Source organism: Ochlerotatus camptorhynchus, unplaced genomic scaffold (genome assembly GCF_037179485.1).
Source record: "Ochlerotatus camptorhynchus isolate MF236.1 unplaced genomic scaffold, CSIRO-AGI_Acam_v1.1 ptg000343l, whole genome shotgun sequence".
In the NCBI taxonomy this organism is placed as follows: Eukaryota; Metazoa; Arthropoda; class Insecta; order Diptera; family Culicidae; genus Ochlerotatus; species Ochlerotatus camptorhynchus.
Genome location: NW_027040831.1, coordinates 570,496 through 829,477, shown reverse-complemented (window position 1 = coordinate 829,477; position 258,982 = coordinate 570,496). Strand labels below are relative to the sequence as shown.

The window sequence follows — 258,982 nt, the reverse complement described above, 5'->3', positions numbered from 1 at the left end:
TCAAACCCATCATATACCATTCGACTCAGCTCGACGAGATCGGAACATGTGTGTGTGTGTGTGTGTGTGTGTGTGTGTGTGTGTGTGCGTGCGTGCGTGCGTGTGTGTGTGTGTGTGTGTGTGTGTGTGTGTGTGTGTGTGTGTGTGTGTGTGTGTGTGTGTGTGTGTGTGTGTGTGTGTGTGTGTGTGTGTGTGTGTGTGTGTGTGTGTGTGTGTGTGTGTGTGTGTGTGTGTGTGTGTGTGTGTGTGTGTGTGTGTGTGTGTGTGTACGTGTGTATGTGCATATGTGTGTATGTGTGTGTGTATGTAACGAAATGAATGCGCTCACGTTTCTCAGCAATCGCTCAACCGATTTGGACAAACTCGGCGCCAAATGATAGGTCTTGGGGTCCCATTGAACGGTTTTGGAATCGGTGGACCGGTTCCGGAGATATGGCCGGAATAAGATCCGGTGAATATGGGCCTTCACGCTGGATTTAACGGAAAACGTATTAAAACCATCATGCGACACATCAAATTACTACAGAATTCAAAAATAAGATCAATGCAAGTCGTGTTAAGTGTTCCAGACCACATTGGACACACTTGGACATGTTCCGGGTACCCCGGGGAAGTTGCTTGAATATGAATTGATAAGGTGATTGGTAGCCTCACCAAATAGACTACACCCGGATATATTCCGGGTACCCCCAGGCAGTGGCGTAGCGTCACTGGATGACACGGGGGTGGGGGGCTTGGTCACTGATAATGACAATAAAATAAATAAACTTGAATAAGTAAGAAGGGTCTGCTCACACCATAGGTGGATAAATTCGGGTTTTTTTTCCTTTGGTTTGTTTTTTCCTTCGATCTTGTTTTCCGTGCTGAGCACCAATGCTACCGACGTGCCAGGAAGGCAGCTCCCACACCTGGACCCTACACCTATCGACCCATCAACTCATGAACCGGGGACCAACGGCTTTACTTCCCATCCGAAGGAAGGCGTGATCAGAGATGTTATGCCTCAGAACATCCCGGCGGCGCCGACTGGGATTGAACCCAGGCCTGCTGGGGTGAGAGGTAATTACGCTTACCACTACACCACCGGCGCCGTTATTTGCAAACTTAGCAGTGTGGTTTTTAATAAGAAACTGGTTGAAATTGGAAAGAAAATCGCAGGCAAGAGGAAGTTTCGTGATTTGGCGAAGGATTTCGTTGTGCAAAATTACGTGGGTGTGTGGTGTAGGTTGAGTGGTGATGAAAGTTGTAAATATTTCCAGAAGAATTTTGATGCGGGAAATTTTGTGCGTAATTTTCGCAGTACACATTTCGCGTAGGCCAAGGAAAGAGTTTTTTTTAAGGAGGGTGAGGAAGTGGAAGCAAAATCGAAGAAAATGAAAAAAAAAACGTCCGTGGCTATTAATGAACAAATCATTGTCGATTCGTGCGTGAAGCTTGTGGCTGTGAGGAATATGCCTTTGTCTTCGATTGACTGGCCCAAAATGCGTGCGATTCTTGACGCGCTAGCTAGTGCGTTAGGTACCAGTTTTTCATCGGGGAAAACCAAGAAATACATTAACATCGATGCTGATAGAATTCAGAGATGAGAGGAAAGTTAATTTCACTGAAGATCGACTCTGCATCGCGACATGCTCGTCATATTTTGGAGATTAACGTGCAATTTGAGAATGAAGACCAAATCGTCATAAGAACCCTTGGTAAGAAATACGTGCAATTTGAGAATGAAGACCAAATCGTCATAAGAACCCTTGGTAAGAAATATATTTTTGTTCAACCGTAGTCCCTCAACAAATTGGATGGTGTTGTGCTAGTGGTCACCACTATTTCATCGCTGTTTTTCCTGTCTCCGCTGTTTTCCAATTGATTGAAGGAAAGCGCAGAAAAAGCGGTGAGCAGATAGTATCACTCTTAATTATAAATATAAGGTGCGGTTCCATTGCAGCATACCTCACTTCAGCTTTTTTAATTAAACTTGTGATGCGTATAACAGAAATTTTTCCAATATTCCGAAGTAGTGCTTCACCCTACAACCTTGTTTCTAAGATCATTCGTTCTCAAGCTATGTACTCTTATAGCATGTGATGTTCTGAAAACCTCGAAAAGTTGAACTGAAATTCGCTGAGATAAACTCTATTTTTTCCTTCCATCTAATATAAACTCTACCCAAGGGCAACATTTTATTAAATTTTGATACTCTGATACCCTTTAGCCCACTCGCAAAGGAAATAAACGTAACATTTCACTAACCACCCTTTATTAGCACAAACCTGTAAGATAATAAAGAAATTACCCCAGTTCGAATTCTTTACCGTTTTTTCCCTCAAATTCGATACATTTTTTACGCTAGAGATTGCTGGTTTGCCTAAACAACAGACAGAAAATGTTCATAAATTATATTTAGTAAATCCACGACTAACCATACAAGGGTGTTTAAAAATATAGATTTTGCTCTACCCTGCTCAATTGATTACAATTTTTGAGTATTCTCCAGAAATTTGAACCCATTTGGTTGCGATCTCATACTGCTCTTTAATTTTTATAAGGAAATTATTACGAGAAAATTTGAGAAAGTTCTATCAAAAAGTAGTCTCCAAATTTTACATAAGAAAAGATAGTAGGCATACCCGTACATCATTTTGGAAAAAGGCTAAAACGAAGAAAATAAATCAAAATCTTTTTTTTTCCTTGTAATTGCCATATAAACCTCGAAGAGCTATTGTAGTATGAAATTACAAACCAGTCAGGTCAAACTCAAACGCAAAAGAATAATCTGGACGGACCTGCTTTGGTGGAGGTGGAGCAAAATCTGCAAAATCATTGCAGGGGTTTCTTTCCAAACACTTCTATGGCCACTAGAGGCCCTACGGGCACCAACTCCGGGACAATCCATCGGATGATCACAAAATTATGATAAACAGTCTCCTGCTGTAAATTCATGAATTTTGATACCCATATTGTAGCGGTTTCTTCCCAAACACTTCTATGGCCACTAGAGGCCCTACGGGAACCTGCGCCGGAATGGCCGTTCCGGGGAGAAACCTTAAACTGGTCCTCAAGTAAGCTGAAATTGTTTCTTGAAGGAGATTCTACTTTGATATCGATTCCTTCAAAATTCTAGCAAAAGGCAAGAAAATGCTTAGTTCTGAAACAATCCGGATTTCTTAGAACCAGACTATTCCAAATGGACATTGTTGGCAATGTCCAGAAAGAACACAAATTTCTGAATCCTATGGTGCCAAAAGATTCAAAATCGGTCAAATTTGGCCGTAATAGCAACCAGAGACTTTAAATATTAAAAATTAGATCGATTTGTTTGAAAACAGCCGAGTTATAGCGGTGAATATAAAATATTTCCTACCGCGTCTATCGAGAGACTCGTACAGCATAGCTCACCATTGGAAAAGAGAAATGAAAACAAAATACGCAGCATACTCCCGGTCATTCTGCAGCTTCAACTTTCAACATGCACGATAAGCGGGAGAATGAATGAATTGAAAAATCGGCTTCCACCGAGCTGCTGCAGCAAACAGCACACAAGCAATCGACAAAAGGCAGAACGACTGCGCCATTTTGCCAGTCAAACCAACGTGCTTGCTTTGCACATTGAATGCAGAAAACGTACGCGATCACGCAGTCACAGTCGATATGCGATCCCCTTTCAAGCCCTGCTTTTGACCTCCTTCAGCTTCACATCTGTCAATTGTGCCCAACGTGCTTCCCATAGCTGACGAAAGACTTGGTTCATGTTCTTGATGGAATCAATTCTTGGTACGGCAACGTTGATTGGTGGACTGTTTCGTGCTTCACTGGCTAGACGGTCTGCTTCTTCGTTACCGCGAATTCCGGCATGACCAGGGATCCAACAAAGGTGGATCGGCCGTCCACGTAGTAAGCGCTCGATTTCCTGGATCCACGGATGCTGCGATCTATCACTCTCTATGGCCGAAAGACAGCTGGCCGAATCAGACAGAATTATAACACATTCGGTTGATGCTCTTGCAGCGATGACGGCCGACTTGATTGCAAAGGCCTCCGCCGAAAAAACGCTACATTGTGACGGAAGACCTATTGCTCGCTGAATGCTGCTACTAAATACACCAGCTCCAACCATGTTCTCGCATTTAGAACCATCCGTATAAATAGAAAAAGCACGGCTAAACCGGTAGGCCATCAACTCCTGCACGATGGGACGCACTGTATTCGGGGGTTCCCCAGCTTTCACCTTCCGTTTCACATCCCAAACAATATGCGGCTTGGACATCCCAAACAATATGCGGCTTGGGTTCATACCACTCTCGGTTGGCTAGACGTGTTCGTACAGCGATGTTTGGAAGCTCTACATCAATCGTCGCCAGGCGATCGGACGCTCGTTCCACAACTGGAAGATCGATATTCCTGGAATCCTTCTCCATCAAACGAATTGCAGCACGAATTATGGCTTGCGTAATCATTAAATCGAATGGCAAAGTGCCTGCTTCAGCCATAATCGCTGGAATCGGACTGGTGACGTACGCCCCTGAGGCGAACCGGACCATCCGGTTGTAGATGGGTGCAAGAGTCTGCACCACCGAATCCTTCGCTCTACTGACGAGCCCGATACCGTAGATAAGTCGCGACGTGACGATTGCTGATCCGATACCCAACAGAGAATCGCGTTGCCCTCGCGGAAGTTTAGATCATCTTCAAGATCCGCAGTCTAGAGTCGCACGTGTTTTTGACTACCTTGCAATGGTGTTTGAAGGACAGCGACCGGTCAAGGTTGACGCCAACAACTTTCAGTTGATTCGTCCTCGGTACAGCTGTACGGTCGATGAATATATCGTTGCTGGGTTCTCGACGGGCGTTGGGGCTGCCGTAGAAATTTTTTGATTTTGTCACGGAAATTGTTAAGCCGACGCTTTTCGCCCATTTGTCGACAGCTTTCACTGCAGCCTGTAGATCTCTATACAGAGGACGTTCCTTACTCCTCCGTACCACTAGCAAAATATCGTCCGCATAGAGAAGCACGGCAACAGTATGCGGCACCACTCTGAAAATCGGCTGCATCGCTATAAGGAATAACGTGACAGACAACACTGATCCTTGGGGGACTCCGTTCTCCAATGGCATTTCACCCGATAAATGTTCTTCCACGTTCACCCGGAAAGATCTGTCGGTGAGGAAACTGTTCAGTACGTTGAACATGCGCCCACCCATCTGCCACTTACGCAGAGTACGCAAGATACCGTACCGCCAAGTGGTGTCGTACGCTTTCGACAAATCAAGCGATGCAATCAAGCAGTGTTCGTCCCGATTTGGCAATGACCTATTAAACTCCGCCAAGTATGTGTCGACGCCTCTTCCAGCTCTAAAGGCGTGCTGCCTCTTATCCAGTCGTCCATTCGACTCCAACTCAGTCGTCAATCTGCGGTTCACGATACGTTCGAACACCTTTGCGATGCAGTTGGTCAAAGTGATAGGTCGGAAAGCAGCAGGTCCAGATTCAGAACAGTTTGGCTTCGGAATCGGCACTATTATTCCGGTTCGCCAGCTGATAGGTTTTTCAAGTGATATGTATACCCTTCTTTGTAAGAAGGGTAAAAAGGCATTATGACAACACCATATGAAAAAACCTAGTAGATCTTTATTAGAAGACGATATTTTATTTTATGTTTGATTTTTTTCATTAATGAAGAAATAAGTCGAGCATGTCCCGGAAAAATGGATTATGTTATAACAACTAATGAAAGAGGTAAAGAAAGGTAATTCCCATGTAAACATCAAAGGGCCAGTTCAGTGCCAGATCGCAACCAAATCAGCTTAAATTTTGGATGAATGATCAGAACTTGATTTAGAATTGATTGAGCTGCGTAGAGCAAAATCGATATTTTGAACCAGCCGTATGCATATGGGTGCGTGTTCGTTACTCACTCACTTTTTTCGGCGATGGCTGAACCGAGTTGCGTGCAACAAGTTTCAGCTTGTATGTTTCTAGCACCAGCAGAACTTCATACAAAAAGCATATTTTTAACGCATTTAAAATATAGCATTTCTTATTATAAACCTCCGTTAACGTTCTGGGATTGTTATTTAGTCAAACGAGACGATACTCTATGAAATTAAAGACAGTATTCATTCATACAACGTGTTCCAGAAAAAAAGTTGAATAAATTTATTCCTTAAGCTTGATGCATTCTTTTAGCTAATATTAATTGTGCAGTAAAACATCTCGATGTTAACCAGGTAATGTCCACATTCCTTCCTGGTGTTATTACTTTGCTTGATTGAATGATCGTTTGCGAGATTCGAAAATTCATTTATTTAACGTTCTATAATTCTTTTGATTTTATCTTGATTCTGTTAATTCTCACTTACTCGATCTCTCCTCAACTAGATGTCTTCCCTAATACGAGAGTTGTCTGAAATTCGAAAATTAAAATTTAAAAATTGCATCTTATTAATTTACGAATGCCGTTTGATAGGTATAACTAGTCAAAAACAAATGACTATGTTTTATGAGAATAATGCATCACATCAACGACCCCTGAGGCTGTCCTAGATCTTAAAAAATAAACCATATACAGCCAAAAGAAATCAGACATATTTAAAAGAAATCAGACATATTTATGGAGAAATCGTCCAATATCACACGCCAGAAATTTCTCCATTTTTCTACACCCATCCCTCGCATGGTTGGGTGACATTTCCCGCAAAACGACAATCCCATTACGACCAAAGCTACAGTAGTAGGAACCGAGTAGGCGTGGGATCGTCATTCTCACACACTGCGGCTGCAACCAACACGATCCGATTTTACCAGACCGGAAACAATGGATTCGCACTCACAGCTCGTGTGCACATATAAACATCGTTTGCCAGGTGCGAAAAATTAACAATAGCAAACGCGTGGAAAACGTGCCTATTTCCGCCGACGTCGTCGTCGTCGGGTCGGGGTTGATCAATGGTAACTTGGATCGGCTGAGTCTCTCCGGAGCTTTTATGAGAAGGGGGTATGTTTCATTCATCTTTTTCACGGCTATTGGCCTGCTTGTCGTTCACTTCCCTCTCCCCGTCGTGCTTCCATGTACCAGAGGTCTATTAAGGTGCCAAAGACAATCGAAATTAATTACCTTTCTAATGGGTCTCGGGGTTTTTTTTTCTGTCGATCTTCTCGCTTTTGTTTTTTCCTGCGTGGCTGCTATCTGCTACTGTTGTTGTTTCTGCTGCTGCAGATGCAATGCGTCTTCGTCGCCGCCGTCGTCTTTGGGTGATGATTTTTATTGTTTTCAGGGTAACAATTCTCTCGCGTCGAGATTTCACTTGCGCTTTTCTTTGGTATAAAGCAAAGAAATTACTCCGCAGTGCTGCACCTGTTGTGGTACGTCGGCAGAGAGAAGAAAAAAAAGGGGCGAACACACTTTGGCCAGATGGATAATTCGGTAATAATAGTAAACGAACGAAGACGTGATTGGGTGACGAAATTTTCCCTCAAAAGCAGAGGTATTTTTTTTGCAGAATTGATACTTTTTTCGAGGTTTTGATTGATCAATAACTTCGATGGCCAAGGAGCTCAGTAGGAAGGTGGCTAGTAGGGCGCCTGTGTAACCAATTAGTTGCCAATGGCGATGGATGTTGATTGTTTGTTGTGGAAATTCGGGTGAGTAAGAAGGTTGATGCGGTTTGCCAATTGAATTCGATGCTTAGCATGTGGCAATGGATAGTTTTGGGACATTTAATTTTTAGATGCACGGACAGATTCAATGGCAGGATTGAATTGGTCGAGCGTTCTTAAATCATAGGCACTTGCACTGCCACATAGAGTTTTCTAGGGAATTAACCTCGGCCACTATTCCGATTTCAGGCATTACATTTTCTGCACCATACTTGCTGCGTCACAGAACCATAGAACCATAGTTTTGGAATAAGACATTTTGTTCCGGAGATATGGCCGGAACAACTTTCAATGTATAGGAGTTTTTGGAAATAAGTCGTGTTTTTTGACAATCACTGAACCGACAAATGAAAAATATAATGGTCCTATGAGAAAGTACTTAGAGGTAAGCACATATCATCGGTAAAAGACGTGTGTGACAATTCCCCTTCAGTACACGGGTGCATTGCCAATTATACAACTGTGGATCTATTGTCTACGGATGTATTTGGATAATGACATTAGAGTTACGAATCCGTTTCCCTTCCTAGTCTCGAAACTCAACATCTGGTCACATCCAGCCATGTTCCGGTACTCTCAAGTAAGTGACCAGTTTCTGACTAGGGTCTTAATCCATTATTCGATACCCCCAAATCTCATGAGAATTCAAGAACCAGTTCAATTGGTAGTCAGTTTTCTGGCCACATCTGGACATGTGCCAGGTACCCTCGTGGAAGCGGCCAGTTTCTGACTAGGGTAAAAATCCATCATGCGATACCTCAAATCACATGATAATTCATCTATCCTGTCACATCATATGAGCACTATTGTCGGAATTTATTTTAGTAAGAAGGGTGGTGGATTAATTCAAGGTTTTTTTCATCAATTTGCGACTGAGAAAAATTATCAATATGAGGGAGTTGGAAAAAATGCAAGATGCTATATTTGAACAAAACGGCGCCGGTGGTGTAGTGGTAAGCGTGATTACCTCTCACCCCAGCAGGTCTGGGTTCAATCCCAGTGGGCGCCGCCGGGATGTTCTGAGGCATAACATCTCTGATCACGCCTTGGTCCCCGGTTCATGAGTTGATGGGTCGATAGGTAGGGTCCAGGTGTGGGAGCTGTCTTCCTGGCACGTCGGTAGCATTGGTGCTAGCACGGAAAACAAGATCGACGGAAAAAACAAAACCAAAGGATATTTGAACAAACAAAATAATCATTAACCAATTAACCTGGAATGTTTTCAAGGTTCTGGAGCGTGAAAGAATTTTCAGGTTTTAAATGTTTTTTAGAACACGGCCGTTGAATCTGACTCATATTTGAGAATCGTTTACTGAAATTCGCAAAAACGTAGACTAAGTAAAATTTTACTTAAATATGAGTAAATGTCAATCACACTTGAGTGACATTTTTCATAGAGTGACATTTACTCATATTTGAATAAACATTTATTCAATTTATGAGTGACCTACGTTTTTGTGAATTTGAAGTGTTGCATTTGGAAGTTGAGTGTATATACAATGGTTGCTATGATGAGTTTTCACCGTTTGCTCTCCAGTTTTCAAAATGACGTCCAAGCAAGAGGAGCAGCGTGTCCAAATTTTGTTCGCGCAGCAGGAGAATCTGACGTTCTCACACGCCAAGTTGGTAAAATTGCTGGATGTGGCCAAATCGACCGTGACAAAAGTTTTAAAAGTATTCGGGGAGCGTCTGTCGACCGCCAGGAAGCCTGGAAGCGGTGGCAATCGTAATCCGGACGTGGCAGCGACGAAGAAGAAGGTGAAATATAAGCGGAATCCTAACCTCTCCACCCGGGACTTCGCTGGAAAGCTCAATGTCTTCCATACTACTTTGCAGCGGGCAAAGAAACGAGCCGGGTTGTCGACGTTTAAGAAGGTGAAGGTGACGAACCGAGATTACAAACAAAACACGTCTGCAAAGCAGCGGTCCCGAAAGCTGTATACGAATCTTCTCACAAAGTTCGACTGTGTCGTCATGGACTACGAAACTTATGTGAAGACGGATTTCAAGCAGCTTCCGGGACAGGAGTTTTATACCGCATCCCGAAAAAAAAATAACTCCTCTGGCAGGCTATATGCACGTGTGGTTTAAAAAGCGCCATTTTCATTAGTACGGGAACCATCAATCTACGTCCAGGAGTGCCTGGAAAAGCGGCTGCTACCATTTCATTCCACAACCCTCCCAACAGCCCAGAACTCCGCCCTATCGAACGGTATTGAGCCTTGGTCAAACGGAATCTCAAAAAACTAACGAATCCATGGAAAACGAGCAGCAGTTTAAATCTAACTGGCGTTCGGCGGCGAATAAGGTCGATGAGACCACTGTGCAAAAATTAATGGAAGGGGTTAAGCGGGAGGCACGGCAGTTCGGATTTAACAAACCAAAAGAATAAACGAACATTTTATCCTTTAAATATATGAATTGAACTACCAAAAGAAAAATAAGAAGATTTTTGCGATATGAGTTTTGACTGAAAGGAACGATTTTTTTGTCGACCAATTTTTGCGCGTTCCAGTCTTTAGAATTCTGACACTTATGATATTTTGAGGAAACAGAATTTACGTGTGAATTCCAATGAAATACTGAAATGATTCATGAAATTTTTTTGGAATAATTCTGAGGAGTTCTTCCTAGAATTCCAACATAATTCTGAGATGCATTCCGAAAGAAGTTGAGCCGTTCCACGACAAATGACGATTCAGGAAAACTCGAAATTCTCCGATTTGCATGAAACTTTGCCTAATTGTTTGTTATGGGCAATGATTTACATTTCTGCTAAATTTCGGCCAACAAAATTGTACCTTCAACATTTTTTAAACATTGCAGCAGTTCCAAGCCAAATAGGATAAAACATACAAATGTAAGACTCGACCTTCTCCAATTCAATCTACCAGAAGAATTAAAAAAGAAAGAACACGAAATAGGAAATGGCTCTAATGTTGGTCTATGGATCTAAGACTGGGCTCATCGCTAAAAATCTGCTATTTATCAATTTTATCTAGATGAACGCGTCATTGGGACGGTACTAATGGATATTTTTGGTCTCTATTGAAAATTTAGTCGATTGCTGAATTTATGCATGGGCCCAAATTAGGGGCATTTAGGCCAACATTACATCCATTTCCCCTACCTGAAAGAATTTAATTTTCGGTCATCTGGAGATCTTTTGAATAATCCCTGATCTACTTGAAGGCATCATATTCGAGAGTCGTCTCTTGCACTTTCAATCAGTTGGAGATCTTCAAACTAGATAATCGTCATGAAGTCATACGGTTATTTGAATAATCTCTGATTCAGCTGACATAGAGATGAAATATGTGAGGGATTATCTGATTCAATAGTTGATCAGTAGAAGGTCTTCTGAATAATTGATCAATCTGAATCCTTGTAAACATACCCCAGGGGCTTGGAAATTCTCCAAAGTGCAGTGATCGTCTCTGAATTTGCAATAACTTCAAAAAATTTCGGAGTACTTTGAAGAAGTACCATGAACCGTGAGGAAATATCGAGAGCTTCGGGGGAAGAGTTATGAATATCTGGAAAACTGCGGGAGCTTAAGGAAAGTTCCGTTCAAAGAACTTTCTGGGAGTAAAGATATCTTAAGGAAAGTCCCGACTATCGGGAAAGTTTATAGATATTCAAGAGAATATTCAGACAACTTCGCACATTTCAGGAAAACGTTGAAAAATTCATCGAAGAACTAGAGTAGTTTTTTGAAGATCTTCAGATTAGTTCTGACGAGAACTTAGTTCTGAGGAGAACTTCAGAGTAGTTCTGAGGAGAATTTCAAAGTAGTTCTGAGGAGAACTTAAAAGTAGTTCTGAGGAGAACTTCAGAGCAATTCTGAGGAGAATTTCAGAGTAGTTTTGAGGAGAACTTCAGAGTATTTCTGTGTAGAGTTTCAGAGTAAGTCTGATGAAAACTTCAGAGTAGTTCTGAGGAGAACTTCAGAGTAGTTTTGAGGAGAATTTCAGAGTAGTTCTGAGGAGAAGTTCCGAGTAGTTCTAAGGAGAAGTTCAAAGTATTTCTGATGAGAACTTAAAAGTAGTTCTGAGGAGAACTTCTGAGTAATTCTGAGGAGAATTTCAGATTAGTTTTGAGAAGAACTTCTGAGTAATTCTGAGGAAAATTTCAGATTAGTTTTGAAGAGAACTTCAGTTGAGAGTTTCAGAGTAGGTCTGATGAGAACTTCAGAGTAGTTCTGAGGAGAATTTTCGAGTAGTTATGAGGAGGACTTAATAGTAGTTCTGAGTAGAACTTCTGAGTAATTGTGAGGAGAATTTCAGATTAGTTCTGAGGAAAACTTCAGTGGAGAGTTTTAGAGTAAGTCTGATGAGAACTTCACAGTAGTTCTGAGGAGAACTTCAGAGTAGTTCTGAGGAGAACTTAATAGAAGTTCTGAGGAGAACTTTAGAGTAATTCTGAGGAGAATTTCAGAGTAATTCTGAGGAGAACTTCAAAGTAATTCTGTGGAGAGTTTCAGAGTAAGTCTGATGAAAACTTCAGAGTACTTCTGAGGAGAAGTTCAGAGTAGTTCTGAGGAAAATTCAGAGTAGTTCTGAGGAGAATTTCCGAGTAGTTATGAGGAGGACTTAATAGTAGTTCTGAGTAGAACTTCTGAGTAATTGTGAGGAGAATTTCAGATTAGTTCTGAGGAAAACTACAGTGGAGAGTTTCAGAGTAAGTCTGATGAGAACTTCACAGTAGTTCTGAGGAGAACTTCAGAGTAGTTCTGTGGAGAGTTTCAGAGTAAGTCTGATGAAAACTTCAGAGTACTTCTGAGGAGAAGTTCAGAGTAGTTCTGAGGATAAATTCAAAGTATTTCTGTGGAGAGTTTCAGAGTAAGTCTGATGAAAACTTCAGAGTACTTCTGAGGAGAAGTTCAGGGTAGTTCTGAGGATAAATTCAGAGTAGTTCTGAAAAGAAGTTCAGAGTAGTTCTGAGGAGAATTTCAGAGTAGTTCTAAGGAGAAGTTCCGAATAGTTATGAGGAGAATTTCAGAGTAGTTCTAATGAGAAGTTCCGAGTAGTTCTAAGGAGAAGTTCAAAGTAGTTCTGAGGAGAACTTAAAAGTAGTTCTGAGGAGAACTTCTGAGTAATTCTGAGGAGAATTTCAGAGTAGTTCTGAGGAGAACTTCAGAGTAGTTCTGAGGAGAACTTAATAGTAGTTCTGAGGAGAACTTTAGAGTTATTCTGAGGAGAATTTCAGAGTAGTTCTGAGGAGAACTTCAGAGTATTTCTGTGGAGAGTTTCAGAGTAAGTCTGATGAAAACTTCAGATTACTTCTGACGAGAAGTTCAGAGTAGTTATGAGGATAAATTCAGAGTAGTTCTGAGGAGAAGTTCAGAGTAGTTCTGAGTAGAATTTCACATTAGTTCTAAGGAGAAGTTCCGAGTAGTTATGAGGAGAATTTCAGAGTAGTTCTAATGAGAAGTTCCGAGTAGTTCTAAGGAGAAGTTCAAAGTAGTTCTGAGGAGAACTTAAAAGTAGTTCTGAGGAGAACTTCTGAGTAATTCTGAGGAGAATTTCAGATTAGTTTTGAGGAGAACTTCAGTTGAGAGTTTCAGAGTAAGTCTGATGATAAATAATTTCACAGTAGTTCTGAGGAGAACTTCAGAGTAGTTCTGAGGAGAACTTAATAGTAGTTCTGAGGAGAACTTTAGAGTAATTCTGAGGAGAATTTCAGAGTAGTTCTGAGGAGAACTTCAGAGTATTTCTGTGGAGAGTTTCAGAGTTAATCTGATGAAAACTTCAAAGTACTTCTGACGAGAAGTTCAGAGTAGTTATGAGGATAACTTCAGAATAGTTCTGAGGAGAACTTCTGAGTAATTCTAAGGAGAATTTCAGATTAGTTCTGAGGAGAACTTCAGAGTAGGTCTGAGGAGAACATCAGAGTAGTTCTGAGGAGAATTTCAGATTAGTTTGGAGGAGAACTTCTGAGTAATTCTGAGGAAAATTTCAGATTAGTTTTGAAGAGAACTTCAGTTGAGAGTTTCAGAGTAGGTCTGATGAGAACTTCAGAGTAGTTCTGAGGATAACTTCAGAGTAGTTCTGAGTACAACTTCAGAGCAGTTCTGAGGAGAATTTCAGAGTAGTTCTGAGGAGAATTTTCGAGTAGTTATGAGGAGAACTTAATAGTAGTTCTGAGGAGAACTTTAGAGTAATTCTGAGGAGAATTTCAGAGTAGTTCTGAGGAGAACTTCAGAGTATTTCTGTGGAGAGTTTCAGAGTTAATCTGATGAAAACTTCAAAGTAATTCTGACGAGAAGTTCAGAGTAGTTATGAGGATAACTTCAGAGTAGTTCTGAGGAGAACTTCTGAGTAATTCTAAGGAGAATTTCAGATTAGTTCTGAGGAGAACATCAGAGTAGTTCTGATGAGAACTTCAGAGTAGTTCCGAACAGAATTTCAGGGAAGTTCCGAGAACTCCAGAGAAGTTCCATTGGGATCAAGAAAATTTCGGGAAATTTATGAAAACTCCTCGGGAGCACCCATGACATGTCTGGCCAGCGTGGTCTTGAGTAATTAATATGGCCACCAATGTTCTTATTTTTGAATTCTCATGTAGGCTGAGCGAACGAACAGCTATACTGATGGTGGATGCTAAACCAGTGGTGGGTGTCGATATCCACTGAACCTGGACGGAGCGAGAGCGGAAGTATGAGAAAAGAGAGGAGTGATCGAGACAACGAAGAGAGAGTAGCGTGACGATGACGAAGGGGTGAGAGTCCTGATGTAGGCTCCGAAGAAGAGAGTCGATCGTTTGTGCGTGTAGCGATCTCGTGTGTGCCGTTCAACACTACTGGCCACCATCACGATCGCTGGGCTTCAAGAGATTCTACTTCGCCGCTGCGATTCAGCCGCCGCCTTCTCGATCGTTGGTACGTGCCACGATCCCGCGTGTGCCGTCGCAACATTGGTCTCCACGAAGATCGTGAGGCCTCTAGCTATTCTTAGTTCGCCATCCGACCAGCCACCATCGGTGTTTGTACATGCCGCGATCCCGCCGGCGCTGTTAGCAACACCGGCCATCATCATGATCACTGAACCTCCAATGATTCAACCCGGGCCACTGCCATCCGGCCACTGCCATCCGGCCACTGCCATCCGGCCACTGCCATCCGGCCACTGCCATCCGGCCACTGCCATCCGGCCACTGCCATCCGGCCACTGCCATTCGGCCACTGCCATCCAGCCACTGCCATCCAGCCACTGCCATCCGGCCACTGCCATCCGGCCACTGCCATCCGGCCACTGCCATCCGGCTACTGCCATCCGGCCACTGTCATCCGGCCACTGCCATACGGTCACTGCCATACGGTCACTGCCATACGGTCACTGCCATACGGCCACTGCCATACGGTCACTGCCATACGACCACTCCGGCTGTGGATGACCATTTCAAACGGAATAAGCTGTCGAAATTCGCTTCGAAGTACCAGATTTGGCAGGCCATATGCACAACAAGCAATACGAAACTAACGATTTTAAATTGGTTCACTAGTTGAATAGCCTATTGGTCCCAAGCAAATCGATTAAAGTACCCCATTTTAGTCAAAATTCTAGTACTACACAATGTTTGTTTTGATTCGCTATGAAATTTTGACAGATAAAATGAGGGGTTATTGGATTTTCCTATGTTTCGAGGGGTGAATCGATTAGCTTGGGACCGAAGATAGTACCAGAGCTGAGTCAAAAAGTTGAGCGCGTTTTTTCCGGACCTACTAGTCTTAGAGTTACCTCTATGATATGCACTTGTGGCAAACGGAGCGAACCATTCGTGGTCAAAGGCACCATAAACGATGAGATTTACAAAACTGAGTGCCTCCAAAAACGGCTTTTGCTGTTTTCGGGACAGCACGATCAAAAACCGTTTTTTTTTCCTTTGGTTTGTTTTTTCCGTCGATCTTGTTTTCCGTGCTGAGCACCAATGCTATCGACGTGTCAGGAAGGCAGCTCCCACACCTGGACCCTACCTATCGACCCATCAACTCATGAACCGGGGACCAACGGCTTTACTTCCCATCCGAAGGAAGGCGTGATCAGAGATGTTATGCCTCAGAACATCCCGGCGGCGCCGACTGGGATTGAACCCAGGCCTACTGGGGTGAGAGGTCCCAACAAACATTGTATGTTTAATAATAGCTTATTCAGGCATAAATAAGCTTCTTCAGCTAAAAAATGGCTTATTCAGCTGTTAATCAACTCAAATTGTTTGTCGGGGTGATCAAAAACCGTTGTTTTGGCCCGATTTGGCTTCATACCACAACTACAAATAGGTGCAGGAGTGGTATGTGACTAATTCTGCACTGAACTCCGTCCGATCGAAACCTATTGGGCCATGATGAAGCGTGAACTTCAGAAGACCACACGGGAGGCAAAGGACGAAAAACGTACCGGAAACGACTGTACAGGAGGGCGTCAATCGCATTTTACTCAAACTCATCCCTAAAATTTAACCGACGTACTACTGAACTACTGTAACAATTTGGTTTCAGATAACTATAGCCGATTTACCAATCAATCTAAAGTGTTGCAATAATTATCGACTCACCCTTTAAGTTCAAGTTTCACTTCACCGAGGGTATCCGGAACATGTCCGGATCTGGCTAACGTGGTCTTCAGTACTTAATTTGACCACCAATGATCATATTTTTGATTTCTCATGTAATTTGATGTGACCAGCTCTCCGGGGAAATGTGAAACATGCCCGAATCTGGCCAACGTGGTCCTGAGTACTTACTACGGCTTTGAATGATTATTTGGTTCACGTCTTGAAGGTTTTGGCTAATTCAAAATTACAAAAAATTCAACTGACAAAATTGAGCACTTCTCAGGTTGCCGCTCAACCGCACCGCGTTTTTCAGAAATGTTGAAAAAATCGCGTTTTAGTACAATTACGCTTATACCGCAACGCGCTCATTGTGGGTTGAAAACTAAAGGGCCACCCACAATAGTCCGTCACCGTCAGCGTCAACTGACAGCTTGGTTTGAGCCAACGCTATTCAGTTTAGCAAGCCACAAAGATGCGTTGCGCTCACTGCGTGCCAGTACTAAAACGCTGACGCTGTGCTAAATTTTGAAAATTTTCAAAATTGACGCAGCGTCATGTTGCTGTTTTGCGTAATCAAAAGCGTATGTTGTGCCGTGCTGCTTTGAACACATCATGGAAAACATTGTTAGTAGGAATTTGCATTTGTAAGAAGGGCCAACCCCAATTCCCAAACAAATTTCAGTGATTTTTTTCAATAAAATACAACTAGTGAAATAGCTTTGTATACAATTTAAACTATTGCAATGTTTTATATATATCCTTAAACAATATTGTGTGAATACATGTTTGGCCAACACATTTCGGTTAACGTATGCAGATCGTGTCGCATTGTTGTCTCTCTGAAGGGCCTCAGAGTTAATACATCTCAGAGGAACAACTAATGTACGCCATTCGCCAGGTTCACTGACGTTCCCATCACCATCCCTCCTGGCTCTGGACAGCCGTTGATTGAAGTTGTCTTGAATTGGAGGTAGGTCAACACCTGGATATGGCCGGAGCAAGTTATTCTTAAGAGGAAATGCAGCACCCCCAACAATGAAATACGGCATCACTTCATTTGAGCCTGGTAACTTGGCCGGTGCTGACAAATCCAACTCGCCATTCACCAATCGCCTCCCAAATTCAGAATGTTCGGACTTTTTTTTAGATACATACTAAATCTTCTACCAAAACAAATGATCAAAACGAGATTATGCTACTGTCAAAACGTAACGCGTGACGCATGATTGTGCGCAAGCACTGCGTCAATGCGTCCGTCAGCATTTTTAGTACATGATGGATGCGTTGACGCTGGCCCTTAAGACAGCTACAATGTTGACGTCTTCGTAAGAGTTTCATATTTTTGACTAATAAACAATTTTGTCCAAGACACCAAATCTCCAGAATGAATATTTAAAAAGATCCATTTTGAGTAGCAGTTTAGTACAAGTTTAGTACAATTATTTTTTGATCACAAGATAGCACTTTTATAAATAAATACTGCCCAAAACACGTCAATCTATCCAGCGGGACAAACTTAACGAATTTCAAAGTTGATACGTGTTTTGGAATGTACCAATAGCGTACCACAGCGTACCTTCAAGGATTTTGAATGAATCTCAAAGCTTCCCCGAAAACCAGTGTCCCGTTGGATAGACATACGATTTCGGCAATGACCGCGTGGATCGACCAGATTTCTATGGAAATGTGATGTACTAAATGAGTACTTTTCGAATCTGTAACTAATTTTTAACGTACCTCTCATTTTCACTTAAATGCTTATACTAAACTTTTTAAACCGGTTTATATATACATTCTGACTACGGAATTGGATGCCTTGGAAAATTTTAGCCCGACTTCATATAAAAAACATTATACTTAAGTGCATTCTAGCCAATTTGAAGACCAAAAACAGTTTTTTTTTAAGTTTGCATCCCTTAAAAAAATACTAATTGCGAACAAAATCGTTAAAAATCTTAAATAGCTATGGAGACGCGTGGTGCTGTTTGGAAAACGACATAATAAGATATCCCTTGAACACTTTCTGATCGGTCATGACCAACGTACCTTACTGAAATTCACTTTCTGATAGAACTTAGCAGTGATTTAAATAAAAATTTATATAATTTTCAAAAGTTCAGGTACATTAAGGAAAACTTGATCAACTAACTGATTTATTTCAGTTAGGTACGTTGGTCATGACCGATCAGGGATATTTAGGAATATTTGTTGAATGATGATCATTTGATCAAAGGATTTTTTGAAAAAGTGTCTACCTTTTTGCGACGAGTCAAACAAGAGCTTTGAGTGTGTTGGTTTATTTCCCTTTGATTCTGTTAAAATCTTTTGACAGATACGCGTATTTCGTCTACTACTTGCAGACTTCATCAGTGCCAATTACTCAACACCACTTGGCACTGATGAAGTCTGCAAGTAGTAGACGAAATACGGGTATCTGTCAAAAGATAAGCAATTATAACGGAATTAAAAGGGAATAAACCAAAACACTCAAAGCTCTTCATAAAGGGATTCGGTTAAGAGGTTCGTCAAATTTAAAAGATTGATAAGTCGATGTATAACAAGTTATTGTAGAAAACCCGATTTTCGAGGGGCCACCCTCAGTTACTCATTAAGAATCAGTTCAAATAGTGGATCAACAGGGATCAAAAATTACTTCCTTGTGAAAAGTTGTTTGCCGGTCTATCTCGAATAACTAAAATGTTTATATATAGAACTCATAAACCGTCACCATTCCTGTATTCAAACTCCGTTTATGTGTGGGCACATGACGATTTAGCGCATTTTCGCATAGACCTTGTCCAATAAAAATGTTTGGATTTTATCGAGTGCAGTTCTGCAATTGATAATATTTGATCCGCTTCGATTCGAGGTCAAATTTGTTAAAAATCACCTCATCTAGTTACCCACAGCTTCATAATTGCAAAAAGCACTAGGTTATTAAATTGCATCTTCTTTCCACACATCAACAGTGCGTTTTTTTTGCGTGATGATGTGATGACCCGTGTGTCTGAAAGGCAAAGTTTCCCCGGTTTGTTAATTTTTTTTTCACGCACCTAATTTTATATGTTTTTTCGACGATGATATGATGCAACCTGCCATGTGCGCACAGAGCAGTAATTAGAAACATTTTCGTACCTGCAAGCGAGCAGGCCACCACACCGGTCGCATTGGAAAATTAAGATAAGTGATATCGAATCAGAGCTGTAATAGTGCCATTGACTCCTTGTCTTTGAAATGCGAACTAGGACATAACGTTCGTGTAAATGTGAAATCGGCTTGTTATGTTGTTATTAAAACCCACAAATCAGATGATTACGGCATTGGAAGCGTCATGTTTTACGTTGCTAGGTAACCTTTGTTGTTTGTTTTCCGTACAGCTGTAGAATGCACCCAAAGCCTACTTCGATGCTATAAAGTTTCAAGTGCTTATTGGTAACATGAGAAAATTTGTTTCAGTTCACGCCGTTCGCGGGGAAACTTCCATTATTACTTGGGTATGATACTCATTAAACTTCCTGTTACACTCGTCTGTCACCTTAATTTCTCTTTCCACAAAGGTCTCGAATGTTAGTTCGCTCAACCAGAGGGAAACCTATTTAAATCCAGCACCGTTAAAGTACCGTAAAGACTAGATGAGGTGCTCTCTTGGTTGTCATTACGCGCATATACCGTTTCATGCCCGGCGGTTTCAAACCTCATGTCGCTATATGTAATGACACACTGCCATCATGCCGTGAGCATTCTGGGTCTCCGTAAGGTGACACACTACTGGCGCAGAAAGCTCATCAAATTAGTGCTAACGCATTTCGGCACTCACGGCACCGTGACTTTGCGACATTTTGACGCCGTGTGTGCCTACCACCCAAAAAAAAAATGAAAACACGAAAAATATCATTTTTGGAACACACGTCGTAAAACAATACCGAAAGCACGGGTGTGACGTCAGTTGCGTAACAGTCTACTATGTGTTTATTTTAGTAATTTTTTTTTTCATTTGCTGCAAACCGTTTGTGATTGAGTATTGTTTTATGTTTTGCTAAGCACGCCATGGTAAACGCAAACAAAACTTGAATTTGATTTTTGCAAAACGGCTGAAGTGACCTTAGGCTCTTGACCAGACAAATCAATCTCGGTAAATTTCGGTGGTAATGTGGCGTTAGTCACGCGTCGGATGATGTTTGTTTTGATGCACGAATCGATTGATCGCATGGTATAGCTCTCTTCTCTCGTGATGGAGTGAAGGTTAATTCACATTTTCAAATTGGTGGTCCTAGGTAGGTAAATAGTCGTCGGTTACAAGACCGTTGCACAGTAACTGCCCGTGTGGCATGCGAGCTTCAAACAGTAGTAGCCAAAATGATGCCACACGACATTAATGAGTTTGAAATTGACGGATCGTTGTCATCATGAACAATTGAGGTAACCCTAATTGCTGTTTTCTGGTTTAAGAGGCACTTGATTGCAGAATTGATTGACAAAAAATTGAGAAATTTTAACATTGAGTCAGAATATTCCAGAGTGTCGCATTTGGTCGGTCATGATTTGTAACACAGTCCATTATCCCTTACTTGGTATTTTCGACTTTGCATTCATAAGGGCCAATGCCGCAAACGTTAACAATGACTTCATCCGCGAATTTATCGAGAACGGAAACTCACCTAAGTAAACCACCATGATGATTGTGGGGTGGGAGAGTTCTCCTAAGCGATATAATTGGTGGCTTATATGGATAGACTTTGAATTACGAGAAATTTACGGAAGAAACCATTGTTTTCGTTTGTGACAATGGTCATCATCATGTGTATCACACTTAATTTTGCACTTATTGTGAAACACATCGATTTCAAGTGTGAATCTTATAGTACGTTCAGACTACAGAGTTATAACATGTTATAGCGCTAGCTTGATGGTGGTTCTGTGTTGCAATTATTTGACAACCGTTGTAACATGTTATGACTATGTAGTCTGAACGTACTATTATGCTATGATCTATGTCTGAATATTATTTATTCGAATTGTGACGCATTTGGATTCTATGTGCCTCACGTGGTAATATTAATAGCTTTGCACATCATAGTTCAATGTTCTACAATATTCAACTTTATCGACTTCTAATTAATCAACTCTAAAAATGAATCAGAAAATATATAAACAATGCTGCCAGAAGGCACAGCTTGCACTAGAGTCTGTGTCACGTCAAGAGAAAAACAGTGGAACTCGCATCACGGTTTTCGAAAGATTCCCCTCCCTTTCATTTAGCAACAGAGTAATTCTGCATTAACTTCAAGTGACTTCTAGCGAAAAAGCAAATTACCGGCTGTTGTAAATGATTATATCAGCGATTTTGTCGAATTATCTTAACAACAACTTTTATAAATTTGCATTATAGATCATTACCAAACCTATCCCATGACAATTTTAAAGCTCACAGCGAGTTTATGATCATTTAATCGATTATATTTTATATTTTATTGCTATACCTTTCGTGGAGCTTTCATAGCATCGTAATGTTTGTTTACTTTGCACGATAGGTAGCTGGTTTCATAGTTCAAAAGGTAGACTTGGCTTCACTCTTGGCGTGACTCATTATACACCGACACCACCGACAAACCGACATGACACTTAATTCTGATTTATGCCCGGAAATCGTGATAATCTCTGACGTTTGTGAAATGCACAAGTATTAGTGCAGAACTTTGGGTAAATTATAAGTATTAGTGCAAGAAAACCTTTAAATTTACCCAAATTTCAGCACTCATACTTGTGCAATTCAAAAACGTCAGAGAAGTCTATGTGCAGTGATCCGAACTGTCAAAACCATAGGATTTTTTTATCTAAATAAAAATAATTTCTCCAGAATAAATCAGACACGAACCAATTCATAACTTTTGCTTGCGGGTTCATGGCTTAGCTAAATATTTCCCACACGCTATTTCAAAACTACCCAAATTTGGGTAGAATGCACCCAGATCTGTCAAAACTGAACCTACCCAAAAATGGGTAAACTATGTTGGGAGTGACAAGTTGACAAATTAACAACGTCGATCGGATTCATGTCGATGTTGTTCATTTGTCAACTTGTAACTGCCAACACAGTTTACCCATTTTTGGGTAGGTTTAGTTTTAACAGATCTGGGTGGATTCTATCCAAATTTGGGTAGTTTTGAAATAGCGTGCACGAATACGTAACGTCCTACAGTAAAAGTATGGACGTCTGTCAAAAGTTGTTCCAATCGAACCGTAAAAATGCACCGCTATGCTCGATTGGAATAGCCTTTATCAGTTTTGTGGTGACAGTCATCCATACTTTTACTTGAGGGCTTTACAAACACGGAGCCAGATGTCCTTAGTGTGCTTTGGTCAGAAATTTTTGCTATGGTCATTCATGTTGGTTGTCAGTGCTTACACATGCTTTTTTTTAATGGGTTTGATTTGGGATTCGATCCTGTACTGTTAAGGTGTGCTGCTGCCGTTGTCTTCGTTCGATTTTCAATAAAAAAAGATAGGTTTTTGGAAGCAGAAATTACGGTTACTAAATATGTTGTAGCGGTAACACGAAAACCAGTTAAGCTTCGTTTAGATTATCTGATTTGTTGGTCGTATTCGAGTGGATGGCTCGATAATTTTGTCGGATGCAATGTTCGAATGCGTTCACACTATTATCATGCATAATTATGTACTTTACAGCGTGTTCGTAGTATCATGCAAAATATATGTAGAATATGGTAAATGTCTATTGAGGAAAAGGGAGCTCAACTCACCCCGTATGCTAATTAATCATTTTGTCAAGCTTCTGCATTCATGTTCCATCAGATGTCCCTGCTGTTGTTTACGGTGACATCTATCGGAAACTACATAGCAGTTCTAACAAAACCACAGAATACTGAGATCAGTTTTCTTGAATCAACCACTTCAACGGATGTTCCGGATATTCCGGAGGATCATCCAATGACCCCGGGGTCCATTTTTACAGTCACAACTCCGAGTTCATTCTGATGAGAGGTCTATGATCTTCCAGAGGAGCATTCCAACTCCGAATTCATATTTATAAGAAGTCTATGAAAGTTTTCGAAAAAAAACAGAGATCTAGGATCAGTTTCATGAATTGACCACTTTTACGGATGTTTCCGATCTTTCGGAGAACCATCCACTGCTCCCCATTGTCTATTGTCCACTTGTCTATTGTCCACTCCAAATTCATTCTGATAAGACGCCAATGACTGGTAGTGAAAAAATGGACCTCAGTTTCAAGAACTGAACACTTTTATGGATGTTCCGGATCTTCCTGGTGAACCATCTCGTGGTCCTCAGGGTCAATTTTCCGGTCACAACTCCCATTTTATTCTGATTAGACATCTATGATTGATTTCGAAAAATCAGAAGAGCTCTAGGATCAGTTTAAGGAATTTACCATTTTAACAGTTGTTCCGGATTTTCCGGTGAACCATTCCGTGGTCCCCAAGGTTAATATTCCGGCCACAACTCTGAATTCATTCTGGTAAGACATCTTTAAGAGGTTTCGAAAAAAACCGCAGAGATTGAGGATCATTTTCATGAATCGACCCCTTTTACGGATGTTCCGGATCTTCCGGTGGACCATCCCGCGGTCACCAGGGTCTATAATCTGTAACCCTCGTCTAGGGTGACAATTAACAACCCACCCTTTTAACGTATTTGCCATGAGCGTGTGCTTTGTCTGTTATGATTTGTTTTTGTTTTGGTCACACGCTCGGCAACATACTCACCACTGCTTTGTTTGTAAATATTTTAATTTGTTGTTTTCTTAGTAGATTTTATTCGCGTAGGCATGTTTTTAGGATTTGAATGTAGTGTAAAAATTATCGATTTAAATTGTCTCGCGTTTAGTATAAAATTAGGTCCCGTTTCTCCTCCCGCTGCAATAGAAGGCGAAAAACATAAGCAGCATGATATTCGAGCGCGGTTGCAGGAGAACGATGGCGGTTGTTGTATTGTCGGTGATTGTCAGCTAATACGGAAAGAGGAGAAAGCTACGAGCCACGGTTGGAAGTCGACGCGTTTTTTTGCCCGGTCCGTTTAAGTAAAAACGAGAGTTCGAGTGCTGTTTTTGTGGCGTGTGTCCACTGGAGGGATAATTCCCAGCATAGTGACGTCGTTTTCCCGAAAAGTACCGTGGTTCGTGAGCAGAAGCGAAGGGTGTCGGATCGCCGCCAAGGGAAGCTGAATTTCAAGGATTTTTTCGCTTCCCGACTAAACCCCAAGGATCCCCGAACACCCACCGTCCTCACTGCGGAGGCTCAGCCAGTCTCGCCACCGCAGTTAAGAGCCAAGGAGGGACGAAGCAGGCCGAACCGAAGGAGCGTTCGCCTGGGTAGTGCACTGCGGTGACTACCGGTACCATCTACGGCGAATAGTTGGTCCGGTGATTCGTCACCATCGTCGCCGGGGGGGGGGGGAGGGGGGGGGGGTTCCGATTAAGGAGCCTTGCTCATCCCCCCCGCTAAACGCCAAGGACCGCTGCTACGCAGCTAAAGTGAAGTAGGAGACGCTCGGCACAGACCGTGTCTGGAGCCGACGTGAACAAACAGCAACCGCCGCCGCTATCGCCGAAGGGCCCCACCGAGTTTAACCGAGAATCAGCGAGGAGAAAGGGAAGGTCAGATTAGTTAATAGACGTCTTAAATTTCATATTTCTTTCTCTTTTTCTATCGTTAACGCCCAAAATCCGAACGTCTTTGGGGGAAGTACTCTGTTCGTAGCCGCCCCACCGGGGTTAATTGGGCCAGCTATGGGCTGGCAAGTAAGCCGCAACTTATGAATCTGGTCACTACTGTGAATTAATTCTGATAAGACGTCTATGAGTGGTTTTGAAAAAAAAAACCATAGAATTCTAGGATCAGTTTCATGAATTGACCACTTTTAAAGATCTTCCGGATCAACCGGTGAACCATCCTGTGGTGCCCAGGGTTCATATTCCGGTCACAACTATGAATTAATTCTAACAACACGTCTATGATTGGTTTCTAAAAATTCATGGAGCTATATAATCAGCTTATTTAATTTGCCACATTTACAGATGTTTCGGATCTACTGGTGAAGTGAACCAGTAGTCACAAATCCGAATTCATTCAAATAAGACGTCTATGAACGGTTTAAAAAAAAACACGGAGCTCTAGAATCTGTTTCATGAATTGACCACTTTTACGGGTGTTCCGGGTCTTCCGGAGGACCAGACTTCTGACTTTCAGGAGGCAAAATTTTTGCAAAAAGATATCATCCTTGTTAATAACTTTTCAGAAGACACCAAGAAGTTATCTCTTCAAATTACTATACAATATGTGTTTATCCCGAATTAACTCTAATCCCATATGCTACGTGTATTCGTTAATGCCGGTTCCTATTGTGCAGTCCCTGTTAACCGTATTATGGGTATAGATAGTATACTATATACTATATAGAAATTATGTATGCAAAAAACAGTTCGTTGTAGATGTGAGTCTCCTTCCACCGCTGGTTGTAAAGGTTATGTCACTCATTACGCCGTCCGCTGCGAGGAAATTTTTCTGCACAACGGCAGAGAGCGAAGAGAGGTAAAAATTCCACGTCGTCCTGCTGGCAATGATGTTGCTATTGCTTCCCTAATAAAAAAAATAATTGAACTATTCCACAAATGGTTTGGATTCTACCCGGAACACGTCGTTAAGCAAAATAACCATAAAAAAATTACTTGGGTTGCTGCTGGTACCTTGAGCGGTCCCCTCACCACGCCGTCCGAAGCGAAAATGAGCGGAGGCGCAACAGCAGGTTCAAGCATAGTGTTAATGTTATTGCTCGCCTAATCTGTTAAGTGTATCTGATAGCATATTTTCTCAGCTTTGGCAGATGCTGATATAATCAAAATCGGTGGTTGCGAACATAGTGAAAAATAGGTTTTATCATTCCGAATGAAAGCCCTATCCTTACTCCTCATAATAACGTGTTGTTTGCAGGAGAGTTCCGTATGAAATTCCAAAGATTTAACATGACAAATATGTCAAGAATTGCTATAAATTCGACTTTTTTGAAAACTGCAAGGCCCCTTGGCGAGCGAGGGGTTCACAAGGGGTAGTCACTCTACACAAGCCTTTTGCACCAATTTTCTTCTCATTGTGCCTCAACTGTGCCAACAGTGCCATGACATCGTGATGACTTTTCTTGTTTGTGAAAAATTGCATGTTTGGCAACCCGGTTGACAGCTTGATTGTTTTCATTTGTTACAAATCAAATTCCTGACCAGAACCGAAAATGGTTTTCAAGTATTTCCCCTTAAATTGCAGCAAATTGTAGCGCGAAGCGCGCAATGCGTTCAATTTCAACGGTTCCCCATCCTCACGCTGTTTCCGTTCTGGCGTCAACTGTGAGGGGCTGCTCACTAAACGACGTTTGAGTCGTTTTCCTTCCTTCAGTCGGGTTAGTTCCACCAAAGCGGAAAGTAAGAATAACCGTTCGATAGCTCTGCTAGGAATGTGACGCGTGACTACCGAACGCAGACTGGTGGTCTTCGCTTGCTTGATTACTGGAAGTTCTCAACAGTGGCGGTGTCTCCAGCGACAAAAATGCTTTCCCTGATTTGTCGGTCAGTTTGGAGTTTTCATCCTGGTAGCGAAGCTGTGCGACGGCATATCATAGATAGTAGGAACCGAACATGAAAGCCGCAGCTATGGTGAACGAATAATCCAACGGAAGCGAACTTCTGTCATCCAAAAACGGCAACAGCGCTAAGTACTCAGTAGCAGTGCACTCCTCTATAAGTTAAGAATCATATAAGATCGAGCTCTAATCGTTCTCTTTAATAAAAGATAATCCCAAACCAAGACAGCCTCAAAACACGAGTTATGCGATCCAATTATCTCGAAACATTTCAATCTAAATACCCTGATAGTCTGGTAGTACCTATATCTCAAATTCACAGTCAATATATCCAACACTTACTGAAACCCATTTTGTGTATTTTTGTTTTCATCAAATACCCTCCAAACTGCGACATTTCCCCCTGCATCCGCAAACCCTCCTTCTGATGATTCAAGATGCTGCTTCCAGATGCTCGCTTATCTCCTGGACCGTACGCTCAGCCTGTCAATGGTCTAATCTGCTTGCACCTGAAACCGTTGGTTCCTAAAAAAATGTACTTATTTTGTTTGTGCGTGAAATTTTCCGTGTACACTGCGAAGGTCTGGAATCACTTCCCACTGACCTTTGATATGGTCTTACTAATAACTGAACGGACATCTTAAACGCTGTACAGACTGGAGAGTTATAACATGTTATAACGGTTGTCAAATAATTGCAACACAGAAACCACCATCAAGATAGCGCTATAACATGTTATAACCATAGAGGTAACTCTAAGACTAGAAGGTCCCGAAATAACGTGCTCAACTTTTTGGCTCAGCTCTGGTACTCTCTTCGGTCCCAAGCTAATCGATTCACCCCTCGAAACATAGGAAAAACCAATAACCCCTCATTTTATCTGTCAAACTTTCATAGCGAATCAAAACAAACATTGCGTAGTACTAGAATTTCGACTAGAATAGGGTACGTTAATCGTTTGCTTGGGACCAATAGGCTACTAAAGTGGTGAGCCAATTTAAAATCGTTAGTTTCGTATTGATTGTTGTTATAACTCTGTAGTCTGAACGTACTATTAATGAAGAAATAGTTGATGAAGTGCAACGAAAAATCCACCTATATATTGTATCCTTTAGCTTTCGGTACCTGTCCTGCATGTTATCCAACGAATGAAGTATCGTGCGGTATTGTGGTAGTTGTCTTTTTTGACGTAAGACTACGTCTGTGATTTCTATATGGGGGTACACTTTGTGAAAACCGAAAATGGAACATGTAACAAAACAATGAAAGATTTTGAAAGTTAATGACTCAGCTGCCCCTGAACCAATTTCAATAATTTTATCACCAATCGATCAGATATATTTCAACGCATCTGTTAAATTTAAGAATTTATCATTTTTTAAATTTCACTATTGAAATTAGGAAATGTTGCTTTGATAATTAAAATTATCACCGATTGCCTGCGAAAAGCGACTTCCCTAACACAGATTTCAAAGTTGAATTCCATCCGGTCTCACCAAACGGTGTTTATTTAATCACTGCGTGGTGAAGGGTGATGTTCTCCAGTACACAACGAAAGGCTGCCTGCAAGCAGCGAGCTGCAGTGCACATGAGCATCCATAGAAGGAGGAAGAAGCCGCATTGATCGGAATCAGTAGCTCTTTGTGAGTTGCTGTGGTCCATCTATGTCAAGCGCGTCATACTAAAGAGTATAAACAGAGAGAACACCGCTCAAATTCCTATTCCTACACAAAACAAGCTCCTGCTGCAATTAACAAATAAGATTTATTATATAAGACCACGTAGTCCTACGTCACCATTACGTACAACCAATAATCAATACGGAACTAACGATTTTAAATTGGCTCACTACTTGACTAGCCTATTGGTCCCAAGCAAACGATTAACGTATCCCATTCTAGTCAAAATTCTAGTACTACGCAATGTTTGTTTTGATTCGCTATGAAAGTTTGACAGATGAATTGAGGGGTTATTGGTTTTTCCTATGTTTCGAGAGGTGAATCGATTAGCTTGGGACCGAACAGAGTACCAGAGCTGAGCCAAAAAGTTGAACACGTTATTTTGGGACCTTCTAGTCTTAGAGTTACCTCTATGGTACAACCCCATAGGGCTGTTATTTGTAGTTTTTTTTTCCTATGGCTGCTTCTTACTCTTCTGCACAATGATAATCCTCGATGAACATTCCAAAAGGTCCTATCTGCTTTCATCGATTCTCTTCATCGACTTTGAAATGTTTATCCAGAATGAAAATCACATCATCGAATAGTTGAACAGCTTCAGCATTTTCTCGAAGCAGCAAGCAGAAATAATAAGCAAAGTACCCAAGGCAAATCAGCCGATGGCTGTAAGCCTTGTATTAAAAAAAATAATAAAAAAAATAGATAACTAAAGTTTTTAGATCTTTTACATTCTGAGCTTCTGACTTTCAAGAAAATTGATGATGCGAGAGATATAACTTGAGGCTTGACTGACACTTATACACAGAGACAGTGCAGTGTTGCCAGGAACTTTAAATATCATGAACAATTATAACCATGGGTGCCAAACAGTACCAATGAGTGTGCCCAAGTGTGCCCAACTCTGTGTTTGGCACACTGTGCAGAGTGGCCTTCCCCTTGGGGGTTCATTAATTTAAGCTAAGGAAAGAAGCCACCCTAGTAACACCATAGAGGTAACTCTAAGACCAGAAGGTCCCGAAGAAACGTGCTCAACTTTTTGGCTCAGCTCTGGTACTTTCTTCGGTCCTAAGCTAATCGATGCACCCCTCGAAATAAAAGAAAATCCACGAACCCCTCATTTTATCTGTCAAACTTTCATAGCGAATCAAAACAAACAAAGCGTAGTACTAGAATTTTGACTAGAATAGGATACGTTAATCGTTTGCTTAGGATCGATAGGCTAGTCAAGTAGTGAGCCAATTTAAAATCGTTAGTTTCGTATTGATTGTTGGTAACACGCTTGTCACAACTCAATTATAGAAACCTATATACGACTTATTTCAGCCATATACAAGTTGCTGTAACTTATTGTGATGAAAGTGTGCTACTCGGGCATCTCATTTTTTCATAATTATTGGTTGAAAAATAAAGTTGGTTGGTTTCAATGATAGTTATTACTCAGTACAGGCATAGAGGCAACTCTAAAACCAGAAAGTCCCGAAGAAACGAGCTCAACTATTTGGCTCAGCTCTGATACTATCTTTGGTCCCAAGCTAATCGATGCACCCCTCGAAACATAGGAAAATCCACGAACCCCTCATTTTATCTGTCAAAATTGCATAGCGAATCAAAAACAAACATTATTATTATTATTATTATTATTATTATAGTCACTTTAACGCTCTTGGGTTATTCGTGACTTAAAAAAAAAAACAAACATAGTGTAGTACTAGAGTTTCGACTAGAATGGGGTACATTAATCGATTTGCTTGGGACCAATAGGCTAGTCAAGTAGTGAGCCAATTTAAAATCGTTAGTTTCGAATTGATTGTTGGTACAGGTCGGACTAGATTATAGACAACTCGATTTTGTATGTGTAATTTTAGACTAGATTATCGGAAATCTTTTATTTCAATAAATTTATCAGAGTTGGTTCGAAATGCTTTCTAATATATTAAGCCTGTAATGATATTTTAAGTTAAGCCAATGATCTATGAATTGGCTTTAAAACAGTTTGGAAACCTTAATGTAGTTTTAAATTTTTAATTTTTTAATTTTTCTTCAAATTCACGGTTGTTCTTTCGACAAAAAAAAAATCAAATTATTAAATATAATTTTATGATCAACCGATGAAAACATATGCAATATTGACAATAACATAGAATGCAAGTAGATTCGGCTATGGAGAATCAACATATTTTAATTACCGATGATCTAATCTGACCTGTATATCAGAAATAATTAAAAACTGGAAACCAAAAAATCAGAAAATTGGAAATCATGAAAATCACAATTCAAAAATCAATAAAATCAGAAAATCATAAAACCACAGAAAATCCAAAATTTAAGAAATAGTACCAAATGATAAATTGACAGAAAACTACGCAATATTTTATAAAATCTGAAAACCAGACAAGAACTGGAAATAAGAAAATCACAGACAACTATATAGTCAGAAAAATAGAACAACAACAATTCCAAACAATGGATGTTTAGTAAATCCGAAAGCAAGTAAATCATTATATATGAATGTCAGAAAACACGAATATCTGAAAATACAAATAAACACAAAAATTCTTAAAATTAGAAAAAAAAGAAAGTTTAAAAATCTGAATATTGGAATATCGAATAATCAAAACATCACGGAAAATCACAGAATCCCGAGAAATCCATTAAAAAATCACAGAAAATCAAAAAATCTCAGAAATTCAGAAAACCGCCGATTTTTTTCAAAATCTCAGATAATTTCTAAAAATTATAAATAATCAGATAATCACAGAAAATTATAGAGATAATCAGAAGTAAAACAGAAACTCAGAAAATCTGTAAATTCAAAAATAAGAAATTTAGAAAATTAGAAAATTTTAAAAAGTGAGCTAAATTTGATAATAAGAAAATCAGAAAATCAGTCGATGTGATTATCAGAAAATTCAAGGTAATCAGAAAATCACAGAAAATTACTAAACCTCAGTACAGGTTGGACTCTTTTTTTGGTTATCTTTTATGTATTACAATTAATTGATGTAAATCCAATGATCGATGAATTGACTTTAAATTAGTGTGGAAACTATAGAGGGTCTAGTATAAGAGAGGAGCAGACTGGTCTATTTTGAGCCAAACGAACTATCAAAGCCAGAGCCAATCGAGCAGCGCCTATCTTGATTGCATTGGCAGCGTTGCTAGAAATCGCATTGGTTAGTTAGTTAGTTTAAATGATCTTTATTTTAGTTTAACTTGGACGATTACCATATAAATTTTTACTAATTTTTACATCTTTAGGTATGGGCAAAATTTAAAATTTGTTTTACAGGATTAGTCCTAGACTTAGTACACGGTCGACCACCTTGGTGGGATTGGTTTGTTTTGTTTTTAGAATTTGAAGAGAAACTACTTAATACTACTATTGACAGCTTAAAACTAACCTACTCTACTATATACACTTAACCTACTATGTACAAATTGCTTATTAAAGCATGTTCAGAAAGATTGCATTTTTGAATAAATTTGGTTGTCATATCATCAATTTTGGAATCTACTTTGGGAATTTCTGCCTCTTGATGGAGGTCTGCTATTCTTGTGTCGAATGGACGATCTAGGATCATCCTCAACACTCTATTCTGTGCAACCTGGATTTTGTTCCTGTGGGTCTGAGCGCACGATTCCCACACCGGGGCGGCATAGAAGATCGCGGGGGCTATGATCTGTTTGTAAACAGCCAGTTTGTTTTGCCTTGAGAGGCGGGATCTGCGGCAAATGAGCGGATACAAACACCTAACCAAGGCGGAGCACTTAACTAGGGTTTTCTCTATGTGCGAGCGGAACAGGAGCTTCTCATCGAACAACATCCCGAGATAAGTAACATCAGTGAACCACTCGACCCTTGTACCATCCATTATTACGGTACAGGAGGGAGACGGTTTAAGTTTTGGTGATTGTCATCGCATTGGCCAAGGTAGTTTGTTTTTAATCCGCTCCTCTCTTATACTACACGCTTAGAAATAACTAATTTTACACGTGACGGAATCCATCTTTGACATAAAGGATCAGACGTACACAAATAATTCATGTAAAATTAAGTACTCCGAGACTGAAAAGTTCGTTACTCGACGAAAAGTACGTTTGATTGAGTTGAACTTCGCCTCTGTTATGAGTTATTTAGTGGAAACCATATTATAATTATTAATTTTTAATCCTGATGAATGTGGGCGTCTTAGTGGAATACCTGTATAATGAGAGAGAGAAGGATTAGTATTTTCCATTTAATTCCACTACTTTATTTGCTTATCCTTGACAGATACGCGTATTTCGTCTACAATGTGTCGAGTATTAGTACAAGACACTGAAGAAGTCTGCACATTGTAGACGAAATACGCGTATCTGTCAAGGATAAGCAAATAAAGTAGTGGAATTAAATGGAAAATACTAATCCTTCTCTCTCTCATTATTAATTTTTAGTTTTTTTTTTATTTATTTTTCTTAAAACTTACGTTTGTTCTTTTGGCTTCAAAATTCATGCATAGTATTTGAGCTCGCAATGTTTTCATGATTCAATTTTTTTCCCATTAGTATTTCAAATTGAGAGTCTAAATTTACAACTGTGAAACTGAGCAAAAGAACACCAAATTGTGGGTAGATTAAAAGATCCATTTGGCACGTGTTAGCCATGAAAAAGAAAAAATAAATGTGGTACAACAAAAGCAGGGCTGAACATGCGTCACGAAAGATGTTTAAATGCTTATGAGTCTTCGGAAGAACCTCGTCTTCAATGCATTAACCGCCATGCATTAACATTAGCAACATTTTGCTCAATTTAACCTTAAAACAAAACCTAAGACAACTAATCCGCCGCTCGGAAGGCCTTTGCACTGCCATAATGTACTTCATTTACAGTAACAACACCGCACACTGCCGCGATTGAAACTAACAATTAACCTTTACGAATGCAGCTCGCAAAAAGTGCATTATTCTCATGATGGCGCGTGCATGGTTGCATGCTGCAGCAATAGCAGCCAGTTAGCAGCATTTACCAATAACGCCATTTTACTATGTATGCAACGGTCGTGCTTACATTATATATACATATAAATGCAGAAGGCCGGGCGCCTGCTCGCACGATCCGTCGTGGAAGCAAATGAGTGCGTTTCGATTGTGTGTACAATAGATTTTTTCAACCACTCGTCCGATCGTTCAATTTTCAATTGTGGGTAAGGTTATGTTTGCAATTGTTTCGATTTTTTCTTTCTTCTGTGATGGATGATATCGAAGCCCCCTCATCGGACCAGACACCGCCGATTGTCGCCGCCACTGGCTAATTATCAAAATTTTCACGATCTTTCTTCTGATGTGGAGCTGGATTGCTGCGATTTATTTCGTTCGTTCGCGCAGACGCCAATGACGTTGGAGTTTATTTACTTTTCGCCTCAGCTTCTAGTTGTTTGTGAGTATGTACTTACATATGTCCATGTGAAAATTACCTATTGACTGTGGGTTGGCAATTTTCTGAGCTGCAGTTCGAGCTCATTTCAGAAAATTTGGCATTTTGCAAGCTCTGGTAAGTATGGAGGAGCATGTAGCCACTAATTGGCAGCTAATGGGTATTTTGTTCGGCTGTCCGTTCTTGTAGTTTCAGGTTGCAACTAACATGAATTGCAGCACAGTGTACCGAGGATGCGTGGAATGGTTGTCGATTATAATATTTATGGTTACTCGCTTAGCTGTCGGTCATATAGGCTGCTTGTTGCATTTTGATGAAAGTGTTTATTATTTATATATGCGTTAGCAAGAGCGGTTAATTTGTTTAAAGGAGTGACTTTGTTTTGTAATAGCTGCAAACTTCACGATGGTTTGGTTAGATTGAATTTAATTGGTTGAAAGTGAGTTGCTTAAAAATCGCTCGATGATCATTATCATAAAGCAATCTTTTTTTTAGCAAAAGGACTAAGAAATTCTTGAATGAAAAAATCAACACCGTCTTCAACCAGAGGTTGCACAAACTGAATACATTACATTTACATGAGCCAATAGAGTAGACTTCTCTGAATGGTTTGAAAATTCCTTCAAGGTGAGGTTAGGGATGAGATGTTTTTAAATGCTTGTACTGTCGAGAATCGCAATCAGTCCCATATGGAAATAGTAGGCATTTAGAAAATGGCAGTCGAAGTTACGAAGTGAAATTTCAATGCAAATATTTGAAAAATCGTAGCAAATTAATTGACAATTTTTTAGATTTATAATCAGTTGCAATAAAGTGTGCATGTTTTGTTATATCAGCGAAAAATATGGCATTTAAAAAAAATTTAATTGTTACTTGACTCCTGAACGATGGAATTTCAGAATGGAACTGATATGCAATTACTTTGCTTGATGGGACAAACTGAGTTGATATTGTTGTCACATGTTTCACGATCAAAGTCTGAAGTTTTATCACATAATATGAAAGTAGATGCTAATTGATAGTGGATCGCGATTTTATCTAAAAAATGACGGTATTCCTGGGACTGCGATTCTAGACAGTGTAATACATTATTTAGGAATTTTTATTAAATTAGGTTTGCAGATCGGGGATAAAAACGTTAACATCTATAAATCCCTACGATAATTGAGAACACAAAAAAGAATAGTTTTATCAATCTATCGAGTAGCCCTTGAAGATTTAAACCCTGTAGTGAAAACCAAATTGAATTAAAATTTGTAAACAATTTAATACATGCATTTAAAAAAATACTTTCCTATACCTCACCGTGAAGGAATTTTGAAACCTTAATCACGTCAAAAGTTCTCTCTTTCTCTACTAGCACAAACTTTTAATCGACTATGGGCCATGGGACATTTATGGGTATAACGGCATTATGGATATGAGTCAGGCAACACAACAGGATTCAACCTGTTGCTAGAAAAAAGCTAGTCCTGTGATTTCTATATGGGGGTACACTTTGTGAAAACCGTAAATGGAACATGTAACGAAATTATGAAAGATTTTGAACATTAATAACTCAGCTGTCCCTGGACCAATTTCAATAATGTTATTACCAATCGATCAGAAATATTTCTACGCACCAATAGCAATGCTTCCGACTGATGATTTTCAACAAGAAACTATTGAAAAAGTGGTAATGTCAAGTGGTTCAATGTACAAATAAAAAGTGATAACTTTATCACTTCTTCTTCTTCTTCGCATTTCAAGCTTATTGCATATCGCTTATTAGCTTATTGCGTGCTCTCAACTTAGTGTTCTAGATGCACTTCCACAGTTATTAATTGAGAGCTTTCGATGCCTGTACCATTTTTACATTGGTATAATTATGTGGCAAGTCCAATCATACTTCTATGCCCAGGGAAGTCGAGAAATTTTCCAACCCGAAAAATTCCTAGACCGGACCGGGAATCGAACCCAGCCACCTCCAACATGGTCTTGCTTTGTAGCTGCGCCTTTACCGACTGAGCTAAGGGAGGCCCCTAACTTTATCACTGTTTCCATGAAATAAACGTTCTTCTCAAACCCAGTCGTCAGAATCGAGTACCACTTGGTTGCACATCATTGTGCTTTAACCTGAAAAGATATAAAAGAACGCTGATGTCAAGCCTCAACTCTAGGATTAGGCGATCTTCAAAGAAAGATCGATCTTGACGGATCGATCCTATATGTGGCTCTAGAATCGATCCACTGATTAAATCGGTACCAAAGAATCGATCCTTGGTAGATCGATCTTTTGATTCTTATTTTAATACTCTTGTTTACGTTGGTACTATAGGAAATTCTTTCCTTTATAATATTCGATTAAATGTTGTCGTAGCGGTAAGGAGCAATGAGCACAGGCGGGAGGGGGTGAGAGTAAATTCTTTTACAAATCCTACTCAACTCATTTTCGCTTCGGACGGCGTGGTGAGCAGGCAGCAGAAGCAGCAGTAGGAAGGTGGTGGCAGGTTAGGTTGTCCACTCTTCTACCCAACAAGCAACAATGACTGGTCGTGGCAAAGGAGGAAAAGATCTTGGCAAAGGAGGCGCCAAGCGTTATCACAAGGTTCTTCGTGATAACCGCCATCCGTCGTTTGGCTCCCGGTGGTGGTGTCAAACGTATCTCCGGTCTTATCTACGAGAAAACACGAGGTATGCTGAAGCTGTTCCTGGAAAATATGATCCGTGATGCCGTCACCTACTCTGAACACGCCAAGCGTAAGCGGCCATGGATGTCGTCTACGCCTTGAAGCGACAGGTGCACTCTGTACGGTTTCGGAGGTTAAATCATCACCAACTTTGGCACAGAACGGAACTTTTCAGGGCCACCAAGCTTATTGTAGGAAAAATTAGGACTAGAATTTATCTGACTGTTTGTCCATATTCAGAACCACACGTTTCCAACGACCATACAAAATGCTCTCCAGAGTTGTAATCTTGTAATCAAACTTGGAAGCGGGGGTGCAATTGATCTTGATCGATTCTCTGCATCTTTCGTTAATAACTCGTTAATTGCCCTTTGCTTTCAAGGTATTGACATTGGCAAACTACGCATAAGGAGAGTGTCGCTTCTTGATAGCAAACTACTCATGGTGGGAGGAGTCTGTGTAGCTTACCGGCGTGTGCAAAAAGAAAGGCAATCAAAATTTAATTTTGTGATTGTTTCCCAAACACAGACATCATATTGAAACACCATCGTGACTATGCAATCGTCCGAATTTGGGACAATTGCCTGAATTCGAAGCAATGACTGTATTGAGCAACAAGCTATTCAGCAATTTACATAAATTTGAGGCAATGCCTAAAATGAACAAAATTCTTGAATTCAGAAATGTACAGGAATTTGGGACAATTGAAGTCAGCAATCAAAGACAATTACCCGAATTAATCAAACTTGAATTCAGCAATTTACATGAATTTGGATCAATTTCCTGAATTCAGAATATTTCTCGAATTAGGAACAATGCCCGAATTGAGAAACAAGTTTAAATTGAGCAATTTATACGAATTAGAGACAATTTCCAGAATTGAACAGTTTTGATTTCAGAAATTTTTACGAATTCTGGACAATTTACCGAATTTAGAACAATTGACTACATTCGGAACAACATCCGTATTGAACAATAAGCTTTTCAGCAATTCGCACAAATTCAGGACAATGCCCTAATTTGAAACAATGCCCGAATTGAACAACAAGGATGAATTCAGAAATTTTCACGAATTTGGGACAATTGCTGGAATTTAACAAGCTTGAATTCAGAAAAGCAATTTACATCATTTTGGGACAATTGCTAGAATTCGGGACTATTTCCGAATTGAACAACAAGCTTGTATTCAGCAATTAACGTGAAATTATGACATTTTCACGAATTCAGGACAATTGTCTGAATTCAGGACTTTTTCCCAAATTTGTGACAATATCCGAATTGAACAACAAGCTTGATTTCAGTAATTTACACCAATTTAAGACAATGCCCGAATTGAAAAACTAACTTGAATTCAGCATTTTACATGAATTTGGAACAATTTCCAGAATTGAACATGCAATTTACATGATTTCTGGACAATTGCCTTAACTTGGGTCACTTGCCTCAGAAATTTTAGCGGAATTCGGGTCAATTACTCTAACTGATTAAGCTCAAATTCAGCAATTTCCACGCATTTGAGATAATTGTATTGAAAAATATACACAAATTTTAGTATATTGACCGAATTTGTGACAATGTCCCTGAAATTAATTGAAAAAACAAACATTAATCCAGAATTGTGCAGGAATTTCGGCCAATTGTTCAAATTGAACAAACTTGAATTCAGCAACTAACAAAAATTTTGGACGATTGATTGCCTGAATTAATCTTAGGATGAGTTCAACAATTTTCACGTATTTAAGACAACTTCCTGGATTCTGGACAGTGCCGGAATCCAGAACAATACCCGAAGTGAACAACAAGCTTGAATTAAACAAGCTGGAATTCAGCGATTTTTACGAATGCGGGTGAATTCGACAGTGAGCATAAGGGCGAAAACGCGATGATCGATTCTCTTCGTCGATTTTCTCTTTTGTTAATAACTCGCTAGATTTAACGTTTCTCTGTGCGTTTGATGTTGCTTTTGATAGCCAATACAACCTGTTACAACTCTGCATTGAACAAATTCTAGCAAATTGTTTCACTTAGCTGTAGCAATACAAAGAGAAAATCGATGAAGAGAATCGATCATCGCGTATACGCCCTTATGCATTCTCACTGTCGAATTTTCAAAATTTGGAACAATTGCCTGAATTCGGGGCAATGCCAGTATTGAAAAACAAGCTATTCAGCAGTTTACATGAATTCGGGACAATGTCCAAATTCGGCACAATGCCCAAATTCGGAACAATGCCCGAATTAAACAACAAGCTTGAATTTAGCAATTTAAGATGCTTTAATTCAGCAATTTACTCAAATTCGAGACAATTGTCTGAATTCAGGACAATTGTCTGAATTGAACAACAAGCTTGAATTCAATAGTTTAAAAGAATTCTAGGCAGTGCCCGAAATAAACGACAAGCTTGAATTCAGCAATTAACACGAATTTTGGACAATTCCCGAATCGTAAAGCTGGAATTCAGCAAGCTATATGAATTTAGGACCATTTTTCGTACTCTGGAAAATTCCTGATATGAACAACAAGCTTGAAATCAGCAATTAACATGAATTTGGGACAATGTCCGAATTGAACAAGCTTGAATTCCCATTTTCACGGATTCGCGACAACTGGCCGATTTCGGGACAACGGCCCGAATTCGGTATCATACCTTTTTAAAGCATGAAGTCAGCAATTGATACGGAATCTGGACAAAGACAATACCCAAAATGAACAACAAGCTTGAATTCAGTAATTTACATGAATTTGGGACAATGTCTGAATTGAACTAGCATGTGTTCAGCAATTTATTGATTATCTGAATTTAGGACATTTTCCCACATTGGACAACAAGATTTAATTTAGAATTTTAAACAAATTCTATACATCAACCTAATTGCATAAAAAGCTTGAATTCTGCAATTTACACGAATCTGGGACAATTCATAGAATTTAACAAGTTTGAATTCAGCAATATACATAAGTTCTGGATAATTGTCTGAATTCGGGACCATTGCACAAATTTGGAACAATGTCTGAATTGAACAACAGGCGTGAATTCAGCAAGCTACATTAATTCAGGACAATTGCTCAAATGGGATAAACTGTAATTCAACAATTTACATGAATTTGGATTTGAATTCAGCAATTTATTCAAATTGGAGACGATTGCCCGAATTCTGCAAAATTTCCAAAAGTTGTGGCAATGTCCTTTTCAAGCATGAATTCAGCAATTCACAAGAACTCTGGACAAAGCAAATGCCCAAAATGAACAACAAGCATGAATTCAGCAATTTATAGGAATTCGGGATAATTGACCAAATAGAAAAAGCTTGAATTCAGCAATTTCCAAGAATTTGGAACGATTGTCCGAATTAATCAAGGATGAATTCAGCAATATACACGACTTTACGACAATTTTTATAAATTCAGGACAATGATCAAATTCTGAACAATGCCTGAATTGAGCAACAAGCTTGAATTGAGCAAGTTTTACGAATTCGGGTTAATTGTCCGAATTCGGGACAATTTCCTGACTTTGAGGCAATGCCAGTATTGAACAACAAGCTATTTTACAATGTACGCAATTTCGGATCATTGCCCGAAATAAACAGCATGCTTGAATTCAGCAGTTTAAACGAATTCGAGACAATGTCCGCGTTGCAGGACAAGCTTGAGTTCAGTAAATTTACACAAATTCGAGACAATTTCCTGAATTTATCAAGCTTGAATTCAGCAATTAACTCAATTTCTAGACAACTGTCTGAATAGCATTAATTCAGCAAATATATCGAATTTGGGATACTTCCCGAATTGAACAAGATTGAATTCAGCCATTTTCACGGATTCGGGACAATTGTCTGAATCCGGGAAAATTTCCCGAATTCTGCATAATGCCCTTATAGCAATTTAAACGAATGCCAGACAACTCCAGAAATGAACAACAGCTTTAATTCTGAAATTTACACGATTTCGAGACAATGGCCAGAATTTAACAAGCTTGAATTCAACAATTTAAACGATTTCGAGACAATTGTCTGAATTCGGAACAATTGCCCGATTTCTGGACACTTTCTGAATTGAACAACAAGCTTTATTTATTTTTTTCCTTGATTGCTTTTCCATTGATCTTGTTTTCCGTACTGAGTAAAATTGCTACCGATGCCAGGAAAGCAGCCCAATACCTGGACCCATCAAGTCTTAGACCGGGGATCAACGGCTGTACTTCGCTTCCAAGCGAAGACGTGATCAGAGATTTTATGCCTCAGAAAATCTCAACGGTGCCGACTGGGATTGAACTCAGACCCTTTGGAGTGAGAGGCAATGATACTTACTACTACACCACCGGCACCGCTGAACAACAAGCTAGAATTCAGCAATTAAAGTGAATTCTATACAGTACCTGCATTGCATGACATGCTTGAATTCTGCAATTTACAAGCATTCGAGACAATTTCCTGAATTCAACAAGCTTGAATTCAGCAAATTTCTCGATTTTCAGATGATTTAACGTGTTCGAGACAATGTCCGAATTAAACAATTAGCATGAATTCAGTAAATGACATACATTTGAGACAATGTCCGAATTTAATAAGCTTGTCTGAACTCGGGACAATTGCCCAAATTCTGGACAATTTCTGAATTAAACAACAAGCTTGAATTCGGCAATTTAAACAAATTCGTGACAATTTCCGACATGAACGACAAGCTTGAATTTAGACATTTTCACGATTTCAGGACAATTCCCAAAATTTAACAATTTCTAGACAATTTTCGAATTCGGAACAATGTCCGACTTTAAAACTAGCTTGAATTTAGCAAATAACATGAATTTGTGACAATTCCTGAACTTAACAAGCTTGAATTCATCTATTTTCACGAATTCGGGACAATTGTCTGAATTCGGGACAATTTCACAAATTCTGGACAATGCCCTCATTGAACAGTATGGTTGAAATCAGCAATTTAAACGAATTCGAGACAATTACCTAAATGAACGACAAGCTTGAATTCAGAAATTCACACGAATTTGGGACAATTCCCGAAGTAAACAAGCTTGAACTTATTTACACGGTTTTCTGACAGTTGTCTGAATTTTGGACAATCTCCCAATTTGTGGACTATTTCTGAATTTACCAACAAGCTTGAATTCAGCCATTTCAACGAATTCGTGAAGATTCCAGAAATGAACGACATGCTTGAATTAAGAAATTTACACGATTTCAGGACAATTGCCAAAATTTAACAAACTTGAATTCAGCAATTTTATTCGATTTCTAGACAATTTCCCGAATTTGGAACAATGTCCGTCTTGAACAATTAGCATGAATTCACGAAATAACATGAATTCGGGACAGTTCCCGAATTTAACAAGCTTAAATTCAGCCATTTTCACGAATTCGGGACGATTGCCCGAATTCTGAAAAATGCCCTAATTGAACAGCAAGCTTGCATTCAGCAATTTAAACGAATTCAAGACAATTCCCGAAATAAACGACGGGCTTGAATTCAGCAATTTACTCGATTTTGGGACAATTGCCAGAATTTAACAAGCTTGAATTCACCAATTTACACGTTACCACTTAGCAAGTCGACGAAGAAAATCGATCTATTGAAAAGTAACGCGAGTAATGTTTCCGCAGTTTACTTAAATGTCTACACTTTCCTCATTTGTTTCCACACTTCTTCGATTTCCAAACTTGTTGCTTTCATTAGCGAACAATGTAAACATTTCATCTGGGCAGCTGGTAAACTCAGTTTAGATCTAAAAAAACTACAAAGGACAGTCCTATGGGGTTGTACGCAATGGTGACGTAGGACTACGTGGTCTTATATAATAAATCTTATTTGTTAATTGCAGAAGGAGCTTGTGTAGGAATAGGAATTTGAGCGGTGTTCTCTCTGTTTATACTCTTTAGTATGACGCGCTTGACATAGATGGCCCACAGCAACTCACGAAGAGCCACAGATTCCGATCAATAGCGGTGCGGCTTCTTTCTCCTTCTATGGATGCTCATGTGGGCTGCCTTTCGTTGTGTACCGGAGAACACCACCTCTCACCGGATGGAATTCAACTTTGAAATCTGTGTTAGGGAAGTCGCTTTTCACAGGCAATCGGTGATAATTTTAATTATCAAAGCAACAGTTGCACATTCGTGCAATTTTCAAAAGTGACATTTGGAAAAATGAAAAATTCTTCAATTTAACAGATACGTCTGATATCTGATCGATTGGTGATAAAATTATTGAAATTGGTTCAGGGGCAGCTGAGTTATCAACGTTCAAAATCTTTCATAATTTTGTTACATGTTCCATTTACGGTTTTCACAAAGTGTACCCCCATATAGAAATCACAGACGTCAAAAATCGGCAGAGTGAATATCCTTTGGTTTGTTTTTTTTTTCCATCGATCTTGTTTTCCGTGCTGAGCACCAATGTTACCGACGTGCCAGGAAGGCAGCTCCCACACCTGGACCCTACCTATCGACCCATCAACTCATGAACCGGGGACCAACGGCTTTACTTCCCATCCGAAGGAAGGCGTGATCAGAGATGTTATGCCTCAGAACATCCCGGCGGCGCCGACTGGGATTGAACCCAGGCCTGCTGGGGTGAGAGGTAATCACGCTTACCACTACACCACCGGCGCCGTTTGAGAGAGTGAATATCGTCGAGTTTGAGTCGGACTCAGGGCGGATCTAGATCCTACCCTATCGAATAAAAAACGTTTTGACAGCTCTTAAGGCGGATCCAGTGCGTAACTAGGTCCGCACTAGGAATAAACGAAAACGGCATAAGCATAGAAACCTAGAAGAAGAAGACATTGCCCGAGTTGATAAACAAGCTTGATTTCAGAAATTTACACGAATTCGGGAAAATACCATGATTGAACAACAAGTTTGAATTCAGCAATTAACACGAATTCGGGACAATCCCCGAATTGAATAACAAGCTTTAATTCAGCAATTTGCACCTATTGGACATTTGAACATCAACGTTCAAGAGCTAATTTTTATCATTATCAAAATGTGAATGTTTCTGTTTTAAAACCTGATTCAAAAACAGCATGGTTGTCCCAGTACACCAGAAATTTATCGCTTACAGGAATCCCTCGAACCAATTCATCCGACTTTTCGTTTGTGATTAGTGTCAATCAAAAACTAGTCGCTTACAAAAAATAAGCTCAATCGGTTGGACGACAGCCGAGAAATAGCGAGGGGTGTATCGGTGGTTTCCGGTACTTAGATCTTCCTGAATTCCGATTTGGTATTTACAAACCGTCAGCAATTCCAAATACCTTCAACTTTTATTGCACTACTCATAAATTCCCTTCACCACCAATTATAACCACAAACAAACATTCCCACCCTTTGCCTAAATCAGTCGGTTTCGGTTGAAAACAATAGCGGAAGTGCCACTCTCTTCATCATCTTCTTTCGCTTATTTGTCGGCCGGTGCCCAAAAGGAAGTGCCCAGTCGGAGAAAGACGGCTAGCCATTGGTGCGCCCAGTTTAATAAGAACCTACCTTTGCGCCACTATCGCCATCTATCATGTTGCATTTCATTAGCCCATCAAGCAGGCGTGTAACCATTAAGCTATTATTATCGCAACGCTTGCTTCGATAACAGAACAATGTGGTGAAAATAGTCTTTCAAAAAAGCCGCCACAGGCGTGGAAATTTTTCCCACCGGCGCACGCTTGGAGCCGCTCGTTGAGCACGAGTCTCTGACATGACAGTATGACACAGTAGGCGATCTAGACAGAATTTGTCCATTCCCATCGCACTTTCTATAGGCTGTGGTGTTTGTTTATGCGAAACCTATTGTTTTTGCCACCCTTTCTCATCGCAAATACGAGACGCCACGGAATGATGTGATAATTGCAAAATAATTACCAACAATCGGCTGATATCTACGTCAACGAATGATTGTTTTCCCCAACGCATGTCACAAGAGCTGCTGTGAAAGTGTGACCCGCAAATGGAAAAACCTCTCATTTGATTTTCCTTCCGCCAACGGGCAAATAGCTGAGATAGAGAGGGGTCTCAAGCATCTGTGATTGATCCAACGACTCCCGGAGGAAATGAGGGGAAAAGAAAGAGAAATCAACCTCCAAGCTCCATTCACTAATCGACGTGCACGCAAACGTCATTCCCTTGACTTTTTGACCCGATGTTGGTAGTAGGCCTTAATAAAAGACGATGTTTGCGTGAATCACCGCACCACCCGCAGCCGGAAAGGAAAGTGCGCGCGCCTACTTTGCAGTCCTGGGGGCGTGGGAGATCAAAAGTTCAACACACGGTTTGTTTGATTCGGTTCAAGTTCAGATCACTTCCGAAAATAACAAAAAATCAGAACTACTGCTGCCGATGATGATGTTGTTGGTGGTGAAGATGACGGTGACTCATCGCCTTGGTTACCGCACCACCGACCGTCGTCTTCGTCGTTGTCGTTGTCGTCGGACAATAAAGGCGAACGCATATTGTTTCCCTGTCGAAGAGGCATCGTCAGCCACACCACCATTGGAAGTGGCTTGCAGAAGAGAGTTGAATCAGCCGACGACGACGAACCCCCCAGTAAAGGCTAGTAAAATAAGTCGAAAGAGGAAAAAGAAACATTTCACGGTCAGTGGTTTTGAAAGGTTTTCGGCTGCTCGTGCTCGCATGGTGGTGGTTGTTGCAGAAGCTTTGGAGTTTTCTTTTGGATCAAGTGGTACGGGAAAGAAAAAGCACTGAGCAGTTGAGCAGTATAGAATTGTAGGGAGGTTTAAATGCAGGTGAATTATGATAAATAGAAGCTGTAATATATGTTAAATTAGGGTGAATCAGTGCGTGATGCATGGATGCTTTCTTGGTGGGAAATGAAAGTGTTTCAGCTTGTATCAGGTAGTTGAGTGGGCAAACATGGTTAAATTAGGAAAATTTATTTGCTTTCTTGTTTAAATAGATGGTGAGCTGAGCAACTTAGTAATACTTTTGGAACGTTTGTTAACTTGATGTTCTAATTACATTTGAATTGCTAAAGGATTGCCTATGCGAACATGGTTTAACTGGTTCAATCGAGTTTGCGAAAATACATATATCACACAGTTTTACAATGCAGATCATGGACAGTTAGAAAACATGTAATGAATCATATAATTTATTTAATGAGTGTTTAATTTACTAGAGTTAGATATTTCTTTACTTCTCGAGATAGTAAAATTTTCTAGATTAAATGTTTGTAATTTGCTTTAATATTTACATTGCAAGTAGTTATCTTGAGGGGCTAAGACAGGTAAGATGGTTGTAAGATGACCTGGAGCTTTTAGTTTAAATTTTATATCAAGATTTTGGTTAAAAACATTAAAAGTGACACCTCAGAGTATATCGATCATTAAATCCCTGGTTAATCCACCTAACAGTGACAAGTGCCTTTCTCGTATAATATTAATCGGAGGGGAACCGGGACTTACCTGAATGTTAGACACTAAATAATGGTTTCGCAGGGTCACTCCGCACAGTGTGCCGAATACAGATTTGCATTACTGTTTCTGAGTTGTCAGAAAATACACTATAGTAATTTTTCGATCACACCTTTTTAGAATATGTTATTTATCAACAGTCAAACTTGATACCAACTTTGTGAATGTCGAACTGGCCGTAGTGAAGATAAGTTGATTGTATGTGCTAAACACCTTTCACTTGTCGGTGATATCTTGGTAGAATGCTTTTAAATAGGGCGTTCGCTGTCTGTGTAATGGTTTTAACGAAACAGCAGATCCGTCCCTTTGAAAAAGTAATATAAATAACTATCTAACTAATTAATACAAACAGAAACACGTTGCGTATCTGAGTCAGAGGTGCCAACAAAGAATAAATTTTCTTCGTTGTATCATCGGCACTTCGTGGGGAGCCCATCCGGAGGATCTGATAAGACTTCACAAAACCACCATTCTTTCGGTTTTGGAGTATGGTAGCTTTTGCTTCTAATCGGCAGTGAACACGCATATATTGACGCTGCAACGGATTCAATATCGTTGTATTCGAATTGCAATCGACGCATACAATGAGTCTGGAAGTAATTGCGGTCGTACTTTATTTTGACCATATCGGTTCGCGGAATTGTCGTTTCGGTTCCTTATCCGCTGTGAAGACATGCACCCGTTGGTGATCGAGAATTTTGAGAAGCTCACTCTTATTCAGCGCTCAATGTTTGTCGGGCTGCTTTAGCGAAATCCGCAAACACGATTCATGAGCTTGTACTACGAGTACATGGCTCTGGAAATTAGCCCTTCCTCGTTCAATATCAATGAAGTATCCCATGATTTCAGTTGTTCTTCCGTAAGATTCGATCTCACAATGAGGGAGGAAATTCAAGGAATACCATCCATCTTCGCGAACAAATACCGCCACGTCAATGTTGAGAAGAGATTTTTCACTGATGGGTCCACAATAAATGCGTTAACTGGTTTTGGTGTATTCAATGATCTTCATAGCGCCTCATATCAGCTTCAAAAACCATGTTCAGTATACGTTGTGGAACTAGCAGCTATATTGTATGCGTTAGAGCAGATCTCCTCACGTCCTCTGATCACTATTTATTTTTTCGGATAGTTGAAGTTCTCTGGAGGCTATGCGTTCAATGAGGCCGATGAAGCACTCGACGTATTTCCTGAATTAAATACGATCGTCACTGAGTGCTTTATCAAACAGCTCACATATCATCACCTTAGCATGGGTCCCTTCTCATTGCTCTTACTCCCGGGCAATGAGAAATCGGACTCACTGGGTAAGATGGGCGCTATGGAATGCGACATTTACGAGCGACTAATTGCCTACATTGCTCGTCAGCAAGTCCTCATCAACTGGTGACAAAAGTGGAATGATGGTGAGCTGGGAAGATGGTTACATTTGATCCTCCCACAGGTTTTGATCAAACCCTGGACGTGGATCGCTATTTTATACGGGTAATGTCCAATCACTACTCGTTAAACGCACACCTCTACCGCATAGAGCTTGTAGACAGCAGTTTGTGTGCCTGTGGAAACGGCTATCACGACATCGAGCATGTTGTCAGGTCCTGCACCTCACATCATGTGGCAAGATCCGTACTACTTTTTTTTTTTTTTTTAATAGATAGATTTTTTTGCACTTTCAACTAAGAAAGCTGGAAACTTTCACCTACCCCGGACTCTCTGTATGCCGATGGGGTTAGGCTCTGTGGTTCTCATTAATCGGTTAGCTTATGATACATCTCCCAGTGAGCAAAGGCTCTTTAAAGGGGATGCCTACTTTCAAACAATAAACTTATTCTAACACATACAAGTGGATACTAAGTTTAAACATTAATTTATATGGTTGGTGGTTCTAAGTACCAGGATTCAGCCAAAATGTTGATTTGATGATGGTTATTATGAACGGATGTCGTCGATCGATGATTATGAAAACTTTAAATCTTGCTCCACAGAAGAATAAACTCCATATCATACAGGTGCCGCCAGAAATAAATGCCAAAAATAAAAGGAACATTTTCAAAAAATATATTGTGTTATTTTCCGCTTAAAGTGTGCTCTCAAATCCTTTTTGAACACATCAATTCGATGTAGATTTTTCAAGGTTGATGGTAAATCGTTGTACAACTTGCTACCTAGGTACGTAATTCTCTTACGTCCAAACTCTGTCTGTGGCCAAGTACCAGGGCAAAGTTTCCCATCTGGCGCGATGCTCTGGTGTGCTGCATTCTCCTTATAGCGTAGTTGTGATGTATAGTTTGATTTGTAGCAATCTTATGCATTTGTATCAAGATTTGGAATTCGTACAGTGATTTTACTGGTAAAATAGAGCTGCTCCGGCTGTCACTATACAATAGCTTTGTTGGATACAAAAGCGGCTTCCGCAGTATAATCTTCACACACCGATTTTGAATAACCTGGAGTTCACGTAAACTAGATTTACATGTACTTCCCCAATTTGCTATTAGGTATTGGAGTCTCGAGTGAATCAGCGAAAAGTATATGTTTTTCAAGCATACAAGGGGCACAAAACTTGAAATCTTCCTCAAAATTCCGCATAAAGAGCTTGTGTTTTTCTTCAACGACTCAATGTGTGGCTTCCAACTCATAGACGAATCAAGTACAAGGCCTAGAAACGGATAATCGGAAACTTTGTCTAACACCTGGCCTTGAATAACAAGTGGATCATGTGCTGAAATGCACCTCCTTGGTGAATGAATCAACATGTACTTCGTTTTTGTCAGGTTCAACGAAAGTACATTAGCCTTGAAGTACTCCATTAGCAAATTCACATCATGTGTGATGTTTTGTGAAATTGATTCGCAATTTGATCCTTTGTAGAAAATACACGTATCATCAGCGAAGAGTCGAGGTTCTCCAATCAATCCTAGTTTAGACAAATCGTTTATGAACAGCAGGAACAAGACCGGCCCCAAATTGTTACCTTGTGGAACTCCGGTATAGATGGTTTGCAATGGGCTTTTATATTGACCGATTGACACATACTGCTTCCTGTTGGTAAGATAACTTTTGAATAGCATTTGAACGGCTCCTCGTATTCCGTAAACCTCCAGTTTAGCCACGAGAAAGTCGTGGTCAATGGTATTGAAAGCTTTTTTTTAAATCTATAAATAACATACCCGCAAATTGGTTATTGTCTAATGCATCATATATCTTGTCGACGAGATCACATGTTGCTGTAAGAGTACTGGATCCTTCTCTAAATCCGTACTGATGTTCGAATAGCAAATACCGCAACTTATTTCCATTTCGTCAAGCCAGTGTAGACTACATACAATGATTATTACAATGTTTACTTACATACTATGCATTAATTCTATTCTGTTTTAGCTTAGTTTGTATTTGCTGCTTGGACATAGTGATGTCAATAGTTCCGCAATGCAAATTATATAGGCGCATCATTCGATTGATTGGGCTATTTTTTGCAAAGTTTGTTCTGTACGATGTTTCTGAAAATAAATTCCGTGTTCTAAGATATCGACAAGGCGTGTAAAAATTTAATTGTGCGAGAATTTCTGCCGAATCTATGCGCATTGAAATAATGTCGTTGATGAAGAAAAGCATTGCAAATTGGCGGCGCTCCTTAAGTGTTTGTATATTGATGAGCATGCAGCGCGCTTCATAAGATGGTAATGGAAATGCAGTCCAATTCAATTTACGTAAAGCATATAAAAGGAATTGTTTTTGGACAGATTCTATGCGTTCTTCGTGTATGGAAATGTATGGATTCCATACTAGGTGGCAGTATTCCAGAATTGGCCTTACATATGTGGTATATAAAAGCTTAATAGTGTATGGGTCTTCGAAATTATGACTGAACCTTTTGATGAAGCCTAGCATTCTGTTTGCTTTACTAATGATAGTATTATAATGTTCTATAAAAGTTAGTTTGGAGTCTAGGATTACACTTAGATCTCTTACAATTTTGCTTTTTTCTACTATTTGGTTGCGTAATGATATTTCAATATGCGGTGTTTCAATTTTTCTGCTAAATGCTATTGCAGTACATTTTTTTACGTTCAGTTGAAGTAGACTTTTACTACACCAGGTGTGGAATATATTGATTTCATTCTGGAATTCTTCTGCATCGCTAGAATTACTTATTTCCATAAAGAGCTTCATGTCGTCTGCATATACAAGCAATTTTAATTTTTTTTAGTATGTAGGAAATGTCGTTTATGTACAAAATAAAAAGAAGTGGGCCTAAATGAGAACCCTGGGGTACCCCAGAGGTGACTGAAATTGGTTCTGAAAGTTTATTTTGAAAGCGAACTATTTGTTTACGATGTGTTAGGTATGATTGAAGCCAATTCAAAAGTCCAGGCTCCATTCCTATTTTCTGCAATTTGAGGATTAATAATGGTATGTCCTGAAGTCGGTGTATAGTGCTTCAACGTGCTTGCCACTGTCCAACGCTCTAATAATGAAAGATACATATTCTAGAAGATTAGAGGTAGTCGAGCGACCTTTAAAAAAGCCGTGCTGTTTACTTGTAATTAGATTTTTCACCTGCTGAAAAATATTGCTGTTTACAATTGATTCAAAAAGTTTTGGAATGCAAGAAATAATAGCAATTCCACGATAATTTCGAATGTCTGATTTTGCACCTGATTTGAAAATAGGTACCAAATAAGATGATTTCCAAATTTCAGGGAATTTTCCATTTTTCAGAGACATGTTGAAAAGACGCTCTAGAGGAAATGCGAGTTCTTGAGAAAGGTTTTTCAAAAATATGGGTGCGATGCCGTCAGGTCCAGACCCTTTCGACGCGTTTAAGTTTTTTAGTGCATTGAGGACTTCATGTTGAGAAAGTTGGTTGACAGAGATGTTTTTAGAAATTTCAGGAATGAATGCAAAGAAATCGCGGTCACGATCTTCTTCGGAAAATGTGGTGTATACTTCTTGGAAGAAATTTGCAAAGAGATTGCAAATTTCAGAAGAATTCTCACCTACATTTGCATCCAAATTCATTCGCGAAGGAAAATTGCTGCTTTTTAATTTCGTGTTTACATAATTAAAAAAGTTCTTAGGACATGATTTGACTTCATTTTCGACTTTGCGGTTATAGTCCTCATATGCAGAGTTGATGGCTGTATTTAATTGGTTGCATAAGTTGTGATAGTTTCGCAAATTGGTTTCAGTTTTTTCTTTTTTGTATAGTTTATGAGCTTTCTGTTTTCTTATTCTTTAAAATTTTCAGTTGTGGATTGAACCATGCGGGTAGTTTATTGTTTTGTGTTCGTCTTCTTTTTTTTGATGGTACAGTTTCTAAAATTAGGCTTTGAAGAATTGAGTGAAATTTTTCTACTTCAGTATCGACATTTCCTTCAATACTTATTAAATTTTGCCAATTTATTGTACATAGTCTACGTTTGGCTTCTTCGTAATTTACTTTATGGTATTCCGGCACTTCCTCGTATTCCCAGTCGCTGGAGAAAGAAGAATTTTGTACGAAGATTGAGTATTCAATTGCTGTGTGAAACACTTCATTTTTCCATAAAGGTGCTAATGATGTATCCACACAGAAGTCTTCAGTACAATTTGTAAATAAAAGGTCTAAATATGAGTTTTGTTGATTTTTTACATGGTTTATTTGATTAAGACCAAAATAAGATATTTTGTCGAATAATAATTGTAATTTTTCGTCTTATATATTATACTGTGATAAATAGCTAACAGTTCTGACGACAATCAACGTGGAGATCGGACGATAGTTGTTCAGTTTCTTATGGTTTCCAGATTTAAAAACAGGTACAACACGTGCTATTTTGAGGCAGTCAGGATATTGGCCAGTTTCGATTTCATTGTAAACATCCACAATGATTGATGCAAAAATGTCGAAATGTTGTTTTACAAAACCAACCGATATATTGTCGAAGCCGGATGCTTTGTTTGAATTCAGTTTGTTCGGCTGATACTGCAGCGTTCCCAAACGATGGATATCACGATCCCTTCCTATCTGAGATGCCAAGTTGGTTCCGACATCGCAAAAATGATTGTTGAATATGCGGCAAACCTCCTCAGTGTCGTTAAAAATATTGCCATCTTTCATGATTTCGATGGATTTGCTTTTTCCTGTTCTCGTTCCCAACACATCGTTTATTAGATTCCAAGCAGCTTTTTGGTCATTCCTCATCAACATGTTATGGTAATAATCTCGTTTACATAAAGCTTTTTTTTTTTTTCTTAATAGCTTCGAGACATGATCAAAAAGCTCCGCAGTTTGCTCATCTTGAGGGTTACGACGTTTTTTCTAAAACAGTTTTTCTTTCTCCTTCATTAACCACCAAACATCCATTGACATCCAAGGACAATGCCCCTTTAGCTTAGCTCCCAGAGATACTATTTTTGAGCTTTGGGTAAGATTGACATTGTAACAATCGATTAAGTATAAAAGTTTGTCGTTACTACAGTGTGGCAATCCGTTCATCGATTCACAAAACAATTCACTTAAGCGACGGTGATCAACGATCCGTTTTTGCAAAATCGTAACAGAAGATCTGCATCGAGTTCCAAACGAAGACATGATTATTGAAGGATCACTAACATCAACGAACACTGTTTCATTTACAACATTGTTGGCGAGAATCGCTGAGCACGCAACATGATCGAGTACATTTCCACTAGCTGGCCTCGTTACACACGTGTTTGTAACGAATATATTATAGGAAGCCAAAAGTCGTACATACTCACACACGACATTGTTTGATGCTAAATTTACAGGAATGTTCATGTCTCCTTCAAGTATGCATTCATATCTTCTGGGCACACTAGACGGAATGTTCTCAACTTCATATAAGAACTTTCTTATATCCAAAACTCGGAGGTCTATACATTGCATGAAAATCTATTGGATTTCCATGTGTGCTCAAACAACAGTGAATGTGATGAAATCCATCCAAAACAGCATTCAGATAAACATCTGCAACTATATTGTCACGAATGTACACAACCAAGCCACCATGTGAGTCTGTTCTACATGAAAATATTCCCTTAAATCCATCCAGTTCAAACAAACATGTACGGTAGAGTGATGCAAAATTTGAAATTTTCACTCCACAATACTTAAACGATTCCAAATCGGATCCTGACTAACCTCTCAAAATTTGAACCCATTTGGTGAGAAACTGAGAACCATTTGAAGTTTGTATGGGAATTACTATGGTAAAACCAAGATTTTTTTCATGTCTATCTTATAATTCATCATATCGGTCTGCTTCAAAAACTTTCAATTGTACTTATAGGAAATCCCCAGCTACAATTTTGCTCAAGACCACTTTTTGATTAAATGCAAGGATCGAAAGTTATCAATGGTTCAATGCGCTGATGTCTTATGATCATGCTCAATCAACTGCTCAGCAGGCAACATTGGTGTTTCTGGGGCGTTGAATAGGATACAAAAATCATGGCTACTATGTCACATTGCAAAATACAGTGTTGCCTACAGAGCAGCTGCTTGATCATGTCATAAGTTTACCAATCTCTTAAATAATTAATAACTTTTTCCTGTCTCGTTTTACATAGAAACGATCTTCAGCAAAGTTGTAGCTGAAAAAACTTTCTATAAGAATGGCTATCGAACGGATTCGCAGCTCAATATGGAAAAAGACTAGAAGGCAATGAACAAAAAGTTGAGATTTCGCATAGTAATTTACATGTAAACTTCAAATGGCTTGTGCGAAGTCTGTTTCTACCCAAATGAGTTGTAACTTTGGGAGGCTAATCAAGACCCGATTTGAAACCATTTAAGCACTGTGGAGCGAAAAAGTCAAAATTTGCATCAGTCTAGTACGGTCATCTTTAATCCACGTTTCGCAAAGCACAACAACGTCAACATTTTTGCCATATCTATGGAGAACTTCTTTAAAACAATCAAACTTAGCAAGATCGTTCATACCTCTTATGTTAAGTTGCATAATATTCAACGACTCATTCATAGCAGTGTATTTATTCTACGAACTGCCCCTCGATTGCCGCTTCAAGTATGAGTTCCTTACTCGCTCCAGATCCAAGTGTGAACGAACAACTTCAGCCTTTGAACTTTCAACCTTCTTCATCAAAATTGCACCGTTGCGACCCGGCCATACGAGCTTGAAATCAGTTAGACCCTGAAACTCACGTGTACCCTTCAGCAGATTGATTCCGAAGCTCGTCAGCTCATCACGCAATACAACCGTCCTTGGAGGTCCAGTAAACGAAGGATCAACTTGTGTAGCCAACAGCTTCCCATGGTTTCTTTTTTCATGGAAAATTCTTCCTTTTCTCGCTCCTCACTGAATGTGATCTTGATTGGGATCGGCTTTGTTCCATCCTCGCCGTTTTTAGCCAACCGTCTTGCCTCCACCACAGCACCCTCCGATAGTCGGCATCCAACAGCAGCAGCTGCTTTCCATACTATTTGTTTTGGTTCCTCATTCTTTTGCATTGGTATCCGAGCAAAACAGCATTCTTCGACAAAGCAGCACGGTTGATACGATCAACGTTGGCTTCCAGACTTTCCACCCTGGCACTTAGAACCTTATCCTTCTCGAATAGCGTAGTTACGTCGGTTTTCAAAGCTCCTGGTTGAGACTTCAAAGATGCTACGTCGGCGATGAGACAATCTAGCTTCTCCGATAGAAAGTTTTCCAATTTCTCGATATCTCCGATAGTATTTTTAACGCTCATCAATTCCGTTTTTGTTTCCCGTACTTCTGCCAGCACGGTTTGCAGGTCACGCAATATCGTTGTCTCGGTGGAACCCTTGCTTGTTTGTCTCTGGTGAAACTCTTGGCAATCCAGCGAACAAAAATAGGTTCGCTCACGAGCTTTTCGTGCAGCGTTCCCGATGAGACCCTTGCATTTCACGTGCTCACATTTATGGCAATACACACATTCAACCACTTTTTTTCTCATCATTTTCTTCTTTTTTACACAAAACACACACAGTAGCTGATTCAGACATCATTCACGAATGGATTCAACGCCAGACAACAGTGTGACAAGACACTATTTTTAGCTGCCGATGTCCAATCTTCGAATATTTTCACAATAAAACACAACGTTTATAAACAAAAATTCTTAGTGCTATGTATGATGGTACTTCCCACTGCAGTGTTGCCACTTTTTGCTGTTTGAATCCCTCAGGGACCGAGCAAAACAGCCTAATACACCAATTAGAGACGTTCTGGCTTGCCGTGATCTCGATTTTATTAGACTAATTTTTGAATTTTTAAAAAGTGCTGATTTTTGTATTTATTTAGTAGTGTTTTGTGTTTTAATTTTCTTATCACTATCCCAACCCAAGCCCCCTCTTCTATCATTACAGCTGTGCTTTTAATGCTTCGAGATCCACAGCACATGCCCGCCTATACAGTGCTTCATCCACAATCATCCGTCGAAAGAAGCAGAAAGAAGAAGATTTACCAATATCCCTTTCCCTTTGTCCCCTTCCAAACCTCTAATTTAATGTAATTATTTATCTCGAGTAAACCGCGAGTATTCGGCCCCCATTCTACTAACTTTAGTTGTAAGAAATGAATATCTAAAATTACATGTAAAGTAACTTGGCTCCGTAAAGTTACCGCTTTTGAGCCTTGACCAATAAATGAATTATCAAAAAATAGAAACAGTGATGAGAAAAATCCAAAAATCCAGAATCAGGAACGGCCAAATCACTGCTGAACTTGAGATCAGCAAAATCATAAAGCAGAAAATCACGGCTGATTTTATCTCATCTTGAAACTATTTTATCTTATCTTGAAAGTAGCAAAATCACAAATCAGAAAATCAAGGCGGTCTTATCTGATTTTGAGGTAACACAATCACCAAATGGAAAATAAATAGACAAAGTAAGACACCAATATCCACCGCCATTTTGGAAGTGGCGGTCAGGTGGCGACAGGTCTTGTATACGCTTGTCACCTAAACGTTGGTGGTGGTCGGTAAGAACGAGCTTTAATGCGCTGAACGCCCTTTCCCTTTCCATGACTTGGGTCGAGTTTAGAGGCCACCATATTGGATTTTGGTCTACCATCTTGAATTCCAAAATGGCGGCGAATGTCAATGTTCTACTTCTACTCGTCGAGCCCATTCCATAGATACCCATATAGCATGGGTTTAGATGCGCCATATTGGATTTTGGTCTGCCATATTGAATTCCAAAATGGTGGTGGATGTCAATTTTCAATTTCTACTCATTGAGCCCATTTCATAGATACCCATATTGCATGGGTTTAGATGCATATTCGCTGTCCGGAGGCCGCCACATTGGATTTTGGTCTACTATCTTGAATTCCAAAATGGCGGTGAATGTCAATTTTCTACTTCTACTCATCGAGCTCATTCCATAGATACCCATATTGCATAAGTTTAGATGCATATTCGCTGCCCGGAGGCCGCCATATTGGATTTTGGTCTGCCATATTGAATTCCAAAATGGTGGTGGATGTCAATTTTCACTTCTACTCATCGAGCCCATTCCGTAGATACCCATACTGCATAGGTTTTAGATGTACAGGGTGCGTGACGAATTTTTGCAGTAAATTTCAAATAGTAGTTTCTCATGCTTGTGCATCATGATTTAGATATATTTGGCAGCACTGGATTGCTTATATTGTTAGGTGTAAGATTTAAACAAACAATGTTGAGTAAACGTAAAGATGTCGAAACAAGAGAGCAATCTGTCAGCCGTTGCCGCTTTGTTGCGCGCCGGAGTATGCATGAAAGAAATAATTCGGTCGGTAAATGTGTCTGAAAGAACAGTGTATAATATTAAAAAAAGCTTGGGAAAGTGATAAGACGGAGCACCTGCTCATACTGCTAATAAAGCACATAAATGGCTTACGGAAAATATTTCGTAAATTTGGGAGGAAGAAATTTGGCCCCCAAGCAGTCCCGATATCAATCCGTTGGATTATTTTGTATAGGGCGTCGTCTAACGGGATTCCAATAGAACCCCTCACACCACACTTAAGTCGCTAAAAGCTAAAATCAAGGCAGTGATAACATCTAAGGATCGAAACATTTTAAAACGTGCATACTGCAGTTTCCGGAAGCGTCTAACTACAGTCGTCGAAAGGGAAGGCAATTTTTTTGAATAAATTTACTTACAACTTTCATATGTTGCGAAAAAAAAAATAAATCGCACAAAATTCATTGCTAGAATAACTAACTGGTGTATTTTTTCTCAAATATGCCATTTACTGCAAAAATTCGTCACGCACCCTGTATAAACGTTGTTTAGAGGCCGCTATATTGGATTTTGGTCCGCCATCTTGGATTTGTGGAAGCTATCCAATCCACCATTTTAATTTCATCGGAATGCTGTCTTGAAATTGAGAATGTCCCAGACTCTAAAATTTAACATATCTTCTAATCCTATGATTTTCGATAATTCTGATCTTGGTTGTTATTGATGTTGGTGATTTCGTGGTGATTATGGCTTGTGATATTGGTGCCTGTGATTTTAGGTGATATTGATCTTGAAAGATAGCTGATTTTGATTTTCTGATTTTGATTTTAGCCAACACTGAATAGAAATAACTAACATTCCACAAAAATGACAGAGCCAACAAAAAAAAAAAAAAAAAAAAAAAAAAAAAAACAAAGCGAACCACGACCGAAGAAAACAAACACATCCAGAAGAACGACATACTTAGCTCCGTCCGCATTAACCAGCACCACACGGCCAAAAATATTGTCAACGCTCAAAAGTATTAACAATATTAATAAACATATTGACGCAAAATCAATGAAGTTAGATTTCATGTTTCAAAATATCCCCTTATTTCCCCTTCTGTTTGACTACAGCAGAAGATGCGGCCTGTTCGTCGTCAACTTTTGTCAAGGTGATTGTGATTTTACTCGGAATATATTCCATCGGATACCACAATGTTAGTGAGGAGTAACCCTGAATTCATGACCCCCGAAAATATTGTTGTAAATATTGACATGAAAATATTGATGGAATTATTGACGAAACTTCTGTCATGTGGGGTTACTACCTTCAATCGCTCCAATAATGCACAGTAATACTCGCTGTTGATGGTTTTTCCTTTTTCGAGGTAGTCCACGAAGAGTATGCCATGACAATCCTAGAAAACCGACGCCATAACCTTTCCGACTCATCGAGCCTCTCTCGGCCGCTTCGGAGCACTCGTGCCGGCTTCTGTCCATTGCCGGGCACTCATTCTGTTCTCTGGGGTGTAATAATGGATCCAGGTTTCATTAACAGTTACCAATCGACGCCAAAAGTCCGCCCGATTCCGCATCAACAAGTCCAAACACTCTTTCGAAGTGCTCTCGCGTTCGTGTTTTTGGTCAGGAGTGAGCTTACGCGGCACCCACCGGCAGGATAACTTTTTAATATGCAGAATCTCGCCCAAAATATGGCGTATACGCTCGGTACTAATCTTTGCGGTATCTTCTAGCTCGTGCACCTTCACTTTCCAGTCAGCCAACACCATTTCATGTATTGTTTTGACATTGTCCTCTGTAACCGCATCGGAGGGCCTGCCGCTGCGGACTTGATCGGTAGTGGAGTTGCAAAACTCTCGAAACCAATATTTATCCAACTTTTCTTTTGTTTCATTCGCCGCTTAGCCTCTCAAAAAATAAGGTTTTATGAGAGAACGAAAATCGTTTTTATCCATACTCAACATGATGCCAAACACGTCAACAACAATTAGCTGTCAAAACAAAACTAGAGACAGTATCACACTTGTTGCCACAGGAGTGTAAATCGCTCGTCGAAGTTTCAGACGTCTATATAGCAAACACCAGATTTGCTTTGGGTTAGCTTTTAGCTGGAAGAGTTTTATTTTTAGTTTATTTTAAGGTACATACTCGTTATTTCACTTACAGGTAAATTTTAGTCCTTTTAACGTGTTCGATTCACTCTGTAGCTTGTATGTTTGTTGTTCGTTTAGGATCTATGTTTAGTTAATTTATAGTAATTAGTTCATAGGTAATTTCATTAGAATCTTAATTTACTTACAATCCAAATTCAATAGTAATAACAATTTTAATTATAACTTCTAGCATTAGGTATTAACATTATATTCAGAATACATCTAACTATATTTTGTGCTATTGTTCATATTTAGCTTTTATTGTTCATTGCCCAGATTGACAGGTCAACTTAACGTCATTTTCTATACCATCTCGCTACATTCCGTTTCGAAGCGGCGCTGCAGCGCAAGATGTGTGTTGGCTAGGTGAACATTTTCGCGAACAGCACTGAAATTTGGCATGTCTGCCTAAATATGAACGGACTACAAGGCACTATAACCTTTTTTGCAGTAGCAGCGCATTCTGGCGTTCAAAGAGGTTAATTTTAACCCCATCTAGTATTCACCTCATTGCACGTAGATATACGACCACGAAATTGTAGACCGGGTACATATGGATATTTCTTCGGTCATGCCAGCAGTAGGTCTAATTTCAGCTTCATAAAAGTCATTGGAAATCCCGTTCCACGAATTGCCAACTCGATTTCATTATTTGGCTCCAATTCAATTAATCTTGTTTTGATCGTCTCATCTCTGGGCAGTCCTTTCAAGATAACCTTCAACATACGTTCAGGTTTGGTGTCGTAAGGGAACAAAATTGTGTTCTTCTCAGCCCAAGCAACATTTAAAGTTTTACCGAAGATTTAAAGTACTCTTCAAGGGCAAATCATGACCTACAGGACCGTAATAAAACTGAAATTGTTACTTGGGAATAAGATACAAGAGAAGAAAATCATATCCGAACATGACATTCATCTCGCCGACTTTTTTTCTAAATAAAACCTGACCATACCTACGGAATGAAGGTCAAGCGTTTCTTACGAAAAGTTTGAAACCGTTTCCTATTTGGATCTTTCATCTTATTAACTGCTTTAAATTGATTATTTGCGTTATTTATGCAATTTCCCAAACGAAGATAGAGGAAGCAATAAAGTCTACGATACGAACAAACCCCTTCACTTCCACGCATTGAATCGAGCAATCAGATTCGGGAAACCGTGGATTGAAATTGAAAGTGCTCCAACCATATGGAAAGAGATGAAATCTTTCGGTACACGCAAACAAACGTCTTCTTCTTTTTCTTCTTCTTACGGTCGTGGCGCGCCATTTTGCATCCGAATGCATTGGGGTGAGATGTTGCACTCATCGCTTGTTCTCGCTTCATCAATCATCTAGTGCAGTGTGCGGCGTAAGATGAATCCAGAGGCGAGCTCATCCAGATGAGGAAATGAGCGGTGATGCGCTCGTCTTTTTCACTTTCTGGGAAAACAGAAACCGAAATTGTTGGAAACGGTAGGGAAATGTGCAGTGCATCATGCAATTTATAAACTTTTCTCGATATTGGTGTTTGCCGCCATTATCTTGTGCAGAATAAATATTTTCCAACAACGTAAATTACTTGTGTTTGAATGCATTCATGACGCACACGGTGCGCATAATTTGCATACCTACATTCATTCATAAGCACCGCAGCGCGTATGTTTGCCGAACGAAATGTTTCTTCAGCCAGATTACATTGGGGCTTGTTGTTTATGTTTGCTTTTCTCTTACTGGTTTGGGCCTATTGAATAACTGGGAAAATTGGTGGTTGTCTTTGACCGCAGGGTTGAATCCATTGAACTGAATCAGAGGCTACATTAAACAATCGAGCCTCGTAACGTGGGTAGATCGCCTTTTCGTGGTACGTTACGGGATGTAAGATCTACCACCGATTTCTAGTTCTGACAGCTTCAAACTAGAGGAACAGGATTTTTCAGTAATCAAAGGAACCCATCTTAGTCCTTGTTACTTTTTATGCCTTGTTGATAGTGACAAGACTGGGCTTAGTTGATGAGTTAGTTAGTCTTCATATATTTGATACCTAATATTCTATTCGTTGTTCCCTAGTTTGAAGTGGTTAAGACTAGGGTTCTGATGCATGGTCATTATCGGTGTCATTGCTTAATTTTGTTGCTAAGGAATCCTATTTTGACTGACAAAGGGGCGCGTCTTTGGAGACTGCTCTCACCCTTCGAAGGGTTTAAAATGCGGGCCCTTTCAATTCCTTGCGATGAAGGCAAGAATAACAACTGTATCAAAACCGAATACTTTATCATTTCTCAATAGTGCAAATTGCTGGTCGCAGTGGTTTTTTGTACCGAACTGCTTACTGAACGTTCAGCTGTGGAGATTTCGGTAAAATTTCACAGATTTTGGTAAAATAATCTAAGTGTGTATAATAAGTTCGCTGTATGGGCAGGCGCAGCATTGAATTATTCCGTAGGGCTTTGGGTTGAACATTGATTTCAATTTGCTCAAGGAGAACAGGGCAATCGGTGCGTCCTTGCAAAACATCTGCAATTAGCAGTGCCCTTGTTGTACCTTTTCAGGAACCGTCGCTGAACAAACTCAACTCTTTCGATACCGTTGTTATAGTGAGGAGTCCAGACAACCGAGCAGTATTCTAATATGGAGCGAGACAAGGAGCAGTACAACGACTTAAGGCAGTAGATATCCGTGAAGTCTTTGGCAATCCCGAAGATAAACCCTAGAATTCTGGAACGTTTTTCGACGGCATACGAGATGTGCTGCTTGAAAGAGAGTTGTGTATCCAGAATCACACCTAGGTCCTTAATTTGGCTGACGCCCTCAATTTCAGTGCCTTACAAAACATACTTGACAATAATAGTCTCTTTCTTGCGCGAAAATGAGATAATCGAGCATTTGGACCTCCGTAACGATTCAGAATACACCAATCAGCAAAAGCATTCAGCTTTTCAATTGAGTGAATTCGAAGGAAGAGTTTAAGGTCATCTGCGTCCCTCAACTACCAGATTCACGTCGTTGAAGTAAATCAGGAAAATCAGCGGTCCCAGGTGACTACCCTGGGGTATACTGGACGTGCCAGCAAACATACGGGACTGGTGATCATCAATTACAACAGTAAGATAGCGGTCGGTGAGGTACGACTGAAACCATAGCAAAATGTGTTGAGATAACGAACAATCACAGCAACCAGCTGAAACCTAAACCTATCAAAGTAGCCTGTAAAGAACGATTAATAAAAATTTGTTCATTCCTCTGTTACAATTCTTAGCGATCGGTAGTTTCTTTTTCACGCTCTGCTAACAGGTTATGGGCCCTTAGCAACGTGTAAGTTTTTTCCTGGAGAAGTTTCTAGAAGTTCAAGACCGAAGCCAAACCTGCGATAGGATGGATCTGAAGAATTTTACGAAGCTGAACAACGCAAATTATGAAGCATGGTAGCTTCGCACCGAAGCGCTGCTGATCCGGGAAGGATTGTGCCACAAACATTGTGGACCTACATCAAGAACAACCCACTGGCAGCTGGAGAAGGTCAAGCGGCGGCGGGTGCCTCGGTAGCGTGGGTGGAAGGCGATGAAATGGCCCGTGCAACGATTCTGCTACTGCTGGAGGAAAATCAGTTTGGCGTGATTCGAGCGGCGAAGACGGCGAAGGAAGCGTGGCCATGTATCATCAAAAGGCATCGTTGTCCACTAGGGTTTCGTTACTACAACGGATGTGCGAAACCCAGTACACGGATGGTGAGGATATGGACGATTACCTCACGAAGATGGAAGACCTGTACACGAAGCTGTGCAGCGCAGGAAAGGACCTGGGAGAGGATACCATGGTGGCCTTTATCTTGCTAGGATTACCGGAATCATTCAACGCATTGACGACTGCCCTCGAAACACGTACGGATGATGCCTTGATGCTGAACCTGTTCCGGGAAAAGCTACTGGACGAGGTAAGCAAGCAAAATCGTAACGCAACCGGAGGGACGGCATTGAAAGCGGCGGGACGAAAGCCGATTGTGTGTCATTTCTGCAAGAAGCCTGGCCACAAACAACGGGACTGCAAGCACGGCGAACGACTAGATCATCGATTCCGGCGCAAGTTCACACATGACTTCCAACAGGGATTTCTTCGAGGAGTTAGAACCGGCTACAGGCGAAGTGGAGTTGGCTGACGGGCGTGTAGTAGCGGTCGCTGGTACTGGAACTGGTGTGATCGAATGGGTGGACGGTTCTGGAAGCACGAATAAAATTCGTCTCAACCACGTTTTGTTTGTGCCAAAGCTGTCAGCAAGTCTTTTGTCAGTGCTTACTATGACCACTCGAAAGGCGAAGGTTCAATTCGATGACGTGAAGTGCAAAATCATCATCGATGGGAAGAAAATTGCATCTGCGACGAAGTGCAGAAGATTATAACGGCTGAACAAGAACAAGCAGTCGCCGCGAGTGTAACTGCATCTCACAAGCGAGATTGCCAGCACACCTGGCACCGACGGTTTGGCCACCGGGAAGCTGATGCATTGGATGTTCTGCTGAAAAAGAAGCTTGTTACCGGTATGAAAGTTGCAGATTGCGGAATACGTGAAGGTTGCAAATGCTGTGTGAAAGGAAAGCAGGCTCGAACTCCCTTCCCCAAGATCTCCACTCGGACGTGTATGGACCACTGGAGACACCCTCGGTGAGTGGATATCGTTATTTTGTATCCTTAGTAGACGATTATAGTCGCTACTGTACGGTTTTCTTTATCAAGCAGAAATCTGAGGTCGCAGAACGCATTGTGGAATATTGTAATTATGTCCACACGCAGTTCGAGAAGTACCCCAGGTCTGATTGGGGAGGGGAGTATTCGAGCGAAGTACTGCTGGAGTTCTACCGCAAGCATGGAATCCACCCGAGTTTACTGCCGGATATTCGCCACAGCAGAACGGAGTGGCGGAGAGACGAAATCGATACATCATTGAAATGTGTCGGTGCATGCTAATGGACGCCAGGATGTCTGCACGATTTTGGGCTGAAGCAACCGCTACGGCCGTGTATCTACAGAACCACCTACCTTCTCGCGCTGTGGAGATCACACCATACGAGCTTTGGTGGGGACGTAAGCCGTACGTTTCACATCTGAAAGTGTTTGGGTGCAGAGCATTTGTCTATGTGCCGAAGGAAAAGCGAAGCAAACTCCAGGATAAGTCGAAGGAAATGACGTTCGTCGGCTATTCCAGTAACCACAAGGCCAACAGATTCATTGATATGGCCACTAACAAACTGATCATCAGTCGAGACGTTCGTTTCTTTGAGGAGGAGTTGGTCCAACCCGATACCGATGTTCCTAATCTGGAGGAGGAGTCGTACGAGGAAATTCTACAGCCGTTACCTCCTATGGCTGAAGCAAATCAAGAAGTTCCGGATCGAAACGATCCAGAGATTGACGAAGAAAATGACGATGGAAGGTTGGACGAGATCGACACGGACTTCGATTCTTACGACGAGTCCCTTTATGAAGATTTGGATGAAACCATCGTACGAAGATCAGAACGGTTCAACAAAGGTGTCGCCCACAGCGGTACCATGAAGCAAGCCACATGGCAGCATCTACTGAACCGAGGATATATGAAGAAGCAGTAAGCGGACATGAGAGCGAATCGTGGATAGCTGCGATGGAAGAAGATATCCAGTTCCTTCAAGATAACTCGACATGGACAGTTGAGGCCCTTCCAGATGGACAAAAGGCGGTTGGCTGCAAATGGCTGTACAAGCGGAAATTGGACGAGCATGGAAACGTGACACGTTACAAGGCGAGGCTGATCGCACAAGGTTTTAGTCAGAAGTTCGGCACTGGCTATGACCAGGTGTTCGCTCCGGTGGCAAAACAGGTAACATTTCGTTATTTGAACCATTGCCACCCGTCGTCAACTTCTCGTGAAACACGTCGATGTCGACGGCCTACCTGTATGGGACGAGGCCGTATACATGCGTCAAGCGAATGGATACGAGACTGGCAATCCCGCAGAAGTATGCCATTTGAAGAAAAGCCTCTACGGTCTGAATCAATCCGGTTGAATTTGGAACCAGACGATTGACGATTGCTTCAAGAAGCTGGGATTTCTACAATCAACTGCTGATGCGTGCCTATACGTAAGGACCAAGGGTGAGAAGCAAGCGTTCATCCTCCTGTACGTCGACAATCTGCTCATCGTGTGTGAGACCGAGGCGGAATATGAAGCGATCCTGAAAGCATTATCGACGAAGTTCAAAACCACTTCCCTTAGCGATGTGCGGCAGTACCTGGGCATACAGATGGAGCGGGAAAATGATGGAAGGTTTCTGCTCAACCAACACTTATTCCGATGGACCCCGGCTATCTTCTAGTAAAGGAGGAGGAGTCCAGCAAGCAACCAAACAATACTTCGTACTCCAGTTTGGTTGGTGGTTTGTTCTACATAGCGATCAATACGAGGCCAGATTAGCGATCAGCGTTTCGTTACTTGGGCGAAAGGTGAGTGCCCCGAATGCAGCAGATTGGACTGAAGCAAAGCGCACTATGCGGTATCTCCTAGCGACAAAGCATTTTCGATTGCATTTGGGTGGCAAGAATGTTGACTTGAAGGCTTACGCGGATGCAATTTGAGCAGGCAATCATCGGCACCATAAATCCCATAGAGTTTTCTGATTATGTTCGGTGGAGGTGCGATCAGTTGGGCGGCAAGGAAGTAAACCTGCGTTGCCCTATCTGCAACGGAGACTAAGTTTATTGCTGCTGCAGAGGCATGTCAAGAACTTCTCTGGATTCGAAAGCTGCTGAAGGATTTCCATGAGCCGGAAACTCAAATCCTGCTACTCGAGGACAACCAGAGTGCCATCCGACAGTTGGAGTCGGAGAAACTGAAACGCCGTGTTGAGATAACGAACAATCACAGCAACCAGCTGAAACCTAAACCTATCAAAGTAGCCTGTAAAGAACGATTAATAAAAATTTATTCATTCCACTGTTACAATCCTTAGCGATCAGTTGTTTCTTTTTCACGCTCTGCTAACAAAGGGCAGCCTGCCTGTCCAGTTTTGCGATAGATATGCGGTAATTCAATTTATCGAAGGCTGCAGGTAAGGCAGTATGAATGACATCCGTCTGAGCACTATCCGACATACTGTTAGAGATGTAGGAAGTAAGGCACAGCAAGTTAGTGGCAGTTGAGTGACCAGCCATGCACCATGCTGGTCGATACTAATATACGGCTTACAGTGAGTGAGTAACGGTTCCATAACAACGAATTCATACAATTTAGCAGCAGTACTAAGGGAATAAATGCCACGGTAGTTGCCAACGTCCTGTTTGTTGCCTTTCTTGTGTACTGGAAACATGTGCGCTAGCTTCCAACAGGATGGGAAAACGCCGACGTCTACGGACCGTTGAAAAACGAGTAGCAGTGGAGACAACAAACTGTCCAAGTGCGTTTTGTACGACGACTTGAGCTTCGAGGAAGCCTTGGAGAACATCTCGGGATTGATATCAATTCTGTTCATGGTTTGGCCAGAGAGTGGTACGTAACTTGCAGCCAGTCGGGCATGATTGTCACTCAGTCTCTCGTCCGTGAAGGCACTAGCAAATTTTTTCAGAGAACAGCTGACAGATATCTTGCGTAGATGAGGCCTCCTGTATCATAGACGAAGGCAGACCAGCTCCATGACGTTGTTCGTTGACAAACTTCCAAAACTGCTTGGGACGTGACTTAAGCTTTCTCTGCAATCCACGTCCATACTAAAGAAAGCACCGTTTTGCAACTCGTTTGTATTCGTGATTGATCCTGACATAGTGACGTTGAAGGGATAATGTGCGGTGCTTGGTGAATTTCCTAAGAGCGGCCCTCTTTCTGGATTTCAGTCGACGAAATTCGCTCGTATGCCATTGTGGATGGGTCTTATGATGATAAATGTTTTTCGGAACGTGTCTGTCAATGACATATGCCAAGACATTGGAAATAGTTTGAGCGGCGGACTCAATGTCGACGGTGTCCAATAAGGCGACTCTGAACCTTTCCAGCCTCGAGTGTTTGAAGACCGGTCAGGTGGTGAATCTCAGAATTACGAGTTTGCGGTGGACTGTTAAGGATCATCTTTCCCAGATTGCTAAGCCGGCAGCATGATCTGCTTGTGGACAGCAAGCTTGTTTTTGAGGGACAGGGTGGACTTCCTGTTTATCAGAGGGTAGAGCGACCTGATCAAAATGTTACGCTTGGTGGATGTCTTGTCCACATGGGATTGGAATAGCAATTTGCTATCGAGGATGAGACCAAGGTAGACCACTTCACTCGACCATTCAATGGGAGTGCTATCAAGATGGACCTTGACGTTAGCAGAATTCGGGTGTGGAAACAGAATGGTTTGTGTTTTAGCTGCATTGATACAAATCTTCCAGCTCTTGAAATAGTCGGACAGAACATCCAGGCCTCATTGTAGTTTACTCGCCAGAGCACGGATCACTCGACCCTGGAGATGATGGAGGTGTCATCTGCGAACATTGACAGGATACCACCACCCGGCAGGGGAGGAACGTCTGACGTGAAAATGTTGAATAGGATAGGCCCAAGCAGGCTACCCTGAGGGACCCCTGCATCAACATTGAACGTATCAGAGGGCACATTGTTCACCTCTACCTGGAATGATCTGCCCGACAAGTAGTTTTGATGATCTTCACGAGGTTTATCGGAAGGTTGTATCGATGCAGCTTGTGTCTTTTCGACGTTCAACAATGCCATGGCAGATGTATTGGAAACGGACTTGTTCCACTTGATGATGTTAGTAACCCGTGCGAGTTGGTGGATGGTAGAGTGGCCTTTCCTAAGCCCGAATTTTTCTTTGAGAAAGATGTTTTTATCATTTGAAAACACCAGCAGACGGCTGAGTATCAACTTTTCGAATAGCTTCGAGATGGAGGACAAGAGGCTGATGGGGCGATAGCTTTATGTACATCTAGAATCATTTCCAGGCTTGCGTATTGGAATCACTTTGGCTAACTTCCAGCATGCAGGGAAGTAGCCAAGCTCCAAACATGGTTGAAGAAGTCAATACTCAAGTTTTTCAACTCGAGGTTGACTACACCATCCATACCCGCAGCCTTCATGTTTTTAGTGCTTCTAATAGCTGCTATCACCTCATCAGCCGATGTTCTACTATCATCATGCACTACTACGGGGGTGTCAGCGACTCTAGACATTGCCTCCAGTACGGCAGGCCCATGGGGACTCACCATGGTTTGGTCAAGATTATGTGAAATCACGAAATGTTGGCCAAGAGCATTGGCCTTTTCAACTGGGGTTATGAGTAGAGATGGGTCCGAGTTCTGGTCAACAGGGATCGTTCTCGACTTATGTTTCTAAATTTTGGTCATCTTCCAACATGGTTTTGCACAATCTGGGAGAGAGCGAATCTTGTTGAATGCTGGAACTGCCTACGAATGGTGTTACGGAGCCTGATAAGACCTTTGGTTGGGTTGTCAAGGTTCAGAGTATGACTCACCTGTCTGGAGGCTGGTACGTGTTGCTTCCTGGCACGGGATATCGCCTCTTCGATGGTTTGCAGACACTGATCGACTTCTTCGAAGTAGTCTCCGGTAGAACGTCGTAGTCGATTGCTGTGTCCTCACAGCGCTGGTACTGCTGCCAGTGGATACGATGGTAATTTCGCCGGGAAACTTGAAACCTATTGGCCGAGGAACCTACTTTGGCCACCACCGGATAGTTGTCCGAGCTCAGTTTCTGATACGCGATAGTTTGTGAGATGTTATCGCCAATGTTGCTGATGAAGATGTCTGTTGCGACCCAGAACTTATAGTACGATAGCCGATCAACCCTAGAAAATCCCGCCGATCGTATATCTCGCGGGGTACAACCAGATTATATCAAGAACGATGCACTATGGTGGCATGGGCCGTCCTACTTGCTGAATGAAGTGGAATCGTGGCCAGCTCCGATAATTCCATTGACGTCTACCGACATTCAGCAGCACACACCTGAGCAGCGGCAACCGGTTGTACTCCTAAGTGTCACATTTGACGATTCGCTAATCCACGATTACTCACAACTGTCGCATCTTATGAAAGTTGCTTCATACTGTCAACGTTTCGCAAAAAACTGCCGATTGCCGAGGATGGCTCGTACAGTGGGACCAATCACTCCAGTCGAATACGACAGTACTTTGAAGTCACTCATCCGCGTTACGCAAGCTGCATGTTTCCAGCAGGAACTGCGCCACCTGCGGCACAATGATAAAGAACGGATGGCCCTGCGAAAGGCTGACTTCAAATCACCATTAAAAGACCTTGATGTGTGGATCGATGACACCGGTCTTCTCCGATTGAATGGACGGCTAGCAAACTCACCTGGATCCTTCGACAGCCGCCTCCCGATCATACTACCGGCCGACCACCACCTTTCAAGATTGATCGCCAACTCCGTTCACCATCAAACACTGCATGCAGGACCTACACAGGTCCTGGCAACAATCCGTCAGCGCTTCTGGCCAATACGCGGAAGAGATCTAGCTCGAAGGACAGTCCACCATTGCGTGACTTGTTTTCGTTTTCATCCTCCAGCAAGCAACCAGTTCATGGCTCCACTACCATCAAGCCGTGTCACTGCAGCGAAAGTATTCGAGCATACGGGGCTGGGTTACTGTGGGCCGTTTTTCGTTCGACCATTGGCAGGTAGAGGCGCGTCGGTAAAAGTCTGGGTCGCAGTGTACGCCTGTTTCGCCGTAAAAGCCGTAGTCCTCGACATCGTCGCCGGGTTGTCGACGGAGTCGTGCGTCAATTCGTTGAGGCGCTTCGCGGGTCGTGTCGGGCGTGTTTGTGCAATACACTGAGACAACAGCACTACGTTCGTCGGAGCGCGTCGAGAAGTTATGGAGATGCGACAAGCTTTGGTTGATCAACTCAACGGCACTGCATGGACCACCGAATGTTTGGAGAAGAGCATCGAGTTCCAGTTTATTCCACCACGTGCGCCGCATTTAGGCGGCCTATGAGAGGCTGCAGTAAAGGCTTTCAAGCGGCATTTCTGGATGATCATCGGAGCAGCTCCACACCACTACGACGATATGCGCACAGTTGTTTCCCAAGCTGAATGTATACTGTACTCCAGACCATTGACGCCTCTTTCCAACGATCCGCAGGATCTCTCTGTCCTGACACCCGGCCATTTCTTGTTAGGAGAGTCCTCCTTTCATTTGCCGGAGGCAGACCTTTCTGAGGTGCCAACCAATCGTCTCAACCATTTCCATGCCACACAACGCTCCGTCCAAAATCTCTGGAAGCGTTGGTCCACGGAATACATCGGGCTTCTCCACCAACGGCCAGCTAAGTGGAGGAAGTCCCCAACCGAGTTTCACGTCGGGACCATGGTCTTGGTGAAGAAAGATAACGTCCCTTCGATGCAATGGCCCCTTGGCAGAGTTGTGGCCATCTATCCCGGAAGTGACAACATCGTGCGCGTAGTGGATGTACGCACGCAACTAGGTATTCGACGCCGTGCAACATCTGAACTATGCGTCCTTCCCATCGAAGATCAGAATCCAACGAAGGCACACGATTGTGAAACCGTCACCACCAACTCTTCTTGAATGCTGCGCTTCAACGGGGCCCGGTGATGTTGCGGCCCCGAACTTATAGTACTAACATTAAAGCAAATTATACATACAAAATGACCCACCACCCAGAACACCGCTTCTACACTTCTACATCTTTATACATCCCAAATGGATTACCCTTCATCTCACACTGCACACGACAAATAAATCAGTTACCTAAGAACTACAAAGCAACACAGACCAGTTTCTGCACTCTCGTCCGAAAACTATCTCGGTTCGCGCCAGTCCGCCCAGTGATTGAAACCACAATTTCGCCGTTGTTCACAAGTTCGCCTTTGTCGTCGTGCCGGCCAGATTCCGGCATTCAAGCAACTACAGGCAGTAGACCACGATGATGGTGATTGGACCAAGCGATGTGCTCACCTCAACTCCGATGGCTTCGATAGTTTTCATCTGGAAGCTTGGCAGTAGCTGGCAGCTGATGTTCCGTCTCGCAGCGATGGTCACTCCCCTCCCCGGAGCTGGTGCGGTCAAGCATTACGAGCCGACAGTCGGAAAGGAAGACGTTCAGCTCAGGCTGCAAGTGAGTCTCGTCAACTGGCTCACCTGAGACAGTACCAGCGTATTATAAACCAGGGGCGGTGGATGAACCTGCAATTGGCTGGACCGCAGCAGCAGCGAGACGGTGCTGAACTGCATGACTGTTGGGAACCATTTGGATACTCGTAAAATTGGCTTGTTGGTTGTTGAGCAGAAGCGAGGCTAGGTTCGAAACATGTCGACGGGGCTGGACCGCTGGGTACTGGACTTCCGTGAGTACAGGAGGCGAATGATGATTACGGAGGCGACCGGGCTGATTGTTGATTGTAGCCTTCCGACGGATATTCATGATCTCCACTCGCTTGGGACATCCGCGATTGGAGACTTGGTGGTTTCCACCGCAGTTGACACACGTTGGTTCAATGTCATAATCTTGCTAACAGGACGCAGTTGAGTGAGTTCCAGCACACTTGCCGCAGTTTGTCTTCATATGGCAGTTTTTGGTGCCATGACCATAGGAGAGGCAGTTTATATACTGCGTTATATCACGATGTTGGGGTTTGTAATGCTCCCAACTGATGATGACCTTAAACAGGTCCCGGATTTTGGATCTCAGAGCCGCAAGACTGGTGGATCCCTTCGTGAAGTGCACCAGGAACAACTGGTCACGGAAGCTGGTGTTGTGGTTGGAACGCCGGTTCATCGGGTACACTGCCTCAGGTTTGAGCCCAAGCCACTCGCTTTTTACCGCAGCCGCCTCGAACGTCGGTAATCCACGCAAAACCACTTTCAGTGGCTTGCTCGATGACAGATCATGCGTGAAGAAGTCCACGTTGTTGTACTCCTCCAGGCTGGAGCACATGATTTTGGTACCAATGCTGCAAAGCTTGAAGCGAGGCAGTGGCGTGAAAAGCGGGGAAAACTGCTTTCTTCTAGCACCATCGCCATTTTCTTCCGGGAGTACTGCATACTGGTTGGCTTGCAGTACCCGTTTTCCGGCGTCATCCTGCAACGTACTGGGCTTGATTAGCACCTTCTTTGAGGGCCCGCTGCTGTCTCATTGGCACGTTTACGCACGATTTGTTTCGTGTTTGCAAGTTCAAGTACACTTGCCAGAACGCGAGAAGGACTGAACAGCTCAACAGTCGAGCAAAGAATGATTATTGGCAAATCAAAGTTGGCACTCGTGGAGAATAGAAGAACTATGAAAGTGATGATGGTTTCAAAATTTTCCACGGAGTGGTATACGAGTGCAATCTTAAAATGCTTTTATTTTGCAAATGGAGCATTTTATTTAAATCTGCTTTCTGCTACAGTGGTAGAAAAGCTGAAATCTATGTCTACACATAAAAATCTGAAAAGAAATTATTTTTTCTATAGTATTATGTCTTTTGAGTAGTCCTTTAGTTTTCTACTAACGTTACATTAACCAGATTTAAATAAAATGCTCAATTTGCAAAATAATAGCATTTTAAGATTGCACTCGTATACCTCACCGTGTAAAATTTGGAAACCATCATCACTCTCATAGTTCTTCTATTCTCCACGAGTGCCAACTTTGATTTGCCAATTGCGTACGAAAGCAGTGCTTACTAGCAGAGATGCCAGACTTTTTTCTTTGCAATTCCATAGGCTTATTCAAATCTACGGATTTCTACGGTTTTTTTGTCGAACTTCTGATAGGTGATATTTTACGTTAAATGATAAATCGATGAAAGAACTTTTTTAAAAATGGTTTCAAATTTTGATTTTTCGGAACCACTCTTACTAACACGTGCACACTAAGGTGTTTCATTCTGGAAAAAGATTGATATTTGTGATAGGCCACCCCTAGTTCAGTTCATAACACAAAATCAAAAATCTGTGCAAAGAATCAGCTGAATTGGTCAACGTTAAGAGGTCGCGCCAACGATTTCAATTTTGTTCGGGATCTTCGTCAAATTAGTTTTTTTTTGTTTATTAATTTATTTGATAAGGCTCAACCGAATTAGCTTTACAGAGCCGAGGATTCTTGGTCACTTTACAATACATCTTAAAACTATAGTTAAAAGGTACAACACAATAAATACTTTATCTTCCGCTATCCAAAAAGTCTCCTCCATCAGAACTGGAGCCGCTTCCAGTAGTTTCATTATATGGCAGATACGCCAACGCTGACCCCCGTTGCAGCAATGGACGCAAAACGTGGTCACCACACACACACACACTCATCACTAAACGGTTGCTTTCCAAAGTCGACGGCGCATCGACCGAAAGAACTGCTGATGAAGAACAATAAGGAGGACCACACAATGGTTGCTGCCGAGATAACAGACGATCGCGTGACACACATCGAGAGTGGCCTGCTTTTGTCGACAGCAGAGTGAACACTGTCAAATTAGTATTGGGGAAAATGATGACCCACGTGGTTGGTTGTCTTTATTAAGGAGATTTTCAGCCGGGTTTAACTTAAAAAGTTGAAATAAAAAAATTATCATCTTCAACTATCTTCAGTCTTCTTTGTCAATTACGTTGTTGAAATGACCGAGTATATGGCCCAAAACTAGTGGATTGCTTCAGTTTTTTCGACTCCAAGAGGGTTAGATTCCTGAATACCACGTTATCCAATTGCAATCGTTTAAGCATTTGCTTAACCAGCTTCACATTTAAGCACACCGGTTTTGAAATTCTGTAATTCTTTTCCTGTCGTATTTTATGGAGCTGATGAGGACTGACACTTTAACGCCAAAGTATTTTCACCCAATGGTTTGAAATCGCTGTTTTCAAATCTAAGCTCTTTCAAAGTCGAGTGCATGGATATGATTTCTGGCTTTTCTGCTTGAAAAAGCTTGTTAGTTTTATCGACAATCGGCAGAATTCAATTAAGCAACTCCAGGTACATGTCGGTAATTGGGTCTTGTAGCACGTTTCTATTTTCGTTGCGTTGGAAAGCGAGCAAGAAAACGATTGACAAGTTGCAGGGGTGTATTTTACTTTATGCTTATTTTCCTTCAGAATCAGATTATACTCTAGATCGTAAAATTGGACTCTTAAGGGAGGAAACTACACTCAAAAAATTCCACATGTTTGATCTAAGTGTTTAAACACTTGATTTTTTAAATGCACAATCACATTTACTTTAAGTGTATTTCACCTTGGTTCAATGTGTTATACACGTTAATTTATAGTGTTTTAAACTTTGAAATGTTGAAAATCTTTCACTATCTATTCAAGTGTATTGCACATTAAATCACACTACTGTTCAAAACAGATGGATTTAAAGTGTTTTGAATTTCAATGCGATGTGTATTGCTTGCTCAGAAAGGTAAGAATCGAAAACAAGACTTGTTACTTTATCCTATCAACAGTGAGATCAAACGAAGACTCCGGCAGCAGCAACCCCAACCCCAACACCCCATCATCGACCCATTAAAAAGATATGTGAAAGCTCTGGACCCCGGCAGTTTTGTTTATATATTTGTCGATTCATTTTTAGAGTTAGCAACGTGAAAGTCGATAAAGTGGAATATTGTAGAATATTGAAATATGATGTGCAAAGTTATTGATATCACCATATGAGGCACATAGAATCCAAGTGTGTCACAATTCAAATCCATAGTGTTCAGACATGATTCATAGCATAAGATTCACACATGAAATGGATGTGTTTCACAATATTATATTAAGCGCAAAATTAAGTGTGAGACACATGATGATGACGTGTAGAATTTTTTGAGAGTAGTAAACTGACGTGCACTAAATAAAAAAATCCTTAGAAACTGTACCGAATTCCGTAGATTTTGCCTACGGATCCATATTTCCGCAAAAATTTGTCAAATCCGTAGATCTACAGAGATTTCCGTACATCTGTCATCTCTGCTTACTAGGCATGAATATTATAATTCAAATTCAGCACGCCTGCTACTACTGACAGCAATCTATGTTTTTAGTAGTCAAGTATTTTAAAGTTTTACGACGAGCTGGTTCCACACAAGTTTTACCCATATTCCAGGGTCAGTAAGAGTGGCCTCCCTTAGCTCAGTCGGTAAAGGCGCAGCTACAAAGTAAGACCATGCTGGCGGGTGGCTGGGTTCGATTCCCGGTCTGGTCTAGGAATTTTTCGAGTTGTAAAATTTCTCGACTTCCGTGGGCATGGGATTGTACTTGCCACACAATTATACTGGAAAGACTATAGCTCTCAATGAACAACTGTTGAAGTTCTCAAAGAACAATAAGTTGAGAACACGTAATAAGTTAATATGCGATAAGCAATAAGCTTGGAATGCGAAGAAGAAGTGCCATTAATAGGGAGCTGAATTATGTGTACATGCACATGCAGCTATATATTCTTTTATTACTAGAATTTGAGGTGGCTGGGGCAGAGAAATAAAACATCAGTGAGTAACCAGCTCTTAATTTAACATGACAGTACTGGCATCGATTGGTGCGATTGTGACTCCAGATCAGAAGTGGTAAATGTACACGTTTACTGTAGAGATGTCATCACTAAATTGTATGGGGGTAATAAATGTAACGACATTTTCCCCCTAACATTTTCATGACATTTACCACCTCTGCTGCAGATATTCAGCAACAGTAATTACTACACATTACAACATTATGTTTCATTGATAGTCAATTTTGAGTGGCGCACTCACGTTCCTCTGAATCAACGAATTTTACCACTTGTCTTGATTACGACCTCAAAAGCAATCAGGCGATCCGAAGCAGATAAAATCAGCTGAACAAAACAAAACCAACTAACGTGATGGTTGGCAAAACGCCGTATCTAGTAACACGAAGAGCCGATTTCAATCTACCACGAACAAAAAAATAAACATTGAAGAACCGTCTTCTGATGAAGGGCCACTCGAATGTTGATATCACGTCCCACATGAGCAAAACCGAAACCAAAAACCAGAAGCATCTTCATTAGTGACGAGTGCATGCGATTAGAGACATCTTTCAAGCTAAGCAGTTACATCACACACCACACACTCGGCACGATACCATCGTCTTCACGTGAGGTCTTACTTACCTACTTGTTTCTTTGTTAATCTTTAACCCTCACACAGGCAGAAAACATGTTAACCTATCCGACCCCCTTTTCTGACGGGACCCGGGTGGCACCTCTTGACAGTGAGCCCGAGTGTGCGAATTAATCGTTCCATTTATAAAATAAAATAATACAACAAACGGTGCGACTCAATTTCCACACGTTAATCAGAAGCAAATGCAGGCTGCAGAACGATGCCGAAAGACGGTAAGTGCATGAAGAGCAATAATAATACATACGTAGATGTATGTGACTCATTGCATTTCTCGGTAACTGTTTCGAAGCCTACTTTGACTGCAGCAGCAGTGGTTCCCAACTCTGCTCCGACGCATGATTTAAGGGTTAACGCTTTGCTTCCGCATGTACCGCATTCGAATTAACAACAATCAAATTGAAGCTTCCGATCTCTTTCGGAACTTGAAAACAATCAAAGCGGTTTCCGCCGTCCAGAATGTTCTTGAGATCGCTGGAATCGTTCCTATTCATTACGTTTTCGCCGAGTATGATTAAGTCATTTCGTTGGTTAGAATTGATTCACCAAAACAAAAAAAAAAGGCTAAACAAACAACCAGCCAGTCAGTTGCTTTTGGATAGATTCCTGTTTTTATTTTGATCAAAGTCTTTTTGAAATAGAGGAAACCACTCAAATCGTGATACATGGCAAGTATACGTTGCAATCCTAATACACGGAGTAGGCTAGGAAACTGTTATAATGAGCCAATTTAGGTGCAATCATTCCAAGCTCCGCTGCCGCTCTTGGCTTGTCGGTAGATTGTAAAGTTCAGAGTCAGACTTAGCCTACTATGTGCCTAACTGCCGGTTTTGTGTGAGTTTTCGAATAAAACCGAAAATTGGTGAACGCTGGAAATCAATGAAGCGTTAAAATGATGAGTAAATCTTTGTTTGGATTGGTGTGTGGATTTCCAGCAAATTGCACCTGCACCGAAAATATTTTTTCGTTAATTCGCTCACGCTCATTTCGTATCAATGGGTTTCGTAGATATCACATATTTTTCGTATATTGTGCGAAACATTTGTATTGCATATTATCAGGCATGATGCTAACATTACGCTTAGTTCGTAAAATACAAGAACTGAATTTTGTACGGACGTAAACACTGCATACGAAAATCATTCGTTGATTCGTGAAACTACAAAACTATTTCTTCACCTACGAAAATCATTCGTGCATTCTTGCATTGGACGCTCATTATTATTACGAACCAATTCGTGTGTGGTACAGAGTGTGTGACAGCTAGAACAACATATTCGTGAGTGGAAGTTTTTCGATTCGTTCAACATCATCACCGCTTTGCAGCTGCAGCTAACTAAATATATCATCCAACGGAATACGTACAACGGAGGAGCAAAAATGGCTCAAGCTGGGAGTCCCGTCTTAAGATATGGTCATCTTGGCACTGACGATCAACAGATGCAACCAACTGCGTTTTCATCGAGAAGTATCGGGAAATTCACGGTCACTGATGAAGTGAGCATCGTTTTGCAATTTGTAGTGGAACTAATCCTAATTTTCTTCTATATCCGCAGCCTGTCAATCGTTGCCCGTGAATTTTTCGGTGGACACATACCGCATAGAGATCTTGGACACAGCCTACTCAACAAATCCCCAAGGTCATCGCATGGATGTCGTTCGAGGCTGGATACTTTAACGAGACCGTTTCACTGACTGGTCGGGAAGGCGTTAGTCTGTTCATCGGAGACATGCTGCGGTGCCGTAGGATATGGCCTTTGGTGCATGCTGCGGTTTTTAGAAGCTATTGGTGCAGAGTAAAGGAACCACCATGTGATGAATTTATTTTAAATATTCAATATTCAATTCAATAAAGTTTTTATTATGACTTCCAAAAAAGACAGTTTTCTTTTCCAGAGAAATGTTCGTGACTCTTTGTATTGCTTTTCGTTAAATTTTCACATATTTTTGTGAGTATACGGATGATTCGTAATATTTTCATTCCTTCTATTTTTTTCACACGAATATATCCGTCCTTAGTTTAAAAAATATTCGTATCGAGTATGGCAACGCTTCGTAAAATACACGAATGTTAGGAAGTGAATGATTTTGGAAATTTAAACGAAACAAGTTTCTTAGCAGGTACAAAAACTTTTCGTTGCAGAAAACAACGAAATAATTCGTGAAACAAACAAACGCTTTCGTTGTATAAACTAAATTTTATTTTCAGTGTGTCACTCTTTGACGCTATCGCTGTCGGTTGAGTGACTAGCTCTAATGGCTTCCAAGCAGTTTTGGGTAGCTTGAATTTGACATAATTTTAAACTCTTGAGGATTTCAAAATGTTGATCTAAAAACGCTGTAAACGATGCTAAAATATAACACCGCTGCTACATAACCGCCTCATAACCGTCAGCCATCCATTCTCACCATCTAATTTCGGGGAACTCAAAATTCCACAGCAGAACCATATCTTCCCTCGCAAATCAAGATGTACCCGTAACACGGTTTCTGCCTGCTCGGTGTTGTTATGCAAACGCGAAACGCCGTATTATTACCATGCCGCGCTTACCGGACGGGCGGGCGGTGGGGGTGCATCGGGTAAACAAAACCTAATATTTTGCCAACCAACTGTCGAGATAAGACCCCGCGCAGCAAATCATAAATTTCATGTTTTACAACATCTTCCTCCTCGTTCTCCGGCGATCGAGCAACCTGTAAGTAGGTACATGAGAAAAGCTAAGCAGGTTGGAAAATGTGCAGCATCTTCATCTCGTCTCCTCTCCGGTGCGGTGTGGAGGCTGGTGGCTTCTCGGAACAACAGCAACAGCAAAGGCCATTAAGATTTAATACGGCCATGAATAATAGACTTCAACGATGGTTGCAGCCAGCGGAGAGCGCGAGCGGTTTGTGAATCATGTGTACAACCCATAGCAATCTATTCGTTTTCGATTAGAAAACGCGAACCGTGGAGCGAGATTCCGACACATGGCGGAATCGTCTTCAGCTGCTGTGCTGTGGGATCGACCGTCTGCCATACTGCGTTCGACTGAACAATCTTAGCAATCCGGGGCTGACTTCGTAGCGCATAGCCATGAACAACAGTAGGCCAAATGTGCGAAAGATCTTTTTTTTTCCAGTCGAACTCACGTAATTAAACAATCAACCAATAAATTTAGACACGCCGGTTGTCGGTCCGTCGCCTGCTATGATCTTGCCCGACTGTAGTGTGTTCGATTCTTGGCAGTGGCGTTTCATCAAACGCAGCTTGCTTCGATCGTAGGTTTAGGAACAAACGGAGGAAATCGTGATCGGGTGCAAATCCGACGGGTCGGCAGAAGAAAGATCCCAATTTCCTAACTTAAATCACGCTAGATTTCGTTGGTTGGCTTTTCTGCAGCTGCGGGGCGCGCGCATAAATTTTTCGTTTCATTGCATTACGATAATCGCGCGTGAATTTGAGGTAGAGATGGTTACGAAATCGCAATAGCCGTGGCAGTCAGTGGAAACAGTAGCAGCAATAGGCGCAATATGATTGATTGGAGGGGCCGCCCGCTACCATCAGGTGCAATGCAGAGCGAAATGATTTCCATAGGTTTGGCATATACGAATGACAACGACAACGGCATTGACGGATCGTGTAGTGTGATGTTCGCAATACGGTGGCAGGCATCGGTGGCGCTTCAATATTATGCGAAGACGATGACAATGACCGTAAGCATTAATGTTATATACACGCGTACGCAAACATTGCAACCACTTTAGGATTATCAACTTTAAAGCTCTCTTATTCAATTGTCGTAATTAACGTGGCAGGGTTGTATCAAAGTGGAAAAAAGAGAGCACGAGGCACCTTGGTTCGGCATTGTTACTTTTTGGACAGTTTCAGTGGTTATGGACTCAACTGAAAAAAAAGTCAACGTTTGCGAGATATGGAATAAACTTGGAAGTCGACGGCCTTGTCCAGGTTCTCTGATGCAAGGACAATGGGGCAGGATACAAAATTAAACTTACATACTTAGTTTTTCTTTCTTTTGAGTTCGTTAATTGCTTTCACTGAAACGTTTCTGTAATTTTTTTCGGTGACCTTCTGTCTTTTCACTGAAGTCAGTGATTATTTTTTAAGATACTGTATTGAAACTAGAAAAGTACCGTAAATCGCTGTGAAGATGCTAATTTAGGTGAAGTTGTTTACTACAAAGTTCAATTTTCGTTTCTCGACAGTCCTTGTTGGTACGGCCAAATAAAAAGGCGCGGCACTGTTATTGAACAGCGTTTATTTCCTTTTTGGATCGCTTCAAAATAGAAATTTAAGTTAGGGTTAGTTTAGCAATGTAGCAATGTTTAGATTTATAGGTTACCACTTACAAATCAGTGGCCCTTCCTTCACAGGCCTTTTCACTGGCTGTCCAACTTAGCTTTAGTCCTAGTTTTAGTGTTAGTCTAGGTATGTATCAGTATAATAAGGTCAAAATCACACTGTAGATTTAGGATTATTTACCGTACGCAACAATAGGAAACTAGATTAAGAAACGAACTATTCAGAAAAATACGTTTCACCCGCGTGATTCTTCGTCTGCTTGACTCAACGGATGACGTCTTTTTTTAGGTGATGTTTATGCTGTCGATCCCGTCGCACAGAGACTGGCGGTCTGCTAGATACAGTTGATTGGACCGGTTGCCAGTTCGCCAGGTGGTTGAGCAAGTGCCCCTGTGGCAACAGTCCTTTTTCATTAAGTAGTTTAAAATAGTACTATGAAAAAGGTTTCTCTAAAAACCGATGCATTCTACCACTCTAACTGTACAATTTTGTGAAAATGATACTGTTGTGTATGTAAAATTATTGACGCCCGATAAAAATAGTTTCTGGCATCACTGCCGTTCAGTTATCAAATGTAAAACAAAAATATCCTATCGCTTTTTCGTCGGTAATCGTTTTATTCGCTTTAGACGGTTCGACTATGATAACCGGACAATATAAGTTAAAAAAAGTATTCGTGGTTGTCTTCTCTATTTCCGAGATCCAAAAAAACCCTATAATTTGGTGTCAGAAGTGGGATTTAGAGGCAAAAGTTTTTCGGTCGAAAGGCAAAATGGCTACCGAAGAGCTAATGGTATCTCTGACGCGGATATAGTCGATGCCCTGAAATCCTCCATTGAAAATTTGGGACAAGCGAATCCCACGAGAGAAGCGACAGCGCCATCCGTTAAGACACCCTCGTTTTCCGTCTCCGAGTTTCGTTCTTCGGAAAGCACATCCGTCTCGGATTATTTCAACCGCTTTGAATGGGCTCTGCAATTGAGCAATATTCTGGCAGCTCATCACACGCACACTATGCTTGAGTGCATATGGGTACGGAGTTGAACAACGCCATCAAGTTCCTGGTGAGTCCCCGTGATCCGGCAGAGATCCCGTACGAGGAGCTCCGTACTGCATTAGTGCACAACTTCGACCAGGTAAGGGACAAGTAGGTTGAGAGCATCAAGTTCCGGGAAATAGTGCAGCAGAAGGGCGAATCAGTTTCCAGCTTTGTTCTCCGGCTAAAACAAGGTGCTTCATATTACAAATATGGAGAATTCCTCGATATGATGCTGATCGAGCAGCTCCTACACGGCCTTGAATCGCACGAGATGTGTGACGAGATTATCGCCAAGAAACCGGCAACGTTCAAATCGGCTTTTGAAGTTGCACACACACACTCGAAGCCACCCGCAACACGGCCAAGGAGGTGTGAACGGCAAGATCATCGTTGATTCCAGAGGCGACCAACAAGCTGGGCTACGAACGACCGAAGACGCGGAGAGTCAACCCTAGTAGCTACTCCTCGTCACATCAACAAAGGCAATACAAACAAAAGTGAAGTGAAAAACTAACACACGAGCAGAGTGTGTGTAGTGGATGAAAAACCAGTCCAAGTTCCGTGATGCGAAGTGCTACAACTGCGAAAGGAAGGGCCACATCTCCAAAGTCTGCAAAGCCGGAAGGCAGAAATCCCAGGACAAATCCACCTCCCAAGTGCAATCGGAAGAGCTACCAGCTTCGCAAGTAGACATCGTTCAGTCTCTGAGCAAAACTCATTCCGTCACCACGCCTGGGAAGCGAGTCATCAACGTCACCATCGACGGACACGGGTTGGAAATGGAAGTGGACACCGGAGCACCGTGCGGATTAATCAGTGAAGCCAAACTACGGGCGATCAAACCATCGTTTGTACTGCTGCGAACAGACCGGCAATTCTGCAGTTACACTGGGCATCGCATTCAATGTTTGGGTCGTCTTCCAGTGAACGTCAGCATCGGAACGACTACTCGCAAACTTGATTTGTACGTCGTGTCTGGTGACACCGCTGGTGCATTCGATTGTGTCTGCCCCTCCTATGTCGCAGTCTCTATCGCAACTGTTGGCAAGTTACGATGACGTTTTTAGTGACACACCTGGTAAGCTAATACGTCCGCCCGCATCCGTGCACCTGAAGCCGGGAGCAGTTCCAGTTTTCGTCAAAGCTCGAGACGTACCACTGGCATTGAAGAGCCAGTATGCCCAAGAAATCGACAAGAAGCTTGCAGCAGGTGTGTACGAGAGAGTCTACTGCTCCAATTGGGCGTCCCCCAACCACATCGTTGTGAAGAAGAATGGAAAGCTACGCATCACCGGTAATAACAAGCCAACGGTAAATCCCCGGATGATTATCGACGAACACCCGATTCCCAAGATCGAGTCCATCTTCCACCAAATGAAAGGAGCCAGTCTATTCTGTCACCTGGACGTGACGGATGCTTACACCCACCTTCCAATCGACGCGGAGTTTCGACATGTTCTAACGCTTAACACACCACCACACGGGTTGGTTCGTCCGACAAGAGCGGTATACGGAGCAGCAAACATCCCTGCGATCTGGCAGCGTCGAATGGAAACAGTGCTTCAAGGTTTGTCCAATGTCATTAATTTGTATGACGACGTTATAGTCTTTGCAGATTGTTTCGAAAACCTGCTGGTAGTCCTTACAGCAGTATTCAACAGAATGAAGCACCGGTTTACGTCTAAATCGCTCGAAAGGTGTCTTCGCCACCCCGGTACTCGAATGCCTGGGTCATAAAATCGATGCAAACGGGTTGAACAAATCTGACCAACACATCGAACCCAAACGTAATGCACCTCGTCCGTCGAATACGGATGAGCTACAGCTGTTTTTGGGAAAAGCCAAAGACTACTACGCTTTCATTCCCAATATCTCCACACGGTTTCGCTATCTGCGTGACATGTTGCAAGGGGAACCTTTTGTGTGGAAACCTGAGCGGGTCGCAGCTTACGAAGACATCAAATCAGCCCTCATCTCTCCACAGGTGCTGATGCAGTACGATCCAGAACTTCCTTTGATTTTGGCCACGGACGCAAGCGAAAACGGCTTGGGAGCTGTTCTCTCACACCGACTGGGAAATGGGTTATGGGTAGCTATGGCGCTACCCACAGATTGACAAAGAGGCTCTCGCAATCGTATGGGCTGTCAAAAAGTTCTTCTACTACCCATACGCTCGCTTATTCACGCTGGTCACCGATAATAAGCCGTTGAGTCAAATTATGCACCCGACGAAATCGCTTCCAATTGGCCAATTATGCTGATCATTTGGCACACTTCAATTTCGATGTTGTGTTCAAATCAACGAAAGAAAACGTCAATGCAGACTACTGCTCTCGAATCACACGAACTCCAACGAGCAGCGAAGTAAACAAACTGTCTTTTCGTGAGCGAAGAGATGTTGGTGAAGACTAGTTCGATCTGTTTACCCTTCATCAAATCGCACAACACCGATTCGCGCAGAGCACATCGCTCGTGCAACGCACAAGGATCCTAGTCTTGGTAAGATCGTTCAGCCGTTGGAAGCCGGCACCGATCTGTCAGCGAACATCACTGGCAGTACGCAGGTCCGGTGGCAGGTTCGATGCTGCTAATTGCAGTCGACGCGTACAGCAAATGGTTGGAGGTCAAGGCCACCGCCTCTACAACGACAGCAGCAACGATTGGAATTATGGACGAGTTATTTTCCCGCTATGGAGCACCAGTCACTGTTGTATCAGACAACGGTTCGCAATTCACGGCTGCGGAGTTCAAAGTGTTTTTGCAGAAAAGTGGAGTCAAGTATCATAAGCTATCGGCACCCTACCATCCTGCAACGAACGGCCAAGCTGAACGGTACGTTCAGACGACGAAGGATGCAGTGAAGGCAATGGGAACCACAGTGTCGGCGTTGCATTCAAACCTGAATGATTTCTTGCAGCAGTATCGCTTAGCTCCACATGAAACCACCCGAGAATCGCGTCCAAATTGTTCCTTGGACGAAACCTCAGAACACGTTTAGATCTCCGCAAGCCTGAAAACGTTCACCTGCGAGTCTTTCGTCTCCGATCTTTTCGTGAATTCAGCTCGGGACAACAGATCTATTTCCTCTCCGGTAATTCCCGTATGGACAAGTGTAAGTGCAGCTCGACTTGGAGATCTCCACTACGAAATCGACTACGTTGGAAAACGGTTCTAGCGTCACGTCGATCAAATTCGTTCGAGGCTCGGTACGAACGATCACCGAACGGTCGAAGCATCCGAAGCGGATGAGTCAAGTCAGCCGGACGTACCACGACGTGTAACTGTGCAGTTCTACGACAACGGTGTGACAGTTCCTAGAGTACCATCAACTTCCGTGAACCCTAGAGGGTTTCCTGCTGAACCAGCTTCCCCAGAGTTCCATACGCCATCTGGTAGCCCGGTTCTTCAGAATGCGAATTCCTCTCCATACTTCGTGCGTTGTTCAACAAGAGAACGCCGCTCTCCCCGCAAGTACTCTCCGTAGAAGATTCATTTCGAAATGAGGGAATAAATGTTGTGTATGAAAACATATTTACGCTCGATAAAAATACTTTCTGGCATCACTGCCGTTCAGTTATCAAATCTAAAACAAAAAGTTACTATCGCTTTTTCGTCGTTGTGGTGGTCTTCTCTATTTCCGAAATCCCAATACACACACTTAAATTTTTTCGCCGAGGTTCCAACTGCCGAGTAGTTCTGCAGTTCTGCTGAGATTCAGTAAAACAATTGCCGAGACTCAGCTAACAAATAAGATTTTGCTGAGATATCAGCTAACAAAAAGTTATTTTGCAGATATATCAGCAAAAGTAAATGCCGAGAAAATCGGCTGTTGGAGATTATACCGAGCTAGATTAAGTGTGCACGCTATAGATACAATATGAAAATTTTCCTAAACAATACAATATGAAACTGTTACTCAACATCCTATCAGCATCTGCATTTATTCTGGTGCTGTGTTCGATGAAATCTACGATCGAATTCTCCCGGAACTTCAACCCGATGGCAAAACCGAAAAGTCAAGGCCCAAACGCAATATGGACGGAAGCGGAACGGAAACGGAATGTTTGACAGTTGTCACAAATGACATCAAGAAGCCTAACCGATGTCGATTTGGTTCTAACTAGTTTTCAATCGGACAAGTAGGCTTACTCAGATCGGGCTTTTCCGCTGCCGTTCCGCTTCCGCTGTCATTGCGCTTGGGCCTTCAGCAGTTCATCTTCCAGATTGAGCAGAAAGGTGTAGTGCTTCTGAATCGGTTCCTTCGGATTGATCAACAACGTTCGGATGACATTGGAGCAGTGTAACGCGCACCCAAAGCATAGATTATCGATCCGAAGTGCACATGTCCAACTAGTTGGTATCCACACACCGGAGACGTACCTTTTTTTCGTTGATGGTGATAACCTCGCAGTTCTCCTTGGAGCACATGATGTACCAGATTGGGACGCTGATGTCCACCGTGTCGAAGCTCTTGTCCTTGACGAAGGCTCGCCACGATTCACTGAATTCACCCGGGAAGTTGTCCTTGGAGAAGACGCCCAACGTTTTTTCATTCTTGGATCCCTTGATCGCCTCCAGCAGATTTTCAAAATTAGTCTTGTCTTTGTCGTTCTTATCCCGAACCAACAGCTTCATCGACGGAATGCCCTCCTCACCATCTTCCGCTTCAAGAAGAAGATCTTCTTCAGGTCTGCAGCGAGGTGGATTTGCTGTAGATGATTTCCTCATCTACGCCGACCGCCGTCAGAATGCAATCCACGTTCTGCTGCGAATCATCATGGGAAAACTCTGGTTCCTTCCAGTTGGCGTAGAGGTGTTTTATTCGTCGGTAGAAGGAATCCTTATCGAACACGGTATTCGACATTGTTGTGTCCGCTCACTGTTCATCTCGCCAGCATTTCTACTTGGTTGTCACTAGGCCGATGTTATCCTTGCGATTGAAAACCAAAACATTCAAACTGTCAGAAATACCGGGTTGCCAGCCCTTAAAAAATACCATACCCGAACGATAACCCAAATGATAGAACTATTCCACTAATGGTTTGGATGATTCCCTGAACACGTCGTTAAGAAAATATATATATCATAATATTCGTATTTTACAAAAAATCGCATCGGCACACTGAGAAGAATGTTGACACGAGATTGGTGTGCGGTCACTACCCCTTGCTTCGACCAAATGGTCCTACAGACTGCTTAAAATGACTTAATCCTATTCTCATAGACTAGTTTACTAGTATGGCAGACTTCATTGAAGGTTCTGCAGCACGCGTCTAATAGATTATGTTGGCCGTAGTTGGTTCGGTGACTAGGAAGCCACAGGGTACGCTGATTTCGTAACTGACGGGTAGGTGCATATAAGCACACATTCTGAAGTAGGTACTGTTACAGTCAATGTTGCTGGTTAAAATGTCGACGATGTACAACCTTTGGAGCATCAACCGTCTGCTCTCTAAAGTTTGCATTCCAATAAGTGCACACCGTTGATCCGTTGAATAAGATAGTAGGTTGGTAGACCCCGTAAAGCGTACCTGACGGAACTGTTAACGAGATGTGTTCATGAAACCGAAACTTGCTGTCAAAATAAATAAAATAAATAAATAAATTTATCAACGTCCGTCTTCTTCTTCTTCTTCTTCTTCTTCTTCTTCTTCGCATTTCAAGCTTATTGCATATCGCATATTAGCTTATTGCGTGCTCTCAACTTAGTGTTCTAGATGCACTTCCACAGTTATTAATTGAGAGCTTTCGATGTCTGTACCATTTTTGCGTTGGTATAATTGTGTGGCAAGTCCAATCAAATTTTAATGCTCAAGGAAGTCGAGAAATTTTCCAACCCGAAAAATTCCTAGACCGGACCGGGAATCGAACCTAGGCACCTCCAACATGGTCTTGCTTCGTAGCTGCACTTTTACCGACTGAGCTAATGGAGGCCCCAACCCCAACGTTCGTATGCATTGCATTTTCCTGGTGCCAGTCGCTCAATGTCAGCTTGCAGAGCATAGCGGTCCAGATGTGATCGAAAGATCTTCAGGTCATCCGCAATATCTTTTCGGAGCACAGAATATTGCAAAGGTCATTTACGAAAAACCAAGGGGTTGGTCACTCTGCACAGTGTGCCAAACATACAGATGGACACACCTGGGCACTTTCATAGGCACACATGATTAGAAATTGTCATGATATTTAAAGCTACTGGCAACACTGTACTATATCTGCGCCTACTCTGTGCATGTGTCAAAATGTTAATCATTTCTGTTGACACAATCCAATTTTTGATTTCATAACTTCAACCGTGAATTGCCCGCGAAGTTCAGCCATGGAATCCTCACAGCGCACATATTTTCAAAACATTAGGATGAGCGAGCTCATCAAGGCAATGACCGTTGCCATGTACAACTGTAATCTGGGGGGACATACTGGAATTCTTCCGGCTGGTGCTGGAGTCGCTACCGACTTCGAAATCGGAGAACCTCCACTCAAGACGATCGAACTGTTCATCAAGGATCTGGTGCGGAAGGCTTTGGTGTTTCAGAACAGTTTGATCGGAATTGGGCAGGGGGTGGCATCGTTCCGGAAGCTGATTGAAAAGATGATCATGAAGGGACTGCTACTGGTCATAATGCCGGTTCGGAATGTGATTAGTCAGTTTGTTAGTGGAGAGAGCAAGACCCTGCAGGAGGAAGTGAAGACGTAGATCCTTTTGGGGCGGAGAGATTCGTGACGAAGCTGAAATCACAGCCGAAGGAAGCTAAGTGGAATTGTAAGATGTTGATTGGTCAGTTGTTGGGCTTGAAGGTGAGCTCCTGAAAGTCGACATGGCGGGTGAGTGGGCGGCGAGGTGTAAAGTGACCGGTGTTTTCCATGGTGCCCAGCGATTGGAGCAGTTCGGTAAGCATTTCAACATCGCAATGTTTGCAATAATCCTCTTAGAACTGATCGAACGCAGCTTTTAAAACTCTATGAGGTACTAATTGATTATGGAATCCGAGCCGCACAGAAGGTCGTGAGGGGATCGGTGTTCATACAAAATTTACCATCTGGGCGTAGTAGTTTTATCAGTGGCCATTTACCATGTTTGATTCCGTAACGCTTCACCACTTCGTTGATCAGCCAACTGCCATTCACTTCCTTGATTCGTTCCTCATCGTAACTGACATCGATGAATTCGCCTTCGATGATCACTCGGACCATGTTCAGAGGTAGAATATTCACCGGTGTTTGCTTTCCTAACATCGACAGCGCCCCAGATTTTCGCCAGATACATCATACTTCTCTCCATTTGTTCGATCGTTGGACTATCTTACCGTGTGGACATATTAAACCCCACCTCCAAGTCTGATTCTGGTTGAAACTCCCACTAGAACGCTGGCGACGCATCTTTGACTGAGTCGATGGCTTTCGGGAGAAACTCTTCCCGAAAGCGTTCATCAGAATCTGAAGAGAATCTGGACCAGTTTACTCTGATGATGCACGCTCGCTTCGTCTACTTACCACCTGTGGTCACCTGTGGTTCATGCGAGTCCTCCAATCCAGTAGAAGTTATTGACCAGTCGGAAATTGAATGTGCCTCCCCCGGAGAACGTTCTCCCTCGAAGCTTCGATTCGGTGAATGAGGTCGTTGCTTATTAGGTTCAGTGTAGTCCTTTTCTGATAGAATTTAGGAGCAACAAACCGAGAGTCACGAAAGTTAGCATCTGGGATACGATTCCACTGCTTGTTGTTTTGTTTTTTTCAAAACAAAACATGTGATCTGTCAAATTAACCGGGTTGCCAAACATACCATTATTCAAATAAAAAAAAAATCAGTCTGATGACATTCTCGGCACTGTTTGCACAGCTCCCGCACACGTGATACACACTGAGAAAAATTTGACGCAAAATACGTGCCAAACGTGCCATACGTGAACAGTAGAGTGACCACCCCTTGCGAAAAACACAAAGATCAGGGAACCTAAATGACTTCTTTCTGGCACACCTGAATTTAGCACCATGAACCTTAACGAAAGCTTTACGGGACGATAGATACGTTTCCAGCCAGTTTATCATCCAAGATGGTAGACTAAGGCGATCCATTTTTAGAAAGGTGAGTTCGTGGGGCACTTTGTCGAGGGCTTTAGAGGAATCAACATAAATAACGTCCACTTGTTGCCGCTTTTCGATTCTGTTGATAAGCTTATTGGTATATGACATAAGATTCGAGGTAGTTGAGCGTTTTTTTCATGAATCCGTGCTGAAACTCCGAGATCACAGGCTGCACCATCGGATACAATGAGTCGTGAATCAAACTCTCAAGAACTTTAGCCAAACATGCCATGTGGTCTTCGAATGCCCAAGGTTCAAGGCACTGAGGCACACAAGATGTCTGTCCTTAAAGTGGAAAATGTCGTCGATGAAAGGGCACTTCCCAAGTAACATTTAAAGTTTTATGAAGTACTACAAGGCTTCTATAAAACAGCATTCATAAGACCCTGGTCAAGATAACTTTGCCTTTATTACATCCACCAATACCTCATTAAAACTAGAATCTGTCTAGTTGGCCCACCCTGAAGAAGGATCTAAGGAGTGCATTATAGAGACATTTCAAGAATGACTTGCTCCAAAAAGGTTATATGACGAATGAATTGTGAACCATTTAAAATCTTTATTTAAAGCACAATAAAATCCATTTAGCACCAATACTTGTGCCATTTGCCATAGAAGTTTGCTAAGCGCACTAAAAATAACGCATGAATCAAAATAAAAAGGAATACATAAATATCGTCCGATCTTGCCAAATTCATTGTTCAAAAATTAATCTGTCAAAAATCCTCATGAATTTCCTCATCATTAAAGTTAAAGAATTACTAAAATTATCGAAACTCATATTTTGGTCTATTTTTAGGTGACAGATCAAATCTCATGTGAAATGTGCAGCGAATCCAAACACATAAAGCAACCAACGATACAGACAAAACGGTTGCTACGACTACCATGACAAACTCGCTCTGTAACAAAGCTCGATCCGAGTGGTAGAAGGATAATGATATATTGCTTGCCTGTTTTGTTGCAATATACACGGATTCGCCTTGACACCAGTCCCGAAGTGACGTTGCTTCACACACATTTTGACAGTTCTTTATGGGGTTTTGCGTTGGAGTGAGAGAATAAGAAAAAGTCCGCCATGTTGCACACATAGACTGACAGTTACATATGAGATTTTTCCATAGGAGTAAAGAGTTACAGAGCTCTCGTCAACGCCAATGAGGACATATCTTGATATGAATCGGGAAAAGACATAACAAAAAAATTCCCATTAACACACGTGTATCATCTTCGGCTTTACTTCGTGAAGCAGCTTGCCAACAATTTGCTCGTTTCCTTCTACCGCCCCGAATGAGTTGTGTCGCACGGGCTGCTTGTCATGAAAAAGTACAAAGAAGATTATATCATTATTGCTTTCCACTTCTGATATAGCGTTATTATTCGGTTCGTTGATCGCTTGTCATTTTTTCATTTGGAGATATTTTTGATTCCTTGGAAATGTGGTTCGGAAAATCGAAAAAAAATAAGTCCGCCTTCGGAAAATTGATTTGACTAATTATTTTTAATTTAGCAAACAAAATATAGTTATATGTTATGTTAATCATTGCTCACAGCCGAGCCAATTTGATGATTTTCGTAATTTCTATTACGACTCATTGATGAATTGATGGGAATAAAGTTATTTTAATGGAAAAACATCTTGAAAAGCAAATGGAATAATAACAAATGGCGACAGCATAAATATTCATTTTCCATAGGCCATTTGTGAAAAGGCTGTTTTGCTTTCATGAAATCGCTAACATATGCAAAACATTTTAATGCGGCATTTATGAAGATAATTTGCAGACTGAATTGTTTTTATCTGAAGCCATTTTGCTTGATCCTATTCCGTTTAGTTTTATGACGGTTGCCTGGAAAAAGTCAAACGTCAAAATTTGTTTATCTTTCGATAGTTTTGTTGTGCGATCATTGCAACGATGTTCTACTCCAGCGTTGGATCAACAAGTTGCGTGACATCCTTGATAAGGGCAATTCATCTATTGGAAGCAGTTACTCAGCAAGTGAGTCTACATACTTGGAACAGGTGGAAGCTCAATCGTTCCCGAAAAGTTTTCCTTCTTCCGGGTGAGTTTCCTGTCAGCAGTTTCCGTGGTCCCAGTTTGGCACTGATGCTATTCGGATCATCATCACAACGCTATGAATGGAGAAAGCTGCCATTGACAATATGCTGTGTATTCCCATCAATGTTAAGCGTCTAATTTGACGGCTTCCAGTGCTTCGTAAACTGCATTCACTTCGCTCCTCTCAGTCAGCTGCTCTGTTGTTGTTGACCGATTTTGTCGGAGCTGCCCTCCCAGAAAGTTCTGGAATTGGATACCTTTTCTCTTCCGTCGACAGCATTGCTAGAATTATTACTCGATTATCCTTTGGCATTTCCTTGTGACTCTGCGTTTGAATACCCCACTCAATTATGTTTTTCGCTGTCTATAGGCGGATCCATCTTTTTAGCATTATTTGTAAACCGTGGGAGGTTATGTGTTACACTTAATTGACACCAAAACGCATCAATATATGCTTTGATCCCGTTTGAAACCGAACGGTTTCATAATTGCTTTTATAATGATAAAACACCTGTATGGAGAATTTTGTAGTGAGATCAATCAAACAAATATCAATTGATTTACTGAACAGTTTTATAAAGGGATAGAGTGCTGCATTATATTCATTTTTAAAACCAGACTCTTTCTGATTTTCTTGTCAGACTTTAAAAGGTTTTTAAAACACCATAAAGCTGAACTACTAATCTAGAATTTTTTGCACTTTAAAATCTGTATTTAATCAAAAAAGATTGCTTATTGCCGTTATAAAACCACAATAAATCAGAGTGAAAGCCAAAAGGCTGTTAAATTGTTACTTGGGTTGGAATGTCGTCGTCAACCGAGCAGATTATGTCAGAGCTGCAGCGTAAATGGACATAGGAGCAGCAATCTAGCAACGCCAGCTAGCAGTGAGAGTATCAGAAGTGGATGAGATTTTCAGGCTGCAGTCACTTTGGAGGACTGCCGGCGCCGGTTGTGTAGCGGTAAGCGTGACTGCTTTCTCACCCCAGTGGGTATGGTTTCAATCCCAGCCGAGGTCGGTGGGATTATTCTGAGGCATAAAAATCTCTGGTCACGTATTCTTTATGAATGTGTTTTGAATGGGTGCGATATCCTACGCAGGTGTGGAAGCTGCCTTCCTGCACATTCGATTGCCGTCAATGGATGGCAATCGATGTCCGTGGGTGATTGGCACTAGACGGCGGAACAGAGACCGACGTTAAATATAGGAAAGAAGAAGACTTTGGAGGACTATTTAGAAAATATCGACGAACATTTAAATGGGAGTTTGAAGAGAGTTTAATAAATTCAAGGAATAATACCAAAGTATTTCAGGGATTAATTCCTAGGGATTTATGGAAAGAACTCTAAAAGAGTTTTGACTAGAACTCCAAGGTAATTGTACGAAGCGTTCCAAGGTAATTGTGAGCATATGATTGCTGCGATCTCCAGGTTAATTTTAAAGCTAGTTTAGAGTTGAATCTGTTTGTTTTTCTGAGAAAAATTCCATGATGATGACAAGAATTTCTGGTCCATATCTCAAGAATATTCCAAAAAAGATCTGATTGCGGAAAAATACCTGTCAACTACGATCCTCACAGTAGGCTAAAAATTCATGGCAAAAGAGAGCTTAACGACGTGTTCGAGGTATCATCCAAACCATTTGTGGGATAGTTTACCCATCCGGGATACAGTTCGTTTATGGTATTTGTTTATTAGGGCAATATGTACCTTACTCCGTATTCATCATATGCCTAGGGTAAACGCTCCTATAGTTGCGGTACGTTAGAAGCGTTCGGTTCCTGTAGTTGTGTATGGAGTCTCCATAGGACCCCAATGCTTCTAACAGAAGCGTTTACCCTATCTACAATCTTTTACTTTGTACCACTTAGTCCATGCCCACAAAACAACTCTCGTGCGTGAAGGAATTTGCGTCGTTTACCCTTTAGTCCGTGCGTGATTCGAGCAAATCTGGTGATTGCTAATTAGATAAAAACACGCCTAAAATCAACTTGCGCTCTTCGCTCGTTGCTACTGTGCAGTGGGAAGCTTTTGCCAACATTCAAAAAGCTACACTGTAATTAAGCATTGTCTTCTTGTTAACCGCACGTCCGCATTAGATCCGTCCATTAATTGAAAGCTTCGTTCCTGTATAGTTTTAGACGGTCATAAAATTAAACGAAAAATTCACAGTTGTGTGAAATTAGCTAGCATTCTAAACGATCTTAACGCTCTTAGCGTAGGGTAGAACCTGTTTTCCACTCCGTCGGATCAGCACGCGGGGAGTTCTGTTCACGAAATGTTCGACTCGGGTTTGCAAAATGTCTACGGTTCACCTTGAGATTGATAGGTACACGGGCACGAAACGGATACTAATGGTGCCTGCGGTTTTCGCCGGCGTTTCACTTCAGTCTATTTATTTACGGTTTCCTCCCACTTGCTTCTTGGATTGGTTCGCTTTGGAAGCAAAGTGGACACTGCGAAGAGCTGTTTTGAGTGTGGAAAAGAAAAATATTGACGGATGATTGGATGCTTTGATGTTTTCCATTAAAATGCTAATTTCAACGTTTGCAAGGTTTTGTAAAAGAAAATGTTGCAACGATGAAGAGTGGCATCATTTCCACGGCGTTACCAATGATAAAGTTAGATGGTATTTCACAGCGTGTGTCCTAAACCACACACACTTCATTCGTACTTTATTCAAATCGAGCAGTGATGCAATCTTGTAATTGTTTTCCACCGCCTTGTGCCATTAATTACGGTCCATTTTCCGTCCCCGACCAAAATTCAACACACACATTAGCTACTGGCTACGCTCCACCGACAATGGCTAATCGCGGTTGCTAAGCACCTCAAACAGCTGCTATTCTTCCATTTGAATGCTCTGTTTTGCATACAGCCTCCGGGCAATTTTCGGGTGGTGCGTATTTCATGGTGATCACAGCAGCCTTTGTCATATCACCACTGACTGTGGCGGTTTTGACGCAAAACAGTGTTACAGTTATCAATTGGGGGTTATTCACTGGAACCCAGTTACTTACAGAGATGCTGCTGCTCTTTGGAAATGGCATGCTAATGCTGCTTGCAATCTTACCTGAAAAACTTGAGGCAGGTCTTTATTAACTATCAGTGTGACAATTGTTCAAAGTTGATAACTATGGTCATTCATGATTGAAACTGATTGACTAAGGAATCGTTTGAAAACATCCAGGGAAAAATGTTGGATGGAAATTCCAGTAAGATTAACGTTTCAATGTTGGTTGCCAGTCAAGGCCTGCCGAAGCCACCATTTAACGAATTTTCCAAAATTTTCAAGTCAATTGAATGAAAATTGAGCGCTGGATAATATTTCAGAGTAGATGGAATTAGTGGCAGTTGATAAATTTTAATAACCATTATTTTATTGGATGAAAAACTACAAGGGACAGCCCAATGGGGTTGTACGCAATGGTGACGTAGGACTACGTGGTCTTATATAATAAATCTTATTTATTTTGCTGGATCTCAGTGAAAAACTTGCCTAGATTCAACAAAATTTATGTTTGTTAGCTGAGATTTCGGCAAGATTCCCGTTTGTTAGCTGAATCTGGGCAAGTTTTTCACTGAGATCCAGTAAAATAAAAGGCCGAGCTGCTCGGTGGTGCCCATCTCGGCAAAAACAAATCTAAGTGTGAACACGTCGTCCCCTTTCCGGAAATATTCATATTCATATTGTCTGGTGTACTGCTCTTCCACGGCCTGAAACGTTCTTCCGACAATGTCCACGTCGTCAGCGAAGCAGATGAACTGACTGGACTTATTGAAGATCGTGCCCCGCATGTTAAAGCCCGCACGTTTCATAACACCTTCTAGGGCAATGTTGAACAGGAGGCAGGAAAGACCATCGCCTAGTCGAAGTCCTTTGCGAGTTTCAAACGAGTCCGATAACGCACCCGATATCTTCCCGCAGCACTGTACACCATCCATCGTAGCCCTGATCAGCTTCCCGGGAAAACCGTTCTCGTCCATAATCTTCCATAGCTCTTCACGGTCAATAGTATCACAAGCGGCCTTGAAATCGATGAATAGGTGGTGCGTAGGGACTTGATATTCACGATACTTTTGGAGGATCTGCCGCAACGTAAAGATTTGGTCCGTTGTCGATCGCCCGTCCACAAAACCGGCTTGATAACTTCCCACAAATCTGCTTGCTAGCGGCAATAAACGGCAAAAGATGATCACATTACTCTTTCCACTCCTCCGGTAGCTGTTCTGTATCCCAGATCCTGACTATCAGACGGTGCAGACAAGAGGCCAACTTATCCGGGCCCATTTTGATAAGTTCCGCTCCGATACCATCTTTCCCACCAAAGCAGCCCAAGTAATATTGCAAGTTTTATCGCGGTTTTAAAGCATGCTACAAGTCTAAATCATAGCCTGCAGAACCCTCATAAACCCTAATTGCTACTTGGGTTGTTGTTCTTAAGCTGTCGGATAGCATCCTTAACTTCACCTGTCGTGGGTGCTGGCATGTCCCCCTCATCCGCTGTACCGACGAAGCCATTCCTCCTGCCGCCTTGGTCCTCCGCCTCTGCGCCGTTCAGATGTTCATCGTAGTGCTCTTCCACCTTTCAATCACCTCACGTTCGTCCGTTCCTTATCCCGACACATTTCGGCTCGCGGCACAAAGCCTTGGCGGGATGCGTTGAGTTTCTTGTAAAATCCCGGAAAAGATGAGTTTGCTGTCTTCGCTTCTGTTTATATCGCTCCACATTATGACGGGTTCCTTGCGGCAGTATCGCCGCCCGCGCTGCGTTCTTCTCGTCCAAAACCGTCTGACACTCTTCGTCGAACCAATCGTTCCGTCGATTCCGTTCCACGAGCCCAACGGCGCCTTCAGCAGCGCTGTTAATGGCTGCTTTCACGTTGCTCCAGCAGTCCTCAAAAGGGGCTTCGGTGAGCTCTCCCTCATCCGGCAACGCTGCGTCGAGGCATTGTACGTACTCAGTTGCGACTTTGGGCACCTTCAGTCGCTCCAGATTGTACCGTGACGGGCGTCGGTACCGAATGTTGTCGGGAACGGAAAGTTTTTGGCGCATCTTGACCATTAGAAGGTAGTGGTCCGAAACAATATTTGCGCAGCGATAGATCCTGACGTCGATAATGTCCGAGAAGTGCCTTCCGTCGATCAAAACGTGGTCGATTTGCGATTCTGTCTGCTGTGGTGATCTCCAGGTGTACCGATATGGGAGGGTATGCCGGAAGTAGGTACTACGTATGGCCATGTTCTTAGAGGCGGCGAAATCGACGAGTCTCTCCTCCTCCTGGCCAACCTGAGCGTTAAGATCTCCGATGACGATTTTGACGTCATGGCTTGGGCAGCTGTCGTATTCCCGTTCCAGCTGCGTGTAAAAAGCGTCTTTATCGCCATCGTCACTTGCTAAGTGAGGGCTGTGCACGTTGATTATGCTGACATTGAAGAAACGGCCTTTGATCCTCAACTTGCACATTCTACTATCGATTGGCCACCACCCAATCACGTGCTTCTGCATTTCGCCCATCACGATGAAAGCTGTATCCAGCTCATGTGTATTGCCGCAGATCTGGTAGATGGTATAACCATCCCTATACGTATGTACCGACGATCCCTTCCAGCAAACCTCCTGCAGCGCTACGATGCCGAACTTGCGACCCTCAATAAATCGGAAAGGATGCGGGTACTTCCCAAGAAATTGAGAAACTTGCAATTCCATGTTCCGAGTTTCCAATCGTTAGTCCGTTTCCGTTGCTTGGGTCTATACCGATTGGTCCGTATTTACATTGCTTACTTCCTGTACTTTTGGTTTTTTACGGCTGGTGTGTAGAGGGACTATCGTGCACAGCACTGTTTAGAGTCCCACGCTGGCACCAGGACGTTGATCAGCCGCTCCTAACATGGAGAACAGACGCCGTTTTGAGCCGCACCTCCATGGTGAACAGACGCTCGAAGACTGCACTCTCCGGAGAGAGGAGTCCTCCCCCCCCCCCCTTCCCTGTCAGCATACGACCAAGGTCCCACCGGGGTTGGTTACCCGATCTTCCCTATGGTTACTCGTACCCCAGCCGGCACCGCGGGGAGGTAGGGATATGAGTTACTGGACAAGAGGCTAAGGAACGCTAGTGGAGTCCATTTTATACCTGCAGATACGCGAAGTATCAATGGTACGCATTGTCCAGCCTGGTCGCCATCTTGGATTTTAAAACGACGGCGGATATCGAATTTCGACATCTACACGTCGTCCTCGTTTCGGAGATACCCATATTGTAGGGTATTTGGCAGTTTTTCTGGCCGCTATCTTGGATTCCAAAATGGCGGCTTGCATCAATTTTCGATCACTACGCGTCTTCCCCGTTGATTAAAAAATAATGTCCAACATCAATTTTAGACCTCTATTAATAATGTATACAACATATGACCGCCATTTTGGATTCCAAAATGGCAGCGGACATCGATTTTTGACATCTACACGTCGTCTTCGTTCCAAAAATATCCATATTGTAGGATATTTGGCAGAATGTTTAAAACCGATGGCCGCCATCTTGGATTCCAACACGATGTCCAACATCAATTTTAGACCTCTACACGTCGTCCCCGTTCGGAAAATACCCGTATTGTGGGGTATTTGACAGTATTTCTAAAACAGATGGCTGCCATCTTGGATTCCAGTATGGCGTCTTGCATCGATATCCGGCCTCCTGTTCCGGAATTACTCACATTGCACAGGAACATCTTATGTAGGTAGGCTTTCGACATTCTGAACTAATATGATCACTTTATGAAAGGACTTGGTCACCTGAACAACTTTGCGGAAGAAAGTAATCTTCTATATGACCATAATCTCGAGATACAGCTTATACCGGAAGTTCATGAGCACACTAGCGCCACGTAGTGTGAGAGTTCTGAACTAATATGGCCACCATCCGAAAGGACTTGATTACCTGAACAACTTTGCTCAAGTCAACAATTTTTTACATGGTCAGGATCAAGAGATCGTCCTTCCCCGCAGCCTTACTGTTTTTCAGCTCTCGTATCGCCTTTTTCACCTCTTCTGCTTGACCATCGTCGTCAATGTGTGTTCTGTTTGTAGATGCTCTCTCGTTCACTCCGTTCAGCAACGTCTCGAAGTACTCCTTCCACCTGGCAGCCACCATCGTTTTATCTGTCAGCAGATTACCTTCACGGTCATGGCACATGGCGGGAGACGGCACTGTCTTACTCCTCACGCCATTGACAGTTGCGTAAAACCTTCGCATATCATTCTGCTCCATACTTTCTTGCGCCTCAGCAATAACGCGTTCCTCGTACTGCCTTTTTTTCCTGCGATTGGTTCGTTTCTCGGCTGACCTTGCTACCCTGTACCGCTCTCTGTTCTGACGGGTACCAGACACCAACATCCGGCTTCTGGCGACGTTCTTCTCCTCTGTCACTCGCTGGCACTCCTCGTCAAACCACCCGTTCCGGGGGCGCCTCTGAGCTGTACCTATCACCTCTCGTGCTGTTGTACTCACCGCTCCGTGGACAGCTTCCCACAGATCGTTCACGTTGATTTCCGCTATCCGCTCATTCAGCTTCTGGTGGTACTCTGCAGCAAACGCTGCAAACGCTGGATGTTGAAACGCATCGATCTCCGGTTTCTCGAACTCGTAACGGTCTATAGACGCGCTCGAATTTTCGAGGTATTTTCACAACGAGGTAGTGATCCGAGTCGATATTAGGACCCCTGAAGGTCCTGACATCTACGACATTCGAGAAATGCCGACCATCCATCAACACGTGTTCGATCCGGGCGCAAGTTTCGCCATTAGGGTGTCTCCAGGTGTGCTTTCGGATATCCTTGCGTGCAAAGTTGGTGCTACTGATGGCCATATCACGAGCAGCAGCGAAGTTTATCAGCTTCAAGCCATTATCATTCGTTGCAGAGTGAAGGCTCTCTGTTCCAATGATTGGGTGAAAGAGTTCCTCTCTTCCGACCTGCGCGTTTGCATCTCCGATGACAATCTTCACGTCGTGTTTTGGGCACTCATCATAGGGTTTATCCAGGCTTTCATAAAACGCGTCCTTCACGTCATCGGATTTATCGTTAGTCAGTGCGTAGATGTTGATCAGGCTGTAATTGAAGAATTTGCCACGAATCCTCAAAACGCAGATGCGCTCGCTAACCGGTTTCCACCACATAACCCGCTTCATCTGTTTCCCAATCACTACGAAACCAACTCCGTGTTCTGCTCTATTGCCACCGCTGTAGTAGATATGGTATTTGAACGATGTGTTGGCGATAGGATCTACCGCCATGAATTCACGTTCTCCAGATCTAAGCCACCGTACTTCTTGAATAGCAGCCACACTCACATTCACCTTTTGCAGTTCACGGGCCAGAAGGTCCACTCGTCCAGGTTTATTTAACGTTCTGACATTCCAAGAACCGAGATTCCATTCATTGTCCTTATTTCGTTGCGGTTGGGTCAGTTGCCGAAAATTCCGTTCGTTTATTCTTCTTCTTACTTCATTTTTCTGAGTACTTTTATAATTCAGTATGCTACCGTACCAGGGTCGCGATACCTACATCGTGTTGATGGGGCTGCCATCTTAGGTTTAGTTGACACGATTCAACATTTCTTGTTTCAGCCGCTGGATGCCAGACAGACGCTGTTTGAGCCGCACCTCCTGGTGGACAGACGCTCGGGTTATTGTGTAGAAGGGGCTGCCATCTTGGATTTACCTGACACAATACAGCATTTCTTTTTCAGCCACTGGATCCCAGACAGACACTGTTCGAGCCGCACCTCCTGGTGGACAGACGCTCGACGATTCGCACCTCCTCAGCCTTGCTATCATCACGATATGGGTTAATCGTGATGACATTGCCCACACCCCGCTACCAGCACATAGGGTAAACGCTCCTATAGTTGCGGTACGTTAGAAGCGTTAGGTTTCTATAGTTGTGTATGGAGACTCCGTACACAACTATAGGAACCTAACGCTTCTAACGTACCGCAACTATAGGAGCGTTTCCCCTATATGGGCATATACTGGCTGTCATCATCCGACACGTGGAAGCGTGAGGTAGGAGCTTGTGAAGACCAGAGCTATGTTGGACGCTCTTTCCCCTGTGGTCCTCACCATTTTGGGGCGAATCTATCAGTAGTTCTCCAAGTGTATCAGAAGTTCTTTAAGTTTCGCCACTTCTTCTTTTCATTATTGCTGATTATTTAGGAATTTTTCTGAGAAGTTCAGGGAATTTCATAACAGCAGATATCACCTCTAAGTTTTTTTTTATAAATTCCAGAAAAGTTTAGTGAGCACTACAGAAGCATGGCAAATAATGGAAAAACTTCTTGAATTGAAATAAGATCAATGGACTAAAGAGAAATTCAGAGAATTTTGAACGCATACTCACTGAAATGAAGGAAATATCTAAAATATACAGGAAACACATCAGACAAGTTTGAGAGGACTGCACAGAAGCTTAGGAACCGTAGAAAGGTTACTCGAAGACGTTCAGAGTAACCATTGTTCAAGTAGTTGAGGGGTTTCAAAGAAGTTTAGGAAACAAATTTCCACAAAATTAGGAAATCTTGCATTTGCTTTGGAAACCTCTATTAAGATCTGAAAAAAAAAATCAGTAATACAGTTATACAGTAATTTTAAGACGTCCTGAAAACTTATAAAAAAACATCAAGGAACCTCAAAAATGCTTTAAAGCATAAAAGAAGCTCAGGAAACCTTTCACAAATTAAGGGAATCAAATTGAAGTATATTATAGATCACTTAATGAAAGTTCAGAAAATTTTAGAAAGGTTCAAGATAGGATCAGAGAGGTTGACAGAACATCCAATACCCATTGCGATTACCTGCATCCCTATCTTGCGCACTCATCGATTAACCTAGTTCAAAATCAACGGCTAAACAAGAAACTGTTTCATACTTATCTGCGTCGAATTCAACGTAATTTAAAAGACAATCCTAAGAAGTTCTGGTCATATATCGACGAACAGCGGAAGGAAATAGGACTACCTTCAACCATGAAGCTCGGCCATAAAGAAGCTTCTTCTCTTCCGGCCATAACTGACCTTTTCAAAGAACAATTCTCAGCAGTATTTACTGACGAATCATTTGACCTACATCTGGTGACTGATGCTGCAGCTAATTTACTTCCCCGCTCTGCCATTGGTCCTCATCCACGGATATCACATAATACTGTTGAATCAGCTTGCGGTCGGTTGAAATGCTCACCAAACCCCGGTCCGGACGGCATACAGTCTATCATCTTGAAGAAGTGTAGTTCTGCTCCCTCGCATCCTCTAGCTATTATTTTCAACCGCTCGCTCTCATCCGGATCTTTTCCCAAAACATGGAAGATAGGGTATACGTCCCTAACCTCGGTCTAATATGCAGCCATCGATTACGTTTTTAATCATAACTCATCAATGAATTTACCTGCAAACGATATTCTACTGCTAAATGGTATGCTTAGATATGCTTATCATGTCGTTTGCTATCAGAAACCACGAAAAGTTGAAAAACTTACTTTTTTTAAGACAATAACTCACGAGGGAAATGTATGTAATATGGGTCTATTGTCCCCAAATTGGGTCTATTTATGGATGCAACTTCGTCCTATCTTGTTTGATCCTCAAAAAAACGCTCTTGGTAACGTTTTCTGATGTATTTTTTTTTATCACTATCACTGTTAACTTAATGCTCTTCATTCCTCAAAACATTTCTTAGAGAAAATTTTACGAAAACTACATTAAATCACTCAATTTAAAAATTAAAAATTAAAAATTTCGCTTATCGTCTTTTGACCGCAGAATATCTAAATCAGAACATTGTGATGTTCATTATACAGGTTTGGCAGAAAAAATCTCCCTTCCTGTTCGTTCCTTATCATCCAAATGCAAAACAACATTGTTGACGTTACTCTTATTGCTATATGCTGTCAAATGAATTTCATGGGCCATAGTTAGGAACATAGAAAAGAAATGTGTCCCTAAAGTTGGGTCCATGTTTTACTTGTGAAAACGTTGTTAAACAATTAAAATAAACATAAAATATTCAAACAGCAACTGTAATTTTTTCGTCTAGTGTGTATTATCAGGTAATTCCAATCAATAAATGCCATAATCAGGCCATTTGATGATCGTCAGTCAACCTTCCCATCTTAACCTTATAAGTCATGGCGGCTAAAAACTCCGAACATTGTGATATTCTCAACCAGTTTTATTACTTACGAGAGCTGAAAATGTATTGAAATGTTGTGATATAAATTGATTTGTGTGTGGTACACATTTATCAACCATCAGTGATCAATATTTTCCTTATTTTTTGTGTAATATTCCTTAATTAATTATTTATTTGCGTGATAGGCCGAATGAAAGGACTAGACCCACATTACATACCGTAACCCTATCATTCGTTTTTCCCGTGTACAATTTAGGCGATAAACGAGAGGTTTCAAACTACAGACGAATCGCTGCACTATGTGCTACGTCTAAACTATTTGAGCTGATTGTCCTCGACTTCCTCAAGCATCGTTGTCTCAACTACGTTTCCGTGACACAACATGGGTTCATGCCGAAGAGATCCACCTGCACCAATCTGGTTCCATCCACGTCGTGTATCATCAAGACTATAGAAGCTCACAAGCAGGTCGATGCCATTTATACTGATTTTTCAGCTGCTTTCGATAAAATCAACCATGAAATCTTGATCGCAAAGCTTGAACGTCTTGGTTTCTCTGGTTCGTTGCTAGGTTGGCTAAACTCTTATCTGGTTGGTCGTTCAATGTCGGTCAAAATTGGCAATACTATATCAGAACCATTCCATGTCACATCTGGTGTTCCACAGGGCAGTCATATTGGACCATTCTTATTCTTGCTGTACCTGAATGACGTCAATCTAGTGCTCAAATGTTTTAAGCTCTCGTATGCCGATGACTTCAAACTCTATTATGTAATAACCTGTGAAGAAGATGCACATTTCCTTCAGAAAGAACTTAACCTTTTTTTCCAAATGGTGCGCAACTAATCGTATGAGCTTGAATGCCAACAAATGCTCAGTAATTTCCTTTGGACGTAAACGTTCTGTCATTTCATTTGATTACACCATTGCCGGAATATCTCCAAAGAGAGAATCTACTATTAAGGATTTGGGTGTTCTCTTAGATTTGAAACTTACTTTTAAAGATCATGTAGGATATATAACCTCCAAAGCTTCTAAATGCCTGGGCTTTATTTTTCGTGCTGCAAAAGAATTCTCGGATATTCACTGTTTGAAGACCCTGTATTGTTCTTTAGTTCGCTCTACATTGGAGTATGCAGTTGTGGTCTGGGCTCCTTACTATCAGAACAGCGTACAGCAAGTAGAAGCTATCCAACATAAGATTATTCGCTTTGCTCTTCGACGTTTGCCTTGGAATGATCCATATAATCTCTCTAGATATGAAGATCGTTGTAAATTAATTGACCTTGACCTTCTGGAGGTTCGTAGGAATGTCACTAAGGCTTGTTTCATATCTGATGTTGTTCAATCTCACATAGATTGTCCTACAGTGTTACGTGAGTTGAATTTTGATATTCGTCGTCGTACTCTCCGTTCTCATCAATTTATGCGTATATCGACATTCTGTACTAATTATGGCTATAATGAGCCTTTTAGTAGTATGTGTCGTGCGTTCAATCGTTGTTACCATGTCTTCGACTTTCATCTGTCACGTTCCATTAATAAAAATAGGTTCCGTGAAGTGCTCAGTTAGTAAATTATAGGTAGTAGTAAGAAATAGAATAAGGTCGTATTTTGTTTAGTCTTAAGTTATTAATGTATCATTTGGAATGTACTGTTCTGTTCTATCATTGAATGTGACTGTAATGTAATTATCACGAAATAACGATAAAAAAAAGGTTTCACGAATATGCTCAGAAATGACTTTCACATCTGCCACTCAACTCTCCCTATTAGCCCTACTCTCAGTATTCAAAATGTATGGTACAGACAAATGCAGACATTTTATTAGAATTCATACAGACAATTTGAAAAAACCATCTGGCATCCCTGATTGATATAAATGAGATAATCGACTACCGACCTCTTAGTGAAAATCCCATAAGCTGTGGGTATCCTTATTCGTGTATAGCTCCGGAATAAGGGTTCGGCAATAAGGATTCCTGACTGTAGCTTGTTTCATCTATCTTTGCGCTGAAATTATCTGCCAATGTCTTTACATGGCCATGAGGATGCACGGCCAGGGTTGCTTCCACTCACTTGCTAGAAAAACATATTTTTCGGAATTATGCAATCATTAGATGATAAAATGATATGTTGTACTTGTAAGTAACGAGAAGAGGGTTGAGAATGTGTTTGACTCATAAAACCTGTCAATTTGGTTTTCAGAGCGTGACAATAAATAAGCGATCTTATGATTCGTGAGCGTTCACTCAGAGTGAGCACTCACGAGTCGTAAAATCGCTGATTGCACTGAAAGCAATATTGACAGATTTTATGTGTCAAACACATACTTCACGTCCTCATCTTGTAACTTACAAGTTCTAATTATCACTATACCATCTCATGATTTCATAATTCTGAAAAAAACATTTTTTTATAGCAAGTGAGTGGAAGTAACCCTGGGCACGGCCATTCATTCTTGAAGCTGCCGTCAGTGATAGCGGTGGCGTTGATGTCGGCATGATTTTAAGCATCGTTAATACGTTATACCATTGACAGACATACAAAGCAGTACCGTTGTACTCCTTTAATCGAGTACGTCAAAAGGTACAATTTGAGGTACTAGCTTAAAGAAAAGCAACGGTAGTACAACCAACAATCAATACGAAACTAACGTTTTTAAATTAGCTCACTACTTGACTAGCCTATTGGTCCCAAGCAAATCGACTAACGTACCCCATTCTAGTATGAATTCCAGTACTACACTATGTTTGTTTTGATCAAGGGGGGGAGGTGGCTGTCAAATACGAACAATCGTCGCCTACCTCGCATAACTGGGATAACTTGTTCGAAACGTAAACAAGCCATAAGAAACCTACAGCGTTTGTTTACATTTGGAACCAGTTTCATACAAGAATGATCAGTAGGCTGATTTGACAGCACGTCCCCCCCCCAGGTTTTGATTCGCTATGAAAGTTTGACAGATAAAATGAGGGATTCGTGGATTTTCCCATGTTTCGAGGGGTGCATCGATTAGCTTGGGACCGAAGATAGTACCAGAGCTGAGCCAAAAAGTTGATCTCGTTTCTGCGGGACCTTCTGGTCTTAGTGTTACCTCTATAGTACAACAGTGTACTTTGTATGTCTGTACAAGGTATTACCATCATCATGGCTTGCCGATGAAAACCACCCATCCGAGTGTGACCAATCTATTGCACAGTCATTGGTTCTTGATGCTACCGTGAATTCACTTCTTAAAGTTTCATCGAGCTGTACAAAAACAGCTGAAATACACCAAAACAACCATCGAATGCATTAGCTAAATTTTCACCTATACCAAAATGATACCTGTAAACGGCCAAAATACGCATAAATGAAGATGAAACTCGTAATTTTTACATCATCTGTCAATAACTGACTTATAATCGAGCCAAAGAGCCAAATATAGCAACTTTCTATTTTTAAGTATTAGGATTCATATGGTAACTGTTAGAACAGACGAACTAATGGTTTCCGAGATATTGTAGCAGTTTAATAAAAGATGTTAATAGTTTCAAGTTTAAGATCAGACTGAAGCGCAGCTTCAACTGATGTTTATTTTAATGAAGCTTTTCGTGTTTACAGATGATTTTCAGTGTTACGTTTTCTGATCGTTTAACACATTAAAATTCAAGTACTCATGATTTCCATAATGTATACTCAGTGACCTTCATAAACTTATCGAAAGTATCCAATCCGGACACCACATCTATATGGCCAGGCTCTCAAAATACAGTTTATATAGGAATTGCACATGAATACTAGCGCTGCGTAGTGAGAGAGTTCTGAACTAATATGACCATCATCCGAAAGGACTTGGTCACCTGAACAACTTTGCTGAAGACAGTAACTTTCTATATGGCCAGGATCACGAAATAATCTATGTTGGAAATATGATCCATATATTATAGCACCCGTCATCAATAACATAAAAGTTATGCGCCTCTAGCGGCGTAGTTCCCAATTTAACCTGAATCCAATGGCACAGGCTTTTTGGTCTAAGCCAGTACAGCAACTTTGTCGAAGACAGTATAGCTTTATGTATTGAAACAAATTAGATAATCCACTACAGCCCCCATTAGTGAAAATCCCATAAGCTGCGGGTATCCTTATTCGCGGTTCATTATTCACGCCCCCGTTACCCCGGCAATAAGGATTCCTGACTGTAAATCGGCTTCAAGCAAAGTGTTCTTGGATGACTTTTATGCCACCGAAGTGGTCATTTGGCGTGAAACTGCTCACATGAATCATTATGCACCGTGCGTTTCCATGTGTAACTATGAGATATCCCTCCCCATGCAGTTGCATAGTAGTTTTCATCCTGGCACATAAATTTCAACATCAAAGTCAGTTGCTGCTGAATACAAGCTTCTACCAAAGCATCAACATTAGTTTGATTGCCGGTTTTTTTCCACACCTGAAATGAGAATTCAACCGACATCGGCTCGCAACGCTGCACTGCCACACGACCGTCGTTTGGCGTAGTTTTGTTCTCGCTCAAATCACCACCCAAGAACCGAACATGCGACCAAGCGGAACTTGCTGCGCTCTCAGGTATGTTGCTTATAGCTTCAAGCTTATTCCGCCAACACAACCGCGTGTTCGCGGCTTGCTTCAATAATGTGTTGTTGTTGTTGTTGTTGTTCGCAAGTGGTAGTTGTGGAAACCGACAATAACGACGGACAGCCGAAGAGGCGAGCCTTCGTGGCAGGTATCCGAACCTGGCCGAATCCACAGTCCAGGTGTGCGCGCTTTCCATCCATCCATACCTGGTGGCTACGATCTTCGGCAGCGCACTTTCAGTGCGGTTTTGGTTGCTGTAGTGTCGAGAGATAGCCCAGTGGTGGTTTTCGCTGGGGACGTTCGTTCATTCGTTCGCGTGTGCTCGCCGTGTGTTTTATTGCTTGTTTTAATTCGCGTTGTTTTTGTTACTGTGAGTGTCTCGTGAATCGCGTGCATCGCTGGTCGGTCGGTAGTTATAAGCCTATCCAGCCCGCTAGGCGCTGCTGGTGTCCTACTGCTTGTGGGGTTCTTTGTTTGTTGTCCTGCTACCTTTGGTACACCTTGGTTGCTAGGGCTGCTTTGGTATTAGACATTTGGTAGCATATTCTTGGATCTAAGGAGTTCCGTTTTCTGGGAATTTCTCGATTTAACTACGTCAGTAACCTTAGCAGCCAAGGTCCATAGCCTGCTTCTGCTCGAACGCGCTCATAAAACCCATCACATACCGCTCTCTGTCTGAACACAATGGAGAAAATCGATCGAATGCCGCGTTATGATTTTTTTTTTTTTATATTGTCGCTCTCGTTTCTTTTTTTATCATTTTTTTCATACGCTGTCGCCGTGCGTGATCGATTTCACCTAGTTTCAAACTCGGAGTGACGACCCCACTGCCTGCTTGCTGCGGACGGTGGACGTTTTTGAGTTGATTAAAAGTTAAACATAGAGCGCCCAGTGGCGTGTGTCGTGAAGTGCACAAACAAAACAAAAAAAAGCATAGAAAAGGAAAACAAACAAACACACTTACACCTGATGGAAAATCGATCGGAGGAACGAAACTTGCATCCAAGGGGAAAAATTTGATCGATAAAATTTGCAGGTCGTTTCCGTGTGCTGGTTGAGTTCGAGGAGAAAGATTTGAAATTTTTGCGTTTGCATTGGAAAAACATGAAATAGAGAAGAAACTGATGGATTGTTGTTATTGGCTTATAGTTGCGGTTCGGTTTTCGGTGGAGTGGTAAAAATTGAAGAAATGAAAAGTGTGAGGCAATAAACAAATGGAGCTCTGCTGCAGGCTGGAAAGTGGAATGTGAGTGCTTGCGCGGTGCTGTTGTGTACATGAATTCGTGCTAATGAGTCAGTTATTTGCTGCTGTCATGTAACGTGCTGGCTAATTCATATTTTTTTTTGTTTGCTATATGTTTATTGACGCTCCTCCCCGGTCAAGTGGTGGCGATGGCATGAAGCCAGTGCAGTAGTGCCAATTATCAGTTGATGAAGCGTAGCGCAGCCGAACGTGATCCCATCGTGGTACTGAAATTGACAACAATCAGTCAGCAGCAGTTTGTTATGCAAACACACGCCAAAAGCGATTTTTGCTAGTGACCGGCGTCGAAATGGCGAGAAGGCTACGGTGGTGATATTGATAGGGATGAAATGGAACCGGATGGATTGGGTTCCGGTTTCATTCTGTAGAGGACTGGCTCCCCGGATGTTTGGAAAATGCAGACTGAGCGCTGTTGTTGTTGTTGGGACTGTGAAGCTGGTGGCTGCCGTTGCTGTTGGTACCTACCGTAAAATAACGTATCACGTTATTGTAGGTGTGCTATGTTAGAGTGAGTCTCATGAAACCTCTCATGATTGCCGGCTGTTGACAGGCTGATATGGTACAGGCCAAGAGCCTGGTAAAACTTATTGCACTTTTGAGAAGTATTCAGGCCTATTATGCGAGTCGTGTTACTCTCTGTCACTAGTGAGATAACAAAAGTCACGTCGTGTGGGGTGACTCTCCATGCAATTCAAATAAAGTCAGTCACACAACTCGCAGAATAGGCCTGAATACTTCTCAAAAGTTCACTTGATAAGGATTGAAGGAGTGAAGCGATCAGCTGTTTCAATCCCGCATTTTGAAACGCCCCGCTTTTAAATGATAGAGTAATGACCCCATAAATTGTCTCAACTGTAGTTCCATTTTAAAATTCAAGTTTGATTTTACTGATCAATAGTTTGAAAATTTGCTGGTTATATAAATCATGTGTGTAGGCAACAACTAAACATGTTATAATACTATTAAATTGTTTTAAAAATGGTTAAAATTTTCATACTTGTTATAATTTATTCCATCAATTCTAATAGAAGTTTGATTGAATTTCAACAAATTTTTGAAGATCAGAAACTCAACCCGGATTACCTAACAAGAATTGCACAATTTTAATCCTTACAAAATTTTGAAATCCGATGAGATTTTAAATCAACGCTTTTCTAATAAATTTTTCAACCCACTGCAGTATATTGAGCCACTTTAAGTGTTCATTCTTCTGGAGAAAAGTATACAGATTTTGTTAAATAATTAAAAAAAAATCCTTAAATCAAGTTCTTCAAAACCATTTTTGACGTTTAAAATATTAAGCATTTTGCACCAAAGTGGACCGCTGTGCCACCGCCGATCAAGAATACCCGACTGCTTTGATGTCGACGTCAGAGTTAGTCAATGCAACTCTAACCAAACTTTTTACAGGTCATCCAAAACGGGACGGGATTCAAAGTTAATCCGATTTGAAGCTTACCCCTAAGTGTATCACCTGAAATTTTTTGAATTTATTTTTTTATGGTGGCTTTTTCTAACAGGCTTGGAAAATTAACTCGTTTAAAATGGACAAATCAGATGAAAAAATGGAACTTAAACTTTTCATTGGAGGAATTTCGGTTTTTATTTAGTAATTTATCAGCATGTTTTTATCAATTATTTAATTCAGTGTATTAAAACAAAAATAATTAGAACAACTAAACTCCAAAGCCTTCTAAATGCCTGGGCTTTATTTTTCGTGCTGCAAAAGAATTCTCGGATATTCACTGTTTGAAGACCCTGTATTGTTCTTTAGTTCGCTACATTGGAGTATGCAGTTGTGGTCTGGGCTCCTTACTATCAGAACAGCGTACAGCAAGTAGAAGCTATCCAACATAAGTTTATTCGCTTTGCTCTTCGACGTTTGCCTTGGAATGATCCATATAATCTCCCTAGATATGAAGATCGTTGTAAATTAATTGACCTTGACCTTCTGGAGGTTCGAAGGAATGTCACTAAGGCTTGTTTCATATCTGATGTTGTTCAATCTCACATAGATTGTCCTACAGTGTTACGTGAATTGAATTTTGATATTCGTCGTCGTACTCTCCGTGCTCATCAATTTATGCGTATATCGACATTCTGTACTAATTATGGCTATAATTAGCCTTTTAGTAGTATGTGTCGTGCGTTCAATCGTTGTTACCATGTCTTCGACTTTCATCTGTCACGTTCCATTAACAAAAATAGGTTCCGTGAAGTGCTCAGTTAGTAAATTATAGGTAGTAGTAAGAAATAGAATAAGGCCGTATTTTGTTTAGTCTTAAGTTAATAATGTATCATTTGGAATGTACTGTTCTGTTCATGCGAAAAGATGAGAAGGTTTTATGTCCATTTGAGAAAAAAAGCTTTTATAAGCTCCACTCAATGGGCTTTATCAATTATCTAATTCAGTGTATTAAAACAAAAATAATTAGAACAACTAAACTCCAAAGAACTGCTCATGTTTTTAATGAAGGAAAAATCGCCTATTTTTATTAAATTCTGATTTGTCTTAATTTTATGACAAGCTGCGTTTACTGTGCAAAAAATAATAAGATCATCAAAACTCCAAAGAATTTCTCAGTGTGACTAAAAAATACCAAGTACTTAACTAAAAGCTAACCTTTAAAAGACAAGTCTCCTTCCATCCCTTAGCTGGTTGTCAAGGTGATCACGCCGTGATCCACCTTTAACCGCTGACTTGCCATCTATTCAGAACGTGGTACTCGATTATGACGGCTGGTTTTGGGAAAAACGGCAGTGATAAAATTACCATTCGTACATTTTTCAAAAGTTTTGTTTCAGCAGATTCGTAATGTAATATCCTATCGATTGGCGTATTTGGATTTTAATTTCATTTATCAATTACAAAGTTACAAGCGTTCAAAACCTAACACAATTATTTTCACACATATTTTTGATTTGCACCCCAGTATAGTCGCAAAGACGTAGTTCTACGTCAAAAAACCAGAATTGTGAACAGTGAAAAAAAGTCCACGATCGTAACACAGACATAACACTCACTATCACATACATCGCAAATAATGTTTTAGTTGGGAATGTGCTTGCATTTGTCATGGTGGCGCCACTGAAGCATTGAGCAAGCCACCACATTTCAAACTTATCAGTGATGCCAGTTCTTTCTCACGTCTAGAAGATGTCAGCTCTTGAAAATGATAAGTGGTCAAGGCATCCCACTGGAGACGCATACCACATCTGACGAATACAGAAAAAAAAGTTGTTGAATATTACATCAAAACTGCTGCACATTAGTCATTCCGTCTGTAATATTCAATCAACTTTTATCAGTTATTGATGTTCAATACTTCACCATGAATTTCATTGATTGATAAGTATTTTTTCTTCTTCTGTGTACACATTAAAGTGATGAGCGGTGGTAGAAAGGGCACTGATAAGTGATGCATTACCTCGTTTAAAAACTTGTTTCCATCAAAAGAAAAAGCACACTAAGCAAACAAAACAAATTCCTAAACAAAAGTCTTAGCTTCAGTGAATTTTTCCTAGGGATACGTATTTCTGCAGAATTCAATCAATTATATAGATCTTTGGAAAATCTCGTAGAACCGACATCACTGACTTCCATCTGTTTTGTTTTTATTCAACATCAACACAACTGACGCGTTGACAGAACGAGGGAAAAGCAACTAGTAAAAAAATGCATGAACGAGGGATGCTCCGGGAATGTGGATGATAGATGGTGCTAGTGCGCATGCAAATTACGCTTGACGTTATTTGTTGAAGAATTTTCTTCTAAGAGTTATGTCTGTTTGTCTGTGATTCCACTTTGCTGAGATCTTAAAATTACAGTGAGGCAAGATTCAGGAATGGGAAAATGTCTTCAGTACCCAGAGAATTGGAGCGTAGCGTGGTGACGTAGGACTACGTGGTCTTATATAAAGCATATTATTTGTTAACTGCAGCAGGACTTTGTGTTTTGTGTAGGGACAGGAATTTGAGCTGGATTCTCTCTGTTTATACTCTTTAATATGACGCGCTTGACATAGATAGCCCCCAGCAACTCACGAAAAGCTACTGATTCCGATCAATAGCGGTGCAGCTTCTTTCTCCTTCTATGGATGCTCATGTGGGATGCAGCTCGCTGCTTGCAGGCAGCCTTTCGTTGTGTACTGGAGAACACCACCACTCACCACGCGGTGATTGAATAAACACCGTTTGGTGAGCCCGTTTGGAATTCAACTTTGAAATCCGTGTTAGGGAAATCGCTTTTCGCAGACAATCGGTGACACTTTTTAATTATCAAATCAACAGTTGCACATTCGTTCCATATTCAATAGTGACATTTTGGAAAAATGATAAAGGCTTAAATTTAACAGATGCGTAGAAATATATCTGATCGATTAATGATAAATTTATTGAAATTGGACCAGGGACAGTTGAGCTATTAACGTTCAAAATCTTTCATAATTTTGTTACATAGAAATCACAGACGTAGTCCTACGTCGAAAACCCGGGCATATCAGAAAATTGGAGGGCTACACTTTTTTAATTTGACTTTATTATACAGTATCATCCGACAAAATCATGGTTAGATTATTGGATTTTTAACTAACGACTGTCCATATTAAAAATCAAAACAAACAGACAGCATTCTTACAGCAAAAACTGACAGCACATTTTATTCAAATGCGTGTTAATTTCTTTCAATCAGGCATTTTCCGGATTAACGGGGTCCAGATTTTCGAGTCGTCGGATTGTCGAATGTCGGATAAGCGGGGGGATAGTTAATGTCAACTATGGTCCGTTGTTAGGGCTGCCATTTAGGAATCAAGTAGTGTTCAAAAATTGGAAATCACTTTTCAAGTATTCGGCCAAATGGCGTTCGGCCAAACGGAATTCGTCCAAATGGTCGGACACCACGGGGATAGGGTAACGGAAGTATTTTGGATCGCTTTAGGAAAGCTGAATGCAAGGGGTAATCAACTCTGCACACTGTGCCGAAACACCGTTTCCGTGGAACGCCATGATCATTGAAATTGAGCTTTGTTTACTATCACACACGGGCAAGCAAAGAGCAGGGAAAGGGTTGAGAAATGTCACGACACCTCACTATGCTTCACTTATCACTCGGAACAGCCTACGATAATAACCGCTGTTGAAAAACCTGGAACATTAGGTGAAACTCCACCCGCAAGGTCCATATATCGGAACGGAAATGCTCTTCCTACTCCCGGGTCATCACAGGTTTCGAAAAGCTGTTAAAATACCGGGTTGCCGAACAAGGCATTATTTATAAGCAAGCGAAACTCAGTTCAATGACTTCTCGGAACTGCCGGCACAGCTGCGGCACCCTTAGGCACACTGAGAAAAAAGGTGGCGCAAAATAAGTGTGTAGAGCGACCACCCCTTGGTTTGCTCATATACTGACTGCGGTGATGAAACGTCGCTAGAACTATTCCACAGCTGCAGAATATAACTTTATTTTGGTCAATTTAGCAATGAGCAAATATTGTGTGTGGCAGGATAATTTCTCAAAATGGGATTATACCATCTGCTTTCTGTTTATGGCCGTACGACTGCGACTGATTTAACACACGGTGGCTTTTTTTTCAGGATTCGCTCCTCAAGCCGCTGCCATAAAATACTATCTAAGTTACACACCTGTGTATAATTCTTATGGGCGGGGTTGCATCGCACTTATGAGCGGCACGTTTCGACCGTCACCAAATGAGAATATAACATAAGCCCGACAATATTTGAAAATCGAAATTCATTTAAAAAAAAAATCTTGGCTAAGCTTGATGATCGATCTGAAGAATATTTATTTTATTTTACTCAATGTAAAATAATTATAAAAATCGACGTTTTCCAAGGGCGGTTCGACATTTCCACGTAAATTTAACATAGGACTTAATAGGGGTTAAATACCCCATTTCCGGCCTATTAAGGACAACCCACCCTTAATCTTTCTTAATCTAGCGCAGTTTAGCACCAAACAGAATGTTATTATTATTGATGAATTCCAAATTTATTTACCTTTCCGTACGTACCGTAAGATTTGATAAAGAGGAACCAATCGTTGAGATATTGTCAAAAGTCTAACGCTGCTTCTTGACGCCAAACTCAGCCTACGGATTCTAAACTCGGTCTAACGCATGGAACGGCCATTGAAACGCCAATGAATTCACTTCGGCCTATCGGATGAAGATAAAAATTGATTCGATCGGAGCGCTTCTTTTGTTTTTGGGAATAATGGGTGCAAACCTTCATATCATTTTGGATTAATGGATTAATTTGAAGTTTTTTGCTCGATAGGCCCAAAATGGGCGATTAGGCCGAAGTAGTTCTCTACCCTATGGCACCTAAATCTAGACTACTTTATGAGAACTACTTTAATAATTTTGGAAATTCAACAGGATTTTGATTTTAATTATTTTGAAAAGGTCAAATGGTAGTTATGAATTCTTTTCTATCTTGATTGATGCTCTTCTAGTGGATTTAGCAAGCAACTAAAAGGGAAAATAGCACGAGAAAGGTTTTTGTTATTGCCAAATAGCTTTTATTGTAGCTTAAAACCGGTTTACAAATGATTCTCAATTCGTTCGTCATACAACCTTCCAGTAAATAAATCTTAACGAGCTTCGAGAATGAACCCTTGAGAACCTTCGCCAGGGTGGGTCAACCAGATAGATTCTAGTCTTAATGAGGTTTTGGTACTTTGAGTCGCTTGTAAAGGGCCTTAGAAAGTTTATTTACAAATGCTTTTGTAGCGTTATCAAATGTTACACTTGAAGTGTACAAAGGCGCACTTGAATTCATTTTTCTTTCCGTTCGATAGGCCGAAGAGAATCCCAATGGCGTTTCAATGGCTAATAGGCCCAAGAAAACCCGTAGGCCAAGTTGAGCAGCCAGAATCAGTTTTGCATTTTCAGAAATTAACAAATATTTCGCGACCCCTTATCAGAACTAATGGTACATATGCAAAGGTAAATACATTTGGAAGCCAGCTGTAATAATAATGTTCCGTTTAGTGCTAAACTACGCTAGATCAATAAAGACTAAGCGAGGGTTGTGCTTAATAGGCCGGAAATGGGGTAGTTAATCCTACAAGACGTTTGAAGATAATTGTGAACAATTTTATAAACAATTCATTAATGTTCAATTCAATTCCCACTCACGAACAAATTTCAAGCCCCAGAAAGACAATTTTTGACCAAAAAAAAAAGTTTACAAATACCACCAGATATCGACGTGTCGTGCATTTTAAGTAATTTGGCGTCAAAATGATAATATCGATTTTCGAAATTTCAAATTCATCTTGGGAGATTTTTCAGAGGAAAACAATTCCAACTTTAACCGCTTTGCGGCACCCTCTACGTCATGACCGGTTGAGTAAAAATTTAGCATAGGATCATTTTTCGAGCAAATAAACATTTTGTATATGGTATGTTTATTAAATTCACGAGGACCGCTTTCATTACCTACTGTACAGTCAACTCTTCCTAGCTCTCAAACAAATTTTACTAAAATTTACCTCCGTAACTCGATGATCTCCCTAATTCGATCGTACCTTCAATATCGAGTTAGAGGAAGTTCACTGTACTCATTTGCATGTTTGCTGATAACATTACAAAATCTGTATATAAGGTGATTTATTACAGATTATGTTTATCGTCTATACAAAACTATATAAGAAACATACATTCCCCGCTAAGCTGAACAATTCAAAAGTCCAAGTATGCCTAATTTAACTTAATGCAACAACTCGAAAACCACTGAAAAAGTTGCAACATCACGCGCATCCGCTTCACGCAACTTGACCCGTCGCGAGCCTTACACCCTCCCCATGTGGGGGGAGGCGCTGAATAAACAAAATCGCCTCCATCTGACGATGACATCTCGTGGCGTCAGATTGCGGAAATTGCTTGATTCCAACCGGAACGATCATTTTTACTACAGCATATTTTCAATCTGCGAGCTCAAGCGCGTACAATGTCGTTGACCTCGGTGTGTCGCATGCAGAAAAGAAAAACTACGCTTCTCTAGCTTTTCGCACTAATCTGGGAGCAGATCTTGTGGACCGTAAAGAGCGAAATCCGAGAGCAAGAGCTAAGCAGAAATCCTGTTTTTAGCTTTCGAGCCAGCAAGCGACGAACCGGCTTCAATGGGTGCGGTGCGGTTGTTGTGGCACGATCTCGCAGATCTCAAGAACGACCTACCTACCACACGGAACGGAGCAACGCGGAGTGAGTCATCGAGGTCTTCTCGAACAAAGAATTTGCTTGACCTATGATGTTGGAGCAGAGCATGTGCTTGCATCTCGTTTTGGTGGAATAAATGCGATTTCCACTTGGATTGGCGGGCATGGCCAACTGAGAAAGCTGACCGACGGACGCACGTGTGTGTGTGTGCAGTTTTGTGATCTAACATCGAGGAAGCGTGCCTCGCCAACACGTCACAGCCAAATGGACGCAGCAGGAAACTACTGCACTGCTGCACATATTGTCCGATTTCAACTCGGCCGTACCTCTTCACTTTTCGGATTGCATAAGCACTGTACGATATGTTGCCCGCGAAGATGGTTTGATTTAATTACGATAGTGATGTTTGGATTTTTTAAACCGGAGAAAACCGAAAAGCTTTCGATCTTATCATCTTACACGCAGCCGGTTGGTTGATCCGCTTCCGCATTGGGCGCTATCGGGTGAGGTTCCGAAGCCTAAGCCCGCTGCGATAAACAACGCACCAGCTGGCTGGATTTACCGTATAGTCTGTTTAGTCGGCACAGTTAAAATGTTAACGCGAGTTTAAATGCCTTGACCATGTTGGCACAAACGTCGCACGCGATCGTTCGGTTTGTTTTGCTCGACTTTCCACTGCGTCATCCGACGCTCAGGTATGCAACGGGTCACCTTTTTATCGATATGCACTGGCGTCATTGGCCATAAGGTTGATAATGACATTGGATTCTGCTCAATGTCTTTTGCGAGATATTTTCTCCTGAAGTGGCGTTGAAATCCATGTTGGCTTCGACGAAGACAAAAAAAAATCTCGCTCCTCAACATGGGCAACGGTATTCACGGACATGAACCAATCGAAGAAGGCGTTGTTGAAGGAAGGAAGCATGAAGCATCCCCCTCGCGATGTAGTCATGCAAGCACGCGAAAAGGAAGAAGATTCATGGTCGGTCGTCTTGTTGAAAAGAAACAGAAACTACTCTGCCCAATGGTGGTAATTTAATATTATTACTAAGGGGCACAACAAAGAACATCCGAGTAGGCGTCTTTGTTTTCATATGTATATGAAGATGAACATTCGTTAGTTCCGTTATTAGAACAGGCGTTTTTTTTTGTGCGGCATGACCAGTTGAAAAATAATAGGAAGGAAAATAATAAAAACCTTCGACGGCCAATTTCATGCACTGAGCGAGTGATTCGATCATCAAAGCAATGACCTTAAATTAGCCATCTCATGAAAAACCGCAAGAGAGGTGTGCAGTTAATTTTGGGAAAAGCTAGCGCAGCCCACTGGGAATGGCCGCCATCAAGGGCAAGATGATTAATTGCCGTCCCTTCCTATTGTCGGCGGATCGGAATGGCCCGAAACTACCCTTAGCGGAAATTAATTGATTGATTCGATCGACGAATCTTCGACGCTCGGTTCATAAAATCCAGGTTGCTGCTCTAGCATCTCGGTTGGTACACACAGAGTTTAGATTACCGAAGTCGGTAAAATTTTACTTGGTTTTTTAAACAGCCGAGTTTTCAGTAATCAACCCAGCAGGTTTTATTTTAACTGAAAACTCCATAAATCGCAGAATCTCTGAACTGTCAATAATTACCGTTTCAGTTCAGTAAAAAATTTCAGTTTTTCAGTATGTTTATTTCAATATTTGATGAATAAGTCAGTAAATTCATCAAAAATTAGATTTACTGGTAGCTAATGATTATTTTTGGGTTCCATACGATGGGTAAGACATACAAAGCTTATCAATTTTGCATTCAGAGAGTCACAATCAGCGATTTTACGATTCTTGCGCGTTCACTCAGTGTGAGAGCACATGAATCATAAAAAAATGCTGATTATGACTCTCTGAAAGCGAAATTGACTGGTTTTATATCTCAAACACGTACTGCATAGTATCTTCCTTGCAGCTTACAAGTACAAAATACAAGGGGTAGGTCACTCCGCACTCCAATTTTGAGTCAACATTTTCTCATTGTGCCGCAGGTGTGCCGATTGTACCGGTCATTAACCAATGCACGGAATGAACCTCTAAAAAAATTTGACGTTTGAGTGGTGCCGTGTTTACTAAAAATGAACACATGACGTAATGCTCGAGTAACTTTATAGAAGAGCCTTTCAACTTTTATAAACAACTTGTTAAGCCCTTTTCGCGCGAACCGAAGTACGTTCACGCAAACCAACAAAACCATCGGGTAGGGTAAATTCTCCCCTTCCCGATAGTGCTCTTGATTTGCGTGAGCGTTCTTCGGTTCGCGTGAATAAGGTCTAACAAGTTGTTTATAAAAGTTGATAGACCCATGCGTTCATTTTTATAGCGAATTCGTTTATTATCGGGGTTGGAACCAGTTCCAACCCAGTGCGAAACCGAACTTTTTGTCAGTGCGAACCTCAACCTGAGCTAGGTTTTAAAAACAAACGAGCAAACTGACGTTTGTCAGAAAACAAGCAGACCCAATCCTGATACCCGATCCAGGTTGGAACTGAATAATAAACGAATTCGCTATTAGTAAACACGGCACCGCTCAAACGTCATTTTTTTTCTGGAGTTCATGTCGTGCATTGATCAATAGAGTAAGCTGCGATTTTTTGAAATATACGAATATTATGGTATATTTGGCAACCCGGTATTTCTGACAGCTTGAATGTTTTAGTTTGCAATCGCTAGAATAACATCGGTCTAGCGACAACCAAGGAGGAATGCGGGCGTGATCAACCGGAAATGTCCCCGCATTGAAAATCGTTGGATACGATAATTCTGCCGACGAATAAAACGCCTCTACTTCAACTGGCAGGAACCAGAGTTTTTCCATGATGATTCACTGCAGAAGGTGGATTGCTTTCTGACTGCGGTCGGCGTAGACGAGGAAACCAAATCTACAGCAAATCCACCTCGTCTTCTTAAAGCAGAAGATGGGGAGGAGGGTATTCCGTGGGTGAATCTGTTGGTTCGGGATAAGAACGACAAAGACAAGGCCAGTTTTGAAAATCTGCTGGAGGCGATCAAGGGATCCAAGGATGGCAAAACGTTGGGCGGCTTCTCCAAGGACAACTTCCCGGGTGAATTCTGTGAATCGTGGCGAGCCTTCGTCAAGGACAAGAGCTACCAAACGGGTACGTCTCCGGTGTAGATACCAACTAGTTGGACATGTGCTACCCGGCGATTATCCAGTCGAGTGACAATTACAGCTTGAAGTTCAGTGCATTCAGCGACAAGAATTATCTGCACTTCGGATCGTTCACTGATCAACGATTCAGAAGCACTGCACCTTTCTGCTCAAGCTGGAAGAGGCCCTGTTGAAGGTGACGATTCCGGGCAAGAAGCTCTCGGAGGTTTTCGACGCAGGAATGGATTATGCCAAGCAGGAGGATCCCAAGCTAAGACGTTTGGTTTTGCCATCGGGTTGGAGTGCCGGGAGAATTCGATCGTAGTACCTCAGCCAGTGAAATTCGGTTTACAAATTATAAGTTAATTTAGGTTGAGTGGAAGCAATCAAGAAATCCGTGTGATTGTACCGTGAAAAGTAGTTCGGCATTGATCAACATAAAATTTTCGTAGTGCGCTCCATTTGCGTAGTAGCTGAAAGACTTGTGACCGGAATCGACAGCAATCGATAGCCCTCGGGAGCCTACATTTTGAATTTAAATGTGAACCGAGAAGTGAATTGCTAGTCAGAGTTCCTCTAGTATATTCAATTAGAGTATGTTTCTTAAATACACAGTCAAACAGCACGCAATTTAGTGAACAACTTCAATGACAGCTGTCCAGCAGTGCTCCCATTTTATCTAAGGAACAATCCGATGCCTACGAGATTGAGCTGAAGGTGTTCCGATGGATGTGCCCAAGTTGTGCTGAATCTACTTTCGGCACACTGTGCTGAGTGACTTACCCCTTGGAGCAAACCCAAGTAACCATTTTGGTTTTATGAAGGTTCTGTAGACCATGATTTAGACTTGTAGAATGCTATAAAACCGCAATAAAACCTGTAATGTTGCTTGGGAAGGCGGGCGCACACTTTTTGCCTGTAGATTTGAAGACATACTTCAAATATCCACGTACATCGTACGGGCTAGGCAAAGAGTGTGCGTTTGACTTGCATTGTCGCATTAATGGCCCTTCGCTCATTTTCAACTTCTTTCAAATCTCATACTGCCGTACTCTTACGGAACTATCTACCTAAACTCTTTTAAGACCATTCTCTAGCTAATCAATTATTACACTAAAGCTACATGCTAGATAGCATTTTCAACTAACTCTGAAAATCGCAAACTTCGCGTATGAAGTAACATAAACACACTTTGAATGTAACAAATTCATAAGGTGTTAAAATGGCTTTTAAAGGGTGTCCACGATGAAATTGCCACACACAAAATTGATTCGCAAAATTCGAGTTTTCATCCGATTGCCATCAAATTTTCAGGGATTGAGAAATAACTATTAAACTTCATTTTACCATTTTACTCGTATTTTATTTACAGTCCATACGCAAATGCCCGCACCTTGGCCTTAACCCCGGCCATAAGATTCTGCACAACCTGTGAATCAACCGTTTTTTGCATGTAAACCCATACTTTCTTCAGTTCCTCCACTGTCTTCACTACCTTAGGTCGTTTAAGAAGGTGCTGCTTCATAATCGCCCAGTACTTCTCGATGGGGCGGAGCTCCGGAGTGTTGGGAGGGTTGAACATTTTCGGCACGAAATTGACCTTATTGTCCGCATACCACTTCAGCACGTCCTTGGAGTAGTGGCATGAGGCCAAATCCGGCCAGAAGATTGTTGGGACGTTGTGGGCCTTCAGGAGAGGAAGCAGCCGCTTCTGGAGGCACTCTTTTATGTACACCTGTCCGTTCATCGTGTCCTGGGTCACGAAAGGTGCACTCCGCTTCCCGCACGTGCAGATGGCTTGCCAAACCAGGAATTTCTTCGCAAATTTGGACATCTTCTGAGTGCGGACATGCTCCGGAACGCTGAACTTATCCTTGGCCGTGAAAAACAGGTTGCCGGGGATCTGTTTGAAGTCGGCCTTCACATATGTTTCGTCGTCCATGATGCAGCATTCAACTTTCGTCAGCATGTTGAGGTACAACTTCCTGGCACGGGTTTTGACGGACTTGTTCTGCTTCTCGTCGCGATTAGGGGCCTTTTGTACCTTGAACGTTCGAAGCCCAGCCTTAGTTTTGGCCTTCTGGACAAAACTTCGGCTTAGGTGCAGTTTCTTAGCCACATGCCTAACGGAGGCGTTCGGATTTCGGTTGAAGGCCCCAACTACGCGGTTGTGATTTTTGGTGTTGTACGGAATACTTTTTCCTTCACTTCTGGGCTTCCGATCGGTGGTCAACCGTTCCTCGAACCGCTTAATCACTCGCGACACCGTGGAATTCGCGATTCCCAACGTTTTAGCGATGGAACGATGCGAGAGATCCTTGTTCTCGTGATGAATGCGCAAGATTTTATCACGCACGAGCTGTTCTTTCGACTCCATTTCCGCGAGTTGCAGGATGTAAATAATGCACTATGAACTAAATCCACCCAAATTTTCATTAAATTCTACCCAACGGTTGAAAAGTTAGAGCAATTTCATAGTGTGGCAATTTCATCGTGGACACCCTTTATGAAGAAATCTTGCAGACGGAATTGTATTTATCAAACGCTATTTTGCTGGATCTTAACTCGTTCATATTTATGGTAGCATTGAAAAGTTTATCGTCAAAGTTTGTTTATTTTTCAATACTTGCGATTTTCTCCCGATTGATTGGATTCACATTTCGAACAGCTGGAAGCTCAATTGTTCCCGAAAAGATTCCCTTCTTCCGGATGGTTTCCGAAGTGCACCATTCAACGATGCAGGAATGCTCGCTTGAATAACAATTTTCGAAGAGTTTACCCTTTCGCCGAATAAAATCGCTGCTATGGATCGGAAAGCAGGCAATCTCCGCTAACTGACAGCTTCAGTGGTTTCTGTCCGTACTGATGCAAGTTATTCCGATCGTCATCTCTTCGCCATTTCGAAGTAGACAACCAAATATTCCCGTTCGGGATGTTTTGGCTGGACGCGATTTGGAGTTTATGCAACTCCTATATGTGTTTTCTTGAAGAAGGTTAATCTTAGATTGTAAGTTTGATTAACCTTGTGTTTAGCTTGTAATTTGCGGATGTGTTTGTATTTTTATTTTGTATATTTGTTTCTGCAATAATTGTATAATTACAGAGCTGATATAACGTTGATAGGATTAAGTACATGTTCTAGAAGTCGAGACATTTTTGAATCATAAATCATATTCCAAATCTTCTTCTCCTTCTTCCCATCCATACAATTGGCATCCAGTAACCTCGAGAAGACCGCGAGTAATCGGTTCAAATCCTTTAATTTTAGATTAATAATGTAAAACGCAAATGATAACTTGACTCTGTAAAGTTTATTCGATTGAGCCTGTACAAATAAAGTAATTAACAACAACAAAAATCTCTTCGCAAGATCTGGAGAAGGTTGGTCTATTTTTATACTGTTTCGACAATGTTTTATGAATCCGAATTATTAAAAAGCCTAAAATGTAATAATATATGCCTTTGGCTCTCATTTAAAACCTAATGGTTTTATGGTTGCTTTTGTAATTATAGAACACATTTATAGAGCATTTCATCAAGTCATTAATAAACAATTTCTAGTGAAGTTTGTAATGGAAATACAGAACAGTTTTACGGAGCGATTGAGAGCTGCTTTAAATTTATTTTTAAAACAATGCCGTTTTTTTTATTTTCTTGCCAGACTATAGAAGGGTTTTAAAGCAACAAAAAGCTGAGTTACTGAGCAGGGATGTTTTAAACTTTAAAATGTTGTATTTAAACTAAATGGATTGTTCGTTGCCATCATAAAACCATCATAAATCCGAGTGGATGCCACATAGTTGCTGAATTGTTAGTTGGAAGGGAAAATATCTTGAACTCATAAAATTTTCCAAGACTTTGGATATTTGAAAACAATACTTAGTGGACATAGTCATATTTTAAAGATCACTGAGTTGGAAAACCATTCAAGATTCTAGGACTAAGATAAATGAGCAGTTCCACGGATTTATGCAAAATATCCCAAACACTGTTTAAAGCTTAAATAACAAAAAACGACTCTCGTTAGAATTCTTGAAAAATTTTCATTGAAAGGCTTATGGAAAATACTAACCACATATACTAAAAAAATCTTAGCGTGTATTTTTTTCCCTACAGTTTTGTCTGAGATATCACTTTGACTGGAAGTTATAATTTGTTTAAAAATAGCAAATATGCCATTTTGAATTTGTTTTTTTGCTATTTTCAAAATGGCCGAATTTTAGCTCGAATGTGAATGATTGACCATAACAAACAATTATGCAAACTTTCATGCAAATCGTGCTGAAATCGTAGAGTTAACTCTAGGACCAGAAGGTCCCAAAGAAACGTACTCACCTTTTTGGCTAGGCTCTGGTACTATCTCCGGTCCCAAGCTAGTCGATGCACCCCTCGAAACATAGGAAAATTCACAAGCCCCTCATATTATCTGTCAAACTTTCATAGCGAACCAAAACAAACATAGTGTAGTAATGAATGTCGACTAGAATAGGGTACGTTAATCGATTTACTTGGGACCAATAGGCTAGTCTAGTAGTAAACCAATTTAAAATCGTTAGTTTCCATCGGTTGCTAAAACGGCTTCAAATCTGGTCCTGCCTGATCGGCCTCTCAAAATCTGAACACAAAATGTGGGATTCCCATAGCAAATACTTTGTGCCAAATCAGTTTCCTACCAAATGAGTTCAAATTTTAGGTGGCTGATCAGGACCTGATTTGGAATTGTTTAAGCACTGTGGAGAGAAAATTTTAAAATGTTGCCTCGGTCGTAAAAGTCCATTCTCTGATTAAGAAATATTTCCCTGAATTTAAATGAAATTCCATGATTTTCCAGGTAGTCCACACCCTATTCACAAACCTTTTTGGAACCGTTTGAGAACTGTGGAGCGAATAGTTCAAATTTTGCATCAGCCTAATATTTTATGCTGACATCATCGTGCATTGGTCAACACTCATGTTCCACATGTGTCTTGACACCTATAGCTTGAATTTACACTGTCTAAAGCATTGAGTCCAACTTAAGTCCATCACCTGTTCACTAATCGAATTCACTCCCAGCTTTATTGGCACAGAAAGCTCCGATATTTGTTTTGGAATGCCCCGCTCCATCGCGTGTCTGTTACCCATTTAGTGAGGACGTTCCACCGTAGAAGTCCAACGACGTCGGGTACGGTTCGGCTAGTGAGGAGGCGACAGGTAATAAACATACACCAACTGAAGTGCCGAAACCGCCAGAAAAACCGATTTCAGTCACCGTCTTCGGCATTTGCGCCAGCTCACCGCAGAGAAATTGGAGGTTATTCCTCTTCGCCTGACCACCCCTCGAAAAATTGTTCCACGGCGAACAACAAAAATAGCCGCAATCGAACGCCCAAGGTCCGTCAATTTAATTATTTCTGTTCGTTTTCGAGTTTAACAAATCTGTCAGAAATCGCGATGCAGTCAATATTTTCAGCTTAAGTCGAGCGTGGCGAGTAAAATACGACCAAAGGAGCTATGGAGGTTCTTGCTTCCTGTCCAACTACATGCTGTATCGTATACTACTCGGTCGTTGAATCTGACTCATATTTGAGCTTCGTTCACTCAAATTCGTAAGAGCGTAGGACACTCATAGAATGAGTAAATTTGAGTGACATTTACTCATTCTATGAGTCAAATTTACTCATATTTGAGTAAAAATTTACTCATTTTATGAGTGACCTACGTTTTTGCGGATTTGAGTGAATGGGTATCAAATATGATTGCCGTCCATTGGCAAATCAAAGTTGGCACTCGTGGAGAATAGATGAACTATGTATGTGATGATAATTTCAAAATTTTACACGGTGAGGTATACGAGTTCAATCTTAAAATGCCTTTATTTTGCAAATGGAGCATTTTATTTAAATCTGGTTAATGCTACGTTAGTAGAAAACTTAAGGACTACTCAATAGACATATAATATAGTAAAAAATAATTTCTTTTCAGATTTTTAGGTGTATGCATAGATTTCAACTTTTCTACAACTGTAGCAACAACCAGATTTAAATACAATGCTCCATTTTCAAAATAAAAGCATTTCAAGATTGCACTCGTATAGCTCTCCGTGGTTTTTAAAACCATCATCACTTTCATAGTTCGTCTATTCAACACGAGTGCCAACTTTGATTTACCAATAGACTGAGTCAAATTTTCCTCGATTTTCCACTTTTCCAATGTAAGGAAAACTGAGCGGTTTAACTAAGTCTGAACTAAGTAAATTTGTCGTCGATTCTCCTCACATTCCAGCAGATTTTTGAGGAAAAGCGATTTTTGCGAATTTGAATTTAAAATCCACCTAATTTTGAGTCGACCTCATCGGCCGTGTAGCTTGTGAACGTCACATTGTCTTGCCAGTTGGTCTAGCGTTAATGCTTGGACAATGAACTTGGAGTCAGATGACTGTTTTTTTTAAAGGGCATTCCTCATCTTTCTCTCTGAACGTGCCCATCAATTAGCATCAATTCCACAACGGAAATGGCCATCATGGCTTCATCGCCACAGGTGAACATCACTCTCTTTTCTACGCAGCGGAATAAATTATTCAATTCGGTAATTTTGCACCTCTCGTCATGCCAAAAACAACCGGACAGACTAGGTTTACAAAACCAGATATAATACCTTATGCATTACGCAGAAAATCATAAAAAAATTTCACCTGCTTACACTGGGCATCTTCGTTGCTCAGGCTTTCGGCTTCATTTATTGTTATCGCTATTATTTATACCGTGCTCGGTTTTTGTTGTTGTTATCGTACATTTTTCTTCCGCGAGATGCACCATCTTCACTCTCACCTTCGCACATCGCAGTGGCATGAATTTTCTTGCCTGCCTGCCCGGAACCAACGCGAGAAATTATTCGCATTTTAAATAGAGGGGGGCTCCCAATGGTCGTCGTCATTTTGGTGGTGGCGCAAAACTTTCGCTGAATGATGTTATACGCTCAGCGCAATTTCCCTCCGTGGTATAACAATGTAGCATTACGTCGCTCACGAGTAAGCAACAGTAGGCTGGGCGGTAGCTTCTGGAGGAATCGATCGTAGTAGGTGGATCACTTTTGGTTTTGTTTTTTTTGACATAGATGGAAGATAAAGGGCACCAGCGGTAAATTAATTAAAGCTTGAGCTCTCACGGATGGTTGCCTATGCGATAAACGTACTCGATACTAAGCCGCAGGCATGTTGCTAAGTCATCACATTTTTTTTTCAATCACGTAACCGGAAGTATAAGTTTTGGTTCATTTAGGAGCCGTTTTGTAGAGAATTTCATTGGCTGGATGGAACAAGTGCGAATTGAATGTGGTGAATTGTGACTCATCGTCTGCCTTATGCTGATACACCTTTGCACTGATAACGATAACAATAAATTTCGTTTAATTCTGCACATGTACCGCTGGTTCACTTATCTTATCTCACACTGGGCTAAAAGTGAGGGAAAGTACGTGTAGACATGGCTATTTCGATTTTTTTTATTGCAACCCGCGGCACGTCAACAGAGATAACATTTGAAAACCTTACACCTTACCGGGAAATGTTAAATTCTATTACATATTTGCATCAAAAGCATGCAGAATTTGTTATGTTTCCCCGGATGCACAGATTCTGTAATGTGGTCGTCGGAAGGATTTTTAACTAGTTTTGTAATTTTTATGCACTGCGGCTAAAAAATAATCTCATGAAGGTTCTGAGCGATAATATTCAATCTGGAAAAAAACTTTCTTGTCCATTGTAAGAATCGACATTACTTTTGTTGTAAAAAAACATGCAGAAGATATTAGAAATCCAACCTTGCATTTGATGTTCGAGCCATTTGTTTTGCGTGTACATAGATCAGGGAGGGAATGGATACTTTTCCATCGGTAAAAGTAAAACCTAGCATCTCTTGATGGAACATATTTAGCGATAAGCAAATTACTGTTTTCACATTGGTGTCGAATTAAAAAGTACGCAAATGACATTTAGGACGAGTCTATAGTGTGAAAACTAATTCCTAGTAGGCGGCTATAAACAGTATCGAGAGCAGCGGATATTCTTAAACGCTGTCCAGACTGGAGAGTTATATCATGTTATAACGGTTGTCAAATAATTGCAACACAGAAACCACCATCAAGATAGCGCTATAACATGTTATAACTCTGTAGTCTGAACGTACTATTAGGCTGTGTTCCATTTGGTGAATTTTCACTTAAATGTGACAGATGGAAAATTATCAAATTAACCTGCTTTTCCAGCAGACTTATTTCTGACAGACAATCAATTTTGCCAGACACTTTCTCAAAAATTGGTCGATCAACAACAGAGGGATTTTCTAACATCTTAATTTATTTTCGAAGTGTCAAATTCAAGTGATAATTTTCCAAATGGAACACAGCCTTATGCCTTGTTCAGACTGGAGAGTTATAACATGTTATAACGGTTGTCAAATAATTGCAACACAGAAACCACCATCAAGATAGCGCTAAAACATGTTATAACTCTGTAGTCTGAACGTACTATTATAGTACGTTCAGACTACAGAGTTATAACATGTTATAGCGCTATCTTGATGGTGGTTTCTGTGTTGCAATTATTTGACAACCGTTATAACATGTTATAACTCTCCAGTCTGGACAGCGTTTTAGAAAAATAAGGTTGTTTCCATTGGAAGGTTGCCGCAAAAGCTCAAAGCAGATGTCGCCCCTGCATGATGATGATAATGTTGACAGACTGCATATAAAATTCGTGAAAATTAGCATTAAATCATAATTTTCATCAAGCCTGCGTGAAATCCTTCCAATATAACATGTGAATTGAAGAAGAAAACGTTTTTCCGATCAGGCTGATGCGCATCTTTGACTTTTCCAGGTGAATTTTCATAAGATATATTCATTTCATTTCACGGCTCCATCAATGCTGCATCGTAAATATGATGATAAACAGAAGTAAATTGCTCAATTACTCGAAATAAAGATGATTTGTCATCTTGTTATCACTTTCAAGACCATCTAGCACCATTTTATAGTATGGTGCGTGTTGAGTAAATCAAGTTCCGGTGCGTTTTCCGTCGAAAATTGTGAGTATCAATATGTTTGCTTAAAAAAGGCCAAAACGAACATTTATTGAATATTGGCGTCCTATACGACCAATTATCTATTACCACCAGCATGATACAACCTTTCCTAAGTAAATTCACTTAATTTCCACTTTCATCTTAGTGAAAATCTTACATATTTACCATTTTCTGAAAAATGCAGCTACGCAGGAGGTAACCTCTCCCTGTGGGTGCAAACTTGTTATGCATAATTTGCCATGAAAACATCTCCGATCCATACCGAAATAGTAACAAATAGTTTTCAAACACGTTTTCTTACACGATTCAAGCAAAAGTTTCCACGGGAAATTAATCCAATATGGCGGCTTCCAATTTCAGAAAAAGTGGGAAATACTGCCAAATACACTTAAATATGTATATTTTTGGAATCGGGATGATGTCCGAGACCAAAAATCGATATCCTGCGCCATCTTGAAATCCAAGATGGCGGTTTCCGATTTCAGAAGAAGTAGGAAATACTGCCAAATACCCTTCAATATGTATATTTTCGGAATCAGGATGACCTCTCGAGACCAAATATCGATATCCAGCGCCATCTTGAAATCCAAGATGGCGGCTTCCTATTTCAGAAAAAGTGGGAAATACTGCCAAATACACTTCAATATGTATATTTTCGGAATCGGGATGACCTCTCGAGACCAAAAATAAATATCCAGCGCCATCTTGAAATCCAAGATGGCGGCTTCCGATTTTAGAAAAACTGGGAAATACTGCCAAATACACTTGAATATGTATATTTTTGGAATCGAGATGACCTCTCGAGACCAACAATCGATATCCAGCGCCATCTTGAAATCCAAGATGGCGGCTGCCAATTTCAGAAAAAGTTGGAAATACTGCTAAATACCCTTCAATATGGGTATTTCCGGAATCGGGATGACGTCTTGAGACCAAAAATCGATGTCCGACGCCATTGTTTAATCCAACATGGTGGCTCTCAGATTCAGAAAAACTATCAAATTCAGGTATTTTCGGAACAACTACTACGCTTTCATCCTAAAAATCGAGGTCTGACGCCAGTTTTAAATCCAAGATGGTGGCAAGTGACTTCAGAAAAAAACTGTCAAATACCCTATAATATGGATATTTTCGGAACTGGGTCGACGTGTACATCCCTAAAATTGATGTCTGACGCCATTTTGGAATACAAGATGGCGGCCGTTGTTTTCTGAAAAGCTGTCAAATTCTACGATATGGATATTTTCGGTACAGGACGCGTGTATGATGCCGAAAATCGATGTCCAGTACCATTTTTAAAATCCAAGATGGTGGCTCTCAGATTCGGAAAAACTGCCAAATACCATACATCATGGGTATTTTCGGAACAAAACTGCAATTTATGTCCAACACCATTTTGTAATGCAAGATGGTGGCCATTGACTTTAGAAAAACTGTCAAATACCCAATAATATAGATTTTTGAGATGACATGTAGATGCCGAATATCAATGTCCGATACCATTTTGAAATCCAGGATGGCGGCTTTCGGTTTCAGAAAAGGATATAAATACAGTCAAATAACCTACAATATGAGTATTTTTGGAAAAGGAATGACGTCTAGATAATTACATCTAGAAATAGAAGATGAGTGACCTGAAATCCAAAATGGCAGCTACAGGATACAGGAAAAGTTGGAAATACTGTCAAATACACATGAATGGGAGTATTTTGGGATTTGCGGTGGTAACTACGGATTAGCAATAACTGTCCGATGTCATATTGAATTCCAAGATGGCAGCTTCTGGTTGCAGATAAACTGGATAGTAATGTTAAATACCCCCAGAACATGGGTATATTTTGAATGGGGACGATATGTAGAGGCTCAAAATCAATGTCCGACTGTCAAATACCCTTCACTAGACGGAAAATTGATGGCTGACGCCATTTCGGCATTCCAATTTTCGGCATCTGCACGTCGTCTTTGAGCCAAAAATATCCATATTGTAAAGTATTTTACAGTTTTTCCCACTTTTTCTGAAATCGGCAGCCACCATCTTTGATTTCAAGATGGCGCTGGAAATTGATTTTCGGTCCCAGGACGTCATCACGATTCCAGTATTTTCCACTTTTTTCTGAACTTGGAAGCCGCCATCTTGGATTTCAAGATGGCGCTGAATATCGATTTTTGGTCTCGAGACGTCATACCGATTCCGAAAATATACATATTGATGGGTATTTGGCAGTATTTACCACTTTTTCTGTAATTGGAAGCCGCCATCTTGGACTTCAAAATGGCGTCGGAAATCGATTAACAGGTTTTAGACGTCATCCCTGTTCCAAAAATACCCATATTGAATGCCGAAAGGTATTTGGAAGTTTTTTTTTCCACTTTTTCTTATATCGGAAGCCGCCATCTTTTATTTCAAGATGGCCGAAAATCGATGTCCAACGCCATCTTGAAATTAAAGATGACATCGACTTTCGGTCTCTAGACGTCATCCCGATTCCGAAATATTTCCCACTTTTTCTGAAATTGGAAGCCGCCATCTTGGATTTCAAGATGGCGCAAAAATATACATAGTGAAGGGCATTTGGCAGTATTTCCCACTTTTTCTGAAATTAAAAGCCACCATCTTGGATTTCAAGATGGCGTTGGATATCGATATTTGGTTTCTAGAGGTCATCCCGATTCCAAAAATATACATATTGAAGGGTATTTGGCAGTATTTCCCACTTTTTTTTAAACCGGACGCCGCCATCTTGGATTCCAAACATCGATTTTCGGCAGCTTTCAGTTCTGTCCGTTCCAAAAATACCCATCACTGCAAACACGAAGCTCAGCGCCAAGATGCAAGCTTCCTACTTCGAGTCAGAGATGAAATAACGTCAAAACAACACAATTCCAGTTATTTCTATCTTGTTATGTCTCGCATCCAAAGCGACATCCATTTATTAGAAAACGACCAGCGGCAGTTTTGTCGCGACAGAATGGAAGAATGACATGACAGACTTTTTTCGTCAATAACCATATCGACAGTTTCCGTCAATCTTGTCGTCCGACGTACGTGAAACAACTAAGTCATTCTGGAAAACGACACACAACAGATGTTTCGTGACCAAATGAGAGAAAGACAAGAATAGAAAATGTTTCGTCGAGAGATAGCCCAGTAGATCAGTCTTTCAAGCAGAATTTTGTTGCATCGTGCTTGTCAGATGAGCGTTGACTTTTTTTTGTTGTCGTTGTTACATAGTTTATCGTCATGAGATTGACAATTCCCAAGCCTGCCTGGGACAAAGGATGGTCAATCCTGAAAATTTGCGTACGTCATATTTCAGTTCCTTTCTAAACCTACAACTTGCTGAACATTGTTCGGTTCTATTTTATTGCTTGAGCTTCGTAACAAACGTGGGTTCCCGGGCCAGCGTTGCCAGGTATACCGATTTATCGGTATTTGTACCGATTTTTTTTTAATAATTACAATGCTATGAATATGCTCAAAAACTAATTCATCTTAAAATATTTCTTAGAAAGCATCCATTAAGTCCGTCACGCTCTATGGGGAGGGGGGGGGGAGGAGTTTACAAATGTGTGACGAGCAACTCGACTAACATTGAAAGCTGAATAAATACTTATTCAGGCAAACATATGCTGCTTCATCGAAGAAATAGCTTATTCAGCTTTTAATCAGCTCAATTTTTTTTTGGGAATGTGTTATGTACAGGAAAAACGTGACAAATGGGGGGAGGGGAGGGGTTGAGTTTCCCTAAAATGACGTGACGTAATTAATGTATGCTTGATACTCTTTCGACTAGTGTTTCCATTTCCTCGCCGTGTTTGGCTACCCAGAAATCGAGGAACAGCTAATGACTCATTTCGGTAATTCCTGGGAGTCGGGAAATACTTTTGGCTTTTATGTCACCAAAAATGCTCATCAGAATGTTATTTTTCAATCCCGATTTTACTTTTCTTTATTACCGTGATTTTTAACCGTAGGCTAGTTCATCACGTTATACAGCAGAGATGGTCAGGCTAGATCCTGCCTAAAAAAAATAGGTTTCAATTTGACATTAACGTGACGTATAACTGGCTCTGATTACCCAACGAATGAGACAGGCACTATTTTAAAAACTTAATGTAAAGGGAGGATTAGATCGGGGCTGTGGTGAGGACTGGGTGCGCGAACAATGTAGAGCTCCACCGTAGTTGAAAGTGCCCGGTCCGGCGGAAAAACCCCGACGGCAAAAACAATAGAAACGTGAGAAACACACGATCGGTGCAGCCACCGACGGGAGGCTAGATTTGATCATACAAGTGGGCTTCCTTCATAAAGGTGATCAGCGCATTACTGACGTTCTCCGGGAGTCCATGTTGTTCACGTAGCTTCTGGAACTCCGGGCAGATACACAGCACGTGTTCCACCGAGGCGGGGATGCTGCAAATTGAACAGACCTTGCGGAAAGGTGTTCCACCGAAATTTAAAGGAAATCCTCGCATGATCGGTCCGGAGTCTTGAGATGATCCGCTGGTCTTTGTACTTTTGGATGTCCAGCCAGGAGCGTACTGTTTCCTTGATCGTCCTCAGGAAAGTAGTCCGCGACTGGAACCATTCCTGATGCCAGGCTTCCATAATAGTATTCACAATCCAACGCCTGACGTCTAGGAGGGGTACGTTCCTGGTGTAGCGGGGACGGGATGCACCAGATCTCGCCAGTCTGTCCGCAGCCTCGTTTCCGGGAACGCCGCAGTGTCCGGGGATCCACGTAAAAACGGTTGAAGGTGGGGCGTACCGTGTAATGGCTTGTATCCAGGGGTGGCTCGGGGCTTCGGCTTCCAGCGCTTGGATGACGCTGTGTGAGTCAGTTAACACGAGGATCAGTTGATCTGCCGGAGTTATTGCTGCGTTTAGAATAGCTGCGGCTTCAGCGGAAAAAACGGAACACTCCTCCGCTAGACTTTGACTCGTTGCAGTGTTCGGTCCTGCCACTCCGAGTCCAACTCTAGCCGTGCCCCGGATAAACCGATCCGAGAAGCTCTACAACAGATCGTCTCAAAGCTACAGAGTTATCTCCGGCTTGGAATCAACTCTTCATCCGCTTATCTATTTTGATGACGTTTGATCGCCAACTCTTATCTCCATGCCAGTGGGCCCTAGCCACCGGGGGGAGGTCACGGTTGGCTGCACTGCGAAGGGCTCTGTTCCCCTCGAAGTTATACACAATTTGAATTTTTTCTTCACATGAACAGATTTTGCAATGTGGTCATCGGAATGTATTACCAACAATCAATACGAAACTAACGATTTTTAATTGGCTCACTACTTGACTAGCCTATTGGTCCCAAGCAATCGATTAACGAACCCCATTCTAGTCAAAATTTTAGTACTACACAATGTTTGTTTTGATTCGCTATGAAAGTTTGACAGATAAAATGAGGGGTTAGTGGATTTTCCTATGTTTCGAGGGGTGAATCGATTAGCTTGGGACCGAAGAGAGTACCAGAGCTGAGCCAAAAAGTTGAGCACGTTTCTTCGGGACCTTCTGGTCTTAGAGTTACCTCTATGGTATTACCGTGAACGACACTTCATTTTTACTTCATTCATATTTACGGGGCTCATTTTTACTTTTAACTTCTTGAAACCCTATGAGCATAAGAAAATCGTGTTTCTGGTAGCCTTATTTGCTGTTTTGTTTTAATTCTGCGTTCCGTTTCACAATGTTTCATCTCGTTTTACTCCGTTCCATGAGCTAATTGACGTTTGAACCATTTTTAGTTTGCGCAGCATTTGAATTAGCGGGGTTCAAATTAAAAAGTGTGCATGTTAAAAACGATCAGATTACCGGGGGTACACCCAGCCGGGAAATGTAAGATTCTACTGCAAATTTACATGAAAGGATGCACAATTTGCAATGTGTCGCTATATGAACAGATTATGTAATGTGGTTGCCGGAAGGTTTTCTGGATAATTTTGTATTTTTTATGATATTTTAATTTTCGAACAAAGTTTGATTCCCCAAATGCAGTGCGGTTAGAAAATCATCGCGTGCTGGTTTTGTACAAAAATATCCATTCTAGAAGAACTTGCTTGTACACTGCAGTCCATTACAAGAACTTTCATTACATTCGTTGTTTAAAACATATGCAGAGGATGTAATAAATCTATTGTGACACTTTGAAAAAAAAAAAACAACTAGATTTTGACAACAAAGATGAAGCCGCAGTGTTGCCAAAATTGAGACCTCACTGTTTTCAAATGATTTTGTTTTTAATTTTCGTCAAATTAAAAAAAATAAGACGGCACGTGCTGGCTCTTCGAACATAGCAGTGCGCCAGTAGTTACGAATTTTCAATCCATGGTCCACCACAGTCAAGCATTGCGAAGCTCAGGGCCAAATGATTCAGTTCAAAAGTATCAAATGACCTACAACAGCTGCAATTTGGAAATACGCTGCATCAGCGTTATAGCTTTTTTCCTATTCCTAACCTCAAATTTAGACTGCACTCACTCAGTAGTATAGAGGAAACCAACAAAATGCAACGAAAAACAAAAATCTCCCAACCAACCAAAAACAATCAGAGCGTCAAATGTATACAACAATACGCATTGCACCCCACACCAACTTCCCGGCAACAACAACAACTTCAGCAACAACAAAAATACCACCTAGCCACGCATTTTACGTCGGTTGCTAATGTGTTGTATATGCAATCGTTTACATTAATAAAAAAGCTTTACTATTAGCTCGAACTTTCGCCCACAATGTGATTCGCTTTCCGATGTGAAACACCAGTAACAGCAAAATTTCACCTGTTCCTAAGGCAACAATCATCGTCGACAGAGCTCCCGCCGCAGCAAGCCCATGATCGATCAACTTCTGCCGCCGCACGCAGGTTGCTTTGTAATTTGATTGCTCCATTCCACCGCACCGCACCGCACCAATAAGCAACTGCAACTATACGAATCACCGGCCAAATGCATTCGACGAACGCAGTAGTAACCTAATGCGCGATCCGAGTAACCCAAGGAAAATGCTTTCAGAGACCTTTCGCGAGACGCAGTTAAAAAAAAATTAACTGCAGATAAAAAAAGCTCTTATGTAGGAAAAATGATGCGATGAGAAAACGAAAAATTGCACCCATCGGAACTGGGGAAATTTTTTTCCACTGTATAAAGTGTGGATTTTTTTTTGTGAATGAATAAAATAATAAAACGCAGCCAACGATGATGGGAGTCTGAACAAAAACATGTAGATTATTTCATCGAAAGGCAGGCAGTGGAAGATGTTTAACTTGATCTTATTTAAACAATAGGAAATCACAAGATGAAAGCGTGGGTGATGGTCTTGCACCTTGAGCGAGGATAACAATAGGAAGCTTAATTTAGTGATGCTCGCATGATTTCTGATTTCCTGAAAGTGACGTGTGTTTGTTTTTGACAGGTGTTTCTAATATTTGTGATGAAGACAAGAAATCAAAACGTTGACAGGGCAAAAGTGAATTCGATCGCAGTCGGCTGGTGTATGGTCGGTTTCCATAAGTAAAGAAAATGCGATTGCGTTCAAAGTGTTGACGTCGTCGACGCCGCCGTCGGTAAGGCAAACACAAGAAGACAAATGAGAGCGTGAAGAGAACCGATACATCGCTCATTGGGCTGCAATGAATTAATTGAAATAAATAGACCGCGATCCGAACGACGGCGAATCAAATTGGATACCACGTGACTAACATTGTTCGCCCCCATTCATAAACCATACCATTTAACCCTTCCCCCCCATCGACCTCCTCGCAGTGAAAAGCAAACCCCTCAAGTTTCGAACCCAGACCCTTAACAGAGCGCCCTTTGCTGGGTGGGCAGTTAGTAGAGTTGACACAATTGGTTTCTTATCGTTCCGACAATCCTGAATGGATAAGCACAGCAGGTCCAAACCGACGCTCGAGGACTACATAATCGACATGGAGACGCGGCCGCCCGACAGCGGTCAGATCTCCGACAAGGACGTCTGGGCCCAGCTGCACCAGAAGGAAGCGGATCTGCTGCTGGCGGCCGAACTCGGCAAGGCTCTGCTGGAGACGAACGAGCAGCTGAAGAAGCAGCAGGAGAAGCTGATCGACGACTACTCGGTGAAGCTGGAGGTAAGTGGCTTTTTTTTTCTTGACTATGTTTATTGATATTTGATGCATCACACGAAATTGATTCGATGAACTGTGAGTTCTAGTACTAATTTCGAAGGCGGAGTTTAATAATGAAAAACAATTGGAAATCTCTGCGAAGAATCTTTTAAAATTCTCAACGTCAATAGGAGAGATTGATGGTCTACCTCCATTATTTCAAACAACTCACATGTGTCACTTTTCTACAAGAAGTTAAAACTGTGATGCCAGTTAAAACATTACCTGGGAAATAGAATACATATAATTGAAGGAACATTTCGCCAAACTCCTTTCTCTTTATGCCAAGGGATTACGGCTCTATGGATCTCATTTGTCGGTTTGGTTACATCCTAATTTGATTTCGTCAGTTGGTTCAGTTCGAATATGATGGTTCAGGAATTTCCGAACCTGTTACTGAGTAGTAGATTGATTTTAGGTATAAATCATGTCTAATCCTTAAATTTAATCACCGTGCTAATCCTCTAATTGTTGTTGGTGGGCTATCTCTATCCTCTCTACGATAAGAGAGGACCAGATTGGTTAATTTTATGGGGACATACCCCTCACCATCCCTCTCCAACAGGGGAGTTTGGTAAAGAGATAGATGATCAAACCGATTTGTACCTTCATAAAAGTTGTCCTTGCTTGCTTTCTACTCGCTATGTATACAATTTCACACTGCCGTACTCTAACGAAACTATCAACTCTATACTTTCATCTCTTCATCTATGGTATAAAAATTACCACTCTTGTCTGTTATTTGAAATTAGCATCTTCAACTATGTTTCAGAAGAGATTACTCCACAACCAAATAAGCTATTCGTGATCTTAGAACGTCAATATAAAGTTTTTTTTTTTTATTGTAGGTGTACCCCCATTTTGTTTTTGTTATAGTAACTACCGGCAGGTATCCACATTGTCAAAAAAGAGCCTATTTTCATCATGGGCGGCATTTTTTATTTCTTAATATTTTGAGCTCAAATTTTCGCCACACTTTGGAAAACTCTTCAGCTAGATGTGTTTCCTAGGGCAATTGATTGGACAAATAGTTTTTGAGATAAGACCAGATGTGTGAGAGGTAGTTTTAAGCTTTTCTGGGGAAAAATCAATTTGGATACCTGCCGGTAATCAGCCTGTTTACTGTAGTTACTATAACAAAAACAAAATGTGGATACAGCTATAAGAAACTACATTAAAAAAACTTCAAATTGACGTTCTAAGATCACGGATAGCTAATTTGGTAGAGGAGAAATCTTTTCTGAAAGTTGAAATTTTTTAAAATCTCGAAAATCCAAAAAAGGTGTTTTTTTTTTCAAAATGCCAAAATAAGCGTTTTGTCCAAGTTTGGCTCGAATCGGTGCATTTTGATTTTAATTATGGTGAAATAAATAAGTCTGATTATTTGCTTTCAGATTTTTAAATGAAAGCAGCTTAACTGCAGAACTGTTAACGTCTTGTTCAAAATTGAACTACCAATTATTGTTAAATTGTTTTGTTGAACACAGTTTAGGTCATTTGTGACTACTCACGGGTGAGATTTGAACTCAATTCTTTCAGCGTGAGAAGCATGGTTGCTAACCATTTACACCAGGCCCGTATTCAGTTAAATATTATGAATGCAACATCAGTGATCAAATTTATTTCATTGAGAGCAGGATTGACGTAGGATTACGTCTTTCGGCAACATATAGGTGGCGCAATTTAAAAAAAAAACAAAATCGACCGCGTTACGAAAAGTGGTCAGGTTTTAACCACTTATACTTCTGTAAATTGTAAATTCTAAACAATCCAATCGATTGGAATTTTTTCTACGAATCTTCAAAAATGAACACTTTATCAATTTTCAATAGGTCAGTGTTGAAAATTACACAAAAGTCCAACTGCTTTCGAATTCCATCCGGTCTCGCCGAACGGTGTTTATTTAATCACCGCGTGTGTCGTGAGTGGTGGTGTCCGGTTGTCCTCAGCAGCAGCAGCTGCTTTCGGCGCGTGGCGTTGAACATTGTTCTCCAGTACACAACGACAGGTTGCCCGCAAGCAGCGAGCTGCAGCCCACCCGCGTTCATTCTTCGAAGCTGGAGGAAGATGCTGCACCGCTACTGATCGGATTCAGTTGCTCATCGTGAGCCGCTGTGGGCCATCTATGCTAAGCGCGTCACTCTAGTTCCAAACTACATACAGCTCACCAGCCGCATCCGTGTTGAACACCCTAATAGCTCAGCATTACTCAACCATCACGACAAAACGGTTCTTTTCAGGACCACCTTAAATTATTGTTCTTTTAGAGTTGATTTTCAATTAATGTGATTCCTTGTAGCGTCCTTTTTCGCAATACAGTTTGCAATTTCACAAGCCAAAATATTGAGGATTTTGTGAATTCACGTAGCTGAAACGACTACTTTTTTTTGCTGCGAAGAAGCAAGCAACAACTGAAATTTGCAGATTTACAAACCCGTAGATCTCGAGTTGTGTGCTCTTGAAATGGCGAAGAAAAATGATTCTACAGGGAAACAACTTAACGTTCGCTCGCCATCCGTTATGGGAAAAAGTGGTTTTCCTAACACAGTTGCCAAATTCTTGAGCACGTGTTTATATTTGCATGAATGGTGAGCAGGCATGGGAATTGTCGCGTTTGTCATTGGCGCACGACAAGATACATTAAACATGGTCATCCTGGAAATTTCTCGTCAAAAAACAATTTCTTGTCGTACGACAAGATCACCACGACAAAATCAAGAATCCATCCAGTCGCGAGTATTTATTCTAGTCGCATGTCACTCATACTGTTCCCTGTGACAAAGTACTATAGGTCACACTATCGGCTCTGAGCTCAACACAACTTTATACCTCACAGTGAACTTCTTCGTTCATGTCCGAATGTATGGGTTCTGTCTCTTCTTTCGTCAACCAACCAAACGTAAAAAGTCATTTTGTCCCTTCATTATTGGTATTTCCGGAATCGGTATTTCAAGATGGCGGCTTACTACATCAGAGAAAGTGGGTAATACTGCCAAATACCCTTCAATGTGGATATTTTCAGGATCCGGCTGACGTCTAGAGACCGAAAATCGATGCCCAGCGCCATCTTGAAATTCAAGATGGCGGCATCCGGTATCAGAAAAAGTGGGAATATACCCTATTAATCGCTGTCCAACACCATTTTGAAATCCAAGATATGGCGGCTGCCGGTTTCAGAAAAAGTAGGAAATACTGCCAAACACCGTCAATATAGATGCTTTCGGAATGACGTCGAAATCCCTTCAATATAGATATTTTTGAAATCAGGGTGTTGTCTAGGACCAGATATCATTGTCCAACGCTATTTTTAAATCCAAGATGGCGGCTTCTGGTTTCAGAAAAAGTGGGAAATAATGTTAAATACCATTCAATATTTAAATTTTTTGAATCGTCTGACGTGACGTCTAGAGACCGTAAATTGATTTCCGACGCCATCTTGAAATCCAAGATGATGGTTTTCAGATCCAGAAAAGAGAGAAATACTGTCAAATACCCTTCAATATGAGTATTTTTGGGAATGAAATGACGTCTAGAGATTTTATATCGAAATCGGAATGACGTCTAGAAATAGAAAAAGAATGTCTTGAAATCCAAGATGGCAGCTACAGGATACAGGAAACTTGGAAATACGGTGATAGACACGGACTAGCAATTACTGTGCGATTCCATATTGGATTCCACGATGGCAGCTTCTGGTAACAGATAAACTGGATAGTACTGTTAAATACCCCCACAAAATGGGTATTTTTGAAATGGGAACGATATATAGTGGCTCAAAATCGATGTCTGACGCTATTTAGGAATCTAAGATGGCAGTCCTCTGTTTTTATAAAACTGTCAAATACCCTACAATAGACGAAAAATTGATGGCTGACTCCATTCCGGCATTCAAATTTTCGGCATCTACACGTTGCCTTGTTCCGAAAATATCCATATTGTAGAGTATTTTACAGTTTTTCTTAAAACAATGGCCGCCATCTTGGATTCAAAAATGGCGTAAGATCTCGATTTTCGAGATGTACGCGTCGTACTTGTTCCGAAAATAACCATATTTGATAGTTTTATTTCTGAATCTGAGAGCCGCCGTATTGAATTCCAAAATGATGACAGACATATATTTTCGGGATGTACACGTCGAACACGTTCCGAAAATATCCACATTGAATGGTATTTGACAGTTTTTCAGAATCTGAGAGCTGTCATTTTGGATTACGAAATGGCATCCGAAATAGATTCTCGACATCTACCCGTCGCCCCCGTTCCTAAAATACCTATGTACACATCGATTTTCGGAATGTATGCGTCGTCCCCGTTCCGAAAATACTCATATTGTAGGGTATTTGACAGATCATCCGAAAACATAATTGATATAGTTTTGTTTTGTTTTGTTTTGTTTTGTTTTGTTTTGCTCGCGCAGCAAGAGAACCCGACGTTCTCACACGCCAAGTTGGCAACATTGCTGGATGTGGCCAAATCGACCGTGACAAACGTTTTAAAAGTGTTCGGGGAGCGTCTGTCGACCGTCAGGAAGCCTGGAAGCGGCGGCAATCGTAATCCGGACGTGGCAGCGACGACGAAGAAGGTGGCGGTGAAAAATAAGCGGAATCCTAACCTCTCCATCCGGAACGTCACTGGCAAGCTCAATGTCTTCCATACTACTGTGCAGCGGGCCAAGAAACGAGCCGGGTTGTCGACGTTTAGGAATGTGAAGGTGGCGAACCGAGATTACTAACAAAACACGTCGGCAAAGCAACGGTCCTGAAAGCTGTATACGAATCTGCTCACAAAGTTCGACTGTGTCGTCATGGACGACGAAACTTATGTGAAGGCGGATTTCAAGCAGCTTCCGGGACAGGAGTTTTATACCGCATCAGGAAAAGGGAAGGTGGCTGAAATTTTCAAAACCATCAAACTATCGAAGTTCCCGAAAACAATTTCTCGTCTGGTTGGCAATATGCACGTGTGGTCTAAAAACCGGCATTTCAAGAGAACTACGTCCAGGAGTGCCTGGAAAAGCGGCTGCTACTATTCCTAAAGCAACAGAATAGACCTGTGCTGTTCTGGCCGGATTCGGCGAGCTGCCACTATGGGAAAGAGGCAATCGAGTGGTACGATGCGAACAACCGGAAGATCCGGAACATCCGTAAAAGTAGTCTATTCATTAAACTGATCCTAGAGCTCTACGGATTTTTCGGAACCACTCATAAACGTCTTGTCGGAATGTATTCGGAGTTGTGTTCAGAATAAAGAATATAGATACTACAGGATGGTCCACCGGAAGATCCGGAACATCCCTTAAAGTGCTCAATTCATGAAATTGATCCTTGAGCTCCACGATTTTTTAGAAAGCACTCATATACATCTTATCACAATAAAAACGGAGTTTTGACCAGACAGTTTATACTGGGAACCACGAGATGGTCCATTAAAAGATCCGGAAGATCATTGCAAGTGTTTAATTCATGAAACTGATCCTAGAGCTCCACTGTTGTTTTTTTTTTCAAATGGCTTATTGAATAAATTTTGATGTGATGAATTAAAAATATAAACTTTGAAGCTAGTCCCTCGTTAACTTGTAACTCCAATGAAACATCTCCTAGAAGTCAAAGGAAATAAGTCCATGAAATCCAAGGAATAATATTCAAAAATTCCGATAAAAGTGTCTAAAAGTTATTAATTATTTAAATACCACCTAGAAATCATCCATGATAATAAATTAAAAAAAAATGTGTCTATGAGCAGTTCTAAAAAACCATAGAGTGCTTAGATCAGTTTTCTTGATCTATCCACTTTAATGGATGTTCCGGATATTCCGAAGGACCATCCAATGGACCCTGGGGTCCATTTTCCAGTAACAACTCCGAGTTTAATCTGATGAGTTGTCTATTATTTTCCAGAGGAGCATTCATGGTCTCCAGGGTCTGTTTTCCGATCATAACTCCGAATTCATAATTATAAGACGTCTATGAGAGTATACGAAAAAAAAACGGAGTTCTTGGATCAGTTCCATGGATTGAGCCTTTTTACGGATGTTTCGGATCTTTCGGAGGACCATCCACTGCACAATGGTCCCAAAGCCGTATTTAGGAAGACAAAAATGTTTGCGCCCATACCGTCAGTTTTAGGTATATAGTGTTTTCGGGAAAGATTCTTCATATTGTTTGGCCGATCTTTTTATGTTAGTGAAATTAGGGTGGTCCACAAAATTGGAGATTTGAAAATACATACTTTTTTAATTATTTGCGATAGACCAATGCAATTTTCTAAAAGTTGTAGAACAATCAATTCGAAGCAATCTTAAGGTTCATGAGTTATGATTTTTTAAACAAGCAGGTTAGAATGGCCCATAAAAAATAGATTTCTTTGAATATCTTTTCATAAGTTCATTTCTCTTAAAAACCTTGTTTTGGTTACATTTAGAACTTATGATGACGCATATTTTTGCTGAAGCAACCAGGCTGCTATCTTTTTTTTTATTATTAGAAAATTAATGGTGATTTTCTTCGAAAAAATGGTTCTATTAAAATGACAATGTCTCTAAATGGAGCAAACCGATTTTCAAACTTTCGATTTCATTTAAAAGATCGTGTTTTTTCAGTATTTGTGGGAAAACTGTGAGAGCGTTTTTTGTTTAAAGTATTAAATTTAATTTAATTTTTTTTATTAAAAACTAGCCATAAATTAACCATAAAGAGATTCAAATTAGTGACTTCTGCAAAAATATGCGTCATAAAAAGTTCTAAAAGTATTTGAAATAATGTTTTTACGAGAGGTTAGGGTGGCCCCTAGAAAATCGGCTTTCTTTAAATATTGTTTATACGTTGATCACCAATAAAAATATTTAAAGAAAGATTTTCTAAGGGCCACTCCAACCTACTTGTTTAAAATAACCATAAGTCATGAACCATAAGAGATAAAAATGTGATGCCATGAGCAAAGTTGGTTCAAATTGATTGTCTATCTCAAGTAATAAAAAAGGTTGAATTTTCAATTCACCAATTTTAAGCACCACCCTAATTTCAAATCGGCTAAAAAATACGAATAAGCTTTCTCGAAGACACCATATACCTTAAAGTTATGGTTTTGGTGCTAATATTTTTGTCTTCATAAATACGGCTTTTATGGATGTTCAGGATCTTCCTGGTGAACCATCTCGTGGTCCCAAAGGTCCATTTTCCGTCTAAGCGTTCATATTCCGGTCACAACTCCAAATTCATTCTGATAAATCGTTTATGAGTGGTTTCGCAAACTCATGGAGCTCTAGGATCAGTCTCATGAATTGACAACTTTTGCGGACGTTCCGGATCTTTCGGTGGACCATCCTGTAGTCCCCAGAGTCCAAATGGAGCTCTAGGATCCGTTGCATGAGTTGACCACTTTTACGGATGTTCCGGATCTTCTTTTGAACCATCCTGTGGTCCCCACAATCAATATTCAGGTAACAACTCTGAATTCATTCTGATAAGACGTGTATGAGTGTTTTCGGAGGTACCCAAAGACCACAACCCTCCCAACAGCCCAGAACTCCGCCCTATCGAACGGTAGTCGGCTTTAGTCAAACGTAATCTCTAAAAAACTAATAAATCCATGGATTTTTGCATTTAAATGATCTTTATTTCTTGTGATTGTGTGGTTTACATGTATGAATTTGTTAAGTGACACAGATTCGTCTTTTCAACTTTGGTACATTTGAGATTTTAATTATTATTTACAGTTCCTAGTCCTATCAGGCCTATTTTAAAGTATGACCACCTTGGTGGGATTGGTTTGATTTGAATTGGAAAAAGGAGACTACTTATAACTACTATTTACAACTACAACTAACCTACAACTACTATGTACACCTAGCCTACTATATACAAATTGCTTATCAAAGCATGTTCTGATAAATTACATTTTTGTGTAAATTTAGTCTTAATTTCGTTAATTTTGGAATCTATTTTGGCAATGCCTGCCTCTTCATGTAAATTTGTTATTCTAGTGTCGAAAGGACGATCAAGAACCATCCTCAGCACTCTATTCTGAGCGACCTGAATTTTGTTCCTGTGAGTCTGTGCACATGATTCCCACACCGGAGCTGCGTAGAGGATCGCAGGTGCTACGATTTGTTTGTAGACGGCCAGTTTGTTCACCCTTGAGAGGCGGGATCTGCGGCAAATCAGCGGATACAGACTCCTAACCAAGGCGGAACACTTGACTACGGTTTTCTCCACATGCGAGCGGAATAGGAGCTTTTCGTCAAACAACATCCCGAGATAGGTTACTTCGGCGGACCACTCAACCCTTGTGCCATCCATGATTACAGTACAAGATGGAGCCGGCTTCAGTTTGGGCGATTGCCGATGGAGGAACATGATCGTTTGTGTTTTGGAGGCATTAAGGCATCGTTGAAGTTTGTTCGTTATTTCGCGAGGCATTCTTCCTTTGACGGCTATTGCGGTATCATCTGCTAACAGGAAAAACACGCAACCGCCACCGAGGGGAGGAATGTCGGAAGTGTAAATGCTGTAGAGCAAGGGGCCCAGCAGACTGCCTTGCGGGACTCCTGCTGGGATGGAAAACGTGTCGGAAAGACAACCATTCAACGATACCTTAAACGACCTTTGCTGGAGGTAGCTACGGGTGATTTTAACCAGATGTAATGGAAAGTTGAAGTTACAAAGCTTGTATACAAGCCCATTGTGCCAGACATTATCAAACGCTTTCTCAACGTCTAACAAGGCCATGGCTGTGGACTTGGATACAGCTTTGTTACTTCGGATGTTATTCATCACCCGCACTAGCTGGGTATTGGTGGAGTGCCCCTTTCTGAACCCAAACTGTTCCGGAAGGAGAATGTTATTTTCCTCGACAAACTTGAGCAAACAATTGAGAATGAGTTTCTCGAACAATTTGCTCAGCGCTGAAAGGAGTAGTCTGTAGCTTGAAGCTAGCGTTGGGTCCTTCCCGGGTTTGCGGATAGGTATGATTTTCGCTGTCTTTCAGATACTTGGAAAGTAGTGCAGTTCCAAGCATCTGTTGAAGACAGCAGCCAGCAGAGAGTGAACCGTCATGCTGAGATTTTTCAACACTAGGTTGAATATTCCGTCAAACCCGGGGGCCTTCATGTTTTTGGTGCATTTCAGCGCCGAGCAAATCTGTTCCACTGTGATTCTATCCTCCGGAGGGATGGCACAAGGGGAGGAATCAAGGTTGAGTACGCATTGCTCAACCTGAACTTCGAGCGGACTTTGGATGTTGGAGCCAAGCAAGTGCGATTTGGCAATATGCTCACCAATCGCATTTGCTTTCTCCTGAGGGGTGATTATGAGCCGATCGTCATCATTTTCATCTTTTAGTGGCGGAATGGGTTTGGGGTGCGTCTTTAAGACCTTGGCAACTTTCCAGAATGGTCTGGAGCGGTCGTCCAGATTCTGGACAAGCCGCCCGAAACTTTCGTTCTGGAGTGAGACCATTCTGGAAAAAATCTCCTTGTTCAGATTGGCCATTTCACGTTTCCTCGCTAGATCTCCAGTCCTCTGAAACTGGCGTCTACGAACATTTCTCAGGCGAATTAAGAGTTGGGTGTGGGAATCAATGGCAATAAACTTACCCCTCACAGGAACTCGTCGGACGCACGCCTCGTCAGCCACGGTTATGGCTTGGTGGAGTACTTCCAACGCTCGGTCGATGTCCTCCACGGAGTCAAGCGGCGGGTTGTCGATGATGTGCCTGTCCTCCACGCGTCCAAACTGGGCCCAGTTTACGCGATGGTAGTCCTTGCGCAGGCTTGGAGCAGCAGCTACGTTGTATCCCAGTTCAGCCACCACCGGTTGATGGTCGGAGCTGAGTTCGTTTAAGGCTACCGGCTTGGACAAGCCGGTATTTGAAAGAAACAGGTCTAGCGTCGATGGGTTGCCTGCCGGTGAGATGAATGTTGGCTCGTCCGAGAACCAAACGGAGTACAGCCCATGCTGCGAATGGTCGAACAGCAGACGACCGTTCTGGTTCTGCTGGTAGTTCCGCCATGCCTCATGACGAGCATTCAGATCTCCTCCAACAACGAAGCGGGAACCGGTACGGGTGATGGTGGACAGGTCCTTCTTAAATTTAGCCGCTAGTCCACTGCTGGCGGCACACTGTCGAGGGCAGTAGACGGTGATGAACTGGACGTATCCAGTCGACGACTCCACCTCCACACCAAGGGCCTCGATGATAGAGGTGCGGATTCCTTTCTTGACGACGACCGCAACACCACCCCCCCTGGAGCTGGTGCGATCAAGCCGGATAATGTTGTGGTCAGGCAACCAGAAGCTGTCGCCGGACTTTAGATGGGTCTCGGTTAGAAGGCCCACGTCGATGCTGTGCTTGCGGAGGAAGTCGGCAAGCTCAATCTCTTTTGCTCTTACAGAGCAAGCATTCCAGGTGACGATAGTTAGCGGTTTAGACGCCATACTGGATGATGAACTTACCGAGCACCTGGATCTGTTCGGGCTTATTGCGGCACTTACGAAGAGCACCGGACATGTTGACGAAAATTTCCATCAGTTCATCCGCTGAGAACAGATCGGGGTTGTTGTTTTGCGCTGTTGGTTGTCTCCAGAATCCAGGGGGGGATGGAGAGCTTTGGCCAGCAAAATCACCGGAATCTTCTTGAGGGGGGGCGGGTTGCACCCGCGAATTCGCTTGCTTTTGCTGGGGAGCACGAAGAGGCGGAAAATCCTCCGTCCTGAATGATGGGGTTTTGTCCTTCTTGCGTCCTGGTTGATTGTTGCTTGACGCCTGCTTTCGGATGCGTTTGAAGTCCTCGCGTTTGGAGCACAGTCTGTCGGAACCTTGATGTGCACCACCACAGTTAGCGCATTTTATCGCCACGGCTCCATCCGCAGGGCAGTTGGAAGTGGCGTGTTCTTGAGCGCAGTTGCTGGAGCGTGGCTTGATGTTGCAGTTGCGGGTACCGTGTCCAAAATTGAGGCACCTCATACACTGCGTTACGTCACGATGGCCGCCACGGTATGGCTCCCACCGTACGATGATGGAGCAGATTGATCGGATGGCTTGTAGCGCATTGAGCGTCACCGTCCCTTTCTGGAAGTGCACCAGGAAAAGACAATCCGGGTACGTCTTCACGTTTTCGTCTCTCCTTGTCATTCGGAAGACAGCGATTGGGGCAAGCTTGTACCGGTTGATTTCAGCTTCGACCATCTTGGGGTCGAAGTTTGGTAGACCCCTGATGACTACCTTGAAGGGCTTCTCACCGGGGATGTCGTGCGTGAAGAATTCCGCCTTGGTATCCTTCAGATATTTCACGGCCACTTCGTACTCCGCTTTTGTTCGGAGCATCACCTTGGTGCCGATCCTGCCGAGCTTAAACTCAGCTGCAACGCCCAGCGATGAAAGATCGCCAATCAGCGTGTTGAGTGGGACTTGCTTCACCACCAGTGGAGGAAGCTTCATTTTTGCTGCACTCGGGGTGGCAACAGTTTCGTTGTCGACGGCGTCGCCGAAATCACCAATGACGCTGACGTTCGTCGCGGTGGCATCGTCCCGTCCACTCGCACCATCGGACTGGCCTTGATTTTTCTTCCTCTTCTTTGACCGCTTCACCGTGGCTGAGGTGGTATTCCCTACATCGGTGGGAAGAGTAGCGTACCTATTCGAAATAGGTACACTCAAGCTACCCTCACCGCTGTTCTTCTTCTCCGTTTTCTCTCGGAGCCTGCTCCGGGAGCGCTGTCTTCCCATCACACGAAGTGACCGACACTACTGACGACGCGAATAAACTGCGAATGTTTGGAACAAACTAGAAACTTTAGAACAACTCGACAGAGCGAGCAAAGACCGAACTGTACTGCTTGACGTACAAGCAGAGAATGATCACTCAATAAATCCATGGAAAACGAGCAGCAGTTTAAATCTAACTGGTGTTCGGCGGCGAATAAGGTCGATGAGACCACTGTGCAAAATTTAATGGAAGGGGTTAAGCGGAAGGCATGGCAGTTTAGATTTGGCAAACCAAAAGAATAAACGAACATTTTTCCTTTAAATATATGAATTGAACTACCAAAAGAAAAATAAGTAGATTTTTGTGATATGAATTTGAAAGAAACGATTTTTTTGTCGACCAATTTTTGCGCGTTCCAGTCTTTAGTTTTTTTTCAAGCTTTTCCGTATTTGGCCGGTCAGCTGTCCAACTTGTATCATCGATCGATACTGCGTGTTGTCGTAGCTCGTGACGTCATCGGTTTGTGTTTCAGTGCGTCGTTCTCTCGATCGATTGACGAGGCGATATATTAGTTTCACCGGGTAGTCGTTTAGTTGGGAGAAAATCGTGTTTGTGGCCGTTTTTGAGTCGACGTTGGTGGAGAAACTTTTTACTCGGTGAATGAAATTTCGTGCCACATTCACTTTGAGTTGCATGCTGAGGGCGGAATGGTATTTCAGAAACCTAAGGCCTGTACTCGAAAAAAATGCACCAGACAAAAGTGTTCGCCAAAAATTTATTTTAAGTCGGATTTTCTTGAAACTTTCAGGGAATGAACTAAGCCATATGGATTATGTTTCGGCATAACTACTTTATTCAATTTCCTTTCCATCGCTGAAATCCCGCACTTTTCCATTAAGACCCCTCATTACATTTTGTGCAATGGTGGAGCCGAACTTTTTGGTCACTTTCATCCATTCTTTCTTCAACTCCAGCTCGTTCTTAAACACCTTGGACGATTTTCGAACTTTGGCCTTCATTATGGCCCAAAATCGTTCCACCGGACGAATCTCTGGTGAATTTGGGGGGTTGACTGTTTTTGGTACAAAAACAACGTTATTGTCTCTGTACCAATCCAACGTCGATCGCGCGTAATGGCATGATGCCAGGTCCGGCCAAAATAATGTCTCGCCTCCGTGGGACCGCAGGAAGGGCAACAGACGCTTCTGGAGGCACTCGGTGCGGTAAATTTCGCTGTTGATGGTACCCATTGTGATGTACGGTTTACTCAGTTTACCGCATTGGCATATGGCCTGCCAGAGGAAGTATTTTTTTGGCGAATTTGTCCACTTTCTTCTTCCTTATGTCTTCCGGAACATCAAACCGTGATTGGGCAACGTAGAACTCCAGCCCCGGTATCTGCTTTGCGTCTGCCTTGATGTAGGTTTCGTCATCCATAACCACACACATCGGTTTCGTTAACCACTCTCGATACAGCTTCCTTGCGCGGGATTTGGCCGCCGTGTTTTGTTGATCACGGCGGTTCGGTGCCTTTCGGACCTTGAATACACGAAGCCCAGCTCGTTTCATTGTTTGCTGAACGAACAAGACGGAACACTTTGCCTTCAGAGCCGCGTCGCGAATCGAAAGGTTCGGATTACGCTTGAAATAATCCAACACCTTCTGGGCCTTCACAGGGTCAGCTGTCTTCGATTTTTTCCACTTCCAACCCGCCGCTCGGTCGTCTGGGACTCCTTAAACGATTTTACCACCCGAGATACAGTTGTATGGGTGATTCCCAGTTGTCTTCCGATCCATCTAATGGTCGCAGTCGGATTTTCTATGACGGCGCGCATTTTCTTCTTGTTTTGATGACATCTCAATAACCACTCAACCGATTGTTATTAAATTTTGCACATGTAAACAATTCACTCCAAACTAGTTATACTCAGATTTTCATCAATTTTTACCCACGGATAAAAAAGTTACACACGGATAAAAATGGTGCATTTTTTTCGAGTACAAGCCTTATCTGATGCCATTAGTTTCATGTACCAATGCTCGGGTTTTACTGTCTGGTCATCCTGTAGTACCAGAAGCAGGTCCTTGTTTTCGGAATTCGTCCTTGTTTCTCCACCTCCTGTGAACTGGATTTTTGGGTGATATAGGTGTTACCGCGTGGCAATTAATTTAGGATCAAATCTATAAGCCATAAGTCTTAGCTGATGTCGATACCAAGGCCAAGGAAGAGAAATGAAAAGTAGGGCAAAACAACGACAGCCTGATTACATAATCTGACTGCACTATTTACTTAGGATGCATATGCGCTCGAGTAGGATAAACACGCCCACACGCGACATATTTGCGTATGTAGATTGTAGATTAAGATTAGTTTTCCCTCTTTGTTCATCCTTCACGAAGTATAATATTCTAATGTTTAAACGTTACAAATGTTCAAATTCTTATTTGTAGAGCCATATTGGATCTGAGTTACAAAAAGTAATAAATTCATGATCATATTGAGAAATCCCGGTTCCGGAAAGGACATGGTATATAAGGACTCGAAAACATAGATTAGCCCTTTTATGCCCGCGTAGAAATTCGATTATAACTAGCAGGAATTAGCTTAAAGTTCGGTATTTATAGGGACATGGAAAATTCCATAGTGACAGGAAATTATTTTACATAATTATAGATCGCTAGTGTAACACATCGATTTAAGATCACTTTGTACAGAATGGAAAATAAAAACTAAGTTCGTAGGTTACTCCAGATTCTTCATTTTTTGAATCCGTAAGAACTTCGGCCTAGAAGCGAAAACTTCTCTCCTTAACCGGAGAAAAAAGTAGCTCCTAGAATCAAAAAAGTTGGAAGGGTTGTATACTAGATACGACCGCAGGGTTGGCGTTGGATAACGTCTGTTATCTGTTGTACTTAATTGTGTATATTATATTTTAGGAATATTCCTTAATAACTCTTTTGCGAAAGTTTGGTGGCCCTGAAAAGGGCCGTTTTGTTGGGCTGATGTTGTTGGGTTTGCACTACTCTGTCGCCCTGGAGGAGCTTTGGAATGATGTTGGTAGTTCGAAGACAGACAGCATATCCCCTTCCAGCGTTCCCACACCCCAGCATATTCCCCAAATTTAAGTGTAACTGTGATATTCTGGAAAGAAATTGTCTTCAAAACTAACTCTTTGTCGAATTATTGGTGGCCCTGAAAAGGGCCGTTTTGGTTGTGGGTTTGGAATGATGGTTATGCCGAGCATGGGTACCGGATGGCGATGGCGATTTTGATGAGCGGTTTGCATGCCGGGCGCTTTGCTTCAACCACGAGTGCGGTGAACTCCGGGTAAATATTATTACCAATCAGTAGAACAGCGCTAGGTGTTATGAGAGGGTAGATGGTTGTTTTGGAGGTTGTGATGAGGACGATTTTGGAACGGAACGGGTTGTGCTCGATGATGCATCGTTCTTCTTCACACAGTCTGTGAAGACGAGTTCGATTCTGAAATAAGTTTTGTAGAAATGCAATAAAAATGGAATCTATGGCTCTGCGAAGATTCAACTTTCGATATTCAAGTGTCGGAAAGGCATTAGTAAATTAATCGTTAAACTCTTTCTTGATAATGTTGTGGCCATTTTTCCAACGCGCTCGGCGTAGTTGCCCTTGCGGAGCAGACGGTGAATACGACCGACTGAGAACTGCAGCAGCTGGGCATTCCATGAAGGCGGCCCAGTATACCGGAGCACAGGCACCAACGCACTCGGCGTAGTTGCCCTTTCGCCCCCAGGCTCTGCTGCCGCTGCTCTGGTACTGCTGCTCTGCTGCTCTGCTGCTGAGTCGACGATCGGATAGACAATGATGGAACGGGCGACCTTGTTGGACGCTTATATAGTAGAACAGAAAATATCAGAGGTTTCAGATACTCGCATCTGATGTCTCGGTTGGAGAAAGTATAAGAATATAAAAAAATCAATCGATTTTCACCATCTTTAGACAATGGTTTACTTTTAACCATTTTTCAATAGTTTCCAGAATGAAATCAATAGTTTTGAAACATTCAGCAAATTGCTAGAAATATTTCCAATCGATTGATGCCATTATCTCGTAAATCTATCGAGAGACGGTTGAGTTATTATCGTTCAAAATCTTTTAATTTTTCGTAACGCATCCAAAATGACTGTTTTCAATTTTGTACCCCCGTATGTTGCCGAAAGACGTTATCCAACGTCAAAACTAAGAACCTAAGAAGCGAAAGACTCTCCCTAACCGGAGAAGAAAGTAGCTTTTGGCCGCGACAATAGGTTAAATGTTTCCTTCACCTGTTCGATTTTCTCCTCTGGCACGGCCAATATCAGGTCATCGACGTACTTTTCCAACACCGGGGGCTGGAAATCGAGCCTTGCCACTGTAGTGTCCAGCAACGTTTCCATCACTAGGTCCGCAATGGTGGGTAAAAGCGGATCACCCATCACTGTCCCAAAAACCTGGCGATAGTGTTGTCCTTTGAACCGGTAGTAGCTGCAGTCAATGCAGAACTCCGTTGTCTCCAGAAACAGATCCAGGTTGATGTTTGTGTTTTGCTTGATGTTGTCTCAGTTGTTGATGACGTCGTGTAATACCAAGTCCTAAAGGATGCACGTGAAAAGTGTCGCTACATCCAGGGAAATCAGGACGTAGCCGGGCGGAAGCTGCACGTTATTGATGTACTCACAGAAGATGAATGAATTTGGCACGTTGCGTCTACCAGCGATGGACTTCTGTATGATTTTACCAACGAACTGCGAAAGTGTGTACGATGGTGACGTCATGCATGGTACTACTGGTCTCAACGGCAAACCCTCTTTGTGTGCCTTGGGGGCACCGTAGATTCGAGGGGACGTAGCCTTGTACGTCTTCAACTTCATTTCGGTAGCCCGATCGATTAGTTTCAGATCTGCTAGTCGCTTCGTGATTGTTTTTTGCTTGATATCCTGATGTTGGATCCCGATTCAGCTTCTGGTAGGTGTTGTCATCGTCTATCATCCGTTGCAGTTTCACTACGGTTCTGTTCGCTTTGTCCGCCTCGATGACTACTATCTCAGAGTGTTGCTTCAGAAACTCTTTCGTTGACTTGGTGGTGGTACGGTAGAAATTTGTCACGGGGTCGTGCCTTCCCTTTCCCCTCTCCACGTGAAGAAAACTCTGGATTTGATTCACAATCTATTGCGTTCTTGAACCTCTTCCGTTTCGTGCACTCGAACGACATTCTCCAAATCGGCGATCAGGTGGTAGATAGGAAGCTCATTCATATCTGTGTATGGCAATGCAAATTTCGATCCCAGGCTTAACCAGGTCGACCTGTCGATGATTGTTTGGTATTTCCTATTGGTCCTGATTGAGGTGCTCCGGACGAAATCTTCATATGCCAGCTTAAAATTTAAAAAATCTATCGGTAGTCATTAGAGTGATGCAAAATTTGAAATTTTCGCTCCACAATACTTAAACGATTCCAAATCAGATCCTGACTAATCTCTGAAAATTTGAACCCATTTGGTGAGAAACTGAGATGGCACAAACCATTTGAAGTTTATATGGGAATTACTATGGTAAAACCAAGTTTTTTGTTCATGTCTATCTAATAATTCACCATATCGGTTTGCTTCAAAAGCTTTCAACTGTACTTGTAGGAAATTTTTCCAGCTACAACTTTGCTGAAGATCACTTTTTTATTAAAGGCAAGGATCGAGAGTTATCAATGGTTCAATGCGCTGATGTCTTATGAACATGCTCAATCAACTGCTCAGCAGGCAACATTGGTGTTTCTGGGGCGTTGAATAGGACACAAAAGTCATGGCTACTATGTCACACTGCAAAATACAGTGTTGCCTACAGAGCAGCTGCTTGATCATGTCATAAGTTTACCAATATCTTAAATAATTAATAACTTTTTCCTGTCTCGTTTTACATAGAAACAATCTTCAGCAAAGTTGTAGCTAAGAAAACTTTCTATAAGAATGGCTATCGAACTGTTTCGCAGCAATATATTTCCCATAGTAATTTACATGTAAACTTAAAATGGCTTGTGCGAAGTCTGTTTCTAACCAAATGAGTTGTAACTTTGGGAGGCTAATCAGGACCCGATTTGAAACCATTTAAGCACTGTGGAGCGAAAAAGTCAAATGTTGCATCAGTCTAGTAGTCATGTCTTCAAACAACTTCACAAATTATGAAATATCTTCAAAATGCCTGCATGAAAAATACCTTCACAGAGTTTTAAATGCCTTCAAAATGAAGACATGTTTTCAAATCTGGTGTCCCTACTTTGAAGCAATCGCCTTTTTTTTAATCATTCTTCGAAGGTAAAAAACATCGTTTCAGAGCATCGTTAAAAATATTATAAAAAATTACTTGGTTGATCCACCTTGCCCGCTGCGCGCCTCTTCTTCTTGTTTCTGTTGGTTCGATTTCGAGAACCATTTATTGTTCAGATGACGCAATGGTTTAAGAAAAAAAATTAAAACAGGCAATTTTTATCGATGGGCCCAATCTTTAGATCCATAAGAAAACATTAGAACCATTTCCCCTATGTAATTAAATTTCGAATATTATAACTTGATCATGTTTAAATGATTCCGATTAATCACAATCAAGCGCAAAAATATTCTACACGAAAATGAAGAAAAGTCAACGTTCTACCATGACTGCGCCCAGGAAGACTATCCGATTCTGGTAAAAGTACATACACAGCCAACGACAGACGGTTCATGGCTACTACGATTCGACGAATGACGACGAGTGCAAGTCATATTCCACTGAACTGTACTCGGTACTAAAATCCTTCATTGCTGCTGCTGCTGCTGCCGTCGTCGTTGCCACTCACAACCACCACCATGGAGTCGCTCCAGCCGTAAGGTGCTCGGTAGGTTCCTATTTTGTGCTGTGGATGATTTGTCGCGTTGTCGAGTTTAGCCGCCGCTCGCTTAAATCGATATTTCCATGGCTTGCTACGTGACCTCCCTTAGGTTCAATTCGAGCTACTCTATTTTTGCTCTGCCTGGAACCAAATGCCACTAGTGGGCGGTCGCTGGTCGGTCCAACTTGTGATGCTAGTTTTTTTTTTCGCTTTCTGAGTCCGTTGCAGGAACGAAATGACGTACCGTGCCGTGTGGCATTGAGTCATTAGCTAAATAATTCACGTACGGAACGGTAATCCCCTTTCGGCTACTATGGTATGTGCACCCCGATTGTGATGGTATTGCGTGCCAGTGACTGCATGCCCAACAGGGGCTAATTATAATAGCACATTGCTAGTAGAGCAGCACAACAGCGCAGAACGAGCTTTTAGAAACAAGCTATTTACTTCGGTACCGGTTCAAATCATTCAAAATGTTATCATTTTTAACATTGAAGTTGACACGCAGACTACCGGATCGATGGCATCATACGACACCGACCAGATGATTGATGATTCCCGAAAGAGCTCTCATCGACTCAAACAGCTGATGTCAGCCAACCTAGGCTGGGAGAGGGATGCATGACTAAACCCAATCCGAAACCTGTTCCGAGTCAGCCATGATATCATCCTGAGGCTGCGCAAACCGGAGCTTGCTGCGATGGTGGGTGACTCACTGCGCTCAAGCGTGATCACATACTTACGGCTTGCTGGGATGGACTGGCGATTGCAATGACACGCTAGACTGCGAACTCCTCCGAGGGCTACTTGAAAGTGCAAATGTCATCGCAAGGACAATGAATCATCGGTGGTTGACTGCACTGGTATTGGTTGCGTGGGTGACAATTGGGCAAAATTAAAAAGTATCGCTTCGATTTCCTGTGCGGTCGTGAATTGTTACGTTCTAAATCGATAAAAGTGAATGTTCACACTGATTTAGATTTACGAGAGTAAATCGAATAATTGCATTCACTACCGACCGCCGGTGGACTGGACTAAGCCGCAGAGTAATTTAATCTGGAGCTAGAGGTCGACTTGGAGTGTGAACACCTGAGTCACAACGCACGCGGACGATTGGACCTGATCCATCATTCAACGTTGGCTTAGTACGTCAATAGCGGCACGGCTGCGAAAGCAATCAGATTAGCAAATCCCATTAAGACGAGCCAAGCCGCCGATGACCTAAATGGTGCCCTCGTTTCTAGATCGACCTCCATAGCGTATACAATAAATGGGGGAGAATTGGGTTCACATACCACCGCAAGCAAACAGTAATCCAAGCCCTTTCACGTGAGCGGCTCGCTCTTGTTTCACTCTTGGAGTATGTTGAAAATAGCGAGCAAATTGAACGATTTCCTTTCGATTTTTTCTGCTCGCTTTTGTGTTGTTTTTTATTTTCTTGCCAACCGCAAAACCAGTTTTACGCCGACCGGTCACATTTATGGCAGTAAGGCACCAACACTCCGCCCTTTCCGTTGTTGGTCAGATCCCTCTTAAGCCTTCGGACGGCGAATGTTTGGTTGCCTTGCCGCCTCGAGACTTGGGCTCACAGCATACTTCGCCGCAGCAGCAGCAGCAGCAGATAATCTAATCCAAGTCACCCTTCCTCAAGACCACAGCTTCGCTCACGTCAACGCCTGCTGCAGTGCAGTGCAATGTTAACTAACCTAATTTGATTTGTTTTCTCACCAGACGTGCTCAGAAAGAACCGATTCGAATCAATTAATTCAAGCGCAGCACTTTTTCCCTTCCCACGTTAACGAGCCCCGGGAGAGATAGAGACCCTTAAATTTCATGCGGATGAGTTTATGTTTTTATTCGCTGGTTTCCGCGCGCTTTGCTATTGGAATGCAGTGCACCATTTAGCCTACAAACAGGGCTCTTGTGGGGAGGAATGTTGGAGGATGAAAATTAATGCATGATCCGGTTTGCTTTCCGGTTATGGTCACGACTGTTTTGCTGTGTATTTTTTTGCACCTTTCGTCGAGCTTTTTCGGTTTTTGGCATACCCTGACGAGGGCATTCAGAGCAGACGGACGGAAATGTCGACTGCCGAGGCTTTATCGTGAAATGTCATCGCACTAGTTTCAGCTCCGGTTTTGAGGCAGCATAGCCCAGCTGATAGAAAATGTGGGTCACTGTGATTGGACTTTGATTTTCGTTCTATGGGTTGATTGCAGATTGCGATTTGAAATAGTGATTTAAATGTTTTATCATTTATGGCCTCCGGAATGTTACTCATGCACGCCAATATTTTCAAACAATACGGCGCTAGAAATCTCGAAATCACGGGTAGCATTGATCAGGGGACCAAGACCTTCTTGATTCAAACTCCATCAACAAGCATTGGGAACAGTTTCTTTTCCACCATTTTCAACCGTTTCTAAGATGTCAACTATTCAGTCAAGGCTTTCCGCCAGCTACGGCAACCCTCCGAGCTCAACATTTATCCTTGATTCTTAGATCGAACCAAAGACACGTTCCACTCGAATGGCTTCCGTGTGTACAACTGCTCCACCAACCACCGACGGATCTATTGTTTAGTCTTCTACTTCGATTGCAAACGGGGCAACGGAGTTGTCAGCCAGTATAGGTGGTTTTCACAATAACAACAACGGGCAAAATTTCGCCATAAATCAAAGCTTAATGAAGTGAGAAGCACTGCCATGGCAACAGTGCAGTTTCGTAACCGCAGACTGTTGTTATTGGATGCATTGATGATGTTGTATACCGTCCGTTGCCATTCAGGGGGAAACCGAGATATCATGTTTCCGCGAGAGAGCATCACATCACGAAGAAAAACATGCTTCGGAATACTGCAAACAACGGAAGTCGCCTACTTTGCAGTGCAGAGTGCGAGGTGATGAGATGACTATTCCAACCAAAGCCAACTCCTTGATTGTGGGAAGGCTTTCTTTGGTTCTCAAACCAACGACACGAGGTAGGCTGGGGTCCGGAATGTCACATGGCATACTTTGTCTAGCGGCAGTGTCGCTCGTGTCTCAGTGGGGTTTGGATAAATTTAGGATTTTAATTAAATTAGCAATGGTCTATATTGCCGTCAGCTGTTTGTGTTGGTGGAAGTGCTAATGCGTTGCTGGTGGCTTGTGTGCAAGAAAATATGGAAAACGTGTTTGGCGGATTGCGTGGTTAGAGTCTGGGATGTGCTATTTTTAGGTGTCTGCGAGGAATTACCATACCATGATGTTCTAACGAATGGCATTAGCACGGCATATGACCTTGACGCTCATTTGCGACTTTTATTTTGCAAACTGATACGGATACTGCTCTCCAACAGGTTTACGACTAGCAATCTGGGTTGATTCCACTCACTTGCTATTAAAAATTGTTTTCTTTCGGAATTATGAAATCATTAGAATCGAAAATGGTAATTAATACAAGTAAGTTACAAGTTTTAAAAAATGTGTTTTATACATAGAACCTGTCATTATTTCGTTCAGGGCGTCACAGTAAGCGATTTTACGATTCGTGAGCGCTCACTCTGAGTGAACGCTCACGAGTCATAAATTCGCTGATTGTGACGCACTGAAAGCGAAATTGACAGGTTTTATTTAACATACTTTCTAACCTTTTCTTGTATCTGTCAAGTACAAAATATCATTTTGGCATCCAATGATTCCATAAAACATTATTTATTGGGAAGTGAGTGGAAGCAGCCCTTCTAGCAATGTGTCACGTTAAAGATTTATTTGTGTCGGTACAGATAGTCTATTTGAACTTTGAATGTCACTATTCTCTTTTTGTAACTAGTTCGTTTATTTACTAGGCTCAGTCGTGTGTGACACTTTGCGGAGCCAAAAATCAGTAATGATTGAATTTACATTTTAAACAGCAGTAGTTCTAGGTTAGTATTGGGTACCAATTATTCGTGGCGGTAACAATTTTGATTGGAAGGAGCTAGGTAAGAAACTGGTTTCTGAAGCCTCCTTCAGATACTACTCTCGGACGGTTGACCAAATCCTGGCTGGGCAGGGGCAAGTAGCACAGGAACATGGAGGATATTAAGACTGGGACACAATGGCTGGAAATTGTTTGGAAAGGAGGGGGTGGTCACATCAAACTCTAACATCAGACAAACAAAGTAATTCGTAGATCGCCTGCATGTAGGGAAGATCACGGATTCCCAATACATCTCTTACTTCACGGAAGGGTTGTCTACCTCGGGCCACTAGGGTATCCAACAGTGGTGCTCTGGAGACGTCTTTACCCGGGCAATACCAAACTGCGTGATCGATGTCCGGTGACCGGTTCTGCACCTACATATATTGCTGTCTACGAGGTTTATTCTGTAGAGATGTGCGTCTAGCGAGTAGTGGTTGGACATAAGTTTTGACATCACGCGAATGAAGCCCCAACTTACATCCAGACCTTTGAACCACGCTCTCGAAGAAACATTTGGAATAATGGAATGCAACCCAAGAGAATTACTTGTCCAATCGTTTTTCCAACTTAAAAGAGAACTCTGACGTACTACTAATGGTAAAAATTCGTCATGTGAAATTTTTCTATCATAAATCTCGCCTTGTTGTGCACCCACCTATGCGAGAGAGTCTGCCTTCTAGATTGAGCACTGTGAGGGGACCCATACAAAGGTAATCATATATGATCTTTCGACCAGCAAACTCATCTGTTCCCTTACCTTTGAAAGGAAATAAGATGAGTGCCTACTTTGTTTCATCGACCGAATAGCCTCAATCGAACTGAGACTATCCGAGAAGATGAACTAATGATCTATGGGCATGTCGGAAATCATCCCCAATGCGAAGTTGATTGCTGCCAGCTCAGCAACAAATACGGAACAAGGTTCCTGAAGTTTCCAGAAGGCGGATGAGTATTCATTGAAGACACCGAAGCCAGTGGATCCATCAATGCGTGATCCATCAGTGAAAAATATTCTATAGAAAATGACTTGTTGTTACTTTTCAGCTAAAATACGGGGAATTTAGATAAGTCGAAGTTGATCTGGAACTCCTTGAATAGCCTGTTTCATGGAGAGATCATAGCCAATGGGGGAACTGTAGTTAGTAAAGCATACACGAGGGGGGTTATAGCACGGAAGGTTAATATTCGATGACATATATTTAAGATAGATTCGCACGAATCAATCACAAGGTTGTTACTGACACTACATTTAATCAATATTCTTATTGAGAGCTCCCTGAAACTGTTCTGCAGGGGTTTTACTCCCGCTAGAACCTCTAGCCTCATATTGTGTGTTGAATGCATACAGCCAAAGGCAACACGAAAACATTGATAGTGAATACGTTCCAATTTAATTAGGTAGGTTTTTTTTTGCCGAGAGGAAGCAAAAAGATCCGGTTTCAAGAACTGAAAGAATAGTCAAATACATACTTTCAATTCTCTTTTTGTATCTGTCAAGTCCAAAATATCATTGTGGCATCCAATGATTTCATAAATTCTAAAAACATGTTTATAACAAAGTGAGTAGAAGTAACCCTGCTAGCAATATTTCACGTTAAAGATTCATTTGTGTCGGTACAGATAGTCAAACACTTATCCCAAATCAAAATGAAGCACATATAAGATTAGTTACAATACCATGTATAAAAATGGTGTTTAACATTGTTCCCTGAGTAATACCTCAATGAAAACAGAAAGCTTGTCACGCAAGTAGAAGGAGCACTGTTGGGCACTTTCTGAAATATTTCAATTGTTTAATTCCCTTGCAAACCCAAATAAATCTATCTGCGTAAAAAAATAAGAGTGATATGCGGTAAAACCCACCAGTATCACACCCAACGTCAACGCCTATACGTAAGCGTACTACGACGCGGCTTTCAAACAAAGGAGTAACAAGTGTGATACTATCACTGCTAGACTAGACCTTCACACTAATCGAGTCAGTACGGTTTTACCATAGAGGTAACTCTAAGACTAGAAGGTCCCGAAATAACGTGCTCAACTTTTTGGCTCAGTTCTGGTACTCTTTTTGGTCCCAAGCTAATCGATTTACCCCTCGAAACATAGGAAAAACCAATAACCCCTCATTTTATCTGTCAAACTTTCATAGCGAATCAAAACAAACATTGCGTAGTACTAGAATTTCAGCTAGAATGGGGTACGTTAATCGTTTGCTTGGAACCAATAGGCTAGTCAAGTAGTGAGCCAATTTAAAATCGTTAGTTTCGTATTGATTGTTGCTTATATCCCTCTCTGGAAAGGATGTTACGCACGGTGCAAAAGTTGCAATCGTATTTCTTTGCCAAATCACGTATGGAGACACCTGGATTGCTTTTCACGTACCTCAACACCTTTCTCCTCAGCTCTTTGTCCCTAGTGCCACTTTTATGATAGATGCGCTGTGCTCTATCCACACTCAGAGTATCCTTGTAACATTTGATTACAAGACTCACCGTAGACTTTGGGAATTTTAACACTTTTGCTATTTTTGAGGCAGACCACGAAGGGTTCTATAGATGTTTGTGCACAATTAATTTTCTTTCTCAAGTTCCATGATCCGTAATTTCGGGATGCGTCGATCAATCGAGAAAAAAAATTCACCAATTTCTTCGTCAATGATACATCAACAAATGCCTGTCAAACGTTTTTTGTTCCAACCACCAGTGGCACGTTGGTGTATTAAACCGTGCGCCCAGATTTTCTTTGAATCGAGCTTTAGTCAATTTTAACTTTGAATATCACTTCAATATCATGCATTTCTTTACTGACTTTTATGCATTATAAAGAAGCGTTTGTGAAACAAATGATAATCCTTAAATGTTTAATTTAATTTCAGCATCAACATTGTAGATATCTTTAAATGGGAGCATTGTTTGTACATTATATTTACAAATTGATTGCTGCTACAAACGGTACAAACATTAAATATATACCACAATTACTTTGAAATGTTGCGTGCCACTGATATAAGGAACTATTCATAAACTACGAAGTCAGTTTTTCGGAGAATGTAGCACTCTCGATGAAATTATCGCTCGAGTCTTCGATGCGCTCCTGAATCGTCTTGCTCGCTTATCCTCGTGTCCAACGGGGCATCCAGGATAGTCCTCAGCAGCCGGTTTTGGACCACTTGCAACTTCTTCTTGTGGATCTCGGCACACATACCCCACACCGGCATAGCATATTTGACTACCGGAGCGATAATCACATTGTATACTGTCAATTTGTTCCGTTGCGACAGCCGGGACCGTCGGGATATCAACGAGTACACCGATTTCAGTAGCCCACCAATACAGCTGCTTTTAATTTTTTTTTTTTTTTTTTTTTTTTTTTTTTTTTTTTTTTTTTTTTTTTTTTTAACTCTTTATTTGTTCCAAATTCAAAATAAATTACATTTCATTTTTAACCTAGGTGCTCCAGTTACTGCAGTAACGTACCAGCCTTAATTGTTATGATATATATCTAAGTGTTTTTACATTGTTCATGTCTTGGCAATTAAGTATTTTAAACAGGTTTTTTAAACCTGCATGTCAGTATAACAATTGATATCTTAAAACTAAAAACTAAAACTAAATCTTATCTAAGTATAAAGGGAATTAATCGTTGCAATTGAGGATTGCAACGATTTTTGCCTGAAATTATTCATTATTTTGTTGGACATTACTTCTAAAGTCTCAACATTCGAAATTCTATGTACCTCGGTAGTACTGTACCAGGGAGGCAACTTCAAAATCATTTTCAGAACTTTGTTCTGAATCCTTTGAAGTGCTTTTTTCCTGGTAGTGCAGCAACTAGACCATATTGGCACAGCGTAAAGCATGGCCGGTCTAAAAACTTGTTTAAATATTAGAAGTTTATTCGTCAGGCAAAGTTTGGATTTCCTGTTTATAAGAGGATACAAACATTTAATATATTTGTTACATTTGGCTTGAATGCCCTCAATGTGATCTTTAAAAGTTAATTTTTGGTCAAGTATTAATCCAAGATATTTCACTTGGTTTGACCAGGAAATTGGAACTCCGTTCATAGTGACTATGTGACTACTACTAGGTTTCAAAAACGAAGCTCTAGGCTTATGTGGAAATATTATAAGTTGAGTTTTGGAAGCGTTGGGAGAAATCTTCCATTTTTGTAAATAAGAAGAGAAAATATCTAAACTTTTCTGCAGTCTGCTGCAAATAACACGAAGACTTCTTCCTTTAGCGGAAATGCCTGTGTCATCAGCGAACAAAGATTTGTGGCAACCCTGAGGCAAATCAGGGAGGTCCGAAGTGAAAATGTTATACAATATAGGCCCAAGAATGCTACCCTGAGGAACTCCTGCTCTAACAGGTAGTCGATTAGATTTGGAATTTTGATAATTTACCTGCAGAGTTCTGTCAGTTAAATAATTTTGAACTAATTTCATAATATAAAGTGGAAAATTAAACTTTTTCAATTTAGCAATCAAACCTTCATGCCAAACACTGTCGAATGCTTTTTCTATGTCTAGAAGAGCAACTCCAGTTGAGTGGCCTTCCGATTTGTTTGAACGAATTAAATTGGTAACTCTTAAGAGTTGATGAGTAGTTGAATGCCCATGGCGAAATCCAAACTGCTCATCTGCAAAAATTGAGTTCGTATTGATGTGAAGCATCATTCTATTCAAAATTATCTTTTCAAAAAGTTTACTTATTGAAGAAAGCAAACTTATTGGGCGGTAGCTAGAAGCTTCAGCTGGATTTTTATCCGGCTTCAAAATTGGAACAACTTTTGCATTTTTCCATTTATCAGGAAAGTATGCCAAATGGAAACATCTGTTAAATAATTTTACCAGGAAAGACAAGGTACTCTCTGGGAGTTTTTTGATGAGGATATAGAAAATTCCATCATCACCTGGAGCTTTCATATTTTGAAACTTTTTAGTTATAGACCTTACTTCGTCCAAATCAGTCCCCCAGGAATCATCAAAAATATTTTCCCGAGAGAAAATATTCAGAAAATCCCGAGCAACCTGATTCTCAATAGGACTAGTAAGACCCAAACTGAAATTATGGGAACTCTCGAATTGCTTAGCAAGTTTCTGAGCTTTTTCCAAATTTGTGATCAAAATTTTACCACCTTCTTTAAGCGCTGGAATAGGCTTTTGAGGTTTTTTCAAAATTTTTGTGAGTTTCCAAAAAGGTTTGGAACTCGGGTCTAATTTAGAAATATTATTTTCAAAAGTTTTGTTCCTCAGGGCAGAGAATCGCTTTTTAATTTGTTTTTGCAAATCCCGCCAGATAACCTTCATGGCAGGATCGCGTGTTCTTTGATATTGTCTCCTACGAACATTTTTAAGACGGATCAAGAGCTGAAGATCGTCGTCTATTATAATTGAATCGAATTTAACCTCGCATTTTGGTACTGAGGCAGCTCTTGCTGCAACTATAGAAGTAGTCAGAGATTCAAGAGCATAATTAATTTCATCTTTGGTTTGCAAAGGAATGTTTGGATCGAAGTTATATTCCATAAATGTTCGATATTGCTCCCAATTAGCTCTATGGTAATTGAAAGTAGAGCTGTTGGGATTACAAATTATTTCTTGGGATATTTCAAAAGTTACTGGAAGGTGATCAGAACCGAAGTCAGCATGGGTAACCAGTTGGCTACAAAGTTGACATGAATCAGTTAAGACCAAATCAATAGTGGAGGGATTTCTTGCAGAAGAAAAGCATGTTGGGCTGTTTGGATATTGAATAGTGTAATAACCTGCAGAACAATTATCAAACAGAATATTACCATTAGAATTGCTTTGAGCATTATTCCATGAGCGGTGTTTTGCATTAAAATCACCAATAATAAAGAATTTAGACCTATGACGGGTAAGTTTCTGGAGGTCACCCTTGAGAAAATTCTTTTTCTGGCCTACGCATTGGAATGGCAAATAGGCAGCTATAAACGTAAGTTGTCCAAATTTTGTTTCAACAGAAACTCCCAAAGTTTCAAAAACTTTGGTTTCAAATGAAGAAAGAATTTTATGTTTGATTCGTCTATGAATAATGATGGCAACGCCACCACAGGGTCCATCAAGACGATCATTTCTATAAATCAAGTAATTTGCGTCCTTCTTAACCTTATGGTCAGGTTTAAGGAACGTTTCAGTTATAACGGCAATATGCACGTTATGAACTCGCAAAAAGTTAAATAGCTCGTCTTCATTATCTTTAAGAGATCGAGCATTCCAATTTACAATATTTAATGCTTTAAAATCCATTACTGAATTTTAAAGTCATGACAATATTATTTGCAAATTTTACTCCAGTTTGAATAGCATCAAACATGGAGTTAGATTTAAGCATATCAGAAATCATGTCAATTAATGATTTCTGTAAAAATTCCATTTTAGGGGCAGTAATGCTTCCTAAATCAAAATTGTCAAAATTTCCGTTAGAATTACTTTGGCTAGTATTTTGATTTCTACCCGTTGCAATAGCAGCATAGGTAGCTCCATTAACTTGCTGAACATTGTTAGCAGCGAGGGGAGTAGGTACAGATGAAACATTTGAAGCAGGGGTTATATTTGTACCTACGGGTACGAATGTAGAATTTGTTCCTCGCTGACCGTTGTTAACAGCAGAGGAATTTGTACCTGGTCGGAAACGTGGAGCGTTTCTTACCTGTCGGTTAGAACGAGATTGTAGGATCGCTTTGCGAGTCTTACATTCCCAAAAATTGGATTTGTGGTTTTCACCACAATTTGTACATTTAAATTTCTTAGGATCTTCCTTCACAGGACAGTCGTCCTTTGCGTGAGAGGAATCACCACAATTCATGCATTTAGCTGGCATGTAGCAATTTTTAGTTCCGTGACCCCAGCCCTGGCATTTACGGCACTGGGTGAGGTTTTGGAAATTTCCTCCAGTCTTCCTGAAGTGTTCCCACTTCACTCGGACATGGAGCATAAGGCTAGCTTTTTCTAAGGCCTTAAGGTTATTTAGTTCACTAGACTTGAAGTGAACTAAATAAAAATCATTAGAAATCCCGTTGCGCGAATCGCCAGGACGGGATTTCATTTTCATTTTGATTACTTGGAGTGGCACAACTCCAAGTAATTTTGCCAGCTCATCTTTGATCTGATCCAGGGATTCACCACTGGGCAGTCCTTTCATGACAACCTTGAACACACGTTCAGTTTTGGTGTCGTAAGTAAAAAATTTGTGCTTCTTCTCAGTAAGATACTTGAGAAGACATTTAAATCCGTCCAAGGTTTCAGCCAATACACGGCATTCACCCCGACGTCCAATTTGTAGTGAAAACTCAACTTTCACGAAATTCAAAAGTTCCATGCGAAGAGCATGGAAATTGGAAGTGGTTATCACAATAGGGGGAATCTTTTCTTTCTTGGCATTAAGCCGGGAAAGTTTACTAGAATTTTTCTTGGATGATGGATCATTCTCATCATCCGTGAGCAAATCAAATTGATTACTCAAATTAATTTCTTCAGAAGGGGGGTCAAGAGTTTGCCCCTTTCTTTTGCGTTTAGGCGCCATGGCGGCAGTAAATTTTTATCCAAATCGAATTCCAAGCAGATTACTATAAGAATCTGAAGGATCGAAGAGGAATTTTCCAAATCGATATCCAAGAAGGATTACCTCGGGTAGGGTCCAAACAAGGATCGAAGAGGAATAAGAGGAGTTGAACAAGGTAGAAAAATTTTACAGGTTGAGCACTGAAAAGTGCGATTATGCGATTATCCAAATCGACTTCCAAGCAGATTACTATAAGAATCTGAAGGATCGAAGAGGAATTTTCCAAATCGATATCCAAGAAGGATTACCTCGGGTAGGGTCCAAACAAGGATCGAAGAGGAATAAAGTTGAACAAGGTAGAAATTATACAGGCTGAGCACTGAAAAGTGCTGTTTAAATTTGTTGTAGCTTTAGGTAGTAGTAACACTTCCTTCAGCAAAAAGCAAATAGATCCGCACGGCAAGAGAGCACGATGCGGACTGACAGCTGCTTTTAATCTTGTCGGTGTGGGCACGATAGAGTCGCTTGTCGTCGATGGTAAGACCAAGTTAGTTGACTTAATTTGATGGTCGATGTCGGAAGAGGATGGCTTGAATCTTGGTTTCGTTCACTTTGATTTTCCAGCTGGTCAGGTACGAGACGTACGCCGTTGCACCTTGTCGAAGCCGAGACCGATAGTGCATGGGAGTCCGACCGTTGGCCATGATGGCACTGTCATCTGCGTACAGCGCCAGGCTGTAGCCAGCAGGGAGTTGTGCAACGTCAGAGGTGTAAATGTTGTATAGGATGGGGCAGAGCAGGCTGCCTTAAGGCCAGTGTTGGGAAAATATCAAAAAATCAAATCTCACCAACGTCCAAGATCACGCTTGATTTTCGTAGACAAAAATCAACAAGCAAACTACTGCGGTTGATTTTGCAAGCTGTGATATCGCAGCTCGGAATATCAAGCTAACAAAACTCACCAACTGCAAATCTCACCAAACTGTGTTGAGATTGAGTTTAATGATTTTTGCTTTACACTCGAATGCAACCGAAACTTCCATAACGGCTTGCAACAGTCCCTTCGCGTCTGCCATCGGTGAAGATTAAAAAGAGATAGCAAACTATGCTTTCTCTTTCTAAAAAAACGATGTGCAATGGAATCATTGTTGTGTCGAGTCAACCCTCAGCTTGATTTTTACACGTTGTGAATAGTCTCGCAATATCAAAGAGGCTTGTAAAATCAATATCAAGCATGATATTTTGTTCGAAGAGCGGAAAAATATCAATGATTTCTGATTTTGCCAACACTGCTTAAGGCACACCCACTGGAACCTCGTGGACTTCTGAGGTGGCATCTGAAAGATGTACTCGAAATGTTCGATTTCTCAAATAATTTCTTACCATTCTCGTGAGGTAGTTTGAGAAGTTCACCTGCACCATATTATGGACAAGTCCATCGTGCCAGACGTTGTCAAAGGCCTTTTCCACATCCAGGAGTACCATGGTTGTGTTGTTAGAGAGTGACTTGTTCCGTTGAATGGTGTTCTCCACTCGGACTAGTTGATGGACGGTAGAATGCCCCTTCCGAAAGCCGAATCGCTCCAGTATGATGACATTGTGTTCTTCGACGTGGTCCATCAGATACTGGAGGATAAGCCGTTCGAAAGGTTTGCTGACTGCTGATAGAAACGTGATGGGCCTGTAGCTGAATAGGGCAGTTTTTTTACAGTTGGGTATATTCATCACTGCAACCATTACTTTGACCTATTGTGATATATTCTCCGTTTTTATATTGCTTTATCAGTATGTCATATCACTATTTTGTGAAGCGACCGACATACACTGAACAAAAGCAATTTTCCAGAAAGGTATTACATTTCGAATGAAATTTACTACTTGACTGGGACCTGCATTCCAAATATCAAAGGGTTCTACCAGCCCCTTATCCAGAAAAATACATACGCCTTTTATTGAAGATGGCTGCACAAGAGCATAGCAGGTGTTCAGAGTCTTCGTTTTCTATGCCACAGAATCGACACATATCGTCTTGAAGTTTTCCTATTAACTTCAAGTGATAATTACATGGACAATGTCCTGTTATCAAACCAGTATAGACACTGAGATCTTTTTTTGATGATTCAAGTAATTGCTAGTAATTAATATGTTCGGAATTATGAACCGTTTCGATTGCATAGCAATGGTAGTGTTGTTCCATTTGGTACCCACTTCAATTTTTTTCCATTTCTTGATCTCCATTTTAAGAGAACAAACAGAAACACCACATAATGTTTCTGGTTCTATGAATTGTTGAGATGATCCTAGCCTGGCTAACGTGTCGACTTTTTCGTTCCCTTCAATTCCACAGTGGAATATTAGGTTTGAATTGCATGTTGGTGACATGCAGGACACAGGACATAATTCAGATATTCGGATATTTATAATGTCTTCGCAAGCACATTGCAGAGCATTTAAGAATTGCTTGAATTTCTGCTTGGAACACGGTTGGCCAGTAACCCATATTGAGATATCGATCCCTGGATCAGTTACCCTTGCTCCCACACAGTCATGGAAAATCATTTGCATTCATTTCGTGCATTCATTTACATGCATTTGCCCATAACTTTTCTCATCAACAGAATTCCGCAAAATAATGTAAAGAACTTTTGTAAGTTTTGTTATTAGCTGGTAACAACTCAAATCCGTATCTCTTATGCATAACGAACCAGAGCGAATAGAAGCCACTACTATTTTAAGTGAATGTATTCTACATTCACTGAAAAACAGTAATAAGTTCTGCCCGCTCTAATTCGTGATGCATAAGAGATACAGATTTTAATTACAGGCAAAAGTTGTAGCTTATAACAAAACCTACAAAAGTTCGATACATCATTTTGCGGGATTCTGGTGATGAAAAAAGTTAGAGGCAAATGAATGTAAATGATTAATCCATGCCTGCTCCCACACGATTGTTCAATCTTGGATCCTTTCCAGGTTTAGGATTTGGGATGACTTTCCCTGTCTTCCATCAGGTCGGGAAGTAGCTTAGCTGGCAGCATCTATTAAAGATTGCAGCCAGGAATCGGAATGCTTTGCTGGAGAGATTCGTCAGAACCAGATTGAAAATAGCGTCGTTGCCGGGAGCGTTCATGTTCTTGCCGCGCATCACTGCTGCACGAACCTCATCTTCGGTCACTTGACCGACGAATGGAGCATCGTCGACTTGCTCGTCAAGTTGGTTGATTGTTCGTTGCACTGCATCCTCGTGGGGACTCACCATGCCTGCACCGCTGTTGTGTGCATCGATGAGTTTGTTGGCGATAGCGTTGGCCTCCGGTGTCGTCTTTCAGTGGAGCCTTTTCTTCATGATGTTCCAGAACGGCATCGAATAGTCGCTCAGTTGTTCGATGCTGTTGGAGAATTGCTGGTTCCTGATCAACATCATTCGGTCCCTAATCAGGCAGTTGAGGAGGGACACTTGTTGTTTTTTTTTTCAGAAGGCATCCGGTTCGCTGGAATATTCGCCTGACGGTGTTTCGTTGCTGGATAATCTACCGGGTGTAGGTATAAATCATGGTGAATTGTCACCTCACCGGTACCCAGCGGATGCTAGCTTCTTCTGTAGTGTGCACAATTTCCTCGAATACGTCGAGTTTGTTGTCAATGGCTTCGATGGATGGTAGACAATATTTTCGGGAAGTCGTAGTAATCTCGTCTCATCGTCACCGGTTTTGTCGTTGGGTTTAAATTTAGTTCACACACTACCAGATAGTGGTCGGAGCTCAGTTCGTGGTAGATGACTGGTTTCGAGAGTGCCAGGTCGGATAGGAACACGTCGAGGGTGGATGTTGTGAGCTGGGGAGAGGAACGTTGGTTCGTCCGGAAAGTAGATGGTACACGTACCTGAACTGAGGTGGTCTGCCAGAAATTATGATTTCACTACAGGGTATGGCGCGCGTTGAGGTCACCGGCCACCAACAAGCCGGTTCTGTTGTCGGTGAGCTTTTGGAGATCTTCCACGAAGAGTTGGGATGTTCTATTATTGTCTACACACGATTGCCGAGGTACGTAGACGGCAAACAGCGTGATGTGTCCATGAAGAGCATGTATTTTTACGCCGATGGCTTCAATGATGCTTGTTTTCGGATGTGGTAGGATCTCACAGCGAGTGCCATGCTTGATGATTACAGTAACACCGCCACCACCTGGGGTTGGGGCGATCTAGCCGGATCATGATGTGAGCTGGGAGTGAGAAATTTGTTGCTGGGTTAAGCCGGGTTTCGGTGATAGCTTCCACGTCGATGCTTTGTTGGGCAAGGAAGTTGCTCAACTCAATCTTTTTCGCTCTTATAGAGCGAGCGTCCCAATTGTCAATTCGGATGCTGTGGGGCTCAGGCGACCCAATATTGGTAGACCATGTATCCTAGGACATTGAGCTGGTCCGAACGGGTCTTGCACTGCTTCACCGATTACAGGACTCGGTAAAGATGGACCACAGCTGGACAGCAAAACATGTCTGGGGCATCTATCTTCATATTCACATCCGAAATCCCCCCTTTTCAGCATACTTAACAAAAAACATGCTTCTTAAGCCCCATCCAAATGAAAGAAAAGGTGTGAAATTTCGTTAGGGGTCAAGCTTAGGAAGTATTTTTGTATCAACAAAAATTGTAACACCAAGAATAAAAATCATGAAATCGTGAACATTGTTCCGCAAAATAAACGTAACGCCTGCGTTACGTTGCACTGGGCACCATCAAAGGCAACACAAGTCATAGAATCGTGAACTCTCCATTCTGAAAATCATGATCCTGTTCTGGTAAACGTTATTAAAGTTCATGAGTTGTGCTTGGAATCGTGAACCTGTTCTCGAACACGGGAACATGGTTCATGGACTGTAAGACGCCAAGTTCAAAATAATTTACAATGTTTTGATTGGATTGTGCAGCAAGCAGCAGGCATCTGTACAGCAGATGGAGTGGACACACTTTCAGCTCATCAATTCTCGATGAACATTTCAAATGGTCCTACCTGCTTTGATCGATTCTCTTCATCGACTTTCTCTTGTGATGACCACTGTTATGCAAACCGATTTCACACTAATGTTACAACATAGTTTGATAAAGGAGGTTCTTACGTTCCGAAATTCGTCAACCTCCAGTCACGATTTTCGGAACAATTAATTTTTTCGTTTACGAAAGTACACCAGGAATAAAAATCATGAAATCGTGAACATTGTTCCACAAAATAAACGTAACGCCTGCAAAGGCAACAAAAGTCATATAATCGTGAACTCTGTTCGGAAAATCATGATCTAGTTCTGACAAACGTGATTTATGTTCATGCGTTGTGATTGATACCGTGAACCTTGTTCTTGAAAACGGGAATATGGTTCATGGACTGTAAAATGTCAACTTCATTATAATTACCAATATTTTAAATGAAGTGAGGAAGCAGAATGAAAACAACGGAAGTCTTGATGCAGGTTTTACCCGCATCCCAAACTGGCAGCAGGTATCTGTCCAGCAGATGGAATGAACACACTTTCAGCCGAGCTTTCAGCTCAACAAATCAACACCACCTTCGACTTCCATCGGAGCGGCGGCAGCAAGAACACCGGATGCGTTCGGAGATTATTTTTCTTCGAGGACGGCCAGTATGATGACATGTACCAGCCACTGCCATTGTGCCGGACCACTATTCTGATGATACGGCTCAGCTCACTCAATAATAAAATCGAGACACTATTCTCGACAGATCCGAGCACTATAAGGATAAAATCAACAACAACTGAAAATGATAGCTGCAGCATTGCATGTGATTCAAGTTCACGATTTCAGGAACGAAAATCACACTTATGGGGTCATGGATCACGAAAGCATGATTTTATTTTGTGTTTTCTGTAGCGTTATGAAACCGATGGTCGCGCTGAATAGGCGTGACTTAAGTTCATGGATTTGGGATTTATTTCATGAAAATGTTATTTACTCATGAATTCAAATTATCTAGCAGTTTATGCTTTCGTGATTTGTTGTTCACGAATACCGGAACGTTTTTTTTTTTCGTGTATGTAGCGTCCAAAACGTCAAATACAACAGGGAAAGTTTTTGCAACTGAGTTATTAACGAAAGAGAAAGTCGATGAAGAGATTCGATCAATGCAGATAGGACAGTTTGAAAAGTATATCTAGAATTCAACTGATCTTCGGTCACCATGAAAGCATCTGCCACCACCTTCATCATCATCATAACAAGCAACAAGCACTGATCACATCCCCACCAATGCTTGCTCACCTTCCCTCCCTTGTTATTTCTAGGATCGAAAATAGCGAAAAACGTATCCACCGCTTCTGGGGCAATCTTCAAAGTTTTCTCCACAGCTAGTGCCGCTTTCAAACTGATTTGTCGCTTTGGAACAGGGCGTTCACTGGTTCACCCGTTCCTCCGAAGATTACGGCCGGTTTGATGAGTTCCACCACCATTCTTACAATACGGCTCAACTGCATGCACTAATAATCATCATATTTTCGACGAATCCCAGCACTCAGTAGGGATAAGTTTGACGACAATCTGAAATTGTCAGCTGCAGCTTTGCATGTGATCCAAGTTCGTTCATTGCAGGAACGAAAATCACGATTATCGATCGGTACATGATATCACGAAATCATGATTTTATGATGTATTTACGATGTTACGAAATCGCTAGTCGCACTAAACAGGCGTCAACTATGTTCACGGATTTTAATCTCAAATTCATTAAAATTCGATTTACCTGATAACGATTATGAGAACTAAGACATGAATTCGAAGGATAATTCAGCTTATCGTGATTTTTATTCACGAATATCGGAATGGTTTTTTTTTGCGTGTAGGAGTTCAATTGTTCATATCAAAGTTGAAAGAATTCATAAAACATTCAAAAGATTTTTCCTTAATTCCATTTCCGCTTGAATTCCTTGAGGTCAATTACAGTTCCACCCTTTTTCTTCAGTATGTGCTTCACAATTAACCAGTCTTCCTCAATTGACCTTAGTTGCCTAGCATTGGCCGGATTCATCGCCTTGGGAATCACTGTGACACCATTTTTGCTGTATCATTGTTTGGGAGAATTAGGGTAGTAGCAGCTTGCCAGGTCCGGCCAGAATAGGAAATCCACCTCATGCTTCTCTAGAAAATGCATTAATCTCTTCCGTAGGCACTCCTCCTGGTAAATTTGCAGGTTCAACTTCTTTTTGATTTTACATTCTTCCGGGGCACTCTTTCGGTCAACCGCCAGGAGCGGATAGACCAGGATTTTCGTTTCGAGCGTGCAGGATCGAATCGCGACGTGCTTGCTCCGGTGAAGCCATATAATGTAAACTAATGAACTCAAGCTGAACATTGCATTAGGTCCTAAGTAACATTGACAGATTCGCTTCGTCGACTTTCTCTTTGTATCCCCACGGCCAATTAAAGACATTCCCAGTTTTTTTTTTCTGCACACAGAAGTTTTTATCTAGCATATAATACGACACATACAACAAGAAACAGTTATGTGCTCAACACAGGTAACAATTTGATGCTTAACAAGTGTTGTTTAATCGATTTTAATTCAGCCTTAGTTTGAATAATTGTTGTAAATTGACCACGTTAACCTTTGTTCAGCTTTTAAACATCTAAATCTGGTGGTTTTAAACAGCTGAAAGCTTAACAGTTGTATAAATTATAAGCTTTTTAAGGCATTAAATAACAGTCTTTTCCACCCCTTGTTCAGCCTTCTAGGTTTATTTAAAAAAAAATAAAAAAAATAATAATGGAAGATCGCTTCATATTTTAAATAACAAGGTGCTGACTAATTGGATTTACATATTTATATTGTTATTATAAGTCTAAAAATTACCTTTGCATTTCGGGATTCGAACCGGCAGTCGCTGATTCATGGGCATCAATCATACCTACTGGACCACTTAAGCATATGTGTGGCAAAAGATGATCATTAACTTGAAACACGTCACATTTAAGTTGAATAAAAGCAACCGGAAGAGTATTATACAGCAATGCAGAATTGCAAACAACAACTGGTGACAGTAGAACATGCATCTCATTTTCAAGTGTAGTTAACACAATGTGGACGCGATTTATTTCGATGGTCATGTGGAAGCTATTTTAGTGTCATAATTGACCAGTCCGCATCGTGCTCTCTTGCCGTGCGGATCTATTTGCTTTTTGCTTAAGGAAGTGTTACTACTACCTAAAGCTACAACAAATTTAAACAGCACTTTTCAGTGCTCAACCTGTACAAATTTTCTACCTTGTTCAACTCCTCTTATTCCTCTTCGATCCTTGTTTGGACCCTACCCGAGGTAATCCTTCTTGGATATCGATTTGGAAAATTCCTCTTCGATCCTTCAGATTCTTATAGTAATCTGCTTGGAAGTCGATTTGGATAAAAAATTTACTGCCGCCATGGCGCCTAAACGCAAAAGAAAGGGGCAAACTCTTGACCCCCCTTCTGAAGAAATTAATTTGAGTAATCAATTTGATTTGCTCACGGATGATGAGAATGATCCATCATCCAAGAAAAATTCTAGTAAACTTTCCCGGCTTAATGCCAAGAAGGAAAAGATTCCCCCTATTGTGATAACCACTACCGATTTCCATGCTCTTCGCATGGAACTTTTGAATTTCGTGAAAGTTAAGTTTTCACTACAAATTGGACGTCGGGGTGAATGCCGTGTATTGGCTGAAACCTTGGACGAATTTAAATGTCTTCTCAAGTATCTTACTGAGAAGAAGCACAATTTTTTTACTTACGACACCAAAACTGAACGTGTGTTCAAGGTTGTCATGAAAGGACTGCCCAGTGGTGAATCCCTGGATCAGATCAAAGATGAACTGGCAAAATTACTTGGAGTTGTGCCACTCCAAGTAATCAAAATGAAAATGAAATCCCGTCCTGGCGATTCGCGCAACGGGATTTCTAATGATTTTTTATTTAGTTCACTTCAAGTCTAGTGAACTAAACAACCTTAAGGCCTTAGAAAAAGCTAGCCTTATGCTCCATGTCCGAGTGAAGTGGGAACACTTCAGGAAGACTGGAGGAAATTTCCAAAACCTCACTCAGTGTCGTAAGTGCCAGGGATGGGGTCACGGAACTAAAAATTGCTACATGCCAGCTAAATGCATGAATTGTGGTGATTCCTCTCACGCAAAGGACGACTGTCCTGTGAAGGAAGATCCTAAGAAATTTAAATGTTCAAATTGTGGTGAAAACCACAAATCCAATTTTTGGGAATGTAAGACTCGCAAAGCGATCCTACAATCTCGTTCTAACCGACAGGTAGGAAACGCTCCACGTTTCCGATCAGGTACAAATTCCTCTGCTGTTAACAACGGTCAGCGAGGAACAAATTCTACATTCGTACCCGTAGGTACAAATATCACCCCTGCTTCAAATGTTTCATCTGTACCTACTCCCCTCGCTGCTAACAATGTTCAGCGAGTTAATGGAGCTACCTATGCTGCTATTGCAGCGGGTAGAAATCAAAATACTAACCAACGTTCTAACGGAAATTTTGACAATTTTGACTTAGGAAGCATTACTGCCCCCAAAATGGAATTTTTACAGAATTCATTAATTGACATGATTTCTGATATGCTTAAATCTAACTCCATGTTTGATGCTATTCAAACTGGAGTAAAATTTGCTAATAATATTGTCATGACTTTAAAATTCAGTAATGGATTTTAAAGCATTAAACATTTTAAATTGGAATGCTCGATCTCTTAAAGATAATGAAGACGAGCTATTTAATTTTTTGAGAGTTCATAACGTGCATATTGCCGTTATAACTGAAACGTTCCTTAAACCTGACCATAAGGTTAAGAAGGACGCAAATTACTTGATTTATAGAAATGATCGTCTTGATGGACCCTGTGGAGGCGTTGCCATCATTATTCATAGACGAATCAAGCATAAAATTCTTTCTTCATTTGAAACCAAAGTTTTTGAAACTTTGGGAGTTTCTGTTGAAACAAAATTTGGACAACTTACGTTTATAGCTGCCTATTTGCCATTCCAATGCATAGGCCAGCAAAAGAATTTTCTCAAGGGTGACCTCCAGAAACTTACCCGTCATAGGTCTAAATTCTTCATTATTGGTGATTTTAATGCAAAACACCGCGCATGGAATAATGCTCAAAGCAATTCCAATGGTAATATTCTGTTTGATGATTGTTCTGCAGGTTATTACACTATTCAATATCCAAACAGCCCAACATGCTTTTCTTCTGCAAGAAATCCCTCAACTATTGATTTGGTCTTAACTGATTCATGTCATCTTTGTAGCCAATTGGTTATCCATGCTGACTTCGGTTCTGATCACCTTCCAGTAACTTTTGAAATATCCCAAGAAATAATTTCCAATCCCAACAGCTTTACTTTCAATTACCATAGGGCTGATTGGGAGCAATATCGAACATTTATGGAATATAACTTCGATCCAAACATTCCTTTGCAAACCAAAGATGAAATTAATTATGCTCTTGAATCTCTGACTACTTCTATAGTTGAAGCAAGAGCTGCCTCAGTACCAAAATGCGAGGTTAAATTCGATTCAATTATAATAGACGATGATCTTCAGCTCTTGATCCGTCTTAAAAATGTCCGTAGGAGACAATTTCAAAGAACACGCGATCCTGCCATGAAAGTTATCTGGCGGGATTTGCAAAAACAAATTAAAAAGCGATTCTCTGCCCTGAGGAACAAAACTTTTGAAAATAATGTTTCTAAATTAGACCCGAGTTCCAAACCCTTTTGGAAACTCACAAAAATTTTGAAAAAACCTCAAAAGCCAATTCCAGCGCTTAAAGAAGGTGGTAAAATTTTGATCACAAATTTGGAAAAAGCTCAGAAACTTGCTAAGCAATTCGAGAGTTCCCATAATTTCAGTTTGGGTCTTACTAGTCCTATTGAGAATCAGGTTGCTCGGGATTTTCAGAATATTTTCTCTCGGGAAAATATTTTTGATGATTCCTGGGGGACTGATTTGGAAGAAGTAAGGTCTATAACTAAAAAATTTCAAAATATGAAAGCTCCAGGTGATGATGGAATTTTCTATATCCTCATCAAAAAACTCCCAGAGAGTACCTTGTCTTTCCTGGTAAAATTATTTAACAGATGTTTCCATTTGGCATACTTTCCTGATAAATGGAAAAATGCAAAAGTTGTTCCAATTTTGAAGCCGGATAAAAATCCAGCTGAAGCTTCTAGCTACCGTCCAATAAGTTTGCTTTCTTCAATAAGTAAACTTTTTGAAAAAATAATTTTGAATAGAATGATGCTTCACATCAATACGAACTCAATTTTTGCAGATGAGCAGTTTGGATTTCGCCATGGGCATTCAACTACTCATCAACTCTTGAGAGTTACCAATTTAATTCGTTCAAACAAATCTGAAGGCCACTCAACTGGAGTTGCTCTTCTAGACATAGAAAAAGCATTCGACAGTGTTTGGCATGAAGGTTTGATTGCTAAATTGAAAAAGTTTAATTTTCCACTTTACATTATGAAATTAGTTCAAAATTATTTAACTGACAGAACTCTGCAGGTAAATTATCAAAATTCCAAATCTAATCGACTACCTGTTAGAGCAGGAGTTCCTCAGGGTAGCATTCTTGGGCCTATATTGTATAACATTTTCACTTCGGACCTCCCTGATTTGCCTCAGGGTTGCCACAAATCTTTGTTCGCTGATGACACAGGCATTTCCGCTAAAGGAAGAAGTCTTCGTGTTATTTGCAGCAGATTGCAGAAAAGTTTAGATATTTTCTCTTCTTATTTACAAAAATGGAAGATTTCTCCCAACGCTTCCAAAACTCAACTTATAATATTTCCACATAAGCCTAGAGCTTCGTTTTTGAAACCTAGTAGTAGTCACATAGTCACTATGAACGGAGTTCCAATTTCCTGGTCAAACCAAGTGAAATATCTTGGATTAATACTTGACCAAAAATTAACTTTTAAAGATCACATTGAGGGCATTCAAGCCAAATGTAACAAATATATAAAATGTTTGTATCCTCTTATAAACAGGAAATCCAAACTTTGCCTGACGAATAAACTTCTAATATTTAAACAAGTTTTTAGACCGGCCATGCTTTACGCTGTACCAATATGGTCTAGTTGCTGCACTACCAGGAAAAAAGCACTTCAAAGGATTCAGAACAAAATTCTGAAAATGATTTTGAAGTTGCCTCCCTGGTACAGTACAACCGAAGTACATAGAATTTCGAATGTTGAGACTTTAGCACAAATGTCCAACAAAATAATTAATAATTTCAGGCAAAAGTCGTTGCAATCCTCAATTGCAACGATTAATTCCCTTTATACTTAGATAAGATTAGTTTTAGTTTTTAGTTTTAAGATATCAATTGTTATACTGACATGCAGGTTAAAAAACCTGTTTAAAATACTGAATTGCCAAGACATGAACAATGTAAAAACACTTAGATATATATCATAACAATTAAGGCTGGTACGTTACTGTAGTAACTGGAGCACCTAGGTTAAAATGAAATGTAATTTATTTTGAATTTGGAACAAATAAAGAGTTAAAAAAAAAAAAAAAAAAGTGCCATAATTGAGTTAAATTTTTTGAATGCTGACTGAAAATTCAGTGCAATATAGCAGTCAAAACACAGAAATACAAATGTTAATACTTCCAACGTCGTCGCAGCCCACTTCTACCTGGAGCTATTCCTAAAAAGCTCTTCTACCTTGTCTCTTCTGCGGCCGCTGCTTGGGATTAGAAAGGTAGGCAGTGAATTTAGAAGAACTAAAATGCCGGAAATGCAACGAGTGACACTGACTACGTTTATGTTGAGGCTGTCAAAATATTTGTATTGCACTACTGATTTTTGGAGTAGTGTTAAACTACTACCGTTCCGATTCAAATTTCGGACGATTCAAATTTCGGACACTTTCATTTTTAATTAAATATTACATCCAGTTAGAAACAAAGTAATAATGTTAGATGATCGTGGAGGGCACTAGTCAAAAAAATTTAAAATTTACAAGACATGTGGATCATATTCGACCGAGATAATCAACTTTTAAAAGTGTCCGAAATTCGAGTTTAAGTGTCCGAAATTTAAATCGGCACGGTATAAGGCTTGTTCAATCTTTAGATCAGCTAACTTAATGAGGTTGAATGGGGATACAATTAGCTTCATACACTACTAATCAACTATACTTTAACCTGCTGTTAATCAGCTTTTTACACCTTAAACCAACCAATAATCAGCTTCTATTCTTACTGTTCAACTTGAATTGTTACTTGGGAAGTTATTAACGAAAGAGAAAGTCGACGAAAAGAATCGATCAATGTTACAAAAGACCTAATGCAATGTGCCATAGCTCGATAAAGGGCGAACACGAAATTATTGCGACACATTCAACAGGGCATAACTTTTTTACCATTGGGTAAAAATCAACCAAATTTTGCACACTTTCTCATTGATGTGTATTGTGTACATGCTGTCAAACTCGAAGTCGTGTTTTTCGATTCAACGAAAATGGAGGTGAACCAACGCGAGTTGAGAGAACAAATTATTTCCAAACACCTGGAATTTCCTGACCTGTCGCACCGGCAGTTGGGAAAAATGTTGAACATTCACCATTCAACCGTCTCCAGAGTGTTGAAGCGGTTCCAGGAGCGGTTGACGTTGGACCACGGCAAAGGAGCTGGAAGAAAACCGGGACCGGAGAACAAAAAGACGGAGGGAAAGGTGAAGCGGATGATTAAAGCAAATCCCAACGTCTCAAGCCGTGATTTGGCTAAAAAGATCGGCATGTCGCAGAGCTACGTCCAGAATGCAAAGAAGAGAGCTGGACTACATACATACAAGGTACAGAACTTCCCAAACCGCGATGAGCGGCAACAATCGACGGCTAAAACTCGGGCATGGAAGCTCTACGAGAAGATGCTGACAAAATATGGCTGCTGTGTGATGGACGACGAAACGTATATAAAAGCCGATTTTAAACAAATTCCGGGGTTGGAGTTTTTCACCGGCAAGAGCAAGTTCGATGTGGACGACAAATACAATACTGGCCAATAATGAAGCGGGAACTTCAGAAGAGCAAAAAGACAGTCAAAGACGAGAAGTACATGTTAAGAAAATGGAAAAAAAACTGAGAAACTGGTACCGGATGACACTGTAAAGACTTTGATGGAGGGCATCAAGCGAAAATGCGTTCAATTTTACACTCAAGGCTCCATCGATTAACTTTTCTTTTGATTTTTGAAGTAAATATATGTATAAAACTACCCTAAAATTTTGGTTTGATTCTAAACATTATAAGAAAATTGGCATGACATTTTCGGTGTCGCAATAATTTCGTGTTCGCCCTTTATTTTCCTAACTCGATACCTCATTTACTCGATGGGTTTTGACTAATTTTCCTTGTCTTTTCACCTCCCTTAGTCGAGGTTATATATATTTTATTTAATGTAAGATGAATCTATTGCAGTGAGATTGATTACTGAAATTCAAAATAGAGAGACAAAAGATTTTAGCATAAAATAATTAGTAAATTTTTTTGCAAAAAAAAAGTCTGATAGGGGAAATGACGGCTTCGGCATGACAGACTATTTTCGGCAACCCAAATTGAAACACTATTTTCACTGGATTTTCTTACGAAACCACTTCGCTGAATGCATGCAAACGATTCTTTATGCTTTCAGCTTCAATTTGACTATATTTTTACCACTGAGAAAAAGCAATCTAGCAGGGTTTTCTTGAAATGAAACACACGCACTACAAATTGTAGCTCCCCGGTTCATGAGTTGATGGGTCGATAGGTAGGGTCCAGGTGTGGGAGCTGCCTTCCTGGCACGTCGGTAGCATTGGTGCTCAGCACGGAAAACAAGATCGACGGAAAAAACAAACCGAAGGAAAAAAAAAAAAAAACAAATTGTAGCTGATTTCGAGTTGACGATAATAGAACAGCAGATTTACATGCAATTCAAATGGAACGGTTGCCGAAGAAAAACTGGTTGCCGACAATACTCGCTCTCACTAGAGAAGATTGGAGCTTTGTAAAATTGTTTCAAAACAGTTTTTGACAATTCTTTCGACTGAAATTGTTAGAGCAGCTGGCAGCAAATGTTTGTAAACAAACCAATACTGCATATGTGTGCGTTCCATAGAGAAAAAGGCTATAGAAAGAAGGTCGCTGCTTAGGTTGCCGAGAATACGTACATTCCCCTATAAATATTTCACTTGACGAGTATCATTTTAAAATCATAGATCATAACATTATAGGGTTATGTTATGGAATGATATAGTGTGGTGACGGTAATTTTCATTTGGTTTCACATTAGAAATACTGATGGAGACGCACAACTCAACGGATTGTAAAATTTATGAGATATTTTAGTACTTCTCTCTTACCGTGTGTAGACACATTGAAGAAAACAAACCCAAGGTTGCCCTGGTAACCTAAATCCACTTCCGTACACCGCTAGCAGTACTGCTTAGGCTTTGCTTCCTAGCGTCTAGAATTCATCAACAATCACTTCTCCCACTATTAGCGCTGGCAGAGAAAATTGTTTTAATGTGTTTTCTCTTGTTTTCGCCTTCGTTTACCCGTTTTAAATGGAGTAGATTAAGTGAGCGGAGCCATTTTCTCAGCTTGCATTTAATATCTCCTTCACACATGTTCTACCGATTACGGAAAATTGTTCGGAGTTCCTTGTCTATTCTAACAGCAGATACCTTTTTTTCTAAAATTTTAGCACATACTTACCAATCAAACCAACCATTACAAATCAGGCGCTGCACAGTTATGCTTATCTCGGCGGAGAGCAATTTGTTCAATCGAACAAGGCGAATGAATGCGCGTGTGGGGTAACATCATCGTGTTACGCTATACGTTGAAAAAAAATGACAACAAAAATCCATATCAGACTCAGTTAAGATAACACAATGCGAAGGAGGAGTAGAAAGAAGACAGTGCCCCTGGTGTGGTCGATTAGTATTAATTGTTTCTTGAGTGTATGATGATATAATTGCCGCGAAGAGTGGAAAATTGAAGAAACAGAAAACAAATATGATGAAGTAATCGTAGGAGGCTTTTTGTTTATACAGTCGAATCGATTGTGGTATATCAATGGATGCATTTATGATACGGACACGTGGATATGCAAACAAGCATAATTGTATCAAATTAAATCGAAAAGGTGATTCTTTGAATACACAATCGAGTAGGCGTTGACGGTTTGGAGACATTTGCTATTCCAGTTGGAGTTGATTTTGGAGCAACCTATGATTATATAACAACAATGAGTCATTTTACTCAGCCCTGTTTAGTATGACCACCAGTTAGTTGACGGAAGAAAGCGCACTTTGTTCAATTTCCCTATACAAAAAGAAGCTATTAAATGTCACATGAAACCAGGAATTAACGACAAGCTCTTTCTTGGAAAAGCTGACCTCCACTTTTCAGAGAATAGCTGCTGGCCAATTTGTTGGAACGCCTTCGACAACCACGCTGCGAATTTATGCCATGCACACTCGATCAAAAGTGGCAACAACTGTGCAACAAGGCCTACCTCGATGATCGGTCGAGCACGACATTTCTGCAACAATGTAGCATCAGTCTGCAACAGTCGCAGTCGGTCGGGGATAACAGTTTTCCGCTCTTGGTTCTTAATGGCCTCCCCCCCGGGGGCTGGTAGGCAGAATTTCGCTAATAATAGCCATCTGAGGTGGTGGTCGGTGTTATGAAATCTACGAGATTGCCACACGGCAGTCAGTTTTAAAACGGTAGATTGTTAACATTTGATATGCTGCTGCATTGTTGATGGATCCAAAGCGTTCGGCAATTCTATTGTTTACTAGCAATACTGCTAATAGTGCATACATCAAAGCAACCATCTGCAGCCCGAGGATACTCTGTCAATCAGCGAAGCGGACTGGGTACAATTGCCCGTTTCTTGATTTTCATCGTAATGGGCGAATGATGTATGAACGATGTGGCCTTTTGCATAGAATAATGATGAAAATGAAGGGGGGAAATTGCCAAACGATAAACCGACGCAGACGTTATCTGTTGCTCCACCAATCGATCGAATGTAAACAAAAACATATTTCACACCACCCAACACACTGGGCAGAGTTGATTACTGCTTGTAAACGTGTATTTACTGCTTGTCTATGGATCACGACGATGGTCGATACGAAAAAGAGGTACCACGTGTACCGGTAATGAGCTCTTAAATTATAAGCATCATCTTTTTCTATTCATTCATCAAACAATCAAAGTAGGAATGGGGAAAAAAATGAAATTTGCTAACGAAGAAAGCTTTTCCATTGCATAACACCAGGGTGATGATGGACGAGGGGCTCATTACACGCTAATCTTAAGTTAAGCCGAATAATGCGGTACTATTATAGCAGAAAGAAGTGGTTTAAATTGCCTTTTTTATCCCAAGAGCGTTTAACTTATCTTTGGTGCAGTCCACACGGGAAGAAAAAAAAAGTATTCACTTTTTCTTACTTTTGAGGTGTTTATCTCCTTCTAGTACATTAATGACCCGATATTTTCGAGCCCTTCGCGCATCAAACTATTATCTTTCAATAATTTCACAGAACTGGAAATCCAAAATCTTTCTCATTGATCTTCAAGATGGATGTTTAAGGTTGGTGTAATAAGAAGACTGAAAAAGCACATGAGCTTCGTAGAACATTAGAAAAGGTTTTCAGAAAGGGGGCTGTCAAAATTGGGTCATTTCTGTACTGCACAAAAATGGAAGAGTCAAACTACCCTACATGGGTGATGAATAGTGGGAACTCGGCGTTTAATAAAGCCATGTTTACCGGTAATTGATTTCGGTTTAGTAGTCAATTACTCGTAATTATGAACGAGACGATTGCAATTCGTCCCAACGTTTCAGCGCTTGTTGGTGCTTTCTTCAAGTTTCATATTAATCGGTTTTCTTGTTAGTGGTTTCACAATATTGGGCTTCAAACATGGATAAATGGTATGTTCTATGAAATGTAAGCTTACACACTAAGATTATTTTACCGAAATCTGTGAAATTTTACCCAAATCTCAACAGCTGAACGTTCGGTAAACAGCTCGGTGATTTTTCACAGATTCACACCGAATATCTGTGAAAAATTACAGGAAATCTGTGAAAAATCACCGAACTGCACACATATAAATAACTAATTTAACACGTGACGGAATCCATATTTGACATAAAATATGAGACGTAAGCAAACATGTCATGTCATATTAAGTGCTCCGAGACTCACTCTCAGAGCACCTCAATTTACATGAATTTTTCTAAGTGTGTGTTTACCGAACGTTCTGTTCTGTTGAGATTTCGGAAAAATTTCACAGATTTCGGTAAAATAATCTAAGCGTGTACATACTGAGTGGCATAAAGTGCTGTCATGGTAAATTAAGAGCTGGATACTCACTGATTTTTCATGTGTCCGCGCAAATTCACGCACCCCCTTCTAGCAGCTAATTGTAATATTGGAATGTGTACATTATCTATGATATATTCCCTCTAATTAAAATTAGGGTACGGGTCAAACTTGTCTGCAATCAGCTCGCCATAAATCTTAAAAATAGTAATTTATGGGATATTGGCTTCTGATTTTTACGGTGAATCAATACTTAAATACTTTTTACTTTTTTAAGTTTATTGCACTTCTTCTGACTAGCTGTCTTAAAGTGATACCTACACACTTAAAAATAACTAATTTTACACGAGACGTAATCCATCTTTGACGTAAACTATGGAACGTAAACAAACATGTCATGTAAAATTAAGTGTTCCCAAACCGAAACATACTCAACTCGACGAAAAGTACGATTGATTGAATTTATTTTCCCGTTTCTTTCAACTGATTCTTATGTCATTTGGGCCGCTTGCATGTGTTGGTCTCAGGGCACGGAAATTTACATGATTTTTTGGTAGTGTGTAGGTGATAGTAAGATTAGTCAAAAATAAAGTTTCCACAGCGATTCCCCTAAATGTTTTACGACGGTTTATGTCCAACGTTTCGGTCTTTGAACTTGATTTTCTTCAGGGAATATAAAGTTGTACCACCTTTCGTTCAGCGTAAAAGAGCCACCCACATCAGAGCCGGATCTGACTCATTGTGGCAGAGTAAAAGCTAAACCTGTTGCCTAACTGTCAAATTTACGTCAACGCAACGGATGTCGGTGGCCCTAAAAGCTAAAGATCAAAAGCGGAATAGTCCTGTTGAATCACACCATCGGCGCTGGGCTCGGCCACATTTCAATATTGAAAGCGACTACCCAAGGGGTGTTCAACTCTGCACATCCCAATCTGTGCCGAAAGCTAGGTCAAGCGTTGTGAAGAACGTGCCGAAGTGTGGCAATCAAGGTATCAGTCTCAGTAACCCATGAGTTTGGCAACCCTGCACTTATGACTTGTGTGCGATTGCGTTTATTAATACCGCGATTCATATTGGCTCTGTTACCTCCGGTGTGGTAACCTTCACAATTCTGTTAGCAGCATCTTTCTTAATGTTGCTGTTACCGTCGATGATACGAACAGTTTCGAAAGAGTGTAGAGAGACTGCAAACCGGTCATACGGGATCCACTGACTCCACCAGCCTCCACAGTCAATCGAATCCGAGTTCAGTCCATAGAATGAGCTACACGGCTAACTGATTGGTAAACCATGAATTGTACCGGGTGGTTTTGCTGCAATGCTCCTTACCCATACAATTGACTCTCGGTCCGGATCCAATGGCCGAGTTAATACTTAATTCTAGTTAATTCTGGCCTATTTTGCGGGGCGTGGTGACTCTGACTAATTCGTTTGGACTTCCCTGAAACTATGGACATCTCTCAAAAGCCATGTTGACTTTCTGTAGAGGTTCATCCACCAGAAGACATAAGGACAAAGAGAGTCTCGTCAATTATGCAATCTCTTGTTATGATTGCGGAAAATTTCGCTGGAAAATGGCACTGGCACAAAAAAAATCCCTTTCCCTCTTTCTTTGAAGTAAACGAAGAAGTAAACCTTAGCAGTGAACGAGTTGATTCTATTAAAGATCTTGGACTTATCTTGGATAGCAAACTTAGATTCAACGAGCACATATCTTTGTCAATTGCAAAGGCCAATTTCAATTCGATGATGTGCACGCTTTGAAAAACTACAAGGGACAGCCCAATGGGATTGTACGAACAGTTGACGTAGGACTACGCTCACATATGTTAACTATTTTGAACGAACGTTATTTAAATTCAAATTTTATAGAGAAAATCATTCTCACGTCTTTTAATGACCCTCGAGTTGTGATTTCCCTCTCACAGACTACAAAACAGAATACCTGACACTGCAAAAAAATCTGGTTCTGTGTATGCTGTGTAGAATATGTAAAAAGGGAGGGACTTTGGATGTATTTTTGTGCAGAATATGTAAAAAAGGAGGGACTTCGAATGTTAATCTAAATGCATATATAGAGGTACAAGACAAGTTTTGCCCTGCACTGTCCTCTGTGAACAATTAACGGAGTGAACAATTGCGTAGTTTCAAACAACAGCACTGACATATTAATTATCAACTCTTTGGTGGAAAAATTTGGCCCCGAAAAAGACGGTTTTGTGTGAATTTTGTTCATGCGGGTTTTGCTTCTAGAAAATTTATGAAAATCAACTCTTAAGAGGACTTATTTGTGACGCATTTGGTTTAATATGGTCGTCTGTCTAATGGTAAGTAAATTACCCGGCTGTTTGCCGATGAACAACATGCACTATATCGTGACGCCTCTTATCATAGGTTCGTATTCTTCTGGACGCGGCAGGCTTGATGCACATTACCGGGTTGTTCGATCTTTGTCGTGGTTGGAGAATTCTGAGACCTCCACGGATACGGTGAGCTTGAGTGAGCTTCGACATGACGATAACGTGCTTGATGACTCACAATGGTTTCTCACGATGATCAACTGTACCCAAACAGTGACAGTGTGGCTTCATCACTGCCAACCACCGACTCAAGCGACTGAAGTCATCCAAACGAGCTGCCTTGAAGACATTTTGTAAACTTCGAACGGATGCATGGAAGAGGAAGTACAACCTCGTTAACAAACAGTATAAGCGGCTCAACAAACAGCTTAATCAAGCCCATCAGCGCCATCTACAAACTAAACGCAAAGCAAACCCCAAGAGCTTCTGGAATCAACGAACAACGGAAGGAATCGGGCTTACCTTCTACAATGTACAATACGGATCGAGACGAATCAGATACGGAGGGAATCGCTGACCTGTTCATGTCACAATTCAGCAGTGTCATCGTCAAAGAAAATTTACCTAACGAGCACATCGTTTTTTTTTTTTTCCTTTGGTTTGTTGATCTTGTTTTCCGTGCTGAGCACCAATGCTACCGACGTGCCAGGAAGGCAGCTCCCACACCTGGACCCTACCTATCGACCCATCAACTCATGAACCGGGGACCAACGGCTTTACTTCCCATCCGAAGGAAGGCGTGATCAGAGATGTTATGCCTCAGAACATCCCGGCGGCGCCGACTGGGATTGAACCCAGGCCTGCTGGGGTGAGAGGTAATCACGCTTACCACTACACCACCGGCGCCGTTTAACGAGCACATCGTATCCGCCGTAAGTGTTGATCCAGTACTTTCTGCTTTTGGGCCGCATCCGCCTATCTCGACTAATGATGTTCGTAGAGCAGGCCTTCGTTTGAAAAATTCTTTCAGCACTGGCCCTGATAGAATCCTTTCCGCGGTTATTAAGAACTGTATTGGAGTGCTGGCCGCACCTTTAGCATCCATCTTCAACCTCTCTTTGGATTCTGGGATCTTTCCGGACTGCTGGAAGGATTCTTTTGTTTTCCCTGTCTTCAAAAAAGGCAATAAGCAGTCGGTGTCCAACTACCGTGGTATCGCTGCTTTATGTGCAGTCTCAAAACTTTTTGAACTATTGGTGCTAGATTATTTAAAAAAACACATGCTCTAGTTACATCGCGACTGAACAACACGGTTTTATGCCGAAGAGGTCGACCGCTACAAATCTCGTTCAATACACATCATCAATCATACGCGAGATGGAAAGAGGTCGTCAAGTGGATGCTATCTACACCGATCTTTCTGCTGCTTTTGATAAAATCAATCACGAGATTGCAGTGGCCAAATTAAAGCGACTTGGTTTTCACGGTTCCCTTCTTGATTGGCTTCGCTCATACCTCACCGGTCGACATATGTCAGTGAAGAGTGGAGATCATTTTTCTCAACCGTTCGCTGTTTCTTCTGGTGTACCTCAAGGCAGTCATCTGGGACCGTTCATATTTTTATTGTATCTGAATGACGTTCACTCTTCGATCCGTTGCCTGAAGCTGCCTTATGCTGACGATTTCCAACTATACTTTGTCATCAAAGATCGAAGTGATGCAATGTTTCTTCGCAGCAGCTGGACGTTTTTGCTGTTTGGTGTGACAAGAACAGGATGCTATTAAATGCTTCTAAATGTGTCATTATAACGTTTTCCAGGAAAAAATCACCTATCTGTTATGCTTACAGCCTGCAGGAGCAAATGTTAAGCCGTGAATCTACCATTAAAGATTTAGGCGTCCTACTTGATTCACAACTCACCTTCAAGGCCCATTTAGCTTATGTTACCGCTAAGGCGTCTTCACAACTTGGTTTCATTTTTCTTTTCGCCCAAGGACTATAGGGACATTTTCTGTTTAAAAAACACTCTATTGTTCGCTGGTCCGCTCTCCACATTAAAGTACTGCTCCGTAGTATGGGCTCCTTTTAACACCAACGGGGTGAATCGTATTGAGGCCATTCAGCGAAGATTTGTACGTTTCGCCCTTCGTTGGCTACCCTGGAGTGATCCTTTCAATCTCCCTAGTTATGAAAATCGCTGTAATTTGATGTCCCTACAATTACTTAGTGTTCACCGAGGCGTCTTTAAGGCTACCTTTATCGCTGATCTCCTGCGATCGGACATAAATTGCAGTTCACTTCTGCAGCAGTTGAAAGTCAATATCAGACGCGTAAATTTACGTTCTTATTATTTTTTCAACATCCCGGCTTCTCGCACAAACTACGGCGCTAATGAGCCGTTAACTAGCATGTGCAAGATTTTCAATAAATGTTATAACTGCTTTGATTTTAATATCTCCCGTGTTAGGCTTAAGAATCTGTTTTATAATGTACTTTTAACTTCCAGACGGTTTCTGTTTTCTGCATTTAAATTAAGTTAATTATGTTATTTTTAATATCTTTTTATATGTATAGGACTTAGTTCAAGCAAATGTATCTGTAGGATTCCATGTTATCTGTTGGTACTGAAATGATGAGGTTGTGCGCCCACTAGTGTGTGCTTTTCCCTCCAAATAAATAAATAAATATATAAATAAATCACTGACAGAGTAGCGCTCTTGCAGGGCAGCCTTGGCAGCAAGCTGCTTGTGGAGCCTTTCGAGAACGTCTGAGGTTCGAAAGGAAATGCGACAGCGGCTTGATTCGTTTGGGACCAATTATGTGTTGTCTTTGTTAGGAAATACACTTTATGGTGTAAGCAAATGTATGGGAAATTTCGATACTACAAATTTTAGTTAAATTTCTTAGTTGTTTAACTATTTTCACTATTCGTACTATATGCCACAAAATTACTGGTGTAAGCCCTCGGCGAATGGCACATTGCATGACATATTTCAAACGAATGCTTTGTAGATATATGCGTACAAAACCTGACCCTTTTCGTTACATGCTCATTTGCGAACTCGCAAAGTGTACCCCCATATAGAAAACAAAGACGTAGTCCTACGTCAAAAAATGTACTGCTCCTTGGTTCGTAGCGTTTTGAATATTGAGTAAACATGGGCTCCATATCAAGCTGTGCGCATATCGCGCATCGAAAAAATCCAGAAACGTTTTGTCAGATTCGCCTTACAGCAGCTTCTATGAACCATTCCCGATAACCTACCACCATACGAACACAGATCTGCGCTTATTGGACTGCAAACATCGACTATCGAGTCGCTGAATCTTCATGCAGAGACTATTTATGTTTGATACTTATAATTTGTTGGAAAATTTGAAATGCACCATTTAGATGTGAATGGTTTCGCATAACAAACAATTATGAAAAGTTTCATGCAAATCGCAGAAGAAGGTCGCATCAGTTCGGTTCGCCATTTGTTATGGAACTGCTCTTAAGAAAAACGAAAACCTACAATTGGAATCGCTCTAATGAATAGCCAATTGCAAAATTCCTAAACAACGTATGCATATGATCGAAGCAACCTAACGGGAAGCAATTCCTGACACGAAAAATGAATCACGCATGTCCACCGTACGTATTCCAATGTCACTCTGCTCGTTTAGGTGTTCCGTGAAGCGCAACGGTTGTGTTTTTTGCTACAGAACCTAATTTCGAACTAGACTACCTGTACACACGATTTCGAACACAACTGTTGATTTTATATTTGACCAATTTACCACTCCGATAGAATTTCACCAACAGGAATTGAATAACAATAACCATCAGATGTGCACGAAGCAGCCCGTAAACATTATTGCACTTCGCGAAAAGCTATAAACCAGATCCGATCGCCCATACACCACCGCAAAATCACCACCGTGGAGCAATAAACTTTAAATAACTCCATGTTTATGGTGAAACTGCGTGGTATGAATCACCAAATACGATCAACCCGGTCGAACGGCAGACAATTCTTTAACAATCTAGAGTGGTCAACTAATTGTGTGGGATCGTTCGTCTGGCTCTAATGCGAATCCTAGTAGGCGTGAACGAGACAGGAACGCTGCTTATCTATCGGAGAAAAAAAAATCAATAACTGTTTTAATATTCATCCGCACCATTCTTCGGAATTATGATGGCGACTGAATAATTGATTCGTCCCATTTCGTGTCAACTGACGACGGTGGCGCCGCAGGGGAACGGGGATATCATTAGCGACGACTCGCCCAATCGACACACGACAAACTAGGGTCTCATCCGGGAAGTCGACACAAAGCGATTTTCGTATGAACGCTTGTATGAAAAAGTGGTATCTCCTTGGTTGCATCATGTGGTCCCTGGACTCTTCCATTAAGTCGATGAGTGCTGGCTGGTTGGTTGAAGCAATCCCACTAGCGTGATTAAACTTCCTCTAGCTCCTATCCTACGCAAACACTCGGTGGGTCCGGTCGACCTTCACCAAAGCGGTTCCGGTAGGAGCAAACCGCGGCGCAGAAACCGAAGTTTACATTCGATTGGGATCCACACCCTTTGGCAAGGTTGCAAACGCCAAGCAAGCGTGGCGAAAGATTGCCCTAACGAAATTTATTTAATTGGAAGCAAGAACGGTTTCGCACTCGCAGAAGGACCATGAACTTGTCAGGGTGCAGCACCTTGGCAGTGGTTGTTATGGGGATGATTGGGGGAAACGCCATCAGCGGGCTGCAGCAGCACCCAGGAGAATGAATCATAGTGCCCATGCATAACTTGACATGCCGAATAGTTTAACAGAATGAAAAAAAAAAAGAAAAACAGCTGGAAAGTTATAGATAAGAGAAACAGGTGTTGTTTTGCGGTGCGGGATAGCAGTGTGCAGAGTGGGGCGAAGCCGGCCGTTATTGTATTTTTTCATGAATTATTATTTTTATATTTTTTTTTTCTTTCAGATTCTATGTTAGATTTTAGCCTCAAATGAATAATTTTAAGATAATACGGAGAGAATTTAATTTTGTGGATAGCGATAAAGTTGATAATTCGTTGAAAAACAGTAAACTTTTGACCAAGACATGATACATTGATTTTCAAGACATTTTTTATCAATTTTGTGCTTCTGTATTTAAATTGATTTTTTTTTTCGGAAAACTTAGGAGTCTCCCTATTGTGTTGATTTTGTCTTGATCTAGAGCGCTAAAAATGTTTAATGATATTAAAACAAATCTAGACAACGACCCAGAAGAAGATGCCTTGCAATTAAAATCCCATAACCATTTAGAACCACCTTAAAATATTTATTTTTTTCAATAAATAGTTTTGAACGCAAAATGTGGATTCAGGAGCAAATTTCATTACGACCGGTTTTTGTGTGGGTTCACCCCACTGTGCAGCGGGAGGTTGTACGGAGGAGGTTATGAAAATGAAACTTTTTGTTTGATGAGCTCACGTTGGATTCTCGCACGTGGGCGGTTCTCAGAACAGTAGTTGTCTGTCTGTTTTGATTGTACCGGGTTGGTTGTACCCGGTTCAATGTCAAGGAAAAAATCAATACCATGAACTGGGTGATACGTATAGTTTACGTCGACTGAGTTCCCTAATAGAATAAGTAAATGCAAATGACCCAGACACCCGTAGAGTGATTGAAATGTCTTCATTTAGTATAAATTTCAGGTGGGTATTCAAGAGAATCCCGAAGGCAATCTGATGGAAAATTCAAGAAATTTAAAGAGCAGTACATTGAAATGAAATGCATGACAATAAGAATTTGCTTGGCGTTTCTTGAAGATCTTGTGAGGTTCCTGAAGTTTTGTTGAAGTTAATAAAACTGTCGTGAAGCTCTCTGATCTTCATCTAAATTCACGAAATTTCCTCAAAGTTCAAGAAACTGCCCTGAAGTTCTCAGAACTTGTCAGCGTTTACGAGGTATAAACTGTTTTCAACTTAAAAGACAATTTTATCGTCAATCCATAAAGATGGGATGTGGTCAATTAGGGGTTCAAGAAGAACATCGATGACTTCTTGGAAAAATAAACCCAAAAGTTGTTTAATTTATGGAATCATTAAAAAAATGCCCTGGTCATTTAAAGGCCACAGGTTCCAAAAACCCGCAAAGTTTTCAGAACGTTCCAGAAAATATTTAAAATTTTCCAAAACTCCTGAAACCCCTCAGATGAGATCACCACCTTTTACCGATTCTCGAATATGACTTCACTATGACGAATACTTATCAACAATAGTACTTTTCTTCAAGTCAGTTAGGTTTTTCTTGTGGTAGTTAATGTTTACAAAAAGATTATGGAAACTTTCTTCGTTTTGAGCTACATTAAGATTATAATCATGAATTTTCCGGATAGCCTTTTCAGCGTGGTCGTTTACGACTTTCAAATTATCGACAATGTTCCTGCCATGAATATAGGCTTCATTCTTGATCCAGGACGATACAGGAACAGTGAGGAAACTGCTGTTCATACCTAGTGTATCAAACAATTTTCAATCAAATGTCCGCAGAAAATAGATAAAACTACTTTATGACTAAAAGTGCAATGAATGAGCGTTAGTTTCGGAATCTTTTTAGAGATAGAGTAATGGTTGTTAGACCATGCGAAACTGTCACTACTTCTATGTTAGATGTATCACAGACAAACAGACGTAACTCTTCATTGTGTATCTTCGTTCACGCATTTAACGGTTGATTTGAATATTATAAGTTCCACGAACTACTCGCCGCAGCGCTGGCATCGGATCACTTTGACGTTTCTATACATTCTATAGAACTTTTATGCAATATTGTTTGCGAGTTGGCGAGCAAGTTTGTTTTCCGCGAGAAGCCCGTGAGATATAGTTACTGAGGTCCTATGTTTTGAGATACTATGTTTGCAAGAAAAACTGTTTCTAAGAGTTACGTCTGTTTGTCTGTGGATGTATGATTCGTCAAGTTTATACAACTCAATGTTTCAGTTGAGGTAAAATATTTATCTTTTAATTACAAAAGCAAACTTAAAATTACAATTATATGCAAATGCAAAAAAAAAAAATTGACAGCTCATCGTCAATCCCCTTATTCTTGTGCAGGGCCTGACTATGTGAATCTGAATCTGACCTATCTTAACTATTTAATAAATGGAAATCATAAGATGGGTTACGTTCCCCCTAAGCGGACCCTCCGCATCCTATCTCTATCTTACCTCAAATACCAAATGTAAATGGTGGTTTGAATGTATCAATAAATAAATTTAAAATCACGTTCAATCAAATAAAACCATACCCTACTCACTTGACCAGGCTTCAGAATCGTCCAGTGGGCACTCCAAGTTCCCTTTCTTTCAAATTTACCCCAAATTTTACACCTTAGAGTGTTGATTAATCACAATGAAACATTGTGACAGAGCACGCACTTGAGGTGACTAGAGTATTAAATAATCTAGGTCCTATTTAGGATCAGTGCGCAAAACAGTCAGGTTCATTGAGTCATTCTGATATGAATATAAACTGCCATCTGCCTTCGAGATGGAAATATGACAGGTGGGCAGGAACTCACGGTCTCCCAGTGTTGGTGAGTTCTTTACCGTTAATGTTCACGAAAAGTTGACTATTTTGCCATACATAAATTCAAAAAAAAAAAAATATTATGGGCGGATTTGGACAGTTTTTGACCTGTTTCATTCGACCGGAAGGTGTATGCTGGTCACAAATGACGTACCAAACTGATTTCCTACTCAATTAATCAACCTTTGATGTGAATTTCGCTAACAAACACGAGGAGCATTTCTTATAGCAAACTTGCCATAACAAAATGGGCATGATTCCTTTTAGTAAACAAACTAACACTTCTTCTTACTGTGTCACCTATGTATTTCCCGCCTAGGTCTGCCTCATCATTCACTTTCTCGTGAGAGTCTGGTAAACGAGTCACTGACAGCCGAGCACTCAGTCAGTAGCTCAGTCAACACGTTTATTCTGCCGTGATGGACCTAATATTTGTTTAGAATGACTGAGCTTACATTTTCTATGGAAAAATGCCTCAATTACATGCTGTGTGAGCGAAGGCAAGCAGTGTGCGTCGACTGCTCGTGAGTGACTGAATGTTTTTGTTGGCTCTTTCATTGCCTCGTCCTTTACCGTTTGGTACAAACGGTCTGCACGGTCTGCACAGAGCAATGGATTGAATAGTGCAGTGCTTTCACACTCAGCCTAGGCAGTCAATAATTTTACGCTCTCCTTAGGGTTATATCTGAAAAATCCAAATCTGGCCAACGTCCACCAACAAAATTCTCATTCAAATATTCTTCTCAAATATTAACTGTTTCAATTCTTCAATACTTACTAAAGCTTTGTTTACTCCTTGGTGAGCTAGGGATAAACAGAGGGACAGGAATTCCTATTCTTGATTTTCAACATATCCTGCAGCGTGTGAAGCTCGACGAGAGGGCTGGAACGATAACGGAGTATCTCCAGAACAGTTTTCGTCCTTCAGCATTTTTAATTCTTCCACCGCTTTGCTGTCAGCGGTATACACTGAACGAATTCTTAGCCAGTTGTCGGACTTGTGTGTGTGTGTGTGTGTGTACAATCTAACCCCCACTGTCCGGCAGTGTTATTATGGAAGAAAACTGCTTTTTATTACCCTTCAATTAAAGCAGGTTTAGTCCGGGAGTTAGAAGGTGTTAGCTCTATTGCAGCTCCAGTGACCCATTTCAGAATGCCTGGTAATTCACGACCACTCCGAGGTCACTTTTACTTACAATAAGCCCCGCATGTTCACTCTACCTTTATCAAATGGATAATGGTATCATAAACACACTTCCAGATTCAAAAAATATTATTTCCAAATCTGGCACGTATATAGTTTTGAAATTTGTTTAATTATAATAAAACGATTTGAATGGACACTTCATACCAATTTTGTTTCGAATACCTCTTGATTCATCTGCTGGCAGCACTTACTGGACCTTACCGGCGACCAACTCGTCTGCCCGCAAAAGCAACAACGCCTAAATCTCAAGGCTCTCCGGACGTCCCCTCGAAAATGCAATCGAGATAAGAACAATCTTCAACTGGAACGAACTCACCAAATCAATACATCCGGGAGCACATTCCCGATGCTTATTTTTCTCTCGCATGCCCGTCGTCGTCAAACGGCAAAAAAAAAGGTACTCGTTGAGCAATTTTGTCATACGGAATTTTCACTGAACATAAACCGCGAATTTACGAACTTCACCACTCCCAACTGCGAAACACGTTCAGAAGCACTTTTGGTACACTTTCGATCAATTTCTTTGGAAAACACAATAAAAGTTGCAAGCGAGCCAACATCAACATCAACACTGATGGTATTTACCGAGCTCTTTCACGCACCTTGCAGCGCGTAACTAAACTGAAATTAAAATTTATCACTCGCGATGCCACTTATTTCTGATCCGGGAGAAAATCAAACAACGCAGATTGCGACATCTCTTCTGATGCTTGCAAACATGTTGAATCACGTTTTCTTTCTCGATTCTAAAGCTTCCCGGAAAGCGAGAAAACTACCAATCACACACGAATAAACGTCCGGGAGGCAGAGCGCCAGCGCTAATCTGGCAATGCAGCCGAAAACTATGAACGCGAACGCACCACAAAACAGAGAACAAACAACCGTATCCAAAGGCGTTCCAATTTAGCAGAAACTAACATTTCAGACTAAAATCCACTTCACGAAAACTAAACTGGGGATTGTTCTTCATTAAAAGCACTTCAGAACGGGGAATCACGAGAAAAAATCTTGACAGCAAAAATAAACACGACCGTTCGCCGGCACAGCCTACTTCGTTCTTCTTAGCCAGTTGTCGGACTTAGTGCAATTTTCAGAAAATAAAATAATCAAATACCAAAAACCAATTAACCGGTTAAAATGATTAAATTTTAATCATTCATATTTTAGCAATATTTTTGAGTGTGGCTTGTGCCGTTTGACCTTTTTTTTTTTTTTTTTTAATGTTTTTATTTTTCCAGGCTCATTTGCCGTAGCTTTGCGGAGCCGATATTCATTGTTTAGGTTACAAAATTTCTTAAGACTAACGTTAGTAAAGCGGGGGCCGATTACTCGCGGCTATCTCGAGGTTAGGGGTAACAAATTGTAACAAATGGATGGCAGGGTAGGGATTGAGAACACAAGGTTTGGAGAGCAATGTGCTCTTGATCTCGAACTAAGCGACCAACTGATGAAAAAGACAAACATGGGGGTACACCGATGGGCAGCTAACAACTTGGGGGAACACAAGATGACACTAACTACTAAATCCTCAGATCTATCCGTTTTAAAAACACATATATTAAATTGCAATAGTCGAGATCTCGGCTCGCCAAGATGTCTCTAACGGGCCGCATGGGTTGTTTTCCTCGGGCCCTGAGGGATGCGGATAACTCGGATCTAGCAACACAATGGAGGGTACATGACCAAAGTACGTGGTCGATATCGTGATAGCCACTACCACAAGCGCACAAATTGCTGCCTGCGAGCCCGATTCGGAAGAAATGCGAGTCTAACGAGTAGTGATTGGACATGAGCCTTGATATGACACGTATAAAGTCACGGCTCATGTCCAATCCTTTGAACCATGGCTTGTTCGATACCTGTGGGAGAATAGATTGTAACCATCTTCCCAGATCACTCTCATTCCATTTTTGTTGCCAGTTGGTGAGGACGTGCTGACGGGTAATTGGGAAAAATTCCGCAAAGGCGATTTGTCGATCAAAAATATCGCCTTCCATAGCGCCCACCTTAGCTAGCGAGTCCGCTTTCTCATTGCCCGGAATTGAGCAATGAGATGGGACCCAAACTAAGGTGATAGTATAGGAGCAGTTAGATAAAGTACTCAATTTAGCTCGGATTTCGGTCAGGAAATACGAGGAGTGCTTCATCGGCCTCATTGATCGAATAGCCTCCAACGAGCTAAGGCTATCAGTAAAAATAAAATAGTGATCAGATGGTAGTGAGGCAATTTGCTCTACTGCGTAAAATATGGCTGCTAGTTCCGCAACGTATACGGAACAGGGTTTTTGCAGTTGATATGAGGCGCTATGAAATTCGTTGAATACTCCAAATCCAGTGGAAGCGTTTATAGTTGACCCATCTGTGAAAAAACTCTTATTGTTACTAACATGGTGGTACTTGTTTGCAAAAATTAAGGGAACAACCATCGACCGATGGTGATCTGGTATTCCACGGATTTCTTGCAACATGGTCAGATCAAAATTTACAGAGGAACTATAAAAGTCTTGGAGGCAAACACGAGAGGAATTGAATGAAGAAGGGCCAATCTCCAGCGTCATGTACTCGTAATAGAGACTCATGAATCTTGTTTGAGGATTTCTGTCGAGCAGCTTCTCAAAATTTTCTATTACCAATGGGTTCATTACTTCACAACGGATAAGAAACCGGAAGGACAGTTCCGCGAAACGATCTGTCAGTGGGAGAACACCCGCAAGTACTTCGAGGCTCATCGTATGCGTCGAGTGCATACAGCCAAGTGCGATTCGGAGGCAACGGTATTGAACCCGTTGCAGCTTCAGGATATGTGCCGTTTGACCTGTAAACGGTTAAATTTGATCGTTTGTACGTTAAACGACATTTATTTATTTATGTATTTGGACGGAAAAGCCCACACTAGTGGGCGCAAAACCTCATCATTTCAGTACCAACAGTATAACATGGAATCCTTCAGATAAATTAACTTGAACTTAGTCCTAAACATATAAAAAGATATTAATATTAACATAATTAACTTAATTTAAACACAGAAAACAGAAATCGTCAGGAAGTTAAAAGTACATTATAAAACAGATTCTTAAGCCTAACACGGGAGATATTAAAAGCAAAGCAGTTATAACATTTGTTGAAAATCTTGCACATGCTAGTTAACGGCTCATTAGCGCCGTAGTTTGTGCGAGAAGCCGGGATATTGAAAAAATAATAAGAACGTAAATTTACGCGTCTGATATTGACATTCAACTGTTGCAGTAGTCAACCGCAATTAATGTCCGATCGTAGGAGATCAGCGATGAAGGTAGCCTTAGAGACGCCTCTGCGAACACTAACTAATTGTAGGGACATCAAATTACAGCGACTTTCATAACTAGGGAGATTGAAAGGATCACTCCAGGGTAGCCAACGAAGGGCGAAACGTACAAATCTTCGCTGAACGGCCTCAATACGATTCACCCCGTTGCTGTAAAAAGGAGCCCGTACTACGGAACAGTACTCTAATATGGAGCGGACTACCGAACAATAGAGTGTTTTTAAACAGAAAATGTCCCTAAAGTCTTTGGCGAAACGAAAAATGAAACCAAGTTGAGAAGACGCCTTAGCGGATACATAAGCCACATGGTCTTTGAAGGTGAGTTGTGAATCAAGTAGGACGCCTAAGTCTTTAATGGTAGATTCACGGCTTAATATTTGCTCCTGCAGGCTGTAAGCATAACAGATTGGTGATTTTTTTTCCTGGAAAACGTTATAGGGTTAATTACCCCATTTCCGGCCTTTTAAGCACAACCCGCACTTAGTCTTTCTTAATCTAGCGCACTTTAGCACCAAACGGAATGTTATTATTACTGATGGCTTTCAAATTTATTCACCTTTCCGTATGTACCGTAAGATTTGATAAAGAGAACCCTAATAAAAATTGTATGGTTAATTTGCTTAACGATGTGTTCTGGGTATCATTCAAACCATTTGTGGAATAGTTCAATGATTTGGGTTATCGTTTGTTTATGGTTATTTTTTATTAGGGAAACCAATCGTGGAGATATTGTCAAAAGTCTAACACTGCTTCTTGACGCAAAACTCGGCCTACGGATTCTAAACTCGGCCTAACGCATTGAAACGTCATTGAAACGCCAATGAATTCACTTCGGCCTATCGGATGAAGATAAAAAGTGATTAGATCGGAGCGCTTCTTTTGTTTTTGGGAATAATGGATGCAAACCTTCATATCACGCGTTCTCATTGACTTCGTTCGGTAGCTTATTAACTAAAGTATCGTATCAAATGCATAATTGACTTGTTAACTCTGATATTAAGGATTTATTTGAAGTTTTCTGCTCGATAGGCCCAAAATGGGCGATTAGGCTGAAGTAAAGGGTGATACGGTCAAAATTTGGTCAAGGAAAAACGCGTGTAAATCTGTGAAATCGTTTATTTAAAAAATCAAATTAAATTTCTTTTTCAAGTTCAATTAGTATAAAATTCAGGAAAAATATTCAGTTAGGCTTCCGATTTTCCAAATCCGAATTGCCGGGCCTTACGCTTGACCCCTGCCATCAGATTTTGTACAGCCACCTTGTCCACCTTCTTCGCCGCAGAAAGCCAGTTTGCCTTGAACTGCTGCTCGCCCTTAGCAGTTTTTTTGGTTTTCTTTAGGTTCCGCTTGACAATAGCCCAGTATTTCTCAATTGGGCGGAGCTCTGGCGTGTTGGGAGGGTTCTTGTCCTTGGGAACCACCTGCACGTTGTTGGCAGCGTACCACTCCATGGCCTTTTTACCGTAATGGCAAGATGCCAAATCCGGCCAAAACAGTACGGAACAACCGTGTTTCTTCAGGAAAGGCAGCAGACGTTTATTCAAACACTCTTTCACGTAAATTTCTTGGTTGACAGTCCCGGAAGCTATGAAAATGCTGCTTTTCAAGCCACAGGTACAGATGGCTTGCCAAACCAGATATTTCTTTGCGAACTTTGACAGTTTCATGTGCTTGAAAACATCTGCTACCTTTCCCCTTCCTTTTGCCGTATAAAACTCCTGTCCCGGAAGCTGCTTGTAGTCGGTTTTGACGTAGGTTTCGTCGTCCATTACCACGCAGTCAAACTTCGTCAGCATCGTCGTGTACAGCCTCCGGGATCGCGCTTTGGCCGTCGTATTTTGTTTATCATCGCGATTTGGAGTCACTACCTTCTTGTAAGTCGATAGTCCGGCTCGTTTTTTGGCTCGATGCACGGTTGTAGACGATACACCCAGCTTATTTGCGGCATCTCGGAGAGAGAGGTTAGGGTTTCGCTTGAAACTACCAGCAACTCTCTTTGTCGTCTCAGCGGCTTCCGGTTTTCGATTTCTCCCCGATCCAGACTTCCTGGCTGTCGACAAACGTTCCCCAAACACTTTAATTACATTTGTAACGGTTGATTTGGCAACTTTTAGCGATTTTGCCAACTTTGCGTGCGAGTAGCTCGGATTTTCGCGATGCGCGAGCAAAATTTTGATACGCTGCTCTTCTTGCTTGGACGGCATTTTGACAACTGAAGAGTGAATTCCAAAATCAAAATAGGAGCAACATTCTACACACACACACCTTCAAAATGAGGGGTGTTCAGGTTTTTTAAATGCAAAAGTGAAAGAAATACGTCAAGTTGATATTGACCAAATTTTGACCGTATCACCCTTTAGTTCTCTACCATAATGACACATTTAGAAGCATTTAATAGCATCCTGTTCTTGTCACACCAAACAGCAAAAACGTCCAGCTGCTGTGAAGAAACATTGCATCACTTCGATCTTTGATGACAAAGTATAGTTTGAAATCGTCAGCATAAGACAGCTTCAGGCAACGGATCGAAGAGTGAACGTCATTCAGATACAATAAAAATATGAACGGTCCCAGATGACTGCCTTGAGGTACACCAGAAGAAACAGCGAACGGTTGAGAAAAATGATCTCCAATATTCACTGACATATGCCGACTTGTGAGGTATGTCTAGTTTGGCCACTGTAATCTCGTGATTGATTTTATCAAAAGCAGCAGAAAGATCGGTGTAGATAGCGTCCACTTGATGACCTCTTTCCATCTCGGGTATGATTGATGATGTGTATTGAACGAGATTTGTAGCGGTCGACCTCTTCGGCATAAATTCGTGTCGCGATGTAACTAGAGCATGTGTTTTTTAAATAATCTAGCACCAATAGTTCAAAAAGTTTTGAGAGCAGCGATACCACGGTAGTTGGACACCGATTGCCTTTTTTGAAGACAGGAAAAACAAAAAAAATCCTTTCAGCAGTCGTGAAAGATCCCATAATCCAAAGAGAGGTTGAAGATGGATACTAAAGGTGCGGCCAGCACTCCAATACAGTTCTTAATAACCGCGGAAGGGATTCCATCAGGGCCAGTGCTGAAAGAATTTTTCAAACGAAGGCCTGCTCTACGAACATCATTAGTCGAGATAGGCAACAGCAAAAAGTACGGGAGCATCACTTACGGCGGCTACGATGTGCTCGTTAGGTAAATTTTCTTTGACGAAGACACTGCTGAATTGTGATATGAATATGTCAGCTATTCCCTCCGTATCTCATTCTTCTTGATCCGTATGGTACATTGCAGACGGTAAGCCCGATTCCTTCCGTTGATCGTTCACATGATTCCAGAAGCTCTTGGGATTTGCTTTGAGTTTAGTTTGTAAATGGCGCTGATGGGCTTGATAAAGCTGTTTGTTGAGCCGCTTGTACTGTTTGTTAACGAGGTTGTTCTTCCTCTTCGATGCATCCGTTCGAAGTTTACAAAATGTCTTCAAGGCAGCTCGTTTGGATGACTTCAGTCGCTTGAATCGGTGGTTGGTCCAAGGAGGGTTACTAGATATGGGGGAAGTTGTCATGGATACAAACTGGTCGATCGCATACACGACAATATTCGAGAAAATCGAAGAGGCAGCATTCGCGTCACGATCTCGGAGTTCATCGTCCCAGCTGATGTTTTCGAAAAAGGTTGCCATTCCCTCGAAGTCAGTTCTACGGTAGTCATACGATACGCTGTCCACGGGGACCCGAAAAGTCCAAGCCCGAATTTTCAAGAAAGATAAAAAACAGTACTTTGAGTAATTTCATAAATATTTGCAGTTGTTAATTTTATAATTTTAGTTGCTTTAGGTATATGCTATTATGAAATTAGCGGAAATCGAATGGATATATTAAAAAAAAAATGAAAATCTAAGAAAAATTAGGGCCACATTATGCAACCGTCGATGTAACCAAATCAAAGCGACTTTTTCATTTTAGGGGCGATCCATTTAATATGTCACGCTAAATTGAGAAAACTACAAGGGACAGCCCTATGGGGTTTGTTTGTAATGGTGACATAGGACAACATGGTCTTTCACAATGAATGTTATTTGTCAACTCCAGCAGGAGCTTGTGTTTTGTGTAGGAATACGAATTTGAGCGGGGTTCTCTCTGTTTATACTCTTTAGTATGACTATGATTGCCCTGAAAAAAACCTTTCGATATGATTTTAAGTTGGGACGTGTTCAGAAATGTAACTCTTTTGGAAAATTTGGGTGGCCCTGAAATGGGCCGATGGTAGTACAGGCTTAAAGTCTTTGGAAGATGATGATGACGTGTAGGCAGCTGGATCAGCAAATTGGACCGGACAATCCCATATTCTTCGGATCAATGATTGGGCACTCGCAAGAGTCTCGGACCGTCTGCTGCTGGACAGGGGTTGAACTGGTGTCTGCGACAGGTTGGGAGGCCGCAGAATATCAGGGTCCACCCAACTAAAGCTGCTCCCCTTTTTAGTTTTTCTCGTTAAACTCCTTCTCTGAACAAGTTGGTAAATTTTGGCCTTTAGCAGAAAGGCGCTTTACACTTTTATCGGCTTATTTATGATCCTGTTTCCCGTCATGGTTCTTCTCTATGCTTGTTCAGATAAATTAGTACTTTTATTTATTTTCTCTACTGCGCTAAATCAAACGAGTAGAAATAAGAAGGGATGTCGGTTATGTGCTCGAATAATTGAATTGAAAAATTGAAAAATTCGATAGATATTTAATCGAATAGCTGAAAAAACCTATACGACTTTAATCGAAAAATTGGACTTTTAGGCATCCCTAGAAAATAGTGTAATTTCTGATTTTTTGGTGGTTCTTCGAAAATGTTGAAAAGCGGAATTGCAACCAGCAAAGTGTAGCCCAAGAACCAGAAGCGGTGCGATGCTAGTTTTCATTGCTATGATGACGACTTAATTAAGGGACTTAGAAGCAGAGGGGTGAAAGTCAATGCTCTTCCAGCGATTTCCTCTGTTGATGACCATGGCTTCACTAACCTATTTCGCACTATTTCTGCTATGCTCTTCTATCAGCCTGAATAACAAACGTATCAATGAATGTGTTTGCCGTCGTGTTATTAACGAAACAGAAAGTCGATGAAGAGAATCGATCAAAATCACTTGCACCCCTGCTTCCAAGTTGGGTTACAAGATTACAACTCTGGAGAGCATTTTGTGTGGTCGTTGGGGGCGTGTGGTTCTGAATATGGCAAGTGTGGAAAATGTACTTCCCTATTCGCACACGCCCAAAGATCGGAGGTGTATGCCATTTCGACTTGTTTCATCTACTAACGACTCTCTGATGACAGTGTTTTTTATTATTTTTTTTTTTTTTATTTTTTCTATACAGGGGGGAATCTGCTCCCAGACTCCTGAGAAGATAACTCAGGGTGTGGGGTTGGGAGAAATAGCTCTCCCGACCCACTAAACCTTACCCTGTGCTCTAGGCCCTTGCCCTCCCCGGAACCGCCCGAAAGCATTACGTCATGGGAGGGGGCCGGTTGCGCTATGGCGCATCACTTGGTGTTGTGTCCGACGTGACACTCGCTACTGCACAGTAAGCAGCTGTGCAGGGCCTTCCTCTTGTTGTTTGCTGTTCGTTGTTCGCCCGAGTCCTAGAGCAGACGTGATTGCCAGCCAACTGTCCATCAGGGTAGCTTAGGACAGATGTGACCGCTTACCAGCTGCGTGTGCTAAGCACTCTAAGAACCCGGCGTCACTCCTGCCTTTGCACAACGAGGGTTTGTGCAGGGCTTCTCAACCTCCTGGGACGAGCTGGATGGGGTTCCAGCGTCCTTACTCTGCGGTAGTTTGTTTAGCCGCAATATCTCTCCCTTGGGTTCGATAATTAACGTTTCCAGGGCACACCACGAGGAGGCGAACTACTTCATGCCCCCGATGACAGTGTTGGGGAAGCTGCAATGCTACATCGACCTGTTTCGTCTATAAACGATTCTCTGATGACTGTGTTGGGGGAGCAGCATATGTATGTACATAATTGGTGGATTTGTTAGTTATTCAGACTTTATCAATAGTTTTTTTTTTGAAAATCAACAGTTGAGAGATGTGTAGAAATATTTCGAATGGATTGGTGATACAATTATTGAGATAGGTTCAGTGGCAGCTGAGTTATTAATGTTCAAAATCTTTCATAATTTCGTTACATGTTTCATTTTCGGTTTTCACGGTGTACCCCCATAAAGAAATCACAGTCCTTCGTCAAAAGTTGAGCCCGTTTCTTCGGGACCTTCTGATCTTAGAGTAACCTCTATGGTAATACCCTCTCCAGGTGAGAAAGGTGACTTAAACCATTCGTACACTGATGGTTTGGTTCTAGTCTGTTTCGTTTTATTATTTATTTTTCAACATTATTCTTCATAAGGCAAATCAGTGAAATTCATACTGATTTCTTGTGGCTAAAATTCATAAGTGGATTTTATGGAATTCTTACGTCCATTTTCCTCAGTGTACTATAATTACTCAAGCGTGTAATCAATTCACAAGTTTAATAAAATAAAAGGTGTGGCAAATGTACAGTCAGGAATTCGTATTGATGGATTCCTTATTGCCGGGCTATCCGTGAATAAGAATACCCATAGTAGACTGATGCAAAATTCGAAATTTTAGCTCTAAATATGGCGATGAGTGTGCAAAATATTACGCAATGCCACTTTGACATGTTTCGTCTACTTACTACTCTCTGATGACTGTGCTGGGGAAGCAGCATATGTTTGTAGGTAATTGGTGGATTTGTTATTTAATTTGACGCTTTTGGATAATGCTGGACAGTTACAAAAGTTTCTTGTTGAAAATCAACATTCGGAAGCATTGTTATCGATGCGTAGCCATATTTCTGATCGATTGGTGATAAAATTATTGAAATTGGACCAGGAACCGCTGAGTTATTAACGTTCAAAATCTTTCTTAATTTGTTACATGTTCCATTTCGGTGTGTACCCCCATATAGCCCATATAGAAATCAAAGACGTAGTCCTACGTCAAAATATTAACCAAAATTGCGTTAGTCTAATGTATAGGCATAAATGGTACCCTATATTTAAACGTTTTCGTTTTGAATAACATGGGACTTTATATTTGGATTTTGTTTTTTATATACTTTATTTAATTAGTCAAGGCTCTTTCACGGAACCGAATTTTATTTTTTTTTGTATAACCACATTTTCTTAAAATAAAAAATGTTAGTGGAACAATTTATTTAAAACAAATAGGGTAAATGATGGCTTCGGCATCAATTGACTGTTTTGGCAACCAAAATTCAAATGTTAATTTCGTTGAATTTTTGATTCCTTAGTCTTTCAGCTTCAATCCGATTACATTTTTAATACTGAGAAAACATGTTATTCCAGGTTTTTCTTCAAATGAATCATACGCACCACAAAATACAGTTGATTTCGAGTTGCCGATGATAGAACAGCTGGATAACACGAAGTTCAAATGGAAAAGTTGCCGAAGAAAAAGAGGCTGCCGACAATAGCCACACTCACCAGAGAAGATTGGATCGTTGTAAAAACGTTTTCAAACCGTTTTGGACAATTCTGTCGTTGGAATGGATAGAATAGCAAGCAGCAGATAAATGTAAACAAACAAACACGTCATATGTGAGCGCGACGCTGAGAAATTGCTAACAGAAATGCGGACGCTGCTTAGATTGACGAGAATACGTAGGATTTCGACAGACACTTTCTGTGCTTCTCTGTGTGAGAAAGTTCGAATGCAAAACCTTTTGCCAACCTGCTGGCTTTAGCCCTGCAATACAAGCAACAAACGGCACATTCGACGATCTATGCTCGCTTATGCTCATGCCCATGTCAACTTAACCATAAAAGCCGCCAGCTTATGTCATTTAAGTACCAGCTCAATCATACCGTGGTATCTACCATTATAGTCGTTACGCAGCGGTCTGCGCTCGAACCGTTAATTACTGTTACCACATGTGGTACCACCACGATCGCTATCAACTTCGAGTAAAACCTTCTTCAATATCTACGTTCGTAGCTATAGCCAGATCAGCTGATAAGAGCAGTAAACGCTGCCGCCGTGTCGCTCTAGGTTTCCCACTTTATCCATCGACCTTCCATTATAAATCCATTAACACCCTCGACGGGAATTCGCACCCCCTAATCGCACGTTTGCTTCTTGTTTAAATTATACCAACACGTGATCTAATCGGTCTGCTTGGTGAATCCACCGCAACGTTGGTTTTGTTCTTGACGATCGCGCAGCAACAACTGCCACAAAGTTATGCAATGTTCGCGCCCCGCTCGAAGGGAATGCACAGTTGCATTTTTCAATGAATTCCAAAATGTACATTAACAGTTTAATTACCGTGAGGAATTGGCACACATGGATATCTCCATGTAGCATCCGTGTCATTCGAAAGCTGGCCACCTTGAATCCATGCATCCTTGATCGTGTTTGGCTGGCTACGGTGGCTCTTCAATGACAAACGGAAGCAAGAGCAGTCATTAAACGGAGCAAACGATGCTCGCTCGCATTTTCATCACAAAAGGCCCTAATTTCCTCATCTTTGTTCCGTTTTTCTCGAGAAACCAACCATCTGCGCCGAGCACTAAATTGGAATAAGGTACGTACTCGGAGCGAGATTAATCTGTCACGATTGTTCTCCGCGCACTGGTTGCTATACGTGGCTTAGTAGGCGACGCCGACGATGGCGTTCCATTCTGGTGGCATCATGTCGAAATTGCTCAGGTGCCTTTGTTTCATAATTTTTGCTCCTAGGTTTCATCAGAGCGTGGGGGGTGAGGAAAACTGTATGTGAAATTAGCACGGCTTTGACAGATCTACTTTTGGTTGGATCATCACGACGTGGCGTTGCATTCCTCAGAAATGGGCTTCTACGTGGAAGCGGATCTCCATGTGGTCGTTGCCGTGTTCCGGACCTTGACGTGTCATCGCGAGCAAATTGTTTGTATGATTTGCTGTTGATTTTGGAACGAGGAAAGTCCGTCTGATGATGACGGGCGCAAAAAGAACGACTGAGAGCAAACTTTTTTACGGCAAGGTGAAAAAGTGATTGTTCTTGGTGGCGAATATTTTTCGCCTAATTGTTCTATCAGCTTTGTTCACGATGCTCGCATAGCTGAATCGTGAGAACGATCGTCGTTTAGAGACCTTCCCGCGGAATTATATCGACCGATGGATTCGCTATTGTTCGATAATGGGTGCTTTTATGCAAAAATGTGAGCGGTGAACGTTTAAGTCGTCGAACGCGTAAAGTATGATTTGTGGTGCTATTATTGATTGGAGTAATTTGCCGTAGCCTATCCGGAGGATACATTTAGCGTCCTTTCTCTCAATGAGAAATAGCAACGATTGGATCATCAATGCAATGCAATGGGTGAGTTCGAATCAATCATTTAGGCAGTTATCACAAATTATTTTGAGCATTTCTCACCAAACTGCATAAATAAGCGCGTTTTCACTTATTGAAAAGTGTGATAAAAGTGCCCGTTAATTTCAAATTGTCTTGTTGTCTTCGGTGCTCCAACCCTAACGAACCCGAGCTGATATGTTGGCTTCGTAGCACCAACAAACCGACATGAATGACCATAGCAAAAACAATAAATTTTCTAACCAAAGCACACTACTGACAACTGGCTCCGTGTTCGCGGGAAATATTTAGCTAAGGCATGAACCCGCATGCATAAGTTATGAATTGGCTCGTGTCTGATCTAATCTGGACAAATTATTTTGATCTAGATCAAAAAATCCTATGGTTTTGACAGTTCGGATCACTGCACATTTAAATCGGCCGTTTACGAATTTCGGGCATAAGTCAGAATTAAGTGTCATGTCGGTTTGTCGGTGTTCGTAGACCTCTCAGGAGTTGTCAACGATGTCACTACAGGAGCGATTGGTCTGGCTCTTGGGAAACTTGAAATAATGGGAAAACTTCATAATCTCGTCGTTCATGCGTATCTGGAAGGAAACAGTTCTGAATGCTGACATTCTTGAACATTAAATGTATGTGGGTTAGCATAATTATACGAATACTTACATCTAAGCATTTCAATTCTGTTAAGACCAGTGCTGATAAAAATCATTTCGTCTACACTCAAATACGCTGAAAATGAAAGCAACCTTGAAAGATACACCGACTACCTGCATGCATTTGAATTTTGACATAATAAAATGCTCTTGATCAAGGCAACCGCTGAGTTTCGAAGTCAACAATTGTGATCGCTTGTTCTGTTGTCATATCAATATACATAATCATGTTGGTGGAAATGATTTTGAGTATCAAATGCGAAATGATTATTTTCGTTTTACACACATAAACCATTTTGTTATGGCAAGTTTGCTATAAGAAATGCTCCTCGTGTTTATTAGCTAAATTCACATCAAAAATTGATTATTGCGTAGGAAATCAGTTTGGCACGGCATTTGTGACCAGCGTACACCTTCCGGTCATATGAAACAGGTCAAAAACCGTCAAAATTCACCAAAAAAAAATTGTTTTGAATTTCTGTATGGCAAAATAGTGAAATTTTTGTGAACATTAACGGCAAAGAACTCACCAACACTGGGAGACCTTGAGTTCCTGCCCCCTGTCATTTTCCATCTCAGGTTGACTTCTTCATTCCTTTATTTAACGTCGGTCTCTGTTCCGCAATCTAGTGCCAATCACCGACGGACATCGATTGCCATCCATTGACAGCAATCGAATGTGCAGGAAGGCAGCTTCCACACCTGCGTAGGATATCGCACCCATTCAACCACACATGGGCCGGGACCAACGGCTTTGCTTCCCTTCCGAAGGAAGACGTGACCAGAGATTTTTATGCCTCAGAAAAATCCCACCGACCTCGGCTGGGATTGAACCCAGACCCATTGGGGTGTTAGAAAGCAGTCACGCTTACCACTACACCACCGGCGCCGGTATCATCTCGGGTTGAGACCTTCGAAAATATATAACAGCTTTGCAACATGTGTTGCCATTTTTCATCGGTTATAAAAGATTTTATAGTTGAAATCAAATGATTATAGTTATGGGACTATTTCAAATGATATTCCATTCATTTCCATACAGAATGTTTTTTCATTATACCTAACATATTTATTGCTAACGAAATACATACAAACACATGTAAATACTCATTCACCAATCAAAAGAGCATCACATGTTTCCGAATAACAAATCATCTGACTGATTTTGTCATACAGTTTTCAAAAACATTGAAATTGGATGCAACTGAATGATGTTTCATTCTATAAATGGAGGGTGATTTGGTTCAGTGTACCTGATCCAGGTTGAAAAGTGATTCAAAAACAAATTCGCTATTAGTCTAATTGGTTGTATGGTTGTTCAAATGCTGTCAACAATTCGTATGTTTAGTTGCTATTATAGAGGGTCTAGTATAAGACAGTAGTGGATTCAAATCAAACTGCCTTGGCAACCTATGCCTAGGTTATTTCTGCAACACTGCCAATGTAATCAACATAGGCGCTGCTCGATTAGCTCTGGCTTTGACAGTTCTTTTGGCTCAAAACCAACCATTCCGCTCCTCTCTTATACTAGACCCTCTCTAGTTGCTATGATGATGATTAGCTCATTAGCGCGCTGCAACCCCGCTCATAAGAATTCTACACAGGTGTGTAACTTAGACAGTATTTTATGGCAGCGGCTTGAGGAGTGAATCCTGGATGAAGAGCCGCCGTATGTTAATACAATGGGCGCAGTCGTACGGCCATAAAAAGAGAACAGATGGTATAATTCCATATTGAGAAATTATCATGCCACACACAATACTTTGCCTTATGCAGGCTTGCTGAAACTCCTCAAACTCTCTGGAGGTTTTAAAACACTCTTGTCCTGCGAGTTTAGCCAGCCGTCACCTCGAGTGACTGGCGGCAGGAATATGGAAGAAGTAAACAAAAACTCCTCGAGAGAGCGAGAGAGGGGGAGAGTAAACTTCAGCGATAGGATGATTTGACGTGAGGTGCACTTTTGGAGACTCCGGATGACTTTTTTGATCGACGCAAGAAGCTCAGACTTTACCCAGAGTGAGAGTAAAGTTGGGTTTAGATTAGGCAAGTCAAATGATCAACTCAGTTGAATTCAATTGGCTTGAAAAGTTGAGCCTGGTTCAACTTTTTTCAATTCTAGTGAGTTGATCAAGTCAGTTGAATGGCATGGTTTACACGTTCAATTCGAGTTCTTGATCAATTGACTTGCCCTGTTTAAACCCAGCTTAAGAGCGTGTGATAGAAAGCGTGAACATGAATGGCAGCAAACCACACTCTCATTTTATCCTCCTTCGCTCACAAGCTCTGAAGCTCAGTGGAATGATTTGGCAGCAGGCATTTTACTCTTCAGAAAAATGCTACACTCGGCTCATTTCAAACTCGCGAGCGAGGCTCCATCAAGCCTGGCCTTATGTAAAAAGCTCGAGCAGAGCGATAGCAGTGCTATAAAGAGCGAGCACTCAACCGAACGAGACAGCAATCCACAATTGTGTGTGGCAGAATAATTTCTCAAAATGGGATTATACCATCTGCTTTCTGTTTATGGCCGTACGCCTGCGCCCATTGATTTAACACACGGTGGCTATTTATCCAGGATTCGCTCCTCAAGCCGCTGCCATAAAATACTATCCAAGTTACACACCTGTGTATAATTCTTATGAGCGGGGTTGCATCGCACTTATGAGCGGCGCGTTTCGACCGTCATAAAATTAGAATTTAACATAAGCGCGACAATAGTATCAAAGATGAATACTAAGATGAAACTGTCGGAAGAAAAACTTTCTATTTTAGTGTCTTCTTTCACGGTCCCTTTCATGCAATGAGATACCCCCGTATTCAAGGTAATTTTGTGGTTTTGCTGCCCCCTCGGAAGAGATGATATTTGCGCTCATTTTTATCAAAACAATCACACCAAAATCAGAGGTGTCCAATTTTTTAATTACTCGATTAACAACTAATCGATTATTTTTTGTTCGCTGTGCTGCGATTTTTCCACCAATGAGAGTGCAGCACATGTTTGAAACGATCGGTGATGATCCTGTGGAGATGTTAATGCTTATATCGGCATGATCTCACCGATTATAAATAGTTTACTTTTCGGTTCGTTAATCGATTAAACGATTATTCGAATGAAAATCGGACATCACTAAACGAATGTGAAACGTCATTTCAAATATAAGGCCGTTCATAAATAATGATACAATTTGAAAGGGACCGGGGCTAATCACAAATGGTAACTGAAATGAACACGAGTGTTCACCGGTTGATAGTATACTGCGTAATTCATATGGAAGAATACTGCGCTCAAGCCTGAGAATCTTGAGAGTTTGTAATCAGTAATAATTGAACTAATGTTTGTTTAGGTTAATCATTTTGTCAAGCTTCTGCATTCATGTTCCATCAGATGTCACTGCTGTTTTTTGCGGTGACATCTATCGGAAACTACACACAATCTGTTTTCCTATAATTGTTCACAGAGGACACTGCAGTGCAAAACATGTCTGGTACCTCTATATGTATATACATGTAGATTATTATTTGAAGTCCCTCCTTTTTTATACATTCTGCACACAAAATAGCTCACCCCTCACAGAATTTCCCGCCGATTTTTATGAATGGGGCGGGGCATAAAGTATCTTTTGCGCAAAATCTGTAAAAAAGGAGGCACTTCAAATGTTAAACTAAATGCATATATAGAAGTACCAGACATGTTTTGAAGTGACAGGTACTCTATTTTGTAATATGTGAAAGGGAAATCACAAAATTCGAGTGTCATCAAATTACATGGCATGTTGAGAGATTTAGGTCGTGAGAGCAAATTTTCTCTCTCAAATTTGAATTTTTTGGCTCTCTGGGGCAGGGCTGAAAAAATCACTAAAATTCATCAAAGTTCACTATGGATGAAAAATTCATTTCATAGTGAATGCTGGTGATTTTTTCATGATTTTTTCAACCCTGCTCTGGGGACTGGTAGTAAAGCAGGTAAAACTGTATGGGGGAAAATCATTTTTATTTAATTGTAGCTTGTTTAACAATAATTTCCGGGAAAAAAACTGTATGAGTAGTAAAGCACTAATGACGCATTCATACACTCAAAAACTTCCAAACGTCTGATCGAAGTGTTTAAACACTTGATTTTTTAAATGCACCATTATGTTTACTTTAAGTGTATTTCAATGTGTTATACACGTTAGTTTATAGTGTTACAAATTTTGAAATGTTGAAAATCTTTCACTATCTATTCAAATGTATTGCGCATTGAATCACACTACTGTTCAAAACAGACAGATTTAAAGTGTTTTGCATTTCAATGCGCTGTGAATTGCTTGCTCAGAAAGGCAAACATCGAAAACAAGGCTTGTTACTTTATCCTATCAACCCGCCTCATATATGAGAACAACCGTGGCACAGTGAGATCGAACGAAGACTCCGGCAACAGCACACCCCAACAGTCCATGATCGAATCCCAAATCAGACCCATTAAAAAGATATGTGAAAGCTCTGGCCTCTGGTAGTTTTGTTTATATATTTGTCGATTCATTTTTAAAGTCGATAAAGTAGAAGTCGATAAAGTAGAATATTGTAGAATATTGAACTATGATGTGCAAAGCTATTGATATCACCAAATGAGGCACATAGAATCCAAGTGTGTCACAATTCAAATCCGTAGTGTTCAGGCATGATTCATAGCATAAGATTCACACACGAAATGGATGTGTTTCACAATAAACGCAAAATTAAGTGTGAGACACATGATGATGACGTGTGGAATTTTTTGAGTGTATACATAAAACAGAGAACTGAATAGGGAATAGGGAACTGAATAGCATAAACTCCAGTATGAACGGTCGAATTAAATACAGAAACACACCAACTGTTATACATCTACACTTAGCATACAGAAAACAACACCCACCACCCGGATCATGGAGGAAAAGAGATGTTTTGAATGGTACTAATGGATCAAGAAGGAAAGGGAAATATATGATCTGCTACACACTTAAATGTTTTCGCCGAGATTTCAACAGCCAAGTAGTTCTGCAATTTATTTTGCTGAGATTCAGTTAAAACAATTGCCGAGACTCAGCTAACAAATAGATATTTTGCAGAGATATCAGCAAAAGTGAATGCCGAGGTAATCGACTGATCGAGATTTTACCGAGCTAGATTAAGTGTGTACCGGTCCGAAGAATATCACTAGTTCTTTTCCACGCCAACCGTTGAAGAAAAACTTTATAGGTTCACATAGTTTGATAAATAGTGAACAGTCGAATACGGGTGGAAAAACAAAGCTGCCTAATCCTTTGAAACCGTAGAATCAGGACCCCTTGAGTTTTAACTCAAAGCCGTGTGTAAATCAGCCCGAGATCGCATCGGGCCAGGTAGTGCTCGATCGACGGGCTACACGTGCCAACGAGTCGAAGTTCAGTCTTGGTAAGAAAACAGGTACCGCGAGGAGTTCGCAGCGACAGGACCCCGTGCCATCCTGCACTGATACCACTCATAGCCGTTCTTCCGATTTCCCGCAGCCGATATCCTGGTGGCCCTTACACACACGCCCAAAAATTGTAACTAGGTTTTGGAAAATAAAACTTAACTAGTGAAAGTGTAGGTGACCGTGTTCGATCAGTGTCCCCTATTTGTCCGGAGCCGACCTTGAGAGCTCCGTCTCAAGCTCGAGCTAGTCGCCGCAAAAGCCCACTATGTCTGGTCCCCAGACTGGTCTTTAGACCAGGGACCTGGGCCATTGTAGTAATAGAGTGAGAGAGAGTCCTCAGAGTGTTAGCAACAATCAATACGAAACTAACGATTTTAAATTGGCTCACCACTTTAGTAGCCTATTGGTCCCAAGCAAACGATTAACGTACCCTATTCTAGTCGAAATTCTAGTACTACGCAATGTTTGTTTTGATTCGCTATGAAAGTTTGACAGATAAAATGAGGGGTTATTGGTTTTTCCTATGTTTCGAGGGGTGAATCGATTAGCTTGGGACCGAAGAGAGTACCAGAGCTGAGCCAAAAAGTTGAGCACGTTATTTCGGGACCTTCTGGTCTTAGAGTTACCTCTATGGTGTTAGCTTGTTAAGCTCTGAGAAGGCTTCACATTTGAGTGATCTAGTTGACTTGAGTTGTGTCACATCGATGGCAATCTCTTCCAATCATCCATCATCACGCAACATTTGAATTGATCCAGATTGTTAATTCGATTGTTTCAGATAGCTTTAGGTGCATAAATCTCAATCGAATTGCCATAAATCGCTCTCTTGCACTACAAAGAAAACGCAATCAAACCGAAAAACACACTAGGGGCTGCATCGTGTGCCTCACTCAAAAGTGTTTATTTTCATTGGCAATGATTGCTTTGATTGGATTTTGACAGCTTCGGGCAGAGAAGAAAAAAAACCTCAATCTCGTCGTCGCTAATTAATTTCCCATACCGCCGATGAGCTGTAACCGGTCGTCCAAAATTTAGTCATTTCTGACTCGAGGCGACTTGCGAAACATCAAGAAGGTTCAAAAAGCAATTTAGTGCGAGGAATCAACAAAAAATAAACCTGGTTAAATTAATTGGAATCTTCAACTGGCGAAGGGCGGAACAGTTGATTGAATCGACTCGCTCAGTTGTTTGGGTTGAAAGCGCCTTCAAGGCTCGATTTATTTGTTTTCACATTTTTAAATGTTGCGGCTTTCTCAAGTTGGATTGAATGAACAAAAAAAAAAAAGCATACGAATAGGACCATCATTGAACGACGAAGACGATTGACGATAGCGACCAAACTCGCAAATGCTAATGGGATTGAAGTGGATTACTCAGAGTTGTCTGTCACCTCACATGACATCAGCCGTTGCCCGAGTCTGAGCTGAGTGTTGGGGCGCAGGGTAAAGGTGGGGCCTCCTCCAACTCAACTCAAACAACAATTTTACCGTACCAAAATTGCTGCATCCAGTCCAGTCCAGTTCACCCACACTCGAATCGATTATCGGCACGACTGACGCGAAGCGACGCGGTGACACAAAGTGGATGATGGCGTGGCATGGCTTACTGGGATGCCAATAAGTGCGATACGGATACGGGGCGAAGGCTGCGGCATCGCTGCGCTAGTTAATGTCAAAATAATGATGAGCTCTTTCGTTAGTGGTGGCGGCGGGTTTCGTGTCTCCCAGCATGCGAGCGATAACATGAATAAATGAATGAGTGGAAAATGGAATACTTATGCCGATGGATATATCCATTATGATCATTAGAAGCCATGTGGAGGTGATGAGGAGCATTGATACCGCAACACAGCAAGCTGGATAAATATTTAAACATCTTGAACCATTTGAAATGAGGTATCGTTTGGCGATCAATTGCGATTCAGACGAGAAATCGTCTTGTTTTCTAATGCATGGCCAATGAGAATAACTCAGAGGGAGAGTCACTTCTGCTCGAGGTATGGAGAAATTTCTAAACACTGCATGAACCAGCGCTGGGTACCTGCAGTTTTTAGAAATTTCTCATACAAGTGAGTAGAAGCATAGAGGTAACTCTAAGACCAGAAGGTCCCGAATAAACGTGCTCAACTTTTTGGCTCAGCTCTGGTACTATCTTCGGTCCCAAGCGGAACATCCACGAACCCCTCATTTTATCTGTCAAACTTTTATAGCAAATCAAAACAAACATAGTATAGTACTACACGGTAAGAAAAAAGTACCCAAAATTGAGTTCCTTTCACTCATCACGTGGCTTCCGTGGGGCTAGGTAAAATTAAGTTAAAGAAATAAACTCAATTTTGAGTAATCCTGGCGTTGACAAAAAAATATAAAACGGAGCAGACTGGAACCGAACCATGGACGTTGAGATTACGGGGCCCGTGTGTTGACCACTCGTCTATCAACGCTTGTGAAATTGAAATGATTAAAGCCGCATAAAAGCAACCTCAATGAAAATAAACTTATATTTGAGTTCATTTATTATTACTCAATAGTTAAGTAAATTTTAACCAACGCCGCTTTTCTGATTCACTCAACGGCGGACCTCAAATGATAGAACCCAACGTTGAGTTTTTTTTAACTTAATTTTGAGTATTTTTTCTTACCGTGTAGAATTCCGACTGGAATGGGGTGCGTTAATCGATTTGCTTGGGACCAATAGGCTAGTCAAGTAGTGAACCAATTAAAAATGGTTAGTTTCCACCGGTTGGTAGAAGTGCCTCTTGCTCTGTGTTATTCGGATTGGCGCATGTGGATAAGTCAGGGGAAACATGTCAGAAGGGTCTAACTCAAAACGTAAACAATGACTTGGATCATCGGTTTCTTACGAATGACTACATACTAACTTAAACTAACTAAATCATCTGACAGATGTTTGTTCTATGAGCTAGTGTAGTCCGATTCCGTGGGTGTGTGGTCATTCAAGAGAAAACGTTCAAAGTCATTGTTTACGTTTCGAGTTATACCCTTCTGACATGTTTCCCCTGAAGTGATAAGTTTTCAATTTCATAAATCACAGAACTAATTTATAAACTGAAAAATCTTCCAAATTTGCAGAAACTATTAACAACAATTTTAACGTCAGAGTCCAGGCTAATGATTGTAAAACCACAGACTAACAGACGTAACTCTTTGAATAAAATTATCTGCAAAACATAGTACCGCAGAGCATAGGACTCCAGTAATTACATCTCGCGAGCTTCTCGCGGAAAACAAGCTTGCTAGCTGATTCGCAAACAAGCTTGCATGAACTTAAAACCGAATATATAGAAACGTCAAAGTGATCCGACGCCAGTGCTGCGGCGAGTAGTTCGCGGAAACGATAACATTCAAACCAATCGTTTAATGCGCAAACGATGATCTAGAATGAAGAGTTACGTCTGTTTGCCAGTGATAAAACTAACAAAATGTTACGAAATTTAGCGCGAGTTCTAAAAGATTAATTCTCATTTTATGAAATATTTCAAATATCATGAATTGGGTTCCCTAATAAACAAATACCATAAACGAACTGTATTCCGGATGGGTAAAATATCCCAAAAATGGTTTGGATGATACCCCGCATACGTCGCTAGGCTCTCTTTTATGGTTATTTTCTATTTGGGTTGTTTCGGGGTATTGAGGTAAATGCATATTTGGTATCTGCATTAAAAATGGATCCGAAATCCAAAATTTCATCAATTTTGGTACACGAGCGTCAATTTTGACATAAAATTGAGTCATAATAGACGCAAAATTCAGCTCAATCAAACGTAATTTCGAACTTTTCAGTCTCGGAGCACTTAACTGACGAATTTACGCAAAGGTAAAACTGGCCATGCGACACCTAGTTTTCAGATTTGCAATTACAAAACTGATGATGTGCTAAAAAATATTCCATTCAATTAATCATGTTTAGTTGTCTTTGACATCATCCACATCGTGAGAGCCAGTCACTTTCGAATGTATGGGAATGGTAGGAAACCATTTGGAAATGCATGAAAATTTTCAGTTTTTATGCATTATCGTCTTTATGGGCAGTTTTAGATGCATGAAAATTGCACGAGTACATTACTATGGTGATAAGGTAAACACTCGTTTATTTGTTTCCTTCTGTGAAAGCATATTTAGTCACAAATCGTGGATTTTCTGATATTGTCCATACTGCAAACATGATTTTCCTACCACTGAAGGGGCGCCATCTCTCGGATCTTCAGTATAGCTACTACTCAAATCATATAATTAATTCGACAGGTAGCAAAACGTCATTATCATTTTCACATCATTTCTATCTGTTGGTCAACCGTAACGTAAATTCATCAATTTTACATGACATGTTTGTTTACGTCTCATCCTTTATGTCAATGATTGATTCCGTCACGTGTAAGATTAGGTATTTTTAAGTGTGTGTGTATGTGTGTGTGTGTGTGTGTATGTATGTGTGAAATAAATATCAATGGAATTTATCACAGTGGATTTATCTACAATGTTACAAGCCAGTCTGGTCATGCGTTACATGTTTTTAAGCGCAATGAGTTTCCTACTTGTGTCAACTTTATCAAAATGAATAATGCTGACTAGAGCCAATGACTGTAATATTACATCATGCGTGGTGACCTAAAGGTATCTCCTCGCGAAGCCAACCAATATCAATTACCAGCTTACCTCATGAGAAGAAGGTCAAACTGGGTAATTAGCGCTGGCGAACCGTGAAGCACGAAACCAAAAATGTCCTCCTCTTCATCAACTTGTTCGTTCGTTCGGTAAATAATGAGACATACGCCCCTCCCAACAACCAGCTCCTTTTATGCGTTCATACATCTATATCTCCACCATCCAAGCAGTCCACCGTCGCGTCGCCACGAAAACGAAACACAAAGTGTTCATTTGTCAAAGTAGGCCGGCCTCGAACTGCGGCTCGACCGATGGCAACATTTAATGAGTGCGCGTAGGTGGGAGCTCACATGGTCATCGAACCAATTTTGGCAACGACGATGCCGCTTCTCCAATCGATTTTTTTCCACCTCCTATGTTTGTCAACTTTTTCACACCTACTCTCTTTCTCATGCTTTCTTTCAGAAATTGGAACAGGAAAAGTACATCCTCAAGCGGCAGTTGGAGATCACCTCGAGCGAGAACGATGCCGTCATCCTGGAGCTGCAGACCGACATCAAGCAGTTCAAACAGAAGCTGGAACTACAGGAACAGCTGATGCGACAGTTGGAACGGGAAAAGAACCAGCTGATCGAGGAACTGACCGCCCAGAACACCCGCCTATCCAACGAGCTGAAGAAGTCCAATGCCGCCGAGCTGCAGCTGTCGACTCAGCTGCAGGAGATCAAGGACCAGTGCAATCGGCGGACGATCAGCATACAGGACCACGTCAATAGTCTGGAGAGCCTGAAAAATGAACTGCGGATGATTCTGGAGAAGAAGAACGACCTCGAGAATCGGTTACACATGACGTCGAGCGAAAAGGAAAACCTCTCGATGGCACTGAACGAAGCATCCGAGAGGATACACATCCTGGAGCGGAGCACCAAGGAGCAGGATACCAAGTACCAAATGACGGTTCAGACGCTGGATCGGCTGGAGCGGGAGAACGGCACGCTCAGCGAGCGACTCGAGTCGTTTGATTCGCAGCGCTCGAACCACAGCGATCAGAACCATTCGTCGCTGTTGCAGGAGATGAGCGGCGAGGACGACTCGATGATGATGGACGGAAGCGGGGGCGGAGCCAATGAAGAAGCAACGCTTCTACTGTACAAGGAGGCACAGTCCGTGTACAAGCAGCTGAAGACGCTTTGCCAGACGCTGCGGAGTACACACCACGATGACGATTCCGGTGAGTTGGAGGGGTTTCTAGCGGTGGTATCTATCCGGGACGGGACTTGACAATCCAGCTTCTCACTCTTCTTAATATTTTTGATGAATGCCCGTCGAAAATTAGTGCATGGTGTTTGACGGAGTTGATCAATGATGCCAGGATTGCAGAATGATTTTTCTACTTTAATTTGAATTTGGTTCGGAGTTTCTACTGCAGTTTAGCACCTTGTACATCATGTTTGATTATCACAATAAAAACAACCATAAACAAACAAGAATATCCATCGCTTAAAGCACGCCGTGGACCCTATTTTCCAACTTAACTTTCGCAAATATAAACAACTAACAACGCCATTGACGTCAACATTGATTCCGGCATCACTGCCAGTCAGATTGATGTGATCCCTCTGTCCTTTTTATTCCACGATTGCTACTGTCAAATCGACCAATCAGCAACTGGCTCGGATTTGACAGCAAATTGGCTCGAAATCGCTACCCGATTGTCAAAAGTCCCCTCCCAGATAGAGATACCTAGCGATTTCGAGCCAAAAAAGTCGACGAAGAGAATCTGTCAATGTTACTTAGGACCTAATGCAATGTTCATCTTGAAATTTCATTTGGCCGAATACTTGAGAAGAATACTCTAGCGTTCAGCCTCATAAGGGCCTAACCATAGAAGTAACTCTAAGACCAGAAGGTCCCGAAGAAACAAGCTCAACTTTTTGGCTCAGCTCTGGTACTATCTTCGGTCCCAAGCTAATCGATGCACCCCTCGAAACATAGGAAAATCCACGAACCCCTCATTTTATCTATCAAACTTTCATAGCGAATCAAAACAAGTAATACTGGAACGGGGTACGTTTATCGATTTGCTTGGACCAATTTTAAATCGTTAATTTCGTATTGATTGTTGGCCTAACTGCAGTGACCGAATCTCTTCATCGATTTTCTCTTTTGTTAATAACTCGGTTAAATCAACATTTCTCGGTGAGTTTGAGGTTGCTTTTGCTTACTATTACAACCTGTTACTATTGGAAGTAGAACTGGGTAAAGTAGCTCGTCTTACTGAGCGGATCTGACCCGCTCAGCTCACTAAGGTGCACTGGTTCTTTGGAACCAGTCAGCTCATTAAGAAATCATGAAATTTTGACACAATGAAAAATTCGTGAAGAAATATGGGTTTCTTAGATGGGCAGTTCCTTGATTTTAAGGGAAATTTAGTGACTTTCACTGAAAATCTAAGAATTTCATAAATTGTTTCGCTTTAATTTTAGGAAAATTTAGGAAACCTTGAAGAAGTTCTGTGAATATGAGGAAGTTCAAAGCACAGGAGTCCAGAGAACCTCGTGAATTTCATGGAAGTTCAGAAAATTTTAGGGAAGATCCTCCGAGATCTTCAAGAAAGTTTCATAAACATCAGGACAATGCGGGAACATTTAAAAAAAAGTTGCGTACAGTTCAGGGCAGTTTCTAGAGTAGAGAAAACTTTAGGAAAGATCAGAGTTGGTTGGAAATGCTAACATGAAGTTTTTTTTAGTGTGATGATTTATTAGCTAGAGAATCATTTTTAGAAGAGGGTAGGTGGATAGTTCCGTTAGAGTATCTGTGGACTTGGAGACATACTTCAAGTCCCCGCGTACATCGTACGGGTTAGGTAAAAATGTGCGTCTATCTTCAAAAACTGTCGCATTAATGGCCCTTCGCTCATTTTCAACTTCTATTCAATTTTCATACTGCCGTACTCTAACGGAACTATCCACCTACCCTCTTCTAAAGATCATTCTCTAGCTAATAAATCATCACACTAAAGCTTCATGTTAGCATTTCCAACCAACTCTGAAAATCGTTAACTTCGCGTATGAAGTAACATAAAAAACACTTTGAATGTGTTTAGGAAAGATGATTTTAGTTCCATAAATTTCCGGAAAATATTGGGAAATTTTTAGATGCTTCCAAAGTTACAACTTCACAGATGTGAAAACTTCATAACATTGTTGTAAGCTCACCGGAATTTCAGAGGTTATCAATTACTAAAAGCTTCAGAAGTATTTCATGAATTCTAGGGAAGTTCCAAGAACTTCAGGGAAGATCAGAGAATCTTAGGACCGTTCCATTAGCTCCAGAGAAATTACAGAAATTTTAAAGAAGTTTCTTGAAATTATGGAAAATGGTTACAATTTTTGGTCTGCCTTAGCTCAGTCGATTAATTCGCAGCTATAAAGCAAGACCATGGCGGAGGTGCACGCTAATTTCTGCTTACTCACCAGGTGAGTCGATCGTACTCACTTTCGTCCGATGTATCGAGTTGTCAAAAATTGAGTAAACGAGAAATGTCAAACTGAATAAAAGCCACTCAGTCAGCAAAATCCTGGACTTGGAAAAAATGCCAGTCATTTCGGCGCTAACCTCATAGCAAATGTTGAATTGCTTAGAGAAACGGTGTTGAACCATTTTCTGCTCCGGTAGAATGAATCCGGAGCAGGGCATTTCCATTTCCTTGAATAAAAATCAAAATAAAAACCCTCCCCGCAACTGAAAATACCGGCCAGTGGATTTGACTCAGTCTACGTGAGAACGTCGTTTACTTAAAAGTGAGTCAACATAAGGCTACTCAATTTTGAGTAGCCCTACTTGCCGCTGAGATGAATATATTCGACTCAATTTTGAGTTGACCAGAATAAGCGTGTGGCTGGATTCGATTCCCGGTCCGTTCTAGGGATTGTTCTGGTTTGAAAATAAAGGCATAGAGTATGAGTATGACAATTATACTAATGCAAAAATGGTACAGGCATCGAAAGCTTTCAATTAATAACTATGGAAGTGCGTCTAGAACACATATAGAAATTGAGAGCACGCAACAAGCTAATCCCCCTTATTCTGCGCCGCGTGTGAGATGAGGTGTATCGCTGTCACCAGTGAGGTGAAATAGTCACCACGAGTGAGGTGACTTTTCATATGATTTACACGGAGAGTCACCTCACTAGTGACAGGTGACAGCGAGTTACCTCACCTCACTCGCTGCGCAGAATAAAGGGGAATATGCGATAAGCAATAACCTTGAAATATGAAGAAGAAGAAGAAGAAGAAGAAGGTTACATCTTCAGGAACTTGCTAGAATTCTCGGAAAAATTGTGGGAGCTTTAGAGAAGTCCAGAGAAGTTCAGGGATATCTAAATATGTAAAGAGAATTTCCGAGTAGCGTCGACAACTTCAAAGCAGCTCCATTTACTTCAGGAAAATTTTAGGAATTTTTAGTAGTTCGAAGGACTTTAGAAAAGTCCATTAAACTTCAGGACAGTTGAGAGAATCTCGAGGAAGTCCAGAGAAGTTCTCGAAAATTCCGAGAACTTCTGGAAAATACCAGAATTACCAGGGATCTTCTACGAATATCTGGAAAATTGCTGGATCTCTGTGGATTTTGCCGTAAATCTAATATCTGACTGTAGCAAATAACAGTTACGCTATCTGTATGAGATTCTTATGCTCGCATAAATTAATGCTCCAATGACCTATCACCCGCAGCTCAACCGGGTTTCAAGGGGGAAGTACTTACTCACTTCTCGTCATCCACAGGCCTCCACTCGGACATGTCCTTCTCCTCGATGGACAACACATCGTCGTCCTCGCCGCAGTCGGTGGACGTCGGGTTGGGCCAATCGGCTGGCCCCTCGCCGCACTCCAGCGGTCCGGTGGGAATTCGAGGACCGGAGAAGTTCCACCGCGGCATGCTATCGTCTGCCGCCGACGAGCTGGTCCACATCATCATGAACATGGACGCCATGCAGTTCAAGACCATGTTCGAGCAAACCCGCTCGATGCTGATCGACCAGGAGGAGGAGCTGAAGAGGAAGACCGATCTGATCATTCAGCTGGAGAGCAAGGTAGGTCGAACGTACTTAGCATACCTACCAATGAGAGAGGAGATTGATTGTTTCTGTTTTCCGTCCGTAGCTTTCGGTGCAGGATATCGAGCTGCAGAGTGCACTCGAGGAGCGAAATCAGGCCCGGGACGATGCTTCGCACTCGAGTTTGGCCCAGGACGAGACGGTCGTGCAGGCCCGTCAGGATCGGGACGCGGCGATCGAACGGCGGACGAAGGCCGAAGTCGAACTGGCCAAGAACCGGGTGGAGCTGATGCAGGCGAACAGCCAACTGCTGGAGGCCATCCAGCAGAAGGTGGAACTGCTGCAGCAGCTTGAACAGTGGCAGATCGACATGCACGAGCTGATCGAGGAGCAGATGAAGAATAAGCTTAACAATGAAACTAGTACAAAACCGCATACGCCTCAGCGTCCGTCATCGCAGCAGACCGGTTCCTCGTCTGCCGGTTCGTCGGCTAACAACCGCAAGAGTCGCCTACTAGATCTGTTCTACCATCGATGAGGATAAACGAAAGCACTAAACATAAAAACTCGATCAGTCAGATTTTAAGCTACCCGGGTATCGCCCTCTAAATGACAACCGCAGGGGAAGCGACTCACATTGCATTTATATTCGAACCCTCTAATCTATTGTAACTGTCGTGAGTCGTTTCCGTCCCATTTTGTACATCGGAAACTGACAGCTCTGTCACTTTGGCACCCGGTAACTTCAAGGCCTACGCGGACCGCATGTGATAGTGAACTCTGATCGACGATTTTACTGATTATTGATTCTTTTTAAGCGGTCTACCAAAAAACAAAAAAAAAAAAACAAACAAGATGGGACCTTGTGACAACAGTATTTTTTGTATGAAGAACTATAGTGAATCGTTTTTAACATCCATATCTACCAAGAAACAAAATAAAGGTCCATTATGCATATCCCAAACCCCGGATTCCCGTATATCAAAAAAAGCAGTTCGTACCCAGAAAGCAAGAAACGATTAATTAACTTAAACAATGTGTAATTTATGTAGCTAAAGTGTACTTTTTACTACCGGTGTAACCAAAAAAAATTGTATTGCGAGAATTGACGAATGTGAAACCTATATTAAATCCGTACTTACTAAACTAATTTTAAATAAGTAACAACAACAACTAACACACCAGCAAATCACTATTGTGCAGCGTCATTTTGCATCAACGTCTGTGTGTATTTTTCTGTTCCTTCATCTACCGGGAAGAACAAAAACTAAACGGTTTTCCCTCTCGCTCTGACGAAGGTCTGAAAACAAGCACCGCCACGAGAAAGAGCCAGAGCGAGTGGGTTGTGATACTTGTTCGTTAAACTGCAAATGTATTCGTTCACCAGATGTAGAGAAAACGACGCCTTTGTACTAATATTGCTATTATTCTAATCGCTACACCTAAAGATTACGAGAAAAGATTAGCCGAGTGATAACAGGATGCCTTTTAAAAAAACGAAATCGAAACAAACTGAGGAATTGAACATGATGTATTAAAAACTGGATCCGCAGCAGAAGAAGGCGAGCATGAGATGTAAATATAAGATTAATTATTGTATTAATAAAAAAACATTCCTAAAAACTATTTTTTTTAACATGCAGCAATGTGATTTGTGGAAAGTTTTGTTTTGTTTTCTTGCGGAATGTTAGATCGAAAGAAGTCGGAAGGTAATTTATCGTTTACGGAATAGAGGAAAACTAAAGAAATATCTAAATTAAACAATGTTGAAAGCTGATACTGTCAAGTAATCTTATTTGTAACTGTTGTAACTGGAAACACGAAAAATGATAGAATAAAGTAATAACGATGAGATTAAAATGATTGTTTGCTTTAGCTTTTGAGATTTTTAGCCCCAGCATTTTCAGTACCGCCGAGAAGCTCGGCAATATTTTTTTTACCACGGATCTCAACAAAAGTGACGTTTGGTTGCTGAGTCTTCACACATAGAAAATAATACCAAACTCGGTTTAATTTTCTACCGTACCTCTTCGGTTACCAACGAGAAACCGAATAAATGGTTTAAAACATTTTTTCAGGCGCATTTATCGAATCAGATCCGAATTTCGGTAAAATAGTGTAAATTTAACAGATAGAAATGAAGACTATTTAAACTTGAGTATGTGAAGCAGAATTCCATGAAGTCGCCGCAGGATGTTGTCGCAGCGGTTTCTGATGCATTTCGCGGACCATTAGACGAACTGAAGGTCGAGCTTCGGGAAACCAAAGAGCTCACTAAATCATTGGTCGATAAACTGCAGTCTAATGATTCTTCAGACACACCAAAATCCCGTCGATCGAAAAAGGTAGTTTGACAGTGGAAACTGTTGAAAAACCGCCAGAGAGATTCTGGATATATTTGTCCAGAATTGCTCGTCATGTAACGGAGGAAGATATATCCGAACTGTGTAAGTTGCGGCTTACTTGCCAGCCTATAGCTGGCCCGATTTATCCCAGCGGGGTGGCTACGAGCAGAGTACTTCCCCCAAAGACGTTCGGATTTGGATGGATTGATAAGAAAAGAAAAAGAAAAATGCAATTTAAGACGTCTATTATCCTTTAACCTTTCCCTTTTTTTTCCCTCGTAGTCCTCGGTGTCACTCGGTGGGGCCCTTCGACGATAGCGGCGGCGGTTGCAGATCGTACTGCTTCACGTTAGCTGCGTAGCAGCGGTCCTTGGCGTTTAGCGGGGGGATGAGCAAGGCTCCTTTATCGGAACCCCCTCGGCGACGATGGTGACGAATCACCGGACCAACTACTCGCCGTAGATGGTCCCGGTAGTCACCTCAGTGCACTACCCAGGCGAACGCTCCTTCGGTTCTGCCTGCTTCATCCCTCCTTGGCTCTTAACTGCGTTGGCGAGACTGGCTCTACTGGCTGAGCCACCGCAGTGAGGACGGTGGGTGTTCGGGGATCCTTGGGGTTTAGCCGGAAAACGGAAAAATCCTCGAAATTTAGCTTCCCTTGGTGGCGATCCGACACCCTTCACTTCAGCTCACGAACCACGGCACTTTTCAAGGAAACGACGACACTTCCACGCGACGATGCTGGGAATTATCCCTCCAGCTGTCACACGCCACGAAAACGGCACTCCAACTATCGTTTTTACTTAAACGGACCGGGCAAAAACCGCGTCGACTTCCAACCGTGGCTCGTAACTTTCTTCCTTTACTAGCTGACAATAACTGACAATACAACAACCGCCATCGTTCTCCTGCAACCGCGCTCGAATGTTGTGCTGCTTATGTTTTTCGCCTTATTTTGCAGCGGGAGGAGAAACGGGACCTAACTTTATTCTACACGCGAGACAATTTTAAACGATAATTTTTACACTATATTCTAATTTTAAAAACATGCCTACACGAATAAAATCTACGATGAAAATAACAAATTAAAATATTTACAAATAAAGCAGTGGTTGCCGAGCGTGCGACCAAAACAACAAATCATAACAGACAAGGCACACGCTCATGGCAAACACGTTAAAAGGGTGGGTTATTAATTGTCACCCTAGACGAGGGTTACAACTGGTAAGAAATTGCCTACAAACCCAACAACCTATCAATGTACGGAAGCTCGTGCGTAAGGACACCCATTTAACTCAGCTTGCATTCATCTCGTTTAAAGTTGGTGTGGATATGGGGTTGAAAGAAGCAGCCCTCGATTCATCGGTCTGGCCTAAGAGGATCTACTTCAGGGAGGTTGAGAACCTACACGCCGAGCGGGATTTTTGGGGACTAGCGAAAATTCCTCGGATCGATGGACCTCCGACGAAATAAGTAACACCCTCAGCCATCACCACAGTTCGCAGACAACGGAACGCACGTCAAACAGTATAATGGAAGCCCCCGAGTCACCCGACACAGTCGAGCTTTGCCGTTCTACATCGGAATTGATGAGGGGGCTATCCAACTTGCTCACTCAGGCAAGTACGATTTATTTAGAGCTTCTTCGAACCCTGAATTCCATGCCGTTTGCAGCACTACTCTATCGCATCGCACTACAGCTACTTCTACACCAGTTTGCCATACAGACGGAAGTCACTCGAGAATCATTCATCTTCATTCATCACCGGGACGCGTGGTTTGTACAAGTACAATGGAAGCTCCTAGTTCCCTCAACGCAGTCGCGCCCTTCCAGCCAGCTTACAACAGTCGATTCGGGCCTGTGTTTGAGATGGACGATGGGGTCTTGCAAACTCCAATCGAAGGCAAGTACAATCAACCCTGGACGTCAACTCTGCCTGATAATATTTCGGTTTCTAGTGCTGCCGCTACACTATCGCTTCCCGAACAACTGTGTTTGGTCGAAGACAACATCGCTATCCCGACAACACGCAACGATAGCAATGCTCTCGCAGAACAACTTTCTTCTAACGCTAACGAGCCTAGGGATGATGTATCCACCGTGTTTTATCAGAACGTTGGTGGTTTAAATTCGTGTTGTGACGATTACTTGACCGTCAGTTCAGATTGCTGTTATGATATTCTTGCACTAACTGAAACGTGGCTCAATCAGAACACTATTTCGAGTCAAGTTCTAGACCGTCAATATGAAGTATTCCGTTGCGATCGTGGTCCGCTTAATAGTAATAAAGTTCGAGGAGGTGGTGTCCTCCTAGCTGTTCGTCGAGGCATAAAAGTACACTTAATTGAGGACGATGCATGGACTGCGGTGGAACAATTGTGGTTAGCGATTGAACTCGTAGATCGTATTCTGTACTTGTGTGTTGTCTACTTTCCTCCTGACAGAACGCGTGACCAATCATTGATTGAAGCCCACACGAACTCAGTTTCATCAATTGTTGACAGAGCTTCAATAACGGACGACATTACAATTATCGGTGATTTCAACTTGCCAGGAATTTGTTGGCAGTCATCAAGCAACGGACTTCTCTACCTCGATGCTACACACTCGACGTTTCACCAGTGCACGACTAGGATCATCGACAGCTACAGCACTGCTACACTCCAGCAGATTAATCATGCTGTAAACGAAAACAATTGACCACTTTGTCAAGCAGTTTTGGCGTAACTTTCTACCAGCGATTTCACAAAACTGGTCCAACTAATTTCTATTTTTTTTATAAAACGCACAAATGTTGGCTACTATTCTCGAGGTTCTGGAAGAAAAAATCTCAAAATAATGTTTTATTTCAAAGTTCGAGTGGTAGTAAACGTCATTTTAGCTGCTCGAATGAAGTGGTTAATTGAAGCCTTGATTTATGTTTTGTTAGCTCCTGTGACAATGTCCCATTGATAACGCCGGCGGTGAAGTTCGTACCTCATCATCCACCGTTGCATCTCAATATCGAGACAAGAAATGTAAAGGAAGACACTGTCAATCCATCTCCTGTCATTTACGATTTCAAGAATGCAAACTATGACAGCATCATTCTTCTTCTTGAGACGCTAGACTGGGAGATCATTCTTGACGGAACCAATGTGAACATAGCTGCACAGACATTCTGTCATATTCTTTCATATGCGAGCGACCGACATGTTCCCAATAAGACGGTAGCCGTTGGTCGTACCCCATGGCTCACTCCCGAACTCCGAAGGCTGAAAAGACAAAAGAGAGCCGCCCTAAGAAGATTTTCGAAAAACAAGAGTGTATCGCTGCGTGACCACTACGTGAAGCTGAACATAAGCTATAAACGCGTTAGCAAGAGATGTTATATTCGATATCAGACGGGCTTACAACGACGACTCAAATCCCACCCACAATCTTTCTGGGATTATGTCAAACAGCAACGTAGCGAGTGTGACCTGTTTTCTTCAATGAAGTGGCATGGGACCGTAGCCTCTGAACCACAAGCCATATATGACATGTTCGCCTCGAAGTTTTCTAGGATTTTCTCCAACGAATTGCTATCCGATAGACAGATATCATCAGCATCTAGTAACACACAGCCGTCAGGGCTACCTATGCCTGAAGTCACTGTCAACAATGATGCGATTATGGCAGCTGCACGTGAACTAAAAGTGTCAACGTGCTTAGGTTCCAATGGAATTCCGTCGGTGTTTTTTAAGAACTGCATTGACAGCTTGCTCGAGCCACTTCAAGTGATCTTCAGCTTGTCACTTTCATCCGGAGTGTTTCCGTCCTGCTGAAAACGTGCATACATGTTCCCTGTACACAAAAACGGCGATAGGAAGAATGTTGATAATTGTCGCGGAATATCCTCGTTATGCGCTGTTTCCAAACCCTTTGAGCTTGTTGTGATGGACCAATTATTCTTTCATTGCAAGCAATTTTTAAGCCCAGACCAGCATGATTTCATTCCCGGTCGTTCAACCGCGTCAAACCTTTATGTCTCACTTCTTACGTAACCGACAGTGTGCTTGAACGGGCACAAACCTGACTATATTTGGACTTATCTGCAGCATTCGATAAGGTCAACCATCAAATTGCTGTAGCGAAGCTTGAAAAGCTTGGAATTCATGGAACTCTTTTGGTTTGGTTCCAGTCCTACTTGAACGGTGGTCGCTCGGAAGTAGTCATCGGCGAATCCCCTTCAGCTTCATTTCCAATCACGTCAGGGATTCCGCAGGGAAGTCATCTTGGACCACTCATCTTCCTTTTATGCTTCAACGATGTCAATGCAGTGCTGGATGAACCAAGGCTTTCGTTTGCTGATGACTTCAAGCTTTATTTCAAGATTTGTTCTGAGGCTGACGCTCAGTTTCTACAACAACAACTTGATGCATTCGCACATTGGTGCCTACGTTTTCTCGACTGAAAGATCTAAAACTCCACGATTATTCATTTTCTGGAGTACCACTGGTAAGAGTGAACGAAATCAAGGACTTGGGAATTATCCTCGACTTCCAGTTGACCTTCAAGCAGCACGTGTCGTTCGTAGTGAATAAAGCTTCAAAATCTCTAGGCTGTATCTTCTGGTTAACAAAAGAGTTCACGGACAATTACTGCTCTACTGTGCATTAGTTCGGTCGACATTGGAGTACTGTTCGACTGTTTGGAGCCCTCACTACCAAAATGGAATTGAGAGAATAGAATCAGTGCAACGGCGGTTTGTTCGATTCGCACTTCGTCGACTACCATACCGTAAATCGATTAACGTGTCCCATTCTAGTCAAAATTCTAGTACTACACAATGTTTGTTTTGATTCGCTATGAAAGTTTGACAGATTTAAATGAGGGGATCGTGGATTTTCCTATGTTTCGAGGGGTGAATCGCTTAGCTTGGGACCGAAGATAGTACCAGAACTGAGCCAAAAAGTTGAGCACGTTTCTTCGGGACCTACTAGTCTTCCTGCACATTCGATTGCCGTCAATGGATGGCAATCGATGTCCGTCGGTGATTGGTACTAGATTGCGGAACAGAGACCGACGTTAAATAAAGGAAAGAAGAAGAAGATGATTTTGAGGATCAAATGCAAAATGATTATTTTCATTTTACTAAAATACACCGCTGAAGGACGTGTCGTGTTAGTTTTTACACACGAACCTATGGAAAATCATTGCCACAAGCTGAACTGATGATAAAATGTCGGTTTTAGGCTCTGGAGTCGACAATATTCAAAATAATCATTTTGCCCAAAATTAATTTGATTATTTTGCTTTTGAGGATCATTTCTGATTTTGAGAATTTTGGGTTGTATAATCAAGCACTGGAGAATATCAACAAACGCGTTCTCGTTGATGTATAATGAACTCATTTGTTTATTTTGCTCGTACGTGACAGCGAAGATTTTCAAAACAAACGCAATTCACCTACACGGTAAGAAAAAAGTACCCAACGGAAAGTTCACTTTTACCTACTTTTGACTAGTTTGTCTTCTTTTCTCCTTCTAATGTTGTCAAAAACGGAGGAGCAAAACCACCCAACAGGGGTAGTAAAGTGTGGGAACCCAACGTTGAGTATAATCATATTTACCTACTGTTGGGTACAACTAACTTACTTTTGGTTAAAAAGCCAGTGGAAAATTCCATACGAACTGCACACAAGTAAATGAAAATTACTTTGACCCGCTTTACTTACTTTTGGGTTCCTGCACCATAGTGCCAAGATGAGTAAAAAGAACTTACTTTTGGGTACTTTTTTCTAACCGTGTACACTGAGTTGAAGCGATACTCCTTGTGTGTGATGATAAATAATTCAGTGCCAACATTTCAAAGGGGCGTAATTGCTTTTGTAAACAATGGCTTTAGCCGTCGATTTCTCGCAAATAAAAGCCCACCCCTTCAAATTACCAATGTTAGCTGGGACAGGAAACATTCATCTACCTGCTGGTGTCATTCATTTTCATGAGTGAGCTTTCATTCACGAGAAATCGAAGACGAAAATCATTGTTTACAAATGCAATTACGCCCCTTTGAAATGTTGGCACTGAATTAATGATAAAAACAGACACTGACTGCCATAGGCGTAGCCAGAGAGGGGCAGGGGGGGGGGTTGACTGACCCCCCTAAACTCAGCCACACAAAGGTTTTCGGGGAAATGGCGTTCGGTGAAGTGGCGGATTTTCAATTCGGTTCCGTTTGTGTCGTGAATTTATATTGATTGTCGGTCGAATAAAATCCTAACTTGTACATGTAAAGGATGCTTAGTGCGCTGATTTCACGAATTGCTTGAATACCGTTCAACAACCAATCCTGTTTACCTTATCATGAAGTAAAGTTTAGTGAATCAGTGATCCAAAAAGTCGCCATTTTCTCACATGCTCGTGTCTCAAGCCATTAGGCTTTAGTTGTGTGCGTTTCACTGTCATTTGTGTTGAAACACATCGCTGTGACGGTGGTTAGGTGCTACAGTGGAGTGCAGCGAAAATAAGAGAGTTCGTGTGGTACCGCCGCCGCCGGGATAGGTCGAGTGTTTAAAAATCTTGTGGACGAAGCGAAATTAAAACGAGTGTATTAGTGTGCAGAGAAACGGAGGCGCAAACTTCTTCCGAAATAATAAAATGTGACAGCATGACCTATATGCTAGGTGGAATGAGTGTGTGAATGGCAACTATAGCGATACAGAGTTACCAGTATCGATAAAATCATCAAAATCGGTGAGACCTTTCCTGTTTATTATTTTCTATTCCTTGCATGTTGTGACTTTAGATGCATTAGGTTGTGTAGATAATTTAATATCGGTGGTTGTTTTGGGAATTGTATTCCAAATAAATTTTATATCCTACTGCACAGGCGCTTTTTGCAACACCGAGGCCGTTGCGTACCTTGTAATAATCGTAAACCATCGATAGACATGATTGTGGTGCCGTTGTGCTTCTTTAGTCCAGTAATGCCATCGATGCACTGGATTGAAGGAGTGCAGCGGTACTACAGTCATGTCTGTCCAAGATACTGGATTGTTCATAAAATTTCAGCGTAGTTACTGGAATCCAAACCACTCAGCTGCAACAGGTGATTAACCGTGCTGTTGTCAAGCGATGAGCGTGTTTAGCTGGGTGTGCTTTTGAGTTAGCTAGTGTGTAGTCTGAGTTGGCGGTGTATAAGGATGTGTGTTTTTCGAGTTGGTTTGGTTGGGATAGTATTTTATTGCATTTAATTGCATGAGTGAGATGTATAGGTAGAAGGGTATGAAGATGCTCAATAATATATTTGCACTAGGTTGGCATCACAAGTAAGGGTTAGCTTAATTGTGTGGAAAGAATAGGTGCAAGTGTGTGGCTACGCTAATTAATTTATTTCATAAATCCTAGAGAAGCAAGGGTAGGGGAGGTGCACCAGTATTGGCCATAGCTTATGATAGACCCTTATGTGATAGATGTGCGCACACGCTAAGAGCGGATTATACCCCGTGCAGACTATGGCTTGTATCGTGTGATGTGGGCTGTCTTGCAATGAGCATTGATACATCTAGTTTTCACTGGAAATCCTATGTATGAGTGCTCATTGCGAGACGGCCTATGTAGCATGGTATAGGCCATGGTCTGCACCGGGTATTACCGTGTGTATGTGTATGTATGTGTGTGTGTATGTATATCTAACATGACGAGAAGCGAACTTTTGCGTGTTGCAGTGTTCAGTGCGGGTCTTGCGGTCCCTTTTTTGGCAATTCGATGCTGGAAGGTAGTGAAAATATGTATTACATGGCTTCACACTATTTTTATTTCGCTGGAAACCAGCAAATCTTTGCTGGATTTTGCCGAGCTGGAAATCCAGCAATCCTTCCAGCAAAAAAATATTGCTGGATAACCAGCAAAACAATCTGACATAAAAATGACAACACTTCACTGTAGAACCAGCAAAATTTGCTGGTTGTTTAGTACTATAGAAGAGGAATTTATTTTGCTGTATGATCAGCAAAATTAGTAAAGTATAATTTTGAGAAAAAATCAAAGATTTTATTGTTATTCAAACTTAATTTATTTCACACTTTAGCATCATAACTGTATCTCAAATTATGTAGTGATAAATTCAGTGAAAACGAAGAAATACTATCAAAAACGATGAATGTAAACGCCAACCCATTATCCACTTCCTCCTGCAAATAAATAAAAAGGACGTTACATTACATATGAACTGTTATAACAGATATTTGTGTGCAAATTTACTTTTAATTATGATACAAAATCACATTAAATAGCCAAACACATTGAAAACTAGAATAAAACAATCAAAATAAATCAACTTGCGATCAGGCTTGCGATAAAGAATCCACTTACAAAATTGCAATCTATTTGACAGTTCTCGCATTTTACTGATCATCCAGCAAACAAATATATTTGCTGGATTCACAGTAAATCTTAATTTTGCTGGATTCTGTTCAGCAATTCGTTTTGCTGGAAGGCTGATTCAAAATTTGGTGTGTTGACACACCAAAATTTGAATTCGCCTTCCAGCAATTTGAATTGCTGAATAATGTCCAGCAAAACTCATTTTTACTGAATATCAGCAACGGTTCATTTGAAGTGCTGGAAATCAGTAAACGTATTTTTATTGCTGAAACCAGTAAAATATGCAAGTGCTATCTGTCAGTTAGACTTATACTTCTTTACATGTATCACAAGTTGGTAAACAGTTGTTAAAGTCAGGTGACAGTATTATTGACAGAGTATTTATCTATTTCCTGCAAACATTCATCTTCGAGAGCGGTAAGATCCTCATGAAAGTAAGTCAAAATAAACTCTATTATAAATGTATCTTTTCCAGATGCTATCTAAAGCAGGTCCAGAAAGGATCACTGATAGTTTGCTTATCTGGTGGGGTTCATCCATCATATACATTGTGTTAATCCCAAATAACATCAATTAACCATGCCCATTTAATAAAATTCGCTGCAATATGAATAAATACAAAAAACTTCTTTTGTAAATCAATAATCTATATACATTTATTAAAACAAATAAACAAAACAAAATAATTCTGAAAGTACAGCAAAATCCTACTGCTGTCGATAAAAATAATTGCTGAAAATCCAGCAAAGTAACTGTCAAACTGGATTGCTGAAAGGTCAGCAAAGTTATGTTTTGCTGGATGGATTGCTGTAAATCCAGCTCGGCAAAATCCAGCAAAATTTTGCTGGTTTCCAGCGAAATAAAATTAGTGTGACGCTGTGCCAATCTTGTTGTTGCACTACCAGGAAAAAAGCACTTCAAAGGATTCAGAGCAAAGTTCTGAAAATGATTTTGAAGTTGCCTCCCTGGTACAGTACTACCGAAGTACATAGAATTTCGAATGTTGAGACTTTAGAACAAATGTCCAACAAAATAATTAATAATTTCAGGCAAAAATCGTTGCAATCCTCAATTGCAACGATTAATTCCCTTTATACTTAGATAAGATTTAGTTTTAGTTTTTAGTTTTAAGATATCAATTGTTATACAGACATGCAGGTTTAAAAAAAAACCTGTTTAAAATGCTGAATTGCCAAGACAGGAACAATGTAAAAACACTTAGCTAAATATCATAACAATTAAGGCTGGTAAGTTACTGAAGTTAATTCCTAAGGAACTCTGAAGAAGACTTCAAGAAAGTAGAATTCCAAAGGAATTTTGAGGATAGTTCCATCCAGCTTTCCATGCTCGGTAATGGCGGCCTGTTTGTATGAATAAATGTATCCTTCACTATGCTTTTTGACACTAACTGGAGGGCGTATGTTGTTCCATTTTCTACTGTTCCTGGGAGAGGGAAAGGGAAGGGGTTGAAATTCGAACATCCAGATAGTGTCAAAAAAAACAGTGAAGGATACATTTATTCATACAAACAGGCCGCCATTACCGAGCATGGAAAGCTGGATAGGACCTATGAGATTTGTCTCATGGAATGTATAAAGGGTGATACGGTCAAAATTTGGTCAATATCAACTTGACGTATTTCTTTCAATTTTGCATTTAAAAAACCTGAACACCCCTCATTTTGAAGGTGTGTGTGTAGAATGTTGCTCCTATTTTGATTTTGGAATTCACTCTTCAGTTGTCAAAATGCCGTCCAAGCAAGAAGAGCAGCGTATCAAAATTTTGCTCGCGCATCGCGAAAATCCGAGCTACTCGCACGCAAAGTTGGCAAAATCGCTAAAAGTTGCCAAATCAACCGTTACAAATGTAATTAAAGTGTTTGGGGAACGTTTGTCGACAGCCAGGAAGTCTGGATCGGGGGGAAATCGAAATCCGGAAGCCGTTGAGACGACAAAGAGAGTTGCCGGTAGTTTCAAGCGAAACCCTAACCTCTCTCTCCGAGATGCCGCAAATAAGCTGGGTGTATCGTCTACAACCGTGCATCGAGCCAAAAAACGAGCCGGACTATCGACTTACAAGAAGGTAGTGACTCCAAATCGCGATGATAAACAAAATACGACGGCCAAAGCGCGATCCCGGAGGCTGTACACGACGATGCTGACGAAGTTTGACTGCGTGGTAATGAACGACGAAACCTACGTCAAAGCCGACTACAAGCAGCTTCCGGGACAGGAGTTTTATACGGCAAAAGGAAAGGGAAAGGTAGCAGATGTTTTCAAGCACATGAAACTGTCAAAGTTCACAAAGAAATATCTGGTTTGGCAAGCCATCTGTACCTGTGGCTTGAAAAGCAGCATTTTCATAGCTTCCGGGACTGTCAACCAAGAAATTTACGTGAAAGAGTGTTTGAATAAACGTCTGCTGCCTTTCCTGAAGAAACACGGTTGTTCCTTACTGTTTTGGCCGGATTTGGCATCTTGCCATTACGGTAAAAAGGCCATGGAGTGGTACGCCGCCAACAACGTGCAGGTGGTTCCCAAGGACAAGAACCCTCCCAACACGCCAGAGCTCCGCCCAATTGAGAAATACTGGGCTATTGTCAAGCGGAACCTAAAGAAGACCAAAAAAACTGCTAAGGGCGAGCAGCAGTTCAAGGCAAACTGGCTTTCTGCGGCGAAGAAGGTGGACAAGGTGGCTGTACAAAATCTGATAGCAGGGGTCAAGCGTAAGGCCCGGCAATTCGGATTTGGAAAAGCGGAAGCCTAACTGAATATTTTTCCTGAATTTTATACTAATTGAACTTGAAAAACAAATTCAATTTGATTTTTTAAATAAACGATTTCACCGATTTACACGCGTTTTCCCTTGACCAAATTTTGACCGTATCACCCTTTAAGCAACAATCAATACGAAACTAACGATTTTAAATTGGCTCACCACTTTAGTAGCCTATTGGTACCAAGCAAACGATTAACGTACCCTATTCTAGTTGAAATTATATTACTACACTATGTTTGTTTTGATTCGCTATGAAAGTTTGACAGATAACATAAGGGGTGTGTGGATTCATGCAGAACATGCAGGGGTAAGTGAAAAAGCTTGTGACTGCTTGGGACCGTTGTTCTGGTACTGAGTGAGCCAAAAATAATAATGATTTTCTTCGGGACCCAGTGGTCTTAGAGTTACCTCTATGGTATAAGGCTGATGTTTTGGCAAAAATGTATAAGTGAAACACATGGATAAAATAATTGATTTTCGTTTCGTGTCGGCATATCCAGCTTTCCATGCTCGGTAATGTTTGTATGAATAAATGTATCCTTCACTGTGATTTTGACACTATCTGGAGGTTCGAATTATAACCCCTCCCTTTCCTTCTCCCAGGAACTGAAGAAAATGGAACAACATACGACCTCCAATTAGTGTCAAAAAGCACACTGAAGGATACATTTATGAATACAAACAGGCCGCCATTACCGAGCAGAGCATGGAAAGCTGGATATGTGGCTGACAGGGATAAGTTCCCCCTGATCGTAAAAGCCCAAACGCAATGTGGACGGAAGCGGAACGGAATCGGAAAATTTGACAGTTGTCATAAATGACATTAAAATGCCTAACCAAAGTCGATTTGGTTCTAACTAGTTTTCAATCCGACAAGAAGGCTTCCTCAGATCGGGATTTTCCGCTGCCGCTGCCGTTCCGCTTCCGCTGTCATTATGCCTTAACAGCAAGCAGAAAACCAGATTTTTTTAAATGCTCAATTTTTTTTTAAATAAAAGCATTTTAAGGTTCAATTTACTTTGATGATTTTTGGAAAATTTCAAAAGCAGTTTTTTTCGATGCATTATTTTAGATTGCAAAAAGCTCGCGGATCGCTACTTGTAAGAGGGAATCCTACGTGGTACTGATTTAATTGAAGTAGGGCTGAAGCGGTCATCTTGAGTTCAAGCGAAGATGATACGCCGTCCTTGGATTATGCTGCATAGGAAATGCTTTCGCAGTAAGCCTCCTTGGCTTAGTTTAGTACCTAATTATTATATTGGTACGAGGCAGTAATTTATTACATTAAATGTAATAACAAATTATTACATTAAATGTAATAAACAAATTTTGTTTCATTTTTGGGTCTTCTGTGCGATCTCGCTTATCGGGATACCTTTAGCTTGTATGCCCTATTCCTGTTGGAGCGATGACCGATCAAGATAATTAGATGGAACATTAATTTTTACAAAAGGTCTTTTTAATGCACCACCAACGTAGAGTGCGCCACGCGAGTTCGAGAAGAAGCGTCAACCAAACCGTTTGTTTACATCAGAATAACTATTTTTCACAACGCAAATTAAAGCATTTTTAATTCAATATCTTGCCAATTTCCATCGGTAATTGTCTTATTGTACGATTTTCCACAGATATGAACTGATTTGTACCTTAACTATTCACACACAAGAAATCCGGAAGATCATAACTACTAAGACACTTTTCTAATTTTCCATTTTTCTCAACAAAAATATTCCTGAACACCAGCAGGATCTTTGCAAAAACGTTGCAGAATTAAATTTTTCAACTGTAGATCAAGTTTTGGAGCATCTATGATAAATCAATTTATCAGGAAGAGTAAAAAAGTGTTTCGTTTCCTGTTTCACGGTAGAAATTTCTGCTCACAACACTCTTTTTGACGTTTTCCTATTCATCACCAGAGGTTGAATCCCAGGTTGAATCGATCGTTTAGTTTCTATTAAAAAGGCGTATAGAGGAAGAATAGCGCTGCCGTCGCTGTCAAAACATCTTTTCCTTACATCTAATTGGCAAATCAAAGTTGGCACTCGTGGAGATCATTCTATGCTTGATCGTCAAGCAGTATAGTTCGGCTCTTGCTCGCTCTGACGAGTTGTTCGAAAAAGTTCGTGGTGAAGTGTTCGCGCTCTCTCTCTTTCGCGGTGTTTTTTGTGTGTGTGCGTGCCCCGATATGGGGAAGCATCGCTCGCGAAGCCCGGTGAAGGACAAGAACCCCGGTGAAGGAAGTTCGGGTGTACCTACATCCAACAGATTTGCTGTTCTCCCCATGGATGGGAATATCCAACCAGCTGTGACGGAAAAACGCAGCAAGAAGAGGAAGAAGAATCGGGGCCAGTCCGATGGCACAATTGGTCGCGAGGATGCCTCTGCGGCAAACGAAGATTTCGGCAACGCTGCCGAAATAGAAAATGCTGCTGAAAGGTGCGCGGCAAAAGTGAAGCTACCTCCGCTGGTAGTGAAAAATGCCCATCTTAACGAGCTCATCGCGGATCTGGCGTCACTGGGCGTCAAAGCCGAATTCAAGTTGGGCAGAGTCGGCACCAAGGTGGTGCTCTGTACGAAAGCGGAGTATGACCTGGTCATCGCCCACCTGAGGACTTCCAAGGTGGAATTCTTCACCCATGACATTCCCGGTGAGAAACCATTCAAGGTCGTCATCAGGGGTCTACCGAACTTTGACCCGAAGTTGTTCGAAGCGGAAATCAAGAACCGCTACAAGCTGGCCCCAACTGCCGTCTTCCGGATGACAAGGAGGGACGAGAACGTGAAGAAGTATCCGGATTACCTTTTCCTGGTGCATTTCCAGAAGGGATCTGTGACGCTCAATGCGTTGAAGGCCATCCGCTCCATCAATTCCATCATTGTCCGATGGGAGCCATACCGTGGCGGCCTTCACGACGTCACCCAGTGTCAGCGTTGCCTGAATTTCGGGCACGGCACCCGAAACTGCTACATCAAGCCGCGCTGTGGCAAATGCGCCCAAAATCATGTCTCCTCCGAGTGCGTTGTCGACGAGTCGGAAACGTGCAAATGCGCCAACTGTGGTGGAGCTCATCAAGGGTCCGACAAACAGTGCCCCAAACGCGAGGATTTCAAGCGGATCCGAAAGCAAGCGTCCACAAGAAGTCAACCAGGACGGAAGAAGGAAAACATTCCGGCATTCAGGGTGGAGGACTTCCCGCCTCTTCGTGATACGCAACACGGTCAAGCAAATCCACGGGTGCAATCCGGTCCCCGCCAAGAAACGTCTGGTGCCTCAGCTGGACAAAGCTCTCCATCCCCCCCTGGATTCTGGAGACAACCACCAGCACAAAACGCCAATCCCGATCTCTTCTCTGCGGATGAGCTGATGAAGATTTTCGTCGACATGACCGGTGCTCTTCGTCAGTGCCGCAGCAAGCCCGAACAGATCCAAGTGCTCGGTAAGTTTATTATTCAGTATGGTGTCTAAACCGATAACTGTCGTAACATGGAACGCATGCTCTGTAAGAGCAAAAAGACTCGAGCTTGCTGACTTCCTCCGCAAGCATAGTATCGACGTAGGCCTCCTAACAGAGACGCATCTTAAATCCGGTGACAGCTTTTGGTTGCCTGATCACCACATTATCCGGCTTGATCGTATTGACTCCAGGGGGGGTGGTGTTGCGATCATCATCAAGAAAGGAATCAAGTTCTGCACGCTGCCGCATATTCGCACTTCTATCATCGAGGCCCTTAGTGTCGAGGTGGAATCACCAACCGGAAACGTCCGGTTCGTCGCCGTATACTGCCCTCGTCAGTGTGCTGCCAGTAATGGATTAGGCATCCAATTCAAGCATGATCTGACCACCATCACTCGCACGAGCTCACGATTCGTCATTGGGGGCGATTTAAATGCCCGCCACGAAGCATGGCGGAACTATCAGCGGAATCAGAACGGACGTCTGCTCTTCGACCACTCGCAGCATGGGCTGTATACAGTGAAATTCCCTGATGAACCGACATTCATCTCTCCGGCGGGAAACCCTTCCACGTTGGACTTTTTTCTATCGAACATTGGACTATCCAAACCGATGGCGATCAACGATCTCAGTTCCGACCATCAACCGGTGGTGGCTGAAGTCGGCACCCACGTGGAACCTGCTCAAAGCCTGCGCAAAGACTACCATCATGTCAACTGGGTGCAGTTTGGGCATGTGGTCGACAGAAACATCGATGAAAATCCGCCACTTGACACCGTAGAGGACATCGACCGGGCACTGGAAGGGCTCCACCAGGCCATATCCGTGGCTGACGAGACGTGTGTTCGACAAGTTCCTGTGAGGGGTAAGTTTGTTTCCATTGATTCCCACACCCAATTACTGATTCGCTTGAGAAATGTGCGTAGACGCCAGTTTCAGAGGTCTGGAGATCTAGCGAGGAAACGTGAAATGGCCGATCTGAACAGGCAGATTGCTTCCAGAATGGACTCACTCCGAAATGAAAGTTTCGGGCGTGTTGTCCAGAATCTGGATGACCGCTCCCGTCCATTCTGGAAGGTAGCCAAGGTGCTGAAAACTCATCCCAAACCCGTTCCACCTCTCAGAGTCGAAAATGATGACGATCGGCTTTTAATCACCCCACAGGAGAAAGCAAATGCGATCGGCGAGCATGTCGCTTCATCGCATTTGCTTGGCTCGTCTATCCAAAGTCCGCTCGATGATCAGGTTGCGCAATGCGTTCAAAACCTAGATGCCTCCCCTTGTGTCGTGCCTCCGGTGGATATGATTACAGTACAGCAAATTTGCTCAGCGCTGAAATGCACCAAGAACATGAAGGCCCCCGGGTTTGACGGCATATTCAACTTGATCTTGAAGAGACTCAGCATGAAAGTGCAGTCTCTTCTAACCGCTATCTTCAACAGATGTTTGGAACTGCACTACTTTCCAAACATCTGGAAAGTAGCAAAAATCATACCAATCCGCAAACCCGGTAAGGATCCAACATTGTCTTCAAGCTACAGACCAATCAGCCTCCTTTCAGCGCTGAGCAAATTGTTCGAGAAACTCATTCTCAATCGTTTGCTCAAGTTTGTGGAGGAAAGCAACATTCTCCTTCCGGAACAGTTTGGATTCAGAAAGGGGCACTCCACCAATCATCAGCTAGTACGGGTGATGAATAACATCCGAAGTAACAAAGCTGTATCCAAGTCCACAGCCATGGCCTTGTTAGACGTTGAAAAGGCGTTTGACAATGTTTGGCATGACGGACTTGTGTACAAGCTTTGTAACTTCAACTTCCCATTACATCTGGTTAAAATCACCCGAAACTACCTTCAGCAAAGGTCGTTTAAGGTATCGTTGAATGGTTGTCTTTCAGACACGTTTTCCATCCCAGCAGGAGTCCCGCAAGGCAGTCTGCTGGGCCCCTTGCTTTACAGCATTTACACTTCCGACATTCCTCCCCTCGGTGACGGTTGCGTGTTTTTCCTGTTCGCAGATGATACCGCAATAGCCGTCAAAGGAAGGATGCCTCGCGAAATAACGAACAAACTTCAACGATGCCTTAACGCCTTTGCTGATTATACCACCATGTGGAAAATCAAAATCAATGCCTCCAAAACACAAGCGATCATGTTCCTCCATCGGCAATCGCCCAAACTGAAACCGGCTCCATCTTGTACTGTAATCATGGATGGCACAAGGGTTGAGTGGTCCGCCGAAGTAACCTATCTCGGGATGTTGTTCGATGAAAAGCTCCTCTTCCGTTCGCATGTAGAGAAAACAGTAGTCAAGTGTTCTGCCTTGGTTAGGTGTCTGTATCCGCTGATTTGCCGCAGATCTCGCCTCTCAAGGGTAAACAAACTGGCCGTCTACAAACAAATCATAGCACCTGCGATCCTCTACGCAGCTCCGGTGTGGGAATCATGTGCACAGACTCACAGGAACAAAATTCAGGTCGCACAAAATAGAGTGCTGAGGATGGTTCTTGATCGTCCTTTCGACACTAGAATAACAAATTTACACGAAGAGGCAGGAATTGCCAAAATAGATTCAAGAATTAACGAAATTAAGACTAAATTTGCAGAAAAATGTAATTTATCAGAACATGCTTTGATAAACAACTTGTATATAGTAGGTTAGGTGCATATAGTAGTTGTAGGTTAGTTGTAGTTGTAAATAGTAGTTATAAGTAGTCTCCTTTTTCCAATTCAAATCAAACCAATCCCACCAAGGTGGTCATACTTTAAAATAGGCCTGATAGGACTAGTAACTGTAAATAATAATTAAAATCTCAAATGAACTAAAGTTGAAAAGACGCATCTGTGTCACTTGAAAAAATTCATAAATGTAAACCACACAAACACAAGAAATAAAGATCATTTTAAGTCATTTTAAGTCAGTGGCACTCGTGGAGAATAGATGGACTATGAGTGTGATGATGGTTTCCAAATTTTACACGGTGAGGTATACAAGTTCAATCTTAAAATGCTTTTATTTTGCAAATGAAGCATTTTATTTTAATCTGGTTAATGCTACGTTAGTAGAAAACTTAAGGACTACTCATAAGACATATAATATAGAAAAAAAAATTCTTTTAAGATTTTTAGGTGTATACATAGATTTCAGCTTTTCAGCAACTAGATTTAAATAAAACGCTCCATTTGCAAAATAAAAGCATTTTAAGATTGCACTCGTATACCTCCTCGTGGAAAATTTTGAAACCATCATCACTTTCATAGTTCTTCTATTCTCCACGAGTGCCAACTTTGATTTGCCAATTAGGTTCTGCAGCGTGATGTCACGAAAGAACTCACTGTTAATTTGACAGTTCAGTGGTACTGTTTACAAGCACTTAGTCGTTTTTTCGAAAAAAAAAAAATATTCTAAAATCTTCGAATTTCAACATAAAAATTGTCGAGGAACAGCGTGTTGAAAGGATGTTGCTCGTGGACATTGCAGAAGTGTGGTTTACATTTCACTGCAGTATGAAAAATTATCGAGAAAATCCACCCAAGAAAAAATCGACTAAGCAGTAAACAGTACCACTGAACTGTCATCAGATTGAGGTGAACCCCGATGGTACAAAACCTAATAGGGACACAACTGTCAAAGCAAGAAAAAACTATGCAGTTTAACAGTTCTGTATCCGGTATTATTCAACATCGGAACAAAGGGAACACCAGCGCTATTCTTCCTCTATAGTATATTAGCTCTTTTTGTAGAAGCCATCCATTTAGTAATACATTACTAAATTCATGGCTTCTACAAAAAGAGCTAATATACTATAGAGGAAGAATAGCGCTGGTGTTCCCTTTGTTCCGATGTTGAATAATACCGGATACAGAACTGTCAAACTGTCATTTACTATATATTGACGTAGGACTACGTCTTTGATTTCTATATGGGGGTACACTTTGTGAAAACCGAAAATGGAACATGTAACAAATTAAAAAAAGTTATTGAACGTTAATAACTCAGCTGCCCCTGGTCCAATTTCAATAATTTTATCACCAATCGATCAGAAATATGGCTACGCATTGATAAAAATGCTTCCAAATGTTGATTTTCAACAAGAAACTATTGAAAAACTGGTAAATGTTCAGCATTGTCCAAAAGCGTTGAATTAACTAACAAATCCACCAATTACCTACATGCATATGCCGCTTCCCCAGCACAGTCGTCAGAGAGTAGTAAGTAGACGAAACAAGTCGAAGTGGCATTCGCCTCCGATCCTCGGGCGCGTGCGAATAGGGAGCCATGTTCAGAACAAAACGCAAATTCTTCGAGATAACCACCATCCGTCGTCTGGCTCGCCGTGGCGGTGTCTGACGTATCTACGGTTTGATTTACGAGGTGTGCTGAAGGTGTTCCTGAAAAATGAGATCCGTGATGCTGTCACCTACACTAAACACGCCAAGCGTAAGCGGCCATGGATGTCATCTACGTTTTTGAAGTGACAGAGACGCACTCTGTTTGGTTTCGGAGGTAAATCATTACCAACATTGGACACAAAACGGCTCTTTTCAGGGCCACCAATCTTATTACAGAAAAGAGTAGGAATAGAATTCATCTGCCTGTTTGTCCATATTCAGAACCACCGACCACACAAAATGCTCATGTTATCAAACTGGAAGCAGGGATACAAATTATTTTGATCAACCTTGATCAACTTTGAATCGCCACGGCCGGATATTTTCGATGGAAGAAGCAACAATCTAACATCTAATTCGACGAAGACGGCAGGAAACATTTCTGGATCAACAATAGAATAGGGCCCATCAGCATTTGTAAACAAACCGTTCCAAAGCCTCACAAATCGAAGGCCGCTCACACAAACCAACACCAACATCTTGTAGGTAGAAGTTTCCCCTATCCGATGATGGTGTTGGTTTGTGTGGGTGGCCTTCGCTTTGTGAGTAAAGGGCTTTGGAACGGTTTGTTTACAAATGCTGATGGGCTCTTTTCTATTGTTGATCCACATTTGTGAAGCCGAATATTTACGAAAGAGAGTGTCGATGAAGAGAATCGATCAATGTAGATAGGACCTATTGAAAAGTGACGCGAGATTTGTTTTCCGTACTGAGCTCCAATGCTACCGACGCCAGGGAGGCAGCTCCCAGAGATGTTATGCCTTAGAACATGCCGATGGCGCCGACTGAGATTGGACCTAGGCCTGCTGGGGTGAGAGGTAATCACGCTAACCACAGACGCCAATATCTATCACGGCGAATGTGAACGACCCAAATTTGAGTTTAGCTATCTCAGAAATAAGAAATAAAGTGCAGGAACTCAGCGATGAGTAAGTTTGTCTTATTTTTTCCCAGGTTTTTCCAGGATTTTCCAGGGAAAAATTCCCGAATTTGAGAAAAGTAAAGATTGGATTCACTCAGTCTATTGGTACTAATCCGAGACTGAATAAAATTTTCGTCAATTTCCTCATTTTCTGGCAGATTTTTTAGGTTTTCCACACGAAATCATGAGACAAATTTACTCATCGCTGAGTTCCTACACTTTTGGCGATTATGAGTGAACTAAACTCAAATTTGGGTCGTTCTCATTCGCCGTGTACGCAAAAAGAAAATATCCAGTGTCGCTACTTGATAGCAAACTACTCATAATGGGAGGAGTCTTTGTAGCTTTTATACCACTTGGTTGCACATTATTCTGCTTTAACCTAAAAAAATATAAAGCAACGCTGCTGTCTGGTATCAGCTCATCACCATTCTCTGCTTGATCGTCAAGCAGTTCAGTTCGGTGTTAGCTCGCTCTCTCGAGTTGTTTGAAAAGTTCATTGCGATAGTGTTCGTGTTCTCTCTTTCGCGGTTTGTCGTGCGTGTGTGTGTGCCCCGTAATGGGGAAGCATCGGTTGCGAAGCCCGGCGAAGGTCCAGAACCCCGGAGAAGGAAGCTCCGGTGTGCCTACCTCGAACAGGTTTGCTGTTCTTCCCATGGATGGGAATATCCAGCCAGCTGTGTTGGAAAAACGCAGTAAGAAGAGGAAGAAGAATCGAGGCCAGTCCGATGTCACTGCGACGAACAACAGCGATGTTGGAGATTTCGGTGACGCTGCCGAAACCGTGAATACTGCCGAAATGAGCACGGCAAAAGTGAAGCTACCTCCATTGGTAGTGAAAAATGCCCATCTTAATGTGCTCATTGCGGATCTAGCGACGCTGGGTGTTAAAGCCGAATACAAGTTGGGCAGAGTCGGCACTAAAGTGATGCTCCGTACCAAAACGGAGTTTGACGTGGTCGTCGCCCACCTGAGGACTTCCAAGGTGGAATTCTTTACCCACGACATTCCCGGTGAGAAGCCGTTCAAGGTCGTCATCAGGGGCCTACCAAACTTCGACCCGAAGTTTATCGAATCAGAAATCAGGGACCGGTACAAGCTGGCCCCAAGTGCCGTGTATCGAATGACAAGAAGAGACGAGAATGTGAAGGCGTATCCGGATAGCCTTTTCCTGGTACACTTCCAGAAGGGAACGGTGACGCTCAACGCACTGAAAGCCATCCGGTCCATCAATTCCATCATCGTTCGCTGGGAGCCATACCGTGGCGGCCATCGCGATGTGACTCAGTGCCAGCGGTGTCTGAACTTCGAACACGGTACCCGCAACTGCAACATTAAGCCACGCTGCGGAAATTGCGCTCAAGACCATGCCACCTCCGAATGTGCTGCGGATGAAGCTGTGGCGTCCAAATGCGCCAACTGTGGTGGTGCTCACCAAGGATCCAACAAGCAGTGCCCTAAACGCGAGGATTTCAAGCGCATCCGAAATCAAGCGTCCACCAACAATCAACCAGCACGAAGGAAGGATAAGGCCCCGGCTTTCAGGACAGAGGACTTTCCACCTCTTCGTGGACAAGCGAATCCCAGGGTGCGATCCGCGCCCCCTCAAGAAACGTCTGGATCTTCTGCTGGACAAAGCTCTCCATCCCCCCCTGGATTCTGGAGGCAACCAACAGCTCAAACAAACAATCCCGATCTGTTCTCAGCAGACGAACTGATGGAGATTTTTATCAACATGACCGGTGCTCTACGTAAGTGCCGCAATAAGCCCGAACAGATCCAAGTGCTCGGTAAGTTCATCATCCAATATGGTGTCTAAACCGCTAACCATCGCTACCTGGAACGCTTGCTCTGTAAGAGCTAAACAGATTGAGCTTGCCGACTTCCTCCGCAAGCATAGCATCGACGTGGGTCTTCTAACCGAAACCCACCTAAAGTTCGGTGACAGCTTCTGGTTGCCTAACCACAACATTATCCGGCTTGATCGCACCAGCTCCAGGGGGGGTGGTGTAGCGGTCATCGTCAGAAAGGGAATCAAGTTCTGCACTCTGCCCCACATCCGCACTTCTATCATCGAGGCCATTAGTGTGGAGGTGGAATCACCAACTGGAAACGTCCGGTTCATCGCTGTTTACTGCCCACGCCAGTGTACCGCAAGCAACGGATTAGGAATCCAATTCAAGAAGGACCTGACCGCCATCACCCGTACTAGCTCCCGATTCATCGTTGGGGGCGACCTGAACGCCCGCCATGAAGCTTGGCGGAACTACCAGAGGAACCGAAACGGATGTCTATTGTTCGACCACGCACAACATGGACTGTACACAGTGCAATTTCCGGACGAGCCAACTTTCATCTCTCCAGCGGGAAATCCCTCCACGCTAGACTTTTTCCTGTCAAACATCGGACTATCCAAGCCGGAGGCGCACAACGATCTCAGCTCCGACCACCAACCGGTGGTGACTGAAGTCGGTGTCAACGTGGTTCCTGCTAGAGGCTGCCTGCGTAAAGACTACCACCATGTCAACTGGGTGCAGTACGGTCGAATGGTGGACAGCAACATCGATGAAAATCCACTACTCGACACCGTAGATGACATCGACCGGGCGTTGGAAGGACTCCAACAGGCCATATCCGAGGCTGACGAGACATGCGTTCGACAAGTTCCTGTGAGGGGTAAGTTTGTTGCTATTAATTCCCACACCCAATTATTGATTCGATTGAGAAATGTGCGTAGACGCCAGTTTCAGAGGACTGGAGACCTGGGCAAAAAACGTGAAATGGCCGATCTGAACAGGCAGATTGCTTCCAGAATGGACTCACTCCGAAATGAAAGTTTCGGGCGTGTTGTCCAGAATCTGGACGACCGCTCCAGACCATTCTGGAAGGTAGCCAAGGTCGTGAAAAATCATCCCAAACCCGTTCCACCTCTCAAAGTCGAAAATGATGACGATCGGCTTTTAATCACCCCACAGGAGAAAGCAAATGCGATCGGCAAGCATGTCGCTTCATCGCATTTGCTTGGCTCGACTATCCAAAGTCCGCTCGATGATCAGGTTGCGCAATGCGTTCAAAACCTAGATGCCTCCCCTTGTGTCGTGCCTCCGGCGGATATGATTACAGTACAACAAATTTGCTCAGCGCTGAAATGCACCTAGAACATGAAGGCTCCCGGGTTTGACGGTATATTCAACTTGATCTTGAAGAGGCTCAGCATGAAAGTGCAGTCTCTTCTAACCGCTATCTTCAACAGATGTTTGGAACTGCACTACTTTCCAAGCATCTGGAAAGTAGCAAAAATCATACCAATCCGCAAGCCCGGTAAGGATCCAACATTGCCTTCAAGCTACAGACCAATCAGCCTCCTTTCAGCGCTGAGCAAATTGTTCGAGAAACTCATTCTCAATCGTTTGCTCAAGTTTGTCGAGGAAAATAACATTCTCCTTCCGGAACAGTTTGGATTCAGAAAGGGGCACTCCACCAATCATCAGCTAGTACGGGTGATGAATAACATCCGAAGTAACAAAGCTGTATCCAAGTCCACAGCCATGGCCTTGTTAGACGTTGAAAAGGCGTTTGACAATGTTTGGCATGACGGACTTGTGTACAAGCTTTGTAACTTCAACTTTCCTTTACATCTTATTAAAATCACCCGTAACTACCTCCAGCAAAGGTCGTTTAAGGTATCGTTGAATGGTTGTCTCTCAGACACGTTTTCGATCCCAGCAGGAGTCCCGCAAGGTAGTCTGCTGGGCCCGTTGCTCTACAGCATTTACACTTCCGACATTCCTCCCCTTGGAGACGGTTGCGTGTTTTTCCTGTTCGCAGATGATACCGCAATAGCCGTCAAAGGAAGGATGCCTCGCGAAATAACGAACAAACTTCAACGATGCCTTAACGCCTTTGCTGATTATGCCACCACGTGGAAAATCAAAATCAATCCCTCCAAAACACAAGCGATCATGTTCCTACATCGGCAATCGCCCAAACTGAAACCGGCTCCATCTTGTACTGTAATCATGGATGGCACAAGGGTTGAGTGGTCTGCCGAAGTAACCTATCTCGGAATGTTGTTCGATGAAAAGCTCCTTTTCCGCTCGCATGTAGAGAAAACAGTAGTCAAGTGTTCTGCCTTGGTTAGGTGTCTGTTTCCGCTGATTTGCCGCAGATCCCGCCTCTCAAGGGTGAACAAACTGGCCGTCTACAAACAAATCATAGCACCTGCGATCCTCTACGCAGCTCCGGTGTGGGAATCATGTGCACAGACTCACAGGAACGAAATCCAGGTTGCTCAGAATAGAGTGCTGAGGATGGTACTTGATCGTCCTTTTGACACTAGAATAACAAATTTACACGAAGAGGCAGGCATTGCCAAAATAGATTCCAGAATTAACGAAATTAAGACTAAATTTGCACAAAAATGTAATTTATCAGAACATGCTTTGATAAGCAATTTGTAAATAGTAGATTAGGTGTATATAGTAGTTGTAGGTTAGTTGTAGTTGTAAATAGTAGTTATAAGTAGTCTTCTTTTTCAAATTTTCAAGCAAACCAATCCCACCAAGGTGGTCATTCTCTAAAACAGGCCTGATAGGACTAGGAACTGTAATTAATAATAATTGAAATTTCACAGGAACTAAAGTTGAAAAGACGCATCTGTGTCACTTGATAAGTTATCCATGTAAACCACACAAATTCAAGAAATATAGATCTGGTATCAGCTCATTTTCGCTTCGGACGGCGTGGTCAGCAATAGCAGCAGTAGGTCGTGGCAAAGGAGGTGCCAATCGTCATCGCAAATTCTTCGAGATAACCACCATCCGTCGTCTGGCTCGCCGTGGCAGTGTCTGACGTATCTCCGGTCTGATCTACGAGGTGTGCTGAAGGTGTTCGTGGAAAATGAGGTCCGTGATGCTGTCACCTACTCTAAACACGCCAAGCGTAAGTGGCCATGGATGTCCTCTTCAATAAAACGGCCCTTTTCAGGGCCATCAAGCTTACATCAGTAAAGAGTTGGAATAGAATTTATCTGTGCTTGTTTGTCCATATTCAGAATCACAAGCCCCCAACGACCACACAAACTTGGAAGCAGGGGTGCAATTGATTTGGATTGATTCTCTTAATCAACTTTCTTTTTGAAAAAGATTACTACAAATTTGGATCGCCTACAATTCAAAAACGGAAAGAGTTGAGATAATAGATATTTCCGGCATAACATTTGATAACGGCACAAAACTGCCGGTAATCGCAAGTCAGTCCCATCTGCATTTTAATCAATTTTGAGTTAGCATCATTATTCAGTTTATCTTTCTATGTTTTTTAAGATGTGCTTTTGAAAAAAGGTGGTTTGTTCAAGAAAAATGAAAAACAATACCAAGTCAAATTGTCCCACACCGAAGAGTAACCGCAAGTCAGTCCAATTAGAAAAAAATATGTTAGAAATGTTAGACAACACATCGCATCATGAGATTTGTCTCAAGACAGATTTTGTCCACTTCCCGTAGGGTATTTGGAACATGTACTGATGTGGCCAATATAGTTCTTACGATACTCAGTTTGACCGCCAATGAATGGCTTTGAATTCTCATGTGATTTGATATATCGCTTGATGGATTTTGTTTTAAAAAGAATTTACCACTTCCCCGAGGATACCCCGAACATACCCGGGTTTGGCCAACATGGTGCTGGTGACTGATCATGACTCTTATCGATCTTATTTTTGAATTCTCATGTGAATTATGTGAATAATCAATTGATTTATCGCATGGTGGGTTTGGTACGTTTATGAAAAGCTCTGGTCTGATGAAGAACCATACTCACCGGAATACGTTCCGGCCATTGCTCTGGAACCAGCAAAACAAATCCAGAAACATTCAATAACGTTCTATGGGACCATGGTATCTTTCTACTGTTCAATATTGTGCTAAACTAATGCAGCATCGTCATGGAACTGTGACTGACTTGCGGTTATTTTTCTCATTGACGTTAAATGTAATCGCAAGTCAGTCCCATTCAGATTTTGGCCATAAAATAAAAATTTCACGATATTTTTTCGATATTTTATGGTAAACATAGATGCATTCTATCACATTGTACGTTTATTTTTAACTTTATCCCTCCAAAATAAGTGTCAAATCAGAAAAGTTGTAAAATCTTTGAACGCCGTTTTCTCATTTCCAGTTTTTTACAGATGGGACTGACTTGCGATTATGGGCAGAAAAGCATTTGTAAACAATCCTTCTAAGGCCCTTTACACGCGAACCAAAGTACGCCCACGTAAACCAACAACATCATTCGCGTGTAAAGGGCCTTAGAATGTTTGTTTACAAATGCTTTTGTGCCGTTATCAAATGTTATGCCTGATTTGATCAATTAAAAGAACTTACTGCTCTTCACATTTATTCCGTCCACTAGCGGTCCTACGTCAAGCTTCCGTTCGTGCCCCTAGGCACAGGCCCTTCTACTTTTTTCTATATTCTGCACAAAAGAAACGTTCTGCACCGCCCCATTCATAATAATAAGTATAATAGTCAAAATGCATGACAAACATCAATTTTGCGTGGTTCTACGTCATACTGCGGTCGTGCCTAGGACACAACCCTTTATTTTTTTATTTATATTATATGTCTATTGAGTAGTCCTTAAGTTTTCTACACTCATAAAATTCGACACATTTTTATTGGCGAATTTCCATGTAAAATTCCACATGATTTTCATGTGTCCACACATAAACAGAATCCACTCAAGGGAACACATGAAATTTATGAGTCAAATGAATAGTATGTGAACAATGAATTTTATGTGTACACATAAGAACTATGTGTCCGACATGCAAATATCATTTGTTTATCACATTGCAATAATTCATGTGTGGGACACATAAAAATAATCATTGAATTTTTATTAGTGTACTAACGTAGCATTAACCAGATTTAAAGAAAATGCTCCATTTGCAAAATAAAAGCATTTTAAGATTGCACTCGTATGCCTCACCGTGTAAAAATCTGAAAATATCATCAATCTCATAGTTCTTCTATTCTCCACGAGTGGCACCTTTAATTTGCCAATTACTTGCTCGAGATTAAAACCTCCCCGTTGAATACCATCCTTTGTTCGCTTCGCATGATATCATGACGCAGCCAGTTATACAAACTGATTCTGAAGGGCGCTTCTTTTTCCATTCGTTCCTTGTGAAAACTGTCAACATGAATGAGCTGTCGCCGTTCGGAAAAAGATAAGCAAAGGAAAAATTCGCAATCAGTGGGAGTGTTTTCATCGTTTTCTACCAAATTTAATCGTTTTAATCAGGTAATTACTGCAGCGCATGTTAAAGTTCGTTCCAATTCGTCCCCAATACCATTCTAAATTATTCCAGAGCTCAACAGAATGGCCGCAACGCTCAAACCGTATCTGACGGCAGTTCGTCACACCCTCACGGCAGCGATGTGTCTGACTAACTTTTCCTCCCAAGTCGTCGAGCGACACAACAAACCCGAGGTGGAGGTCCGCTCCAGCAAGGAACTGCTCCTGACACCGGTCGTCATCTCCCGAAACGAGAAGGAACGGGTTCTGATCGAAACGAGCGTCAATTCCGTACGGATCAGCATCGCCGTCAAGCAGGCGGACGAGATCGAGAAGATCCTCTGCCACAAGTTCACCCGTTTCATGATGATGCGGGCGGAGAACTTCATCGTGCTGCGGCGGAAACCGATCGAAGGGTACGACATCAGCTTCCTGATCACCAACTTCCACACGGAGCAGATGTACAAGCACAAGCTGGTGGACTTTGTGATTCACTTCATGGAGGAGATCGACAAGGAAATCAGCGAGATGAAGCTGGCCGTCAATGCGAGGGCCCGTATCTGTTCGGAGGAGTTTCTGAAGCGGTTCTAGACCAGGGCAGTAGGGGTAGATGCATTTTACAGTCGATCGAATATCATGGTTCAAGTGGTTTTTGTTCTTCGGATTTATTTTTTTTTTAGAATGGTAAGTGATGTCCGTTTAGCGAGGGATTGGATTGGGTGAGATGACTCATCCGGGCCTCGTTTCCAGTTTCTTTTTTAGGATTTTTCTAATGCGGTTCGCCGATCTTGCAATTCCATGAAGGTGAAACGTAACTACGCTACTAATACACGTTTAATGTCTACTACATACTATATATCTAATTCTAATGATGCAAGTTTAGATTCAAGTATTATACCTAGTGTCGATTTATGGAGAAGGTTCAATCCAATTAAAAACGAGCCAAATTTAGGAACAAAGAGATAGAATAATCCATTCGACTGTTTCTTTTCTGGAGAAATTTCCCAAAATGTTACGATCAAGTCACAGCCTCCGTGTGCTTCAAGTTAGAATCCGGATATCAGCTGATTTATAGAAGCGCAGTTTTGGCATGTTTTGAAAGTTTGTTCTTTTTCAGTGTTGAAAGTTTTGTTATGATTCGTATAGTATTAAAAAGTTATGCCCGTTGGAAGACGAGAGAAGAAACTTAATTCTACGATAATTAATAGAAAATCCAATGTCAGAATGTCTACTACCTGTTAAACTTAAAATATTCAGGGAATTTTCAAATTCCTTTACCAAGCAAATTTTTACGAATAGAATATATTGAAATACGCCAGAGTTACTCTTACTCCTTCAACGAAATAATTCTGGAGTGGATTCTTTTTTCAGTAACAACATAAATTCTTAGGCTTGAATTGTGCTTTTTTGAGGTTCTGGAGCATGGATAATTTCTACTGATTATAAGCTTGGACATTTTGTTGAAATCTTGTACCTAATGAAATCAAACTTTGAGAAATGTTTTAGAAGATTTTGGAACGATGATAAAACGACATTGAACAAATTCCACGAATCCAGATCTCAAATAAATTACGGGTCTTGGAAAAGTTTGGAAGCTTACAAACTTTAATGAATGAATTTGATGGGAATTTCCAAGGATCTCTAGGAATTCAGAGGATGATTTTTAGGACAATGATATCTGGAGATTCCTTTCAAATTAGTTCTGAGGAACTCCAGGTGAAACGTAAGGAGAATTCCAAGAGAATCCTGATCCTGAGTAGGATTCAAATAAGTTGACCAAGGTGACGCGGGATGGTGGTGAAATAGCTGAGATGACCGCTGAGGTCAACCAGGCTTTTGTGCTGCGGATGATGGCATGCATTGTAACGAAAGTTCATCGGAATATTTTTTAAATAAGTTTAATAAATAAGCTTCTTTTTGATTACTCAACATTTGTCTTGCCTCAAACCAATCCCGGGATAGAGCTGATTCTAACTGAAGCAATCCCTATCAGAACAAGATTCAAGTCTAAAATAATGATTCTTCAACTAATATACCAACTAAAAGAAGACACCGCTGTAACGCTACCTCCTTCCGGTTATCACACTCTAAATTTACGATTTTATTCCGTGTTCGCATATCAGTAGTAGGTAGTAGATTACAGCAAAAATTAGAAAACACCCCCCTGATCACCCCACCTCTTCAAGCGGAACTCATTTCCGACTCTTCTTTAGACTGAACCCTTCGCCCTTGAACGCCTCGAACGGGTCTTCTTCGTTCTTGCTCTCGAGCGCCTCGACTTTCCGGACGGTCCGGTCGAATCGTAGCAGCCCGAACGGATGGTCATAGTCCGGAATGCCACGGACGTAGTCCGCCCTCTGAGCCGGGGCCGATTCCGACACTGAACCTTCCTTTTTCTTCTTCCCATCAAGTCGCGATCCGGTTCCCTTGAATGCCACGAACCCGGCCGGTTCGGGCATCAGCTCGGACGGATCCACCGTCATCGGTTCTTCCTCTTTGGCCTTCTTCGTCGGCTCGGTGTAACCCACCGGTGGAGCAAACTCCACGTTCATATCACACTCGATGATGGTGACCGCTGGGCCCGGTTTCGTCTCCAACACGGACAGTTCGTACGTGTAGTTGTTGTATTTGATTGCAATGAGGTCACCGGTTGTGAGACAAGCGAAATTTCGCAGACAGTTCTCCAACACTGCCTTTGGGTTGGTGATGTCCAGGAATTCAACACTCTGCGGTTGGAATTTGGAGTATTTGGCCACCGGGAGAGACACACTCTCGATTTGCACTATATCACCTTCCTCCAGCAGAAGATTGTGCATCATCTACGAGAAATTCACAAACCTCAAACAAGATTCCTTATTTACCGCATGACTTCTTCCAACTTACCCAATAGGGAATGTAAATCTTCCCTTCATCTGCCACAAACTCCAGCACTCCGGCATGTGTGCTACGGTTGATTTTGTTGTTGGTCAATTTGAACAGCATCGGATACTCCACGTTCAGTCTGGTTAGCTGATCCAAAGCTGACGGTGGCATAATGACTGGAAAGAACAACGGATTGTCCAAAAAATGTTTAACCCCTTCCAAAAACCGCCAACTCACTTTTTCCTCCATTCTCGACATCCTGGCGCTCGTTTCCTGGCAGCATTGAAACCGAATAGCACTTGTAGGTGGTGTTGAACGGACGGGAAAGGTCCGGGAACATCATGTTAAATCCGTTGAACTGGAACTAGCCGGAGTTAGAATAACAATAATCATTAGACGCCCCATCGCCACCGGATGGAAAATCTCGGGAAAATCCACACACAAGGAGGAGCGAGAACAAAGAATGACATGCACGAAGCCAAACACGGAACTGCTGCCACACGACGAATAGACTTACCATTTTGTGAACTCTAGTTTTTTTTTCCCCCTGAGGAAGCAGTGCAGTGAATTGGATTTTTCAACGAACCGACGGCCGATTCTGGTGCGGGATGGTTTCAAGTTTATCTACTGGATAAAATTAGAGGCTGATTGCGAAATTTCACTTCCGTAACTATTGACGTCCTGCGCTTTCTTGTGGTTAATTTTTCGCTGCTGATGAATGACGATGTAAATATAATAACACAAAAATTTCCTTTGACAGTTTCTTTTCAGTAGCTGGTTCTGTTCCTGCGATGGTTTTTCTCTGTCAGGCAGCGCATGCAGCTGATAAGTGCCCTTCAGAAAATACTATCTGAGCGAGATGAACGAACGCAGCCAAATAGGGTGATTATGAATACTCGATTAGTTTTTGAATAGGTCGAATCTCGATTAATTTTGAATAGGTTCTCGATTTGTCGATCAAAAAACGATTAACTTGAATCGCTTTTCAGTGCGGTATGTTCGCAATAATTATACATACAATCATTAATATAAGCATTAAACATTTGATTGTACCGAGCATCCTTTTCTTGAAATTAGAGAGGTGAAGAGGTAACATTGGGCTCATGTAAACAAGGATAAATGAATTAATCATTCCCAAAGGGCCTTGAAGGAGCTAGAGTTGCGATCTGGAGTGCTGAGAGGTATTCACTTTCAAGCAAGCTTTTATTGATTATTGAGCTGCCCTTATGATGAATTCTAGGATAGCTCGGATGACAAGGCAAGCGGCTGGTGAACGGAAGATATAAAGCATGGCCGATCTAAAATCTTGTTTAAATATTTCCTGATTGGATTTTCTGTTTATAAGAGGATACAAACATTTTATATATTTGTTACATTTAGCTTGAATGCCTTCAATGTGATCTTTAAAAGTTAATTTTTGGTCAAGTACTAATCCAAGATATTTCACTTGGTTTGACCAGGAAATTGGAACTCCGTTCATAGTGACTATGTGACTACTACTAGGTTTCAAAAACGAAGCTCTAGGCTTATGTGGAAATATTATAAGTTGAGTTTTGGAAGCGTTGGGAGAAATCT

The 258,982-nt window shown here is 41.5% G+C and overlaps 3 protein-coding genes across 9 annotated transcripts; 2 read left to right on the top strand and 1 right to left on the bottom strand.

The window, feature by feature from the left end:
• The first annotated feature begins 107,462 nt into the window (after window positions 1–107,462).
• On the top strand, window positions 107,463–226,863 carry LOC135708940 (bicaudal D-related protein homolog). 6 transcript variants are annotated; one of them, XM_065231134.1, is made up of 5 exons: window positions 107,463–107,612; window positions 136,794–137,010; window positions 220,412–221,177; window positions 224,732–225,039; window positions 225,110–226,863. In XM_065231134.1, the coding sequence occupies exons 2-5, from the start codon at window positions 136,831–136,833 to the stop codon at window positions 225,539–225,541; spliced, it is 1,686 nt and encodes a 561-aa protein (XP_065087206.1). In that variant the 5' UTR covers window positions 107,463–107,612; window positions 136,794–136,830; the 3' UTR covers window positions 225,542–226,863. The 6 variants fall into 6 exon arrangements, with proteins under 6 accessions (XP_065087206.1, XP_065087205.1, XP_065087203.1 ...); XM_065231133.1 differs by having other exon boundaries at window positions 107,463–107,643; XM_065231131.1 differs by having other exon boundaries at window positions 107,463–107,647.
• Window positions 226,864–254,587: 27,724 nt separating this feature from the next.
• Window positions 254,588–255,173, top strand: Arpc4 (Actin-related protein 2/3 complex, subunit 4). Its single transcript, XM_065231151.1, has one exon. It carries the CDS (start codon window positions 254,630–254,632, stop codon window positions 255,134–255,136), a length of 507 nt encoding a protein of 168 aa, XP_065087223.1. The 5' UTR covers window positions 254,588–254,629; the 3' UTR covers window positions 255,137–255,173.
• A 1,427-nt stretch (window positions 255,174–256,600) lies between these two features.
• On the bottom strand, window positions 256,601–258,125 carry Ufd1-like (ubiquitin fusion-degradation 1-like). Of its 2 annotated transcripts, none has more exons than XM_065231149.1 (4): window positions 257,925–258,125; window positions 257,645–257,771; window positions 257,429–257,583; window positions 256,601–257,364 (listed from the first exon to the last, which is right to left on the bottom strand). In XM_065231149.1, the coding sequence occupies exons 1-4, from the start codon at window positions 257,925–257,927 to the stop codon at window positions 256,738–256,740; spliced, it is 912 nt and encodes a 303-aa protein (XP_065087221.1). In that variant the 5' UTR covers window positions 257,928–258,125; the 3' UTR covers window positions 256,601–256,737. The 2 variants fall into 2 exon arrangements, with proteins under 2 accessions (XP_065087221.1, XP_065087222.1); XM_065231150.1 differs by having other exon boundaries at window positions 257,645–257,765.
• Window positions 258,126–258,982: the final 857 nt, after the last annotated feature.

What these genes read in the sequence shown, in the direction of transcription:
- LOC135708940 (XM_065231129.1), top strand. Translation starts at nt 136,780, where the DNA reads ATGGATAAGCACAGCAGGTCCAAACCGACGCTCGAGGACTACATAATC. An exon ending in ACTACTCGGTGAAGCTGGAG is followed by an intron (nt 137,011 to 220,411) that starts GTAAGTGGCTTT and finishes GCTTTCTTTCAG; the next exon opens with AAATTGGAACAGGAAAAGTA. An exon ending in TCATTCAGCTGGAGAGCAAG is followed by an intron (nt 225,040 to 225,109) that starts GTAGGTCGAACG and finishes TTCCGTCCGTAG; the next exon opens with CTTTCGGTGCAGGATATCGA.
- Ufd1-like (XM_065231149.1), bottom strand. An exon ending in TGTCGAGAATGGAGGAAAAA is followed by an intron (nt 257,584 to 257,644) that starts GTGAGTTGGCGG and finishes TGTTCTTTCCAG; the next exon opens with TCATTATGCCACCGTCAGCT. An exon ending in AGATTTACATTCCCTATTGG is followed by an intron (nt 257,365 to 257,428) that starts GTAAGTTGGAAG and finishes AATTTCTCGTAG; the next exon opens with ATGATGCACAATCTTCTGCT.
- Arpc4 (XM_065231151.1), top strand. Translation starts at nt 254,630, where the DNA reads ATGGCCGCAACGCTCAAACCGTATCTGACGGCAGTTCGTCACACCCTC.